Source organism: Capra hircus, chromosome 1 (assembly GCF_001704415.2).
Source record: "Capra hircus breed San Clemente chromosome 1, ASM170441v1, whole genome shotgun sequence".
Lineage (NCBI taxonomy): Eukaryota > Metazoa > Chordata > Mammalia > Artiodactyla > Bovidae > Capra > Capra hircus.
Genome location: NC_030808.1, coordinates 21,059,375 through 21,347,732, shown reverse-complemented (window position 1 = coordinate 21,347,732; position 288,358 = coordinate 21,059,375). Strand labels below are relative to the sequence as shown.

Here is a 288,358-nt window from a genome sequence, read left to right as displayed (position 1 = left end):
CCAGTGGACCACGTTTTGTCAGAACTCTCTACCATGACCCATCCATCTTGGGTGGCCCTACACGGCTTTGCTCATAGTTTCATTGAGTTAGTCAAGGCTGTGGTCCATGTGATCAGATTGGTTAGTTTTCTGTGATTGTGGTTTTCATTCTGTCTGTCCACTGATGGATAGGATAAAAGGCTTATAGAAGCTTCCTAATGGGAGAGACTGACTGAGGGGGAAACTGGGTCTTTTTCTGATGGGTGGGAGCCATGCTCAATAATTCTTTAATCCAATTTTCTGTGGATGGGTGGGATGTGTTCCCTCCCTATTGTATATAGATATATAAAAGTGTATACCTCTTATATACTCTCTCAAGTATATAGATATATAAAAACTCATTGATCTGTACACTTATGATTTGTACAGTTTATATTTCAAGAAAAAATTAAAACCAAAATCTTTTATCATTGGGTTCACTAAAAAACTAAAAATACAAGTGTCAAAAAAGGTGACAATATTTGCTACTATGTAAGCTGAAAGGATTAGTATCAAAATTCTATTTAAAAAAAACTACTAAGAATTTGGAAAGGAAAATAGCACAAGCAATTCCAGAACAAATAGGCAAAACACTCAAATGGGCAATGATTAGCCAGGGATCATCAAACTGAAAAGCTGTTCAAACTAACTAGTAATTATGAAAGTGCAAATTAAATTGAAATATTTACAGACTGTAAAGAATCCACCTGCCAATGCACAAGATGTGAGTTCTATGCCTGAGTTGGGAAGATCTCCTGGAGAAGGAAGTAGCAACTCACTCCAGTATTCTTGCCTGGATGATCTCATGTACAGAGCAGCCTGTCGGGAAACAGTCCATAACTTAGTGAATAAACAATAACAATCCTAGAATGGTTTCTTCTTCTAGGAACAGTACAGTGACTGGGACCAGAATTATCTAGCAGCTTCTCATTCACCTGTTGCCCCGGAGCTGGCAAGGCTCTTAACAGCTGAGGCTTTTCATACATCTCTCTCTGTGTTCTCCTGTTTCTCTTCAGTATAGTGTCTTCAGAGATGTTGGAATTCTCACATGGTCATTCAGAGCTCTGAGTCCATGTTCCAAGAAAGAGCTAGGTGGAAGTCTTATATCGTTGTGACTGAGACTCAAAATCCATGTAGCATCACTGATGCTTTTGTTGTTTAAAAGAGTCACCAAGGTCAGTGTATATCCAAGGAGAGAAGATTTAGACTTTGCTTATTGATGAGAACACTGTCAAAGAACTTGCTGACATGTTTTAAAATCACCAGAACCAGAGTCTGAACTGTAGTAATTTTGTTGCAGGCAGGGGACCCCTTCCAGGGCCCGAAACAGGGCTCTCGTCTAACACTCAGAAATGAATTATCTGAGGAGACACATGTGCTGACAAAGCAAGAGATTTTATTGGGAAAGGGCGTGGAGAGCAGTAGGGTAAGGGAACCCAGAACAGCTCTGTCACATGGCTTGCAGTCTCAGGTTTTATGGTGGTGGGATTCATTTCCAGGTTGTCTTTAGACAATTATTCTGACTCAGAGCCCTTCCTGGTGGTGCACGCCTTGTTCAGCCAAGATGGATGCCAGAGAAAAGGATTCTGGGAGGTGGTTGGACATGTGATGTCTCTTTTGGACCTTTCGCTAACTCTTCTGGTTGGTGGAGGCTTATTAGTTTCGTGTTCCTTACCAGGACCTCCTTTAGTAAAACAGCTCATGCAAATGGTTACTATGATGCCTGGCTAGGGTAGGCAGTTTTAATCAGTGTGCTTCCCCTAACAATTTTATTTTATGAGGTAAATCCCTAGAATCCATTGGTTTAGAGAAAGACATCTGGTGGCACCCTGTACTTCTGACAGCAGTCTTGTGGCCATTCTCACAAATAATTCTACAGTCTCCTTTTCTGTACTTAGAGAGAGAAAATGCTCATTCTCAAATTCCTCCAAACTTTGTCTCTCCTCCTCTAAGCCTACAGCACTCCCCAGGGACTGTTTCCATTCTGGACTGGGGATAGAGTTTTTATAATAAAAATATTCTTCTCCTTGTTATATTGTGGTCTTTCATCAATCTTTGACATGAATTATCAGTGTCACTCATTATTGTGCTGAACACTTTTTGGCTCCTTATTCAGCATACCCAACATCTGGGTCTCTAGAGTGCACTTCCTTTCTCCAAAGCCAATGACAGAGGAAAGAATATAAATATCAGCACCACTGTCATCATACTGCATAGACAGTTGTGCCTGAAATAGTGCTTCTAAATGAAAACAAACTAAATACTGCTTACCTCAAGTGGTGTGCACCAGGCCTTAGGGTACATGCTGATCAACTATTTTTGTTTCTCCTACTGTCCCTTTGAACGATTCAGTGAAATAGTTCAATTTTTTTACCCTATCTGCTATCTCAGATTCATCTCCTTATTCTATTCTGTCTGAGTATAAAATAACCCTGGCGCTTTCAAGTGTAAAAACTGCCTCATATCAGTGACAGATTCCATCCATTGTATTCATACCGGATCCTACTTTAGAGCTAAACAACCTCTCTCAGCTCTGGCCTGGTCAACAGGTAAGCCACGATGCAGAAGAGGTGAGGGCTCTGTCAATGGAGTTTTCTCCCCTACCTGCTTTGAGCTTTGCGGCTCTCCTCCACTGGGTTCTCTCTGGCTCTTCAATGTTGGGAGGAGGTAGGGAAGGTGAGGAGGAGAAGTATATGGGTGCACTTCACTGTTGGGGTTTGAGGGTACTAGGTTACACTCTTCCTCCTTATATTCATGTCACTGTTTTCATTCTGAAATCTTCTTGACCTTGGTACACAACTAAGAAATTTCGCATTGAGTAATTTGTGAAATGATGGATTTAAGGAAGTAGGACTTCTAGGCCCTGTGGACACGATGCTCTCTAAGCACCTGGGAGTTTACATAAACATGAAAGAGAGAAGAAAGCACAGGGTAAAAAAAAAATTGTTTTTAATTAAAATGTTTTAGATTGGAATATAGTTTATTTACAATGCTGGGTTAGTTTCTGCTGTGCCTCAACATGAATCAGCTATATATATACATATATATATATATATATACACACATACATACATATTCCCCTCTTTGATCTTCCAGCCCCATGCCGCCCCTCTAGGTCATCACAGAGCACCAAGCTGGGCGCCCTGTGTTAATATGGCAGCTTCTGTACTAGTTATGTTTTACACATATTAATGTATATATGTCAATACTACTCTCTCAGTTTGTCTTACCACCTCCCTTCCCCTGCTATGTCCGCACGTTCATTCTCTATGACTGTACTTCTATTTCTGCCCTGCAAATAGATTCATCTACACCTTTTATCTAGATTCCATATGTATGTATTAATACATGATATTTGTTTTTCTCTTTCTGACTTACTTCACTCTATATGAAAGATTCTAGTTCTGACCACCACCCCTCTGCTTTGTAAATGGGCTTGGATCACTGAGATACTGGTTTCTTGAGTAAAAGAATAACAGGTTCTTGGAGGAGAGAATTTCCCAAGCAAGAGTCCATGGGGTCACTAAGAGCTGGACACGACTGAGCAACTTCACTTTCACTTTTCACTTTCATGCACTGGAGAAGGAAATGGCAACCCACTCCAGTGTTCTTGCCTGGAGAATCCCAGGGACAGGAGAGCCTGGTGGGCTGCCGTCTATGGGGTCGCACAGAGTCAGACATGACTGACGCGACTTAGCAGCAGCAGCAGAGGAGAGGAAGCACAGGGCATGGAGAGTGAAGCCTGAGTAGGCCAGCCCTGGGCGCGGAAGTTGTGCACACTGCCTGGACCCACAATATTCTGCTTTCTGTCAGCTCTGGGCTCCCTCAGTCATGGCCATAGTCTAGTCTGACTTCTGCTTATTTCCTCTTTCCTGTAAGAGAAAAGATCATGAAATATGAGAATTCATCATTGCCAAGTTTTATATGATGCCTAAACTTAATAAGGAACAAAATATTTTTTACGTAACTTTTACACAATTAGAAGCACGGCTTAAATGCAAATTTCCCAAGGACAGTTATGACGATTAAAATCATTCATAGTCAAATGTCAACAATTAAGATACAATCAGCTTTTGCAATGATGGTGGAAGGAGAGAAAGGCCACTGGACTTCTGCTTCCTGATGGGTGGGAAATAACAAAGTCTAACATCTAGGTGGGAAAATGACTCACAGATGTTTAAGGAGACCAAGACTGGCTCATTTTACCACAACTGCCTCTGGAGAAGTAAAAACTTTTTTCTGAGATATGTGATATTTTACATGAGTCATGCCTCCAAATGTTTTGTCTCAAAGTACACAGAAAAGACTTGAAAGGAACAGGGGACCTGGATTCCCTGTGGACTGTAATTCTGATTCTGAAGAACACATGCAGTTGCTCAACCACACTGCTGGTCTGAGAAATGAGGTCTTGAGAATTAACACAAAGAAGTGCTTTTGAGATAATAGAGCTTTGCAGTGTTCCATTGCTTGCAGGGAAACAGCAGGATGGATGGCTTTCCCTCTAAAGGGCTAAACCTCTAAAACCCAGCCATGATGGAACTGAGGCTTTGGAGTTGTTTCAGGGGAACACTATAAAAAGTAAAACTCCTATCACAGTTCACATTACTTCAGCACTGACATTACTTGTGTGCATTTGTTTTTTATTTAGTTTTGGTGAAGTTGGTACATATCACTGGAGGGATCCAGCCTTCATATCAGGAGAAAAGTAGAGAAGTGAAGTTACTATGTGAAGAATTTGGCCAGATTTCCAGCTCCTGCATGCATTAGCACAAGGATTTCATCCCAAGAAGTTGGTAAAGCACTGACAGTGCCGAGAAACTGCTTTTGAAATAACTTTGAAGTAATTTGTTCTTTTTTTTTTAACCTCCAGACTTTTCATGATTATTGATTTCTTTGTTATTTATGATTTCATTAAAAATTTTGGAAATTGCAGATGTTGCAGCTCACTTAAACTTCTAAAATTTTTCTTCAAGTTAGGCCTCTTCTAATGTGTACTTACCTGATGGAAAAGCCAAACTTTAATTTAAGGAACATTGTCTTTTGTGCTCACCTGTGTTGTCAGAGCTGTTTTTGGTGGTTCTGTGACCTGAGTCTGTTCTGGCCCCTGGATCCAGGCATAAATTCTATCTTGGATGCCATTCTCAAGTAGATTCCCCCCCCCACCCTCCACTGAATAAATATATATGGAAAATGTTGGTATTCCTATGTTTAGCACTAGATGAGAATGTGTATATTTGATTTGGGAACCCCAAAATATAATTTTGAAGCAAAGATAGATAGTGATAGAAGTGGCAGATGAAATTACAGAGTCCTACCTGATACCCCTTTAAACAAATACACAATTAAAATCCTTATCCTCTTATTAGTTTATTGGAGGGGAAACCCACTTCGTATTTCGTTCTTTGGCTGTGACTTGTGGTTATCTAAAAAGACAGATTCTCATTCTTCATTTAAGATAAGACTATAGTTGTAATAATTGAAAAGACGTAGAAAATGTTTAGAGTATATTAACAAATCAATCATTTGGAATAAATGTCCAAACATGAATGATAAGTAGGAGGTCTCCTGGAATCATCTAGATAACCTCTTCAAGATTCCACTTCTTGTTATGATGACTTGGCCTCATCTATTCAAGAATGTTACCAGACAAAACAAACAGGCATGAAAATGATTGTAGCAAAGCAAATTCTTTGTGTTACAGTTTTCACCTGTTTTATTACAATCAGTAGAGGTAGAAGTATACTGAATTAAGTCTCTTTAAGATGGAATTATGAAAGGTATTCTGTTTACTTGGTTTTTACTTCCTTTGGAGAATAGAATAGTGATCCTAATAGCTAGCAAAGATTTACCTGATCTGGCTTCCCTAGAAAGATAATTGTAAGATTTCAGTTCAGCTCAGTTGCTCAGTTGTGTCCAACTCTTTGTGACCATGTAGACTGCAGCACGACAGGCTTCCCTGTCCATTACCAACTCCCGGAGCTTGCTCAAACTCATGTCCATCGAGTCAGTGATGCCATCCAGCCATCTCATCCTCTGTCTTCCCCTTCTCCCCCTGCCTTCAATCTTTCCCAGCATCAGGGTCTTTTCCAATGAGTCAGTTGTTTGCATCAAGTGGCCAAAGTGTTGGAGTTTCAGTTTCAGCCTCAGTCCTTCTAGTGAATATTCAGGACTGATTTCCATTTCCTTGCAGTCCAAGGGCAATGGCAAGCCACTCCAGTACTCTTGCCTGGAGAATCCCACAGACGGAGGAGCCTGGTAGGGTGCAGTCCATGGGGTCGTTAAGTGACTAAGTGACTTCAATTTCACTTTTCACTTTCATGTATTGGAGAAGGAAATGGCAACCCAAGAACTCCAGTGTTCTTGCCTGGAGAAACCCAGGGATGGGGGGCTCTGGTGGGCTGCCCATCTATGGGGTCGCACACAGAGTCGGACATGACTGAAGCGACTTAGCAGCAGCAGTCCAAGGGATTCTCAAGAGTCTTCTCCAAAACCACAATTCAAAAGCATCAACTCTTTGCTGCTCAGCTTTCTTCATGGTCCAACTCTCACATCCATACATGACTCTGGAAAAACCATAGCTTTGACTAGACAGACCTTTGTCAGCAAAGTAATGTCTCTGCTTTTTAATATGCTGTCTAGGTTGGTCATAACTTTTCTTCCAAGGAGCAAGCATGTTTTAATTTCATGGCTGCAGTCACCATCTGCAGTGATTTTACAACCCAAGAAAATAAAGTCTGTCACTGTTTTCATTATTTCCCCATCTATTTCCCATGAAGTGATGGGACTGGATGCTATGATCTTCATTTTCCGAATGTTGAGCTTTAAGCCAACTTTTCCACTCTCCTCTTTCACTTTCATCAAGAGGCTTTTTAGATCCTCTTCACTTTCTGCCATAAGGGTGGTGTCATCTGAATATCTAAGGTTATTGATATTTCTCCCAGAAATCTTGATTCCAGCTGTGCTTCATCCAGCCTGGCATTTCACATGATGTACTTTGCATATAAGTTAAATAAGCGGGGTAGCAATATACAGCCTTGACATACTCTTTTCCCAATTTGGAACCAGTCCATTGTTCCCTGTACAGTTCTAACTGTTGTTTCTTGACCTGCATACAGATTTCTCAGGAGTCCGGTGAGATGGTCTGGTATTCCCATCTCTTGAAGAATTTTCCACAGTTTGTTGTGATTCACACAGTCAAAGGTTTTGGTATAGTCAGTAAAGCAGAAGTAGATGTTTTTCTGGAACTTTCTTTTAAAATTTTGTGTGTAACATGATACTTTGTGCTACACACAAAATTTTAGTCCCTCAGAATGTTTAACCATTAAAAAGCTTTTCTTTATCCATTCCCATCCCCCTTCAATTCCACTTCACTGTAATCAACTTAAATTATTTTGTGATTATATACTTTCACATATTTTATTCAGTGGCTTTCTTTTTATTCTCTTCAGGCTTTTCTTCTGGAAATCATACTAGATAGATGTTGGCCTCTTGGGAATTTTCCTTTTTGTGTTTTAATTCTTTTTTTCTATTTGTAAATTTTATGCACTTTTGAGTTGTTCTGGGAAAATTCTTCCATCTTCTACTGGGTTTCTTTTCAGCTATGGCGATTAAGGCTATATATTAAGTGTTTTTTTTTTATTTCAATAAATATATATTGTTTCTTTTTCATAATCACCTGTCCATACATCCTAGATGAAATATCTGCATCATATTATGGATAAGTAAATTTTATTTTCAATATCTTTTCTGATTGTATAAATAATTATTTTTACTCCACATCAATTCCTTTTGTGTTTTATTTTTTCCTTTCTCTCATGGTGTTGGTTTTCATCAAAACTCATCTGTATGGTCGAGAATTCCAGCTAACTCTCAGGATCTAGCCTGGAATGAAGGGTAAAATCATATGCCAAGGGTCTATACTTCACTTGCTTTCAGCTAAAGTGAGGCAATGAGAATAATGTCCTAGAAACTGTTTCTCTGGCTCTACCATCTCCTAGTTCTCTATGGTGTCATCACTTAATTGGGTTACTACCCTATCTCTTTATCTACACACTGTTCATTACAAGCCTTACCACAGCTGCAGAGGCATGATGCCTGGTGACAGAGCATTGTGTGTAATCATCCAGTCTCAATGCTCTCCTTGCTGTAACCCAGCAATCATGTCAATGGGACCATGCTCTATGTAGTAGTTGGAAGATTGCTTTTAGCATTAAACAGGATATTCATGGTGTATTTCCAGGTTATCCACCTGATTCTTTTTAATGACTGCATATTATTACATTGTGGAGACATATTATGATTTAATTACAAACAAACAAGATTGTTAAATTGTGGATTGTTTAGTTGCTTCCAGTGTTTCCCTATTGTAAACAAATGTTTAACAGTATATTCTTGCTGTTAGTTTTAAAGAACAGATTCTTAGAAGTATGATTGCTGAGTTAAAGAGTATGAACATTTTTAACAGTTTATGCTTCCATAAACAATATAAGAGAGTGTCTGCTTCTCCACTTTTAAATCAACCTTAAACCTTTTTAATTTTGTAAAACCAATAGATGAGAGTGGCATCTGACTTATTTTGACTCATATTGCTTCTGTTATAAAAAGTTCTCCTATATTTTTTCTAGTATGGTTATAGTTCTGTTGTTTTCACATTCACATCTTAAATGATCTGTCATTTATTATGGTACAAGTGTGATGTAATAATTCAACTATTCTTTTTCGTATGACAATTGTTACTTTAATACTATTAATTGAATAAAACATCCTTTCTCCACTGATGTGAAATGCGATATGTATCATATGTAGGTTCCACCATAAACTTGCATTATTTCTGAACTCTTTTCTAGTCCACTGAACTACTTCTCAACTCTTGGGTGCCTATGAGACTTTATATTTACAACAATAAGGTGATACATTTTAATATCTGGCAGGACACATCCTTTCTCATTTTCTCATTATCTTTTCAAAATTTTCTTAGTTTTTTGTATCTACTTGTCAGATTGAAAGAAGAAAAAATATCAAAATTCTGTTTGCAATACTATTAAATTTATCTAATGATATTCCCATCTAGCAAAGTAGTATGTTTGTTCCTGTATCTTCTTTAGTTAGACTTTATAGGTTTCTTCTTATAATTTTAATTACTTCCTTGTTAAATCCATACTTCAGTTCAGTTCAGTCGCTCAGTCGTGTCCGACTCTTTGCCACCCCATGAATTGCAGCACGCCAGGCCTCCCTGTCCATCACCAACTCCCGGAGTTCACTCAAACTCACGTCCATCGAGTCCGTGATGCCATCCAGCCATCTCATCCTCTGTTGTCCCCTTCTCCTCTTGTCCCCCATCCCTCCCAGCATCAGAGTCTTTTCCAATGAGTCAACTCTTCGCATGAGGTGGCCAAAGTACTGGCATTTCAGCTTTAGCATCATTCCTTCCAAAGAAATCCCAGGGCTGATCTCCTTCAGAATGGACTGGTTGGATCTCCTTGCAGTCCAAGGGACTCTCAAGAGTCTTCTCCAACACCACAGTTCAAAAGCATCAATTCTTCGGCACTCAGCTTTCTTCACAGTCCAACTCTCACATCCATACATGACCACTGGAAAAACCATAGCCTTGACTAGACAGACCTTTATTGGCAAAGTAATGTCTCTGCTTTTGAATATGCTATCTAGGTTGATCATAACTTTCCTTCCAAGGAGTAGGTGTCTTTTAATTTCATGGCTGCAATCACCATCTGCAGTGATTTTGGAGCCCCCCAAAATAAAGTCTGACACTGTTTCCACTGTTTCCCCATCTATTTCCCATGAAGTGATGGGACCAGATGCCATGATCTTCGTTTTCTAAATGTTGAGCTTTAAGCCAACTTTTTCACTCTCCTCTTTCACTTTCATCAAGAGGCTTTTTAGCTCCTCTTCACTTTCTGCCATAAGGGTGGTGTCATCTGTATATCTAAGGTATTGATATATGTGAAACACACTCGTGATATGTGTGAGACTGAATGCACTCTCATCCTCTGCCGCCTGTCTGCTTCAGCCCACCAGGCTCCCCGTCCCTGGGATTCTCCAGGCAAGAACACTGGAGTGAGTTGCCATTTCCTTCTCCAGTGCATGAAAGTGAAAAGTGAAGGTGAAGTCACTCAGTCGTGTTTGACTCTTAGCAACCCCATGGACTGCAGCCCACCAAGCTTCTCCATCCATGGGATTTTCCAGGCAAAAGTACTGGAGTGGGGTGCCATTGCCTTCTCCTTCTCCCTTGCTACCAACATGCAATCAATCATGAAATCTGATAGGTTTTAACCTTTATACTTTCTGATACATGACATCCTATTTCTAAAAACAAAAAAATATTAGAAAAAAAACAAAACTACTTTACTTATTTATTTTGGATTCCCTAGACATAAATTTATATCATTTGCAAATAATAATAATTTTATCTTTTTTCCCAAAATTTAATTAACAAATTATTTTCTGAAATTTGTTACATAAGCTAAACTCTGCAAACTATTGGTACCCCTCAATTATCTTTCTCCTGGCTTTATTACGGATGGTTTTAGTATGTGATCTTTTAATATTTTCTGTTATTTCCTAATAAATGATATAATAAATGGTTAATGATTTTAGGAAATTATCTTTTTTATTTTCATATTAGAATAAAAAAATTTTTTTAAATGAGAAGTAACTGTCACATTTTATTAAGATTTCTCTGTGAGGAACTGGGGATGATTCTACATCATCTGGGGAAATACTTCTAGCTTGGCATGGATTCTTTTTCTGTGTGCCTGGTTTTTCTCTTGTCCTATGTGATCTTCACTGGAATATTTGCTACTTGAATTATTATTATCTTTTATTATATGCATATGTATTTAGTCAGCATACACAATATACTGAATCATTCTCAACTGCTTTTCAGAATACTTCCTTTTGTCCGAAAATCTCACCCAACCCTCTCTGAGACCGTGTGATAAACTGTCACTGTCTGATGCCTCAGTCTTCAATTTGGATCTATGCTCTCTTTGGCAATTCTGTTCTCTCAGTGGTAGTAGCAACCTCAGTGATAACAGGAGAGGGGAGATTTTACATCGTCTTTGGCAAGAATAAACACTTCCTGCCTGGAGTCCAAAATGAGAATAAATTACCCACTGTGCAGAAACATGGAAGTCATGATATTCCCAATGAAACATGTTTAAATAGTCTCTGGGCAGTCATGTTTTGGGTGTTACTGTTTACAATACCATAGGGGTTACATTTCCATGAGATTTTGAATAATTTAGGAATAAAATACAAATCGTTCATTCTGTGATGTCTATCTTTATTTTGCACTGTTTGCACGTCAGCATTTTAATAGCTTTGAGGGATGGTGTCCAGGTAATTTGCATCTTATTTCTGTCCTTCATGGAAGGAAAGAAAGCATGGAAGTGACTTGGGCAAATCAAGCAAGTTGGCATTGTGGATGATTACAGTTATGATCCTCAAGATAATTCTTAAAAATGGGAGCTTTTCGCACTCAAATGAAACTGGATAATTGGTATGTCGCTGTGTATTTTCTTTTGTTACTGTGGGTTCTACCAGCAAGAGCTTTAATGCATTGTATTTTATCCTTTGCTTGCTGTGTAAAATGGTTCTAAATTTACTATCTTCCCTTGATATTTTACTGTGCTAGTTGTTTTGCTTTTCTCATAACTAAGATTTCCCCATCCTCCCAACCCTTCTTTATTTACTAAACTTTTTAATTTGGTAGCTATTCTCTGAATTTTTTCCAATTTCTTGGTGTATTAATACTTTAACAAAGAAAACCCAGAACTCTGAATGGTGAGGGCTTTTAAATGCCAAGTAGGGCAGAAAAATTGCCTCATTTGTTTTCACATGTGATACTCTTATTAACAACAGTTCGATTCAGTGTTTATTTTTCTGGCAAGAATATTCATTATTGACTCATCCACTCTATTCCTCTCCTTATAACCTTGAGGGCAAAACACAATGAATAGAAAATAAAACTTAAAGCATGAAGCAGAGATTGGGGGTCATGGGAATGTGGCATTATACTTTCTTAAAATTAGTTTAGCTTTTGTGATATTTGCTAGGCAAATAAACTTTGGGTATTAAATCAACAATATATTGACAATTATACAAAATTCAAATGCCAATCTGCACCTACCTGACTTCAGCAGTGATGTAAATAGGATCCTATTAAACATTACAGTTGTTAATGTTATAATGTTGATTTAGTTCCTACAAGTAGTTTTCTAACTTTTATTTTTACACTTTCAGCTAGTCACCTCCTATTGTCCCTTTACTTTTATTCCAGATAGAAGGCTATACTTCCTCACCATAAATATGAATTCAAGGATATTTTATAGCACATCATAGCTTGATGCTGGGAGAGACTAGGGGCAGGAGGAGAAGGGGATGACCCAGGATGAGATGGCTGGATGGCATCACAGACTCTATGGACGTGAGTCTGAGTGAACTCAGGGAGTTGGTGATGGACAGGGAGGCCTGGCGTGCTGCGATTCATGGGGTCGCAAAGAGTCGGACATGACTGAGCGACTGAACTGAACTGAACTCAACTGATAGTTTGCTAAAAAAAAAAAAAGAAAGAAAGAAAGAAAAAGCTTTCATGTGTATGATCTCACTTGATCTTATAGCTTTTTAAGATGGACAGAAAATAAATTTCTTATTCCATTTTACAGATGGAAAATCAAAGTTCAGATTACCAAGAAGCTCTCTGATGCATTAGCACATGTGGCTAATTGCATGGATACTCATTAGAACTTTGGCTAGTGCACAAGTCTTTTGACTCCTGGTCCATCATTTGTTCAAGTTAGAACTCTACCAGAAAAGTTTAGCTGTTATTTTAACTCTGCTTTATCACTGAGCTTAGACTATGCCCACACCATATCAATGGCAGTACTCAAAGGCAGATGGAATGAATATGGATCACAGAAGTTAAGAAGAAAGAAATAAAGAATGTGAGTCAAGAGAGGAGGTAGAGGGACTTCCCTGGTAGACTAGTGGTGAAAACTCTTCGCTTCCACTACAGATGGAATGGGTATAATCCCTGGTCAGGGAATTAAATTCCTACATGCCCCAGTGCGCAAGCAAAAAAAAAAAAAAAACAACAAACCAAAAACAAGAGAGGAGAGATGAGGTAGAGAGAGTAGTGTCATGAAAATTGTCTCTGGACATTTCATGGTACTGTTGTTGTAGATCATCAATCTAAATTTTGTTTTTAAACAAAATTTTAGACAAAACAAAACATCTACCTGAGCCATTTAATATTGATTAGGGCTTCCCAGGTGGCTCAGTGGTAAAGAATCTGGCTGCAATGCAGGAGACACAGGAGATGTGGGTTCAATCCCTGGGTCAGGAAAATCCCCTAGAAAAAGAAATGGCAGCCCACTCCAGTATTCTTGCCATGGATAATCCCAAGAGGAGCTTGGTGGGCTTCAGTCCATAAGGTCACAAAGAGTCAGACACTTCTAAGTGCACACACATACTATTCGCACATGCTATAAATTATGCTAACAAGGGCATATGTGGATATCTGTTACTTATGTAACTAGTCTTTCCAGTGTTTGTGTATGTGTGTGATTTGTGCTTGTATTTGGAATAATAACAAAAATAACCATTGCTACAACAAATCCTTCCCTCTGAACTCTAGACCTCAGAGATCCCATCTCTTCCTTTCTCAAAGGCCGCACATTCACCTTGCTGCCTCAGTGAGAGTGTTCCTCCCCCTGGGACAGATGCCAGCAAAGTTCGGCAACAAATCTCTTGCCATGGGGCTTCATTGCTATATGATAGACTGCCCAGCCTCACCCCACATAACCTTTCAGCTTACCTTGTCAGTACAGACGTTGCAAACTTGGAATCAAAAGGAAAGTCATGACCCATATCAGGCAGTGCTCTTATTTTTAAAAGTGTTTAGAAATCTGCATCCAGAAAGTCAAGTGCTGAGATTCCCTGGAAGTAAACTGTAAAATGCAATAACAGAAATTTCAGGTTTTAAACTTTTCTCTCATTGCTGTTTGACTTCTGATCCTATGATGATTCCCTCAGAATATTCTAGAATTGTCAATGCATCTAATCCATTTCTCTAGTACTAGCATTCTAGCGTGGAGTAAGTTATAATTATGGGATACTGTGGTATTAGGCAGAGACTCACCCTCCCTCTACCATTCTGGCTTCCATTTCTGGCTCACTGCCACTCTCTCCTATGGCAAAGACCCAGAAGCCTGGGAATGGAAGAAATACACTATCAGTTCTCATCACACCTACCTGGCTTTTTGCCACACTCAGCTGAGAGCACCTGAAAAATAACAACTAGGTTAGCTGCCATTTTATTGACTTGTGGAAAAGGAGGAAGCCAAATGGCTTAGTATTCCTGATTTAAACTGAATTCAGTTCAATGCATCACATATTTTTGAGAGCACCCTCTGTGGCTGGCACAAAACACACAGAAGTGAATAGGAGTTTGTTTCAGATGAGGCAGATGCTTAAAATATATTGTGATAAGGGGACTATTATTTGTAGATATGAATAAGCAATAGCACTAAGTGGGAGGGCATTTGTCACCCCAATGAGAGGCTTACTTGTCCATTTGCATTAGACCCCTCAGCCCCTAGCCTATCTCTGAAGGTGGCAATGGACTCCAAGTGTTCGCTGCAACTCCCTAGGAGGCGCTAGGACCACCCATGGGAAGTAGTGGACTGTTGTAACCATCTTGCCCCCTTGGAATAGCTGACAGCCAATAGCATTAAAGGTATTAAAGGTCTAACCCTTTTAAGTTGTGACTTGGCAGGGGACCATTTTAGTAGAAAGAGCAACTAGCACAAAATTTTTTTTTTTTTTTTATCAGCAGCAAACCAATGTTAAAACCTGTCATGGCAGTAAGACATCCTTGCAGACCAGGGAACACAGTAAGTAGACTGAAACATATTGAGATAATATTGTAGTATTGAATTACACCAGAGATAATAGCATTGATTCATCCCAGAAGGATATTGTAAATAATGAACAATTAATAGTTGCAGAAACTTTTAAAATAAATCGATGAAAATCAAGAAGACAGATGTGGGTGACTCAAGGAATCTGTTTTTTTTTAGAAAGCTCAGCTGAGTCCTCTGTGGTCAGGGTTAATGATGTATTTGCAGTTCTGTCTGCTAGGAGCTTTGAGAAAAATTGTGGTACTGTTGTGACCTGGGTGTGGACTCTTCTGAAGTCCCTATGCTTTCTTCTTTGCTCATTGTTGTTCAGTTGCTAAGTCATGCCCAACTCTTTGCAACCCCATAAACTGCAGCACACCAAGCTTCTCTGTCCTCAATTAGCTCCCAGAGTTTGCTCAAACACATGTCCATTGAGTCAGTGATGCCATCAATCATCTCACCCTCTGTCGCCCCTTTCTCCTCCTACCTTCAGTCTTTCTCAGCATCAGGGTCTTTTCCAATGAGTTGGCTCTTCATGTCAGATGGCCAAAATATTGAAGCTTTAGCTTCAGCATCAGTCCTTCCATTGAATGTTCAGGACTGATTTCCCACTGAAACCTTAAAAACAACAAGGCTGACAGAAAGACACGTGTAAAAACCTCAAGGGAAAAAATATCCTTTAATATTTATTTTGATTGAGGAAACAACCAGAGGTCTCTGGTGATGAGGTGGGGAGCTGGGGTCTATCAGTTTAGAAAAGTGACCAGGAGAGATCTGTTTTTCTGTCTCCTGCATACCACTTCTGTAATTTGCATTTTCTTTTTCTCAAAATGAAAATCGCATTCATTGCCTTCTCTGACCCTCCATCTCTGTTGTCACTCCTGTGGTCATGTTGAGAAAATGACATCTTTATAAAAGGTCAAGTATTTGTCATGTAAGAAAACTGCATTCCTCTTTCCCAGAATTATGAATTTAAGAAACAAAGGCAAGAAGTTAGGCTGCCACAATCCTTCAGTCAAGTTTATTTGTTTGAGTCATAAGGAATGTACCCACTTTATGGAAGCTTTAAATTACTTATGTGGAAGTAAACCTTTACTGAAAGTTTTCATCCTTCTTTGCTCTGTCATCTCTTTGATCCCCTAGTGTGCATTCAGAAACCTAAGCAGTTTTCCCCCTGCTTGAGATTGTTTTCAAGATATAGTGAAGTTATGAGGCAGTTATTCCAAACAAGTGAAAAATAACTGTCTTCAAAGACATGTGGATGTAAGGGAAGGTGATGGTTCAAAATTAACAAATTACTACCCCTCCATTTTTTTAAAAAAAACTCCCAACCAGTATAAAGATCTTCACCTTCTTGTCAATTTAAGAAAAAGAAAGTGAAGTTTCTCAACTGTGTCCAACTCTTTGCGACCCCATGGACTATAGCCTGCCAGGCTCCTCCATCCATGGGATTTTCCAAGCAAGAATACTGCAGTGGGTTGCCAGTGCCCTCCTCCAGGAGATCTTCCCAACCCAGGGACTGAACCCGGATCTCCTGCAATGGAGGCAGATTCCTTACTGTCTGAGCCACCTGGGCAATTTAGAATGACTGCAAATCATTTTGAAATGCTTGTTCTTTTTCTTTTTTAATTTTACTTTATTTTACTTTACAATACTGTATTGGTTTTGCCATACATCAACATGAATTTGCCACGGGTGTACACATGTTCCCAATCCTGAAGCCCCGTCCCACCTCCCTCCCCATACCATCACTCTGGGTCATCCCGGTGCACTAGCCGCAAGCATCCTGTATCCTGCATTGAACCTAGACTGGCGATTCATTTCTTATATGATAGTATACAGGTTTTAATGCCATTCTCCCAAATCATCCCACCCTTGCCCTCTCCCACAGAGTCCAAAAGTCCACTCTACACATCTGTGTCTCTTTTGCTGTCTCGCATACAGAGTTGTCATTACCATCTTCCTAAATTCCATATATATGCGTTAGTACACTGTATTGGTGTTTTTCTTTCTGGCTTACTTCACTCTGTATAATAGGCTCCAGTTTCATCCACCTCATTAGAACTGATTCAAATGTATTCTTTTTAATGGCTGAGTAATACTCCATTGTGTATATGTACCACAGCTTCCTTATCCATTCATCTGCTGATGGACATCTAGGTTGTTTCCATGTCCTGGCTATTATAAACAGTGCTGTGATGAACCTTGGGGTACACGTGTCTCTTTCAATTCTGGTTTCCTCAGTGTGTATGCCCAGCAGTGGGATTGCTGGGTCATAAGGCAGTTCTATTTCCAGTTTTTTAAGGAATCTCCACACTGTTCTCCATAGTGGCTGTACTAGTTTGCATTCCCACCAACAGTGTAAGAAGGTTCCCTTTTCTCCACACCTTCTCCAGCATTTATTGCTAGTAGACTTTTGGATCGCAGCCATTCTGACTGATGTGAAATGGTACCTCATTGCGGTTTTGATTTGCATTTCTCTGATAATGAGTGATGTTGAGCATCTTTTCATGTGTTTGTTAGCCATCCGTATGTCTTCTTTAGAGAAATGTCTATTTAGTTCTTTGGCCCATTTTTTGATTGGGTCGTTTATTTTTCTGGAATTGAGCTGTAGGAGTTGCTTGTATATTTTTGAGATTAGTTGTTTGTTAGTTGCTTCATTTGCTTTTATTTTCTCTCATTCAGAAGGCTGTCTTTTCACCTTGCTTATAGTTTCCTTTGTTGTGCAGAAGCTTTTAAGTTTAATTAAGTCCCATTTGTTTATTTTTGCTTTTATTTCCAATATTCTGGGAAGTGGGTCATAGAGGATCCTGCTGTGATGTATGTCAGAGAGTGTTTTGCCTATGTTCTCCTCTAGGAGTTATATAGTTTCTGGTCTTACATTTAGATCTTTAATCCATTTTGAGTTTATTTTTGTGTATGGTGTTAGAAAGTGATCTAGTTTCATTCATTTACAAGTGGTTGACCAGTTTTCCCAGCACCACTTGTTAAAGAGATTGTCTTTACTCCATTGTATATTCTTGCCTCCTTTGTCGAAGATAAGGTGTCCCTATGTGTGTGGATTTATCTCTGGGCTTTCTATTTTGTTCCATTGATCTATATTTCTGTCTTTGTGCCAGTACCGTACTCTCTTGATGACTGTGGCTTTGTAGTAGAGCCTGAAGTCAGGCAGGTTGATTCCTCCAGTTGCATTCTTCTTTCTCAAGATTGCTTTGGCTGTTTGAGGTTTCTTGTATTTCCATACAAATCTTGAAATTATTTGTTCAAGTTCTGTGAAAAATACCACTGGTAGCTTGATAGGGATTGTATTGAATCTGTAGATTTCTTTGGGTAGTATACTCATTTTTACTATATTGATTCTTCTGATCCATGAGCATGGTATATTTCTCCATCTATTAGCATCCTGGGCTTCCCTGGTGGCTCAGAGGTTAAAGCGTGTGCCTGCAATGTGGGAGACCTGGGTTTGATCCCTGGGTCAGGAAGATTCCCTGGAGAAGGAAATGGCAACCCACTCCAGTACTCTTGCCTGGAGAATCCCATGGGCGGAGGAGCCGGGTGGGCTACAGTCCATGGGGTCCCAAAGAGTCAGACACGACTGAGGGACTTCATTTTCACCTTCACTTTGATTTCTTTCACCAGTGTTTTATAGTTTTCTATACATAGGTCTTTAGTTTCTTTAGGAAGATATATTCCTAAGTATTTTATTCTTTTCATTGCAATGGTGAATGGAATTGTTTCCTTAATTTTTTTCTACTTTCTCATTATTAGTGTATAGGAATACAAAGGATTTCTGTGTGTTGATTTTATATCCTGCCACTTTACTATATTCATTGATTAGCTCTAGTAATTTTCTGGTGGAGTCTTTAGGGTTTTCTATGTAGAGGATCATGTCATCTGCAAACAGTGAGAGTTTTACTTCTTCTTTTCCAATTTGGATTCCTTTTATTTCTTTTTCTGCTCTGATTGCTGTGGCCAAAACTTCCAGAACTATGTTGAATAGTAGTTGTGAAAGTGGGCACCCTTGTCTTGTTCCTGACTTCAGGGGAAATGCTTTCAATTTTTCACCATTGAGGATAATGTTTGCTGTGGGTTTGTCATATATAGCTTTTATTATGTTGAAGTATGTTCCTTTTATTCCTGCTTTTTTAAATCATAAATGGATGTTAATTTTGTCAAAGTCTTTCTCTGCATCTATTGAGATAATCATATGGCTTTTATTTTTCAATTTGTTAATGTGGTGAATTACACTGATTGATTTGCAGATATTGAAGAATCCTTGCATCCCTGGGATAAAGCCGACTTGGTCATGGTGTATGATCTTTTTAATGCGTTGTTGGATTCTGATTGCTAGAATTTTGTTAAGGATTTTTGCATCTATGTTCATCAGTGATATTGGCCTGTAGTTTTCTTTCTTTGTGGCATCTTTGTCAGGTTTTGGTATTAGGGTGATGGTGGCCTCATAGAATGAGTTTAGAAGTTGACCTTCCTCTGCAATTTTCTGGAAGAGTTTGAGTAGGATAGGTGTTAGCTCTTCTCGAAATTTTTGGTAGAATTTAGCTGTGAAGCCGTCTGGACCTGGGCTTTTGTTTGCTGGAAGATTTCTGATTACCGTTTCAATTTCCGTGCTTGTGATGGGTCTGTTAAGATTTTCTATTTCTTCCTGGTTCAGTTTTGGAGAGTTGTACTTTTCTAAGAATTTGTCCATTTCTTCCACGTTGTCCATTTTATTGGCATATAATTGCTGATAGTAGTCTCTTATGATCCTTTGTTTTTCTGTGTTGTCTGTTGTGATCTCTCCATTTTCATTTCTAATTTTATTGATTTGATTTTTCTTCCTTTGTTTCTTGATGAGTCTGGCTAATGGTTTGTCAATTTTATTTATCCTTTCAGAGAAACAGCTTTTGGCTTTGTTGATTTTTGCTATGGTCTCTTTTGTTTCTTTTGCATTTATTTCTGCCCTAATTTTTAAGATTTCTTTCCTTCTGCTAACCCTGGGGTTCTCCATTTCTTCCTTTTCTAGTTGCTTTAGGTGTAGAGTTAGGTTATTTATTTGACTTTTTTCTTGTTTCTTGAGTTTTGCCTGTACTGCTATGAACTTTCCCCTTAGCACTGCTTTTATAGTGTCCCACAGGTTTTGGGTTGTTGTGTTTTCATTTTCATTAGTTTCTATGCATATTTTGATTTCTTTTTTGATTTCTTCTGTGATTTGTTGGTTATTCAGAAGCGTGTTGTCCAGCCTCCATATGTTGGAATTTTTAATAGTTTTTCTCCTGTAATTGAGATCTATTCTTACTGCATTATGGTTAGAAAAGATGCTTGGAATGATTTCAATTTTTTTGAATTTGCCAAGGCTAGATTTATGGCCCAGGATGTGATCTATCCTGGAGAAGGTTCCATGAGCACTTGAGAAAAAGGTGAAATTCATTGTTTTGGGGTGAAATGTCCTATAGATATCAATTAGGTCTAACTGGTCTATTGTATCATTTAAAGTTTGTGTTTCTTTGTTAATTTTCTGTTTAGTTGATCTATTCATAGATATGAGTGGGGTATTAAAGTCTCCCACTATTATTGTGTTATTGTTAATTTCCCCTTTCATACTTGTTAGCATGAAATGCTTATTCTTGTATCTATCTTTGTGATAATAGCTTACATACATGGAATGCTTCCTATGTGCCCTGATCTGCATTGTCTTATTTGATGCTCACCAGGAGCCTGGGCAGTGATCCTTTGGTAACCTCATTTTGCGGGGAAGTCAGCCATTCCTTCACCTCACTTACATCATCACCAACCCTATTGATTTTATCCCCAGGATACAGCACTAACTGTCCACTTAGCTCCTCATCCAGGGTCAACCTGCTAGTTTAAGGGACTATCGTCCCTCACTTAGTCTCCTACAAAAATGGTTCTCCTTTCCATTCTGGCTCTCATTCAACCTCCATAGTGGCCAGAATTACCTTTCAAAAATGCTTATTGATCATATTGCTTCTCCCTGAAAAATCCTGGTCTCTGAATTTCTGTGGAAGCTGACTCCCACCCCATACCCTGCCTGTTCTGAATCCACCTGCTTCTGCAGCTCATCTTTACCATCCTGTCCTTGCTCATACCATCCAGGCTCATGACAGTCTTTCTCTTCTAGAACATGCCTGCATGTCTCAACTTCAAGTGGCTGTTTCTACCCAAGCTGCCTAAGACTTTCCTTCAGAATCTTCCTGACTACTCTTACTCCTCACTTAGGTCTCTGCTGAAACATTGCTCCTCAAATTCCCTCAACTCATCCATCTAAACAATTCTCTGTTCTTATAGCTGTTTATAGCTATTCATCTCTAATCACATTGCTCCCTCAGTGCTGTGTTCATATCCATCTCTGTGTCTATCTGTGTCACATACACTGTCCTTTCATCTGTGTGGATAGATTTTGTCTAAGACCCTTGCTGACTTTTATGTGGGTCAAGACCTGTCATAATTTTTCATCAGTCCAAAATCACTTACCATTTATTGAAAATTAAACAAAAAAAATTTATAAAAACAAAGTTAAACATTTTGGAAGTGCTTTTTAAGATTCGGAGACCTTTCTCCTTGACTCGTAGATGGCTGTGTTCTCTCTGTGCCTCCACAAGGTCTTTGTTCTTCAAGTGTTGCGTCCTCACCTCCTCTTCTTAAAGGACACCGGTCACACTGGATTAGGGTCCAACCTAATGGCCTCATTTTTGGTGAGAGGAGGCACAATTCAGTCCAATACACATAGGTAGTGAATTAAGGGTCTGAAGTTCCAAAGTCCAAGTCTTTTCTTCCACATCAAATCTGCCTCTGTGTTATTAATTCTCTTCTCCACTGCCTACATTCCATCTTGTTAAACTCAGCTTCTCACCATCCCAAGGAGCTGCTCCTTGCTAGTAAGATTTTGAAGAAATTGAAGTCCTTCTTCACTAGAGAAGATGGAATGGGTGAGCTGTTAGGAAAAGAGTCAGCAGTCAGGAAGAAAAATGCTTGAACTATAGATTAACGAGGTTGTACAGTTATTAGCCTGAAAAAAAGACACATTGAATGAATATGGATTATTTGCAAAAGATTAATTGAAATTATTCTCCATTAGTAGGAACTAACTTCAGGAGAAAATAATAGGTTTAGTCATTGCTTTGTTTGTTCCTCACCATAACCTTGTTAGATAAACTCTTTCTTTATTTTTATCATTGTAGAGAGTAAGGAGTTGAAGCTCCAAGAGTTTGTGTGACTTGCCCAAGGGGTAGAAGTATAACTCAACCGCTTCTTTTGATTCACAGTTCATGGTCTCTTACTTGTGTTGGCTGCCTTCCTATTCAGTGGACCCACAGGATGCTGTGTGAAGTTCTGTAGCTAACTTGTAGATTCACTGCAGGATATGCTCTCAGAGAACTTCCTTTGTGAAAGATCAAACTATCATACTCCATGTGCTCTCAGCCCTATCCCCTCACCCCAGAAGCCCAATGGCCCACAACTGGATATGCTCCTCCACACTCACAAAACCATATCTTGTACTTATGAAGATGCATTTTCTGAATGTGGAACTTACCCAAAGGGGAGTGGGCACTAACTGCCACACAGTATGATTGAGAAGTTCACAAGCTCACATCTACCCTCAGATATTTCTGTCCAGATACTATACTGCCTCCTCTTAACTGAAACACCTCATCTATAAGAAGAGCTAATTTGGTAAAAGACCAAATGTTTCAACTGTCACCATAACAGTGATTTTCACTAGTGAGGTATGAAATAAAATTTGTGGGTCAAGACCAGCATTTCCAATATGAAGTAGAATAAAATAAAATAGAGAATATCAGAGTATACAGCATGAAAATGTGAGGAAATATTGTTTCATGAAATTTGTTTCCATTTTTTTTCTCTCTGTGTATGAGCCTATACACTGGATCCTTATGAAATTTATTTCTTGATTAATGGCAGTGAAAAAAGAGAGAAATAGTTCTTTAAAAGAAGCATCTTTTTATAGTTTTGAATTGGGGATTCTGTTGCTAATCTGATAACAATATGGACTCTTTCCCAAGATAAATACACACAAATTCACATACCTATTTTGGGTGCCATTTTAAAGGACCTATAGACCTTATGAATCTCACCTACTGATCTTGACTTAAGAACTCTTGTTCTTGTTAAAATTGCCTTCTTCCTGGAAAGGGGGAAATGGCCCTAGAGATTGCTTCTGGGCCCTTTTCTTCAACATTTCCATATTTTAGCTTAAATACTTTTAGCATTTTAGAGCTAAGAATCTAGCCTAAAGAGGATGAGAGAATTTATTCAATATCTAGCTCATTATCTTTCACTGAATAAAATAGATCTGGCAATATAAGGGTTTTCAGGCTGTACCATATCAGCTTAAGTTCCTAAAGGGGAGAGAGCCAATACACAACTGAAAGTGATCAATTCAGATAAGTTTTAAAGGAAATGATTAGGGTGATGTGATAGAAACAACAGGAGAGGAAATAGGAGAGATTGAGGAAGGTGGTTTATTTTGAATTGGGGTTCAGGGAATGCATCTCATTTATTAACTTGGATTGCTATACAAATATCTGTGGTTGTGCCTCCTCTATTATATTTCACCCATCAGCGTGCTTTACAATATTTCAAAGCACTTCATGAATAGTTATTGATTGTTAATTTAATTTTTTTAGGGAGAGATGGAGAAAACAGCATATTTAAGAGTATGGATTCTGGCATAAGAGAGCCTAAGCTTGAATCCTTGCTCTGTCCCTTCCTACTAATGTGGTTATGGGCGAGTAATTAATCTCATAAACTTTAGCTTCTTCAGGCTTATCTCTAAAATGGGGCGAATAGTATTCTCTACATGCTTAGACTGTTCTGAGGCCTAAATAGGTTAACAAACATAAAGAACTTGCACATGGTGTTTTCTGATGTCCACCTCGGTACTTAGTGCCTTTGAAAACAACCGTTTTGTGGTAGCTCACAATTCTGTGAGTCAGGAACACAGGCAGATCTCAGTGAGATAGCTTGTCTACTTTGTTCTGCTGATTCATCAGTTGAAGTCACTTGGTGATTTTTAGCTTGTGGATGAACTAGTTAGAAATGTGGGAGCAGGGAGTGCGAGTGTTCCAAGCAGCTTCACTCACATGTCTCTCTTGTGGTGAGATGAGTGGAAGGCTGGACTCATATTACAGAGCTCCTATTGGAGGCTCAGGGCTCCCAGAGAGAGTGTGCTAAGAAAGAGGATATAGGACTCAATGGCTCCCTGGAATCTGGGTCCAGAACTAACAGAGAGATGCTTTTGCCATATTCAAGTGGTCAAAGTTATCAAAGAACCAACTGGGATTCAGGAAGCAGGTATAGTGCCCACCTTTCTAGATATAGTAAAGAATGTGTAGCCTTCTTTAACCTGCCACACTATCCATAGCACCTAGAAAGTACTAGATCAGTGTAAGCTAAAAATTCTATCCTGTTATATACACTTTCAGAAAGTGTACTTTTATGTTTATTTCAGACTGTTGTAGCAAAATCAGACTTTAGGCTTGCTTCTTCTTCACCTTTTATTTACCTTTTCATACTTCTTAAAATAGTCCTCATCAGTAGGTGGCAGTTGAGATTTAAAAACTAGTGCACCTACACAGACCATTGAGCATTAACTGTGGGAATTTCCCTCCCATCATAGCAACGGTTTTTATTTATGCCACAAGTCATACAGAACTCGGTTTCAGCTTATTCACTGGTTGCCCATAATCCCACTAATACCACCACACAGTTGTGTGTTTCCTCTCCAGAGGCCAAGGACTTAGAAAAAAGGGTGATATCTAAGTACTTAACAATCATATTTTCCTTGATTCACCTACTACTGGGCTGAATCCCAGGCTCTTTTTTCTCCCCCCACCTCCAACACCAACAAAATCTAACGTATGAAGAGAAGAAATAAAAAAACACTAAAAATTTGGCCAAGTTCACAGTTTAAAATTTCTTGTAAAAGACCGATGTTGTGTGGCATTTATCTAAATAGACATTTCCTGTAACCACTTACCCCCGGTAACGAATCAGCAGCTTAATGGGGGCTGTGCATTCTTATCTGTTGGTTAGGCTGTCTTACTGAGAATCTTCATTTGCTTTTTCCAGTTCTTCCTATCCCACCTTGCTTTTTATTTAATTTTTTTCCAGATTCAATACTTTTCCAAGGTACATAAAAGTACATTTTGGTTTTCAAAGCTCAAGGTCAATTTAAAGACTGGTCTCTGAGGAAATGAGCATTTGTGATGGGGTCATCTATTTCCCTGAATCTGTTACAGCTTTTGAGATATGTGTGAGGAGGAGAAAAACAGATAAGCCAAATTGGTTTTTGAGACAAGGGGCACCTATAAATGGAGAGCTATTGACCATGAAAATGTAGCATACCAATATTTATTTGGAGAAAAGATATATCTGATCATTGTATTCTCTGTCTTGAAACCAAAATGTTTTTGTACTGTTTTTATTAAAAATTTCATCATAATGTAAGACATCCCCACCCCCTTCAGCCACACCCCAAACCACTCAGCCCCAGTTCTGTCTATGAAATGCATTCCATTTTGAGGTCATTATTTTCCCCAAGTTTCCCAGAATTACTGCACATACCCCCTCCCAAAGCTGTTTTAATTTGTGTAGCCAGGCTCTTGCAGAAGGGATATTTGCTAGCAGGGATATTGATTCTGTAATGGAGTTGCAGTTCAATTGTGGTGACAAGAAAACTGATTTTTTTTTTTTATTATTTCTTTAAGGATCATCAAGATAGGTAGACTCCAGAGGATAAAATTTATACATAAAATCACCTTATCTTACCTGTGCCCTTTCTTTTTACCGCTTAGGCAATACACTTGTCTTAGCACTTTGCTGGAAGTTCACACATGTGCACCTTTGAATTACTTTCAAAAAAAAGTCCATCATTGCCTCTTTTGAAAATAAAAATTGCCTTCTAACAAGTGGGAAGTCGATATACCCCCTGAGACCACCAGTCTCCTCATAAGGGACAATATTCCCATTACCATGCTGGGATTCTTACTGACTTTATCTGAAGCACAGTCTGCTGGAGGGAGGACTAATTAGGAGCCAGGAGGACTAGATCTGATAGCTGCTGAAATTGGACCTGTACTTAACCTTTGCAGGTATCCTCTTCCTCTGCCATTTGAAGCAGGAATGAGGAACCCTGTGATCTTATGGGTCCATTTTAGTTCAAAAGGCAAAAGTATAACAAGCCTAAAATATTTAGCTTTGTTGTGAATTTAGAATGAACAGTGTTAGAGGAAATACTTAAAATCTTTTTTCTTCTGTTTAAATGTAATGTACTCCTTAATGTGGATTTATATGACTGATTTCTTTCATCTGAGATTTTTTAACCAAGAGCTGGTCCTATCTGCCTTGCTTCTCTGATGGGCTACTCAGAGAACCTGCACAGGGGGTGAGTATGGGCAATGCTGAGCTGCTTTTCAAGGCTCAGTCACCTTCACTCCACACGGCAGCATTTCCAATCAGACTCATGTTCACAGTTCTATTTCTGGCAGCAAACTGCTTGGCCACAGGGTTTGTACAATTTCTCTTTTCTTTTTTTTTCCCTCAACACAGCACTTTCCCAGTTCATGTAAACTCTGTGTTAATTATTTTGGCTGTTAGCTGAGAAAGAAGACAAGCTCCACATTTGCTAAATCAAGAATGACAAAGTGGATTCAGAAGTGCTCGCTCTACAAAATGGTTTACACTCTGGAACTAATGCAGACACTCTTTGTTTCAGTGTGTTGCACACAAATATCGATTAATCATTTTTCTTTATTAGTTTATGTCCCCTTGGTAGTATAATGCATTTGACATTCCTTCCATATTGTAGAAGGAGCGGGATGCTATAAACCCAGGCTGACACTCTCAGCAAAAGGATTTCAGCAGTTTCCAGAGGTGGGGAAACAGATAATTAATGCTAGTCTCCTCTGCTAAAAAAAAAAAAAAGGAAAGAAAGAAATGTCAGAGAGGAATGATGTTTTTTCCCCTATCTTATAAAACTTCGTGTTGTGAATGTGTGGCCTACAGTGAAGCAGGAGGCCCCAGTGGCATCATCCAGCTCAAGATTCTAATTCTTCGGTTAGTTCCACCCTGCTCCCCAGGCAAAGACTTCTGTGCCTTCTGAAGAGGCACCAGAGACGAGTTCCAAGATGGGTACAGCTGTCAGAGAAACATATGTGTCTAGGCAAAGGAGAGAGTTTTCATGAGGTCTTTCCTTTAACTACCTAAGGAAGGTGTATTTGTAGGTGCGAAGGAGAGAATTAAACTGCCTTTTTAGGTCCCAGTTGATAAGTACAGTTTTAACAGTCAGGAGTCTGGAAAAGTATTGAGTTAGTTTACACGTATAAGAAGATGAACTTCAGAACCAGGAACTGGGGTGTTATAAAGACCCAGGACATATCTCTGTGTGCACCTGTTTTCTTCTCTCTTGTTTCACACTGACTTTTTGTTATGTAGTCAATACTGTGGGGAATGCAAACACCTCACAGCTCCTAGGATCATGCTGTCACAAAAAACAGAAACAAAAAAGCAACACCAACAAAAAACAGATCATGCTCTGCTGAGGGTCTTTCAGTCTCAACTTTGAAATAAGGAGAGAGGAGTTTTTTGTTTGTTTTTTGTCTTGGCTCATGTTGGTTGAATACTCTTCCGTGAATTAACTATGGTAAGGGGGGGGGGGTTGGTAAGGAACACATATCTGCCTGTTAGGAATGTCCTCCCGCTGTACCTTCACCTCCTCCTCCATTGTGCATCAGAGAAGCAATTCAAGTGTAATTACCTAAGGACTTCTGACCATTGACAATTACCTGAACTTACTCACACCTATGAAAATAAAACCCAATGTCTGTTCTCCATTGATGTGCTTATCAAGAGGGGCTTTTCTTTTGTGGCCAAAAAGAAAATAAAGCTGAAGACAAGACAAACTTCTATTACTATTTTTTTGAATTTTAGGCACTATTTATTGACTTTCCACTGTGGAGGAGGGGACTTCTCTTCTCTTTGAACCTCTCTGCCACATAAACATATATGCCTTTCCCAACCTCTCCACCACATAAACACATATGCCTCACTTACGGACCCTACGCAGCACTCTCACAAAACACATTTCCTATCCTTGCTACAGATTTATAATTTTGGATAGAGCAATCATCACTGTTTTTATTATTATGAACATGTATTCACACATGTTCATATCACAGTAATGGACAACACCAGAATCCTAACGGGTTTGTCTCATGCAAAGTCCATTCCAGGATTAAGTGACTCTCCCAGGTAGTTGTCCTTACAACAGTTGTCACACACTTACAAAGTAGTCTGCAATGTCCTCACCATGTGACTGTGCCAGCTCAGTTAACAGTCCAAGACAAAGAAGAAAGAATGGAGTAGAAAATCCAGGGGCTTTTCATTGCTTCAGACCAGAAGTGATTATGTATTTAATGTATGCCACACTTGCTTACCTCTCTGGCTGAGACTAGTCACATGACCTTGTCTAATTGGAAGAATATTGGGATGTGGAATTCTTTTGTTTTTTAATTGAGTTATAGTTGATTTATATGTTTCAGATATACATAACAGGCAAGTTTGGCCTTGCAGTAAAAATGAAGCAGGGCAAAGTCTAACAGAGTTTTGCCGAGAACGCACTGGTCATAGCAAACAACCTCTTCCAACAATAGAAGAGAAGACTCTACACATGGACATCACCAGATGGTCAATACTGAAATCAGATTGATTATATTCTTTGCAGCCAAAGATGGAGAAGCTCTATACAGCCAGCAAAACAAGACCTGGAGCTGACTTGGCTCAGATCGTGAACTCCTTATTGCCAAATCCAGACTTTACTCAGGGAGAACCACCAGACCATTCAGGTATGACCTAAATCAAATCCCTTATGATTATACAGTGGAAGTGACAAATAGACTCAAGGGATTAGATCTGATGGACAGAGTGCCTGAAGAACTATAGATGGAAGTTCATGACATTGTCCAGGAAACAGTGATTGAGACCATCCCCAAGAAAAAGAAATGCAAAAAAGCAAAATGATTGTCTGATGAGGCCTTACAAATAGCTGAGAAAAGAAGAGAAGCTGAAGGCAAAGGAGAAAAAGAAAGATATACCCATCTGAATGCAGAGTTCCAAAGAATAGCAAGGAGAGAAAAGAAAGGCTTCTTCAGTGATCAGTGCAAAGAGATAAAGGAAAACAATAGAAAGGGAAAGACTAGTGATCTCTTTAAGAAAATTAGAGATACCAAGGGAACATTTCATGCAAATATGGGCACAATAAAGGACAGAAATGGCATGGACCTAACAGAAGCAGAAGATATTGAGAAGAGGTGGCAAAAAGACACACAAGAACTATTTTCATGACCCAGATAACCACGATGGTGTGATCAATCACCTAGAGCCAGGCATCCTTGAATGCAAAGTCAAGTGGGCCTTAGGAATCATCACTGTGAACAAAGCTAGTAGAGGTGATGGAATTCCAACTGGCCTATTTCAAATCCTAAAAGATGATGCTGTAAAGTGCTGCACTCAATATGCCAGCAAATTAGGAAAACTCAACAGTGGCCACAGGACTGGAAAAGGTGTTTTCATTCCAATCCCAAAGAAAGGCAATGCCAAAGAATGTTCAAACTACCACACAGTTGCACTCATCTCATACGCTGCAAAATAATGCTCAAAATTCTCCAAGCAATGCTTAAACAGTATGTGAACTGTGAACTTCCAGATGTTCAAACTGGATTTAGAAAAGGCAGAGGAACCAGGGATCAAATTGACAGCATCTGCTGGATCATCAAAAAAGCAAGAGAGTTCCAGAGAAACATCCACTTCTGCTTCATTGAAGGAGGGAGATGGCAACTGGCTCCAGTATTCTTGCCTGGGAAATACCATGGACAGAGGTGCCTGGTGCGCTACAGTCCATAGCGTCACAAAGAGTCAGACATGACTTATCAGCTAAACAACAACAAGATTATAAGGAGGAAATTTGATCAGTTTTCAGATTTATTCACTGCTACCTTAGGATTTAGCTTCATATGATTTCTAAACATTTATTATGCATTCTGCTATTCCAAATTTTGTGGCTTTTTTCATGTACTATTTTATTTGTGCATGTAAGTTTTAAAATTCTTATGTTGAAACAAGAATTTTATTATGGAATTTTCAAACATGTGCAAAAGTAAATATAGTGTACAATAAATCTTCATTTTTCACCATCACCAATAAATACCAATATTATAGCCAGTATGACCACAGGTATTCTGTACTCCCTTCTCCCACTACTCCAGCTCCTCACTAAAATATATTAAAACAAATCCTGGATTCATATAATTTCATTTGTAAATGTTCCTAATGCTAATGTAACAGATGAGGACTTAAAACATATTTGAAGAGTAATTATCACACCCAACCAAATTAACAATAATCACATAATATAATCTAATGCCCAAATCTATGTTCAGTTATTCCTATCAAAAGTTGTTATCCTCACATTTTTTTGCTTACTTTGAACAGAGTTTGGATACCATTTAGTTGAGCAGTAAGTGAGCACAGTTGACCCATCCATCATACATGAAGATATGTGACTGCACTATTTCTGCCATTTCTGTGCAGGAGTGGTGTAAGTAGTCATGGCCACATATCCGTGATCACTTTAGACAACCATGGTTTAAGCCTTTTATACAAGCAAAATTATTATCAGTACCCATGCTCATGTTCCAGAAGTGTCTTGGTTTGGGCAAGAAATTATGTGGTCACCTTAAGCACAGGGACAGGTCTTGTCACCAAAGGAGGTGCCTAAATTGAATTTCAATCCTTTATAATTATTTCCTCTACAAGTTTCAGGTCTTCAAAAGACTTTACTTAAAAAAAGTTGGGAGTGGTGCTCAGAAGGATCACTGTTTTTGCTGGCTTTCCTCAAGATTTGAGTGGGGGATAGCATACACCCCTTATAATGAGCGCATTTGCTCTCCAAGGTACAAGACCCAAGTTTTTAAGTCTAGAAGTTCAGTCTTGTCATGGAATTCTCATTCTACTTCTCTGTACTTGGGAGCAGAGATTCAGTAATTTGGTAGTGGGAAGAATTCCTGGCATAGAAGTTTAAGCATTCTTTGTTTAATTATCCGGACAGCTCCCCATGGCCAGCACCGTCTCTCAGAATAGGTTCTTTTGTTCTTTATGTGATTTGGTGCTTGAAAAAACTCGTCTATTTTGAGCTCCTCTTTGGCTGCCTAGGATTTAAAGTTCCTCAGCTTTGTTAGGTTTGACTGTCAGTCTCTTCCCACTTGTTTTATAATATCTTCCAGGAATTCTTCACTTTTCTTGTTTTTAGTAGCCTACCACCCAGCTTTCAAGTGCTCCTATGGATTTATTTTTATCGTTTTACTTCTGTGTTATTAGAAAAGGGATTTGAGGGAGCAGGGAAGTTAAACTCAAGAGCCTTTGGTAAGCCATCTTGAGTGAGAGCCTCTATGTCTTTTTTTCTTATTTTTCCATATAGACTTCTTGAAATATTCCCTGCTTCTTTGCCCCTCTTTTCGCAAACATGCTTTTAAAAAAACTTGCAGATACCAATTTCTAATGTAAAATCTATTGAATATGGCAACAAATGTACATAGACCCAATTCATGACTACTCAAATCCCTCAACTAAGGAGGAAGATAAATTGTGACCGTAGAGATAGATTTATTCTTTGTCATTATAAGAAGAAATTCTACCAGAAAATTGAAGTTCTTGCTCCTGGCAAGATAGGTACAAGTGATGTGATTCAGGAAAATGCAAGTAAAAATGGTAATGAATTATACACACATCAAAACAGCTAAAATGAAAAGAGTGATGTTATGAAGTGTTGGCAAGGCTGTGCAGCAACTAGAACTCCTTTACCAGATGATGGTAATGAAAACTAATAAAAGCATTGGTGAAACTGGCCTTGTCTACTAAACATGCACATACACAAAACCTATAACCTGGAAAAGTCACTTTGAGGCATACATTCAGTAGAAATGCATATATAGCTACAGCTAAAGACCTTTAAGATAATGTCATATCAATATTATTTTTGGTTGTTCCCAAACTGGAAACAACCTGATGTCCAACAATCACCAGAATAATGTATAAATATATTGAAAATACTCATATTGGGCTTCCCTAGTGGCTCAGTTGTGAAGAATCCGCCTGCAAATACAGAAGATGTGGGTCCTATCCCTGGGTCAGGAAGATCCTCTGGAGAAGGAAATGGCAATCCACTCCAGGACTCTTGCCTGGTAAATCCTATGGACAGAGGAGCCTGGCAGTATACAGTGCATGGGGTCTCAAAGAGTTGGACATGACTTAGTGGCTAAACTACAATAACAACTCATTTATTATTAATGGTGTGTACAGCATATGACTGCTGTACAGCAATGAAATTGGCAAACTGCTGTTACACACAGATCAATCTCACGAAAGTTACAGTGGACAAAGAAAGTCAAATAGAAAAGGATATATATTGTATGATTTTATTTAGAGAAAGTTTAAAAGAAGCCAAACTAATCTAAGGCTTTCGATTTCAATATGGTGATCACCTTTGGGAAGAAGAAGAAGAGTGGGTGATCAGAATGGGTATAAAGTGAAACTTAGGTTGCTGGAAAGATTCTATTTCTTAACCTCAGTGGAGATTTCCATGGGTATGTTTAGTTTTGGATAATTTATGTTGTACATTGATTAGTGCACTTTTCTGAGTGTGTACAATACTTTGATTAAAAACTTACAAAAGAAACCACCCTGCTTGAAATAAATTCCCAGTATGTCTAATATACATGAGCCAACCCTATCTCTAAATTATTATATTTCTACAGATATAGTGGTGATACTCTTTATTTGTATGATATTCAAAATTTTTTACAGAACTCTCTAAATATCTCACTTGACTTCATGAAATTATAATGAAGTATCCTGCAAGTAATCTTTGACTTGTTGAGTTAGAATAACAGAGAATTGTCCTCTGCCACATGTAGCAAGTAACAGAATTGAGACTGGAACCTAAGGCTAATGGCTCTTCTTTCAGTTTCTTTTTTTTTTTTTTTTCATTTATTTAGGGACTCGACCTTGGAATCTTGGGACCTTGGATAGATTTTTTTTTTTTCTTATCTTTCATTCCCTAATGAGTCTTTTTGTTTTATAGCTATTCTATGAAACTAGACAATTTTTTTTAGTGATTGTAAGAAAAACATCTATTTCTGCTTTATTGAGTATGCCAAAGCCTTTGACTGTGTGGATCACAATAAACTGTGGAAAATTCTGAAAGAGATGGGAATACCAGACCACCTGACCTGCCTCTTGAGAAACCTATATGCAGGTCAGGAAGCAACAGTTAGAACTGGACATGGAACAACAGACTGGTTCCAAATAGGAAAAGGAGTACGTCAAGGCTGTATATTGTCACCCTGCTTATTTAACTTATATGCAGAATACATCCTGAGAAACACTGGGCTGGATGAAGCACAGGCTGGAATCAAGATTGCTCGGAGAAATATCAATAACCTCAGATATGCAGATGACACCACCCTTATGGCAGAAAGTGAAGAGGAACTAAAAAGCCTCTTGATGAAATTGAAAGAGGAGAGTGAAAAAGTTGGCTTAAAGCTCAACATTCAGAAAATGAAGATCATGGCATCCGGTCCCATCACTTCATGGGAAATAGATGGGGAAACAGTGGAAACAGTGTCAGATTATTTTTTGGGGCTCCAAAATCACTGCAGATGGTGACTGCAGCCATGAAATTAAAAGACGCTTACTCCTTGGAAGAAAAGTTATGATCAACCTAGATAGCATATTGAAAAGCAGAGACATTACTTTGCCAACAAAGGTCCGTCTAGTCAAGGCTATGGTTTTTCCAGTGGTCATGTATGGATGTGAGAGTTGGACTGTGAAGAAAGCTGAGCGCCGAAAAATGGATGCTTTTGAACTGTGATGTTGGAGAAGACTCTTGAGACTCCCTTGTGCTGCAGGGAGATCCAACCAGTCCATTCTGAAGGAGATCAGCCCTGGGATTTCTTTGGAAGGAATGATGCTAAAGCTGAAACCCCAGTACTTTGGCCACCTCATGTGAGAGTTGACTCATTGGAAAAGACTCTGATGCTGGCAAGGATTAGGGGCAGGAGGAGAAGGGGACGACAGAGGATGACATGGCTGGATGGCATCATGGACTCGATGGACGTGAGTCTGAATGAACTCCGGGTGTTGGTGATGAACAGGGAGGCCTGGCGTGCTGCGATTCATGGGGTCACAAAGAGTCAGACATGACCTAGCAACTGAAATGAACTGAAGAGTTAACTATATTTTAAAAGAAATCATAGAAAAATTTCTCAGTCACAGGTGAAATCAAGAATGATTTATTTGATCACAATCATGAGGAATACTGTTATTTTGGCTATGTTACTTCAGATGTATGGCCTTACTAACACATTATAGTAACTAATGGTCATGTGTGTGTGTAGACTCAGGTCTGCTTATAGGGAGCAAATGAATACCTTTGTTATTCTGAACACTGTAAGGTAGCTGACCTTTTGCACTCTAAACACCCAAGTATAGAGTGAAAGAAGTGGTAGTGGTTTAGTCGCTAACTCATTTCCGACTCTTGAGGCCGTGTGGACTCTACCCTGCCAGCTCCTCTGTCCATGGGATTCTCTAAGCAAGAATACTGGAGTGGGTTGCCATTTCCTTCTCCAGGGGATCTTCCCAAGCTAGGGTCGATCCTGAGTCAGGAAAGAGGTCAAATACAGAGGTCCACATCTCTAAGCCATCCTGCTCCAGGTATACTTGGATCTTAAAAAAACATTTTTCACTTTACATTTAAGTTAAAATATCTGGTAGGGGATGATACTAAGAGAGGATAGAGAATATACATCCTAACTTGGGATGAGGTTGGGAATGCTTAGGAGGTGGCATATCAGAGGACAAGTAGAAATGAGGCTGGGAGGCTATATGATACTTTAGAGTTGAGGTTTGCTGCTGCTGCTGCTGCTAAGTTGCTTCAGTTGTGTCTGACTCTGTGTGAACCCGTAGACAGCAGCCCACCAGGCTCCCGCATCCCTGGGATTCTCCAGGCAAGAACACTGGAGTGGGTTGCCATTTCCTTCTCCAATCATGGATACAAATAAATAGATTTATACTTATGCAAATAAACTAGGCCTATGGTGGGGGGCGGGTTGGGGGGGGGCAGTGGGAAAGAAGGTTCCGGCCAATGCAGGAGATGCAGGAGACCCCAGTTTGATACCTGGGTAGAGAAAAATCTCGAGTAGAAAATGGCAACACACTCCAGTATTCTTGCCTGGAAAATCCCATGGACAGAGGAGTTTAGTGAGCTACAGTCCATGACGTTGCAAAAAGTTAGACATGACTGAGCAACTGAGCATGCACACAAAATAAACTAGAGTTTATAACTGTACTGATAACTCATCTAGATATCAGGAGACAAGTACCATTGTCCTTTTCTTTATGTTCCAAGTTCCTCTTCTCAAAATTCAAAGTGTTCCATTGTGTTCTGTTTTCCTCTTTAAGACTTTCCTTGATTCCTCTATTTCATTGTCTTCATGTGCATGGTATGTCCCTGCTATAGCTGAATTTGCTTTACACTCTTGGGAGATATCTGAATTTAACAGTATTTCTAACTTAGGAAATTTCCAGAGAAAGGCTTAAAGACAACCAGGCAATGGCTTAAGATGATCAAAACAGGTAGATGAATGGTTAAGCATTGGTTTGTTTCGTTTATACTGTTTTACCCCTCATCAAAAATTGTTTAAGGATCATTGTTTTATAAAAGAAATGTGAACTAACAGTTTTATAATGCTTTGTAAATCTTATAAAGAGGAAAGACTTATTAGAAGTGTAATTCAGTTTGTAATATTCAGAATCAGTGCCCATATGATTTAGTCAGATTAATGACATGATCAGAATAATAGCCTACAAACTAAGGTGGGGTGCAGAAGAGGGTGGAAGGGAGGTTAAAAAAGGAGGGGACTTATGTATACCTATGGCTGATTCATGTTGATGTATGGCAGAAACCATCACAATATTTTAAAGCAATTATCCTCCAATTAAAAAACAACAACAACAAATGACTCTTACTCTAAAACACTATCTAAACCTTATGTTATCTGCAGCACATTTTTTACTGCTTTCATACTGAATATTTTTTCTCAATCAACCTCTGAAGCTCTGAAGAAGCCATTATAGTTTTATAAGTAAAAAATGTTTAAATCTAAGTGCAATGTTTATTCTCAAATATAAATTTGAGTCTTGGCATCATCATTTTAGTCTGATTAAATGTGAATTCCTCATATTTAGTTCTAGATTAAGAAATAACTGTGAAATCTCTTTTTTCCCCTTAGTTTCTTCTCCCTTGTTGAGTAATAAGAAAGCAATTAATTGTAAATAGTGATCATAGTGATTCAAAGCATGAGAAATTCAAACTACTCACATACCTTCTTTCTATTTTGATTCTTACAAATCAAGTTTATCGTAGTATCAAATTTAAAGATGAGTTTGAGTTTGTGCAAACTTTGGGAAATAGTGAAGGACAAGGAAGGCTGGCATGCTACAGTCCATGGGACTGCAAAGAGTCAGGCACAACTTAGCGACTGAAAAACAACTCTAGAGACTGCAAAATAGAGGAAGGGAAAAAGATGAAACTCTATGAACTGTACCTGCCTTCAAAACTTCTGCCAGTGCTAGCAGTGCCAGAATCCTAAATTCCTTGGTAGTTTCCAGCCCATCTGTGGGTCTTTGTGCCTACTTCAGGACATGAGAACAGAGATAAAAGGGTGAATTCTGCTTTGTTTGGCTTAAACTGTGGCAGACAGAATCAATGAGAAAAAAATAGACAAGCTTGTCTTTGAAAAATTATTCTTACTGTAAAAGAAATACATGTTCACATAGAAAAACTCAGAAAAGTCTAAAAAAGAAAATGAAAGAAATATCTATAACCTATGTCCTAGAGAACCACTGTTAACATCATTTTTTCAATTTCTGTACAGGTTCTTTTTGTATGTGTATATATATAGAGAGAGAGTACATAATGCACCTATATTTCATATATATATGCACATATATAGGGCTTCCCTCGTGGTTCAGATGGTAAAGAATCTGCCCACAATGCCAGAGTCCTGGGTTTGACCCCTGGGTCAGGAAGATGCCCTGGAGAGGGGAATGGCTACCCACTCCAGTATTCTTGCCTGGCAAATTCCATGGAGAAAGGAGCCTGGTGGGCTACAGTTCATGGTGTTGCAGAGTCTGACACGACTGAGTGACTAACACATACATATAGGCACATATACGCATACATATATATATATGCATTTCTTCAACTTTACATTTTTATCATTTTAATAAATTTTAATAAATAGTGGATCTATTCCAAGATTGTTATATATAGTCTAAATAAACAAATTAGCTAAACATTTCTCCATTACATATTTTAAGGTATTACACGTTTACTATGTGTTGGATCTTTACTCAGTGCTGAGGATACAATTTTTACTCCAGAGAGCAATCAAATTAATAGAGTAAACAGACAATTTTGCAAGAGTGATACTAGTGTAGTAGAATGCCCAGGATTATATGAGAGCACAAGGCAGGGGCTGTGATTAACACTGAGGGTATGCAGGTTGTCCTTTTAGGGAAGGTTAACATCTGGCATACTGTGATTCATGGGGTCGCAAAGAGTCGGACATGACTGAGTGACTGAACTGAACTGAACATCTGAGCTAAGTCTCAACTGCTAAGTAAGAGTTTCAGTAAAAGGAGTGGGTGTGATATATGGAATGGAAGTGGATTAGTTCAAAAAGTATGAGAAAAAACCACATTAGAAAAATTGAAAGCAATCTCCCAACACCAGAGGATTGGGTAATGAGGTGGGAGTGGTGGCGTGATGAATGATAAGGCTGGAGAAATAGTTAGGAGCAGATAATTAAAAATCAGTTTAAATGTTTGAATTTCATTTGGAAAGTACTTGAGAGCCAGGGAAGAATTTTCAACTGGGGAGCGGTGTAATCAGATTTGCATTTTAGAAGGTAGTCTGGGGAATGAATTGGAGGAGATCAAGTATGGAGTTAAGTTAGAATCCTGATGATAATAACTCTGTGAAAGAAGATGATTCCAGTCCTGAGGCAGAGGAAGTGGAGATAAAGGGAAAGGAGCAAACTTGGAGAGTTATGCTTTGGCACTAATATCGATGGGACTGAGTGACTGACTGTGTGTGAAATATGAGCGAGAGGGAAGAGTCAACGGTCTTTTCTGGATTTTTTAATGGATAGTGGAGCTCTGAGTAGAGGATAAGATTTTGGAATGAAAATGATGAATTTAGTCTTGAACAGGCTGAGTTGGAGATTCATATGAGACACTGAAAATAAGTCATTGGAGAGAAAGTCTGGGCTGAAAATTTAGAGTGGATAGAATCACTGATATCAGTGGAAGTATTTTTTTCAATGTTGGATACATACCTATGAGTGGAATTACTGAATCATGGAGTAACTCTATACTTTCTCTATGGGAACTCTTTTTGAAAAACTACCAAACTGTCCTCCAAAATAGCTACACCATTTCACATCCCCACTGCAATGCACGAAGAGTGCAGTTTCTCTCCGTTCTTAACATTTTTATCTGTCGTTTTGATTTTAGCCACCTCAGTCAGCGTGAATTAGTATCTCAGTGTGATTTTGATTTGCATTTTTGAAGCCCAATAATATTGAACATGTCATGTGTTCATGGGTCATTACATATCATCATTGGAGAAATGCGTGTTGGAATCTTTTGTACATTTTAAAAACTGAATTGTTTCTTACATTGTTGAGTTGTGAGAATTCTTTATATTTCATGGATACAAGTCCATTACCAGATATGTGATTTATAAATATTTTCTTACAATCTGTGTGTTGGCTTTACATTTTCTTCCTGGTATCCTTTGTAACACAAAAGTTTTTGGTTTTGACAAAAGCCAGTTTATCTATTTTCCTTTTATTGTTTGTGCTTTTTGTGTCGTATCAAAGAAACTATTGCCTAATCTAATGTTTGGAAGATTTACTCCTATGTTTTCCTCTGAGCATGTTATAGTTGTAGCTCTTGCATTTTTTGATATGATCCACTCTGAGTTAATTTTTCTACATTGTGTCTAGTAGACTCAGGCTCAATTTTATTCTTTCCATGTGGGTATATAGTTGTCAAGCATCATTTGTTGAAAGTAGTATTCCTTTCTTATTGTATTGCATTAGCACACTTGTTAAAAATCAGGTGGCCATGAATAGTGGCTTCCCAGGTGGCGCAGTGGTAAAGAATCCCCAGTGGTAAAGAATCTGCAGTTGCTCAGTGCAGGAGACACAAGAAACACCAGTTCAATCCCTGGGTCAGGAAGATCTCCTGCAGGAGGGCAAGGCAACCCACTCCAGTATTCTTGCCTAGGGAATCCCATGGGCAGAGGAGGCTGGCAGGCTACAGTCCTTGGGGTTGCAAAGAGCTGGACACAACTGAACATGCACCCATGTGTGAATGTTCTGTTTGGACTCTATATTCTACTCCACCATGTGTTTTATATACATATATATATGATCTTATGCCAGTGTTGAAGTCATGAAGGGTGAGTAGCTCTACTGTGTCAAAGCAATAGACAAAGCAATTTTCATATGACTTTTAGAATCAGTATTTTCATATGACTTTTAGAATCAGTGGGTCAGTTTCCCCCCGAATGGTAGAAGGTATACTGCTTCGGATTGCACTGGATGCATAGATCATTTGAAGGGGTTATTGCCATCTTAACCATGTTAAGTCTTCAAATCCACGAATGTCCATATATTTCCATTTATTTAGGTCTTAGTTTCTTTCAATGATGTTTTGTGATTTTTCAGTGTATCTATCTTGTACTTTTTAAAAATTAATTCCTAAGTATTTTATTATTTTTCATACTATTACAAAGGGAAGAGTTTTGTTCATTTCATTTTTAGATTGCTTATTGTTGGTGAATAGCAATGCAATTGGTTTTTAAATATTGATCTTGTTTGCTTCTACCTTGCTGAGCTAATGAGTTCATTCCAACACTTTTTAAGTTTTTGGTAGATTTCTTCTGTGTGTGCTCAGTCTCTCAGTCATGTCCAGCTCTTTGTGACTCCATGGTCTCTAGCCTGCCAGGATCCACTGCCCATAGAATTCTCCAGGCAAAACAAGTAGATTTTGTAGGATTTTCTGTATAGGAGAACATGTCATAGGCTAATAAATAAGTTTTACCCCTTTCAATCTGAGTGTCTTTAACTTTTTTCTTACTCCTGTACTATCAAACTCCTATAATAACACAGTATTGAACAGATAAAGCAAGAGCAAATATCCTTGTCTTGCTTCTGATCTTAGGAGGAAAGAGTCTTCTATCAGTAGATGTGATGTTCAGTTCAGTTCAATTCAGTAGCTCAGTCGTGTTGACTCTTTGGGACCCCCATGGACTGCATCTCCTTGCAGTCCAAGGGACTCTCAAGAGTTTTCTCCAACACCACAGTTCAGAAGCATCAATTCTTTGGCACTCAGCTTTCTTTATAGTCCAACTCTCACATCCATACATGACTACTGGAGAAAACATAGCTTTGACTAGATGGACATATTTTGGAAAAGTAATGTCTCTTCTTTTTAATATGCTATCTAGGTTGGTCATAGCATTTCTTCCAGGGAGCAAGCATCATTTAATTTCATGGCTGCAGTCACCATCTGCAGTGATTTTGTAGCCCAATAAAATAAAGTCTCTCAGTGTTTCCATTGTTTCACCATCTATTTGTCATGAAGTGATGGGACTGAATGCCATGATCCTAGTTTTTTGAATGTTGAGCTTTAAGCCAACTTTTTCACTCCCCTCTTCTTCAACTTCTTCCCTAAGGGTGATATCATCTGTGTATCTGAGGTTATTGATATGTCTCCTGGCAATGTTGATTCCAGCTTGTGCTTCATCCAGCCCAGCATTTTGCATGATGTACTCTGCATATAAGTTAAATAAGCAGGGTGACAATATACAGCCTTGATGTACTCCTTTGCCAATTTGGAACCAGTCTGTTGTTCCATGTCCAGTTCTAACTGTTGCTTCTTGACCTGCATACAGGTTTCTCAGGAGGCAGGTCAGGTGGTCTGATATTCCCATCTTGAAGAATTTTCCAGTTTGCTGTGATCTACCCAGTCAGAGGCTTTGACATAGTCAATAAAGCAGAAGTAGGTATTTTTCTAGAACTCTTTTGCTTTTTCAATGATCCAACGAATGTTGTCAATTTGACCTCTGGTTCCTCTGACTTTTCTAAATCCAGCTTGAACAGCTGGAAGTTCATAGTTCATGTTTTGCTGAAGCCTCCCTTGAAGAATTTTGACCATTACTTTGCTAGCATATGAGATAAGTGTGATTGTGTGATAGTCTGAACATTCTTTGGCATTGCCTTTCTTAGGGATTAGAATGAAAACTGACCTTTTCCAGTCCTGTGGCCACTGCTGAGTTTTCCAAATTTGCTAGCATACTGAGTGCAGCACTTTCACAGCATCGTCTTTTAGGATTTGAAATAGCTCATCTGGAATTCCATCACCTCCACTAGCTTTGTTCGCAGTGATGCTTCCTAAGGTCCACTTGACTTCACATTCCAGGATGTCTGGCTCTAGGTGGGTGATCACATCCATCATTTTTGTCATTTTCATCTGGGTCTTGAAGATTTTTTTTGCATAGTTCTTCTGTATATTCTTGCCACCTCTTCTTAATATCTTCTGCTTCTGTTAGGTTCATACTGTTTCTGTCATTTATTGTGTCCATCTTTGTATGAAGTGTTCCCTTGGTATCTCTAATTTTCTTGAAGAGATCTCTAGTCTTTCCCATTCTATTGTTTTCCTTTATTTCTTTGCATTGACTACTGAAGAAGGCTTTCTTATCTCTCCTTGCTATTCTTTGGAACTCTGTGTTCAAATGGGTTTATCTTTCCTTTTCTCCCTTGCCTTTAGCTTCTCTTCTTTTTTCAGTTATTTGTGAGGCCTCTTCAGAAACCATTTTGCCTTTTGCATTTCTTTTTCTTGGGATGCTCTTGATCACTGCCTCCTGTACAATATCATGAACCTCCACCCATAGTTCTTCAAGCACCCTGTCTATCAGATCTAATCCCTTGAATCTATTTGTTGCTTTCACTGTATAATTGTAAGGGATTTGATTTAGGTCATACCTGAATGGTCTAGTGATTTTCCCTACTTTTTCAGGCAATTTTCCTATTGCCTGAATTTGGCAACAAGGCGTTCATGATCTGAGCCACAGTCAGCTCCTGGTCTTGTTTTTGCAGACTTCACAGAACTTCTCTATCTATCTTCTCTATCAGCTGCAAAGAATATAATCAATCTGATTTTGATATTGGCCATCTGGTGATGTCCATGTGTAGGGTTTTCTCTTGTGTTGTTGGAAGAGGGTGTTTCCTATGACTAGTGTGTTCTCTTGGCAATGCTCTGTTAGCCTTTGCCCTGTTTCATTTTGTATTCCAAAACCAAGTTTGGCTGTTACTCCAGGTATCTCTTTACTTCCTACTTTTGCCTTCCAGTCCCCTACGATGAAAAGGACATCTTTGGGTGTTAGTTCTAGAAGGTCTTGTACGTCTTCATAGAACCATTCAACTTTAGCTTCTTCAACATAACTGGTTGGGGCATAGACTTGGATTTCTGTGGTATTCAATGGTTTGACTTGGAAACAGAGATCATTCTGTCGTTTTGAGAATGAACCCAAGAAGTGCATTTCAGACTCTTTTGTTGACTGTTAGGGAAACTCCATTTCTTGTAATGGATTCTTGCCCACAGTAGTAGATATAATGGTCATCTGAGTTAAATTTACCCGTTCCTGTCTATTTTAGTTTACTGATTCCTAAAATGTTGATGTTCACTTTTGCCATCTCTGGTTTGACCACTTCCAATTTACCTTGATTCATGGACCTAACATTCCAGGTTCCTATGCAATATTGCTCTTTATAGCACCAGACTTTACTTTCATCACCAGTCACATCCACGTTTAGATGTTGTTTTTGCTTTGTCTTTGTCTTTTCGTTCTTTCTGGATTATTTCTTCATTCTTTTCTAGTTGCATATTGGGCACCTACCAACCTGGGGAGTTGATATTTCAGTGTCCTATCTTTTTGCCTTTTCATACTGTTCATGGGGTTCTCAAGGCAAGAATATGGAAGTCATCTGCCATTCCCTTCTCCAGTGGGCCACATCTTGTCAGAACTCTCCACCGTGACCCATCCATCTTGGGTGGCCCTACATGGCTTGGCTCATAGTTTCATTGAGTAAGACAAGGCTGTGGTCAATGTGATCAGTTTGATTAGTTTTCTGTGATTGTGGTTTTCATTCTGTCTGCCCTCTGATGGAGAAGGATAAGAGGCTATCGACCCTTCCTGATGGGAGAGACTGACTGTGGAGGAAACTGGGTCTTTTTCTGATGGGCAGGGACATGCTCAATAAATCTTTAATCCAATTTTCTGTTGATGGGCAGGGATGTGTTCCTTCCCTGTTGTTTGACCTGAGACCAAACTATGGTGGAGGTAGTAAAGATAACGGTGACCTCCTTCAAAAGTTCCCATGCGTGCACTGCTGCACGCAGTGCCCCCAACCCTGCAGCAGGCCACCACTGACCCAGGCCTCCGCTGGAGACTCCTGAACACTCACAGGCAAGTCTGGGTCTGTCTCTTATGGGATCACTGCTCCTTTCTCCCGGGTCCTGGTACGCACAAGGTTTTGTTTGTACCCTTCAAGAGTCTGTTCCCCCAGTCCTGTGTAAATTCTGGTGGCTCTATGGTGGAGTTAATGCTGACCTCCCCCAAGAGGGCTTATGCCATACCCAGATCTACTGCACCCAGAGCCCCTGCCCCTGTGACAAGCCACTGCTGACCTGTATCTCCACAGGGGACACTCAAACACTCAAAAGCAGGTCTGGCTCATTCTCTGTGGGTTCTCTAAGGTTTGTTTGAGCCCTCCAAGCATCTCTGGTGGGTATGGGGTTTGATTCTAAATGTGATTCTAAACTGTCTTTCTGGGGCTTCTCCTTTGCTCTCAGAGGTATCTTTTTTTGGGGTATCTTTTTTGGTCTGATCCAATATTCTCCTGTTGACAATTGTTCAGCAGTGAGTTGTAATTTTGGAATTCTCTCAGGAGAAGATGAGCACACATCCTTCTACTCCACCATCTTGGATGTAATGTGACATAAGCTGTGGGATTTTTATAAATATTCTTTTACCATATTGAAGAAGTTCCCTTATATTTTTAGCTTAATGAGTATTTTTTATCATGAAAGAGTTGGATTTTTTCAAATGTTTTTCCTGTTTTTGTTGAGATTATTGAAAATTTTCTTCCATTCTATTAAGGTGATCTATTACACAGACTTATTTTCTTATGTTTAACCACACTTGCACTACAGGGATAAATCTCACTTGGTCATGGTGTATAGTCTCATTTATATAAGACTGTTTACTGTTGGGTTTGTTTTGCTAATATTTTGATTGAGGATTACTATCTCTATGTTCATAAAAAATATGGCTCTATAGACTTCTTTCTCTTGTGGTAGCTTTTCAGCTTTTGGTATAAGAATAATTCTGTCCTTACACAATGAGTTGGGAAGTACTCCATTCTTTTATTTTTAGTATAGATTTTGGGAATGTTGGTGTTAATTAGTCTTTAAGTGTTTGATAAAATTCACTGGTGAAGCTATCCTGTTGTGGACTTTTCTTTGTGGGAAATTTTTGAATATTAATTCAGTATGTTAACTTGTTACAGGTGTATTCAGGTTTTCTATTTCTTCTCGAATCATGTTTAATAACTTGTTTCTTACTAGGAATTTTTTTTCATTACAGCCAGAGAACATAGTTTGTATTACCTTAAGTTCTGAATTCAATCTAGTTTATTTTACCACCTAACTGTATAATGAAGAATGTTCTAACTGCACTTGAGAAGCATGTGTAGTCTATTTTGTGTGGGGTGAAAATATATTTGCTCTGAAATTTTGAAAGCCAGTTCAGTTGTCTCTGGTGCCCTATTTGCATGGTATCTTTTTCCATCCTTTTACTTTCAACCTGTTTGTGCCTTTGAACTGGAAGTATGTCTCTTGTAGACAACATATTGTTAAATCATATTTTAATCCATTCTGCCAATTGCTGTCTTTTAATTGCAGTATTTTAATGATGTAGTTAATGGATTGAAATACACTGATTTCAATGATCTAAAAGGCACTGTGATCTTTGTTTGAGCAATTGCAGTGGTGGGTCAAATTCCTGACTATATTAAATTGTGCCATAATTAAAAAATAGAAAGGAGAAAACAAGTTTAGATGACTTTGAAGAAACTGGGCTATGAACAGAAAGAGGGATAATATAGGCCAGTCACTGGAAAAGAATGTAGATTCAAGAAAATTGCTTTCATCCAAGATTCAGTTTAAGCTCTTTATTTATTTTTCACAGATTTCTTTTTTGTCTTCCACCTTTAGATCATAGGGCCATCACTAGTGGTTTGGATTCACAATGAGAAGGATGACCTTTTTCACATGGGATTGGAAAAGAAATATTATTCTAGATAGATTAATTATGCCTCAGATCCTCAGTGAAACTGTATGACTGTATATTGATGTAGGACATTGGACTGGAACATACATGAAGTCTGAGAAAACTGAGATTAAACCTCAGCTCCACCAGTTTACTGGTACTAACTAGGTGACTGAGCCAAATTACTGTATTCTCTTAGCTTTACTTTCCTCTTATGCGTAATACCAGTCTTTCAAGATTGTGTGTGGAATAACTGAGATAAAGCCAGGCAGTAATGAAGAATCCCAGTTCTGCCTCTTGGATGCTACTTGAGAATGGAAATGTTACCTTTGGTTTTCTTATCCATAAAGTAAAATAGTTGAATTAGATAATCTCCATACTCCCTTCCAGCTCTAATCAAATAGTTGCTGTTCAGTCCCTAAGTTATGTCTGACTCTTTGCAACCCCATGGACTGCAGCACTTCATTGTCCAGACCAGACTTCATTGTCCTTCACTATCCCTTGGAGTTTGCTCAAACTCATGTCCATTGAGTTGATGATGCCATCCAACCATCTCATCCTGTGTCACCCCCTTCTCCTCCTGCCCTCAATCTTTCCCAGCATCAGAGTCTTTTCTAGTGAGTCAGCTCTTTGCACCATGTGGCCAAAGTATTGGAACTACAGCTTCAGCATCAGTCCTTCTAATGAATATTCAGGGTTGATTTCCATTAGGATTGACTGGTTTGATCTCCTTCCTGTCCAAGACACTCTCAAGAGTCTTCTCCAGCACCACAGTTTGAAAGCATCAATTCTTTGGTGATGAGCCTTCTTTATGATCCCACTCTCACATCCATACATGACAAAAATCATGGCTTTTACTATATGAACCTTTCTCTAACCAAATAGGGCTCCAATATCTTTTCATTCAGTATTATTTTTCATACACTTTGTGGGCTAAGATTGATCTGGAACTTAAATCAATCTGTGTAAGATAGTTTACATTAGAAAAGACATCTAGAATTCCAAAGGATTGACTTACAAATAAACTTTGGAAGGTAGCTCTTCTGAACTGCAGAATACTTTTAAACAGATGAAGTCATCTCAGAACATATAAGAGAACACTTAGCAAGGCATGTTGTAAGATCCCTTAGAAATGAGCTTTGAGGAGAGGCACATTTATCATGACATCAGATCCCAAAGATTAGGTCTGTGTTTTGGGGGCTCTTAGATTGATTGTTCTGCCTGAAATATTTGTAAGGGTTTGTAATTTCTTGGTTTTGGTGGCTAAGGAGACTTTGAAACCGTAAGCCACAAGGAGAAAGGCAGGCTCGAAATAAACCAGGTGGTGTTCAGGGAAGAGGTGAACAGGGGAAATGAGAGCAAGTCATTGGATGCAGGAAGATTGGTGAGACCAACAGAACATAATGAGACCAGGATTAGATAAGGGACTAAGAGACACAGGAAAAGGGAGAACTGGAGGCCAATTAAGGCTGAGCTGGGCTGGAAAGGAAGAACAAAACAAAAATGATTTTTCTCCTCAGAGACTGATTTCTTTGTCCCACCAATTCTCTCAGCTTGTTTTGTCAAATCCACAGATATATTTCGGTATAACTTATTTGGGTGTGCATAGTCAGTATGAAATTTAACCTCTCATTTCAAGGTAAGAATCGAAACCTTGCACATTTTCTAGTAGATTAATACTTTGAAAGTTAAGGGAAATTGGTTCTGTTTTTAAAAGATGAAATGATGAGGAAATAAGAATACTTAAAAATGAAATCATGTTTATTGTGACTTTATTAAAAATTGTTTTCCATACAACTTTCAACACCTGATGTCTCATCTGTGGTCTCTGCCAAAATTGTGAAAGAATTTTTTGCTTTGATTTTAACCCCCCACCCTGCTTATTACTCCGAAGTGGCCTGTGTCATAATTTTATTTTTAGAGTTAAAAGTGAATGTGTTAGTTGCTCAGTCATGTCTGACTCTTTTTGACCCCATGGACTATAGCTCACCAGGCTCCTCTGTCTGTGGGATTCTCTAGGCAAGAATACTGGAATGGGTAGCCATTCCCTTCTCTTGGGGATCTTCCTGACCCAGGAATCAAATCTGGGTCTCCTGCATTGCAGGAGGATTCTTTACCATCTGAGCCACCAGGGAAGCCCATTGAAAATGGTTGGCAAATTTTCCTTTGGGGATATTCCAGTTCCGCACTGCTTGAGAGAACTGAAACTGTCTAGAGGGACCTGAGACTCCTTCATCAACATTGTCTGCTTTTAGAGGCTACATATCCACTCAAGACACTGCTCACTTTTGCCTTTTGGCACGAGAGGATGACTGGCAGGTCATTGGACAGCCTGCTGTCTAAGTGGACTCGTTGGATGGGACCTTCATCACTGGGTGCTTTGTAGGTAGCCAGGCAGCACTGCAGCTCTAGAGAGCTTCCTTTGCAACCTGCAAATGACAGTAATGTTATGAAAGATTTCTCCAAAGACAGACATTTTCAATTAGCCAAATTACTCTAACAGGGCGTAGCTCAGGAAGATTTAAGGCAGAGCTAGTTGCTGTGCCAGCCAAGAGGCCTGCTCTGCCAGTTGAAAGGCTAGCACATCCTCCCTGCCAGCTTGCAATGAAATGATTCTTGCAGTGACAGCAAATCTACTCTGCAGGTTTGATTTAGGGCCTTCGATTACCATACCTTTGTAATTATCACTGGGCCATGATGAATCCTGGGGAAAGCATGGGTCTTAAATGCAGGGATACAGGAGCCTAATCAGAATGCAGTGTGTAGAATGAATTTTTCTTCTTGATGCCTCACCTCTTTTCAACCAATTGTTCTTGGTTTGAGTAAAACTGTAACACAACTCTTTGCCAGTAATTGTGTTTCATCTTCACTTTGCTAATCAAAGTGTTGTTTCACAGGCTCTGATGGTATTCAAAACACCTTATAGGAAGTATGCTATTGCTTTAAATTGGCTAGCATAGATCTAGTATTTTGCATGTAGTGGTGGGAAAAATTTTAAAGCCTCTTGTAGCTCTTAAACCCTTTTATTCTTGCATAACACACTCACAAGGATTCTAAAAGACAAACATTATATTGCTGTAAATATATATTTTTAATTTTTCTGTTACTAAGATCAATGATATCTGGACTAGTGATTCTATTTTCTTTCTACTTAGGGACCATATCTTATTTAGGAAACACGCATTTCAGAGTGTTTGCAAGTACTAGAGAAGTTGCTTGGTACTGATAGGCCATAACTTCAAATAGCAGTATTATGTTAAATATCCAGCTTTGTCCAGTGACCTGTGTTTCACCTAGGGTGAAGCAGAATAGTATGAAGGAAAGAGAGTGGACTTAATTCCAGAAGATCACAGTGCAAATCTGAATTCTTCGTATTTGTGAACAGGTGTGACCATGAATATATCTCTTCACCCTCCTAGGCCTCAGATCTTTTCTACAATGTGATTACATTGGCGTAGATCCTCACCAGGACCTCTCCATCTCTGATAGCTATGATTCCGTGAAAACAGGACTCCCTCTTCTTGACCATCAGCATTAAAGTACTTTGTATGCAAATTTTGGAAAACAGTTATTTATGATACTCAAGTTACTAATGTTTAGAAATTCTTTTCTCCCATGATTTCACCCCTGTCTTATATTATTGCAGATGATGGAAATTTGGGGAATTTGAAATCAGAGAAGGGTATATCAGCATCATTCTGATGTTCGCAGAGTCAGTGAAGAATGGAATTGATTCCTTTTCGGTTTGGGAATATTATAAACATTGAGACACCTAGTTCAATGGAATTCTTTGGCCACTTTGTATCTTTGTATTATTATATTGCATGTAAGTTCTGACTTCCCAGTTAAATGATAAGTCTCTGAAGGTCTGGAATATATTTTTGGCCTCTAAATATCCCTAGCACCTACCATCTAACAGGGCCCTATAACTAATCACTGAATAAGTTATACAACATAAGTTTTAAAACCTTATGAAAAAAATTGTATAGGCTGAAAATTTCCTAATTACTAAAAGTAAGCAATTTTCCACAAAACTCAATGAAAAGGGTATATAGAAATGAATCATTGATCTTCTATTGTAAACAGAAACTCATTCTGGTATAATTAGTGGTTATTTGATTTTTAATTGACAATACCTCCCATAAATCATATTGTATACAGCTAAGTAGTTGTTTCTTCACAAATAGCTTAGCTAGTATATGATCATATTTATTACAATTTGATATATTCTGAATTTATATATTCAATTTAAAGTTTTAATGCAGTGAAAGTGGGGACTATACAGCTACCTAGTATATCTATGTGTGGTTTCCCCCTTCCCTCTGAAACTGTAAATTGAGAACCAGAATATCTCAGTTCAGAAGGTAAGTGTCCAAATCTTGTAGTCTTAGGGATGCCTTCCTTCTCTGAACTCTACAGCTACCACTCTGTCCTGTAGGTTTGGCCTTTTGTTATAGGGCTGTTATGCTATTTTAGTCTTCGGTATTTGTCCTACCTCCCCAGCCAGATTACAGATTTATTGACAGCAAAGACCACGTATCTTACAATTCTGTATTCCAAGAGTCTAACAGAGTTTTACTTATCCAGAAAGTAATCAGTTAATATTTTCTGGAATCTTACAGGTAGGTCTATAGACACATTTCCCATTGCAAGTGTAAGTTTATTTATTGAACTCCCAATTCATGGAAAAGGAACAGGCAGAGGAGCCAGAGATCAAATTGCCAACAACTGCTGCATCATAGAAAAAGCAAGGGAATTCCAAAAAATAATCTACTTCTGCTTCCTTGTCTATGAGAAAGCCTTTGACTGTATGGATCACAAGAAATTGTGGAAAAGTCTTAAAATAATGGGAATACCAGACCACCATACCTGTCTCCTGAGAAACTTATATGCAGGACAAGAAGCAGCAGTTAGAACCGGACATGGTAAAAACACACTGGTTCCAAATTGGGAAAGGAGTATATCAAGGCTGTATATTACTACCCTGCTTATGTAGCTTACATGCAGAGTCCATCACACAAAATGCCAGGCTAGATGACTCATAAGCTGGGATCAAGAATTCTGGGAGAAATATCAACAACCTCAGATATGCAGAGGATATGTCTTTAAGGGAAGAAAGTGAAGAGGAACTAAAGAGCCTTATGATGAAGGTGAAAGAGGAGAAGTGAAAAAGCTGGCTTAAAACTCAACATTCAAAAAACTAAGATCACGGCATCTGGTCTCATCACTTTATGACAAACAGATGGGGACAAAGCGGAAACAGTGACGAATTTTATTATCTTGGTCTCCAAAATCACTGCAGATGGTGACTGTAACCATGAAATTAAAAGACACTTGCTCCTTGGAAGAAAAGCTATGACAAACCTAGACAGCATATTAAAAAGCAGAGACATCAGTTTGCCCACAAATATCTGTGTAGTTAAAGCTATGGTTTCTCTAGTAGCCATGTATAGATGTGAGAGTTGAACTATAAAAAAGGCTGAGAGCTGAAGAACTGATGGTTTTAAACTGTGGTGCTGGAGAAGACTCTTGAGAGTCCCTTGGACAGCAAGAAGATCAAACCAGTCAATCCTAATGGAAATCAACCTTGAATATTCACTGGACGGGCTGATACTGAAGCTGAAACTCCAATACTTTGGCCACCTGATACAAAGAGCTGACTCACTGGCAAAGACCCTGATGTTGGGAAAGAATGAGGACAAAAGGAAGAGGGCTACAGAGGATGAGATGATTGGATGGCATCGCTGACTCAATGGGCATGGGTTTGAGCAAACTCTAGGAGATAATGAAGGACAGGGAAGTCTGGTGTGTTACTGTCCATGGGGTCGCAGAGAGTTGTACAGACTTAATGATAGAACAACAGCAATTTATGAAACAATCTTAATGCAGAAATAGCTATTTTCCTTTTATAATAATTTACTCTAAAAATATTTAGGTCTTTTAGTTACTGTCATACAGTTTAGTCTGTGATCTTATGTAGATGTAGGATGTTCAAGATTTAAATTGCCTTTAGTTCATCAAAAATAAATTTATTGGATAACTAAATTTGTTCTTTATCAACATTTCAGTACACATTAAAATATGTTGGCTTTTTAATTATTGAAAAAAGATAGTATATTCTATTTAAAAAATTTTTGTGTTGCCTGACTCATATCTCAGAAATGTACTTATAATCCTTAAATTTATGTAATTAGCCTAGGTTTTGAAGAATTTGGGGGCTTTGTTCAGGGGAACCTGTCCTAGAACTCTGAAAGTGTAGTAAATACAACATTTATAAAGGCTGTATGAAAGAAACACTTTGTGAAAAACTATAAATTGGGGTCCACAGAGTCCTTTTTAAGATTTAGGATAAGGACATAATTTCTCTCATTAAACTCCTTTGGTATGGATATGATAGTTCAATATTTCATAAATATTTAATGAATTATTTCCTACAACTTTTGAGTGTTTGGATAACTGAAGTTTTATTTGGAATATAAGTCTAGCTGCTAGGGGAAATAGGTAATTATGAATGTTTGGCACTGTGTCTGGAAAACGTCTGGAAAAATAATTTCTAAGTTTTAGAGCAGTCAGGAAGGATGTTTAAGGGTATTCTTTATGGTATAAACTTGAGAGTGCCCAACAAAAGTACTTCTGCATTCTTAATTCTTAAAGTATTACTATTATTAAAAATAATATCACTGACACAGATAGTGAAACTGACAGGAGTAAAATGTAGAAATCATGCTGAGTGTCTTTACTTGTTTAAGCTTGTTTAAGCTACAACTCTGCCTCTGCAAGGCATTAACATCTTTTTGTTTTTTGTTTTGTACATTGGAATAAACTAAAGCTTAGATGCCTAAGAATTGAAGCAAATAAGTCCTGAAACTAAGTCGGATGCTAAATCTCTCATATTTCAGAAACCCGTGTTCTTAATTGCTTCCTGTTGATTTCCCGTGCTGAGGAAAAGTTATTTTTCCTTTTATTATCTACCGTATAGGTAGACCTTTGCATACTGGTTCTGGCACCATATCACACAGGAGCTTCCAATAACTGCCAGTCACATGGTGACAATTAAGTAGATCCAGTAAGTACTTGATCGACTTTTTCCCATAAATACTGACATTCTACAGCCAAAGGGAAAAGAACACTTGCTATTATTCTAAGCACCTTGGCCATCTCCCCTTGTCTCTAACAATAATACCAGGCTCTGAGTTTCCGGAGAACAGTGTTCCCAGATTCTTGCCCCAGCCTGATTCCAGGGTGTCTATTTCAAAGTAATTTGAATTTCTGAGGTCTGTAAGTCTACCAGCAGACAGGTGACGATTTATGAGGTTTGCGGAGTTGTTTGGCAAAGGTCATTGTTGTTATGGTCATTCTATCCCTGATAATTCATTTAGAATCCTTTAAAAATATATAGGAAAGATGCTTTGAAAATTATGCGTACTAAGTTGCTTCACTAATGCCTGATTCTCTGCAGCTGTAGGGACTGTAGCCCACCAGGCTCCTCTGTCCATGGGATTCTCCAGGCGAGAATACTGGAGTGGGTTGCCATGCTCTCCTCCAGGGAAGCTTCCTGACCCAGGGATCTAACCTGAGTCTTCTGCATCTCTTGCATTGGCAGGTGAATTCTTTACCACTAGTGCCACCTAAGAAGTCCTTTGAAAATTATAAATGTATGCTATTATGAGAATCTAAATGACTTCACAACCCACTCCAGTTTTCTTGCCTGGAAAATTCCATGGACAGAGGAGCCTGGTGGACTACAGTCTACGAAGCTGCAAAGAGTTAGACACGACAGCACAGGGCAGGCAGGCAAACAACCTCAAAAGATAATATGAATAAAACACTGACTTACAACCCACTGAAAAGATGACATTAGCAATGGTTTTCAAAAGTTGTATCAGAATCTCTTAAAGAACTTGATACAGCTCTGGGTACTATGCTCCCTTCCTCAGAATATTATACTCTCAAACATAGACTATTAAGGGAATGCATGCATGCATGTGTGGTCAGACTCTGTGACCTCATGGACTATAGTCTACCAGGTTCCTCTGTCCAAGGAATTTTCCAGACAAGAATACTGGAATGGGTTGCCATTTCCTACTCCGGGGATCTTTCTGACCCAGGGATCGAACTCACACCTCTTGTGTTTCCTATGTTAGCCAGCAGATGAATTCTTAACCACTGTGCCACCTGGGTATTCCCAGGGGAACATAAGGGGCTTAAGATAATATTTTATGTGGCACTCTAACACAGACCAAAGCAGCATTCCTGAATGGCTCTCTCCAAGTATAACTCTGGTTCAGACTTTTCCTATAGTCTGCACAATTCAGTTAATTGCTTTCAGGTATATAGCTAAAGGGGTAGGGAAGCACAGAAAGAGTGTGGAAAACCTAATGAGGGGAGAATATGAACCTCAAAGAAGATCTTATGGTGCAAGCCCTAACTTTACTCTGAACTGGTCACATGGACTGAATTGAATGCAAGAGGGCTCATGATATTCCCAGGAGCTTAATAGGCACAGTTTGGTGAACATATGGCCTTTTCTCTGCCTCATGGATTATATGAGTAAGGCTGTATAGAAGAGATAAAAACAAAATCAAGTTAGCATGGAAAACTTTGATCATAATAGAATTTTAATGGATGCCCAACAATGCCTTCATAGTTAATATAGGCTGGTGCAAAAACTATTTGATCAAAATGTGACTTTTAGGCAGGTTATTTTCATTTTCATCACCTGTAGTATGGTCCTTGGGAGAATGCAAACAGAGACTATTGACAAGGAATACCTGAAACCAGGGCTGGCTTTATGGGCATGTAACCTGTATTGTTGCATAGAACTCTGTTCTCACAAAGGCCCCACATTCAAATTAATGCTCTGCTATTGCTGTCTAAAAAATTCTTAGTAATTTCAAACAAGGGGCCTTGCATTTTCATTTTGCACTGGGCCAATATTCTAAGCACTCTGGCCGTCTCCCATTATGTAGCTAGTCCTACTTGAAATTCATGTCTAATCAGAGACTAGAACTAGGTTCAATGATAAAATGAAGATAGAGTCTTTAAGATGAAGTTAATGCTAATTGACCTTTCAAAGAAGACAAGTTACAATGGCCAAGCTGTGTGTATATGTGTGTGTGTATGTGTGTGTGTGTGTGCGCGCGCACGCACATATACACTGGCACAGGTGAAAGCGTGCATAGGCAGGATGTATTTTCTCTTAGGACAAAGTTTATTGGAAGCAATTTGTTTTAATTGATATTCATTGAGCATCATTCCATTGTTTATTGTTAGCTACTCATGTGAAGAGTTGGTTGATGTCTATAGCACAAACATTTGTTTCAGATAAATGGGCGTTTCAGTTGGGTAAGTTTTAATTAAGCAACCTTTATTGGACAAGAATTGTTTTTGAAATTATGAGAAAATTACTATAGTTTGCTAATTCTGTTTTCCAGAATCTAAAAATATTGAATCTTATCTACTACAACCCTGAATATGATTTTGACTACAAATGACCCAAGTATTTGGCATCAAAATAAGGAATAAGAAACTTTTCCAATGTAATGTGTTAAATTTTTTTCTACTGCATATACCTAGTCAGCATTTAACTGTTCTCAAGCATATTGAGCCATTTGATTCTGAAATGAATGCCTTATTTTTAAACCCTGCTTCTACACCACTTACCTATATCGCTATTCTAGCATATCACTTTTCATAGGTGTTTATTCATTTGCACATTTGCGAAAAGAGAATACTGAACTCTTAGCTCTTTCAGAATAGAAGCTGTTGCCATTCATCTTGCTATTTATTCCCAGAGCTGAGTAGAGTTTCCAGAAGTCTACTAGAGTTTCCAGATTCTAGAACATGTTTAATAAATATTTAATGAATAAACTAAGAAATAAATCATTATAAAAAATGTCATTTTTCTTTCAGCAAAATAAATATTTCCAAGGCTTAAAGGAAACTTCTGTTCTTAATAAAACCAAAATCAGGATGTTTTTGATTTGAGAGAACATTTAAACTTGCATTATTCTCTGAAGTCCATAGCAGCTATGTTCCACATTGGGATGAAAGAAAGCATATTCTTAAAAAGTGAGATCCTAAAACATCTTAAGGGTAAAAATAGCAAATACTTAACTGTCATATTCAGGGGCTTCCCAGGTGTCTCAGTGGTAAAGAATCTGCCTGCGAATGCAGGAGATGCTGGAGACTTGTGTTTAATCTCAATCAGGAGGATCCCCAGAGAAGGAAATGGCAACCCACTCTAGTATTCTTGCCTGGACACTCCGGTGAACAGAGCACCCTGGCGGGTTACAGTCCATGACCTTGCAAAGAGTTGGACGTGACTTGGTGACTGAGCATGCATGTCATATTCAGAAGTTAATTATTTTATTGAAGGAGATTTTTGTCCTATTAAAAAAAACATGGTTTGCTTGAATACATTCACACAACACATGTGTAAGTAAAGAATAATATATATGTATATATAGTATATATATTATATATATGAATATTCTTTATATATATTATTTTATATATATTTTATATATATAATATATGTATAAGTAAAGAATATATAAGTAAAGAATAATATATATGTATATATAGTATATATATGTAATATATGTAATATATATGTATATATAGTATATATAATATGTATAAAGAATAATACATATGTAATATAGTATATATAATATATATGTAATATATATGTATATATAAATTCAAAGGATTTATATGTTGGTACACTTTGGTATTAAACTTGCTGCTAATAATATAGTTTTTCCTATGGTCTACTAGTAATGACAATGGATAGGTGTCGCTATCCTTTTGTTTAAGGCTAAACCTGGTTTATTTACTGTATTAGTTTCCTGTGACTATAACACAAAATCCATAACTTAAAACAACAGAAATTTCTTTTCTCCTAGTTCTCAAGGGCAAAAGCCCAGTACAATATCACTGAACCAAAATCCAAAGCATATCTGCAGGGTCACACTTCATTTGAAGGGTCTAAAGGAAAATCCATTCCTTGCCTCTTCCAGCTTCTGATAGCTTCTAACATTCCTTGGCTTATGGACACATCCAGCCACCAAAGCCAGCATCCTCAAATCTGTTCTGTGTCTCCACATTGCCTTCTCGTTGTATGTCATATCTCCCTCCTCTCTTTTACAAGGACACTTGTGATTGCATTTAGGGCCCACTCAGATAATCCAGGATAATCTCCTTGTCTCTAGATCCTTAACTTAATCACATTTGCAGAGACCCTTTCCCCAAATAGGGATTCCCTGGTGGCTCAGAGGTAAAGCCTCTGCCTGCAATGTGGGAGACCCGGGTTTGATCCCTGGGTCAGAAAGATTCCCTGGAGAAGGAAATAGTAACCCATTCCAGTACTCTTGCCTAGAAAATTCCATGGGCTACAATCCATGGGGTCGCAAAGGGTTGGACACGACTGAGCGACTTCATTTTTCCGCTTTTCCCCAAATAAGGGAACACTTCTGAGTCTCTATGGATTAGACTCTTCCGTGTATGGGGGCAGTTATTCAGCCTGCTACATGTGCTCTGTTTACTCTCGCATTAATGACTATGTAGTGCGATGCTGGCTGATGTAGAGCGGTGTGCTTTTCTCTATGCTCACTGACACAAGAATGAGGATGCTGTATAGAGAATTATAAACTAAATAACACTTTAAGGAAAAATGCTGCCTAAAGAAGTAGGCTTTGGGAAGTAGAGCTCAGAGAGGGAGCTCATAACTTCATGATAATACCTCTCATAAATTAAAGTAATGTTAATTGTCTCCCCCACAGCAAGGCCATTAAGCAGTTTATTGCTCCTACCTTTAGAATTTATTCTAGTATTGCTTGTGGTCCTACCTTTTCAATGGTATTTTACTTTTTACCCAGAAGGGATATAAACACTTCCTTGACAGTCCTTTCTGGTATATTTCATCTCTAAGTATAACAAGAGGAGGAAATAAATGACCAAATAGGTGCTGATAAGCTCTGCAGCAATCAAAGATAAAAGGCTCCAGAAAAACATCAGGATGTGGAGTTTCATTTTGAAACACACTTCCTAGCAACTGGAGAGAATAAGTGTGTCTACATTCCCTAGTTATGAATAGCTAAACTGTCAATGACCTTGTCACTAACCAGAGAGGAATTTTCTGTTTCATTTTCCCTCTGTATTGAGGTAAGATCGTCAGCACCAGGAAAAGGGAGGCTGTATTCCTTCACTACATTTTATTCATCTCCTACTACATGTCAGATATTATGCATGAAGCCCTGACTCATACAACTCCCTTTTTTCTCTCTGTTGATAGCTTTCTGCATAATTTTCAAGTCTTCAGAACTTTGCCAGATTCTATGCTCGGACATTTACAGTTGGACCAAAGTCACAAAAGGACAGCTTAGTTGGAAAGGAGGAAAACGGAGAAAAAAAAAGTGCTAAGAAGTTACATAAATGTCCTTTAGCATATACCCTGTTCTAAGGGCTAATGTACTGTAGCAATTCATCAGTCATTCTAATAGTCTTTTAACTTCTGTCTGAAAGCCTACTAAATGCTAACATCTTAAATGTTTAATATTCTAAAACATATTTTCATTAATCATGCAAATTATCTAGGCATCTATATTTTACAATAACTCTCTTCGGAGATTGCAGCCTAAGGCTTTGTGTATGAGAGACCCACATTGGTGAATGATACTGTAGATGAAATATAACATATAGAATTTTAGGAATGAAAAGTTGCTAGTAAAGTTTCAGTAGCTATGTGTTGTCACAGTTATGTTAAAAAATGATATTAATGTAATATACTTCTGATTAAGTAGCAAGCAACTAAAATATGCACTAGCTTCATTCTATTCTATTACTTAGTTGGTGGATGGGTATTAATGGGGTAGATTTTTTTTAATTTTTTTGGTGAAGTTGTTGGTCATGTCCGACTCTTTGTGATCCCACGGACTATAGCCTACCAGGCTCCTCTATCCATGGAATTTTCCAGGCAAGAGTGCTGGAGTGGGTTTCCATTTCCTTCTCCAGGAATCAAACCCAGGTCTCCCACATTGCAGGCAGGCGCTTTACCATCTGAGCCACCAGAGTAGATGGTATATTGTGCTAAAAGAAATGACCCTATGTTTCCTCACAAAATGGGCTGTGGACTCTGTTGTTATAAAAGGATAGGATATGAGTTCCTTGCAGTTAGGTTGGCCTGAACAGCACCATGAAAACTTCCATTTATATACTGCCAGTCACCCCAATAACAAGGATTCTTAGTTGCTTGGGAAAAGGAGAAATATAGTGGTGGGCCCCCTGAAACAGATGAATGAGGAATTGAAAGAATAAAGGCCATGAATTTTGGTAGTGTTAATGGAAATGCTTTACCCTGAAATGACTTGATTTCAGCAGGGATGGAGGTTGGTAGTGAAGTAGAAATGACCTGTGACCATGGAAATGTAGAGCCACGGAGGAGGGCTCACTGGACTCAAGAACATCACTTAAGTAACTGGAACTGAGAGTGATGGCAGTGGCTCAGTGCACTTGCCCATCTCCCAAGAGGAAACAGATGGCACAGTAGCATTAGGACAATTCAAAAAAGTCTTCTTTATAAAGGGACTAATTACAAACGTGTGGGCAGAGTAGAGAGTAGGGGAAACATTTGTGGCCATGCAGGTAGTGAAAGCTAACAGCTGTTGTTAAATACAGGCCTTAGGAGATGAGAGAAAGGAATTTGAAGGAAAGGGAGTCATTATAAAAAGTCTCATCTGAGGGTTTGTTGACCTTTGATTAAGGGAGATGGCCAGCACAAGGTGATCTCATGCAGAGAAAAAACACCCTGACTTCGCTCCCTTCTCTCCCTTTAGTCTTCTTGATGGGACTTTCCATTCACTGAGCCAAACAAGAACCTGAAAACACAGATTAAGAATATGGTCCCTACAGATTAGCTTCCCTGAGTGGATACCAGGGCTTCACATATGGAGAGTGGGGGTGATACAGGGAGTCAGAAACATCTCATTTCAGTATGAATACCACTTTTTTAGCTATGTGACCAAAATCATAACCTCTCTTTGAATGCTTTTCTTATGTTTCTTTTCCTAAAGCGTTTCTTGTATGGTTAGTTTCTTTCACAGTATCACCTGATACTATATATTTATTATCTTAACAAAATTTCTAGTAGTAGTGCTGCTTCCCCAGTACATAAGCATGAACTACCTTAGCCTCTGAGTAATCAGATAGTTTAAGAAAACACATAGCTACTTGCCATCCAGACAGTTCTGAACTTTATTCTGAACATTCCTATACCGTTTGGTATGACAGTGTGCTTCTAAATATCTGTTGTCTGTACCAGTAAAGGAACTCCAAGGTCTTCACTTTTTTACATTGTTGGCCTTCTCGCTTTTTCTTTTTTTTCAGAAGTTTGGAAGGCCTTTCTTGGGGCTACTCTGAGCCCCTCACAGTGTTCCAGGAACCTATTGGTTTTGCTGTTGCCTTTGCTTTTTGGATATTTGGGAGGGAAGGCAGGAAGACCATCCTTCTCTCTCTTGGGAGAGAAAAGGCCCTTTTAGGGGACTGAGATGAGGTGTGGGAAAAGTAAAAAATTCAACAGGAGCAGAGTCTGGTGGGGCCTGGAAGTGGCCAGAGCTTCCTTAGAGAGAATGGAGGTCAGGAGTATTGGCTTCATAAGAGAGAAGGTGGCAGTAAGAGGGCCTAGAGTCAGGAAAAGCAGATCGGTGGCGCTTTGGGCCAGGTGTGGCCAGAGAGTGTGCTTGTGGATGTAGAGAAGGCTGATCTGATGAGGGTAGCCCAGCCAGTCCAGGGACCCAGCAGCCCCGTGGCCAGTGCAGGGCAACCTAGCTTCTGGCCATGTCCCAGGTATAACCACCATACCTGGGCATGGCAGGGAGAGTTCAGGGTGATGCCCAGACCCAGGTTCAGGGAGACAAAGGGCTGGCTGTCCAAGTGTACTCACTTGGGCCGTTTATACCACTTAGAGCTAGATTGATGGACCAAGAAAGATCCAGGCCCAGTGTAAAGAGAGTCAATAGACATCTCTGGCACCCAGCAAGAAGGCCAGTGAGGGCAACCCGTAGGAGCTTAGCTTCCATGCTATGGGCACGCAGGGGACAACAGCCAGCCCAGGACACCACCAGTTATTAGGCCAGTCAAGCCCTGATGAGGGAAATATGCTAAGAGGAAAACCCAGGACAAGCCAATTGCCTGCAGGAAGGTCAATAAGCCAAGCTAGGTATCACCCTCACCCAATGACTGTGGATCCAGGTGGCCACCTGGGAAGAGATAGCTGTCATTATGGACCAGAGGGCTGTTCCCACAAGAACAGTGTGGGGAGGGCTGCCGGGACCAGTTTCATAAGAAGAGGGGAACAGGTGAATCTGGGCTGGAGTCTAGCTGTAATGCCCAAACTCATTGACCCACCAAAAGGACCTGTCTCCAAAAAGAAACCTCTTGAAGAGGAGGTTGAGCCACTTGGTGAAGAGGCTGATGCATACCACCATGATGCCCACCTGGTGAGAGGAATAGTAGGCCATGGGATAGAGAACAAAAAGAGACTCTTGGAGTGTCCCAGAAAGGTGATCCAGAACCACACGTTCTCCAATCAGGGAAGCTGGTTCGCAGCACCTCAACTATCATGATCCCTGTGCCTGGCATGGACTCCATGGCCACCGAAGAGCTGGCTTGACCAGGGTTTGGTCTGAGGTGGTGCATCCCTCCTTTGCTGCTGTGAAGATGGATATGTAATATCCAGGCAAGATTCCTTCCAGACCAGACCTTTCTCCTTTGGTGGTGCTATCCTCCAAAGATATTTTGAGATCTCTTGGAGAGAAGGCTAGGGGCTACTCCTATTCTGTGGAGCCAGGCATACACAGCAGGTGCTGAAGTGGGACCCTAAGTTTGCACACACAACTGGTTAATTGGTCTGTGCCTTCCTCCCCCCAGCTCAAGACTCTCATGCTTGAGTTCATTCACTATTGATTTGGAAGCTGACAGATTTGGAAGCCTCTTAATTTTGAGGGGTTGTCCCTAAAGTCTTGAGAGTTCTTATATACAGCACAGAATAGTCACACTTCTTCTCAGTTCTAAGCTTGTTTGCTTTGCCCTTCTCCTTTCCATAGTTTGCTTCTAATTATATTTCTCTAGTAAAATATTTAACCATTTCCTCCTGAATCATGGATTCTAAGGTGCAATAAAAGTCCAAAGGGAAATATATATATTGTTATACATAAAGACAGATTTCCGCCCCCCCCCCCAGAGCATTTTCAGTGATTTCTGCAGGAATGAATGAGTAAAGGTTTCAAGAATGAATAGTGGCAGAAAACCAACTTACTATTGTATACAAGTCTCTGCAGCCCCTGGGTGCAAGTACTTCTGTATCTCCTTTTGTTGAGTTCTCTATTTTTTTATGAATATGCATATTGGGGGAAAAACTTCCATCTGCTCCCTTTTAGCTGATTCTATCACTTTTTTGAGCTGTGCATCACTATGAAGCTTCAGAGAAAAATGATCATTTACATTACATATAGATGTAAAGGAGAGAAGGAGTTGATGAATTGCAAACAAGTATAATTTATATGGACAAATTGTGCCGGACGTGAATTCACCCCATTTTACTCTGCAAATGGAATGATTCCTGCCGAATCATTTGGCCAAGTGCCCAAGAACTCAGAAAAGAAAATCATCCTGTTGGCCTGTGCAGCAGGATTTCACCTCTCCCTATGAAGAAACAGGGACTTCCCTGGTGGCTCAGACAGTAAGGAATCCTCCTGCAATGCAGGAGACCCAGGTTTGATCCTAGGGTTGAGAAGATGCCCTGGAGAAGGAAATGGCAACCCACTCCAGTACTCTTGCCTGGGGAATTCCATGGACAGAGGAGCATGGCGGGCTACAGTTCATGGGGTCGTGAAGAGTCAGACATGACTGAGCAACTGGCACTATATGAAGAAACAGTGCTTTGCTCTAGGGCTCACCAGGGACTCCAGAGGTCAAAAGAAATCTCTGAACATTCTAATGTTATTCCTTACAGGTTCTTCTGTCATGGTTTCATAATTTATAATATCGTGTGGACACGTTGCTACATTGTGTATGTGAGAAATTTGCATGATGGAGGAAGAAATGTGAAATAATAAAAAGATTTTCCTGGTAGCCTCTCCCTCTGCACATTTGCCTAAATGTCTAGGTAGTGCTAGGGGTAAGGAGCCTGCCTGCCAATGCAGGAGACATAAGAGATGTGAATTCTGTCCCTGGGTCGGGAAGATCCCCTGCAAGAGGGTATGGCAATCCACTCCAGTATCATTGCCTGGAGAAATCCCATGGACAGAGGAGTCTGGCAGGCTACAGTCCATGGGGTCACAAAGAGTCAGACACAACTGAAGCAACTTAGCACACGTACATGCAGCATAAAAATTTAAAAATATATGCCTTACTTTCAGCATGTCTTTCTACAAGGCCTTTTTTGTTGGCTATATCACACTCAGCTGTGACCCTATACTGTGTACACCAAGGCCTGAGGTGCAGCCATAATCCCAAATCTTTTATTTATTTAATATAGGCATTCATTTCTATAGTCATTTATCCTTAAATGATTATTCCTATCATGTGACAAGAGTGAAGAATCAGAGCTAAATGCAGTAAAACCTCTTCCTTAACTAACAGGAGTAAACAAAGAAATATTCTGTCATGACAGAATGGTCTTTGGCTGTGAAGGTCTGTTGAATCAGCGGACTCTCTCCTTGATGTTGGAGAACACAGCTGTCTTAGCCCGCAGGCATTTGCGTCTGCAGGGTTTCAGATCACTACAAGACCATGCCAGTGTTATAGGAGCATGCACACGGCTTTGATTCGATGTTCAGGCATCGGTTTTTATGCACATACTGCATGCCTTATGCTGAGTGTTTTGCACACAGTATCTCATTTAATCGACAAAATGCTATGGAATATTAATACAACAATTATGTATATTTTGCAATGGGAACGAAACAAAGCTCAGAGGATAAGTGACCTGCCCGAAGTCACACAGTCCTCAAACCAGGATCTCCAGTTGATGTGTTGAGGTCAACACTGGGTGTGATGAGATGAATTCAGTGTTAGGACAGGACGTAGCATAAAGTGAAGGTTATGTCTGTCTTATTTCCATAGCCACAAAACCTGGTCAAATTTAGAAACTGTTATTCTTTTACCTATATTTAGTCCCTATTCATTTTGCTTTCAACCTTTACATAATTTTAGCATGACTTCCCACTTTATGAAGGAGTGCTTGAAGTCTGCCTGCAGATTAGTTATACAGTTTTCTTTATCAGCGGTGGCGGGGTGGGTGGGAATGGAAGTGCATGTGTGGGGTGATGGAGTATCTAAAATTTCATCATGTTATTTTCTCAGAACTTCTGCTTGTAACGGAAGTTTCTCAACATGAAATGTCATCAGTTTGGCCTCGCTCAGGAAGTTGCAAGGCACTTGGCTAACCTCAGTGCGTTGGACGTTATCTAAAATATGACAATCTTTAGCTGCCTGGCATTTTAGGACTTTCAAAAGTTATCTGATTTCTTAATGAATTATTTTCTTAGTTTAGTTGATTTAAAAAACTATGATAAAATACTTCATGGTGAAGGTATATTCCCGTTTATGTAAGCAATAGAATGGTGGGTGTGTGTGTGTGTGTGTGTGTGTGTGTTGGGGGTAGAGGAGGGGGGACCAAGATTTAAATAATCTATTTTTTGCTCTTTTCAAAACAGTATTATAAAGATTTTATCCATGTATCTGAAATAAAATTTCTCTGACTATGCATTCTGTCATAACAAACTTGAGTCTGTAAACCATAGGCTCTCCCTGGGACCAGAATAATCATTGAATTCCAGAACATGAAAAAGTTTTACAGGCTTTCTATACTGAAAGATTCAGCTGGTTCCAGTAGAGAGGCTATGGTGAGATGGTGGTGTGCTTAGTCGTGTCCAGCTCTTTTGCAACCCCATGAACTATAGCCCTCCAGGCTCCTCTGTCCATGGAATTTTCCAGCCAAGATACTCAAATAGGTTGCCATTTCCTCCTCCAGGGGATCTTCCCTATCGAGGGAATGAACCCATATCTCTTGCGTCTCCTGCAGTGGCAGGATGATTCTTTACCACTGTGCCACCTGGGAAGCTCATAGATTGAACAGATTGATTTAAATATAGATATGGAACATATATGGGAATAATAATTGTATTTAATGCACTCCAGCAAACAACTCCTAAATGCCCACTCTGTACCTAGTTTTATACCAGCAATTAAAAAGACTAAAGAAAATAATCTTCATCACAAGAAGATCACCGTGTCATGGAAGGGCAAGTGTCATAATAAATAAAGTATAATATGATAAGTGTTTTAACCAACAGAGACACAAATTGCTATGGAAACACAAAGGGGAGAACACCAAAGGGAATCATTGAAGGCTTCACAGAATAAGTGATTTTGGTGGTGAGTCTCAAGAAAACAGAGGGAGGCTTCTGGATATAGAAATTAGCAGGAGCCACTCCAGGAAAATAAATAATGTAAGAAAAGTCAAAAAGGGAATAGTGAATTCAGGACATTGCAAGTGTATTGCTTTGGCTGGAGAGTATAGCGTGAGAGGTGGAAGAAAGATATGACTCATAGGGTAGGTTAAAAATTGTTGGGGAGGATTTTGTATATCCTGGAAGGTTTAAATACTATACTAGAGACAATGAAAAGCCATCACACAATTTTAAGCTGAAAGTATGTGATTTAATTTTTGTGTTAAATCACATACTGAATTGTGCCTTCCCCATCCCTCAAATTCATATGTTGAAGCTCTAAACTCCATCATATGGTATTTGAAGATGAGGTCTTTGGGAGATAGGTTTAGATTATGTCATGAGGGTGAGGACATCATTATGGGATAATGAGAGCCTGCTGTCTCTCTCTGCCTTGTGAGAATACAGCAAGAAGACAGGCCAGGAAGAGAGATTTCAGCAGAACTCAACATGTTGGCAACTTGATCTTGGATTTCTAGCTTCCCAAACTGTGGGAAATGTTTCTATTGTTTAAGTCACCCAGTCTATGGTGTTTTGTTAGGGCAGCCTGAGCTGATACATGCAGTTATTCAGGAAGTAGGCCAAAACAGATGTAGAGTTCAGAAAAGAGACTGAGGTAAGGTGATTGATTTGCAAATCATATATATATATGTTTTATAAGCATATATACTGACAATAAAATCTTATCTGGTAGAAATTTTTTTGTCTGAAGTTCTAAGGTGACATATACTTTAACAACAGTCTGGAGAATACCAAATGCATACAGTTTTTTATCATTAAAATTAGGGTATTTCAAAATTAAAAATATTTACACTTAAAAATGAGAAATCTGTACAGTTATTAAAATTAGTTTTACTAAATCAGAATTGACAATATGTTTTTATCTATACTTTCATACAGAAAACAGTGAAGAAATCAACAAAAATAATTACTAAAACTCCACTGTGGATTAGGATAAAATGTCTCTAATACTAACTCACACTTTCCCAGTAATTATAAAAATGAGTATAAATGCTGCTTGGACAATTAAACAGACAAGCTCTGTTACTATTCACTCAACAATATACACAAATTGAAAATAGGCATGTATAAAATAAGGGGGAGTCTTTTTGCAGAATCACTTTTGCACTTATACAATAAAGCTAAATAAACATACCCCAAACTTACATTATCTTTCTTCTGATACAGGGAAGTGAAATATTAACATTTTAGCACTTAAAGAAATAAATATACATATTATTTACAATAACTGGGAATGTTAGAGATATGGGTTTTTATTTACAATTATCCCCATTAAAACATTTTAACTTCAAGTAGTATCTGCAAATACTTCTCTTCTACCCCTATTTGATCTTTTAGCTCAGGAAGAGTTAAAATGGGACACATCTGTAGATACACAGTTGATAATGTATATTCAGTCACTTGGCTCTCTGATAGTAATCTTCTGTACCATGTCAGACAGATTTTCAGACTCCAGGTCTTCTTTACCATTATCTGAATTTTCTGATGAGATGTAACAACCAGAGTCCCTTGGGCAGTCATCTAACTGTGACTTATTTAAGATGTCTGGGCTTAAGGAGAGGGGCATGGATTCACTTTCTTGCTCTTGAATAGCTGTAAATGGAAAAGAGAGAACTGGTTAGGCAAAGCCATGAAAAGTTTTGTTCACATATTCATTCATCTTCAAGTTATTTTAACTGTTTCAACTTCATTACAGTGGAAACTTCTGTAAGTAAATGATATATTTGTTCATCATAAATGAGATGGTTGCTCTCAAATATTCGAGCCACTATTTCCTTAGAAGATAAAGTTTTCCCTTTGTTGCTCACTTGGAGTTTCACGGAATTCATGGAACTGCTTACAAAAGTGAAGATCAATATGGGCTCTCCTTTTACATTGATGATAAGTTGCCAAAGAAAGCAGATTGTAGCCACAGTGTGACTGATGCCTTGTCCAAATACTCCTTAAAGTAACATTAGAAGAAGTCATTTGTAGTTTTAACGTACAATCCTAGTCAATAGTCGTTTTTGCGAACAATTTGAAAATCATGATAATGTTGATTAATGAATAAAAGATCAATGTGAGAAATAATATACAATAGAATTTCAATGACTTGGAATTTAATAATTTCCATGTCACCTATGCTTGAATTCATCAAAAAAGTAGACATAAAAACAGATATTTTTTATCTTTTGGCTGTGCCCCATGGCTTATGAGGTCTTATTTCCCCAACCAGGGATTGAACCCAGGACATAGCAGTGAAAAGTGCTGAGTCCTACCCACTGCCAGGGAATTCCTCAGGTTGCTTTTAAATAGTATAACATTGTATCCATTGAATATGCTTTTTGTAGTTTGCTATATCTTTGTTTATATTTCTGAATAACAATTATATATATATATTCAGGTTGGTAATCCTGTGTCATCAAACCAGTATTCCTAATATAACAGGTATTGTCATTTTGGGTAAAAAATAATATTAGAGATGTAATGAAAGATCTTTCTAAAGAACCTAGGAGGCTTATAGTGTTACTCTTCTCAGTAATTTTTAGCATCAGTGTTCTCTTTGTCAAGGTGAAGTTTCTTTCTTTCCTGAGGAGAGGAGATGGATCTTAAGGCACCATCTCTCAGCTATATGAGCATGTCTTGCTATTGTCCCTTCTAAACCTGAGACTGCTCTACTTTGGACATTGGAATAGCCCTACATTGGAAGAACATACATTTCAGGGTGGTTTAAGATCTCTGCCTTCAGAGGCTATGCATTCCATCTCATTCCAATGAGAAGAAAGTAGATCTAAATTTCAAAATCCTTGGAAGAAGGAAATTGTGTACTGGTGTAATTTTCCTCAGTTGACTCAAGTAATCCACGCTTTATCTTGTCTACATTTCTCCTGCTTTTAAATGCATTTTATAGGCTTCTGATAAATTGTCAACATTCATTTATGGTTCAGTGAATATCTAATTGCTATCAACCTCCATTACAAGAGAGAATTGAGCCTAGCATCCTTGTGTCTAATGATATGTTCTCCTCAATGTATCTATAATGGCACTAGTTATGCCCCTTTCATGGAGGAATGGAGCAAAGAGTCACTTAAATTATTTCCATATTCTGTGGTTTCATATGGGGAACATAGGTTGAAAAAGTTGGAAAACAATGATAAAAATAATTTCTTAGTATATTCATTTTTGAAATGAATCATAACAGTTCTTTTAACCTTTTTTTCAAAGTTTTTATTCACCACAATGAAACCACATTTATGCTAGTCTTCTGAATCTTCTCCACATTTGCCACAACTTTATTTAACTGTGGGCTCAATTATCAAAAATTTAAGCCTAGTGATGTTATAACTAGTTCTTGGTATAAGGAGCTTCAAATTAATGTGAACCTTTTGTGATTATTGTTTTAAAATGTTGGCTATTGTGAAGCAGTTTGTCTTTATTAGTTATAAGCCTTTTAGCTTTAGGGGAATCTAGTTAATCTTGACTAGTCTTGATAAGTATCAGTCATTCACTTGTGGTTCCAAGCCCTTCTTTTGTGAAAAGGCAGCACTGAAATGGGACCTCAGTCTTTAAGGAAAAACCTTTTCCTCTTCCTTTGCTTTTTTGTCTTATTGCCACTTCAGTGAAAGAGCTGGCTCTGTGTTCCATTATCCAAGTGTTTCTGGAAAAGACCAGAGGAATTAGCCTTTTTGCAGTGCTTCCTGCCACATCAACAGTGATCACCATATTCAGAGTGTGATCCTCTTCGTCAGAATGGTGGTGGGGATAATACCATATTTCCCCAGATATATTTGGGCTTATTACCTCAACACAAAATTGAAAGAACTGAGATCCCTTCTTCAGACTGCCATCCTAAAAGCGACTTAGCATATAACTACTTCCAACACTGTACTCTGTTTAGGTTGATTACTGATTGTAGGACTCTTCAAGATAAAAAACTTAGGCTTAAAGACCCTGATTTCTAAAATTAGCTCTTTTCCTTTCCCCAAAATAAGTACTTAGGTTGTTATTTCATCCTCAGAGAGTTCTATATGTTCACCCCAAAGGGCAACAAAGTAAAGAAACAATAAATCTAACTTTAAACAGAGAATATGCCATTTTTAATATTAGTAATAAAATGTATCTGTTTTTGTTTCCGCCTGAGAAACGCTGTATCACATTCTCCATATTCTAGGAATGGTTCATTTTAAATACAGGTTATTTATTGTAGAAACCTTTCATCTGCAATTTTTATGGAAAAGGGAAATAGTTTCTCAGTATGGAAGTTATGCAGCACAGTAATTTACAGAACAGCAGTAATTTGCTAAATGATTTCCTAGTGAAATGAAAACACGACTATGCCTCCTCAAAAGCTTCCCACCAGGCTTGCAATAATCTCAGGCAGGTGATCAGCTGGAACCCCTCAACTGTAACTATAAAAAGAAAAGGCAGGTCATTAAGTTATATGATGGAAAGGAAAGCTATCTAGCATTCAGTTTTTGTATTTGGAGGGTCAAGATTTTCCTGTTGTTGTTTTTTTTTTTTTTCATCTGGACACTAATGACTTAAGGATTGGCATAAACCTAGGTCTTATGCTATGGGTAGTTTTTCCAGCAGAGGAAATGAATTCACACTAATACATTCACATGTTCTTTCTAAGTCATTTAGTCTCTTCATGTGGTCATGAAGCAGAGGAAAGCTAACTGACCTACCTAGAAATTGAAGCTATATCCTTCATCAGTTTTGTCCCATGGTCCAGTCATCTGAGCTAACCAGGTAAGTAGCACATTGGAATAAGAATCAGTTTGACTATAAAATTACAGACTTTCCTTAGAATATCTGAGTGCATCTTTTTATACAAAAACATTTCTGATAATACGTGAAGTTAAAGAATTAACATATAATTTTTCCATTTTTTTAAATTGTGTAAAAACATATGGACATCATATAATGCACAAATGAAAGTGTTAGAATTTTAGATTTCTATATTTCTGAGATTGTTTACAATGTTTTGTATTTTATTTTAATAAAGAACAAAATTAAAATGGTACTTTTTTTTTAATAAAGCCCCTGAATGGTTTGAAAATATCCCCAAAGCTGTACATTTGAAAATCTGAGTATACTGAGGAATTAGTAAGTAATCTGAAAAAGGGTGTATCTTATTGCTACCAGCTAACGTCAGGCATAAAGGAGTACAGAAAGCAGCTCCAAACAGTTCTGCCCTCTATGTAGTGAAAATAAAATGATCATTTTAAGAAAAGAATTATTTATAAAACATTTTGTCTTAAAGAACTAATTTGAATATTAAACTATTTCATTTCTTACCAAAATTTTTAGGGAATTGTATAAAGCCCGTGGTTCAACATAAGGTAGTGATCAATGGAGATAAAAAGTGATGTGGCGATTAGAAAATAAGACAGCTAATATAATTATTCATAAAATAATTATATTGAGTTGTGACATTTAATTAAGTATAGGCAATCTCAATTATATTAAAAGTGAAGAAAGCTTTAAGGAAATCCAACTAGATCCTAATTCTGGGAAAAAGCTATCATGCCCTGAAGAGAAAAATCTGTCCTATATTCACATATTAGAAAGCTGAAGATTTAATAAAAAATGTAAACTACTAGTTTTTGCTTGACTTTCCTAGTTTTCTTTACACAAATATTCCAGATTTTGACTTTATTATCTTGTTTGCCATAAATATGAAGCTTCAGTCCTTTATACCATGTACTATCAAGTAAAATCCAGAGGGCATAGGAAGATAGCTGACCAATGAAAGTGCTCAATAAACAATGTATTTAATAAAAAGAATGCAATACTTAGGTTAATTAAAGGAAATATGAACTAAAGAAAATCAGGTAAGAAATTTTGTTGAAATTCAAATGAAGACACCTCTTGGGCCTTTGTATTATCCTCCTCTATTTTCTCTAGTCCAGTACCATCTTCAGAGAGGGAAAACAAGGCTTATGCACCTTTGTGGTTTAATCGCTAAGTTGTGTCAGACACTTTTGTGACACCATGGACCCTAGCCCACCAGGCTCCTCTGTTTCTGTGATTTCCCAGGCAAGAATACTGGAGTGGGTAGCCATTCCCTTCTCTAGGGGATCTTCCTGACCCAGGGATTGAACTGAGGTCTCCTGCACTGCAGGCAGATTCTTTACTGTCTGAGCTACAAGGGAAGCATTTTAAGATGGTTCAAAATTTCAGCCTCATTTTTAGCTCCATATCAGTTCCTCAAACCGAGACTCAAGCGTTCTCCAGATCACTGTGGCTATATTTATTTGGCTAGAGATAGCATTGTCCATGGAGGGGAACATTCACTAGACAATATGGCATAACCTACTTATTTCTGATTTCATCTTAAGCATGTCCTTAAATTACCTAAACATTTTAATTTTCTATTTAGTGAATAACTGATATTTATTTTATTTGAATACTAGTCCACCTTTTGAAAAAACAACAAGAACAAAGTGAATACAAGAATCACTTCATGGGAAACCAACCAGTGGCTGTTTTCCTGAGGCCATGAAAGAATATGGAGTTGAAACGACTCTCCCTCTGTTTGCTAACCTCTCTTTGCATTCAAGCATCATCGTCGCCCCTCTAATGAGCTGTTTTCTGGAGAGTACGTCTTTTCACTTACACTCACAACAGCTGCTCACTGTGCAGGCTCCTTCAGTGGCACAGAGTCACACTCACTTGAGATCTAATTGCTCTGTACAAATGGGGATCTCATATCAGGCTACCACGTCCCCAAGCACACATCCCCATGAAAGGCCTTGGTCCCAGGAAGTATTTGCCCTTGGTTGAATTGTTGTCCTATTACACTATTCTGATGATGACCAAATAATATAAAAAACTATTATCATACTGCTTCATTAGGGGTCTTGGGAAATCAATATCACATTTCTTAACATTTAATTTAATCCTGTTTACTTGACATGGTGAAATGATAATTTCATTATTTTAAAATTTATTATATTTGGCAAAACAGGATTATGTTACATATTACTAATCTACAATTTGTTTTTACCATTTACTATGTTTTGGGCATCTTTTCATGTCAGTCTGTATTTAATTCTCCTGATATCTTTATCCTGCTTTATTGTTTGCCTATATCTTATTTATAACAAAGTAACTACTAATAGAAGTTCACATTAGTTTTAGTTTTGAACTGAAACTCCTCGTAGTTTAACTAGTATTTTTATGCATTGTAGAAGTTAATCAAATTCCTAAAATTTGGAATTTCTGGATTCAAAAGTATACCTAGTATTTTTATGCATTGTAGAAGTTAATCAAATTCCTAAAATTTGGAGTTTCTGGATTCAAAAGTATACCTATTTTAAACTTTGACAGTTTTTTACATTTTTAGAAATCTGCTCACACACTTTCACCCTTACCTGCACACATGGCTAATGTATGCATGAAATGAGTCTTAACGGCATATTCCAACACCCAGCTGCCTGTAACAAAATCTTTTATGTGTAAAGTGGGATTGCAGGGGACTCTAAACTTTATAACCAGAAAACAAAGTTTTGCCTACTATTTGCAGTTCTCTTCATTCTCTCACTCAACATATATGCTTTCCACAAGCATTTGTTAACTATGGATTCAATGCCAAGCGTGACACTAGGGGCTTTGGGAAGGCACATGGTGATAGAGGATTGTATCTGGTTTGACCAGGGTAATCACTACAAAGCCATGCCTAGGACACAATCACAGTGCAATATAAAGACAAGTACAGGAATGCCTTACATGTACAGATGTTACAAGCTCTCTAAATGACTGAGGTGAAAATTCTATGAACTGTTTTCTCTGGAGATGGTTCTCTGAAGTATAATGTTTTTATTTCATTTTTTTTTTTGTTCTTTGTATTATATGGAATATGGCATCTATCATAATTTAAATTTTAGGAGATAAAACTAAAAAAAATTTGAAGAAAGTTTACACGAGGCAAAATGGCTATGACTAGAACTAGATATTAAATACATATTTAGAAATACATAAAAGTAAAATGCCCATGTGCCTCCTCTGTGGAGAGAGTCAGCATATATTTTCTTAAAAGCTGCGTGTTTCTTGAATCTCAGTCCAAATCATATGGCAAGTGGGTTGGAAACAACAGGCACGGATGTCAGGGGCTAAGGCACCAGGCAACCCTGGCACACTGTCAGGCCAACTGCTGGACTGCTGCTTGGCATCGCTACAAAGCTCCCCTGCTGGCCGCTCATGTTCCAGGCTCCTGGCTGGGCTTTGCCATTTGCCCTGCATCGCTGTGGGCAGGTAGGCAGGCAGGAAGGCACTAGCGGGGATAGTTGAGCGATGTGGAGCTGCTGTGACCACAGCTGGTGCCAAGGGCCTGGCACACAACCCACCCTTCCCCCTTCCTCCTCACTGAGCACTGTGAACCAAGGGTGCAGGTAATACCTCCAATATGTTATATACAGGTTCCAAGAGAGTTTGCTTATTCTGTTACGAGGTTGTTTTTGGTTTTCAATTTAAATTTTAATTATCCCTGGGCTATTGGGAGAGCAAGATATTTCCATCACCTATTTTCCCCAAGGAGGATTGTACACATTCTCACAGACACACTTTTAAGACACATCAAAGTGCATCTCTGCACAGGAAAAGAGAAATGAGTTCAGAATAAAAAGAAAATATTTACTATAAATAGCAGTTAACTATCTTTTTATTTTAAAGAGGCATTTCTCTGCAAGGCAAAGGGGTCTTGAAGGTTGTATTTATGGAAAAATGCACACACATACACACACATAGTCTCTATTCTCTTTTTTCCTTGCTGGGAATATTTATTCAAAGTAAACAAACCATTTTAAAATTCAGATGATGAATAGAGAAGCTCTAAAGTGCACAAAATAGATTCCACTCATTGGCTCCTTCAAGAGCCAAGTCGTTACCCTAATTTTTCTTCTCCTTCTAACCTCATCTAGATTCCCAGCTGAAGGAGCCAGTAGCCTGATTCTGCTCAGTTCTAAAGTGTCGTGAGAAGAAATTCAGAATATCTCTGTGCTAGTCTTGCTTGGAATTGTAGAACCCAAAGTTGCTTTTCTACTCTAGAAGTCATGCAATGATCAGTCCTAATACCACTCAGCCCTACTGTCAGTTTGTTGGAGAAGCGTCTTTACCTCCTGTCAACCAATGACCTAAAAAAGTTTAATCCAGTTAACATTCTCAAGGTCAAAGCGGGTACAATGCTGTCTATTTTGGCCTAAGAGAAAAGGGAAACTGCTTGTTCTAAGTCTAGATTTCTGTTTGTTCCTGTCCCATTCCCCACCCTTTGGTCCCTCTAAATGTATTAAAGGCTCACATTGGAGTTTGTGGTCTTTTCTATATTATCTCAGAGCTTTAACTCCTGTGATCATAACCGGTGCCCACTCTGCTCCCTTTTTATACTGAATAATAAGCAAAGCAAAACTTTCTAACCTACATAGCAATGAAACGCTAAACTAGGAATTTATTGACATTCCCCAAACTGACATTATTCAATGATCAAAATAAAATGCATACATAAAATTGTGGTCAATTTGCATACCCCATTCTTCCACATAACAAAAAAAAGCTATTTTAAACCTATGACTGTGACATGAATTTGTTTTTAATAATGTCTCATTTTTAAACAACCATATATTCAAGGTCTTTATCATTCAAAGTACATGAAGGTTGTGCATTTAATCTTTAGCATGGTTGTAGAAGATATGATTCACAGAGTAGAGAATAGATAAAAATAAGCATGCAGCAGCATGGTGCCGAATCATCAGAACTCACCATCTTATCAACAAATAAAAGTCATTCTTCTTTATTTCTTGAGCAAAGCAGTTTCATATAAGATAAATAGCTTTCAGTCAGAATAGCCTAACATGCAATATGCATCTTTTTGACATGTATATTCTAATACTACTTTAGACCGTAAGATTAAAAGAGGAAAAGTCTCAGGGTTGTGTGCTGAGAACAAACGCTGGTTGAATCTGCATTTTTTTCCATTTTTCATCTCCTAGAATTTGGCTCTGTATGGATATGTTTGTACATTACTGGATATTATTAAATGGTCAACCTCTAGTAACCTTCAAGTACTGTTTTCTAAAGAGAAATAATTCAGGGAATTTTTATGCTTTTTATATCAAACATGGAAAGTCACATCATAATTTGGAGAGATTGTCTTTTGTTTTCAGAGACCAGGGCATAGTAGAATGTGTTTCTGATAAGTTTAAGAGACTGGGTTCTAGATATGTGACCTTGAGAAGGCTACTCCAGTTCTAGTTTCCTCATCTTGTAAAGGAAGAATTTGAGTCAGATGGTTTTTAAAATTACACCTAGCTCTAAGATGATATCATCTATAAATTGTACTTTTGTTAACAGAGAAGGTACATGGGTGATGTGGAAGGGAGAATAAAGAAATTAAGTGGATACCTTAAGTGGCCCAGGCCTTTGGACTGGACTGATCGTCCCTCTGTGGGTCTCTGCGGAGCGCACTTTCATGACTTAAAGCCCTGTTTACCAAGCCTCTCTGGCCCATTCCATTCACAAATCCCGTTTCAATGTAGCTATACAAGCCTTTGAACATTTAAGGCTGTCATGCTGTTACAAAACTTCCTTTCTCACTTAAATATTAACTTCCACTTTCTGAGATGGACAAGTGAACTGAAGTTCTTGAGGAAGTCGACAAAACAGTAGAAAGCTTGCATTTTCAAATAGTCATTATTCTATTCATATTTATTGGTTTGTTATGTGTGGAAGAAATAACTTGTTTTTATCTTAAAATTTTATTTATTTTTTAAGAACTTTTTTTTTGTAGTAAATTACCTTTAATTAAAACTCCAACTCTACTACTAATCTAGCTGTTTGGCCTCTTTGAAGTTCATCTCCGAAATATTTTCCCATCTATAAAATGGGCAAAATAGCTACTTGGATGTTATTGTAGAAGAAAAGCAATTATTTATTAGTGTTCAAAAAATACTGTTTTTCCTCCCTCTATTTCAGTATCAGCTTGTTTGGGAGAGTACTGATAATGATACTGAAAATCATAACTTTCAAGACAGAATCCATTTCTTGGTATAATATTGCATAGTGAGGATCCATGTTTTGAAATGACGAGATGTGAAAGGAACTGCCTCGTTTATCTGGAAGATATCCCTAGACCAGTTTACACTGATCAGTTTGGTTTTGGCTTGTAAATAGGTTACTTTCTTAAGTCTGACCTTTGTTTGCCTCTATGACCTGATTCCTTTCTTTTCTGCATCTCCTAGCCACCACAACTTCAAAGAAGGCATAAAAACTCCTAAGCCTAAAGGATGAAATCAGTTCTGTGGGTGTCAAATTAGTGATGCATGTGAAAACTCCTTGAAAAGGATAAGGACCTTTGTGAGCTCAAGAGAGCAAGTAAAAATTCAATAACGTACGATTTCTATAAAGTAAATTAATTCTTACTAGACAAAAGGCCCATGTATAATAAATATGTGCAGTTCAACACTGCCATTTCGTGAGACATATGAGGGAGAATAAAGGAAAGCTCACGAGGGGACCATCAGGAGGCCTGGTTCCTATGTAGAGCTTTTCTCCTGACTCTCAATCTGGGCTATTAATTGCAGTATAAGAAAATCTAACAACATCACAAACACTGGTCCTAGCTTCCTAATTCACCAACTGCATAAACTTGGGCAAGTTTCTTATCTTCTCATTTCTCATTATAAAAATAAGGATGATACCACCTCAGAGAGTTGTGGACAGCTTTAAAGAAGATAGTACCTGTAAAGACCCTGGCTCAAAGCTTTAGAGAACATGTTCAAAAAAGTAATTAATGGTTATTATTCATATTACTTTGTAAAGAGAAGGTTGGATTAGGGGACATAAGTTCTTTTTCATCTTTAGAATTAGATACCATCTCCCTTTTTTTTTCTAATGAAATACTCCTGACAGAGTTTGGCACTCCCTGAGCTCAGGGTTTAGGGAGCCCAGTCAGATTTGGTCAGAGTAATGGTCAGATCGGGCAGTTGTGAAAACAAAGGCTAGCTTATCTTTATAAACCCAGTTGGTGTGGCCAATATTCAAGTGAATCTTCATGTGTTACTCCACCTTCAGTTTATACTTACAAATACAGAGACAACGACCTCAGATAATAAAAGTAAGTGCTGAATATTTTTGCAAACTATTATAGCATTTTGAAAGAATACTATAAACACGTACAAGATGTGACTATATGGTAATGAAATGAATTTTCTTGTATGGGGCAAAGGCTCATTAGCTCAGAGCCATGCTCTCTCTGTGCAGTTCTACAAACGTTGCATATGACAGTTCTCGCTAATGGCTCATGCTGTCACTAAATATTTGTCTCTGACTCCCCCAGTCTTAGGGAGTGCGGACACCCTCTTGTGTGTAAATTAATAGGTCTGCAGAATCTAAATGAAGTATCCAATAAAGCCCTTTCATTTTCTGTATCCAGTAAGCAGCAAAAAAAAAAGAAAGAAAAAGTCCTCTTTCTATTTATTGATTTGACCAGAGTTGTTGTTTCCAAATGTATAAGAAAATACTTTTTTTTTATTGGAAAGAATGCTTTATATGATTCTCAGTAAATAAAACTGGGAATTTGTTTTTAATGATTTTACTATTTACATTAACCTTTGATTCTGTGAGGGAGAAGAGTAGCTAGGCATACTTACTTTCTTCATCAAGGAGATTTTCAGCAGCTGATAGTAACCTCATCCTGTCTTCTGGGTTTTTAATGTTTAATTCAATGAGATGACTCTCTTTTATATCCTTTAAATCTTCTAGGGTCTCGTAACCATTGAGCAAAAGTGTTGAAGTATATTCCTGTGGGGAAGAAAAAACTTTGTACAATATAAACTACTCAGATGAAACATTTTACTTTTAGTTATTTTTAGATTTTTAAAAAGTATAGAAATGTATGGAAACAATGCATTGGAACCGAAAGGTGCCAACAGAACTTTTGCTTAATTTTATTTTATTTGTACTAGTTTTCTACAGATGAACGCAGGACCTTTAAAAAGCATGTTGTACATTTCTCACCTTCTGGAAGGACAAATGTAAAGAAGAAATGATTACCCTAAGCAATGCAATGCTAAATCATGGATCAATTAAATAGCTGGATCACTCATCCCATCTGGCACATTTTCACTTCTCAAATAGCAAAATTGAAAAAGCTAGTGTTTTTTTGGCTATCAGTAAAATGCCTCTCATAGAGTATATTATAATAATATTTCTGGATCTGTATCTCTTCCTGTTAGCTTGATCGCAAAATTATCTACCCTCATTAACTTCTTGGGGCAGGTCAAAAAAGGAGTTTGAAACAGATACAATTTATATAAGTATACCTAACATTTTGGTTGAAAGGTATTTTATAAACCTAGGGCATTCCAGACTTTTTATTTAATTAAAAGCTTTTATTAAGCATTAGAACACTATGGTAGGGAAAAGTATTGTTTCCTTTTCTTAGCATGTATATTTTGTCCATCATTTGCATTAATATATATTAGTTTAAAATTCATAAGCTTCTGATTTCAAAGTCTGTATGTTATTTATGTAACCTCTGTTCTCTGTAACAGAATAAAAATGCAAAGTGAATTTAAATGCTTTTCAACTTTCTCAAATATTCCTCCCATTTTACTTGATCATTAATCCAATATCCTTATTTTAGTTACTAAAATTGAATAAGAGGATATAAAAGTTTTAAGTAATCAGAAAGAACTTATTACTAGCCCTTTATTTATTTAGAAAAAGGAAAGAAAGAGTAGCAAGTCTGTTTAAAAATAATGTATCCTAAAAGGATCACAGAATCAGAACAGAAAAAAAAAAAAAAAATCCCAATCTGATGTAACTAACTGAGAGTTCTTGAGTAAGTTTCGCTTCCTCAGACCTTGGTTTTTTCATAGGTCACAGAACAAACAAGTAGCTGAAGTAGGATTCAAACATGTGCCTCCTCCAAGGAGCATACCATTTGGAGGGCACCAATAGTAATATTGAAATGTCTATGTTGTGTGTCTACAGATAGGAATACAGCTAGATAATTCAGGAGAAACAGTTAAGGAAAGATTAATTGGTTATTTTCTTGATGGTGAATTTTGAAAACTATCAAAATAACTGCTGTGTTAGTTTTCGAAGTAGATTGCAAAATGGTAAATTTAGTGAGGCTAGGCATAGCGGATGTACATGCCATTTAACAACATAGAGATACTTCATAAAAATTTCTCTAATATAACAAGAAAATAACTGGATTATAAATAGAGACAACAGTTTCCCTAACACAATCATTATGGGGGCTTAATAATCAGTGTTTTCTAACAAATTTCTTTAAAAACAAATTTGGTTACCTTCTACTGAGTTGCTTTTGATCTCTGCTCTATAGGAAATACATTTTCTTGTCTTTCTTCCTTTCAATTCTTTGAATTTTTACCTTCACTCTTTATATTCTGTTTATCATTCTCATTACCAAGTTTCCTCTGGGTCTTTTATTCCCCCAAATGTATTTCACTTTCCACTGCACTTTCTTGTTCTAATCTCTAGGTGCTACATACCTGTTTAATTGTTCAGTTATGTTCGACTATTTGCGACCCTTTGGACGGTAGCCTGCCAGGCTTCTCATTCCATGGGATTTTTCAGGCAAGAGTACTGGAGTGGGTTGCCATTCCTTCTACAGGGGATCTTCCCAACCCAGGGGTCAAACAGGAGTCTCCTGTGTCTTATAGTGTCTCCTGCATTGCAGGCAGATTATTTAGAAGCTGAGCCACTGGGGAAGCCCAATTTTTACTGTGACTGCTAAATATCATTAGAATTTAGTCCAAGTGATGTTATATCAAGACCTGTCCATGCATAAAGAAGTGGTTATGGGTAAATAAGAGCTGTCCTTGGAAAACAGATTTTCCCTTGCTGTAAGTCATGTATTTTTTTTTTTTTTTTTAGCAATACACAGTGATCCATTCTTCCCAGTTATTCCGTCTGTATGCCATCAAAATCAAACAGGCCGTGGGTTTGCTAACCTGAAGGTGAATCCTCTCTAGGAACTCCTGCAGCGTCTCAGGCTTTTCCATTCCACTCCTTCTTTGTGTCTTCATTTTCTTGGGGGCTGCTTCTTCTGATATGACATCCACATAGATGAATTTGAAGTTTCCCACTTTATTGTTCAACATTCCTGTCCACATCCCCATTGGCGTTTTGCAGATAATATCTATGATATCTCCTTTCTAAAGACAAAGAAATATAAGTTAGATTTCACAGATCTCTGATGCTATGGCAATTGGTAGGAGAAAAAAAACACTGGAATCATTGAAAATTAGAACGAGGGCATACCATTAAAGGGATTTAGAGTTAGAAATAAATCTAAGAAGAAATTCCTTTTAAAAGTTTAAGGAAGCTATTTGCTAGTAATGTTGAAGAAAACTCCAACATGCTTGAAGAAAAACTCCTAACTGTATTTGATGATGTGTTTATGTTTTTGGAATCATATCATTTATCAGCTTACATTTGTAGAGCATCTTGTAGTTTACAAAACATTTTGCATATATTAAGCTCTTTTATGTCCATAATACATCTCTTCAACCTATATGCTAGGTATAATTATTACTATTACTCTAAATATTATGGAAAGAGAAATGCAAGCATTTATTTCTCAGGAACTCACAGAAAGTTAGTGGCAGCACCAGAACTCAAGCCTAAGTTGTCTGAATTAAAAAATGATGCTCTTTTCATTTATCCTGCCAAAACAATACACATGCAGCATCATCCCTGGAGGGGCTCCCAAGATGGGAAAGGGAAGAAAGAAAAGTCTATGGCTCTGTCTGTGCTTCTAGTTCATCAGAAAAATTCATATACTTTGTAAAATGAATATACCTAAAGTATTGCATCCATCTAAAATAATGAAAATGTTCAGAACTTTGTACATATAAAATATGTAACAAAATTATATATGTACTAAGGATAAATTATGCTATTCTAGATCAATTAATACTTAATCAACTAATATTTAATTAATACTTAGATTGAGTTTCACAGCAATAGTTCAAAATATGAACGGAATGCTTTGGGACTAACAGAATAATTGGTCTGTCTCTTTATTCACCTCTAATGTATGGCAAAACCAACACAGTATTGTAAAGTAAAATAAAGTAAAAATAAAAATTAAATAAATAAAATTTAAAACAAAGAGTAAAAAACTTCACAGGGGTATTTTTTTTTTTTTGGTAAAGAAAGTTGATTTCTATGTAAATACAGTGTCTACATTTAAGAGTCATAATTACTTCTTTAAGACTTTTAGCTGTCTACCTTAGAGATTACAGAATAGATTCTGACATTTTTTGCCATTTTAGAGGTCTACCATCAAACAAAGCATTAAATCTGCTACTAAAAAATTTTTTTTCTGCTGCTCTTGAATGTGCATTCTTCCATCTAATACACAAATTGTATTTGTAAAAGTAGAATCCAATGTGATTAAAAGATCAGGTCTTTCCAATTTATTGAATATTTGACATTCTGATCCTATGAGCTGCTCATCTAGTTTTTCCTGCCATTAATTATAGGGAATCAAATCCTAGGCTAGATGATATCAGCTAAGCAGACCTAGAAAATCCCCAGAGGCTCTAGGGGGTTGTCTCAAAGTATCGTAGTCTTATGCTGCACCCTTCTTATTATCCTTTAAACTTGTAAAAATACATTATAGGTAAGCCCACAGGCTACAGGCAAAAATCAAACTTCATTTCGGATAAGACCCTGGCTGGGGACAATACTATTCATTACCCAGTGATGTCTACGGGATTTTTATTGTGTCCTACAAGAGCTCCACAAACATCCCCCTAAGCAGCACTAGGGGTAGTGCACTGCATGGTATTATAGGGAAGGATGAAATCTATCCTGAATCAAAAGGGTTTCAATGTGTTCCCTTCTGCTGCCCTCCCTCCACAATGGTTACTTGGGTATAATCCTCCTTTCCCCAAGACTTGGACTTAGACTTCAAATCATTTCATAGAAATAAGTAAGGAGCTAACTGTGGAAAGAAATGTTTCCCTCATTCTCCAGCTGAGCTTATTCCAATTTGATACCTTAAAAGGGATAAAGAGAAGAGCTGAATGCCTTGAATGTGCAATAATAATATTAACACTTCATAGCTTATAATATTTATGGTTAACATTGGTTTGGTATTGACAGTATCAGTTCAGTTCAGTTCAGCCACTCAGCTGTGTCTGACTCTTTGCGACCACATGAACCACAACACACCAGGCCTTCCTGTCATCACCAACTCCCGGAGTTCACTCAGACTCACGTCCATTGAGTCGGTGATGCCATCCAACCATCTCATCCTCTGTCATCCCCTTCTCCTCCTGCCCTCAGTCTTTCCCAGCATCAGGGTCTTTTCAAATGAGTCAGCTCTTCGCACCAGGTGGCCAAAGTATTGGAGTTTCAGCTTCAACATCAGTCCTTCCAATGAACATCCAGGACTGATCTCCTTTAGAATGGACTGGTTGGATCTCTTTGCAGTCCAAGGGACTCTCAAGAGTCTCCCCCAACACCACAATTCAAAAGCATCAATTCTTCAATGCTTAGCTTTCTTTATAGTCCAACTCTCACAACCATACATGACCACTGAAAAAACCATAGCCTTGACTAGACAGACCTTTGTTGGCAAAGTAATGTCTCTGCTTTTTTAATATGCTGTCTAGGTTGGTCATAACTTTCCTTCCAAGGAGTAAGCGTCTTTTAATTTCACGGCTGCAATCACCATCTGCAGTGATTTTGGAGCCCAGAAAAAGAAAGTCTGACACTGTTTCCAGTCTTTCCAATCTATTCTCCATAAAGTGATGGGACTGAATGCCATGATCTTAGTTTTCTGAATGTTGAGCTTTAAGCCAACTTTCTCACTCTCTTCTTTCACTTTCATCAAGAGGCTCTTTAGTTCCCCTTCACTTTCTGCCATAAGGGTGGTGTCATCTGCATATCTGAGGTTATTGATATTTCTCCGAGCAATCTTGATTCCAGCTTGTGCTTCTTCCAGCATGATGCACTCTGCATATAAGTTAAATACATAGGTTGACAATATACAACTTTGACATACTCCTTTTCCTACTTGGAACCAGTCTGTTGTTCCATGTCCAGTTCTAACTGTTGCTTCCTGACCTGCATACAGATTTCTCAAGAGGCAGGTTAGGTGGTCTGGTATTCCCATCTCTTTCAGAATTTTCCACAGTTTATTGTGATCCACACAGTCAAAGGCTTTGGCATAGTCAAGAATGCAGAAATAGATATTTTTTCTGGAACTCTCTTGCTTTTTCTGTGATCCAGTGGATGTTGGCAATTTGATCTCTGGTTCCTCTGCCTTTTCTAAAACCAGCTTGAATATCAGGAAGTTCACGGTTCACGTATTGCTGAAGCCTGGCTTGGAGAATTTTGGGCATTACTTTACTAGCATGTGAGATGAGTGCAATTGTGCGATAGTCTGAGCCTTCTTTGGCATTGCCTTTCTTTGGGATTGGAATGAAAACTGACCTTTTCTAGTCCTGTGGCCACTGCTGTGTTTTCAAATGTGCTGGCATATTGAGTGCAACACTTTCACAGCATCATCTTTCAGGATTTGAAATAGCTCAGCTGGAATGCCATCATCTCCACTAGCTTTGTTTATATAGATGTTTCCTAAGGTCCACTTGACTTCACATTCCAGGATATCTGGCTCTAGGTGAGTGATCACACCGTCGTGATTATCTGGGTTGTGAAGATCTTTTTTGTACAGTTCTGTGTATTCTTGCCACCGCTTCTTAATATCTTCTGCTTCTGTTAGGTTCCTACCATTTCTGTCCTTTATTGTGCCCATCTTTGCATAAAATTTTCCCTTGTTATCTCTAATTTTTTTGAAGAAATCTCTAGTCTTTCCCATTCTATTGTTTTCCTCTATTTTTTTGCATTGATTGCTGAGGAAGGCTTTCTTATCTCTCCTTGCTATTCTTTGGAACTCTGCATTCAAATGGGTATATCTTTCCTTTTCTCTTTTGCTTTTTGCTTCCCTTCTTTTCACAGCTATTTGACAGTATTGACAGTATAGAAAATTAATAATTTCCACCCTTAGGTATAGTGACTTTGTGCTACTAAAATGGATAATCTAACATCTATAAAGTATTTTACCACTAAATTTTCTTCTATTTGTACTATTGCAACACCTCCTCCCCTTGAGTATAAACAAAAGTATGAACATGATGTATTTCAAACCTGTAATTATGTTATATGACAAGAGGGGCTATGCAGACATAATTAATACCCCAAATTTATTAATTTGGGGATTAAAAAGAAGTTATCTTGGTATTTCTGACTTAATCATGTAAGACCTCTTAAAATAAAGAGATTTGAAACATGAGTGAAGTTTTCTGCTATAGCTATTGAAGGAGTGAACTGCCATGTTAAAGAAAATCATGGCTGGCAACCTCAGGGGACTGAGAATGGCTCCCAGTTAATATCCCTTAGGAAAGCAGAAAACTCAGTGCTATAAGCAAAAGGAACTGAATTATGCCAGCAGCTTGTGAGCATGAAAACGGACCCTGAGTCTCAGATAAGATCACAGCTTCAGCCGACACCTTGATTTCAGCCCAGTGAGACCTTAAAAAGACCACCCAATTGAGCCCACATGTAAGACCTACAGAACTGTGAAATAATAATACATTTGTGTTGTTTGAAGCCCTTACAGCAAAAGAAAATGAATATAGAAGGCAACATTGAAGAAAAGGGAATTCAAGAGGAAATATCATTGAGAGAAAATTGTCAGGTTACTCGTGGCATTTGCAAGGACTGACTTAAGTATTGAAATTGCCTGACCAACTCTGGTTCCTAAGGCATTTACTCTCCTGGACTCTTGCCTGATATTCCCATTTTCTCTCTGTCTCCTTGGGTTCATTATTTTTACTCCAACAAGTATCAAGTACAACTAGGCACTTCTAGTAACTTGTGAGGCTTTTGGTACTCAGAAAAAATGTAAACAGTTCCTTCTCCCTTAAAAGGCTATGATTCTAGGAGGTGGTTCATAGAGGATCTTGCTTTGATTTATGTCATCGAGTATTATAAAGCAATTATCCTTCAATAAAGAATAAATTAATTTAAAAAGGCTATGATTCTGCATTATCTACAAAACACAACTTTTGTGAATAGCCTGGAAAGACTGATCACCCTACCTTACCTCTTGTGTGTTGTTTGAATTCCTGCCACAGTAAACCAGTCCTCAGTTCTCCTGTTGGGAAGATACACTCACCCCTAGTTCCCCTTACTTGTACTTCCTGAAAGAGATCATACACCCAGCCATAGACAAGCCATACAGAATGCACACACCTTGATTTTGAGGGAATCAGTGTCATAGGGGCTTGGTGTGAAGTCGGTATGGACTCTGGCACGGCCGCAGAATGGTCCAGAGTAGAGGCCGTCATCATCGAGTCGAAAGCTGTCCCGGTTACTTGTACCATCTGAACAGCTTGTTATTCCACCTGATGAAAGCAAAGCAGACATTTACAGTTCTCACTGAAGGTTCATAACATTCTGAACCATCACCTGGACATAACTAAGCAGAAACAATGCTGAACAATTGGATGCCAGCCTCCTGCGGGGGTTCTAAGTGACTGATTGCTGATTCTTCCTCCCAGTCCTTCTCCATCAGTGACTTCTGTCCTCTGAGCCATTTCTGATCTTTATTCAGTCAACCTGATCCTTCTTTTCTCAGCCACCAGTTCAAGAACTCTCTTACTTCATCCTCTGTGGTCTGATCCAGCAGCACAGTGCTTTGAGCATTGGCTACTTGCTAAAGAGGCAGGAAGTATATAGCCTTAATGCCCTGTATAAGGCAGATAATGAATTCTGTACATTTAAACAAAGACAGAAACCTATAATAACAGTTGGATTTTTGTGTGCTTATTGATCAGGAATAGTCAAAGCATAAGCCACAAATTTTCCTACAACTTACTATGATGTAGCAAAAATGGTGTTTCAGACTTCCTACTATGTATATCAAAAAGCAGAGACATTACTTTGCCAACAAAGGTCCGTCTCATCAAGGCTATGGTTTTTCCAGTGGTCATGTATGGATGCGAGAGTTGGACTGTGAAGAAAGCTGAGCGCTGAAGAATTGATGCTTTTGAACTGTGGTGTTGGAGAAGACTCTTGAGAGTCCCTTGGACTGCAAGGAGATCCAACCAGTCCATTCTGAAGGAGATCAGCCCTGGGTGTTCTTTGGAACGAATGATGCTAAAGCTGAAACTCCAGTACTTTGACCACCTCATGCAAAGAGTTGATTCATTGGAAAAGACTCTGATGCTGGAAAAGATTGGGGGCAGGAGGAGAAGGGGACGACAGAGGATAGGATGGCTGGATGGCATCACCGACTCGATGGACGTGAGTTTGAGTGAACGCCAGGAGCTGGTGATGGACAGGGCGGCCTGGCGTGCTGCAATTCATGGGGTCACAAAGAGTCGGACACGACTGAGCGACTGGACTGAGCTGAACTGAACTGTGTACCAAAAGCCATTCTGAGACAACACCTCTTTGTATGAAAGATAGCATTTTTGCTTGTAGTGTGAATGACAGGGAAAGAGGAAGTGTGTTACAATGTCTATACTCCTAAATGGTTCAAAACTGTTCTAAACTGGGCTTTTAAAATTGCTCCTAAACCTTGCTCTCTGGTCCTTTTCCTTTCTGATCTTGAACCTCAAGGGGGAAAAAAAAGAGATTCCATATTTGCTGCCTAGGGGCAAGAATGGCTCACAGGGGTGTTTACTCTGAGTCTCCCTACCACTCTCAGTCATCACCTCTCTTTTTCCTTTAGTGTGGTCCTTTGGTGCTCTGTTTCATGAGGGAGCAGCCCCAGTATCTCTACCATTCATTCAAATAAGTGTAGAAATAAGATAAAGATCCCTGTGGATGCTTCAGTTTTTTATATAATGCAAGTCACCCAGTCGTGACTCTTGGCAACCCCATGGACTGTAGCCTGCCAGGCTCCTCTCTCCATGGAATTCTCCAGGCAAGAATACTGTAATGGGTTGCCATTCCCTCCTCCAGGGGATCTTTCCAACCCAGGGATCAAACCCAGGTCTCCGCATTGCAAGTAGATTCTTTATTGTCTCAGACACCAGGGAAGCCTTCATTTTTTATATGGACTGGTATAAAAAAAAAAGGTGAGTTGCATCTAGTCACAGACATTAAGCTGTGTTTGATAATAGCTAAGTGGACTCCCATTTCCCTTATCCTCTCTTCCATGACTACTTCAGTCCCTGGCTTTTCATGGTATATTAAAGTTAATAGAATTCTACCCACATTTGGCATCACAATTTTGAATTTTAAAACTTCCAGCAGAAATGAATACTAATGAAATCTGAATTTCACACATGCAAAATATACCCCTCAAATGTTTCTGTATTAGCTTTTATTTCACAAAATAGCTATTCTACAGCCAGTAGGAAAGCAGGAATAAAATTCAGGAGATTTTCAACATCTGGTCTTTGTGATCCATCTTCAAATAACAGAAGCAGCTGATTTAGAATGGAATGGAAAATAAACTTTGCAAAAAACCATTTAAAAGCCCTGAAAAGATTCAAAAGATATAAAACAGTGTACATATACAAAATTTACAACACATCCTGTAGTATAAGTAATTTCACTAAAATATTGTAGCAGGACATATGATTGAAGCTTGAGTGACTTCTTTGTTAGAAATGATATTTTTTTAGAAAAATTCTTATTGAACACATGCTGATTCCTTTTTGTCACCTAATTGATATGTGTTCAGTCTCTCATTTGTGTATGACTCTTAGGAACCCTATGAACTATAGCCTGCCAGGCCCCTCTGTCCATGGAATTCTCCAGGCAAGAATACTGGAATGGGTTGCCATTTCCTCCTCCAGGGGGATCTTCCCGACCAGGGATCAAATCTGCCTCTCTTATGCCTCCTGCATTGGCAGGTGGGTCCTTTACCACTAGCACCACCTGGGAAAGTGAAAGTGAAAGTGAAGTCACTCAGTCGTCTCCGACTCTTTGCGACCCTGAGGACTGTAGCCCACCAGGCTCCTCCATCCATGGGATTCTCCAGGCAAGAATACTGGAGTGGGTTGCCATTTCCTTCTCCAGGGGATCTTCCCGACCCAGGGATCGAACCCAGGTCTCCCGCATTGCAGGCAGATACTTCTAACCTCTGAGCCACCAGGGAAGCCTGGAAAGCCCTACCTAACTGGTGATATTCCTACTATTTAGTATTTATATACCACTTCACTTTTTACTCACTAATGCTGGATGGATACGTAGAATTGATGCAAATGTCCTGTTCTTTTCAGAATATTCCAGACAAAAAAAGGAAAGGAAGGAAACAGTGAGGGGGGAGGATGGGGAAGAAATAAATAAAAAATGGGGAAAAAATGAAAGAAAAAGAAAGAAAGAAAGGGAAGGAGGGAGAGGCAGGAAGACAGAAGGGCAAAAGGAAGGAAGAGAAAAGGAAAGGAAGGAGTAAGTGGGGGAAGAAGAAAGCGAAGGAAAAAAGGCAGAGAACAGGATTTTAGTTTTTCTGAATATTTCAATTCTTTTAAAAAAATCTGGATTCAAAGTAATGCTAGTTCTCTCCAGCATACTATATTGTAGGATTCAGATTTAATCCAATGTGATCTTTTTAAGGCCTAGCCTAAGAGCCCTGCTGACCACAGTGCTAAAATTTTCAAAATATCCCATAATTCTAATATACTATGTATTATTTTAAATAATAGCAATTCCATAGATTCAACATGCTAATCAAATAGCTGGAAGCTTGTTGCTATTTTCACAAGCCTGAGAGAAATAAATTCATTGTTTTTAGTTAATTCAACCCAGATCTCCCTTCTTGTCACTTATTCTATAGCCTTACTTGATGAGCTCTGCCCACTGTAGAGACTGTCCAAGGAGTCACTGGTTTTGAGGGAGATCTTCTCAATGTGGGTTCCAAGTGTGGGGTCACTGTTCCGGTATGGGAGGGTACCCTCTCCACCTTCCTCATCCTTCAGAAAATCATATCAGAAGTTAAGTGCAAAGAACGATTTCCTTGGAGACTTTCACTGTGTGCATTTGATTTAACAAACAAGGCAATAAAATACTTAGGAATACATCAGCATAAAATATGAGTGTCATTAATCCTTAGCTCAATTTCTAGCAAAATGTCTTTTGGTATTCCTGGCAAAATTCTTTAGCTGAAACAGTCCACATTTTGGAATTTAACTGAAATTATCCAGTTTATTTTTGTAATTAGAATGAATATCATACCAAGACCATTTAATCAGAAATGTTAGGTTTATTAACATTTGTGCTTTATCTGTTAAAGTGCTTTTGTTTCTTCATGTTCTCCTTATCATCTGTTTACCACCATTACTAATCCTTTGAGATCTGATATTATAAGTTTAAACTCTGCATAGTTGCTTCATGTCAGTTATTTGCACCCTACCAGATCACTAGATATGAATAAAACATGCACACTTTGCAATTCTAAAGCAAAGCTTATCTAAGAAGCTTTACAAATCTCATACGGTGCTTGCCACCTAGTCAAGTGAAAAGCAAATCTTGCATAAAATTAGGAAAGACAGACAATCTCAAAAGAAATTACATCTGCTTGAAAACGTCTCAAATGTTTTCCATATTTAGATAGTTTCAACAAAACCTATGAATTTCTTAATACTCATCAAAATATAATTCAATATTCCTCATTTTTTAGCATTTCTAAACATTGATAAAAGTTCAGAATAAACATATGATATATGCTTAGTTTGATTCTCTGCTTTTATCCATTCCTTTACTCATTTGTTCAGTCATTCAATACAAGCCTGTAGAACATCTTCTAAGTACCTGGCATTGTTTGGGGGAACTGAGGATACCATGGTAAACAAGATTCAGGGTCCTACCTTTAATAGGTACATTTTAGGTACATTCTCAGGCTGTGTGTGTGTGTGTGTGTGTGTGCGCGCGCGCGTGTGTGCATGCATGTGTGTGCATGTGTACTCTTTGGGGAGGTTTGTGTAAACAAAATGAACAAGACAATTTCAGAGAATAAGTGCTACGAAGGAAATAAAACTGGATGAAGTGAGAGGTTTAGCTATTCAGATTAGGTTTGAAGGAAGGTTGATTAATTGAGAGGGACCACCAAAGACCTCCTCCAAATGGTAACAGAGTCTGCATTATTGACCTGAATGATAAGACGATGTGACTTATAGGAAGATTTGCAGATAGTATTCCACTCAAAAGAAATAGCGGGAACAAAATAGCTAAACAAAGAATTAACTTGAGTTATACAGTGGAAAGGGTTTCCCAGGTGGCTCAGCAGGTAAAGAACCACCTGCAAAGCAGGAGGTGCGGGCAGACAGTTTCATCTCCTGGTCAGGAAGATCCACTGGAGGAAGAAATGGCAACCCATTCCAGTATTCTTGCCTGGAAAATCCCATGGACAAAGGAGCCAGGTGGGCTACAGGCCACGAGGTTGCAGAGTCAGACATGACTGAAGCAACTGGACGTGCACACATGCAGAGGAAAACAACAAGGCCAGTCTAGCTGGAGCTGAGTGAGAGCAGGGAGAGTATTAGGGTATGAGCTCAGAGAAGTAGACTGGAGCCAGATCAGAAGGAACTTTTTAAGTCACTTGAAGTGACCATGCAAATCTCTTGCTGTTGGACCCTTCCAATACTCAGATCTCTTGCTGTGGGACCCTTCTTTACTGACATCCCTAACTACTGGCCCTCTGAGTTCACCACTGTGTTCGCGAGGACATGTACCAATGACTTAAATAGTGGGGCTACCATTTGAGTCCATGCTGGTGGGATGTGGGGCTTCTTTAATGAAAACCTTGGGTTCGAGGACTTCCTGTCAATCTGGCCAAAGCTTTCTTAAAACAGTGCTGAGGTGTGAGATTTGAATGATCCTCCTTCTTTCTTTGTCTCCTTTTACAGTTATCAGACTTGCATTGTATTCTAAAGGATTTTCTTGCTCATTTTTTCTTTCTCTTCTTTATCCTTCACAGGCATTTTCTCCAATAAGTCTTTGGTGTGTCTATTCCTTTCTTGGGATCTACTTCTCAGAGGACTGTAATGAACACATCTTAGTAAGGGAATGCATTTTGGTACTGTAAAATTTTAATTTCTGAACTTGACTTTTCAAATATCTTTCTGGCTTTCGTGTGGAGAATGGCTTTTATGGAGGAAATAGTGAAAGAAAGGAAACCAATTAGGTAATCTAGGCAAGAGAGGTTGTTTACTTAATCTAAAGCAGGAATAACTTACATGGAGATATTAAGAGTTTTTAGGTATGCTTTGGAGTTAAAACTAGAAGGGTATGCTGATGAATTGCTATGAAGCGTGGGAGAAAGAATGAATTTTGGGTGATCTGTAGGCTTTCTTCTTTTTTTCCTTTCCTTCTCCTTCTTTCTCTCTCTTCCCCTTCCTTTCTTTCCAACATCTACCGTTAGTACAGTTTTGCTTTTACTTTGAAGACTGGACAAGAAACAAACTCTTTGTACAGCATAGAGAGTCAGTAATTCCATTTTAGGGATATCAAGTTCTAGATATCTATTATGCATCTAAGTGATAATATCAAATAAGCAGCTGGTTGTATAACAGATAAGCACAGAGATCATAGCTAGAGATGTAATTGTGAAAAACAAAGTCATGAGACAAAATGAGATCACTTAGAAGAGAGACTAAATTGAGCAAAGCATCTGGGAATAAGCCTCAGGAAGACTCAATATTTAGAAGGACAGGAAAGAAAGCATAGCCAAGACAGGAACCTATGAGAAAGAAGGAAAACCAGAATGCCCAAAGAAATCATAAAAGAGAATGTTTCATATGTAATGAAGTCATCACTTGCATCAGACACAGCTGAGAAGTATGTAAGAAGAAAGAAAGGTGACCATTTGATTTGGCAACACGGAGGTTAATACTGATTGTGACTATTGTTTCAATGGAGTACTGGGGAGAGAAATCCTGTTGAAGTGGGTTAAAAACAGACTAGCTATAAGACATATAGATCAATGGAATAGAACTGAGCCCATAAATAAATCCAAATATTTATGATCAGTTGATTTTTCAACAAAGATGCCAAGGCAATACAATGGGGAAATAATTGTCTTTTCAATAAGAAGTGTTGGGATGACTGAATATCCACATACAAATGAATGAAGTTGGACTCCTACCACACACCATAGAAAAATTAATGGACAATACACCAAATTTTAATACCTACAACTATAAAACTCTTAGAGGAAACACAGGAGTAAATCTTTGTAACCTTAGGTCAAGTAATGGTTTCTTAGATATAACACTAAAAGCACAACTAATGATAGAAAAAATAAATCGGACTACTCAAAATTATAGTCATGTGTGCTGTAAACGATACCATCAAGAAAGTGAAAACACAATCCACAAATGGGAGAAAATATATCATATTGCAAATTATATACCTCATAAAGGATTTGTATCATATTGTTTTAAAAATCATAAAAGTCAACAATAAAAAGACAACCCAATTAAAAGCACAGATAAAAGATTTGAATAAACATTTTTCAAAAGAAGATATGCAATGGCCAATAAGCACCTGAAAAGCTTCTCAACATCATTAGCCACCAGGGAAGTGCAAATCAAAGTAAAATGACAATTCTCTTCCTACCCATTATGAAAGGATAACATAAAAAAGACAGACAGTAACATATTGACAAGCATGTGGAGAAATTGGAACTCTTGCACACTGGTAGTGGGACTGTAAAATGATGTAATGTCTTTAGGAGATACTTTGCTAGTTTCTCAAAGTATCAGACAGAGTTACCATGTAACCAAGAGAAACGAAGAATTTTTCCACATAAAATCTTGAACAAAGGCATTCATGGCAGCATTATTTACAATAGCCCCCAAGTGGAAACAACCCACACGTTCACCAACTGATGAAACGATGAACAAAATGGAGCCTGTCTGTAAAACAGAGTATCATTTGCTAGTGAGAAGAAATGAAGTATTACTGTTTGTTCCAACATAAATGATCTGTGTTCCTCACACACAACATGCGGGATTTTTCTGAGCCTCTTGTTTCCTCTATTAAAATGTGAACAAGAGTACTGTCTTCCACCCAACTTCTGGGCAAAATTATCGAGGAAAAAAGTATATTGAAGTCCTTGATAGGCTACCAAGTACTTCTATATCTAGAAGAACCTGTTCCATATTGTAAGATATACATTAATAGAAAAATACAAATGATTAACAGAGGACACTTACCTTTTCTTCAGAAAGGGCTTTGATGTATTTTTTGCCCACTTTTTTCTTCATTGTCCAGGAAATAGCTCTCATTTTTTTACCTAAACTTCCTCCATTATGTGAAGTTTTGTTTTGTTCTCCACTTTCATTTATGGGTTCCCCTTCATATGCCTAGTTAGAATTGTTTACAAAAGACAAAATAATGAAGCAATGAAAAGCATTGATCTGAAAAGATCGTTAGAAGATTCCAAATCTGTGGGATTCCTGTACATTCTGTGCAGCAGTGTTCAAAATTTCAAACAATCTGAAAATAATGCATGTTTTTAAATTGTCTAGCTCTGGTTACCTGTATTCCAGGCTCAGAAAGTAAAACTTGTGTTATCGAAAGACATGAGCTTCACATCTGAAATTATTAAAGATAATTTTAGCTATATTTTAATAGCTGTATAGTAGAATTACTTTAGTCCTTCCTGTTTATGAGATGGACAAAATAGAAAAAAATGCCAAGCATGATGAGTGAATATCTACTTAGATGAGAGATATTTTTTGGAGGCCTTAGAAAGGCTATAGCATCTATCTATGCTGACCAGGTACTAACATACCTTCTTGCTTCTTATAAATTGAAACGGTCATGGTTATTTTTTAAATTTTGGAGTTAATTAAATCCAGAGAGAAACTGCAGTTTTTCCATCTTACAGGTGATGGATACGTGCACATTTCCCACATTCTCGAGTAACATTAATTATGAACTTGTTCCAGCCATTAGATCAGAGATTTTTATGTATTCCACATACTAATCAAAAATCTCTATTAGACTGCTTCTGATTTTTGCTTATTAAGAATTTTGTTAAACCAGTGATTTCTCATCTAACTCAGAAGAAAACAATGTTCACAGCTCACAAGGCTCTATAACAACATAATATAATGTGATATAATGCAATTATTATAATACATATTGCAACATAACATTGTTGTTATTTAGTCACCAGGTCGTGTCTGACTCTTTTGTACTCCATGGACTGTGGTTCCCCAGGTTCCTCAGTCCCTGGGAGTTCCCAGGCAAGAATGTTGAAGTGGTTTGCCATTTCCTTCTCCAGGGGACCTTCCTACCCAGGGATTGAATCCACATCTCCTGGATTGGCGGGCAGATTCTTTGCCACTGGGCCACCAAGGAAGCCCATAATATAATATATATATTACATTATATACAATGTATGTGAGATAAAGAATTCAAACCATCTTATCCCTTGCTGCTTCTCAAATTTTTCTTGTTCACTATAGGAATGATTCTCAAAATGTGGTTCTAAGACCAGTAGCAACAGAATCACTTGGGGACAATTTGTGTTTTAACAACTCTACAAGTGACTTTGATACATGCTAACATTTGAAATAGCTGTAACTGAGTACTGCCACACTAGTCACTCTGCTGTTTCTCTTTCATATTCCCACCAATGTTTGTACTTGATTCAGCCATTGGCTTCCACCACATATCTACAAATGTCTTCCTTCATTCATCCAGGTTTCCACTCACATGCCAAGTAATAGAAGAGAAATTTTCTGACTGATCACCCCATTTGAAATAGCCCACATGTGTCCACACTCCCTGTATGTTTACTATGACTTATTCTTCTTCTAAGCACTTAACAGTATCCAATAATATATTTTTTTGTTCTTTATATTTTACTGTCTGCATCTCCCACTATGATATACGCTCCATGAGACTAGAGACTTTATCTGTTCTATTCATCCTGAGTATCTAAATATTTCCAAGAACATAACTGACCCTCAATAGTTTTTTAATAAATAGAACTTCTTATGTAGAACTTTGGCATTTTATTTTTGGGTGACATATACATAATATCCCAGATTTGCAAGAAAGGACCCTTGAAGGTCATGTAGTCTAGTACTGTCCACCATCTCCAATAGGTGAGTGGCCAGTCATTCCCTGAATATAAAAAATCATGGGAAATATCTGTTTAGTGAACTTGAATATTTTAATATGAAGGTGTAACCACATAGTTAACATCATTATTAATAAATATTATATTTTATTTCATGTCTTACCCCAAATTGCCTATAATAAATATGAATGGACAGCCAATTTAAATCCTCATTGCACTTTATTAATGTCTACATTCAGGGTTATCAAGGCAAAGATTCTTTGCTCAATTTGAAAGCACTGAATAAAATATAACTTGGAACTACTTAAAAATTTTACTATTAGGCCTTTTCTTTTCTCTTTACTTAAACTTTTTCTATCTTCATTGTAAAGTTATAAATTGAAATAAGAAAATATATTAGTTTATTACTATCTGTGCTAACTTACCATTGCCTAAGTTTCAAAAAAGTGCCATAAATGTTTTTAATTTCAGGCTTTTCTATAATTATTTACAGAAGCTTTGAGGAGACTATGTTGACATATTTTTAATTTCAATATTTTTCTGTGCTTTTCTCTTTCATAGCCTGAATCTCAGTTTATTTATATACTTATTTATGGGTTTTTTGTTGTTGTTGTTGTTGTTGTCATTTTAAAGTATGTCTCCCTCTAGACTCTAGGCTTCATGAAATAAGGATTTTCACATGTATTGTAACAGTACTTTCTGAGTACCTAAGGGAGATGCTCAAGTAGATGCTCAATACACATTTATTGAATGAGTGAATGACAGTTTGCTTAAAAATGTACAGACTGCTTTATCAAGTTCATTAAATTCTCTCACAAATTGCTAGGCCACCATTATTCAATAAGTTTGAATGAGCCTGAGCAACTTTTATAGGTCAACTCTAGAATAAAAACTTAGTAACAGTAAATATATCTATGTAGGATTACAGAAAGTTGAAGGTTTATACAATATGGGAGTTTGGGGCTGACATGTACACACTGCTGTATTTAAAATAGGTAACCAACAAGGACCTACTGTATAGCACAGGGAATTCTCCTCTATAATAATCTAAATAGGAAAATAGTTTGAAAAAAAAGATACTAATGTAACTGAATCACTTTGCCCTGCATCTGAAACTGACACAACATTGTTAATCAACTGCACTTCACTATAAAATAAAGATTTAAAAAAAGATCAACAGGAAATCCCTCATGCTAAAAAAATTATATAGGTCTTCTCACTGTATACCATTTGTAAAAAAAATACATTTGGGTTCTCACTTTTTGTATTGTATAAGGCTTCTCACTATTTGTAAAAATTGTATAGGGTTTCTCACTATTTACATTGTATTATTTGCAATTATGTAAGTGTTGATAGACCATAAAGCTACATACAATTTTATATATTTATATCCATGTAGGTATAAAGGTTTATTCATAAGTTTATATATATATATATAAATATATAGGTGAATAAAATAGGATATATATAATATATATATAAAGGGACATAGTATGTACACATGTGCATATATATGTACTAACAGAGGTATTTATAAAGAAATAATAGATATCATTTTCTTTCTACTTTTGTCTAGATATCTGTTGCTGAAATAAACATATTTAAAGATAATATAGATAGATACATATAGGAATCTGAAAGATATTCTGAGAAATTAGACATGATAAAGAAAATTCTTTGTAAAAAATAATAATGCAATATCTAGAATGAATAAGATGTGAATAATATCTAAAGCCTATTGATCTAAAACAAATCTACCACATGAATAAATAAATTAGGTTCAATATAAATACATACTTACACCTTTCTCAGTGTATATCCCTCCTCTCTACTATTTTATTAGTTGTTATACCTTCTTTAATTAGTTGTTACAGTTGGCCCACGATTTATGAGATAGTATAACAGAATAGCAAACTTTGGACAAGATGTCGCTTTCTGCCTTTGTCATTTATGACATGTATGATTTAGAAGTAATTTTGTTCAAACATATTTCTTCAATGATAAAATAAAAATAATATTTCCTACTTACAGGTAGGTAAAGTGCTTAATATTGTGCTTACTTCCTGGTAAGTGCTCAATTAAATGTAGTGATGATGATGATGTCAATAAGCTTATAGGAAGCTTTTCTTACGCTACATTTTAAGGTGTTCATGGTTTGTAAAATGTATATGGGGCTTCCTGAGTGGCACTAGTGGTAACGGATCCACCTGCAATGCAGGAGACGTAAGAGACGTGGGTTAGATCCCTCGGTCAGGAAGATCCTCTGGAGTAGGAAATGGCAACCCACTCCAGTATTCTTGCCTGGAGAATCTCATGGACAGAGGAGCCTGGTGGGCTACAGTCCATAGGGTCACAGAGAGTCAGACATGACTGAAGCGACTTCGCACAAAAGCACTCATGGAATGGTCACCGCCATTTCAATGTGTACAGAAGTGTGAAAGTGTAAATGAGCAGACCAGCCTATGCTCTCCTTAACTAATTTCCAATGAAGTCATTTAATCAATTCCTAAATTAAAACAATTATAACTTACATGAAATTTAACATGTATGTCATTTCATATGTTACTTTAAATTGTAATTCTCTTCTTAAACTGATGTTCTCTCTTCCCAAACATCTCTAAGGTTTCTTAGATAGCTTTTTACTCTTAATGCCTAGTATGGTGCTAGGTACTAAATTATTGTTCATTTGTCACAAAAATGTATGCAAGGCTATGGTTTCTAAATATATATTTTTTGCTTACTGTAATTTGCAAAAGTTATATTGGCTTCATAATTTTTCATAATGTTTGTATAACACTCATAAAAATGGAATGGAATACTAACCCCAGTGGAATCATCTGGTTTTGCTGTGGAATTATTCCAAAAACGATCGAAGTTCCCAAAACTGCTGCTGCGCTGTAAAATAGGAAAGAAAAAGCAAAAGAAACAGGATTTGTGACTTTCATTGATAAAACTGCTAAATAGATTATGGCTTAATAAGCCCAAGTCTCTTGTGAATACAGGATTAAAAAGATTCTTCTTTCTGGAATATCTAAAGGTGCTGATGGTGTTATTAACATTCTAATATTTACAGTTCATAAAATGTGTTTTATGTTTATGATACAGTGTTAAGCACCTTGTAGAAAATCTATTAAATTATTTCGGACTTATAGTGTTAATTTTGCTTTTAAGAATGACATGTGTTGCTAGACAACCAGGCAACAAATAGAAAACAACAAAACAAAAAACCAAAAGCAAGCATTTGAGTAAATTCACCATTGTGCCTCATAAAGATCATATTTGTCAAAAAACTAATGCAAATGCATTTCCCATTGCTGACCCTTGATAATTTGAAATCTTCTACCAGATATCAGAAAGAGAAGGCAGCATATACACAGACCTATTAATAAACTGAAAAGAGCATTTAGGTATGCACACTCTTAAGTTGGGGGTAAAACTGAATTTTTACACATTTAACATGGAATTACAATGAGACCTCTAGGTCAATTTCATTCACCGGTTTTGAGAGAAAGCTTAATATGTTAATAGAAACCTTGTTCTCTTGGATACTTTTTGCCTACAAGGCTAAATTTTTATTCTTATGTAACTCATTCTATGCAGGTAATTATAAGCAATTCCTGATTACTACAAAGTAAATGATTCTTCTAAAGACATTTTTCAAAAATCTTTAGTCATGGAATCAAAAATTGATATTTTCTCACTATTTAATTTTATATATTGTTTAAGATGATGGATATCAGACATTACAGACTTTATATATGTTCTATCTTAAGAACTTTATTTCATTTCAAGCTTATAATATTTTCAAAATAGGCTGGTGGTACTGAAAAATAACCTGATAATTAGAAAAGTTAAAAATGGGAGTCAGTAATCTGTAAAACTTTGTATGTCCTTCAAAAGTCACAGACCATTTTAGTTCAAGATGGCTTCAAAGGTACTTAGTCCTTGCAAGCACTCTTATTCTCAGATCTTCCTACTAGCTATCTTTAAATCTCCTTGTTTCTCTTTTAAATGAGTTTATATAAAAAGATACTGGCATGTGACAAGGGGTGAGCTTGATAGACACTGTGATACAGAACACCACCCCAAGGATGATGGCTGTGTTAGACACAATTAACGCCTTTTGCTGACTTGCTACCCTTGCTGAAGAAGCCCTTCAGCTTGTGGCAAGAGGATAGAAAAAGAAGGACTGAAATTGAAAACTACTCTGGAAAATACAATCTTCTCATGCAGGGCTTACGGACCTAGAATGATTTCCGAGAGCATTAATCACTTCAACTTGCCTAGTAGGCATTTCTGCCAGGCCATCATTGCCCGGAAATTGCAAAAAGGAATTGAGTGTGTTCTTGTTCTGTTTATAAACAATCTGAACACAGGGAAAGCTGCTACTTTTTTATATACTTGAAGCATCCTTATGGCCTATTGGAGCCTGTGCTTAGGGCACTTTTGTAGCCTATAACCAGTCTGTGCCCTGCCTATTAAATATTAATGAAGGTTACAATATGTTATCCACCACTGGATAATGGGTCATGTTGCCCAGAGGGGCACAGAATAGACTCACCTCAGCACTTCTCCACAGTATCTTCTGCCATTAAGTAATCAATAGTAACCACCTTTTAAAATTAATTCTCCCCTTATTATATCAATAGAAGCAGATTGAGAAGTCGTGGTTTTCAGAGCTATTACTTTGGGTTTTGTCAGTCATCTCATTACAAAATCACTCAACAGATTCAAGTCAGAGGAGTAAAATATCAATCCATGCTAAGAAACCCTTAAGAAGCAAATCTAAGTTATTTAAAATACTTAAAATTTCATTATTCTCTTGTCAGAAAGTGACTTTCTGAGATGGTTGCATAATGTATAGGCTATGGCTTATGATGAAAAAAGACTAATGTCTACTATGAGGTATGGATAATGAACAAATATGTAATTTCTACTCTTGTTAACTTTCTAATGAAAAGGTGAATCATGTGGAGGTAAGCTGGTTTCATAAATGATAGTCCTTTACAAATGAGAATATATTTCAATACTGATAATTTTGCAGTGTATAATTGTAGAGGATTGCTGCTGCTAAGTCGCTTCAGTCGTGTCCGACTCTGTGGGACCCCACAGACGGCAGCCCACCAGGCTCCCCCGTCCCTGGGATTTTCCAAGCAAGAACACTGGAGTGGGTTGCCATTTCCTTCTCCAATGCATGAAAGTGCAAAGTGAAAGTGAAGTCGCTCAGTCGTGTCCGACCCTTAGCGACTCCATGGACTGCAGCCTACCAGGCTCGTCTCTCCATGGGATTTTCCAGGCAAGAGTACTGGAGTGGGGTCCCATTGCCTTTTCCTGTAGAGGATTAGACTTGGCAAATATTATTTTGTAACAAAGCTCCCATCAAGACAGAGTCATTATATAAACAAATAGATATCAACAAAAGGGTAACTTAAATAAAAAAGCAATTCGTATTTTAGATAATTCTTTGCTTCTGTTGGCATTAGATTATATTTAGTCTTCAACTATAAATCTGTATAGTCTTTCCTTATGCAATTAGATAACGTTTGTAAAATGACACACCTGTGTAAGATAATTTGGAAAAACTAACAAAATTACATGCAATTGCCCTTTGACCCAAAATTTCATTTCTAGACAACTATAACAGATACACTTGAATATAAACTGGTTTGCACATCCACATTCAATGGAAATTTTTTATAGAAAAGCTATAAACCTCAATGTTCACCAGGAGAGGACTAATTGAATAGTATATGGTAAATTCAAATAATAGAAATGTGTACATCTGCAAAAACCAAAAATATATCTCTTATCTGATGTGGAATGACCCCAGGATATAGTGTATATGAAAAAAGTGAAACATAGAAAAATGTACACAATAAACTGCTTTTTATCTAAGAGTGGGACTATATCTGTATGTTTCAATACAGGCAAATATGTATTTTCTTTCTTAGAGAAATTGGGTAAAATAAGCAAAGACAAGGAAAAGAAGAGAAAACAAAATTTTCTAAATATGCCTTGTTTCATAGATTTGACTTTAAAACTATGTAACTTAAAAAATATTTATAAACAATTTAAATAAAAATAAAGGCAATCCCTAAAAATTCCAAATAATTAATCTAATTTTACTTTGAATTCATGGCTTACAGAGAGGAAATATTTTAAGCAACTAATAAAAAACAGTAATTTGATGGTTTAAAGAACAACAACAAAAATGACTAACTTTAACCAGTTTTCCAATCCCATTTACAACTGCATTCAAGAAAAGTACCTAGAAATAAATCTGACTATGGAGGTAAAAGACATGTACTCAGAAAACTGTTAGACACTCATGAAAGAAACTGAAAAGGACTCTTACAAATAGACATACCATGCTCATATATTAGAAGAATTAATATTGTAAAAATTGCCATATTACCCAAGGCAGTCTGAGAATTCAGTGCAATCCCTACCAAAATATTAAAGGTATTTTTTGCAGACCTGCATGAGTTCACAAATAATTCTAAAAATTACATAGAAACACAAAAGACCTTAAGTAGTGAAAGCAATCTTGAGAAAGAAGAACAAAATTGGAGTAATCACACTGGCTGATTTGAAACTATACTACACAGCTATAGTAATCAAAATAGTATGGTATAGACGGAGAAGGAAATGGCAACCCACTCCAGGGGTTGCCTGGAGAATCCCAGGGACGGGGGAGCCTGGTGGGCTGCCATCTATGGGGTCGCACAGAGTCGGACACGACTGAAGCGACTTAGCAGCAGCAGCAGCAGCAGCAGAAGACAGAAAAATAAGCGCATAGATTAATGTAACAGAATAGAGAGCCCGGAAGTACACCACATATACATGGTCAATTCTACAACAAAAGGAGCAAGCAAATGTAATGAAGAAAAGACAGCTACTTCAACAAACGGCGTTGGTAAACTGGAAAGCTATATGCGGAAGAATGAGTTTGGATCATTTTGTCACAGTGCATAAGAAACTAAACTCAAAAGAGATTACAGACTTAGATGTAAGACCTGAAACCATAAAACTACTAGATGAAATCATAGGCAGTATATTCTTTGACACTGATCTTAGCAATATGTTTTTTTGGATATGTCTCCTCCTGCAAGGGAAACAAAAGCAAAAATAAATGGAACTACATAAAGCTAAAAAGCTTTTTCATAGCAAGGGAAATCATCAACAATACAAAAAGACTGTCTACTGAACAGGAGAAGATATTTGCAAATGTCATATCCAAAAAGTGATTAATATCAGAAATATACAAAGGAGTCATAAAAGTCAGCATCAACTCCCCTCCTAGAAACCCAATTTAAAAAATGGAGAGAGTACCTGAGTAGATATTTTTCCAAAGAAAACATACAGATGGCCAACAGCAGCACATGAAAAGCTTCTCAAGATCACTAATCATCAGGGAAATGCAAATTAAAACCATTTGACATTTGATAATGTCAAATGACTATTATCAAAAGACAGCAGATAACAAGTTTTTGCAAAGATGGGGAGAGCAGGGAACCATTGTGCATTTTTGGTGGGATTGTAAACTGGTGCAACCACATTGGAAAACAGTAAGGAGGTTCCTCAAAATATTTAAAAATAAAACTATTATACAATCCAGCAATTTCACTCCTGGGCATTAATCTAAAGTAAACATAACACTAATTTGAAAAGATACATGTGTCGCTTTGTTCATTGCAGCATCATTTATAATAACCAAGATATGGAAGCAACCTAAGTACATATTCATACATTAATGGGTAAAGAAGATGTGGTATACAAATACACACACACACACACACACACACACAGAGGAATAAAAAAGAAGGAAATCTTGCCATCTGCAACAATGTGGATGGACCTAATGGGTATTTTTTAAACTGAAATAAGTCAGAGAAAGACAAATACTGTATGATTTCACTTACATGTGGAATCTAAAAATCCCAAACAATTGAACAACAAAACAGAAATAATCCTACATACAAAGAACAAACAGGTGATTTCCAGATGGGTGGGAGTGAAAGGATGAGAGAAATAGATGAGAGAGATTAAGAGGTACAGATTTCCAGTTAAAAAAGAAATGAGTGAAATTGTGAAATAGAGTCAATCATTCAATAATAGCATAGTGTCTTCGTATGGTAACAAATGCTACTAGACAGCATGTTGATAGTGTTGAAATATATAGAAATATTAAATCATGTTGTACACCAGGGAGTAAGGTAAGAGGTGTAGGCCAATTAGCTTCCCAAGTGGCTCCGGGGTAAAATAAATCTGCCTGCTGATGCAGGAAATGCAAGAGATGTGGGTTTGATCCCTGAATCAGGAAAAGCCTCTGGAGGAGGAAATGGTTACCCACTCCAGGATTCATGCCTGAAAAAGTCCATGGACAGAGAAGCCTGATAGTCAACAGTCCATGGAATCGGAAAGAGTGGGACTTGACTGAGCGACTGAGCACGCACATGTGCGTAGGTCAATTATACTTCAGAAACTAACTCAGAAAAAGAGATCAGACTGTGGTTACTAGAGGTAGGAGGTGGGGAGAGGGGGAAGTGGATGAAGGTAGGCAAAAGGCACAAACTTCCAGTTATAAGATAAATAAGTCCTAGGGATGTAATGTACAACATGATAAATATAATTAACACTGTGGCGTGTTATATACAAAAATTAAGAGTTCTCATCACAAGGAAAATGGTTTTTAAATTTTTGTTTCATATCTCTATGATATGAGTGCTCACTAAACTTATTGTGATAATCATCTCATGATGTGTGTAAGTCAGATCATTATGCTGTGTACTTTAAACTTACACAGTGCTGTATGCCAATTATGTCTCAATAAAGCTGGAAGGAAAAAAGTTTTAAATTTTAACCTGTTTTCAGTATTCACACCATTATTAATGATATAAGTATATATAAGTGGATATGTTAAGGGACAATAAAAATAAATAATGGCATTAATGATGTTTGAAATCAGACTTCTTAGTCTATATTCTCAATTTTTCAATCTTGTCATACCATAAAGCAGGGAAGCTTTCAAAGACTCTGGGGCCATGCCAAAACAACACAATGGCCATATTAAAACTATTTGTCCCTGTGATAAATTGTATCCAAATATGGGACAAGTGGAGTATCAGTAAGAATAATAACTGAGGTACATTGAAATATATATGTCTGAATTCATGAGTTCATAATGATACTAACTAAAAAGAAAAACACCAGCTGTTGCTTTTGAAATGTTGCATGCAGATTATGAAAACTGACAAATAAAAGGAAAGGCAAATATTTAATCTGTCCTTCTTGTACGAAACATATTTTAAAGTAACAAGATACTTCATTAGGGAAATTTTTTCTCTCCATATATATGTCTGTGTATAATCTAGCTAATCAATTAAGTGATGAAATTACAAAAGTACCATTGTATAAGTCCCTAATGCAATAATGGGACTTCCCAGGTGGAACGTGGTAAAGAATCCACCTGTCGATGCAGGAGACACAAGAGACAAGGGTTCCATCCCTGGGTTGGAAAGATCCCCTGAAGTAGGAAATGGCAATCCACTCCAGCATTCTTGCCTGGAAAATTCCACGGACAGAGGAGCCTGGCAGGCTACAGTCAGTGGGGTTGCAAAGAGTTCTAAGCATACACACCAGACAACCTATTTATCTATCCATGCAGTAGTATCACTATAGGAGGAGACAGAAGCTAAATACATAGGAAATTTTAAAAAGTGAATGAGACAAGTGACTGGGTCTAAACTGGAGTGAAGTGACACCATAGATGACAGTGCAATGATGGGTCTAGGCAACGATCATCAATGGCTCCTAAAATCTCAAAAAGAATGGAACAGAATATGTGCTTCATAATGGAAGCATCTAATATCATTAATGAAATGTTCTTTTTAAAAAAAAGATTCACCAAGCTTCTGAATCTAACTAGCAGGTCACAGCAAATAAGACAGAGGAGCATACCAAAGGACACCAAAAATATGATGTCAATCAGAAAAGTTTAGGCAATGAGAAAATCTACAGGACAGATAACCTGGTTTCTTCAACCAATCAATGGAAAGAAAGAAAGGAGGAGAAGGAAAGTATAAATTAAGACTCTTTAAGCATTGTATCAACTAAATACTGTACAATCCATGGATTGTGTTTAGATATATATCAAGTAAAGTATTTTAGCAAAAACATCCAGGAGACAACTGAGGAAATTTTTAAATGAGTAACTATATGATGTTATTAAGGAAATATTTTTTTTTTTGTAATTCAAAATAATCTAGTGAGGGGCAGGAAGTATGTGGGTATAAAGAAGACATGTGACCTCTTGTTATTTAATGATTAATTAGGTGATGCATACATGGGGTAGATTGTACTCTACTGTGTTTGCATATGCTTCAAATTTTCCAAATAAAATGTTGGGTTAATAAAAGAACCAAAGGTACCTATATAAAAGCCAAAAAATAATTTACAAAGAGTTAATAAGGTGTGGGGATAGGGGGGCACATGGGAAAATTGTATCTTCCTCTCAATTTGCTGTGAACCCAAAACTGTTCTTTAATAGATAGTGTTAAAAGTTAATGGTTGCATAACTTTCTAAGGAAACAATTTTTAAAGATATCATTAACATCTCTTAGGTCATGTTTGTTTAGAGGTATGGACAAATTTAAGGAGAAAATAAAGTTTTGGTTTCTAAATTTATTTTAGTACAACAAATGTTTCAGTATAAATATGTATTGTGTTATCTTTTAAAGACTATCTGATTATGTAGTCTTCCATAGTCTACTTGGTGTACACAAAAATTGAGATGAATCAGTGGCCCTTGGGCTTCCCTGCTGGCTCAGTGATCAAGAATTCACCTGCCAAAAGATGCAGGTTGGATCCCTGGGTCAGAAAGATCCCCTGGAGAAGGAAACGGCAACCCATTTCAGTATTCTTGCCTGGGAAATCCCATGGACAGAGGAGCCTGGTGGGCTACAGTCCTTGACATCTTAAAAGAGTCAGACATGACTTAGTGACTGAACAACAAAAAATGGCATTTGGGGTATTTAAACACATTTGTATGTTTTGTGTTTGTGTGTGTCCCTACACAATGCAATGAACAATATATAAGAACTTAAGAAAAGATTCTTTTTTGTTAGCTTCATTTCTTCTCTTGTTTTGTAGAACAATTCTAATCATTATAGAATGTGTCTTCTTATGAAGCTTGTAGCGTTCTTGAAAATCATAAAGCCCTTCTCAATTAAGAAATTGTCATGGGAACCAGAATGTGAAAAAAAAAAAATCTTTTTTTGTTTTTCCAGTTCTCCATCCTGCTGTACTCTCTATCATATCATTCAATTATAAAGTTTTAATCCTGTTTTCTGTTTTCAAAGAAACTTGCTACTAAGCTGGATGAAAAGTATATAAACTTAGCTTGATAGATAGCACTGAATTGGTTTCTTAAAACAATGACCATCCCAAATTTATCAACATGAAGAATTAGGGAGTCTCTCTTTTGGAATGTAAATCAACCTTTTGACCAAAATCAAAAGAACTGAACCCTTATTTTCATTTTTTAACCACTCTCCAACTTCTGGGATCTTCAAGTAAAATCTTATCTCCAAGATGACTTAATATTTGGGTAAGGCATCAGCGGAAAAGTTTCACAGTCTATTTCAAAGAAAAAATTTGCATATGTGAGTCAGACATCCGCAGTATTTCGAAATACACTGGCAAATAAGAATTACACACACTGTGCCAATGCGTTCTCACATCATCTAAATATTGCACATAGAGCCTTCATTGGTGATATGCTTTTAAAGCTCAGAATTATGTTTCAGCATGTGCTTGTATCAGTATTCTGTAACACGCCCAATCTCAATAAGCTTGTCAGCCTTTATCCAAAGGCATTCCAGGATCTATTTGTTCTCACCAACTCAGGTGCTGTGGTCTTTTGAAGAGTGTGAAACAAGTTTAACTCACTTAAAATAATCTGTTAGGATTGCCTCAGTGTTAAATAATTACACTCTCATGTGGTGCTGATAGAAGACAGTTGTTTGGGTGTCAGGGGCCGGAAGGCTGAAAGACAAGCAGAGTGTGAAACGTGACCTTCAACACTAACATTAACCCCAAGTAAAGGCAACTCAGTGCTCAAATATGTATCAAAGCTCTAAATATTTTTACATCTGGATTCTTAGAACAAAAGTTGGTCTATTTGATCTCTTTGGTTTAGTATCTTTCATATCAACTGCAAAGGAAGTGCAGATTCTGACTCCACCATAGTGTTTTAAAGTTGTGTCAAAATTTCCATGCTAAAGCTTTATTTTCAGTTGACGTGCCAAGAGATGTTTTCAGCAAATTGAAACTACCTCAAAGAAGATTACCTAAAGGAAACTATAACTAAAAACAAAACAAAAAAAATCATTATAGAATGAGCCATACCTGTAAAAGTGGTTACCCTACCAGTCTATGTAATGTAACAAAAATAAGTTTTATAAATAAAAAGAACTTAAACTTTCAGAATTCTCAATCATACCGCTGCATTACTTATTACCATATCTCATGATTTGCATTGGATACATTGACTGTAAGTTATGCTGCACTTTTCTGAATTGAATAAAAATTAAGGTACTCTTTTGTCGGGAAGGAATTCTTAAAATAAATAATATTGATATGTCTTAAATAACTTTTCAGGTAAAAAGCATAACACAACAAAAGTTGTCACTTCATATTACCAACTCTTTCAAAACCATATAGGATACAAAGGAAATGGAAAACTTTAAAAAATGTGACCATGATCCAGTTATCTTAAATGTCTCAGCTTCTCATTTTTCTTACTGTAAAACTTCTGCTTGACTTACTCACTCCTGTAGCACTTACTTTCTATTCCTTCTCTCTTTCTAACTGCTAAACCCATAAACAAGTACACTAAATGGTCCCTCTTGACACGCCCCCCAGAATTGTTTCATTATGACCCTTCTTAGAAATCAGTTTCCCTAGGGTATCCACTTTTGTAGCTGCTCCGGTTTACAGTAGCTTCTCTGCCTGTCTTCAGGCTGGAAGGCATATGTGTGAACAAAAATCTCTCTCTACTTATGTCCTCTTACCCCTGAGGATCTGTGTTGATTCTGCCTTCTGAACCTTGCACCTAGCCTGTTGGAAACCCATATTTGCTCATTCCTCTCTTTGGGGAGTTTGGCCACATAATGCAAAATAATGTAATATACCATGCACATGTTCTTTCAGCCTCCACATCTGCTCAATTCTTTCCCCAAATCTCTGTTGTAGCCATTTATTCTCATTGTTGTTGTTCAGTCACTGAGTGGTGTCCACTTCTTTGCCCCCCTATGGACTGCAGCATGCCAGACTTCCCTGTCTTTCACCATGTCCTAGAATTTGCTCAAACTCATGTCCATTGAGTCAGTGATGCCATCCAACCATCTCATCTTCTGTCGCTCCCTTCTCCTCCTGCCCTCAATCTTTCCCAGCATCAGGATCTTTTCCAGTGAGTCGGCTCTTCACATCAGGTGGCCAAAGTATTGGAGTTTCAGCTTCAGCATCCTTCCAGTGAAAATTCAGAGTTGATTTCCTTTACCATTGACTGGTTTGACTTGCGTTTGTGTGTGCGCATTCTAAGTTGCTTCAGTCATGTCCAGCTGTTTGCGACCCTATGGACTGTAGCCTGCCAGGCTGCTCTGTCCATGGGATTCTCCAGGCAAGAATATTGGAGTGGGTTGCCATGCCCTCCTCCAGGGGATCTTCCTGATCCGGGATCGTACTCGCATCTCTTATATCTCCTGCACTGGCAGGAAGGTTCTTTCCCACTAGCACCACCTGCCACCACACAAATATGTCATTCTTACATCCATGAAATAATTTTCAGCTCCTTAGTCCCAACTCTTGACTCTCCAATCATCTAAAATCATACCACTGGACTCCTAAAGTACCAGTTCTTATCATTCCATTCTTCTCAAAAAGTAAATCTTGCTCCACATTGTTATGATGGCCCCTGAGAGCCTGCTCTATGCCAAGTGATCTATCTACAATCATTTCGTTAAAAATATAAAACTCTCCTTTGAGGTAGTTCTTGATTTTTCCAGTTTACAGACAAGCAAAACTGAAGCCCAGAGAGTTTAAGCGACACTTCTTTAGTTATCAGGAAGCCCTAACTTGGCATGCTGTACATTCATGATTCCTCATGGGATCAGGCAACGCTAGGCAATCTGATTAAGCAGAACTGACACTCCTTGCTGGCCAATGTGGACACATTCAATTATGTTTCTAAGCTGTTTCTCATGCTATTTTTCTCTCAAGAAATGTTCTTCCACTGTTCTTCCTCCTACTCAAATCCAGCCCATTCTTCAAGGTCTCAATCAAGTCACACCTTCTCTATGAGACCACTTACCAACCCTGCATCATTTTAGCACCCATTGATTGCCCCTGGTCTTAAGTGATGTAAGACCGAAAGAGAAAATCCTACAGTTGGGAGGCTTGAGAAAACCACAGCAGATGACAAATTTCACACATTTCTCTTCAAGTTAAATGACAAAAATCATACATTTCCCAGTTATACAAAAGCAAATTATAACACGTTATAGTCAAAGAAAATGGTTTGCTGATGTTTAATTAAATAGCATAATGTTTCTACATTATGAAATTTGGTGTGAATATACTAAGTAACTTCTATGGCTAATCTTTGTGCGTAGAGTCAGGGTTGTCGGTATGAATGAGTTAGGAATCTATCCTGGAAGAATTTACACTCTATTGGTGCTATCAATCGATTTCTATTGAAAAGAACTAAACAGAGCCATTTTCAAATGAATGGCATACAAATATAGAAGCAATTCCTAAAAGCAGATTATATTTACACACACAATAAATTAATAATGTATACTAGACGTCAGCTTGGAAATTTATATTCATCATTATTTATATTTGCACTGACTACTTAATACGCAAAAGGCATTTTGTATGCATGTCTATACCTACATTATTGATAGTCTAAAAAAAAGACACATTAACATGATCTCAGATTTTGGACATGAAATTAGCTGAAATCAATACAATTTTAGTTTGCTTAAATATCTTAAAATATTATTTACTCTAAGAGATTGTACAGTTATTGACTGAGGAACAATTTAGACACTGCCAAGTCTGAAGACAATAATTGCTACAATGAAGGTAAAGTATTAGAACACATTGAACCAAGCACTGTGTATTAAAAGGAGCAAAGGATAACAAACAATATGTCTAATATGTCTGAACTCTTCACTTGAACATAATCACTTGGGGACATTAGGAAAGTGTTGTATATTCGCAAGAATGCATCACTAGAATTTCCCGCTTTCTGGATGGACTATCTTTCCAAACCAAAATCAGCAGGAAGTTTTTTTGCAGCAGCACGGATTGTTTGTTAGGACCTTCATAGAGAGGGCTATGTTGAGAAGCATTCTGAAGCTATTTTCAGGCTTGGATTTAGAAGTCATGATAACCATGTCTACCAAGTTTACAGAAGATGGTATGTGTTTTAGGGAAGATGGTGGGAAGAGGATGAGGAGTTACAGGTAATATATTTTATGTATTTATCATCCCTACTTAGTGATAAGTGTTTTCTGTGTGAGAAAATTTCTATTACTAATTTTGTTTGCTAGGCACCTTGATAGAATAGGGTGTAAGAAAATGGATTCAAATTTTCCAGTTATAAGAAAGATGTAAAATCCTCCCATAAATTTAGAAATTAACTTTCTATTGTGTATATATTAGATTTTTCTACTTATAGACAAATATTAAATAATATTTTAACTATGGTCACTTCATTGTCAGTTATTTTAATCTTATAATCTTTGACAGCAAGTAAATAATTTTGCATAAATAATTCTCCAGAGTAGCATATGGCTAACAGAAGAAGATAATATTGAATATCATGGTTAAAGAATCCAGCAGTTATTTAGGAGAAGAATAACTTTGAAGTAATAATTAGGCAAAGCCTTATTATACTGATCATAATCTTAATGATCAAATATACTAATCTACGCTTTGTTTTACCTACCAATGAAATGATATCACGTATATTATGCATAGCATCATTAATCTAGAAGACAAACCACTGAAAGCATAAAAGTTGTGCTTATTCAATTTTATCATCAAAGAAATTTTTAAAAAGCAAGATAACTTTTTATTAGCTAAATTAAACTGAACATTCTCTTTCAAGGATTTAGATTTAAGTCTTTTTCCTTTTCAGTAATCAGAGAAAAAGTTGTGGAAAATTTTACTAGTTAACATGTGGTGGAAGAATGTACAGTACCTTTAAGTCCATTAAGATACTTATTAACATATTTAACAGTTGACTGTGTTGACTCAAACTTTAGGTTCCTGAGAAATTTCCTAACCAAATTTACTAGTCAAATGTTTTTGCCACTAAATCCAATTACTCCACTTTTTAAAGTAAAATAAAATCATCACAAAGAGGCAAACAGTCATAGTACCCATTGCTTTAAAATCACAGTTAAATAAAAGTGTGAAAATTAAGCTGGGAAAATAGAATCCATTCAATAAACTTTCCCATTAGTCTTCAGTTTCCACCACATTCACTTGGTCTCTGAGTACATAATAACCTTTCTAAAGTTCTCCCCAGGAGATATTTTAGTCATGCAGGGATCTCCTTGAACGCAAGTAATGACAAACAATAAGCTAATTCTCGAAAAGTTTTTTTTAAGTCATTTTTACTACTTTTAAATGAGTGTGTTTGATGCATGATTTTGGTCCCCCTGATTAATGGTCACCGCCAGCCCAGCTTCTGGAGCTGTAATGTTTCTGTGAGCTTCCCTCCAGCAGAGCTCGACCATTAATCCAGTGGCACATGTCAGCCCAGCAGAGCAAGGTCACTCTTCTGCTTCAAGGGGAACCTTTTTAGAAATAATAAAAGTGACAGAAAGTTCTTTTTTGCATGCTTTATGCCACCTGAGGTTGAGTGCTGCAGTTAATATCATAAAGCTTATAAACATTCCCATCTCAGGCGGCACTTGCTGACACGATGCTTAGGGATTTAAACGTTTTTTTCTTAGTAAGAACAGACATGTTTATGTGGGGCAAATATACAGTGTGTAATCCCAAACAGGAAAAGAATAGGTAGAAAAAAATAGCTGTAAGTTCATGCTAGGATATTTAGAAGAGACATTTAGGTTCTACAACTTCTTAACTGTCAATTACATTTATATTCCTTTCATCGTATTTGGATTTGGCTATAAAAATATTTCAGTCTACTAAGAGATAAACAGTGGTGTTAGAAGGTAATAGTAGCGGCAGAAATGAACGCAGTACATGATAATTCCTAAACCTATACTCTATGTTCTGATAACTGCAAAACATCTATCTTTGAAAGAATTTTATTTTAAAAACTGTTACCCTTTGTTTCATTGGTAATGGGTACATTAAAATTGGTAAATAATTATAATGAGATATTTGTAGTCTTAAAGCAGATGGCGTGAAACTTGTAGACAGCTTAGTTTAGAAAAGATGATGACTATATAACAGCTAAAAATATAAATAACAGATACCTGTAAGCATTGCAACATTTATATATTGAGTTATTTCTCTATTACTCGTAATTTAAAAAAATCAAAGTTACCTAGTAAAACCATGTGGTATTCAGAAAAAAAATTAATATCCAGACTGATGTCATATCACTATGTAGTGTTATCCTGCTAAAGGTAAATCTGTCTTGAATCTTATTCCAGGAATTTAAATTGTTAAAATTATGAAATGTATAGAAAAGAAATTTCATTATTTAGTTGTCTTTATTTTATGTATATAGAGAAAAGGGGGGGCCAGTTGGCAACTTAGGCCAGTCCTTCCAAGAAGCCAGTGCCTTGGTTTGGTCTCCGTGGCCAATGTCAAACTGTCACATTGACAGGTACAAGAACTTCAAGCTTTCAAAAATAAATGACTGCAGGGTTGCGGGGGTACTTACTCATAAACTAAACTGATAGGATACCAAAAATAGCAATATCGGGTGTTGATTAGTTATGAGAAATTCAACTGCCAAGAAGAATGCATATTCTTGTTGACTAATCAAAGAGTTGTCTCCCCTAGAGACGTGGAACACAAAATCATTGTTGGAAGTTTGTTTGATTAGTATAGTAGAGACACAGAAAAGTTGTATTAGGTTGTATTAAGGGCTAGAGACACAAAGTTATAATAGCCTGAAATATATAGTTCACCTAAGTGAGCAAGTCTGCTGAACCTAATGGAATATGTGCTTCTAGTGACATGCACTATTCTGCAGACTCAATGGTAAATTCTATTCTCCCACTCCTTTCCAAGCACCCTGAAAGCAACACTTTCTGCAAATGCTTTTTCCCCCCCTTCAGACAGATTACGTTACAACTTTTGATTACTGTTTTGTCTCATTATATTCTGATTCTAAGAATGGCTACTTTGTTTTATGTGGGTGTTGCCCAGATCTTTATCAGTGACCCATTTACAAACTATGTCTTGAAGTAGAGTACTACTTTAGATGACTCGTATTATCCATTAGTCATTTCACAAGTATTCTGCATATATTGAGAAATCATGACTATATTCCATATCATAAATATTTTTGATGGTATAACAGAAAGTATAACAAAGTATAACAGAAAGCACATGGAGTCTGAAAGTTAGACAGAGCTCAACACACTTTGTGCCTCAACAGAAATTGCAGGGCTACAGGTATGGATAAGATACATTCCTTGTTCTTATCCTTTTGGTAAGATGGTAACTCCATTTGGGAGGACATATTACAATAAACTATGGTAAAAGAAACAATATTGGAACAAGTTCTATTAAACTAGAAAGGCGGGAGAGATTATTAATCAAACATGGACATTATGCTAGGAAATTTACACATGGTAATTTACTTCTCTTATCAATCTTCTGTGATGTGCTTTAATACCTCCTCTTCTTCAGATAAGCCCATGAAACCCAAAAGATGTTTACTAAATTGTTCAACATCTTGTAGTTAAATAGGACCTCAACCCTGATCTAAAAGACTTTAGTTCATATTCCCTCCTGCTCTGCCAGAATGCTCTCTTTATGTACTGCCTTGGGTTAACTCTTGGAGGCTTCCTTGAGGGAAGGTATTAAAATATAGATTTAAATTCATCAGTTGAGATGAACAAAGGCATTCTAGGCTAAGGGAGGCACAAATAGGAAAGTATAAGAGTGTTCAGAGCCTTTCAAAAATGAGATCTGGATATACAAAGAGAAACACCAGGTTATGTACACAGAAGGACTGAAGGGGAAGCAAGTAGTGGCCAACTGCTGGCCTAAAAGAAGCCTAGAACAGATTCTTCCCTTATGACCCTCAAAGAAAACCAGTTCTGCCTCACCTTGATCTTGAACTTTGAACCACCAAAACTGTGAGAAAATAAATGCCTGTTCTCTAAGCCACCTAGCCTATGGTATTTTATTATGGAAGCCTTAGAAAACTAATACAGACCAGGTGAAAACTTCCAAAGCTTTTCAAATGAGAGGAGAAATGGGGCATGACCAGCTGTGTTGACAAATGCTATTTTTAGAAGAATCACCACCAGACAACTTAAAACTCTCTTCTATTCTTATTAATCAGTTCTTAATGGAAGACGGTTTTGTCCTCTACTAAGAAGCTAATTATAAGCGTCTTGTTTCTAAAAGTTCACCTAAATCCTTAACACTGGAAAGAAAGAAATGAATCAGTTTAGGAATGCTAAATTTGGAAACTTAGATATTTGGAGTATGGGCTTAATTCCATTGTAACACACACACATACACACACACTGCACACACACAATCTTCAAGGATAATGAAGCCATTTGTCTCTTTAGCAAGGCAAGGAAAGATTAAAGAGATAAGTGTTTCATTAAATTAATTTTTAGCAAATCCAGTGCATTGGTAGTCAAGGTAATGACTTTGTACCTTCCTGTAGGATATAATACCTGTATTTCCAAGGGGAGTCTACACTTCCATTATTTCTCTCAACCATTTATTTCCAGAGCTTTCTATATACCATCTGGGCACAGTGGTTTTTTTCAAGGATAGCCAGTCTATTTGTTACTCAACCTTTGCTACTTGCCTGCATAAAACTTGACTACAGATTCATATTCAGTAAAATGGGAAGGCTAGAGTGAATTGATACTTTGTTTGAAGATAATTTTTCAAGCCTAAAATTATTTACCACTTTCAAACAATTAAACAAGGTGAGATAAGCAAATTATTAGTTCCTCTGTTCTGATTCAAGGTGCCCTTGAAAGGAACATCAAATCCAACAGAAAATTGTGTTTTGAGGAAAGACGTAGAAACTTTTGGGAAGTGGAATATCCATATGGGCCTAAGTGTCTGGTGGCTATGAACAGAGGGATAAGGGCATTTCTCCTTGATGTGTGAACATGAGCTAGAAGCAAGAACAGGGCAGGACAGGGGCAGCCTTTCTGTTTACTACCATTAGAGCCCATGTGTAAGTTCATTTTTACACCTCCAAAAGTTTACAGTATGTACAAATAGATCTCCAGTTCAACATCTTCTCAACACCCAACCTGCCACTTCTCTTGTATGAGTCACCATTATCCTTTCCTGATTTCTGTAATAGCTTCCTAAAGGGTCTCTTTTCCCTGCTTCCTCCCTCACTTTCTTCAGTGTATGTGAGACACAAAAGCAAGAATAAGCCCAATAACATGTAAGCCAGATTTTTCTCCTTCCTTCTCAAAATCTTTTAATACCAGCTAAAATCCTTATAATGACCTAGAGGACCCGCTACATCCACTCTTTGTGACCGCTCTTCCCCTTGTATAGTCTGATTTATTGTTTCTCCAATACACCAGTGACACTCACTCCCACCTTCAGAATTTGATCTTGCTCTTCCATGGCCTAGAATAAGATTTCCTTATTCAGTGTCTAGGCCAGCTCTTCACTTCCTTCATATCCTTTTCAGATATCCCATTTTCACCAAGTCTTCCCTAGTCCCAAATATTTCATATTCTTCCCTCTCTTCTTAGCACTTATCATTACTTAGCACATTTTGTATTTAACATATTTATCTTGTTTATTGTCTGTTATCTCTAATAAGTATAAATCCTATGAGCACATGAATCTTTGTTTTATTCACCACTGTATTCCCAGCATATGGTCTATACTGTCCATAGTAAACACTCAGTAGATATATACAGCTTTGAAGAATGAATGAAAGAAAGAAAGAATGAATTAAGTTCTAAGCCTTTTGAAGAGATTAGTAGAAAAAATACCTCCAGATTGGAAAACCTTAAACATTCTTGATGGCACATTCCACATTAGGTAAATCAGAATATTTGAAGATGGAACCCAATAATCGGTATTTCTTAAAACTCTTCAGTGACTCAAAAGGGCAACCTAGGCTAAAAGCCATCAATGTAGACATCATTTCCAAACTTCAAAGTCCTTACAGAACTTCTGGTTATCTCACTATAATGTATATTCTGATTTAATAGGTTTGGGGTAGGCCAGACAGTGTTTTTCTAACAAACTTCTAGAATGCCAATATTGCTAGTCTGTAGGACTACAATAAGTGGCAAGTACTTAGAATGACCTTCAATCCAATCTTGGTGGCTCAGTGATACTTTTTACCATGGTCTATCCTCTATCTTCTGACTTATGCTATTTGTTTTTAGGTTTGTATTATAATTTACTTTAAATATTAATTAGAAAACAAATATGGCATAAATACTAACTAAATACATAAGTGAAGAGAACATTTTGAGAGATTTCTTAGTTGCACAGAGAAATAATAACCAAAAGTAAAAATAAACAATGGTGGATATTTATACCCACCATTTTTTAATGGAAAAAGTGGATTTAAAGTATTACCTACATTATATATTGCATACCTTACTTGGAATCACGTTCTTTCAAAATCCAAAATTAACTGAAAATACATAAATTAAAATCTGAAAATTATACCTCAGATGCTGATGCAAAAAGAAGTGCAGGCATGCTAAGTCACTTCAGTAATATCTGACTCTTCGCAACCCTATGGACCAACCCTATAGACTGTAGCTGCCAGGCTCCTCTGTCCATGGGATTCCCTAGGCAAGAATACTGGAGTGGGTTGCCATTTCCTCCTCCAGGGTATCTTCCCCATCCGGGGATCAAACTCATGTCTCTTAATGTCTTCTGCATTGTGAGGTGGGTTCTTTACCACCAGGGCCAATTGGAAAGCTGCAAAAAGAAGAAGCAGATAGATGGGAAACTGCCAGATTTAGAAGAAAAAAAGTTGTCTTGTATATTCTCAAATCAACTTTTTTTTTTTTTTTTTTTTTTGCCAGCTATGCTATCTTGGGCAAAACTTTTCATATCTACAGGGCTGTTTTCTTTTCTGTAGATTGGAGGTTAGGGGGAGAAGTTCCATAAGCCCCTTGTGTAATTACTTGGTCTAAAGTAAGCACCAGTTCATGTAAACACTTCACCTTTTTTCTTATACTTGGTTAGATAAGAGTTAAAAATATATCTTAACAATCTTGATAGGAAAAGCAATGAAGAAAGCTCTTTAATGCCACAACTATGTGTCATCCTTGTCTAGGAGCATAAATTTGCACAGCGGGCAGTGCGGTGAAAACAACTCATAATCAACTCATCACCTCTCATCATTGCTAGGATCAAATGCAAATGGGAAAGAATGCCACTTCAGTCATTGCTAGTGAAAATTAGCATCTGTGACACTAATGGTGTCTCATTTAGTATGCACTTTAGATTTTAAAAAATGGTAAAAAAAAAAAAGCGCTATTTCCAGAACTGCCATTATTCCAATGTTTTCCTTTAAAATAACAGTGGTATTTGAATCTCCTTTACTAAAAGAAAAACCTCAGTAAAATTTATTAACACAAATCATTAATCCCAGCCAAATAGAGGTCAACTTGTTCTAATTACAGTGTCAGAGCCTTTGTGGGGTCTACTCCGTCTCTATTTTCAAAGTTTCTACCATATTTCCTGACCTGGAACAGTGGTCTATTTGTTATATAACAATGGGACACTCTAGGGACTCTTGCACAACATATTGGAGTCATTCTTAAAACTTAAATAAAACTTAGGAATGAATTACATGTATTTACACACAGACATACAAACTTTCTTATGTATACACTAATAGATTTGCAAACAAGAATAACGAAAATACATAGGACTGGTCAGTTTTCATATTTGAAGGTTGCATCCAGGAAATTAAAAAATTTATTCCTTTTACAAATACTTATTAAGAGTCTACTTCATTATAGGTATTATACTAGATTTAGGAGGGAAATACATGCTTTTACTTATCTCAATACTAGATCATGATATTTTTGACAATCTGAGCACTTGAATACTAGCAAAGTTGTTCTTATTGTTATTTTACAATTTAAAGTTTTAAAGCTTGAGTGGGCATCTGGAGGGATTTGACAGGTGGAATTCTTGCATTTAATTAGAGACAGGAATGGAGAACCTCTAAATTCCTTTCCAACTTACAGAAGCTCTTAAAGATACATTGTACTGGCTTTCCTTAAAATTCATCTGGTAACTAAGACAGAAATATTAATAATATCTACAGTCTCTAAGCTTGTAATTGTGGCATAATAATGAAGGAGTACCAGAAATTGACATGTGTATTTCACACTACACAGTTTTTCTTTTTTCTGTGTATCTTTAAGTTTATTAACTTTCTCTATACCTTCTCATCTACAAGACTAAAAAGAGATATTCTGTCACAGAAATGTTACAAATATTAAATAAATTAATGTACAAAAAGTTCTAAACACAGTCACTGGTATGTAATAACCCCATAATAAATATAGCAAACTAGCACAGTTCAGTTAGAAAAAATAGATAAGGAAAATCTCGTTTTATAATTTAAGCATTTATAGAGTGTAATGAGATCATGAGCTTCCTTGATAGCTCAGTTGGTAAAGAATCTGCCTGCACTGCAGGAGACCCCCCATTTAATTCCTGGGTCGGGAAGAGCCACTGGAGAAGGGATAGGCTACACACTCCAGTATTCTTGGGCTTCCCTAGTGGCTCAGCTGGTAAAGAATCCACCTGGAATGTGGGAGACCTGGGTTTGACCCCTGGGTTGGGAAGATCCCCTGGAGAAATGAAAGGCTACCTACTCTAGTATTGTGGCCTGGAGAATTCCATGGACTGTATATTCCATGGAATCACAAAGGGTCAGACAAAACTGAGTGATTTTCACTTCACTTCACTAATGAGATCATATATTTTGAACTCTGAGTCCTAGATGTGCTTAAATTTTTTTACATCACAATAAATAGTGGATACTAGTGAGGAGAAGGTAAAAACAAAATTCAAAAAGGAAAGTACAGTACCTATGTAATATGTTAAGCAAGGCTATTTTGGGCTGACTAATCTAAAAGTAGAATACTTAATCATTTATCAAAAAGAAATTTATCAAATGTCTTTCTTAATTTGTACTTACCCCATAATGGAGAAGGCAATGGCAACCCACTCCAGTACTCTTGCCTGGAAAATCCCATGGACGGAGGAGCCTGGTAGGCTGCAGTCCATGGGGTCGCTAAGAGTCAGACAAGACTCAGCGACTTCACTTTCAATTTTCACTTTCATACATTTGGAGAAGGAAATGGCAGCCCACTCCAGTGTTCTTGCCTGGAGAATCCCAGGGACAGAGGAGCCTAGTGGGCTTCCATCTATGGGGACATGACTGAAGCGACTTAGCAGCAGGATGCCCCATAAAGAGTTCCCTTGAAGTAGGAAATGGTACTGCTCCAATATTCTTGCCTGGAAAATTCCATGGACAGAGGAGCCTTGCAGGTTATAGTCCATGGGATCACAGAGAGTCAGACAAGACTGAGTAACTGCTTGCGCATGTGCACAAACACACACCCACAGAGAGTTGTGAGACATGAATTATAACAGTTTCACTTATGGAATATTTCTGGTTTCTCCTTAACCTATACTATGACTCTGTTATAATACATGTGAATGCAATTGGTCCTATTTATGAACTATTTGAAGAAAGGAGTCCATACCCAAACTGAAGAAATAGAGAAATAAAGGATGAAAAAGAAGACATTCTAATCAATTATAAATGGTAAAACTGTACTTTGATATGTTTTGATTTTTTTGATATGTGGACATTGATAAGTCTCATAAGAAAATAATAAATTATTTTGTATCAGTTCAGTTCAGTTCAGTCACTCAGTCGTGTCCAACTCTTTGCGACCCCATGAATCACAGCACGCCAGGCCTCCCTGTCCATCACCAACTCCTGGAGTTCACTCAAATTCACATCCATCGAGTCGGTGATGCCATCCAGCCATCTTATCCTCTGTCATCCCCTTTTACTCCTGTCCCCAATCCTTCCCAGTATCAGAGTCTTTTCCAAAGAGTCAACTCTTCGCCTGAGGTGGCCAAAGTACTGGAGTTTCAGCTTTAGCATCATTCCTTCCAAAGAACACCCAGGGCTGATCTCCTTCAGAATGGACTTGTTGGATCTCCTTGCAGTCCAAGGGACTCTCAAGAGTCTTCTCCAACACCACAGTTCAAAATATAAGCTCATAAAACCTATTGCTGCATTATATATCTGTGAATGTTTTGAACCATCTTATAACCATAGTACATATTATAAAATATATTTTAAAATACTAATTACAAAGTCCTCCATTATTTCCATTTCAGATGAACAGCTTCATAATTCATATTTAAGGAGCAGTGATTGGTATAATACGCATTCATGATTTGAATTGGGTATAGGGGTTTCCCTTATGGCCCAGTGGGTAAATAATTCACCTGCCAATGCAGGAGATGGGTGTTCCATCCCTGGGTCAGAATGATCCCCTGGAGAAGGAAATGGCAACCCACTCCAGTATACTTGCCTGGAGAATCCCCATGGACAGAGGAGCCTAGTGGGCTACAGTCCATGGGGTCACAAAGAGTTGGACACAGCTGAGCAAGTAAGCACAGCAGCACATTAAGTCACCTGGACTATAAGCCACAGGAGTTAACATGAAATGCGTGACTAAATAATAGTTTCCTCATTTTTAATGTGGTTACTTCTTACCTACTTTAGCACTTACAACTGAAAAACAAGGAAATCTCTCTCAGAAATTTTGAAAGAATATTGCACAAGGGGGCTTCCCAGATAGCTCAGTGGTAAAGAATCAGCCTGCCAATGTAGGAGACAAGCTTTGATCCCTGGGTTGGGAAGATCCTCTGGAGGAGGAAAAGGAAACCCACTCCAGTATTCTTGCCTGAAAAATCCCAGGGGCAGAGGAGCCGGGCAGGCTACAGTCCACAGGGTCGCAGAGTGAGACACTGCTGAGCGTGTATGCTAAAAGCTGCAGCACAAAGAGCGTACGTTTCTGGGTCAGGAGATGGGCATGATTGTCTGGGTGCAGTTAATCCATGTAGACAGTAATTCCCTATATTTCAGACTGGTTTCTTGATGGTTCTATTCTATCTTTCTAGACACAGGCCCTATATTCCCTTCTAGTCAATGAAGGATTTGAAATTCTCATTCTACTAGTCATTTATTTGCAGGAATCTCCACCATCTCTTCTGGATTTGGCTCTTTTTCCATAAAATACATAAAGAAAATTACCCAGTAAGATAAATATGAATTAAAGCAAAGTTATTTCTAAAACAGAATTATAATAATTGGAAAAAATATTAACTCCATATTAAAAGGAAAGGATTTAGCTGGAATGTATGAACAATACTTTTTCATATACATTCACATATCTCTTTAAATTCATATAAAATGAAACCATCCATCTAAAGAAAACAGGAATCCATTCACAACAAAAAATGTTTCCAATGTGACTATTTCCTGTGATATATTTTGCTCTCAGATGTATACTTTATCAAATATATTTTTACTTTTATGAGTAAGAAACTCAGTAATATGAACAATATTCTACTTCTATTACAATAGCCCCTGCAATTAAGGCAAAAGATAATCATAGACTAAAATATCATTTTGAAAGTTGTTCCATGACATAAATATGATAGCAGCTCACTGCATAATAGGGTTCTTATGAGGCACTCTAACTTTAAACTGTAAATACTTGGACGAAAACCACTGCTTTGAATTAATTTTTGTGAATTAATTTCCCTAAAACCTAGTTTTGTCAACTCAATATTGGTTGCATTTAATCAAGCAAATTTTGTATAAAATGAATCCTAGATGGAAAGGTAAGCAATGCTTGTTGTACTCTTTGGGGAAATGTTACCTTGCGTTTTTGCTCTACTAGGGGAAAAGACAGAAATCATGATGTGTTATACAGCTATATTTAAGTAGAAATGCTTGCCTATCCTTCATCAGGTCTTTTTGTCAGAAAAAATTAATATTGAAAATCATTTATTCTCAGTTTCCAAATATCAGAAATCATTTATTTTTAGTTTCCTTCAGAGAGGTTTTGTGGTAACTTGCAAAGAGCTATAAAGTATAAAATATTGGCTATTGTTCAATGCCATGACAACTCAAAAGTTCACAATCAATTACCAATTCCTCTCTCTCTGGAAGGTACCAAGCAAATAAATTCCAATAATAGATAATAAATCAACCCTCTAAAAAGACATTTGACTGCAGTTGTTGTTTATTTACAAGCATATTTAAAATGTTTACCTAAGAAACTAAAAAAAAAAAGTATAGGTTTTGTAAAAATTCACTGATATTTCAGAGATATTTTCCTTTATGATACTAATGAAACTAATTTAGAGTCATACAATAGAATCCAAACTTTGTTATCTCATACCTTTTTTTAAGTAGTCATTAGCAATTATTTTCAAGACAAAGAATAGAATAACATTTCAAATAGAATCAGTTCAACAAATCTATACACATATGGAGTTTTGATGTTTCCAAACAACCCAATCCTCTCTCAAGTAGTGGAGCTAGTTCAAGAGAGAAAGTAGTAAAAATAGCCTGTATAATAAGCTATCATATTTTAGCCTGAAGAAATGAGAAACATCAAGTATTCAATCAAAACATCTCCATTTTGTAACTTTCTCATAATGCATTATGAGCTGAGACTGTAAGAAATAAAATGCACTTGGTAGATTATTAAACAGACTTTGCCACCTTTATAGTTATTAAGAATATACAATATTGTAAAGTAATTAGCCTCCAATTAAAATAAATAAATTTATATTAAAAAAAGAATATACACAAAGATTTCATAATATCAGTCTTTCAAACAGAGATCACCAAAATGATTTCCATGGAGTTGACAGTATGAGCTCAGAGTTCAGTTACAGTTGTAAATAATCAAATATGCCCTATAAGATAAAATTACATAGACAGTAATTGTCAGGCATCATTTAACAGCTAATGTTCGGTTCAGTTTTTCCCATATTTGCCATGAAGCTTTCAACCATATGGTTGAATTGATTTCTTATGGGCAGATAAAAACCATGTGTCTCTGTGTACATTCTATTAAATAATTTGATTTTGTTTGACTATGTATGAAATCACCATACCTTAGGCTTTTGATGTTTTTCCTTCTCTGAGACATTGGATGGTTTTCTCTTCAGCATTTTGAATTCACACTGCTCCGAATGAGCGCACTTTCTGGTGTTACAGAAACGATTGAAGACTGTCAGCAGTGTGCTGTCTATGATGTACAGCTGCAGAGAAGTTTGAATCTAGTAACCTGCCACTTCCTCTTTTTGGTCAGGATATGACTTCACATCTACATGGGTAAAGTTTTGTTCTTTTTGTAACAGTAATTCTTTGGTAACTTTTTAACATTCTGTTCTTGCTATATTCTATGAGGTAGATCCCTAACTAAACCTCACACATCAGCATGCCTGCAGTTATAAGGGCCATGAAGATTTCAAAATAACACATTTTTTCAGTTTATAAAAAAATAAAAATCTGTAACACATTCCACGAGATAGAGTGATAGGTAGAGATAAGTAGAGAGAAGAAAACATCTGAGCTAATAAATGAAGTAAAACTTGAGATGTGAGCTTTATAGTATGTAAAAAATAAAGAGAATACTCAGGGTAGTCAACTTTGCATTCTTATGTAAACCTTATTGGAAGATGTTATAAGGTAGATTTTAAACAATACTAAAGAGAGTTCCAGAAAAACAACTATTTCTGCTTTATTGACTATGGCAAAGCCTTTGACTATGTGGATCACAACAACCTGTGGAAAATTCTGAAAGAGATGGGAATACCAGACCACCTGACCTGCCTCTTGAGAAACCTATATGCAGGTCAGGAAGCAACAGTTAGAACTGGACATGGGACAACAGACTGGTTCCAAATAGGGAAAGGAGTCCATCAAAGCTGTATATTGTCATCCTGCTTATTTAACTTCTATGCAGAGTACATCATGAGAAACGCTGGGCTGGAAGAAGCACAAGCTGGAATCAAGATGCTGAGAGAAATATTAATAACCTCAGATATGCAGATGACACCACTCTTATGGCAGAAAGTGAAGAAGAACTAAAAAGCCTCTTGATGAAATTGAAAGAGGAGAGTGAAAAAGTTGGCTTAAAGCTCAACATTCAGAAAACGAAGATTATGACATCTGGTCCCATCACTTCATGGGAAATAGATGGGGAAACAGTGGAAACAGTGTCAGACTTAATTTTGAGGGGCTCCAAAATCACTGCAGATGGTGATTGCAGCCATGAAATTAAAAGACACTTACTCCTTGGAAGGAAAGTTATGATCAACCTAGATAGCATATTCAAAAACAGAGACATTACTTTACATTACTTTGCCAACAAAGGTCTGTCTAGTCAAGGCTATGGTTTTTCCAGTGGTCATGTATGGATGTGAGAGTTGGACTGTGAAGAAAGCTGAGTGCTGAAGAATTGATGCTTTTGAACTGTGGTGTTGGAGAAGACTCTTGAGAGTCCCTTGGACTGCAAGGAGATCCAACCAGTCCATCCTAAAGGAGATCAGCCCTGGGTGTTCATTGGAAGGACTGATGCTAAAGCTTAAACTCCAATACTTGGGCCACATCATGCGAAGAGGTGACTCATTGGAAAATACCCTGATGCTTGGAGGGATTAGGGGCAGGAGGAGAAGGGGATGACAGAGAATGAGATGGCTGGATAGTGTCACTGACTCAAGTGACATGGGTTTGTGTGGACTCTGGCAGTTGTTGATGGACAGGGAGGCCTGGCCTGCTGTGCTTCATGGGGCTACAAAAAGTCAGATATGACTAAGCAACTGAACTGAACTGAATCCTATTTAAAGCATATATGCACATTTTAAAAAACAGTATGGATGAAATTCATATAAATAAGAATATGAATCAAGAAGCAAACTATTATGCATATTGTTACTTTGTGAACAAATTACTAGGCTGTAAAGTGAAAGTGAAAGTGAAGTAGCTCAGGTGTATCTGACTCTTTTTGACCCCATGGACTATAGCCTACGAGTTTCCTCCAGCCATGGAATTTTCTAGTCAAGGGTACTGGAGTGGGTTGCCATTTCCTTCTCTAGGGGATCTTCCCCACCCAGGGATTGAACCTGGGTCTCCAGCATTGTAAGCAGACGATTTTACCGTCTGAGCCACCAGGGAAGCTCCTTATGTTGTAAATTCCTGATTAATAAGGAAATCAATTAAACAGAACCCTCAACTAACCAGATGTCTTTCTGCTACAAACTGCATTGCCATATGTTGATAATTGCTAATAGAGTGGTGATCCAGTGGATCAATGGTACTTTCAAATGAAGCATCCCAAGTCCTTATTTAATAGTCCTGGAGTAGAGCTAATATGACTTAGAAAGAATTTCCCCATCAAACTAAAGGATTTAGCGTTTTTATTATAATGTCAAAACCAACATAGCCAGGAAAGTAAAAACAAGAAGTTCAAGCTTTCTTATTAATTAGGGATTTACCAAAGGGAGACTCGTAAAATGTCTGAAACGCCACTTCTATGAAAACCCGCTTGTTAAGGGAATCAACCTAGATTTTGCTTATAAAACCCCTGGGTTGAAAACCAGTGGTACCATATTCTTAATGAGCAGCTTTTCTAGGTGAAAAATCAAGTGACTCTATTTCTCAGTCTTTACTCATGCCTCTAAACCCCTCCTCCCCGAAACCCAGTTCTAGTGTTCAAATTTCACTGATTCATTTACCGCATATTAAATTGTCTGTTCTGTGCTGTCTGATAATATATCAAGCCACCTGCCTAGCTAAAATATAGTTTATGTTCTGTAACAGAATTGAAGGAATACACTTGTTAAGATAGTATGCTGCTTCTGCTGGATATTAAGAGCAGGTTTATATTTTTCAAGAGTTATCAGGCTGGTATTTTCCAAATAGTGACAGAGTATAACACTGAAGAACCTGAGTACCCTGAAGCTGGGTAATTCCCTAGAACTATGCTTCTTTTCAAACTTTCTGTTGGTGCTTAAGTTAAAGAAGTGATCTAAGTAACAACAACAACAAAAAACTTCAGAAATTGAAAGTCATGAAAAAATTTATTTCTTATTGAAACACTTGCAACCTCTGTGCCCCCATTTTTTCATCTGTGAATAGAAATTTAACTCAATTGCAGAGTTCGGTCAATAACATGGGAATGATAATGTGCTTACTACCTGTTAGGGTTTTGGTGGGAATAAAAGGAAATGCCAATAAAGAATTACTTATGTAAGAGATGTTTTATATCAAGAAATGTTCATGGGTCTTAAAGAGGCAGGAGCTTTTGAATAGTTTTGCTTGGGATACTGTTTTCTATAGATTATATGTCTACAGTGATAACTAAAGAATAGAGAACAGTCACATTCATGGTGACCATAGCTGGACTATACACAGTTTTTAAAAGTGCTGCACTCCAGCAGCTTGTGCATTGTGCTCAGTTGTGCCCAACTCTTTGCAGTCCCATGGACTGTAGCCTGCCCGTCCCCTCTGTCCATGGGATTTTCCAGTACAAGAATACTGGAATGCATTGCCACTTCCTTGTCCAGGGGACCTTTCCAACCCATGGATTGAACCTGAAGAAAATCTTACTTTTATGATCTCTAGGCATTTTACCATCATCAAGACTCTAAGAAATATTTAAAATGTAAATAATACTGGAACTTGATCCTCAGAATTAAATATGGGAGAAGCAATTTTCCAACCTTCTCTTTTACTCAAGAAAAAATGTTTTCTGGAGACTAAAAGACATATATGACATTTGAGGTTCTGTTACAATCTGTATTAAACACCTTAGCCCTCAAAAAAATCGCAGTTGACACAGTAATGAATATTGTGATCGATTATCTTCTACTTTGTCCATGGAATTGTTTAATGACTCAGCCAGAGTGATACAGCAAGTACTTAAGTCAAAGGTATATAGAGCAGGAATGAGGTAGAAAGTCAGTACAGAGCACAAAAATTTCCTATCATGACTGAACCACTAAACCACATGTTGCTTAAGAAATATTCTGAAACAGGAAAATTGCAAAAGAGCAAAGTCTTGGTGCTTTGTTTTCGCACATTACCTTAATGGTCTTAACCCAGGCAAGGTGAAAGAAGGCTGGGACTTTGTGGCATGCATGTCAATTACAACCTCTGCGTCATAGTGGGTAAGTCAAAATTTTAAAGAAATTGCAAATTGATGACAGCTATTGTGGTGTATTTGATGAGAAAGTTAAGTGAGACATAAAAGAGTTGTTTCAGCAGTCCAAAAAATATTTACTGGCAGATTGCTAAGATGTAATAATCAAATTCAAATCAAATTCAGATTCAGATTAATTCCCGTCAGCAGAAAGAGAATGCATTGTTCATAAGGACAACAAGTCCCTGAAACTCGGCAGTTGCTGTTTCTCACAATAAATATTAAAAAAGTCATGGTCGTTAATCCCACAAGGTTATCCCAAAGGGTGGTTATCCCAAAGGGTCCACTCTTGGTGCACTCAAAACATTATGTTTCTGATAGAGGAGAGCTGCTGGTCACACCCTTGGTATCTTGGGAAGCCTCTCGGGAGAGAACTTGGCCCTGTGACAGTATTTCTTATTTTAAATTTCTAAAAAGATAATGTAGTGCATTATCTCACTATCTTAGCTGTAGGAGAAATAGAGACGTGAGATAAACAAAGAAGATTAGCAGTCTGAGATGCATGGTGAACCTAAAGAATCATACAGGAAAAAACTGTTTTGAAAGAGATGGAGACCATCTTAGGTCACATCTATGCATGACAAGATGTTTGAAACAATATGAGAGGAGATACAGTAAACAAAAATGAGGAGGACCCGTCCATCAGGGACTAAAACAATCAGAGTATCTGATTAAGTTTAAAATATATGCAAATTTGTTGTTGTTTAATCACTAAACTGTGTCCTACTCTTTTTTTTTTTTAATTTTTATTTTTACTTTATTTTACTTTACAATACTGTATTGGTTTTGCCATACATTGACATGAATCCACCACAGGTGTACATGAGTTCCCAAACATGAATCCCCCTCCCACCTCCCACCTCATATCATGTCTCTGGATCATTCCCATGCACCAGCCCCAAGCATCCTGTATCCTGCATCAAACATAGACTGGCGATTCATTTCTTACATGACAGTATACTTATTTCAATGCCATTCTCCCAAATCATCCCACCCTCTCCCTCTCCCTCAGAGTCCAAAAGTCCACTCTACACATCTGTGTCTCTTTTGCTGTCTCGCATACAGGGTCATCAGTACCATCTTTCTAAATTCCATATATATGTGTTAGTAACTGTATTGGTGTTTTTCTTTCTGGCTTACTTCACTCTGTATAATAGGCTCCAGTTTCATCCATCTCATTAGAACTGATTCAAATGTATTCTTTTTAATGGCTGAGTAATACTCCATTGTGTATATGTACCACAGCTTCCTTATCCATTCATCTGCTGATGGACATCTAGGTTGTTTCCATGTCCTGGCTATTATAAACAGTGCTGCGATGAACATTGGGGTACATGTGTCTCTTTCAGTTCTGGTTTCCTTGGTGTGTATGCCCAGAAGTGGGATTGCTGGGTCATAAGGCAGTTCTATTTGCAATTTTTTAAGGAATCTCCACACTGTTCTCCATAGTGGCTGTACTAGTTTGCATTCCCACCAACAGTGCAAGAGGGTTCCCTTTTCTCCACACCCTCTCCAGCATTTATTGCTTGCAGATTTTTGGATCGCAGCCATTCTGACTGGTGTGAAGTGGTACCTCATTGTGGTCTTGATTTGCATTTCTCTAATAATGAGTGATGTTGAGCATCTTTTCATGTGTTTGTTAGCCATTTGTATGTCTTCTTTGGAGAAATGTCTATTTAGTTCTTTGGCCCATTTTTTGATTGGATCATTTATTTTTCTGGAATTGAGCTGCATAAGTTGCTTGTATATTTTTGAGATTAGTTGTTTGTCAGTTGCTTCATTTGCTATTATTTTCTCCCAGTCAGAAGGCTGTCTTTTCACCTTGCTTATATTTTCCTTTGTTGTGCAGAAGCTTTTACTTTTAATTAGATCCCATTTATTTATTTTTGCTTTTATTTCCAGAATTTTTGCAACTCCACGGACTGTAGCTCACCAGGCTCCTCTGTCCGTGGGATTCTCCAGGCAAGAATACTGGGGTGGATTGCCATTTCCTTATTCAGGGGAATTTCCCAACCCAGAAGTTGAACCCAGGTCTCCAGCTTGGCAGACAGATTATCACTGAGCCACCTGGGAGGCTCTTATATGGAAATTACTTAGGTTATTCAACAAATTATAAATGAATATTTTCTAAGTGGTTGCCACAATAAGTAATGATAAAATTTCATACCTTTATGATTAAAGGTTTAATATTCATGAAGTCATTCTCAAAGTTAACTATAATAATGATAGCTATCATTTTTGAATGCTTATTTTATGCTTGGCATTGTGCTCTGTGCTTCATTCATATTTCCCATGTAACTTTCAAAAAATCTCTATAAGCTGGTACTAACACTATCATTCCCAACTTCCAGGTGAGGTTAGGTAACATGTCCAGTTTCCACAGCTAGGAAGTGGTGGAGTCAGGATTCAATCCAAAATCTTACTTCATAAACATCATTCTGTACCATGGTTATACCTAAAGACCTGACATAAAATAGGAGTGATTTATTTGAGGATGGGAGAGAGTAATGCTGAGCTACTGACTGGAAAGTGTTTCAGTCTTTAGGTGTGTATAAAATGTGAAACCAGGAAGCATGTAACTAGTCTAAAACCCTCTTCTTCATTTAAGAGTTAACATCACATGGACAAACCTTCTACCTTTTCAAGGTCCTTCCCTAAGCCGACCTACTTTGTAGTGCCTCTAAGAAAAGTCAAAAGCCCCTCAATGCTATCATTAAAATCATTTTCTCTAATTTCACAGTTATTAAAATCGAGGTAGGAGCACAGATTAGATTTGTCTTCATGTTATGAAATTTCCTAGGTTCTGAAGTTCCCTTATGATGGCTTTTGATAAGGTATCCATCTATAAATTGATCTCCAGAGTTACTATCTATTTCCTCCTTGATCTGGAGCTATAGAAACCCACTTTATGTTTCTAAAAATTATTTATTATTCTCTTAACCTTTGACATTTCATCTCATTAGTTTTTGCTTGCCTCAATATCACACCCAAATTATGGTCATAATCTTCACATTTCTGTAGTTTCCACTTTACACTTTTCAAAATGTCATTTCATATTTTGTAAAAATAAAAATGCTTACCCTAAAACATAAAAAAAAAATTAAAAAAACAGAAGCTCCCTGTCACATCCTTTTATTTTCCCCAGACTTATTTAAATTCTTTGTATGATCCCTCTAGTATTAAATCCATTTTCCTCATTAGTTAAATTAATTTTTTCTATAGATAGGCCCATAGTTTCTTGATTTATGTATTAGACATTATCTGTTGATTCCTGTTTTGTCCTTGAGGATTTTATACTCCTTTCACTCCCCAACTTCCTTTTAATTATTTAGTTAAATCAATAGTTATTATCATTTTGTAAATATTGTTCATGAATAAGTAAAATTAGGTGTAGTGCTTTGTGTTCCCTTTGTTGTTTATTTTTAGAGTTCATAATGGGTAATATATCCCAAATTAATGCCCACAACAAATTAATCAACGGATTTATTTTGAACATTGAAGTTTACTCACCATATTTATAGTTGTAAATGACCGAACATTTCAAATTTCTTTTTTCCTTCTTTCAGTGGGGTTTGATTGTTCTCTAAGGATGCAATCCTGAGCCTGAAATAGAAATTCCCAACCACCTCTTGGTTTGGATTCTCTTTGACCTCAGTCTCAGATCATCTTTTTTGTCTACTCTTTCATTTATAGAAACATAGCTCCTTAGTGGAAATGCTTTAGGACCTTGTAGAGCCTTCACATTCAAACACAGTTTTGAGTTGGTATTCTGGCTTCATTTTTCAGAATTTAGAAAGCCTCTCCATTGTCATCTAGCTTCCAAAGTTGTTGTTGAGGAGTCTAACGCTATTTTGATTCCTGGTTTATTGTAGATGGACTTCTCCTAACCGCCTTGCCCCCACCACAGAGAGAAAGAATATATACATATTATTCCTTTTATCTTTGGTATGTCCTAAAATGTCATATTATATGTCTTAATATACATTACTGTTTCATTCCCTGTACTGCTCACTCAATGGCTCTTCAAACTGGAAAAACACAACCTTAAGGTCTATTTCATTAATGAATGCTTCATGTCTTTCTCTGTTCTCTCTTTCTGGAAATTTTAATAAGACAATGTTAGAAACCCTGATTGATATTCTCATTCTGATATATTTCTCTGTTTCCTTCTTCTTCTTCCTTTTTCTTTTTTACTCACTAGGAAATTCAATTACTTTTCTACTAATTATTATAATAAATATTTTAACTATAATGTTGTATTTTATAAAACTTCTGATTATTTTCTTTTATAACACTTTGCTCTTTTTTAAAAATATAGTGGTAACAATTAATGAAATCAGTTAACATGCAACAATACGGATGAATCTTAGAAATGCAAGAGAAGAATAGTTCACAAAAGAATTTTAAGTCGCATGAAGCTCTTTAGAAAATATACATATATAGTATTAAACAATAAAAGAGTGAAGAACATAGCGCTTAATGTAATGATTTACTTGAGTGGAGAGAGTCAGGGAGATGGAATGGTGGTTCAGTGTAGATGGGTACAGGTTATTTTTGAGGTCCTAGCTTTATTTCAAGGGTTTATTTTAGTAATCTATTTTAAAAACTAGCTAAACAAAAGTAAAGCTTTGAGAATATTCTATTCTTGATTCTTGGAAAGGAGGTAAAATGTAATGGGTAAGAGGGTGGACTTCAAACAGACTGCTGCTGCTGCTGCTAAGTCGCTTCAGTCGTGTCCGACTCTGTGCGACCCCATAGACGGCAGCCCACCAGGCTCCCTCATCCCTGGGATTCTCCAGACAAGCACACTGGAGTGGGTTGCCATTTCCTTCTCCAATGCATGAAAGTGAAAAGTGAAAGGGAAGTCGCTCAGTCATGTCCGACTCTTAGCGACCCCATGGACTGCAGCCTACCAGGCTCCTCCACCCACGGGACTCTGCAGGCAAGAGTGCTGGAGTGGGGTGCCATTGACTACTTGGGTTCAAATCATGGCTCTGCAATATTCTAAGATGTCCTTGGCTATACTTAACCAAGTATACTATACTTAACCTTTCTTTAAAATGGACAGTAGTTCCTACCTCAAAGGAATTGCTATGAGGATTAAATAAGACACCATTATAAAGTTAGTAGAAAAGTGACTGGCATATACAAAACACTAAATAACACTAACTAAATAAATGGAATATATTCTCTTATCTTTCTGAGGTGATTGATTACCATTTTATAATTTCCTTCTGTTCCTTTTGTTGTCTTCGTTTCTTTCTGATTTCTTTCTTCTGTTTGCTTTGACCTCTAGCTTTCACCTTTGAAAGTGAAAGTGAAAGTGAAGTCGCTCAGTCGTGTCAGACTCTTTGCGACCCCATGGGCTATAGCCTACCAGGCTCCTCCCTCCATGGGATTCTCCAGGCAAGAGTACTAGAGTGGGTTGCCATTTCCTTCTCCAAGGGATCTTCCCGACCCAGGGATCAAACCCAGGTCTCCTGCATTCCAGGCAGACGCTTTAACCTCTGAGCCACCAGGGAGGCTTTCTTCAAATGTCTAGTGATTTTTGGCTATTGATACATTGCTAAGAGCATCATATAAAAATCAAGCCATATTATCAGAAGACCCTTAGATGACAGGTTCTGGAATTTTGTTCTCTGAGATCATCAGGATTATTCTATTAATAATCCTCCCATGTCCTGAGTGAACTCTGGGGTTGTAGGGGAGCTTCCTTGCAGGCTTCAAATGCTGACGCTCTGAGGGGCTCTTTGGTGCACATGGACTCACTTCATCGCAGCATCCTTTCCTGCAGGTTCTGAGATTGACTTTCTCCAATCCTCCATCATCACAAACATTAGTTGGCATCTAGTCTATTCTTCTATCAAATGCCTTTGTCTTAATGGGTTTGCATCTTTTTGGTAGATATATATGGATCATATGCTATATTTAAGCAGAGTCTAGTTTTTCTAACTATTCACATTTTTATCATTTCCAACTCTCTTCTCCATTCTGCCCTTGCAAACATGTGTGTCTCTATCTTACTTGCTAAATTCCTAATTACATGGAGCATGTAGCTAATTACATAAAGCTGATCCCTGTCCTACCACTTCAAATTTACAACTTTCAAGATTGATATAAAACATGGCTACTGCATTACAGCAGGAAGAAGGCAGGAACAAATATGAAGTCTTTCAATAGAAATCCATTCTCACAATTAAATAATTGTGTTCTCTCCATATTGTAGATTCTTCTCACAAGCACAGAAATACAGTATCCTGTGAAAATAGTTTACTTTTTCATTATTTATAGTCTAAAACAACTAACAAATGTTTTATTGAAGATCTTCAAAGCAATTTTTAAACTAAGAATATAACCTAGTACTCTTGAATCATATCTTATTATGCTAAAAGGAAATTCTGTTCATAATATAGAATACTGACTGAATAAATTGAATTAACTTTGCACGAAAATATATTTAAATTAATTATTATCTGAGCATAGTACATATACTATTAAAATTCCCTGTTTTTCTCTAAGATCAGGTATAAGATAAATATGTCCACTCTCACCACTTTTATTCAACATAGCCACTTTTATTCAACATAGTTTGCAAGTGTTAGCCACAGCAATAAAAGAAAAAAAGGAATCCAAATTGTAAAAGAAAAAGTGAAACTGTCCCCGTTTGAAGATGACTTGATACAGTATACTAACACATATATATGGAATTTAGAAAGATGGTAACAATAACCTTGTATGCAAGACAGCAAAAGAGACACAGATGTATAGAACAGTCTTTTGGACTCTGTGGGAGAGGGAGAGGGTGGGATGATTTGGGAGAATGGCATTGAAATATGTATAATATCATATAAGAAATGAATTGCCAGTCTAGGTTCGATGCAGGATACAGGATGCTTGGGGCGGGTGCACTGGGATGACCCAGAGAGATGGTATGGGGAGACAGGTGGGAGGGGGGTTCAGGAGTGGGAACACATTGTACACCCATGGCAGATTCATGTTGATGTATGGCAAAACCAATACAGTATTGTAAAGTAAAATAAAATCTGAAAAAACACACAAAACTTAAAGATGCCATCAGAATACTACTAGAGCTCATCCATGAATTTAGTAAAGTTGCAAGATACAAAATTAATATACAAAAGTCTGTTGCATTTCTATACACTAACAATAAACTATCGGGAAGAGAAATTAAGGAAACAACTCCATTTACCATTGCATCAAAAAGGATAAAATACCTGGAGATAAATCTACCTAAGGAAGGAAGAGACCCATACTCAGAAAACTATAAAACACTGATGAAAGAAATTGGAGATGACATGAACACATGGAAAGATATATCCAACAATATAGAAATTGGATTGGAGGAATTAATATTGTTATAATGACCATGCTATCCAAAGCAATCCGTCTATCCAATACAATTCCTATCAAAATATCTATTGTGTTTTTCACCGGACTAGGCAATGGCACCCCACTCCAGTACTCTCGCCTGGAAAATCCCATGGACGGAGGAGCCTGGTGGGCTGCAGTCCATGGGGTCGCAAAGAGTCGGACAGGACTGAGCAACTTCACTTTCACTTTTCACTTTCATGCATTGGAGAAGGAAATGGCAACCCACTCCAGTGTTCTTGCCTGGAGAATCCCAGGGATGGGGGAGCCTGGTGGGCTGCCGTCTATGGGGTCACAAAGAGTCGGACACAACTGAAGCGACTTAGCAGCAGAACAAACAATTTAAAATTTTGTCTGGAAACACAAAAGACTGAGTAGCCAAAATAATCCTGAAAAGAAGAATGGAGCTGGAGGACTCATACTTTGACTTCAAACAACACTGAAAAGCTACAGTAAGCAAAATGGGATGGTACCAGCACAAAAACAGACACAGAGACCAATGAAACAGAACCGAGAGCCCAGAAATAAATCCATACACTTATGGTCAATTAACTGATGACAAAGAAGGCAGGATTATAAAGTGGAGAAAAGAAGTCTCTTCAATAAATGGTGCTGGGAAAACTGGACAGACACATGTAAAATAATGAAGTTAGAACATTTTCTAACACTATCTACATAAATAAACTCAAAATGGATTAAAGATCTAAGTGTAAGATCAAATACCGCAAAACTCTTAAAAGAAACATAGGCAAAGCGTTCTTTAACATAAATCACAGCACTATTTTGGAGGTCTATCTCCTAGAGTAATGGAAACAAAAGCAAAAATAAATAGCACCTAATTAAACTTAAAAGTTTTTGCACAGCAAAAGAAATCACCAACAAAACAAATATCCACTGAATGGGATAAGATATTTGAAAAGAATATGACTAATAAAGGATTAATATCCAACATATATAAACAACTCATACAACTCAACAGCAAAAAAATGCAAAGAACCCAATTAAAAAATGGGTGAAAGAGCTGAATAGACATATTTCCAAAGAGGAAATGCAGATGAGCAACAGGCACATAAAAAATGCTCAATATCACTAATCATCAAGGAAATAAGGTTCAAAACAAAAATGAGATATCACCTCACACCTGTCAGAATTGCCATTACCAAAAAGAACATAAGTAACAAATGATGGAGAGGATGTGGAGAAAAGGGAAACCTCTTACCCTGCTTGTGGGAATGTAAACTGGTACAGCCACTATGGAAAACAGTATGGAAATGTCTCAGAATCTAAAAGCAGAACCACCATATGACCCAGCAACTCTATTCCTGGGTATATATCTGAAGAAAAGTAAAAACACTGATTCAAAAAGATATGTATTCACTCCAATGTTCCTAGAAGCATTATTTACAATTGCCAAGGTATGCATGCAATACAAGTGTCCATCATCAGATGAATGAATAAAGAAAATGTAGTAAGTACACCTCATGGACTACTCCTCAGCTAGAGCAAAGAATAAAAGTTTGCCCTGTTTAGCAACATGGATGGACTTGGAAGGCATTATGCTAAGTGAAATGCATCAGACAGAGGAAGACAAATACTGTATGATATCACTTATATGTAGAATCTAAAAAGTACAATGGGCAATTAAAAAAAAGGCTCACAAATACAGAGAATAAACTAGTGGTTACCAGTGTTGAGAAGAAAGGAGGAAGTGGCAATATAGGGGTAGAAGAATAAAAAGGATTATCATAGAATTATACAAAATTTGTGTGTGTTAAACTTTTGAAAATTATAAAGCATTGTAAAATTTTAAAAAGTCTTTCATTTAGTTTAAAAGTGTAAGCTTAGAAGTACTTCTAAAGCCAAAAAAATCCTCTGCTTAATTTGTACTTTTTTCTCCAGAAGCACAGGAGGAAGGTAGACTATGCTGATCAATAGACCATGATTTCCTAACTACTGAAAAAAAATGTAATTAATAAAATATTTCTGGAGAGATATATAAGAGCTTCCTTTCTTCAGAAATCTATTCTTAAACAGGAAGTACAAAATTACTTTTTTCCTTTCTACTTATACTTGCCAGAAAAATTTATAGCAGATTCAAGAGTGATTAGAATATTTTTCATTCCTTAACATTTGAAGCTATGTTAAAACTGTAAAGTTGTAAATGTTAGTAGCTGTGTAGCCTCTTACTTAGACAACCAAAACCTCTAATGTGATCATGTCTTCAACTCTGACTATAATTATAAAATAAAATATTTTAATTGCATATCAGTTTAATTACAAAAGAAATGGAGTGGAACATGATTACGGTGAATGTTTTTAATGCCTACTATAGCAAAATCAAATTTCATAATATCATATACATATACATACATCATATATATGCATATTATATATAGAGTAGGTATATACATGTGTGTATGTATGTATACATGTGTTTTATTGAGATGGAATTCCATCTTTACCTTTTAATTCAAGAGTAATGGTAGAAGTTCTTAAGAGAACAAGTATGTTATAAATAGGTACACACTGCCCTCTCTAACCCAACACATACACTGAGGTTTCCACCTAAAGCGTGAAGCCACAGCAAGGCACAGGTCCTCAGAAACCTTTCTGCATTCTAATTTTAAAGCATTTGTATTGTCATTTCTGGGAAGGGAGAAATCAAGTGATCATTTACAGGATTTTACAAGTATATTACCCACAATTCAATTTCATTCTCTTCTTGAATAAGAAAACTTTCCATAACTTTTGCAGTTGTATTTGTGAGAAATGAAAGAAAAGTTTGTTTTTTTCCGTCAATCAAGTAGTGTGGTGAAGCAAATAACTGCGTTAACATCGATGCCCTGCAGCCTAAAAAAACTAACTGGTTAATTGAAACCTGATAACTCTTTGAAAAGAGAACGAATTCTTTGTTTGATTTTTAAGGGCATGGGATTCCAACCACCATAAGCAAACTCGAAAGAAGTCACAGCCTCTGGTTACTAGACCTTTGCTGAGCAAGTCTGACTGGCTTTTCTTTTCTACCTGTCACCCATCCACGGAGACATGTGATGTGATGAGAACTTGTGGACTTTAGAAGACTGTATAGCTTTGAGTCCAGTCAAGCTATATAAACTGGAGTATAACATTTGACTTCTCTGATTTTGAATTTCCTTATGGGTAAAAGGAGAAAATAATGTTTCCCCATGAGATTATTGTTGGGATTAAATGAGACAATATGTATAAAATTCCTGATACAAAAAAAGACCTCAGCTAATGCTCATTTCATCCTCTCTCCTTATACAAAGGCAGAAAAGTAGTAGATCCCTAGGCTTTCAAGTCTTACTTTCATTCTAGATTGTGGTCACAATGTGACCCATTTTGTTGATACCATGTCTGGCCACTGATTTCCAAAGCTGATACATGTGCAATGACTAGTCTAACCTGAAGTTCTCTCATTGTCACATGCTGTATGATATTTGAATATGCTGTTTATCCTTAGCCACCAACCAAGGGAAATTTCTACAGAAGAATTCAGTTCTGCTTTCACTTAGATTTGGTGATAACATTTAACTGTGAATTTGTAATTGCACTTTGAAAACAAGTTCTGTAGTCTTTCTCACGAACAGAAAGGCCTGGACATCGCTGGCCTTGGCCTGTGTATGCCAGTCTCCTTTCTTTCCCTGATCCTCTCATGCTGGTCTTCTGTTCGTGCTTGGACCTTGTTCAGTTCTTTTCCGTCTTGGGCTTCTGGTCAAGTCCTCTCTTTTGTTTGAAGTGTGCTCTTCTGCTCATTTTCACCTGACCAGCTCCTTATCATTCTTAAGGTATCAGCTTCCATGTCACCTCCATAGAGGGCCTTCTCCAACTAAATGCACATAGGTACTTGAATTTTTTTTAACCTCCTTTATTTGTTTGTTTGTTTTAGTTACATAGAAGGCAGAAGCCAGCTCTGTTGCTAGCACTAGCGTAGTATCTGGCACAGAATGAGGTCAGGAAGTATTTGATGAATAGATGGGTAAGTCAGCTCTAGAGGTCTGAACAATTTAGGCTATTTCTTTGGATTAACACATGTCAGGATCAAACTCAGAATTAATATCCCTTCAAAACCAAAAGAGATTATGCCAGGGAGAATAAATGTTTAACTCAGATTATCAGAGAAAATATCTTGCAAAATTTTTGAAACATACAGACTATAAACCACTTTCACAAAATTCTTTTTCTTTTATGGAGAACTCAATGAGATATGTCAACATACCTTACTAATGATGATAATGATCTATTATTGATTTATATAACATTCTTTCTTAAGGTTGAACATATTTTAACATAACTTTTAATCCTAACAGATTTCCTACAAGGTTCTTATCCTGATTTTATGCCCATGGGCAACTGCATTTTCTTTCTTTTTTTTTTTTAATTTTTTTATTTTTTTAATTTTAAGATCTTTAATTCTTACATGCGTTCCCAAACATGAACCCCCCCTCCCACCTCCCTCCCCATAACATCTCTCTTTTCTACCAACTCAGTTCCTGATTCGAGGACATTTAATCCTGAGCCTAGGAACTTCCCTGCACAGGAGTCACTGGAGTGAAATAGCTTCTTTACTATTGAAACAAATTATATTGATCCTATCTCCACTACAAATCTGGCTCTATAATTCTCTAAATATTAAAGCTTGACTCATCTTTGTGGAGATGATACTTTAGAAAACTAACACTTCTCCTCTGAAAGAGAAAAGAAGCTTATCATTTATAAAATGATAAATACTTAGGGGAAAATGTGTATTTTTTATTTTTTAGCTCTAACACAATCGGTAAGTATGTCATATGGTTCATGCAGAGCCAACTTCTTTATTTCAGCCTGCAAAGGTCATCTCCTCTGCTGAAAATCAGCAGGTGAAAACAATCCACTCATTATCACCTTGAGAAGGTACCAGTTTGGAAACTAGAAGTCTGGTGTTAATCTTTAAGCCAGCACACCTCTGGCCACCACAAGCTTAGGAAACCTCCGCATGCTTTAAGACCTTTCCTGAGACTCGCTGTCCTGCCCTGGGGAGAAATATTTGGCAGAATCCCTCCATCGAACAGACTCAGAGAGAACTGAGTGGGACCTGCATGCCCCACAGGCATAAAATATTACTTATACAGCTCCTCTCCTCATTCTTGTTATATTCCAAGATATGTTAAGCAAGTATCTTATTTGTTTAACAAATATGTCTTGAATGTCTGCTGTGGGCCTGGCGCTCTACCAGGTGTCCAAAGATGGAATGTCAAGGGTATTACCTTCTGAGAGTTACCGGTTCAGTGGGAAGACAGACCAACAAACTGAGAATTCAATATAATATGTTCCGTATCAACCCAAGAGGCACGGGCAAATTGCTAGTATATCTGAATTAAGGAAAAATTTTACTAAGGAGGTAAAATCCTAAAGTGGACTTGAGTAATAGTGAGTGAAATAGGAATTGGCCAGGCAAACCAGGGGAAATCCAGGGGCATTCCACCAAGAAGAAGAGTATATGATAGGGTGAAACGCCTGAGAAGGTTTGGTATGGTCTGGGAGGGAGGGGTACTTCCCCACAGAGAGCAGTTAAGCCTCACATGGTGAAAGACAGATAATGGGGCTGGCAGGTTGCTTAAGGCTAGACTGTGAAGGACTTGGAGATCACGTGTAATGGGTTGAATCGTATCCTTCCAAAAAGATGTGGTAATGTCCTAACCCTCAGGGTCTCATAATGTGACCTTATTTGGCAATAGGGTTGTTGTAGACATCATTAGTTCAAGTGAGGTTATCCTTAATTAGAGTGACCTATTGATCTAACATGACAGGTGTCCTTAAAAGAAAATGGAATTTGGACACACACACACATATACCTAGACACTCACAAGGAGAAGATAGCCACCTGAAGGTGGAGGCAGACATTGGATGTATGCAGCCACAAGCCACAGAACACCTGGAGCTAGAATCCAGAAGAATCTTAAGAATCTTCCCATAAAGTTTTCTGAGACATCATGGCCCTGTTAATACCTTGATTTTGGACTGACCTCCAGAAACGTGAGATAATAAATATCTACGGTTTTTAATTGCCCAGGATGTGTATTTGATTACTGAAGCCCTTTGAAACTGATGAAAAGTAAATGAAAAGTGTTAGTTGCTCAGTTGTGTCCAACTCTTTGTGACCCCACGGGCTGTAGCCTGCCTGACTACTCTGTCCATGGGATTTTCAGGCAAGAATGCTGGAGTGGGTTGCCATGCCCTCCTCTAGGGGATCTTTCCGACCCAGGGATCGAACCCAGGTCTCCTGCATTGCAGGAAGATTCTTTACCATCTGAGCTACCAGGGAAGCCCTAGGAAACTGATACATCATGTTAAATAAATAGTGTAGATTTGAATATAATGGGATTATGATCTGTAGGGAATGGAAACTACTAAAGAACTGTTGTCAAAGCAAGAGGGCAACCTGACCATACTTGTGTGTTAGATAAAAGTTTCTGGCTGAAGTGTGGAGCATAGATGGGGGATGGAGAGAATCTGCGAAGTTTCCAAAGCTTATTCCTCAGTATCTCCCACAGTTCCTCAGTATCTCCTCATCTATGAAACAAACACAAAGGATGGAGAAAAGAGCATCCTTCTCCACTCAGTTTGGTCCAAAATATTATATTAGAGCTCTCCTGTCTGCATAACGTCACCTGGATAAAGAAAGGGGTATATTTTGAAATTCAGTCCTACCAGATCACTTAGTGATGGGAATGTCACAATGAAAAATGATGATATAATCGGACATTTAAAATGATGTTGACATTGATATCTTGATTTAAAAATTCAGTTAAAAAATCTTAGAACCATGATATGAATAAAATTAATTTTCCAGTAGCAAGCCATTTAAGTTCTCAGAATTATTTTTCTTGTTCTTTATCTTAATTGCAGAATCTGGTTTATATCCATGTCTTGAAATGTCTATTCCCCAGCAGAAAAACTTGTTAAGAAGCATACTATCACTAAGATCAATACTAAGGATGCTGGATTGCAGCTGTTATTTCTGTTGAGGTATTTCCTAGAAGTGTCCTGGACTGCAGTAATCGGCAGGTTTGACGCAAGCAAATGACTTCTCTCTAATTGGAGTAAGTGGCGTTCAAACCGACGACACTTACACTTCCAAGGTCGTATACTCTTTAGCTGTTTCTAATCTTGACTAGTATCTGTTTCTAATCTTGACTAGTTTGAATAGATCCTAAAATAAATACAGAAGTCTTGAGTGTGTTTTCCGTGTTTCAAGCAACATAAATGCACACACACATACTTTACAAGGGATCTATTTTTACTGAAGTCACAGAATTCACTAACGAACAAGGCCCTGGTAAGACATTCTGATTCACATTCTGTAGTTTCCTTATAACCTCCTGAGACACATGTCATCCTTGCATAGATAAGTAGATAAACTAATGAATACAAGCCATCTCCATGTATCTTTCATCTCATTTGCTGAATACCATAACTGATAGTGTTATAAAATATTACATTGCATAACTCAAAATGTGCTTCTAATCATATTATATTGATGAAGCAATTTAATATAATTTCATTTTTTTAATACGAAGGTTACAATATAACAAATGTAAAAATCAGTGAGATTGTCAAACACAGAGTACTAAAGAAACTTGAAAAACTTGTATAATAAGTTAATGCTCAGATGTCTTGGACGCTGATATGTAAAAATCATATGATTCGCTTGGGAAAGTTAAGGCTTAGAGAGATGAAGATTTTTGATTTAAGGAAGCAGCTAAGGGCAGTACTGGACCTAACGGAGCCACTGGCCTCTTCATCTGTCATTTGTCATGAGATGTAGTGTTGAACTACTGTCATGCGACCTTCTTGCCCACTTATTAAGCCATGGGTACACAAACAGCAAGAGTGCTCTGTTAGTGTTTCCTATAAAATGACGTTTTAGAGAGATTAGAGGCCTTACATTGTATTGTATCTCCTGTTTTACCCCGCAAAACAGGAGAGGACAGATATAAAATACTTGGGAGCAGTTGTGAACGTGTATATTGACAGAAAAGTACCTTATCTCTCTGTGATTGACATGTGTCTCAGCACCCATAGTGGTAGAATTATCTAAATAGGACAAGACTGAACAGCTAATACAAGCACATTTAAGAGCGGTAACAAAAGTAAACCAAAAGTTCCCTATGTCTACATGGGTTACTGATTTAAGTATACTTTTCCAATGGCATTCATTCATTTTTTTTTTTATTCCTTTCTCCAAACACCATGTTTTAGTTCCTACTTTGTTGCCTAGCATTGGAAATTATCTCCACTTAAAAAAAAAATGTTTGATTTGCATGTGTTATTTGGACTCATGCATTGATTTAAAATCAGATCATCAAAGATAGGAACTTAGATGCCTCCAAAATATTAATTGAAAGAAGAGTTATATGGATATAGTTTATAGTTGAACAGCCAACATTTTCCATAATCAATATTCAGTCTAGTTTGTTATTAAAGTATAGAATGAGATGAGAAGAAGATAGATTTTAGAAGAGGAAAATGAACAAATATTTACTGATATGCTACTGTAGATCATTACATCTCACTCAAGCCTCTTAACAGCTATATAAAGTGTTATTATCTCCTATTTTACAAAGAAGAAACAGAGATACAAAGCAGCTCCCTCACCTAAAGTCAGAAAGCTGACAAGTAGTCAAGAATTGAACTCCAGCCTCTCTGACTCCACTATACCATGCAGACAAACCCTTTATGTAGAATAAAATTCACTAGCAAATTAAGGGAGAAAACAGCAAGCCAAAAGCAACCCCATTATTTCTTTAGCAGGCAGCTGTGGTTTTTCCAGTGGTCATGTATGGATGCAAGAGTTGGACTGTGAAGAAAGCTGAGCACCAAAGAATTGATGCTTTTGAACTGTGGTGTTGGAGAAGACTCTTGAGAGTCCCTTGGACTGCAAGGAGATCCAACAAGTCCGTTCTGAAGGAGATCAGCCCTGGGTGTTCTTTGGAAGGAATGATGCTAAAGCTAAAACTCAGGTACTTTGGCCACCTCATGCGAAGAGTTGACTCGTTGGAAAAGACTCTGATGCTGGGAGGGATTGGGGGCAGGAGGAGAAGGGGACAACAGAGGATGAGATGGCTGGATGGCATCACCGACTCGATGGACATGAGTTTGAGTGAACTCCAGGAGCTGGTGAGAGACAGGGAGGCCTGGCATGCTGCAATTCATGGGGTCACAGAGAATCACACACAACTGAGCAACTGAACTGAACTATAAATATAAACGTTAGCTTTAGAGCTAGGGAATGGGCCACCTTCCCTTCTTCTGATCTCTTCCTTTTTCTCACTTTCTATTTTGTTATTCTTTTCCAATGCCTCACTACACTGTCACTTCCTCCTAAGAACTCAGAGGAGTATATTTCAGGAGCAGTCAAAGAAAGAAACTGAGAGCAGAGAAGGGTGATTCAAAATCAACCCGAGAGGAGACGTTGCAACAAACACATAGTTACCAGATGATGCTCAGGCTTCAGAGGGATGGGAAAGGGACTGGGGAACAACTGAAATCCAGTGGAGGGAATGGACACACCACAGAGCATGTAAAGCAGAGAAGAAGACAAACTTTGATTTATATACTATATAGACGATCTTCCCAGATGACTCAGTGGTAAAGAACCTGCCTGGCAATTCAGGAGACTCTGGTTCAATCCCTGGATCAGGAAGATCTCCTGGAAGAAGAAATGGCAACTGACTCCAGTATTCTTGCCTGGGAAATCCCATGGACAGCAGAGCTTGGTAGGCTACAGTGCATGAGGTCGCAAAGAGGTGTACAAAACATAGCAACTGAGTGTGCATACCATACAGACACCTTGGAAATATACAGTAAATATTTCAACTATTTATCATCTATGAATAAAGTTAACATCTACTCTGGGAGCAATACTGAAAAGTTTAGACAGTAGTAAAGTTCAAACGCAGGTCAATGAGCCTAACAAAATGTTTCATTTACACCTGAATCTGTAATCGCCCCCCTGGCTTTGAGATTCAGCCTTCTAAAAATGTATTTCTTTCCTCTTAAACTTGACTCTTGGGGCTCTTGGTCACCATCTATATGCCAGGTGGAGAGCTAAGCACCTTTACATAAAATATCTCTTGCCATCCTAATGATAAGTCTGGGAGAAAGGCTATATTTTTCCCACTACAGAGAAGAAGCAACTGGGATTCAGACAGTAATGTGTCTGTGTATACTATGGATTCCAAATTTAAACTCAAGATCTCTCCCTTTAAAGTTGAATGGCCTTCCTCTTTTACAGTGTTGCAGAAACTTCTAAACATCATGGTGAGTACAAAATGGTGAGTCACACAAAAAATGAAAACTTCTTATGTGGATACTGGGGGGTTAAGAAATATTGGTTTGATTGGGTGATTGTTGACCAGTTTCATTTTAAAAAGCAAAGTAATGTACATTTGCCAGTGGGGTGGGGAGGAGGCAGAAATGTAGACAGTGGAAAGAACAGAGACATATCACAGCTTATTCACTCTCATTTCCATATATGCAGACTGAAGTTCTAGTTAGTTCTGCTTTTGTTATTGGTAAAGACGAAAGCTCACCTTTCCCACAAGCTGCCCAGATAAAAAGACCAGAATGATGGCTGGCAGTTCTTTGGGAGTAACCACACTTGTGCTGTGGTTCCTTTGGTTGAATTTAAATTCAGCTTGCATTTTATTCAAAGGAGCCTCTTTCCTACTTTCATCTGAACTGAATTAATGCACAATAAATACAGGCATCAAATTTTCTAACTGTGGTGAATAAAGGATATCCAAGGGTTATAGACTGTCAGTAAAAGCACATTACAAAACCTAAGTACTCAATTTCAAAAAACCTTTTAACATAAATATTTCAAGATTATCAGCTTCGTTATCATTTCACACCAACAATTATCATTTCCCAAACCTGTTCTGACATTTGAAGGAACATTAAGGAAAAAAAAAAATCTTACTGCATTATATCTGGCTACCACCGTATAATGCCACTTAAAAGTTGGTTTAGAATAAAGATAAAGGCAGAGGAAGGTTGGCCACAGTGACTCAAATGAACCCTTTCACTGTTTCTTTTTGAGTTATGTTATTGTTATCTGATGCAAAAAGACACAGCACACACACATGCATATACACACACAGACCACCGCAAGATCCCTTTCAAATCTATTAATTTGGTTCGAACACTTTAGGATTTAAAGATCCTGACCAAGTGATACTGGAAACCATTACTAAAGTAAATGGGCTGTGTAATTAGAAAAACAGGACATTTCTTTGACCCTCTGACAGAGCGGATGGTTTTTGCTCCTCAGCAGTTGGGTAGAACCCTGTGTTGGGGGCCTTAGGTCATACAGAAATGTTGGCAGAGTTCCATGTCACTGGTACTACAGGAAGACAATCCAACTTGTCTATGTAAAGGAGGAGTTGGCAGACGAGATGGCTGATAAATGGGAGCATTAAAATAAGCATTACTAATAAATTGGGGAAATTTTCACAAATGAGTAAGGTGAATGATTTTTACCCAGCTTGGGTATTAAACTAGAAAGAACACAACAATTACCCAGTAGAGAAAATCAGATTCTATTTAGAAAGTTGCAAAAATAAATAATAGTTATGTTATTATCATAAAAGCTACTTACATTCAAAAGCATTTTATAAAATCTAGAAAATATATAAGAGGGCTGGTCATTTGTTATACCCTTTGTCTGGGGACTTTTCTACTCTATGATATATTGCCAACATCTGCTGGATCATGGAAAAAGCAAGAGAGTTCCAGAAAAACATCTACTTCTACTTTATTGACAATGCCAAAGCCTTTGACTGTGTGGATCACAATAAACTGTGGAAAATTCTTCAAGAGATGGGAATACCAGACCACCTGACCTGCCTCTTGAAAAACCTGTATGCAGGTCAGGAAGCAACAGTTAGAACTGAACATGGGACAACAGACTGGTTCCAAGTAGGAAAAGGAGTCCATCAAATCTGTATGTTGTCACCCTGCTTATTTAACTTATATGCAGAGTACATCATGAGAAATGCTGGGCTAGATGAAGCACAAGCTGGAATCAAGTTTGCTGGGAGAAATATAAATAAACTCAGATATGCAGATGACACCACCCTTATGGCAGAAAGTGAAGAGGAACTAAAAAGCCTCTTGATGAAAGTTAAAGAGGCGAGTGAAAAATTTGGCTTAAAGCTGAACATTCAGAAAATGAAGATCATGGCATCTGGTCCCATCACTTCATGGGAAATAGATGGGGAAACAGTGGAAACAGTGTCAGACTTAATTTTGAGGGGCTCCAAAATCACTGCAGATGGTGATTGCAGCCATGAAACTAAAAGATGCTTACTCCTTGGAAGAAAAGTTATGACCAACCTAGATAGCATATTCAAAAGCAGAGACATTACTTTGGCAACTAAGGTCCGTCTAGTCAAGGCTATGTTTTTCCTGTGGTCATGTATGGATGCGAGAGTTGGACTGTGAAGAAAGCTGAGCGCCGAAGAATTGATGCTTTTGAACTGTGGTGTTGGAGAAGACACTTGAGAGTCCCTTGGACTGCAAGGAGATCCGACCAGTCCATTCTAAAGGAGATTAGCCCTGGGTGTTCTTGGAAGGAATGATGCTAAACCTGAAACTCTGGTACTTCGGCCACCTCATGCAGAGTTGACTCATTGGAAAAGACTGATGCTGGGAGGGATTGGGGGCAGGAGGAGAAGGGGACGACAGAGGATGAGATGGCTGGATGGCATCACCGACTCGATGGACATGAGTTTGAGTGAACTCCGGGAGTTGGTGATGGACAGGGAGGCCTGGTGTGCTGCGATTCATGGGGTAGCAAAGAGTCGAACACGACTGAGTGACTGAACTGAACTGATGATATATCAAAAGTTCAAAATACTCTCAAATTGGAGTTTCAACCAAATCAGTTTGGAAAGCACAAAACTGTCTCTGGGGAAATGTCAGCTTCCCCCATTAGAGGCCTTGTACACTTTCATACAGGCAGATCACAGGAGTCTTTAGTACTGAGAAATCCCTAGGGCTGTCCAGTGCATTCCTTTGCTGTGTTCTCAGTGTGAGGTCCCAGTGTAATTTGAGTATCTTACAGAAATGGGATTTGGAAGACTGAAAACCCAGTTTGACCCTGAAACACAGCTTGGGCAACTTCCTCAATCCTCCAAGTCCTATTACCTCATTAGCTGTTGTTCAGTCACTCAGTCATGTCTGACTCTGTGACCGCATGGACTGTGGCGTGTCAGGCTTCCCTATCCTTCACCATCTCCTGGAGCTTGCTCAAACTCATATCCATTGAGTCAGTGATGCCATTCAACCATCTCATCCTCTGTCGTCCCCTTCTCCTCCTTCTTTCAATCTTTCTCAGCATCAGGGACTGTTCTAATGAGTTGGCTCTTTGCATCATGTGGCCAAAGTATTGGAGCTTCAGCTTCAGCTTCAGCATCAGTCCTTCTAATGAATATTCAGGATTGATTTCCTTCAGGATGAATTGGTTTGATCTCCTTGCAGTCCAAGGGACTCTTAAGAGTCTTCTCCAACACCACAGTTCAAAAGCATCAATTCTTGGTCACTCAGCCTTCTTTATGGTCCCAACTCTCTCAGTCATGTCTGACTCTTTGGGACCCCGTGGACTGTAACCTACTAGGCTTCTCCATCCACGGGATTCTCCAGGCAAGAATACTGGAATGGATTGCCATTTCCTTCTCCAGGGGATCTTCCCGACCCAGGGATTAAACCCGGGTCTCCCACATTGAAGGCAGACGCTTTAACCTCTGAGCCACCAGGGAAGCTTACAACCATACATGATTAATGGAAAAACCATACCTTTGACTAGATGGACCTTTGTCGGCAAAGTAATGTTTCAGCTTTTCAATACACTGTCTAGGTTTGTCATAGATTTTCTTCCAATGAGCAAGTGTCTTTTAATTTCATGGCCGCAGTCACCATGTGCAGTGATTTTGGACCCCCCAAAAATAAAGTTTGTCACCGTTTCCACTGTTTCCCCTTCTATTTACCATGAAGTAATGGGACTGGATGCCATGATTTTAGTTTTTTGAGTGTTGAATTTTAAGCCACCTTTTTCATGCTCCATTTTTACCTTCATCAAGAGTCCCTTTAGTTCCTCTTCACTTTCGGCCATAAAGATGGTATCATCTGACGTTATTGATATTTCTCCCAACAATCTTGATTCCAGCTTGTGCTTCATCCGGTCTGGCATTTCAAAAGATGTACTCTGCATATAAGTTTTTTTTTTTAATTTATTTTTAAGTTATATTTGTTAAGGAAAATTTTACATACATTAAATTCACTCTTTTTAAGTTTACAGTTTGATGAATTGGTGCTATCTTTTATTTATTTTTATTTTATTTTATTTCATTTATTATTATTATTTTTATAACTTTTTATTTTTACTTTATTTTACTTTATAATACTGTATTGGTTTTGCCATACATTGACATGAATCCACCACGGGTGTACATGCAATCCCAAACATGAACCCCCCTCCCACCTCCCTCCCCACAACATCCCTCTGGGTCATCCACGTGCACCAGCCCCAAGCACGCTGTATCCTGCATCGGACATAGACTGGTGATTCGATTCTTACATGATAGTATACATGTTTCAATGCTCTTCTCCCAAATCATCCCACCCTCTCCCTCTCCCTCTGAGTCAAAAAGTCCGCTATACACATCTGTGTCTCTTTTGCTGTCTTGAATACAGGGTCATCATTGCCATCTTTCTAAATTCCATATATATGTGTTAGTATACTGTATTGGTGTTTTTCTTTCTGGCTTACTTCACTCTGTGTAATCGGCTCCAGTTTCATCCATCTCATCAGAACTGATTCAAATGTATTCTTTTTAATGGCTGAGTAATACTCCATTGTGTATATGTACCACAGCTTCCTTATCCATTCATCTGCTGATGGACATCTAGGTTGTTTCCATGTCCTGGCTATTATAAACAGTGCTGCAATAAACATTGGGGTACATGTGTCTCTTTCAATTCTGGTTTCCTTGGTATGTATGCCCAGCAGTGGGATTGCTGGGTCATAAGGCAGTTCTATTTGCAATTTTTAAGGAATCTCTACACTGTTCTCCAAAGAGGTTGTACTAGTTTGCATTCCCACCGACAGTGTAGGAGGGTTCCCTTTTCTCCACACCCTCTCCAGCATTTATTGCTTGCAGATTTTTGGATCGCAGCCATTCTGACTGATGTGAAGTGGTACCTCATTGTGGTTTTGATTTGCATTTCTCTAATAATGAGTGATGTTGAGCATCTTTTCATGTGTTTGTTAGCCATCCGTATGTCTTCTTTGGAGAAATGTCTATTTAGTTCTTTGGCCCATTTTTTGATTGGATCATTTACTTTTCTGGAATTGAGCTGCATAAGTTGCTTGTATATTTTTGAGATTAGTTGTTTGTCCGTTGTTTCATTTGCTATTATTTTCTCCCATTCAGAAGGCTGTCTTTTCACCTTGCTTATATTTTCCTTTGTTGTGCAGAAGCTTTTAATTTTAATTAGATCCCATTTGTTTATTTTTGCTTTTATTTCCACAATTTTGGGAGGTGGATCATAGAGGATCCTGCTGTGATTTATGTCGGAGAGTGTTTTGCCTATGTTCTCCTCTAGGAGTTTTATTGTTTCTGGTCTTACATTTAGATCTTTAATCCATTTTGAGTTTATTTTCATGTGCGGTGTTAGAAAGTGATCTAGTTTCATTCTTTTACAAGTGGTTGACCAGTTTTCCCAGCACCACTTGTTAAAGAGATTGTCTTTACTCCATTGTATATTCTTGCCTCCTTTGTCAAAGATAAGGTGTCCATATGTGTGTGGATTTATCTCTGGGCTTTCTATTTTGTTCCATTGATCTATATTTCTGTCATTTTGCCAGTACCATACTGTCTTGATGACTGTGGCTTTGTAGTAGAGCCTGACAAAGATACTACAAAAAAAGAAAACTACAGGCCAATATCACTGATGAACATAGATGCAAAAATCCTCAACAAAATTCTAGCAATCAGAATCCAACAACACATTAAAAAGATCATACACCATGACCAAAGTGGGCTTTATCCCAGGGATGCAAGGATTCTTCAATATCCACAAATCAATCAATGTAATTCACCACATTAACAAATTGAATAATAAAAACCATATGATTATCTCAATAGATGCAGAGAAGGCCTTTGACAAAATTCAACATCCATGTATGATAAAAACTCTCCCGAAAGCAGGAATAGAAGGAACATACCTCAACATAATAAAAGCTATATATGACAAACCCACTGCAAACATTATCCTCAATGGTGAAAAATTGAAAGCATTTCCCCTGAAGTCAGGAACAAGACAAGGGTGCCCACTTTCACCACTACTATTCAACATAGTTCTGGAAGTTTTGGCCACAGCAATCAGAGCAGAAAGAGAAATAAAATGAATCCAAATTGGAAAAGAAGAAGTAAAACTCTCATTGTTTGCAGATGACACGATCCTCTCCATAGAAAACCCTAAAGACTCCACCAGAAAATTCTAGAGGTAATCAATGAATATAGTAAAGTTACAGGATATAAAATCAACACACAGAAATCCCTTGCATTCCTATACACTAATAATGAGAAAGTAGAAAAAGAAATTAAGGAAATAATTCCATTCACCATTGCAACGAAAAGAATAAAATACTTAGGAATATATCTACCTAAAGAAACTAAAGACCTATATATAGAAAACTATAAAACACTGATGAAAGAAATCAAAGAGGACACTAATAGATGGAGAAATATACCATGTTCATGGATCGGAAGAATCAATATAGTGAAAATGAGTATACTACCCAAAGCAATTTACAAATTCAATGCAATCCCTATCAAGCTACCAGCGTTTTTTTTTCACAGAACTAGAACAAATAATTTCAAGATTTGTATGGAAATACAAAAAACCTCGAATAGCCAATGCATATAAGTTAAATAAGCAGGGTGACAATATACAGCCTTGATGTACTCCTTTCCCAATTTGGAACCAGTCCATTGTTACATGTCCGGTTCTAACTGTTGTTTCTTGACATGGATATAGGTTTCACACGAGGTGGTCTGGCATTCACCATTCCTTTAAGAATTTCCCCGTTTGTTGTGATCCACATGGTCAAAGGCTTTAGTGTAGTCAAGTAGAAGTATGTTTTTATGGAATCCTCTTTCTTTTTCTATGATACAATGGATGTTGGCAATTTGATTTCTGGTTCCACTGCCTTTCTAAATCCAGCTTGAACATCTGGAAGTTCATCTGGAACTTGAAGCCTTTCTTGGAGAATTTTGAACATTACTTTGGTAGCATGTAAAATGAGTGCAATTGTGCAGTAGTTTGAACATTCTTTGGCATTGCCCTTCTTTGGGATTGGAATGAAAACTGGTCTTTTCTAGTTCTGTGGCCACTGCTGAGTTTTCCAGATTTGCTGGCGTATCGAGTGCAGCGCTTTCACAGCATCATATTTTAGGATTTGAAATAGCTCAGCTGGAATTCCATTATCTCCACTAGATTTGTTTGTAGTGATGCTTCCTAAGGCCCACTTGACTTCGCAGTCCAAGATGTCTCACTCTAGGTAAGTGATCATACCGTCGTGGTTATCTCTGTCATAAAGATCTTTTCTGTATAGCTCTGTGTATTTTTGCCACCTCTTTTTTATATCCTCTGCTTCTGTTAGGTTCATACTGTTCCTATCCTTTACTACGTCATTTGGAACACTGAATTATCTGCTTCATGGGATTGTTGTGCTTATGGGATTAAATAACTTCTGAAAGTGATATGCATATGAGAGCTTCTCCAGAAGACTTCCTGGACTGGTGAAGATGGAACTGAAAAATCAGGAAACAAGGAACTCTGTAGACATAATTCTCAAACTTTGGTGCACATAAAAATATCATCTAAAGAGCTTGCCAAAGAATGTTGATTCTAAAAATTCTGATTCAGTAAATCTGGACTAGGCAAACCTTGGTAACAAATACCTTAGGTGAATCTGATATAGTTGGTTCATGAAGCCATACACTGATAAATAGATTTGGAATATAATACTCTAGCCAAATTTGAAAACAGATTGATTTATGTGGAATCATCAGACATTTCTTTCAGTATCTCCTCTCCTTCAAATCTTCAGGCTTCCGAAGCCCCCTAATTCTCATCTAGAATGAATTCCCCCAGACCCCCAAGCAGTAAGACATCCAATTTGAAGAACACTACACATTTTCTCTTGCCTATTTATTGTAAAATTGGATAAAAATAGGGGTTCACCATCTTACAAATTAAAATGTAAGACTTTGAGTTTGGGAATACTTTGATGGGAATCAAGTCCTATTGCCCAGATGATGTGTTAATATAATTCACAAATGTTACTTATTCCTCACAGAGTTGAGTCATGAATATTTATCCCTGGAAGAGATCTTAGTGATTATCAGTATTATTCACTTGTTTTACAGCTAAAGAAGCTATACTATCTGGCTTATCCTCCAACCTAGAAACTTCACAAGTGAAGAAGTTTCCCATCCAAGGGAAGCCTACTGAGAGGCAAGTCTACATGCAGAAGAATTTCAACAGTGAAGCATATTTTGTTTTCCTGTGTCAGAAAGGAATCCAGTGTCTTAGGGACTTTCCTGCTGGCCCAGTGGTTAAGACTCCATGCTGCCATTGCAGGAAACACGAGTTCAGTCCCTGGTGGGGTCACTAAGATGCTACATGCCATGCAGCACAGCTAAAAAAAAAAAAAAAAAAATCCAGTGTTTTAAATGATAGTCATAATTTCTTCATATAAATAGAATACAGGTCATTGGAGTTATTAACTTCTTTCATAATGTCTTAACTCATGGGATATGAAAGTATGATTATGGATTCATCCCACAAAGGAATAAACTCCTCCAACAGAACAAAATTACCCAGAACTCTTTTTTACTTCAAGAATTGAAAGTCTAGCATTCAAGAGAATTAAAAGTTAATTTCTCTGAAAAAGAGTTTCTCTGCCATGTTCCATCATAAAATCTGAATGCCTTTGGGTAATTGCTGCTTTGGGCTTTTCCCCCATTTTCTTTCCAAGTATACAGAAAACTTAGAGCGGATGCTATTTTTAATATGAATCCCCATGTGCTGTTTTCATAGATTACCTTTGCACTTTTCCGAGTAGGTTTTTCTAACCCAGGCCCATATAACTACAAAGATCCCTAGAACTCTTGCTTCCAATTCTTTTCACTGTGAACCTTTGAAAGATATTGATTCTGCAAATGTGAAAATTTAATTTATCAAAAATAGCAGACATAAAATGGGGACTGGCAAGAGAAATCCTAAGAATATTGTTTTAACTGGAAGTTGTACCATTAACTGCTACAACTTACTGTATTTCTGTTATGGCTGTTTGCAATGTATTTATCACTGTGTGGGAACAGTTTAATCTACTCCATACAGAGAGCAGTAGGATTGCTCAGTTTGTCTCAAAATATGATGTCCCTCGCCACAAACAACTGATCTAAATTTCTTGCAGGTGGCAGGTCTCATTTTTTAATTTTTTTCTAAAAGGAAATAACCCTTCTCTGAAAGTCAAATTTTTTTTTAAAAGCTGCGGTGTCTTTAACCACTTTTTTTTTTTTTTCCAGTTTTTCAGTTGACACCTTGTCGTGACTTACGGTAGGTTGCATCAATCATTCTGGGTTCCTACAGAAAATATTTTGTGGTGGTGACTATCCTAGGCAAGAAACTAAATGCCCTTTGCGGGTGAGTGCGCAGGTACCTCTGATTTCTTGCCAAATCATTCAGAATGCCACAAATACATTAAATCTCTCCACAGGGAAGAAAAAATTCCCGCATCCTAGAGAGAGAATTTATGAGTTCATTTCAATCACCACAAATGAAAGCCACCCTTAATATTCATTAGAGATTTTACGGTGGCAATATGCATTATCTATTCCTATGCCCCTCTGAAAGGCCAATTTCTCCTGAAACCTTACATGGCTCCAAGCCACTCTTTGTAGAAACAATGGCCTATGTCCAAGTGGAGTCAAAGGAGGCAAATGGATGACATTTCCTCATCCACTGGTAATGATTCCATTAAGGCATTGTGGTGGTTATGAGTTTCTAAGTTTTAAAAATGAAGAGCCCGATTTGCAAGGTTCAGTGACATCACTGGATACTTCTCCACTGCTTTCTGTGACCATCTGTCCCAAAGCAAAAGGGGCTTTTCTATTTGCATCACAAAGATGACTTTCAAAACTGGCATTTCTTTCCTTTGGAGAAATGTGTACTCTGGAGACACAAGTCTGTGAACCTGAGAACTGTTCATCTCTTCTTTCTACCCATTATAGTTCAAGGCACCATCTTCTAGCATCGATTTTTCCCTTCCAATCTATTTCATTACTGTGTGGAAAGCAATCTTGTCAATTTAAACATATATCTCATACCTCAACAAATAAACAGGAAACAGAAAAAAACCCCAAACCATTAGCTTAAAACATTCCTTGCATAGCTTCCCATTGCTTTTAGGAGATGGACAACAAAATTCTGCATAACTTATGAGGCCATAAGGGGTCCAGTCCTTTCTCAGTTCTTCAGAACTGCCTTGCACTTCATCTTGCTTTCTCTCGCAGTCATGCTAACTCTCATTCTAGCCTCTAAGTCTCATAACTAGCCTCTTTTTGGCTAGTTCACTTCTGCTTTTGACATCAGATTGAAGCTCAAACATCATCACTCCTGAGAGTGTTTCCTAACTCCTTGCCCAGATCAAATTTACCTATTACTGGCTTTCCATAGAGCCATGTGGCGCTCACAGATTTCATCAAAGTTATCATTTTTATTTGTGTGGTTATTTTTATTTTTGTCTCTCATTTGACTATGAGGATGGCAGTGTTTGTTCTATTCAACATTTTATCTTCCTTATCTGGCACACTGTAAATACTTCAAAACAAACTATTGAGTGAATAAATTAAATGAGTTCCTGACTTTAATCTATTTTGTGCCCTGGTTGAAAATCTCTTTTAATCGGTGAGATGAGGGCTTCAGTTTGGGTTGAGCTTGAGATGAACGGCAAATAGGCCATATTTCTAATCTAATTATTCATCAATGCGGTTGTATTTAATAGCTAGGAACTATGAGATGCATAAAGATCTTACACTGAATATTCATAAGGGTTTTAAGAGTGAATTCAACCAGTTGCTTTACAACTTCCCAGGAAAGACAGGGGACATGAATTTCTTTCCATCATTTTTCATTCTCTTAGGAAAAAGGTATGTTATGCCTGAGAGTTATATTCTGACTCTAAAATAAAATATGGCATGCATAAGTGATATGATTATGGAAAAATATATGAAAGGAGTTTTAAAAAGCTAAAATCATTTTACATCTGAAAGATGCTGCTGATATGCTGATGCAGTGATAATTTGGGGGAGTCAGAAAAGGGCCATGGAGAGCCCAGTACGTGTACCCTGAGTCCCACTTCCTTTTTGTCTGCATGTCTCCGAGATTCACAACCCTGGGGTCACGTACTTCTGGGGAGCTATAAGCAGTGGTCCCATGCTAGAAGAGCTAGGCAGTTCTGGTTTTCTTATCTATAAGGAGAAAATCGGGCAAGCTATATTTACAAATCTTAAAAATTAGTGAAAACTCATAAATGTTCATTTACTGTAACATTATTGCCTATGATGCAAAATTGCTGAGAATTACTGATGGAGAGACTCCAACATCAGCTGTGTGTCTTGGTCATCTTTGTGGCCCCGCAGCTCAGAGCAAGAACTGATGTATCATAAACATAATGTTTGTCACTGAATGAAAGGTACATAATTATAAACACATAATTATAGTTTGTATTATAACTAAAGAGTAGTAATTATCACTAGAAATAGTAGCTCTTCTTCATCAAGTTCCAACTGTGTGTCAGATATAGTTAAATACTCTACATCCAATTCTTTACAAGAACTCCACACAAAAAATCTTCATTGTGTCTATTTGGATAAAAAACTGCAACTGAGATATCAAGTGATTTAGCAATCACAAGGATTGTAAGCAGTGATGCCATAGTTTAAGAGCAGGCTTGTAGTTTCTACCATGTACAGCTCCTCTTTGCCACCATGTTTATTTTTCTTTATGCTGAACAATTTAAAGACAACTTAGTGATAGGAAAAGCCTGGATTGAGAGTTAGGAGGTTTATGTAGTACCACCTCTGCCATCATCTGCCATGGGACCCCAGGTAATTCACTGAATCTTCATGTGTCTCAATTTCTCCATGTCTAGGATGAAAGAATATTTTTTCCTCAAAACAAGGCTAGTATAAAATGAAATGTGAGGGACCTCCCTGGTGGTCCAGTGGTTAAGAATCTGTCTGACAATACACTGGATACACATTTGATCTCTTTTCAGGGAACTGAGATTCCACATGCTGTGGGGCAACTAAGCCCACGAGCCACAACTATTGAGTCCAAGCTCTGGAGCCTGGGAGCCACAGCTGCTGAGCCACATGCCTGGAGCCCACGAGCTGCAACCAGAGAAGCCACCACAATAAGAAACCCGAGCACCACAGGGAAGAGTAGCTCCCACTCACCGCAACTGGTGAAAGCTCATGCACAGCCCAAATAAATACTTTCCTAGAAAGTACTTTTAAAAAAATGAAATCTGAGAAAAGTTATATTGCCTCTCAAAAACAGGAACTTTATTTAAGCAATTAGGCCCCTATGTTGAATAATTTCATTTATGTCAAATCACTCACTATATTTTATATCATCTCATTTTATACTGCAAGTTAGGAATGAACATCTTCATTTTTCACAGGTGAGGAAGTCTAGATACACTGCTAGCTTAAGCTTGAAAGTTACAAAGCCTCGATTTTAGATGCTTCCAGATTTGGGCTTAAATATATATTTCTGCAAGCTACTGTTACATTACATAAATGATTTAATCTCTTATCATTAAAATGGGAGTAATAATACAACCTAACGGAATTGTAACACAAAGATACATAAAACACTTAAAATAGAGTCAAGTGCTAAGTCAATGGAGACTATGGTTGTCATTATACAGACATGTCTACATGACCAGACATGTCTACTTTGGCCATGTAATGCGAAGAGCCAACTCATTAGAAAAGAAATCTGATGCTGGAAGAGATTGTGGGCAGGAGGAGAAGAGGTGGCAGAGGATGAGATAGTTGGATAGCATCACCGACTCAGTGGGCATGCATCTGAGCAAACTCTGGGAGATAGTGAAGGACAGGGAAGCCTGGCATGCTGCAGTCCATGGGGTTGCAAAGAGTCAGACACAACTTAGTGACTGAACAACGACACATGATCAGAACAAGATCTGAAAGGTGGCACCTAGTGTGTGTGTGTGTGTGTGTGTGTGTGTGTGTGTGTGCACGTGCATGCACCTGTGTGTGTGTGATGAGTGATGACAGCAGAAGAAGCTGTCTCATTTCAGCCCAGCACTCTGCATACCACAAAGCTCCCTGCTCTTCTGCCCCTGACCACAATCCTATTCAAACTTCACCACCCATTTGTCAAAGCAGGATTTTGTCCTTTGAAATGGCACTCAAAAGGATTTTAAGAAATAGCTCTTCTTGAGTTACAGAAGCCTTCTTAGTTCCTGAGGATAGAAATTAGACATTTTGGTTTATGAAGAAGTTTTCATAATCAGAGGAACCTGGCTGTAACTCAAGTAAAGTCTGTATTCACATACATGGTTGCTAGTTCAGAATATGAGGAAGTACCCAGGACAGAGGAAGTGCAGTTGGTCAGGAAAACAAAGAACAATAAAAACCAAAACCTAAAATAGCTTATGTAAAAAAAATTATAGAAATAAGACCAACAATGGTCATCTGAAAAGTGAAAAGAGAGCTAATTTGAAAAAGCTGAAGGACAGTCGTTTTGTACTAACCTCTTTCTGCACATAGGATATAACTTTCTTGGTGTCCTCTCATAACCCAAATACTGAAGATAGAAAGGAGCCTTTAAGATCATTAATAGCCCTCTTTCTGAAGATGAAGATGCAGAAGACCATGGAGATTAAGCAGCCTGATCCAGAGAGACGCCAGTAAGTGACAGCAGTGAGCTTGTAATTGACTTTCTGGGCTCCAATCTGTGCTCCTTTGATGTACAACATAACTTCTGACACACCTGGCTGTGCACTCAAAATATGACATGGTCTTTAGCTTACTTAGCAATATTTGAATTATGAGCTTCTTTCTCTGGCACAGAAAAAATTCTACCAATACGTGGAACATTCTCCAAGACTCATTATATAAAATGTCCTAACATTTAGACCTCTCTTTTTGCAAGGGTCAAGGTCCAGCTTTAGATTGGCTTTATTCTGCTGAAATATGCAGAAGAGTTAAACTCTCAGGAAGGAGGAGCTTGAGGTGCCCCATGATCAATGAGCATAAATTGGTCCCCTTCAGACTGATATTTGTTGCCTTCCTTTGTCTATTTGAGAATCCAGAGAAACAAACTTCATCTTGATTGTAGAAGGCAAAATGTAGTCATTATTGATTATCATGGATCCTATATCATTATCATAAGAGCTACTATAAACTACAAACATTTTATGATGACTTTAGAGAGATTTTATTATGGGGTGTACTAATTCAAATTTCTTCTTAATTTGATGCAAGTGAATGCTGCTGCTGCTGCTGCTGCTAAGTCACTTCAGTTGTGTCCGACTCTGTGCGACCCCATAGATGGCAGCTCACAAGGCTCCGCCATCTCTGGGATTCTCCAGGCAAGAACACTGGAGTGGGTTGCCATTTCCCTCTCCAATGCATGAAAGTGAAAAGTGAAAGTGAAGTCGCTCAGCTGTGTCCTACTCTTTGCGGCTCCATGGACTGCAGCCCGCCAGGCTCCTCTGTCCATGGGATTTTCCAGGCAAGAGTACTGCTGTGGGGTACCATTGCCTTCTCCGATGCACTTGAATAAACAAGCACAAAGGAAAAACAACAAAACAGAGAAAAGTGAGGCAAAACCTTAAGGCCATTCATGAAAAAGAGAGATTCTTGGTTTCTATAACAGTTCTAGGACTGGCACAGATCTGTTGTTTTCACTGATATTCAGAAGGTTTGCAAAACTAAGAAAAGCCAAACACCAATGCAAATAATTGGATTCATTTGCATTCTACATTGCTCAGATTCAAAAGTCTAGTTTAATGATACCTCTAGTTATCCTGGACTTCTAGAATACAGTTTTACACTTATAGAGCAATTGTATTTTCTCATTTTATTTTTATATTCATTATACAGGATTTTCTTATAAAAGACATTTAAACATTTCATAAACAATTACAATTTACTCTCTTCAAATTCAGCCTAAATAATTTCTGTAAATCTGATATCTTGCACTATTATAATATCTCATAATTTAAGTGTTTCTTCTATAAACTCTCTTTTTTTCATGTAAATGTGCTTGCACATCTGGCTGGATCTTTTCCAGGATGATTTTATGTACAATTACTACCATATGTTTCCCATCTTTGTGAATTTTTATACAAAGAACTGTGATTATTTGTTTTTCTTTTTTACCTTTTTAAAATAAGACCCTATAAACTCTCAATGGGCTTCCTTGGTGGCTCAGCTGATAAAGAACCCACCTGCAATGTGGGAGACCTGGATTCGATCCCTGGGTTGTGACGATCTCCTGAAGAATGGAAAGCCTACCCACTACAGTATTCTGGCTTGAAGAATTCTGGGGCTATTCCATGGGGTCGCAAAGAGTCGGACACAACTGAGCAACTTTCACTTTTACTTTCAAACTCTCATTATGGATATGAAATGGTAGATTTCCCACCCACCCCCAGCTACACACACACATTTAGAGTCTCAGTGGCTTAGGAGGCAATTGATATGAGTTAGCTAAATGAGTGAATACATGGATGAATGAATAAACTATTGCAGCTTCTTCTGTTTTTCAAATTCTTCTCGGGTAAATATTAATTCTCCTTCCCTCAAACATTATATTGGCTATAATTAAAAATTTGTCACATAAAATACTCATCATTAATTATTTTTCCTTGTTCATTTTTAGGGCCTTACAATTATTTTTATTATCTTGATTCTCAAGTTAATTAATTTCAGCACAAAGTGTAGTAGGTATAAATATCTTTTGGTACTTTTCTGTCCATTTTCCTATTTTTTCCTTTTGAATTTCTCAGTCCAAATTGTCATTTACTCTGCCTTCTTTTTCACAAGTTGTCCAAATCTATTAATTAAAACCTGTTCTCTTTCCATACTACCATAATCCCAAGGTAAACAAATAAAAGTTTAAAGCTGTTCTAACAAATAGCTTTTGCTGTTACAGTTGGAAACAAGGGTATTAAACTATGAAGAATTATGCATTGATGTCTCAGAGCCTGTCTTCCTCTGGGTGGATATGGGAGCAGTCATCCTGGTATATCATGCACTGAACCTGTAAAAATATTAATACCCTCATCAGTGGGACCACAGAGACTTTTTGTCAGGAGTCTAACATCACTAATATACAGAGAAAATGATAATAGAACCTATGAAATTAATTTTTTTCCCTAAACCACGCCCCTCCTTATTCTCTTTTTACTGGTCCTCTCAATCCTTATTCCTTTTCACACGTTTTTTCCTTCAAAGTGTACACCATGGATTCTAATTTGGCCATATATATTTTTTAAACTTCCATACTATTCATCAAATAGAGAAGAAAAGAAGAGACAAATGGGAAACCAGTAAAAATAAAGCGATAAAGATGGGGGAAAATCTGGATAGCAAAATGATAGTATCACTTTGCTAATAGAGAGAGAGAGTGTGTGTGTGTGTGTGTGTGTGTGAAGGAGACTTGTGAGGATCTAGTTAGAAAGCAGATTAGGTCAATGAGTTTGCTTTTGACCCTGTAGGTGTTGAGGAGACACTTAAAGGTTCGTAAGGGGAGCAGCAATATTATTAGGTTTGAGCTGCAGAATTGTTATCCAGGCAGCATTAATCAGGTAGATTAGTCAAGTAAATTAATCTGGTAGATTAATCTGGTAATAATGTGTCACGTTGATTGAAAGAGATAGGCTAGCATCAGAGAGACGGAGAGATTGCCGAGGTTGAGATTAGGAAGACAAAAGTAGAAGATGGGCACAGATAGCGTTTCTCCCACAGATCAGTAGTTTTGGAGGGAGATTATTGAAACTCTGAAATCACTTAGCGGTGGGGCTGTATGACCCAAGAACATTCTGTTCCTCTCACTGAAACAGTTCAGTAAAGAAATCTTCCACTCTCCACACTCTCTCTTGGTGCGATTTTGAAGGATTCATGTAATACTCCAATAAGACCTTCTAGCTTCACTCATCTCATTCTCTTCTTATACATATAAAGATGCTTTAAGTAGAGATTTGTTTATTTTGTCACCTTGAGATTTTGTATATAAACTTCACTCATTTTTCTTTGACCTCTATGAAATTTTCTTTCTCATTATCATTTTTCTGTCTATACTACATTTCAGTTCTTCTGTGTGTGTGTTTCTGTTGTATTCTCCGAGGCCTTTGACTTTCCTTCTTCCTGGAAATTTTGTTATTGTCATTTTTAAATATATCACACTATTTTTATAAAATAGATTTCAAAACATTTTAGACACTTAAAGGGAAAAATGGATATCTGTTCGCCTTTTTCATGTCAAGATTATTTCCATTTCTTAAGCTGAAAAACTGTTTATTCTAAAAAATCTGAGAAAATAATCCCAGATTTGGAAAAATATATTAGCTGCTATTGCATTATTTTTTTAAAATATAAGATTAAAGGAAGACCTCATCACCTTTGCAACATGCAAACTTTATTCTTTCTTGTCCTTATTCCAACCAAGCCTATGGCTCATTCTCCTCTTTTGTTATGTTTCAAGTTTTTAGCATGCAGGATTTCATAAGTACTCTCCCATCACTCTTCTTGTAAGTTGATTGTAAACACTTGGTTTCAATATTATTTTTGGTTGCTTTCATTGCTATCTTTCTTAAGATGCATCTGAATTCCCTCTCAACACCACTCATCATGGATATTAGAAAAGACTGGCATCCTTATATAGCTTTTCCTTTCACATTTCTCTTGCGGGGTATTTGCTTTCATAAATCTCATCTTTTGTCTTTCTCAATTTATAGCAATTCTATAATCACATCTCTCTCCCCACTCCTCAGATCCCATAGACCTTACAAACAACTAAGGTCCCATAGACCTTACCACACATTAAATATCTGTATGTCTCATTCTCCCCCTCTTGACTTTTGTGAAGAATTCTTCACAAATAATACATTTCCCCGTCTGGATTCAGCTTGTTTATGGTATTTCAACTGAGTAAAATATTGCTACTTTCCAAGCCCAGCACAAGCTCTGGACTCTTTGATTTGGGTATAAATATCACCTGCTATTGACAGAGTCCTGACACCATTTCATTTAATCATCCCAACATCCTTTGTGTAGTAGACCTTGATAACCTTGTTTTACAAATGAGTGCTTTCAGTATGCAAAAAGTCACTCAGAGGAAAAGAAATGAGTAGGATCTGAAACCAATACAGAATTGAAATTTGTTCATTAAAGAGGGTAAGGAGTTTGCCCAATCTCACTCTGCTAGTGATGTCAGAGTTGGCATTATGCCCAGCTCTAGAAGAGCTAGAATTGAGGGTTTGAGCCCAAAGTTGGTTAGCAGGGAGATGTATCTGGAAGAACGAGGACTGTCTGAAGACAAGCCAATTTCAGGCTGCCTCAAAACTGATACAATGATGAGATCAAAGACACAGGAATCCATTCTTGTTGAGATTTCTGAGATCAAGAAACTAGTTTGTGGATTAGTTTTATTTTCCCCAAAATGTGGGGTTTAGGCCCTGCTCCAATGAATGTGCATATGTTGGTACATTTGGAAAAAAAATCTGGTCACTACTGACTACCTGTCATTGATAGTAACACTCATTTGAGAAGACTTTTTCTTTGGCACTATCTGCCTTCTGTATCTTGCCTAGAAGGAAAATAAGCATAACCCAAATAAGAGCCCTGCAATTATTACAGAAAAATATCAGATATGCTAAAATGAAACTAGATAGTTTTACTTGCTATTATTATAGAATATATATGTAAAATATAAAAATAATATTTTGCCCTCATTCAACTTCTTTTACTCTATGTCTCAAATCCCTGAGTGCAAGTGGTCCCATTAAATTTACCAAACCAATTTAACTCTAACATGTTCTTGAACCCTCTGTCCAAGTCCACTGAGGTTTTCCTGTTACAAATGCTGAACATTACCGTCTGAAATTCTGAGCATTCTGCAGATATGTTTGACTTTCTATAGATAAAACTTATTTACTTAATCATTTAGCTATGTACTAAAATAGCCAAAATTACCTAAGTAAAAGAAAAACATTACTATGCATACACACCTAAACCAACACACACACCCACAAATACTCATACACACCCATGATAATAGAGTTTATATATGATACTTTCAAATTGTGGTGCTGAAAAAGACTCTTGAGAGTTTCCTGGACTGCAAGAAGATCAAACCAATCAATCTTAAAGGAAATCAACCCTGAATATTCATTGAAAAGACCGATGCTGAAGCTGAAACTCCAATACTTTGGCCACCTGAGGCAAAGAGCGGACTCACTGGAGACAACCGGATGCTGGGAAAGATAGAAGGCAAAAGGAGAAGAGGGTGGCAGAGGATGAGCCTCCATCCTCTGGATAGCATCACCAACTCAACAGGCATAGTAAGGATAGGAAAGCCTAGCATGCTGCAGTCTGTGGAGTCTCAAAGAGTCAGACACAACTTAGCACTGAACAACAGCAATGACTGCATTAATATAGAACAGTTGGACAATGAAGAAGTAATTTTTTCTCTAGATCTATGGTAACAAAGTCTGTCAGTTTCTAAAACTTCTATTCATTTAGTCAGCAAATGTTACTCAAATATTTGAGTGCCCATGACATTCTGCTTCCCTGGTGACTCAATGGTAAAGAGTCACCTGCCGATGCAGGAGACATAGGTTCTATCCCTGAGTTAGGCAGATCCCCTAAGAAGGAAATGGCAACGCACTCTAGTAGTCTTGCCTGGGAAATCCCATGGACACAGGAGCCTGATGGGCTACATACAGACATAGGGTTGCAAAGAGTTGAACATGGTTGAAACTATATAATTTTAGTTTCTCTATTATCCCCTGAAGGCAGAAATGGCAACCCAATCTAGTTTTCTTGCCTGGAACATTCCATGGACAGAGGAGCCTGGCAGGCTACAGTCGATGGGGTTGCAAAGAGTTGGACTAATTTTAGTTTCTATGTTAGCCCCTGGAGTTGGTGATGGACAGGGGGGCCTGGCGTGCTGCGATTCATGGGGTCGCAAAGAGTCGGACATGACTGAGCGACTGAACTGAACTGAATGTAGATTTAATACCTATACAATGAAAGAAGAATGCCCTTAAGTGATCTGGAAGTTCGAAGCAAAAAGAGATTGCTTCTATCTGGTATGACCCAGGCAAGTATTCTAGAGGACAAAGTATTTGATCTAAGTATTATGGGTTAGGATGATGGTTTTAAAGGAAAGAGGAATATACCAGGCAGATGAGTAACTTATCTGGAAAAAAAAAAGTTACACTCTTAAATCTTAGAATATCTGTGTTATATAATTTTAGTTTCCCTATTACCCCCTGGAGTAGGCATGGCAACCCACTCTAGTATTCTTGCCTGGAACATTCCATAGACAGAAGAGACTGATGGGCTACGGTCAATGGGATCACAAAGAGTCTGGCATCACTGAACTACTGAGCATCTTCCATTTTACAATTGAGAACATTAAGCTTAAAAGGTTCCAATAATTTGCCCAAGTAGCAGAAGTTGAATTCAAGCCCAGATGTGTCTAACTCCAGATCATTGCTCTTTCTTGTGTGCCATATACCATTAGTTTAGTACATGGGAAACACTATAATACATTAGCTAAAATCAGGATCCTTTGCATAGGACTGTGGAGGTTCTAGATTTTGGCTTCACAAATTGTTAGATCTGTGACATTGTACCTGTTACTTTTTTGGACCTCATCTCTCTCAATAGTAAAACAGGAAAGAATTAATATTAGAATATCACTCCCTATATTATAAGGTTGTGAGATTTAAATGAAATAATACATGTGATGTATTTATGAGAATAGTAGGCCCAAAGAAAATTCTCATTTAAATTAGTGGGATTCTTTACCATCTGAGCCCCTGAGTGACTAACACTTTTATGTATTAATTATCAGTGAAACTTCAACACAACAGCAATAATTTAGACAATTCAGCACACAACATCTTGATCTGAATCAACATCCTTTATCCTCTTTTAGTTAAAAAGAAATCTCTGGAAAACATTGAATGTGCTAGTCGCTCAGTTGTGTCTCTTTGCGACCTCGTGGACTCTCATCTGCCGGACTTCTCTGTCCATGGAATTCTCCAGGCAAGAATACTGGAGTGGGTTGCTATGCCAAAGGGGGATCTTCCAGACCCAGGGATCGAACCTGGTTCTCCAGCATTGCAGGCAGACTCTTTACTGTTTGAGCTATGCAACAGTTTATTTGAACACAAGGAATATATGCAGTGGCACCATGATAGCAGAAGTCACTAGATTTGCATTGCTGTCTGGAAAGACAGCTCTAACTCTGGTAACTTTCCAGAGACTGGTAAATTTGACTGATTATCACGTTTGTTATCTGTTTCTTTCCTGCTAATACAAACATCCAGATAAAATGATACATTTCTGCTGACGAACTTACCCATGATTGTGGGAGATCCATATCTGTACAAGAAGACTTGAGACGGGAGTGGTGAGTGCAGTGGAAACAATTGTCCCACAGTCCAGTCCGGTCAATTTGGAAATCAACATATGTCCACAACGGATTTTCTGGAAAAGGTTTCCAGTTGTTCCACATCTGAACTTCACCTTCATTATGGGATAGCATTTCTGCCAAGCTGCGTCGAGTTGAAGCACTGGATCTAACCAGTGATGCAGAAATAGAATCCAATCTAATTTCCATTGCTTCCTTCCCCCTTGTGTTAACATTAACTTTCTTTTCTTGGCTTTTGGCTAATTTCATACAGGAAATCAATGTTTCATCCTCATCTTCTGAATGATAAAAATAAAGAGGTAAGTCTTTCAAATAATTTTGCACAAGTAGAAATTATGACAATTATAATTCCCTTTATGTAATAGAAATGAATGAACATCATGGGAAGTCATATAATTTTACAAAATAATTTAAAATTAGCATTTATTTAAAGAGTGTGTCTTTGGTATATTAAGTGATTTGTTTTGTAAAAACAGATTTACCTAACTTTTTTTTGAAGTTGTGTATAAAGGTTAAAGCCAGTTTGACTAGAATCCATGTGGAAATAGTGTACTGAAGATACTTTAGAAAAATGACAAATTAAAAAAATCCTCTTATAAGCATGATATGGTATGTTTTTATTCTTATTTTTTTTTAATTTTTTGAGGTCACATGTACAAGAAGACATATAAAGAAGCAAATCAGATTTTTGTCTTAATTAAAAGAATGAAATCTCAGTAGAGATTTTCTGAAGTTCTCTGGATAACCGAAAATTCTCTAATTTAATATCAGTCTGCAAAGAGATTTATGCATGATGTGTGTCTCATAGTGACATATTTTGGAAAAGAGAGAACAAGACTGGGAAAACAGAGAACGATATATCTTTGGTCCTATAAACTTGATCAGTGAGACCTATATTTACATGTACTGTAAGGTGTGATGAAATTTTTGGTAACGTATAAAAATTTATAGGAAATAGAAACATATATAACCCTTAGTAAATTGCACCATTCATTGAATCTATCTAAGTTCAAATGTTTAGTGAGTGTAAACACAAGATTATGATTAATAGGGGATTCTTGTAAATAAATAAATGAAAATCAGAGTTGCATGACCTGCCAGTGGCATTCACATCAAAACTGAATTGTACTGTTTTGTGAGGCCAGGGAATGCAAAGAGTGGTCCTTATCATCTTGCTGATCTTTACCCTTAGTTTTCTCTTACTCTACCCCTGAGTCTGGTTCTGAAGAAGAGAGATGGGGCGGCATAGATACAAAGTGAAATTCAGGAACAGTGTGAGGATATTTGTTTCACAAATAACTTGGCAATAAAAAAATCACTCAATATTTAATAATTATTTTCAGGCCTAATCAAAATGTTCTTCATTAATATATACTATCTGAATTCTTCCTCAAGACATTTTTATCAGCTCATTGAGGTTTTTAAATTATTTTTTATTGGAGTATAGCTGCTTTACAATGTTATGTTAGTTTCTATTGTAGAGCAAATTGAATTAGACATACATGTACACATATCTTCTCCCTTTTGGACTTCCTTCCCATTCATTGAAAAGCAGAGATAGACACAGATGTTGAGAACAAATATATGGATACCAAGGGGGAAGGCAGGGCACAGGGAAAGAAATGGAGAGGTTAGATGGACACATATACGCTACTGATATGGTGTATAAAATGGGTAAATAATGAGATCATGAAGTTCTTACTTACGGAGGTTTATTGATGTAGGTTTCATCTCATTCAGACTGGGCACTCTTGCTTTCTTGATCCAAACCAGTTTCTGCAATCTCTTTAATGTCCCTATGGATTCCACTGGGTCATCACCTGATTTTACAGTCTAGCACAAACATAGCTCAGGGTAAAGAAAAATCTCCACAAAAAAATAAATATAAAACATGTCGAGGTCATAAATGTAGGGAAATTCATAATGTGACCTTAACCTGTAGCCTGAGACAATTGAAGCAATGTCTTGAAAGCACGCCACATTTTGGAGGTTCAAATTTGTAAAGTGCATCACAGCTGGCCAGTCATAATAAAGCAGAACTTTATTTTTTTACCATTTCTTTTCTTTTTACATCAAAATGTAGCAAAATGGATTGAATCCAGAGCCATCTATAAAAGAGGTCCCCCTGCTCAATGTGAAATGGTGGAAAAGAACAAGCCGTTTGTAGCATAACATAGATGGAACCAGAAATTGAAAGGTGCTATTTTCATATGTTGAAATAGACTGATTTGTTAAAAAAAAAAAAAGCATTATTCAAATTTTCTTCATTTTTCCTTAGAAATTTCTGGTAAAACAGCATTTAACTTATAGTAAAATATTTTCAAACAATATAGTTTTTTAAAAAAATAGCCTCTTGTTTTCTAGAAGATACACAATGAGAAAAGCAAAAACAGGCATCATATTCTATATTACGTTTTAGCATATAAGCGTCATTGGCTTATTGTGGGAAAAAATGTATAAAAGAATTAACATTGCTTTAAAGACAAAGTGTTTTGGAAGATGCACAAATATTTGTCACTAGTTTAATGTTGATTAATTTGTATTTACACTGATTTTACTTACTATTTTTAAGATACTGCTCTCTTAAAGACTTCAAAATATTTTGGCAATTAATACTTTATGTGCTAAATGCTATACTAGTGGGTAAAATAGTTGTATTCTGTTGTATTAACAAGATAAGAAGTAATACATAGAGGAATACATCTTTTCATCCAGAAAACTCAGGATTCAGAAATATTTCTCTGCCTGCTTCTCCCTTATTTCTTTCCATCAGACAGCTGATAAATGACATCCAAATAGATACCGCAATTTTCAAAAGGAGAATGATTTGCTTCCTCATTAATGTTTGTATGAGACACATTTATAACAGTGCTTCCCATCCTTTGACACAGACTATAAGCCCAAAGAAATGTTTGGAAGAAAAAGATCTCTGGCATGCAAATATTTCCAATTATTAAATTTAGTTCTTATTATTGATCTTTAAGAATGACTTTGAACAACCAACATAAACTTGATGTTCTGTCTCTGCATAATAGTACCTAAGTAAGAACCGTGATGTTTTGTCAGGGAAAGCTGTACCTATTTGCATTAAGTAAATGAAAAAAAAAATACTGAATCATCTTAATCTTTCAGAAAGGACTGTGATGAGATTTTCTTAGATATGCAAAATCTTTCTTCTTTTTCCAAAGGTCATGCTCAGCTCACCACAATTTCTGTTGCTATTTTTTCTTTGTATTATTTTCCCTAGTATTCCCTTTCAGCACTTTCTGAGTTGCTATTCACGGCTGCTATTCAGTCGCTTCAGTCGTGTCCGACTCTTTTTGACCCTATGGACTGTAGCCTGCCAGACTCCTTTGTCCATGGGATTCTCCAGGCAAGAATACTGGAGTAGGTTGCCTTGCCCTCCTCCAGGAGATAGTCCTGACCCAGGGATGGAAGCCCCATCTCTTGCCTCCCTCATTGCTGGCAGACTCTTAAGCACTGAGCCACCAGGGAAGCCCACTTGGTTTTATAGGTCTACTAGAACTCAGGCATTTTCTAATCTTTAGTCCCTTCCAGAAATGAGCTGGAGTAATGAGCTGGCATGGCACAACCACTGAGCACAATATTTTTGCTTGTTGTTGTACTTATTTTCTTACGGCAACCTAGCCCTCCCACAAACAAAGCCTAATGTCTCCACTGAAACACTGGCATCAAAAATAAACTTTTCTCTCCTTCTCTCTGAAAAAGACTTACACTTGACTTGGGGAAAAATGTTAGATACCATGGTAACTGAATTTTATGTTAACAATTGTGCCTAGGAGAAATGGAAGCATTTGAATAGTGTCTAAATTCAAATGAGTGAGGTCCATGGCCTAGAGGTGTTCAACCAGACTCTTCATTATTTTGTTCATACTTAAACATAGCTTTCTAAAAGCACAGTGTGGTTAACTTTTTTATCTTTATTCACTCACTCATCTTTGAGCTATTACATTTCATTCATTTTTGTGCATGGCAATAAATGTTTGTAAATATAAATGCATTCTCAATTTCATATATGTGTTTTATCTACAAAATGGATTATCCATAATAAATTTATTAAATTAGTCTGGCTTCTTTCTACATGCAAAGTACTTCTGAAAAACCTTCTCTTGCTATTAGATAGCATATATACCTGATGGATGAAAGTTAGAGTTAATATTATTATAAGAGATATGGAATCATTAAGGTCATCTATTAAAATAAATTATCTATAATATTTTAAATAATGTGATTCACTACAATCTTCCAATCTATCACCTGTATATCTGTACTGAATTTGATTAAAATTTTAATAGTGTAGTTTTTAATTTCTAGATGTTTTCTGAGAAGACTGACCTGTAAATTAAAACTTACCATTCAGCCAACTTTTATTGAGCACCTACATATGCCGAGCACTATCATATATTCTGGAGATATGGCATGGAGCAAGTAAGATGGGATCCCTGTTTTCACAGAGCCTATATTCTAGAGAGAACTGACATGCCATTAACATATAAACAAGTACATGAACAGTAAAATGTGGCATAAGAAGTGCTGTGCTAAGAATTCTCAGGGTGATGGCTTGGGGATAGGGGTGTTACTAATTTACAGTAGGTGATCAGAAGGGTTTCACTGAGGAAACAAATGGAGGTTTGAACGAAAAGAAGGAAACAGACATGAAAATTTGGAGATCATTTTGGATTCAGTGGATGGTCAGGAACAACATCTCAGCTGAGACTTGAATTATGGAAAAGAGTGAGCCAAGGAAATAGCCGAGGGAAGAGAATTCCTGGAAGAGGACGCAGATTGTGCAAAGGTTATACACTGGAATTCATGGGAGAATTCTTAGCGCATGAAAAAGGAAATGAGGGAAGGGAAGACTGGCGCAAGATAAAGCCAGAGATTTAACTAGGAGGCTTTTTTAGAGCAGGCTGGGGGATACGTATTTTATTCTAATCAGAGGAATGACACAACTTGGTTTATATTTTCATTCATCTTCCCTCTTTATTTAATTTTGATCATCTTCTTTTTTAAAAGATTTTTCCCAATAGCCTTTAAAGGTGTTCTGATCTCATCCATCTTTAATTCACCGTCTTATTTTAAACATAAATTTATCTATTTTAATTGGAGGTTAATTACTTTACCACTCTCTACTTCCTTTCCTAGGCATGCTTCTCAAAAAAGTTAACTCTACGCTTCCTTTAATTTAATCTTTTTAATTTCTCATCCTTTCAACCCACCTCATGTACTCATCAATCAACTTTTGTCTCTCCTATTCCATTTAAATTGCTTTTGTGGTCCAATGAACTCCACAAACTCCATTATTACTTGACATTCAGCAATATTGACCATGATGACCTTCAGGCAGCATTGTCTTTGCTTGCCTTCTGTGACATCATGTTCCTGGATTTCCTTTCACCTTTTTTGGCTATTCTCTTATATGTTGACACCTCTTTGTCTCTCAAAATTAAATTCCTTTAGAACTAGCTCTGGGTTTTCATATAATATTGCATCATTTTTTCTCAACTACACACACACACACACACACACACACACACAGCGTTTAATAGAAAGTATATGTTGATGATTCTCAATTTATTTTTGTAGGACTTTCTTCAGAGCTTCACACTCACATATCCAGATTTCCATTTTAAATGATTTATAAGCATGATCATGACTGTCCTCCAGCCTTCTCCAGACCTGTTTCTCATCTAGTCTTCTTCAACTCCCTGAAAACCATCTTCTTCCATCCTTTTGCACATTCCATAAATCAGACCTTTGTTATTTATTTCTCCACTGTTTACTTATGTTTATCCCATTACTGAGGTTGGTTTATTCTCAAAAATGTATCTTGAATCTCTTTCCTTTTTCCATTTCCACTGTTATCACTCTCATTTAATTTTCTCTTATTGAAACTATTGGCAAGTCTCCAGATGGTTTTCTTTTAGTCTTTGTATCCACCCCTCTTTAGCTGTGGGCTTCCCTGGTGGCTTGGGTTTGATCCCTGGGTCAGGAAGATCCCCTGAAGGAGGGCATGGCAACCCACTCCGTTATTCTTGCCTTAAGAATCCCATGTACAGAGGAGCCTGGTGAGCTATAGTCCATAGGGTCACACAGAGTCGGACACAACTGAAGCAACTTAGCATGCATGCACACACCCCTTCAGTTGATTTATAATATAATGTTAGAGTTCTCTCTGAAAAATGTAAATCTGGTGATATTACTGTCTTTCTTAAATTACTTCAGAAATCCCAAATATTCTCTTAATAATATCCACAATACTTACCTGGATCTATGAGGGCCAAGTCTTTAGGGTCCCCTCTGGCTCACAAGGTGCAGACCTCTAGGTTCCCAATCTACACAATTCTCCTTTCTCAAGTATTTTATGTCTGCTGTTCCTTCTACCTTGAATGCTCATTCTCCTTCTCTTGACATGATTAATTACTTCCTACTCACCCCTGGAACCTCAGTCTAATGTCATTTTTTTTTCCCCAGAGATCAATCTTGACTCTCAAGTTCAAACTAGGTCCCCATTCTTTTCCTTCTTGTCTTTCACTGCAATTTCAGGGTTATGTAATTGTGTCATCATTAGCTAAATGTCTTTCTTCTTCAGCAGGCTCTACACTGAAGGAAGGCAGGAACCATATCCTTCTGTGTAGGTATCATGAAGCATCCTGAGTATCTGTAATACTGACAGTTAGTACTCCATATGAAGCAGTTAAAGTAATAACATGCAATGAGTGATGAGTAAATGGATGGAGATTTGATTTGGTAAAGTCTACCTATTTCTTCAAAATGTAATGAATAATGCAAAAAACAGAATTAGGAATCAAGAAATTAGGGGAAATTTTTTAAATATTGTATTTAATTTACTTACTGTTTTTCTCCATCAAGACAGTAATTATATGTGAATATAAATTAAATAGTTCATACATATATTTTAATATGTATATGCTATATCTTTTGGGCTTCCCTAGTAGCTCCGTGGGAAAAGAATGCACCTGCAATGCAGGAGACACAGGAGCTGTTGGGTTCGATCCCTGGGTTGGGAAGATCCCCTGGAGGAGGGCATGGCAATCCATTCCAGTGTTCTTGCCTGGAGATTCCCATGGACAGAGGACCCTGGCTACAGTCCATAGGGTCGAAAGCAGCTGGAAATGGCTGAAGCAACTGAGCACACACATACTGTATCTTTTATATATAAATGTACATATCTTTTAGTTCACTTGGCTCACATTCCTTAAATAATGTAAAATTTTTGTTACAAGTGTTAGATTAAATGCACCTCATTTTCTGACACTTTGCTTGACTATTAGTATGACAGAATAATTTTTAGAAAATAGCATCAATGAATTATTGAACTAGATTAGTCCTACAATCATATTTTATGGGCCAGGATGGAACTTATTGAATATCTAGTCTACCAGCGTATTTAAAAAATGAGAAAACCCAGAGAAGTTAAGTGGCTTATCCAGGGAAAGATAATTCATTAATAACAGAGCTAGGATGAGAATCAAGTATTCTGACTTTTAATCCAATGTTCTATTTCACAAGAAATTTAGGAGCCAACATAATTACTAGTTATCTGGTGTTGACAATCAAATTTAAGATCAACCAAATTCCAGCTATGGTTCTCCTATATAGATGATAAGTATCAGGTACTTAAATTTATAGGCCTATCCAAATATATATACATATATATTATATATTCTTAAATATATCTTTACATATAATATATATGAATATTTAACATTTCATATACATACACACTTATGTTCTCTTTTGTATGTATATTTTGCTCCAAAGGAAATTAAATCTCTTCCAATTGTATCCCCTTCCTTGTACGCAGGAGAAATTTGGCTTTTGGAGGCTAAATAAATCCAAAATCATTTAACTGTTTGAATTATGTTCTCTCCCTATTAACAAAAAGGAAGTTGGAAAGTAACATGATAGACCTTGAAGAAAAGTAATTTCCTTTTGTTCTTTTTTTGTTAATTTCTGATTTAGAAAAAGTTTCCTCTCTAGTGAACTCTTTAACAAGTATTCAAATGGAAAAAGCCAGATCACCTGATATGTATATCACAAAATTTCTTCAAGAGAGGAAACAGAGGTTTTTTAAAAAAAACATTTTCTTGGTTTATTTTAAAAGGAAGCTGTAATGAGCACCCTGAAGTGAAACTTCAAGTATTTTCATGTATTTTGCATTGACAGTTTCTCTGTTTTGTAGTCTTATGACTCTTCACTTAGTTACAACATTTACCAATTCTTAAGACTTTGCAGAAGAGTTATCTTAATGCTCACAAAACACTCTTAAGGGAAAAATCAGAATGCAACTTTGTATAAAAAGTGTAAATACCACTTAAGTGGCTACTTTATTCTTTACATACTGTGAATTTTCCTAGTTTTCTACAATGAAGATATATAACTTCTATAACTGGGAGACATTCTATCATTTAAGAATACAGATTCTTTTAAATCAGATCTATTTCTGCCAAAACTAGATCCCCATTCTCTTTTATATGAAAGTGATTACACTCTATTTAAGACCTAAAATATACTCTAAAAGGATAATTTGTAAGGTCCAATGATCAATTAACATTTAGTAACTCACTGGAGAGCAATAAAACCAAGAGGATTATGAACTAGGATCGATCAATCCAAACACATGAAAATAAACAAGTTTTCTTTTAGGGGCTTATTTTACTGCTTACTTGGAACTGCAACTAACTAAAAAGACAGTTTGAAAATAATTCATTTATGCAAATGAAATATTGATTGAAGAAATAATTGGTGGAAAAAATGCCAAGTTGATGTTAGAGTCCTTGCTGCTGCTGCTGCTAAGTCGCTTCAGTCGTGTCCAACTCTGTGCGACCCCATAGACGGCAGCCCACCAGGCTCCGCTGTCCCTGGCATTCTCCAGGCAAGAACACTGGAGTGGGTTGCCATTTCCTTCTCCAATGCATCAACGTGAAAAGTGAAAGTGAAGTCACTCAGTCGTGTCCAACTCTTTGTGACCCCATGGACTGCAGCCTACCAGGCTCCTCTCTCCATGGGCTTTTCCAGTCAAGAGTACTGGAGTGGGTTGCCATTGCCTTCTCCGGTTAGAGTACTTATCAATCACAAAAAGTATTATTTCTGTGATAGAAGTTAAAATGAAATGAACACTAACAGTATCAGCATTTAAAATAGAGTTGGGCACAATAAAAATGTCATTGAAGGAATAGGCAGTTGAATACATTCATTAATGAAATGGAATATATTCTCCTAGAAGGTTTAAAAGGTATTTATTTATTCATTCAACACACATTTACTGAACATCTAACCTGTGGGAGAGGTTTCCCTGATAGCTCAGTTGCTAAAGAATCCACCTGCAATGCAGGAGACCCCAGTTCAATTCCTGGGTCAGGAAGATCCCCTGGAGAAGGGCTAGGCTAACCACTCCAGTATTCTTGGGCTTCCCTTGTGGCTCAGCTGGTAAAGAATCTGTCTGCCATGCAGGAGACCTGGGTTCTATCCCTGGGTTGGGAAGATCCCCTGGAGAAGGGAAAGGTTACCCACTCCAGTATTCTGGACTGCAGAAGTCCATGGACTGTATAGACCATGGGGTCGCAAAGAATTGGACATGACTAAGTGACTTTCACTTTCACTAACCTGTGGGAAATGCAAAAGAGAATAAAACAGTCTGTCTGTCTTGTGATGTTCATTGATTACTATGAGTGGTTTTGAAAACCAGTCATCTAAGTTTTTGTGTCTGTCCCCTCCACTGAAAGGTGTGATTTTTGGAGTTCCAGAGCTATTTTGTACATCTCAACCTTTAACATGCTCAATACATGGGAACTGAATAGCTGGTCAAAAATACATCTGGAGGAAAAGGCATGTCATATGAAAGATACAAATAAAATGTGATGGTTATTCACAGGAGAGAAAGATTGCACTTGGTAAGATGGGGAAAGGAAATGCAGGCATTTGAACAGCTAAGCAGTGTAATTTACCATGTCTAATATAGCCCTTTATGTAACAGTCTTATCCCACTATATAAATATAAATCACTTACTCAAGTTCTAATACAGGTTTCTGACTCCTTCTCCTTACAGTTACAAAAAGTATTATTTCTGTGATAGAAGTTAAAATGAAATGAACACTAGTAGTGTTCACTTCCTCCTCCCCTCAAGCAGATTTGGGGAGACATAATTCTGATCTTGGAATATTGTACCAGCTAAGCTCTATTTCCCAAAGATCAAGGAAGTTACCAGTTCATGGCCATCTCTCCCCATTTCTGTATGAGGAGCCAAAAATGTTCTTTGCTCATTGACCCATAGGTTGGGGTCAGTCTTTTACTGTGGAGGCGCTACCACGTCAGCTGGAAGCTGCCAGGATTACACAAGTCAGAGATGCAAATGGGGTTGTGTTGGTTTAAGGGGAAAGGCTGCAGAAACAATATCTTTCTTACATCCACATAATATCCTCTGCTTCGAAATTTTGAAGAAGTTTCTGAAACTCTTCATAAAAATATTTTTGAGGGGTTGACCTCAAAATGACCAAAAACTGTGAATGATAAGAAATTTAAGAATCAGCATACAAATTAATGGACTTCCAGGTGGCATTAGTGTTAAGATTCTACCTGAAAATGCAGAATACATAAGAGACTCAGGTTCAGTCCCTGAGTTGGGAAGATCCCTTGGAGGAGGAAAGGTCAACCCACTCCAGTATTCTTGCCTGGAGAATCCCAAGGACAGAGAAGCCTAGTGGACTACAGTCCATAGGGTCAAAAAATTGGATATGACTGAGGTGACATTGCATACATGCATACAAATTATTAAATTTTTATTAAGCACCTGTTGAATTCCTAGCAATATAAGGACCTATGGGTATAGGGAATTACATAGAAAAAATACACCTCTTGCATGTAGGAGTTATAATTTAACATAAACAATACATAAATGAAAAATGTCTGGAAAACCTAGTTTAATAGGACTAGGCTTGGATAGTCACTTGCAGATAAGTGACTGCTCTGTTGCAATGCTCTGCTTTTTGACTAGCCACGTGCACTTGAGCAAGCCACTTCACTTCCCTTTGCATCTACAAAATGAGGAGTTGGAACACAGGAAATTGTTGATGCTGAAATAAGTTGATGCTGAAATAGATTATAGACGTATCCCTTTTGTTGCATTATATAAACTCTTGGACCTCAGAAGAGTATCAAGGAAAAAATGGGACCGAGCTCTTATTAATTGTGGATGATTAGCTTTTGAAAAAGATTTTGAGGACTTCCCTGGTGTCCAGTGGTTAAGAATCCACTTTGTAATGCAAGGGATAGGGGTTCAATCCCTGGTCTAGGAACTAAGATCCCACATGCTGCAGAGCAACTAAGCCTGTGCACTGTAACTACTGAGCCTGGGTGTGCAACGAGAGTCTTCACACTGCAAGAGAGATCCTTTAGGACAGAATCAAAGTCCTGCACGCTGCAACTAAGACTCAAATACAACCAAATAGATAAATAAATATCAAAAAGAAGAAGAAGTTTTTGTATTCATTTAGTCCATTGCATTAAGAGTGAGAAAACTGAGGCACAGAAATATGAATTTAATAGCTTAAGAGCAAAGTCAGTGGTAGGTAGCTCCAGGTCTTTTGATCTAGTTCTGTTGCTTCTGTTTCTAATTAAGTTATTTCTTACTCCTCCCAAACACATAGCCTTCTTTTCATCTGGGAAGTCCTTCCAATATTCATTGAGATTCAGTTGTTTTTTCCCCACAGCTCTTTGCTATTTTAACTAGTCATTAAAATTTTAGAAGGCATGGAAAACAGCAAAGGTAAGGTACAGTAATTTTTTGAGGGAATAGAAGTAATATTTAAATTGTTATTTTTTATCACCTCTTCCTACCTAGCATAGCTATATTCCTTAAGCAAGAATCTCTATTAAGAAGATTATTATTGAAACTTCAATGTTAATATGTTAATTATCTTTGGGAAGAGAGGGCAATAGAGATATCCTGAAACTGGGCTTCTCTCATAGCTCAGTTGGTAAAGAATCCTCTTGCAATGCAGGAGACCCTGGTTCAATCCCTGGATTGGAAAGATACCCTAGAGAAGGGAAAGGCAAAAAAAAAAAAAAAAAAAAAAAAGCTGGAAAATACTCCAGTATTCCGGCCCAGGGAATTCCATGGACTATGTAGTCCATGGGGTAGCAAAGAGTCAGACATGACTGAGCAACTTTCACTTTCACTCTATTTGTACCTATATAAAGAAACATGATTTTTTTTGTAGATGGTTACTTTCCATAGACTCTGAAAGCTTATATTGCATTCTGGGAAATAATGATTAAATAAAGTTGTATAATTTATCTTACAGTGTTCCCAAAAGTCAATCTAGAAAAAGAACTTTAAAAAGGACTTACAGTCTACTCAAGCCCATAATACGTCAAGACTTGCTGCTGTACATGAGTGTCCTGGAAATTTTCCATACCTGCTATAAAACATTTTCTTTCCCTGAACCTTTGTTTAGCAATAGCTCAACCAGGAAAAGAAGGTGGTTCATGTGATCTGAAGATTTCAGTGTCATAAGAGAGAACTGGCACACAAAGGATGCCAGTTATACTTTATAACACTAAAATATTTTTCAAGCCCTAGGAGAAATTGCTAAATTTTAAGGACTTTTTTTTATACGAAAAACTCTTTCTTCTTTGAAGGAAATGCTTTATGTTTCTCTTGGGTCAGGAAATTTCTCAATAAGGACAAGTCATTTTATGTTCTCTAAAAACATTTCCATGTGGCAGCTGAAGACCAATGTAACAAAGAACTATAGAACACAGTGCTTATGGCATTAACATTTTGGGGAAAGAGATAGAAAAACCACTTAAATAGAACACAGTAGGCTTAATGTGTCTTTGACAGAGAGATGGACTTCAGTATTCAAAGGTTACCCTCTTTAATGTTAAAAAAAGAAAAGATCGATGACATTCTTTAAAACAAAACAAAAACAAAACTGTATAAAGGTATCAGCATAATTGGGAAAGGATTCATTTTCTCAACCATGATTATCATATTATCAAAGTACACTAATTTATGTTTCACCATAATTTCATCTCCACATACATGTATACAAAGATGAATATGTATGTTCATGCACGCTTCAGTCATGTCTGACTCTGCAATCCCATGGACTGGAGCCTCCAGGTAAGAATGGAGTAGGTGGCCACGCCCTCCTCCAGGGGATCTTCTCGACCCAGGGATTGAATCTGCATCTCTATGTCTCCTACACTGGCAGATTCTTTACCACTAGCATGACCCAAACGAACACAGGTTTGGTCCCTGGCATTAAAAACAATTTCTGTCCAGGACACCACAAGACTGCAGCAAAAGGCACTGGATAGAGTTTATAAGAGAAAATAGACATGAATTTCAGTCTTTCTGTCAGTTTAAGAGGAGTTTAAGGAGAGGACATAAATGTTCATTGAACATTTTTAGGGGTAGTACGTATGCTGCTTCATTTAATATTTTTAACAATCATAAGAAGTTTTTCCTTCATCATTTTACACATAAGGGAACTGAAGCATAGAGAGTTTCTCTCTGCTAAGTCACTTCAGTCGTGTCCAACTCTGTGTGACCCCATAGACAGCAGCCCACCAGGCTCCCCCGTCCCTGGGATTCTCCAGGCAAGAACACCGGAGTGGGTTGCCATTTCCATCTCCACTGCATGAAAGTGAAAAGTGAAAGGGAAGTCACTCAGTCATGTCTGACTCTTCGTGACCCCATAGACAGCAGCCCACCAGGCTCCCCCGTCCCTGGGATTCTCCAGGCAAGAACACTGGAGTGGGGTGCCATCACCTTCTCCAACAGAGAGTTTAAACAAGTCCAAAGTCAAGAGTTATGACTCAAACAAAGGGAAAGCAAGTTTGGTTACTATACAGTTGAAAGCTAGGCAGAAGTCCGACAAGGTCTAGTCTAGGACCAAGAGGCAAGAAGTGGAAACTGACAGTGTAGCTTAAGTGACTGAAACCAGTGCTGAGGGACTGGATTTTACTCTGCCATTGAGTGCAGAGAGTGTGCGTGCTAAGTCATTTCAGTCATATCCAACTCTTTGTGACCCCACGGACTGGAGTCCGCCAGGCTCCTCTGTTCGTGGAATTCTCCAGGCAAGAATACTGTAGTGGGTTGCCATGCCCTCCTCCAAGGGCTCTTCCCAACCCAGGGACCAAACCAGTGTTTCTTATGTCTCCTTCATTGGCAAGAGGGTTCTTTACAGTGCCACCTGGGAAGCCTACAGATTTTTAAAGAATTAGGCCCACATTTTCAGGTTTGTGTTTCATTTTAAAGACATCAACTAGCTTGACACAGTTTAAATTACCAGGATGTGTTTACTGTCCATTTTTAAAATTATACAATTCTTTTAAAAATTGAAATAATACTGAGAAATACCCAAATAATTTCTATCAACCTTTTGAAATGATCAAGAAGTGAAAATACCCTTAGGTACTTAGAATTAGAACTTGACTAGATAAGATAGCTTATTCATAAAATTAATTTGTTACTACTAGTTATTTCCTTTTCTGTGAATAAAAGTTAAAATGAGAGTCGCTTAAGCTCTTTTCCTTGCTTTAAAAGGGACAATAGATAGACAGATAGACAGATCTGGAGACAGATTAAATATAACTTTGGATACTGATACAATATCTAATCTGATTTTAATTCACCAGAGACAAAGATGTGGAATTCATAACATTCCATGTTCTTCGAATACCAGTTAAAGTCACTCTTTAAAGTCTTACATTTTTAAAAAAGAGGTTATAGTCTATTCTCACTTCCAAATAGAGTTCTATATACTATTTGCTAAATGAGTTATAATCTCACTCATGGGATATAGAAATCCTCCTCCACCTGTCCACTTATAGCTTCAAAATATTATTAAGGTAGCTCTGGTGCTTTTAAAATACGCCCACAAATTGTTTTATACTGCTCTCTTCAAGAGATGGATCACAATGTTCTTCCCTTTAGTTTGAGCTGGCTTTAATAATTTGCTCTCAGTAAATAAAATAAGGTGGACATGATGGTGTATGACTTCTGAGACTCGATCTTAGAAGGCACTTTGGTTTCCTCCTTACTCTGTTTCTTGGATAACACTCTGGGGGAAGCCAAATTCCATGCTGCACACACTCAAGCAGCTCCAAAGGCTAACCTGATGAGAGACTGATTCCTCCAACCACCCCTGCCCCCCACCCCCCATCCCTGAGGCCTCCTGGCTGCAGCCATGAGAGGGAGTTTGGAAGCAGTTTCTTCAGTGATAGGCAGACTTCAGGCACCATTTTAATTGCAACTTCATGAGAGACCCTGAGATAGAATCACCCAGCTTGACCACTCCCAAACGCCTAACTCACAGAAACTGTGACACAATAAAAGTTTGTTGTTTTAGAAACCTGAATTTAGGGGTAGTTTGTTATGTAGCAACAGATAACTGGCCGCCTTTGCTGGCTCAGTGGGTAAAAAAATCTGCCTGCAGTGCAGGAGACAGAGGAGCTACAAATTTCAATCCCTGGTTTGAGAAGATCCCCTGGAGAAGAAAATGGAAAGTATTCTTGCTTGGAGAATCCCATGGACAGAGGAGCTTGGCAGGCTGTAGTCCATAATGTCCCAAAGAGTCAAGCGACTAAGCATGCAAAGCATGGGCAACAGATAACTAATACAGTAGCTGATGTTATAGAGAAGAAAGTACTTAAAAATAAGAGCGATGCACAGCATTAGCAGATCATCTTTAAATGATCGCATCATACATAAAGACTGTTTTTTAACTGACACTTCTTGCCTGGAGAATCCCAGGGATGGGGGAGCCTGGTAGGCTGCCGTCTATGGGGTCGCACAGAGTCTGACATGACTGAAGCGACTTAGCAGCAGCAGCAGCAGCAGCAGCAGCAGGTACTATTTAAACAGTCCATCATTTGGGCCTCTTTTTTCCCCCCTGCCTTATGATCTGTTCACGATTTTGCTTAGAACCACAAACAATTTGTCTGATGAAACCTAATAAGAGACCTGCCTCTACTGCTTGTTAACGAGATCATAGCATAACCTTAAAGTTCTTCTCTACTCACCTGGTGCCATGACCTCAGTAAAACTCACCAAAAAGTAGTTTTACCTTGATCTAATCTACATAACATTCCCAGCAATGGTGTGCTATATTAGATGCAGTTTAAATTGTATATGAAGCCAACTTCACTTTCACTTTTCACTTTCACCCATTGGAGAAGGAAATGGCAACCCACTCCAGTGTTCTTGCCTGGAGAATCCCAGGGACAGGGGAGCCTGGTGGGCTGCCATCTATGGGGTCACACAGAATCAGACACGACTGAAGCGACTTAGCAGCAGCAGCAGCCAATGAACTGTATGCAGTCAATCGATTTTTTTGTTATTAATCTCATTTTCATTTTACAGACTAAATGACTAACTCAACTCTAGGTGTTACTTACACTGCTTGAGAATTGAAGGAGGCTAATCTAATTGTACAATCAGAGCTGAGTCTTGATGTCATGCAACTCTTTGAGCACAGTTTGGTCTGATATCTTAAGCCAATTAGGATTCAGCATTAACAGTAACAGTTAAAAACAAAGTGTATCAGTTGGGAATATACTCAGCTTTGAGGAACAGAAAACTCAATAGTGGCTTAAACAAGTATGGGACTTATATTCCACACAAGAAGAAGTCCAGATATACGTGGCCCAGTGTTGATGCTGTTACTCAAGAATGTCACTGATGAATAAAGTCCATGTATTTGCCTGCTTCATCAACCTTAACACAGGCCTTTGCCCTTATGGTTGCAAGACAGGTGCTAGCTCACCAGAAATCAAGTCCCAGCTCCAGGGAGGGAGAAGGGCAAAGGACAAAGCTGTCTCCTCATGAAGCTTTGCTTTATTTTTTTCAAAAAAGATATAGAAAACAAATGTAGGAATTCCAAGGGAGGAAGGGGAGGGGATAAATGGAGGTTAGGATTGACATATATATACTGATATGTATAAAGTAGATAACTGATGAGAACCTACTGTATTGCACTAGGCTTTTATGGGGTGGGGGGAGAAAGTTAGATTTGTTTGTAGGACATATATTAAGTTAACCTTAAAAATACATCCCAATATACAGTGAAAAGTGAAAGTGAAGTTGTTCAGTCATGTCCAACTCTTTGCGACCCCATGAACTGTAGCCTACCAGGCTCCTCCATCCATAGGATTTTCCAGGCAAGAATACTGGAGTAGGTTACTATTTCCTTCTCCAGGAGATCTTCCAGGGATTGAACCCGGGTCTCCCGCATTGTAGGGAGATGCTTTACCATCTGAGCTACCAGGGAAAGTCAGTATGTGCAGACAAATACTATTTGATTCCACTTATACAAGGTCCTTAGAACAGTCAAATTCATAGAGTCAGGAAATACAACGGTAGATGCCAGAGGTGGGGGTAGAGGGTGGGAGGGTGAGGAGGGGGAACGGGCACTTAGTGTTTAATGGGGACAGTTTCAGTTTAGGAATGAAAAAACTCAGGAGATGAGTGATTGTGAGAGCTGCACAACAAAGTGAAGGTGCTTGGTATCACTAAACTGTACAGTTAAATATGGTTAAAATAGTTGTTTTATATTATGTGACTTTTATCTCAATAAAAAGGTACATTTAAAAATTTAAAAAGAAAGAAAGTCCTCCCCAGGCATTTCTGACTACATCTCATTGGCCAGAATTGCATTTCATGACCGCCCCTAACTACAGGGAAGGCTGACAATTCCAATACTTATCCTTACAGTCTGCATAGAAGAGAACATCAAGAAAGAAATTGAAAGGATGTGGAGTGATCTAACCTTTAATACTTTAATAACTGCCACAGAAGGGAACATAGGGTTTCAGGGAAAATACGTATATTTTGATGAAAATATAAATATATATTTATTATAAGTCTCTATAGCACAAATAAATATATTTCTGTATTTTATATAAAATGTATTAATTTTAATATTGATTTAAAATTTAATGTTTCTCCCTGCGGTTGCTCAGGGAGAAAATGTTCTGGTGCATTCCTTTGTGGGGGCTGCTTGACAGTGCTGAATATCACTAGCACTGAAAGTAATAAATGTTATCCTTCTTCTCTATCATGAATATGAATAACGCTCCGAAGGCTGAATGCAACCAAAGAATTTACGTGAGAAATGAGGCATGAAACATTTTTGAAAATATATTAGCCCAAAGTCTGTATTACTGAATATTTTATGCAGTAAAATATGCTACAAAAGGCTTTCAATATGCTGCAAAAGGTTTGAGCCATCAACTGAATGCTGGCAGAAAAGAACAAACAAGAACAAGGATACAAAAATAAATGCTGGGAGTCAAGTTACCCGGAGATGCGCTTTATGGTCATTATACTGAGCAAAGGACCAGGCAGTCGGTTTTGCTTCACACTCTCCCATTAGCACTTCTTCTGCAAGCCTGGTTCTCCAAAGAATTAATCCCAAGACAAGTAAACAAAAAGCTTCACGAAGCAAAGTCAGTATTGGGAAAGCATTCCATAAACATCTTCTCCCCACTCCTGCCCCTTGGTTCCTTGTACTTTCCTTTTAATACGTCTGAGATCTTCTCATTTTGAGAACATGAAGGGAGCATGTCTGGTTGAGTGTTTTCTGACTGGAAATTCAGTTAATGTTTAAGTCTTTTATTCTGAAGGTTTTTATTGTATAAAATCTATTTTGTAAGCATGAAGTACAGTAATGATAACTATAATATGTTTTACATCTTATGAACTTTATCCCATGTTAATGATAGTAAAATGGCCAGTGGTATGAAAATGTTTACCTTTTTAAGATTTTATTCAGTATTTTAATCCTTTCTACTCTTATATTGTTCTAAAAAGCTCTGTAATAAATGCATATCATTCCTATAATATGGAACAAATATCAACTTTGGTTTTCCAAGAGGCCTTGTCTTCCCAAGCCAGACCTGAGCCAAATTTGGGCTTAAAAAGTAAAAATGGGTGAGACATCAAGTCCACAGACACGTGATCATCAATCATCTGATTCCCAGAGTCTCACGGTTCATGTCTTGAGCTTCCTCTGAAAATTTACATAAACATACTGATTCCTGGACCCCAGACACGATAATTCACCTGGAATGGGATGTGGCTCAGAAATCTGCATTTTTAACGAATACCCTAAATGAGTCTAACAAATACCCTAAATGATACAGATGGTCCCCAGGACACACCTGGAGAAATATTGTTCTCATAAGTCATGTGCTCACGTGATGAGAAGTCACAGTCTGCAAAGTCCATCCCACCTACAGGTCAGTTTTCCCTTCACACCAGAGAATGTTTGCCTCTCCTTCATCTTTCAAAGAGTAAACTGATTCTACTTTTTCTCAGTCTCAAGGAGTTAATAGATTAATAATTTGCATAGTACTGCTTAATATTTAATAATACTCTATTACACTGAAGTATTCTGTCATACAGAAAATGTGTTTCTTAATTAACTAAGCTCCACTGAATGCCTATTATGAATAAGAAGGGGGATATTAAAGATAGATAAGACCACTCCCCAACTCTCCAGTGAAGATTTCTAGATTAGCCAGTTCCTGCCTGTCTGTTACTGGGTATGAATTCCCCCAACTAATTTTTAGTAATAAACTACATAGTACATTTGAAAGATTACCATTCTAGAAGGCCAATTAAAATGTACAAGAAGTTTGGTGTTATAGGGTAAGGATTTATCTTTATCTCTTTCTTCTAAGGACATTCTATATCATTTTCTTATTTTTAGGAGATGGTTCTATTTTTTTTTTTTTTTTTACTAAAATTCTAAAGAATTTCTCTGAGCATAAAGCATGTCAGGGGAGCTCTTACTGTAAACCAGTTATTTTTTCCTGGCTATCAGATAATGTTTCACTAAGATACTATATCTGAGGTCTTATCTAAATTTGGGAGGATGAAACTGCATGTTTCAGAAATGATCTGCCAGCTGTGCTTGTGACAGTGTCATTAAGTTCCTGCAAAAAGCAAGAGGAGGAGGAAGGAAAAAAATAAAAGAAGAGAGGAAGGTCTATGGTAACAACCGAATTTTTAAAAACATCTCCAAAATGCCGGTCATAAAGCTAACTGGTTTAATGAAATATCTCATGCAATCCTCATGACAGCCATGAAATACAGGTTCTTTATAGACTGACTTTACAGATGATGAAAACTGAGGCAGAGAGAGATTAAGTAAATTGCCAAGGTCATGTAGCTACTGCTGCTACTGTCATTTCAGTTGTGCCCGACTCTTTGAGATTCCATGGACTGCAGTCCACCAGGCTCCTCTGTCCATGGGGTTCTCCAGGCAAGAATACTGGACTGGGTTGCCATTCTCTCCTCCAAGGGATCTTCCTGACCCAGAGATCAAACCCACATCTTTTTTATCTCCTGCATTGGCAGGCAGATTGCCTACCCCTAGTGTCACCGTGTACCTACTAGGGCAAATTAAGATTCAAGCAGAGCTGTCTGTTTTTGGAGCTCTCAACCACACATGGCAGGAGAACCCACTGATAGACGGACTTTGCAGTAAAGTGTAATGGGTGCAGCCACCCTCTTGGGAGCACAGTTCCATGACTCAGGCAGCATCAGAGCAGACAGCAGAAACTGTACTTGATCAAAAGTTATGATCCACTGTCTAGGGGCTTCTGACAGCCTCAGAAATCAGGCTGGCTTTAGAAATTCGAGTTCTCTTTCCTCACCAAATCAACCCCTCCTAATTCATATGCTACATAGCCTCTGCCTATTGATCAGTGCACTGCACTGAGGAAGGTCAGTTCTAAATTTTCTAATAAAACCATCAGAATGGTTAAAGAGAACTCTGTGGCTGTCAGAAAAATATCAAAAATCAGCATGATGCCAGAGTTGGCCCTATTGACTTATACATGATTTTTTTTTTACAGGGTGAATAATAATTATTTGACTGGTAATTAATGCTATATTATTGTTATTAGGAAGGCCCAAGGTTCACACATTCTTAATTGCTTGAACTCCTGGGGCTAATTAGTGCAAGCTTTAAAGGGATATATCAGAAATCACAGAATATGTTCTTATATCAAACATAGAACATGAGGGACATGCCCCTCACTGAAGGTTGCCAGATAGTTCTAAGCACTTAGCACAGGTCTTGTCAGAGAAAATCCCAGTATGTTAATTTACCAAGTTCAGAGTTACTTATCAAAAGGCTGTGGAGCAGAGTGTTTTGCATAATCAAAGTGGCTTATTAACTCGTCATCATTTACTTTTTTCGTTTATATTCCAATTCACAGAGACATAGTCATATCAGTTACAAAACATCCTGCAGTAACTAAATACAAAATAGCTACAAGACTAAGTATTGTAGACTATGTACACATCAATAACAAGATGATTTGCACAAAATGCTGTGTAAGTGTTGATTATTTACATTACCTGATAAGAAATACCTTGTAGTTTTTTTCCTTGAAGAGTATGTGCATTATGACTTGAAAGAAAATCATCTTCATTTAGATCTATGAAAAGAGGAGTTATGTGGAGATTACCAGAAATTACACAATTTAAGAAGTTTAAGTGCAATTGAATACTTATATTTTTCTTTAGTCTATTAAGGCATTATATTGACTAGATCATAAATATTTACTTTCCTAAAGATATGCTGTTGTTATAAGAAACAAGTCAAAATTACAGGATGCAAGAGTTAGAGCTGGACACGGAACAACAGACTGGCTCCAAATAGGAAAAGGAGTATGTCAAGGCTTATATTGTCACCCTGCTTATTTAACTTATATGCAGAGTATATCATGAGAAACCCTGGGCTGGAAGGAGCACAAGCTGGAATCAAGATTGCCGGGAGGAATATCAATAACCTCAGATATGCAGATGACACCACCCTTATGGCAGAAAGTGAAGAGGAACCAAAAAGCCCCTTGATAAAAATGAAAGAGGAGAGTGTAAAATTTGGCTTAAAGCTCAACATTCAGAAAACGAAGATCATGGCATCTGGTCCCATCACTTCATGGGAGATAGATGGGGAAACAGTGGAAGCAGTGTCAGACTTTATTTTTGGGGGCTCCAAAATCACTGCAGATGGTGACTGCAGCCATGAAATTAAAAGACACTTACTCCTTGGAAGAAAAGTTATGACCAACCTAGATAGCATATTGAAAAGCAGAGACATTACTTTGCCAACAAAGGTCCGTCTAGTCAAAGCTATGGTTTTTCCAGTGGTCATGTATGGATGTGAGAGTTGGACTGTGAAGAAAGCTGAGTGCCGCAGAATTGATGCTTTTGAACTGTGGTGTTGGAGAAGACTCTTGAGAGTCCCTTGGACTGCAAGGAGATCCAACCAGTCCATTCTGAAGATCAGCCCTGGGATTTCTTTGGAAGGAATGATGCCAAAGCTGAAACTCCAGTACTTTGGCCACCTCATGCGAAGAGTTGACCCACTGGAAAAGACTCTGATGCTGGGAGGGATTGGGGGCAGGAGGAGAAGGGGACGACAAAAAATAAGATGGCTGGGTGGCATCACTGACTCGATGGACGTGAGTCTGAACGAACTCTGGAAGTTGGTAATGGACAGGGAAGCCTAGGGGTCGCAAAGAGTCGGACACGACTGAGCGACTGAACTGAACTGAACTGAAACAAAATATAAATGAAGAATGTCTCTGACCAATTGTGTCCTTGAGCAAGTCATAAAATTTTTCTGGGACTCAGTTTCCCCCCATCCTATTTCATAAAACAGTAGCATCCAAGCTACTAAACCACTTCTGACTCAAAAATGCTATGATTTCATGAAACTACCACCTCACTTGTTTCTGTTAAACTGAGCTTTCCATCCCTGGCATTTTGAGCTTCATTAGCTTATGTCTTCTCAACATGAATTATTTATGCTAAAATTGTTCTCTGCCTGCTTTGGTAAAAGCTTTGGAATGTGTCATCCGTTCGCTTGCAGCTAAATGAAACCTTTTCAAAAGACGAGCATTCCCTTTCAGGCCCTGTACAAGGGGTCCATTTATTTAAATTTGAAATACACTATGTGGTAAAAGAAGACAGGACTTCATGGATCACTTAATCCAAACTGCTCGTTTACAGATGGGGATACTGAGACCCCAGAAGTCACCAGGCAATCAGTCCAGTGATTTCTTTTATCACTTTTACTCTGTTTTACTTCCAGTCACTCCTTCAACTTTCTACTATTTTTCATTCTTACATTCTTCAGGGGAGGAAGGCACAGGCAAGGCCTATCCTCTATGCAGAAAATAGGAGCAAATTTCCCCCCAAATCCCCATTATAGCTATGGTTACAAGATAAGGCAAATTCACAGCTCAGCCTCAGAGTTATTTACACCAATAAGTTAAGATTTTACATCCAAGTTACCACACTGCAGGGTTCCAGAAAACATTGACATTTTAAAATGAGCTGTTTTTCTGATCTGGCTCTTCGAAGCAAGATCTTCCATCTCAGGGTCAGGAAGCTAGAAGCAGAGTTTTTACAGCCTTTTAAGTTTCTGTAGTTGGAAAAAAAAAATTGTTTCCTCTGTTTCTTTATTTTTTTTCATTGGTTTTCTTTTTCTGATCCCTTTAACCTGAATTTTGGAGAGCTCCCGCTATAATTCTTCTGGGTGCAGGAAAAGAAAGTGAGGAAGATTCCTGTACTTTTGAATCTGGAAGTCTGTGAGTGAGAAATGTACACACTGTATTTACCTCCCTTATATACAGTGCGAGGCAGAAAAATGAGTGACTCTGACACTACTGTGGGGAGAGAACACTAAGCCCCACTGTACTCATGGAAGAGGCAGGGTCTCAGTGGGCTTGAAGAATGGAGGTAGTCTGGAAACACTGAAGAAAAGTACAAGCCACAGACACAACCGCAACGCTGTCCACACTAACCTATAGTGTGGGATAAGAGCAACAGGCTTAATGAAAAGTAGAAATTGAGATAGGCCACGTCAGAAGGCAATTATGGATACTGTACAGGAGGAGGTGAGGCTGGCTGGGTGAGGAAGGCTGAATGGTAATGGGCCTCGAGTGCTGGGCAGAGAAATGTGGCCATACCCCCCTAGACCAATGTTGCAGACATAAACACCTACAGAAGGCAAATAAGTAATTGAACTAAATGAAGTGAATTTTGACAAGGAGGCATGCGGAGATCTGTGGTGAGGTGACGGTCCACCATTGCTAATGGGCAGCCATGGTTCTCAGCTCTCTCAACTGAAATCACCTCAGATGTCGGACCCAGGATTGACAATTTGACCCTCATGTTTTTCAAGAAAGCATAAACGTATGAATTTTAAGGTAAAATTTCCTGATTTTGAAAATATCGTCTGACCTAAACAAACTTTTTCTTAAAGTAATTTTATTTGTAAAGCTACCCATGTGTAGCCTCGGCTTAAAAATTGGGAGAATTTGAGGGTTTTGAACTAAGAAAGGGACACCAGGACAATGGCATTTTATGAAAATTAGCTATTTGTTTTGTAATCTTTTACATTTTATGTATTTGTTATCTCCCATATGTTGCGTCTGTGCATGCTAAGTTGCCTCAGTCATGTCTGACTCTTTGGGACCCTATGGACTCTAGGCCGCCAGGCTCCTCTGTTCTCGGGATTTTCCTGGCTAGAATACTGGAGTGGGTTGCATGCCCTTCTCCAGGGGATCTTCCTGCCCCAGGGAAGGAAACTACATCTCTTTTGTCTCCTGGACTGGCAGGTACATTCTTTATCACTAGTGCCACCTAGGAAGCCCTAACTCCCAAATGTTACCCTACCAAAAAAAAAAATATATATATATATATATATATATATATATATATATATATATAAGAGCAATTTGGTCCTAAGTATCAACAAAGGCAATAACTGAATAAGGTAATATGCAAGTTATAGTTTCCAAAGACAGCCACAGCAATATGTTGTTCTGCAGTGTGACCTTGGCATGCCTCCACCAAGAAATAGAATTTAATTCTATTGAATTGAACTGGCTATAATGATCTGTTTGTCGGAGGAGAATGCAGCCGAAGTTATATTTTGTAACCTCCAAGTCTGGGTCGAAAAAAGCTGGCAGCTTCTACCTGGATCTTCTGTGATGCTCACTCTCCAGACACTCCCTCTGATGTCTCTCCCTCTTGAAACCCAGCCTTTAGCCTGGCAGAAGCTTGAGCTACATGGAGAGGCCACATATTTGTTCTCAGGTGATAGTTCCAGCTGAGCCCGACCTGCAGTTATCCCAGACAGGTACCCGACACATAAGTGAAGAAATCTCTAGATGATTCTGGCCATCAGACATGTAAGTCCTCCTCAAGTTGTCAGGTATGGATGTGAGAGATGGAATAAAAAGAAGGCTGAGCACTGAAAAATTGATGTCTTCCAATTGCAGTGCTGGGGAAGACTCTTGAGAATCCCTTGGACTGCAAGGAGATCAAACCAGTCAATTCTAAAGGAAATCAACCCTGAATATTCACTGGAAGGAATGATGCTGAAACTCTAATCCTTTGACCTCCTGATGAGAAGATCCAACTCATTGGAAAAGACCCTGATGCTGGGAAGGATGGAGGGCAAGAGAAGAAGGGGGCGACAGAAGATGAGATGATTGGATGGCATCATCAACTCAATGGACATGAGTTTGAGCAAACTCTGGGAGATGGTGAAGGACAGGGAAGCCTGGCGTGCTGCAGTCCATGGGGTCACCAAGAGTCAGACATGACGGGGGGACTGAACAACAGCAACAGCAGTCATTTAAGTCTTCCTAAAAGAAGCCTCAGATGTCGTGAAGTGCTACTTTGACTGAATCCCTGACTTGCAACATCTATGAGTCTAATGAAATTTTGCTTTGTCATTAAGGTTTGGGTTGGTTGGTTGGTAGCAGCAGATTATCTGCACATGCATGGACTACATCATCGGGTCACAAATGACAGTATACTTAAGAATGTACCCTTTGGCATAAACATTCAGATTCCAACTGCTCTTCAAATGCAGATGCAGAAAAAAAAAAAGGGGGATTTGGTTAAAAAAGCAATATCTCTACTCAGCTTCTAGGTTATTCTAATGGAAATTAGACTTCTGACCATATTCAGGTAACTCTAATCCTAGTAACAACTCTCCTAAAGAATGGACGTCAATGTATGGCAAAACCAATACAGTACTGTAAAGTAAAATAAAGTAAAAATAAAAATTAAAAAAAAAAAGAATGGAAGGGATTTCAAGATTCTTTTGTACAAAACACTAAATCTTAGAATGTTCGCATTCAATTCAGATAGACTTCCTTAAAATTAAAAGAGACTGGTTTGGCAGGAAACCTTTGCTCTGGAAGTTTATTCATACATAGCACACAGATAGACATTCAGGTGTGAAATCAGGCTTCTTTCTGTCATTCCTCATGTAGTCCAGTCTAATCTGATTAAATCACACGCTCTTGGGAAATAATGTCTCAATCAAATTGTGGTTCCTGAAAATTACACAGAACGGTAAATACACTTGTGACTATATACACTTACTATCTTGAAAATGAGGGTAACGTGCCAATAAAGAAGAAGACTTAAAAAGATCCAGAGAAGTTCAGCCAAAATATTTATATGCTTGCTCAGAAGAAAGAAGTGAAGTCACTCAGTCGTGCCCGACTCTTTGCGACCCCATGGACAGTAGCCTGCACCAAGCTCCTCCGTCCAGGGGATTTTCCAGGCAAGAGTACTGGAGTGGGTTGCCATTTCCTTCTCCAGGGAATCTTCCTGACCCAGGGATCGAACCCAGGTCTCCTGCATTGTAGACAGACGCTTTACCGTCTGAGCCACCAGGAAAGTAATGATACTGACTACAATTCAGGAAAGAATATTTCAAGCAAATGGCAATTCCACTGTTAAACTGGAAGGTCCTAATGTCTCTACCAATGGGATTTTTATAATGAATCTCATCAAAATCATATGTAAAAAGGATTCATTTTAAAAATATTTTTGCAGTAGTATGAGTGGAGTTAATTCTCCTTTCATTACTAACCATATTTCCTGAATGTATCCAGCTTCTTACAAACTTTACAAAAATATACCATTTTTTTTAACATATGTTCTGTTTCATTCATGGTATAGTCTACCACATCACACTGTTTGAAAAAAAAATCTCTAAATCTGCAAATATGTTTTGTTTCTTTTATCTTTTTAAAAAATTTGGCTTTGTTCTTTGTACTTTCTGGTACAAAATAATGAAAGCCCTCTTCTTAAAAAATGTCTTTACTTAAATCATAATTTGATCTTGGGTAAATTCCAATGCATAGATTTCAAAAAGTCAATTCTTTTCAGGCTTTTTGCCCCATAAAATTAAGGCCAAAATATATTTTAAAAAATTTTTAATCGATCTTAATTTACTAAAATGAATATTACTAATATTCTACCTGTTTAGAGTGCTGGAAAAAAAAATTACAGATTAATTTCCCTTAATTAATTGGCTAAGTTATGCCAATCTTTCAGTTGTAAAGTCCTGAGCATTCAATTTAACCCACATGTATTTTATAGATGTTGTCTCAGTATCACATATACAGATTGAGATAAAAGTATTCTTTTTTTTTTTTTGGATTTAGCAGAGAGATATTTTATTTTATTTTTTTTATATTTTATTTTTTTAATTTTTTTTATATTCAATATCTTTTTTTTTAAATTTTTTAAATTTTAAAATCTTTAATTCTTACATCGGACCACATAAACTGAAAATGCTTCCAGCTCTTAACTTATTGTGATAAATTTTTGTCTTAACCAACATAACACAGTCATATTTTGAGGTTATGTGAATATCTTTATGGATTAAAATACCAGGCACAAATCCTTAGCTTAATATTAATATAACCCATGGAAGTGCATTTTGTCAGGCCCAATACTCTAGAGGACTAAATTTTTGCTGTAAATATAACTTGTATCATGTGGAAACATCATTTTGTAATTGAAATTGAGAGAAATGGAACTTTTTGGTTCTTGGAATTTATAACATATTCTTTATGTTAATGTCACTCTTACAATTTCCCTACATATTTTCTTCTGTTTTATTGAAAGATGATTTTTACAATTTCATCTTTACTGTTCAATAAAATCATGGGCTGTGGATGATGGCAATGATGTACCTGCTGCTGCTGCTAAGTCGCTTCAGTTGTGTCTGACTCTGTGTGACCCCATAGACGGCAGCTCACCAGGCTCCGCTGTCCCTGGGATTCTCCAGGCAAGCACACTGGAGTGGGTTGCCATTTCCTTCTCCAATGCATGAAAGTGAAAAGTGAAAGTGAAGTGGTTCAGTCATTTCCGACTCTTAGCGACCCCATGGACTGCAGCTCACCAGGCTCCTCCGCCCATGGGATTTTCCAGGCAAGAGTACTGGAGTGGGGTGCCATTGCCTTCTCCGAATGATGTACCTACCTGTCTTCATCTCAGTAAATCTCACAGACTGCCTATCCTCAGACCCAATAAACCACTCTTAAGTAATTATTCAATTAACAGCAAAAAATAGTGTTTAAAATGAAAAAGAAATATTATAGGTTGATATGTAGGGCACTAATTGCTTAGAAATATTCTGAGCCTTCCAAAGGAAGCTACTACACCCATAAAATTCAAATCCACACTTGTGGCTCATGCTACCCTACTAAATTTCTCCCTTCAATTTACAGTGGCACCAACAGCATTGGTCTCAGGCCATTGACTCTTTCTAGCACAGCATTAATCCCTAGGCGACGTCCTATGACTCAGCTGGTACTGCTGAAATGTCAACTGAACTCCTTAGGCACATTTGTGAATGTGTGTGTGTGTGTGTGTGTGTGTGTGTGTGTGTGTGTGTGTGTGCGTGCACAGACAGATTGAACACAGGAGCACTTAAGAATCTGAGAAATACCAAAGTGGAAAAGTCTGTAAAGGCTTTCCTTTTTGTTCTCTGACAAAGAGATCACTAATTAGAAAACACCTCACCTTTGGCCAAGGTTTTTTGCCGCTTTGTCAATATAACTGTAACAGAATTACTTACCTATGACTGCTAAATTTAAAACAAACACCACACCATTTTACGAAAGGAAGTTTAAGAAAATAGAATACTTGAAGAGGTTTATGGAAAAATTTATAACAAGAATATTCTATAATATAGTTATACTTCTTTATTCATAGGTTGATGTGGAATTATCTCAAAGTAACATGTGCTTATTACAGAGATGGATGAATGAATGGATGGGTGGATGAAAGTTTAATTAAGTAAGCAAGGTGTGAATGAATATCACTAACATTCATGAGGTAAATACAGAATTTAATCAAACACAATATAAGTAAAACATTGCTTATCTTATAATTTTTAAAAAATGTCTAAAATTATCCCCAAATGTTTCATTGGTTTATTTATTTATAATGGAGAAATCTGTAAGTATTGAAGTTAAGTTCAAAACTATTCACTAGAACATTATTCAATCTTGGATAAAATTGAAACAATTCAAAGGAAAATGATTATTTTCATAAATGATTACTTTGTAAATCTATGAACTCCTTCACAGCACTCAAAAGGCAAAATTTGAACAATCATACCATGTAACTCCTAACTATAAAAATATTTGTCCCCAAATATTAAAATATATTTTTAAATTCAAATTAAATTTAAAAATACAAATAGTTAAATAATCAATAACTAATATGAGCAATTATTTATTGTTCCAGTAACACTGAAGGAAAATATCAAGGATATTAATTTTTTATGTTCTTGTCCATCTTTGTGAACTCTTAAGACTCTCTGTTTTATTCATAACCTTTCCAGAGTTAAGTAATTTTAATTATGAAGTCATTTATTATTAAAAAGTTTCTTACACCTGGCTGCTAATTTGCTCTTCTTCAGATTTTTTTTAAATAAAATGACATAGTTTTGCATTAATAGTCAAGGGTATTTCTCTTAAATATTTAAAGAAAATCTAAAAATCACAAAGGTTAACATATTAATGTTATTTTTAGAAGGTTTTTCTTTGTGCTGTTTTAATATATTTTTGCATTATTTTAGACATTAAAGGATTTCAAATTTTTTGTAACTGATTCTTTGCTTCAACAGGGAACTTAATTAAATTCTACTTTCTGCATGTCTGTTCACTTACACACACAAGTATATATTCTATTAATAATATACAAATTCAATTCTTTTAGTTTTTCCTTCTTAAGTAGACTATGATGCAATGCTTATTTTAATGAAGAAAGATGTAAATTTTTCTTACTTGCCCTTTATACTACTTTGGGAAAATGCAAAGTCAGTGGGAACTAAATTTAGCAATTACCTTTCAGCTGAGAGAGTCTTCTGATGTGGGAGTCATTCTCAGAATTGCTGGGTTCCTGCCAAATTGTGTCATTCACAGTTTTTCCCTCTAAAGTAAAGCAGATTGGTTAGAAGAAGTCACAGTTACCTCTGTCCAGTAAGTGTAGGAAATTTGATATCAAAACAAATTGAGCATACAGTGCTAACATGGTAAGTAATATGTTAGGAAAGCGTTGTGGTCCATTTTGGAGAGTTCTGGTCCCTCATGAATACAACCAATGTCCTGTGGTCTCCCATTTTTTTTTTCCTATGAACTAAATAAGGACCCACACATAGATGGTAGAAGGTTGCTACTGAAATACTCTTGATAACTTTTGACTACATTATTCTTGGAGTATTTTTCTTGAATTAATAACCATTTTTTTTTTTTTAATATATCAAAGTAGCTCCATCCTCCACATTCTTCATTCTTTTTAACAAAATGGTTAAGGAAGTGTATCGAGGGAACACTGAGCTATTTCAAGAAACTCTAATATCCTTGACTGGGAGAAAAATCATTTTCTTCTAAGTGTTAGCTTTGTTCCCCCAACACCGGAAGCTGGGTCTAAACATGCTGTAAAGAACTGAACTGCGCCAGAATGAATAACCGGAAGCCCTCCTAGTGAATGTCGCTCAGTCGTGTCTGACTCTTTGCGACCCCATGGGCTCTGCAGTCCATGGAATTCTCCAGCCTGAATACTGGAATGGGTAGACATTCCCTTCTCCATGGGATTTTCCCAACCCAGGGATTGAACCCAGGTCTTCTGCATTGCAGGAGGATTCTTTACCATCTGAGCCACCAGGGAAGCCCAAGAATACTAGAGTGGGTAGCCTAACCTTTCTTCATAGAATCTTCCCAACCCAGGAATCCACTGAGGTTTCCTGCATTGCAGGCAGATTTTTTACCAGCTGAGCTACCAGGGAAGCCTGGAAGCCCTTCTAATCTGCTTACAAAGACTAATCATCCCACATGCTGTACCACATCGTTGATAAAGCAAAGTTTAAATAACGCAACCAAAGTATTACACAAACTCAGCATGCTGGGCTGGTTTTTATTAGAGTGTAATTGCTGTACAATGTTGTGCTTGTTTCTGCTGTATGATGAAGTAAATAGTGAATCAGCTATATGTATACACATATTCTATCCCTCTTGGACCTCCCTACTGCCCCACCCCCATCCCACCCATCTAAGCTCTCTGCACTCGACAGCAGTTTCCCACTAGGTATCTATTTTACACGTGGCGGTATGTATAGATAGGTCAATGCTACTCTCCCGATTCTTCCCACTCTCCCCATCCCCTGTGCTGTGTCCACAAGTCAGTTCTCTTGCTGTGCTGTTTTTAAAGTCACTATTTCCTTTGATCTTTGACTACAGAGAAGGCAGGTGATCATCAAAAATTATGTTATAGAGTCTTGTGTGCACAAACGGAAAACACTATGAAAACGGCATATCTAAATGGAAAACAAAAGTTGGCTTGCTTCCTTTTATTTCAGGCCATACACTATTGAAATCAGGGCTGACATTCAAAACATTTAGCAACTACTGCTCACAGGGCCTTGACAAATGAGATAGAACTCAGCTCCTGTGGATATTACCACTGGTGGAAGATCAGACCCTATTAAACGGCAGATGTCCTTAGTAGATGCATCCATAGATGATCACCACTTTGCTCTGAGCACTCTTCATACGCTATCCAGGAAACTGGCTTTCAAAAGAGGAAAACTGGGGTTTGAGTATCTAACTCCTAAGCCCTGCTGGGGAGAAAGTGTGCCCACCACTCTGAAAAATTGCATTAAAAAAATGAATTATTGAGTGAATAATCCAGTTGTCTTGTCACTACAAATGTTTTTATAACTAGTGACCCCCTATTATCTAAACGGCAAAGAGAAGCATCATCTATTAACTTTCTAAAAATAATTAGATTTTTACTTCAGAATATGCCTGCAATGCAGTCTCCTGAGTCCCAGGAGACTCAGGTTCAATCCCTGGGTTGGGAAGATCACCTGGATGAGGGCATGGCAACCCACTGCAGTATTCTTGACTGGAGAATCCCATGGACAGAGGAGTCTGGCGGGCTACAGTCCACAGGGTCGCAAAGAATTGGACAAGCCTGAAGCAACTTAGCATGCACTAGAATTAAAATACACATCAAACCAATTGCCTGTTATTACTATGTATACTAAAACCACAAAAACTGAAGAAAATCACTGGTACTTGAGATGCTATTATAAGTCTTTTATAATTCAACCATTGTTTATTCCACTCCTAAATTCCTAGCTATGAAAATATAGCTAAGAGATCATCTGACTATGGGCCCTCCAAGCTAAAGTTGGGAAACTGTAAGGTAATCAGCCAATAAGAGTTTTTGTTTTTTTTTAGTATAAAAGGAAATTATTCTGAATAAGCCAATAGTTTATTTGTCTTCAGTTCAGATCAGTTGCTACGTTGTGTCCAACTCTTTGCGACCCCATGGACTGCAGAACGCCAGGCTTCCCTGTCCATCACCAGGTCCCAGAGCTTTCTCAGATTCATGTCCATCAAGTCAGTGATGCCATCCAACCACCTCATCCTTGGTTGTCCCCTTCTCCTCCTGCCTTCAATCTTTCCCAGCATCAGGGTCTTTTCCAATGAGTCAGTTGTTCGCATCAGGTGGCCAAAGTATTAGAGTTCCAGCTTCAGCATCAATCCATCCACTGAATATTCAGGACAGATTTCCTTTAGGATTGACGGCTTTGATCTCCTTGCAGCCCAAGGGACTCTCAAGAGTCTTCTCCGACACCAGAGTTCAAAAGCATCATTTCTTTGGTGCTCAGCATTCTTTATGGTCCAACTCTCACATCCATACATGACTACTGGAAAAACCATAGATTTGACGAGACGAATCTTTGTTGGAAAAGTAATGTCTCTGCTTTTTAATATGCTGTCTAGGTTGGTCATAGCTTTTCTTCCAAGGAACAAACATCTTTTAGTTTCATGGCTGCAGTCAGCATCTGCAGTAATTTTGAAGCCCAAGAAAATAAAGTCTCTCACTGTTGCCATTGTTTCCCCATCTATTTGCCATGAAGTGATGGGACTGGATGCCATGATCTTCGTTTTTTGAGTGTTGAGGTTCAAGCCAGCTTTTTCACTCTCTTTTTTCACTTTCATCAACAGGCTGTTCAGTTTCTCCTCGTTTTCTGCCATCAGGGTGGTATCATCTGCATATCTGAGGCACTGGTATTTCTCCCTGCAGTCTTGATTCCAGCTTGTGCTTTATCCAGCCCAGTGTTTCTCATGATGTATACTGCATATAAATTACATAAGCAGGGTGACAACACACAGTCTTGAAATACTCTTTTCCCAGTTTGGAGCCAGTCCATTCTTTCAAGTCCAGTTTTACTGTTACTTCTTGACTTTCATAGAGATTTATCAGGAGGCAGGTAAGGTGGTCTGGTATTCTCATCTCTTGAAAATTTTCCAGTTTGTTGTGACCTACACAGTCAAAGGCTTTGGCATAGTCAGTAAAGCAGAAATAGATGCTTTTCTGGAACTCTCTTGCTTTTTCTGTGATCCAATGGATGCTGGCAAATTGATCTTTGGTTCCTCTGCCTTTTCTAAATCCAGCTTGAACATCTGGAATTTCTCAGTTCATGTACCACTGAAGCCTATCTTGGAGAATTTTGAGCATTACTTTACTAGCATATGAGATGAGTGCAATTGTGTGGTTGTTTGAGCATTCTTTGGCATTGCCTTTCTTTGGGATTGGAATGAAAACTGACCTTTTCCAGGCCTGTGGCCACTGCTGAGTTTTCCAAATTTGTTGGCATATTGAGTACAGCACTTCACAGCATCATCTTTCAGGATTTGAAAGAGCTCCACTGGAATTCCATCACCTCCACTAGCTTTGTTCATAGTGATGCTTTCTAAGGCCCTCTTGACTTCACATTCCAGGATTCTGGCTCTAGGTGAGTGTGAGTGATCACACCATCGTGATTATCTGGGTCATTAAGTGTTTTTTGTTTTTCTTTTTGTATAGTTCTTGTGTGTATTCTTGCCATCTCTTCTTAATATCTTCTGCTACTGTTAGGTCCATACTGTTTCATTTATTGTGCTTACCTTTGCATGAAATGTTCCTTTGGTGTAACTAATTTTCTTGAAACGATCTCTAGTCTTTCCCATTCTATTGTTATTTGTCATAGCCATTTAAAATTAGAATAAAACTACATATCTTTTTAAAATCTCTTCTATATAATTCAAAGACAAACCAATTTGTCTTTCATTCATCACTTTCTGTTACTTTATGGCATTAACAGAAGAAAATCACTCTTAGAGAAATAGAATGTATCATGTGCATGAGTAATCTTATGAATTACTAACCAAATACTTTACTTTCAGACATAGATCTCCGGATTGACCTAGAAGAATAAAAGAAACAGATATTTAAGTCTAGATTTAATAAATTATAATTATTAGATCACTTAGACATGAGTGCAAAGCCATGGTGAGCAGAAATAAATTCTACCTTTAAGTAAGTTTTACATTTGGACCTGAATTTTCCTGAGCCTAGATGACAAAGTATAGTTAATCAAAGTATAATCTTGGATTGGAAATTTTCATGCAATATAAAGAAACATTAATCTCAGCACCCCCAACCCTCCAAAAAAGAACAATGGGAGATTCTATATGAGTGTGCCTCAAAACAATCAAATAGTTCTTTTAAAAATAATTATATTCAATAAATACAGAAAAATATTGCAGTTTGAATACAACCACTATACAATCCCTAATAAAACAATGAAAATGGAAGCAGCTCAGTCGTGTTCAACTCTTTGTGAACCCATGGGTAGCCTACCAGGCTCCTCTGTCCATGGGATTTTCCAAGCAAGATTACTGGAGCAGGTTGCCATTTCCTTCTCCAGAGATCTTCCTGACCCAGGGATCGAACCCAGGTCTCCTGGATTGCAGGCAGACACTTTACCCTCTGAGCCACCAGGGAAGCCCAATAAAACAATAAATCTTTTCAATAATAGCCAATTGCAATTAAAGTTTTTAACTGAAAGGCTGATGGGCAACTTGTGCTGGATGGATCAGTCTGATACCATCTGAACCCACTAAGCAACTTCACAGTCATAAAAATAGAGACAAGCAGATATATGAGCTTCCCATGTAATGCAACAGGAAGCATAAAGTCACTGATGACCTACTTTAAAAATAAATACATAGAAATAACTTGAATCTTATCAAGCCTTATGAAACTTTAATCTTATCAAGCCTGGAGATCTAACTAAAATTTTACAGTAAACAGAACAGAGAACATGTGTTTAAAAGACACACACAGACACAGGATGCAATCAGTAAAATTCAAAACTATGGAAAATTCCTCAGAAAGAACAATTCCGTTTTTTCAACAAATAAATGGGAGGAGAGACCTATAAATTGAGAAACATGGACAAAATGCAATACATGAGTCTTCTTTGGATCACGATTCAAATAAACCAGCTACTATTAAAAAAAGCACTTGAGGCTACCAGACACATTTTAACACTGACTCTAAACTTGGTGATATTTGATTATTTTTCTTATTTTGTGCTAGTGCAGTAGTTATGTTTTTTTCTAAATGTGATGTTGTGGTTATGTTTTTAAAAATGATTCTTGTCTTTTAATGATATAGTGGAACATGAAATTGTATGTCTGAGGAATGCTTTATAAAAACCCCAGTGTGGGTGGTGGGAATAGTGAGTCAGGTGGGTAGAAATGAAATAAGATTGACTATAAATTGATACTTGATTGTGTTAGTCAATTAACACCTTTGGTGAACATAAGCATATTGTGTATGAACAATTTTGTTATAACTGGGGTGTTTTCCATTATTCACCTGTTTTAAGCTCTGGTTTGTAAGCAAAATCCTGCATATCGAGTGTTTCTTTTTTCTTAACCACTTTATTTTGGTTTGTTTTAATTTTTTAATGCAAAATACTTATTCAGGACATCTCTTGGGAAGTAGCAAGTGTTCCAATAAAAGCTACTTTTAATTTTATAAAGTGAAGTAGGTGCATAATGACAAAAGGGATTATTCTTTTTAGGGGAGTGATGGACAAAAGAATTGAGGGACTCAATAAGTTTTCAAGTTTGACTGGTAGGAATTTGAAAAGCATGTTAACTGATTTGGCTTATGTTTGAAAAATCCTGGTTTAGTCGTCATCAGGTACTATCCCTCTCATTTATCCTGCTTCTGCCCTTCCATCTTTGGATATCATCTAATCTGTAGAAGCATCAGTCATAAACCAATAGATATAATTTTGTGCAAGTATTTGATTTGGGACTAATGAGTTCCTTATCCATGGACAGAATAAACAGTTACCTAGGAAGGGCGACTTTTAAGACTGATCAAGAGCCCTGATTTAAAAAAAAAAAAACAAAAAACCTTCTTTATTCCTACTCATGCTTAAAATGCCACTGATGTAGTTTAAGTAGCTAACTATGGCTAAAATACAACTACCCTGGCAGGTGCTCTAAGCTGTTAATCATGCAATTACCTACTTACTATGGATGCATTTTATATCCTTACTGGGAGAAAGCTTTTAGCAAGAAAGGGAGGAAAGACTATGAAAGCACAAAGTGCTTTGCGGGTGGAGGTGGGGGCAGAGGGAGGGTTGGAGGCTGGTAAGAGCTGTCGAAAAAGACTACATCCAGAAGAAGCTCACATACAATTTAGTCTCAGACCATTCCGGGGTGCAAGGAAGTTGTTCTTCTGTATCATCAGCAACCAATCTGGAAATTTCCCCATACACGAACTTCCTGCCGCTATGTATTTCCTGCTTATTAGTTAAAAATCCCATTACCTTATGCAACATGTGTAGGTCGCATCCTCTGGCAGCTTGATGTGCTGAATATAAAGCCAAGCCTGACCTAAATAACCCAAATCTCTTTGCAAACACATTTTTATTTGGATTAGAAGAACTCCAGAAGATTAATAGGTCGCCGATAGAAACATGTTTTCAAGTAGGCTTCCACTTTAATCTGAACCTAGTTTAGACATGTTTCTTCCTCTGAAAATTTAATTTTTGCATCCTTGTCTACAGCAATGTCACAACACCAGTTTCCTATGCATCAGCATAAAAATAAATGGTAGCAGAGTAAAGTACACCTAGATTGGTACGTGACTATTTTTTAAAAGCACTTTGACAGGAAACCCACTAAAATATTCCATTCAACATTATCGAAGTTTCAAAGTAATTTGACTTACTTTCTTTTTGTTTTCCCATTCTCAAAATTAGAAACTTCCTGTAAAATAAAAGAAAAAGTAAAATAAAATAATACCCCAAGAAATCAAAAAGATAATTCAAGTGTAGTATAAGTATAATGTAAATGAAGTTCACTTTGCCTTTTCCTACTAAAATGACTGCATTTTTAAATATATTTAGTATAATCATGGTTCTAGTTTTACTTTCTTCTCTATTTGTAACTTTGATACATGTTTACCTTATTTTAAGCCCTTGACAGTTAATAAGCAAATCCTTTAAACAAAAATCTGTAGTTAAATACTTGTAACCTCAACTTTATAACCTCCATCAACCCTTCAAGACCACAAGGCAAGATATATACGAGTATGTTAATTACATTCTCTTCTTTTGAGAAAGATGGACAGCAGCCTACCACAAAACCCCAAGTGTGCTGAAATACACCTGTGATTCATCCAGCTTTTTTCTTCAGAGAAGCTGATGTTATGTCCCTTACACCCTGGCAGAAGACAATGTCACCACGTCTTTCACCATCCATCTTTGAAAGGGTTTAAACTGCTTCTAGGCACCTTTAAGAACTCTCTTCAGATTTTCTCTTTGTCATTCATCCAGTCCTTCATCCAAAAATCATTTATGTATTTGGTGTTCAAAGTGTTTTATGAACACCTGTTCTATGATAGGCAGCAGATCATATTCTGAAGAATTTTGTTTGGTGTGGTTAGGAATTTTTATAGTAAAGAATTTGGGGACCAGTATCGGAGAAGGCAATGGCACCCCACTCCAGTACTCTTGCCTGGAAAATCCCATGGATGGAGGAGCCTGGTAGGCTGCTAAGAGTCAGACACGACTGAGTGACTTCACTTTCACTTTTCACTTTCATGCATTGGAGAAGGAAATGGCAACCCACTCCAGTGTTCTTGCCTGGAGAATCCCAGGGATGGGGGAGCCTGATGGGCTGCCGTCTGTGGGGTCGCACAGAGTCGAACACGACTGAAGTGACCTAGCAGCAGTAGCAGCGTTCCATATAAGGAGAAAAACACAAAAGCTAAGGCTGAAAGGAGTGGTGAACAAAAATCAGAAGAAGGAAAGTTTTTTTTTTTTTAATTAAAGTGTGCTTGATTTATAGTATGACATTTGTTTCAAGTATACAGCATAGTGTTTTTTGCAGATTTTACTCACAAATGGTTTTATTATTCCAATGCTTGATAGCCTGAGTACTGTAAAATCCAGGATAAGCTTTTCCCTGAATAGTAACTGAGGGGGCCCTTCCTTATGTTTTTTATCAAGATTTAACTTCAAAGACAATTTGAATTACCTATTTCAAGTTGTTGAGTAGAGCCGAAAACCCATCTGCTGAAGCAATCAGTCCCCAAACTTGAACAAATTTTGCCAAACTAACATGCCTAGGGATCACCCGGAGGACAGTCTTGTAGAAGAGAGCTGGGACAGAGGTAAAGATGAGGGAGCCATAAACCAAGCCCTGATGTGAGTTGGAATAGCAACAGAACTTTGAGGAGTTAATGGTCAGATTGATCACTCCTTCAGTTCTCTATGCTTTGTTATCAGCCCAGGAGCTCATTATGTCTTTTTCCTCACAATCAGCAGACACACCAGCTTTGTGAGGGTCATCAGGAAAGGGGATGGCCACCCATCTTTGTGGGAGTATTTTCCTATCATATATATTTGGAATTTAGCTAGGAAGGACCAAACTTCCTGCTCCCATAAGCTATGCAGTTTGGGTCAATTATGTCTCAAAAATCTGAATCCATTGTCCCTGAGTCACATTAATTTGTGTACATGAGTGTAGAAAAATCTCTTCAGATTGCAAATCTTGCTCCCTTCAGAATAATTCTGACTCTTTTGAGTATGTCAAGAAATGGTGTCTGGTTTAGAGTTAATCAGTACCAAAGACAGATTTGAAACAAAATAAGAAATGTTAAATATCTTTCATATTTGTTATCACTTGAAACATATTCTTTTTGAATCCACTTATTGTATCAATAATTCACTGTTTTCTTTGCTACCAAAGAGATTAATTCCAGACGACACAAAATTTGTGTGCAACTGAGCTCCAAGTGTTTGAATTGGGGAAGAAGGCATATTATTCAAGCAGAATCTCCTGCTTCACCTGGGTGAAGCCTTGGCTAAGTTAATACAATCAGATGTACAACCTACACAAAGCTGCTTAAATATGCATGACAACTGATGTGGTGAAAGGGACACAGCTACATTAAGAGCTGAGGTTTAGAGGTATCTAGACCAAGACTGAAGAAATTTCATATAACCATACTTGGATACTGGTAATTTTTAAAACAAATATTGTCACAACATTCTCTAGAGACTGTCTACTTTATTCTGTTTTACTGGTATCCAGGTCATCCAATTTTTTCTTGTAATGAATCAGCTTATTTTGGGGAATCTTTTACTAAAGAGTTTTCTTTCAATGACTACTTTGAAAAAGATTTTGAGTAGAATTTCTTTGGAATCTCTATCAAAATGAAAGAGCTAATGTGGTGCTTCTTAGGGAACCTGTTTCCTACAAGAGAGTAGGAGAGTGAAGCATATGAAATATGCTTTCACGAGTGATGATATGAAGGAAAAGGATTACTCAAACAGGGAAAAACCTAACTTAGAAGAAGACGCCTGTTCCCTGGGTGTTGCTTAGTGGTAAATGACTACTGACTGGTTAACCAATTTTTAGTACTGCTTGTACCAAACAGTCTGCTTACATAAGCAGTCTGTCATGTGCTTTGGAGTTCAGACCCTAGGGTCTTTTTTCCTGGAGGGGCAAGTCAAGAAGCACTATACACACAGCTTTATTTTCAGAATTATATCTGTGTGTATGTCTGTGTGTGTGTGATACTCTGAACTACAAAAGGAAAATACCACTTCAGAGAGTCGATGAAGTCATTCTGTCTACTCCATTAATTTGACACTTGCCATAAATACCAGGTAAAGCATGCTCTTATTAGCCTTTATTATCCCCTCAATCAAGTACTAATCATTAGTCTTATCTTTCATTCATTAGGGAATTTGTAGCTTAATTTAATTTTTACCCCTGGCAATTTTTAGGAAAATAAAAAAATGAAATGTAAACAGATTATTATGAATGGGCTGGTAGAAATTAAAAAGTATGTCCAACCTGTGTTATTTTTCAAGTAGAAGAGGGTAGGCTCTAAGAGCAAAGCACTTTCACATAACTATGAAACTAGATCAAATTAGGGAAAATTTAAAAACAATTTGAAATGAAAAAAGAGGAGATGCCTTTTAAAAGAATACAGAAATTTTGGATACCAATTGCCATCTATCCTCATACTGTGGTTATAGGCAACTGTCCTTTGGGGTTGAATCTAATATGTGCATGTTTCTTGCATTATTGGTTTTTAAATCTTACTTTCAAATCACAAAGTCAAAAGGAAAAATGAAGTGAATATGTCAGGACTTGTTGTTGCCAAGCTAATGGAAATGTGAAAAGTATTTCTGTACAGAGAATATTGATTGACAGTAAATGATGGTGTAAATCCCATGGTGAGTTTTTAAGACTGAAGAGTTGATGAGATCTGACCTTTGATTTGCAAATGAATAAATAGAGGTCCCAGATGGTAAATTGACTTGTCTAGGGTCACACATACAGTGTTTACCTTGGTTAAATGCTAGGTATTTTCATCACCCCCATATATTCCTTAAAATAATATAATTCATTCATTCATATATCCACAGTTCATTTAACAAACATTCATTGGACCTCTATTATGAACCATACACTCTTTTAGTGTCAAAAATGTATTGCAACTGATTCTTCTCTCAAAAACCATAATCAATGACTACTGCTCTCAGCAAGAGGATCCTGTTGGATTTCATGATTTTTCTAATTTTGAAGATTAAATGAGCTCAGTTCAGTTCAGTCGCTCAGTCGTGTCCGACTCTTTGCGACCCCATGAATCGCAGCACGCCAGGCCTCCCTGTCCATCACCAACTCCCGGAGTTCACTCAGACTCATGTCCATCGAGTCAGTGATGCCATCCAGCCATCTCATCCTCGGTCGTCCCTTTCTCCTCCTGCCCCCAATCCCTCCCAGCATCAGAGTCTTTTCCAGTGAGTCAACACTTCACATGAGGTGGCCAAAGTACTGGAGTTTCAGCTTTAGCATCATTCCTTCCAAAGAAATCCCAGGGCTGATCTCCTTCAGAATGGACTGGTTGGATCTCCTTGCAGTCCTAGGGACTCTCAAAGAGTCTTCTCCAACACCACAGTTCAAAAGCATCAATTCTTCGGTGCTCAGCCTTCTTCACAGTCCAACTCTCACATCCATACATGACCACAGGAAAAACCATAGCTTTGACTAGATGGACCTTAGTCGGCAAAGTAATGTCTCTACTTTTGAATATACTATCTAGGTTGGTCATAACTTTTCTTCCAAGGAGTAAGTGTCTTTTAAATGAGCTAGCCTTTATAAAATCTCCAAACCAATGAAGGTACTTATTGATGTTACTTTTCGTTAGATTAATTATTCATTCATAGTTATATAGAATTCCGATACTGAGACAAAAGGTGAACATAAATATGATATGCACATAGTTGTATACATACATATAACTTCTTATAAAATAAGCTAATCCAATTTCTTTTATTTCAACTCATTCTCTTGCAAGAATAAAGCTTATTCACTTGCATAACTAAAATGATTTTAATATCAAAATACCATTATTCCAAGATAGCTGCATCCAAACTGAATGAGCCTATGTCTGGACATTCTTAGCCTTTTAGGCTTCAATAAAGGTCCCACAGATGTTCAGAAAAAAGACATGGAAATTCACAGAAGTTCCTTTAAAAAAAATTCTAAAAGGCATCTAGCAAAGAGGATGCTTATGATGCTTATAAAGTGGGTTAATTTTGAAGTGCATTGAAAGTTACCAGAAGGATGAAAAAATATGTAGCCAGCTTTCAGCTCTGTTCTCAAAACAAGGAGGAGGTTTTTGTGCTGGATAACAAGCCATCACCCTGTGAAGGAGGCCTGTAATCCATGAGTTTTTCCATGCTGCCTCTACACCTGATTATAAACTTGTGGAGAAAAATCACATGAAAAAGTCTCCTAAATTATTAAATAGACAACACCACAAAGAGAAATGTTAGTAACTATAGCTAGTCGGAGCCCAGTAGGTTAAAGCAAGTTGCTATTGTTTTTCTAATTTCTTGATTAACACATTATCAGAATAATAATGGCAGAACACTCATGGATTATCAAGTATAGTTCCAAATGCTTTACATGTAGTAATTCATTTAATCCTCCCAACAACCTTGTGAGGTTTATATTGTTATAATCATCTTCAATTTATAGAGGAATAAACTGAGGAACAGAGCAGTTAAATTGCATAAGGTCGCATAACTACTAAGTGGTAAAAAGCTGAGATTTTATGCCTGATGCCTTAATGAGTACACATTACTACTTCTATGCATGCAGGCATGCAAAGTCACTTATCCCTGATTCTTTGAGACTCTGTGGACTGTAGTCTACCAGGGTCCTCTGTCCATGGGATTCTCCAGGCAAAGATGCTGGAGTGGGTTGCCGTGCCCTCCTCCAGGGGCTCTTTGTAAACTCACATCTCTAAGTCTACTGCATTGGCAGGTGGATTCTTTACCACTAGCGCCACCTGGGACTACACAGACACAAAATCTACCCTCCATCTAGATCAGAGATCCCATAAATGAACACTGTTGGCCAGAAGGGAGAGTGATTGCGAAAATGAAGAGAAAATATAATGCTATGTGCCACTACTGGGCTTCCCTCGTGGCTCAGATGGAAAAGAATCTGCTTGCAATGCAGGAGATCTGGGTTTGATCCATGGGTTTAGAATATCCCCTGGAGAAGGGAACGGTTGCTCACACCTGTATTCTTGCCTGGAAAATTCCATGGACAGGAGAGCCTGGCAGGCTACAGTCTATGGGGTCACAAAGAGTCAGACATAACTAAGTGACTTTCACTTTCACTTTTCATATGCCACTATTAAACAGAAAACTCAGAAAGAATATTCTTATCAAAGCAATAATATGAATAATTTAGTATTTTTGCACAGAACCTTTTAATTAATTTTGGCAATGTGACCCCACTCCAGTACTCTTGCCTGAAAAATCCCATGGACGGATGAGCCTGGTGGGCTGCAGTCCATGGGGTTGCTAAGAGTCGGACACGAATGAGCGACTTCACTTTCACTTTTCACTTTCATGCATTGGAGAAGGCAATGGCAACCCACTCCAGTGTTCTTGCCTGGAGAATCCCAGGGACGGGGGAGCCTGGTGGGCTGCCGTCTATGGGGTCGCACAGGGTCGGACACGACTGAAACGGCTTAGCAGCAGCAGCATAGTTGCTTTACAATGTTATGCTAGTTCCTACTGTATAGCAAAGTCATACATATACGTATATCCACTCTTTTTTACATTTCCTTCCTATCTAGGTCACCATGGAGCAGAGTAGAGTTCCCTGTACTATACAGTAGGTTTTCATTAGTTATCTATTTAAGAGTAGTGCATCCTAATCTCCCAATCTCCCAATTTATCTCATCCCCTTTGGTAGCCATGTTTGTTTCCTACGTCTATCTCTACTGTGTTTCTGCTTTGCAAATAGTTCATCTGTATCACTTTTCTAGCTCCACATATAAACAATATGTATACAGTATTTTTGTTTCTCTGTATGACTCACTTTACTCTGTATAACAATTTCCAGGTCCATCCATGTTGCTGCAAATGGCATTATTTCATTCCTTTTCATGGACAAGTAATATTCCATTGTATATATGTACCACATCTTCTTTACCCATTAATCTGTCGATGCATATTTAGGTTGCTTCCATGTTCTGGCTGTTGTAAATAGTGCTGCAATGAACACTGGGGTGCATGTATCCTTTAAAAGTATGGGTTTCTCCAGATGTATGCCCAGGAGTGGGATTGTTGGATTATATGGTAACTCTATTTTTAGTTTTTAAAGAAACCTCCATACTGTTTTCCATAGTGACTCTACCAGTTTAGAGTCCTACCAACAGTTGTAGGAGGGTTCCATTTTCTCTATTCATTCTTTAGCATTTTTTTTAAATGGTTTTGATGATGGTCATTCTGACTGGGGCTTCCCAGGTGGCGCAGTAGTAAAGAATCTGCCGGGCAATGTAGGAGATGCGAGAGATGCAGGTTTGATCCCTGGGTTAGCAAGATCCCCTGGAGGAGGAAATGGCAACCCACTCCAGTATGCCTGCCTGGAAACTTCCATGGACAGAGGAGCCTGGTGGGCTACAGACCATGGGGTCGCCAAGGAGTTGGACACAGCTGAGCACGCATGCATGCACATATTCTGGTGAGTGTCGTATCTCACTGTAGTTTTGATTTGAATTTCTCTAATAGTTAGTGATGTTGAGCATCTTTTCATGTATTTTTTGACCATCCTTATGTCTTCTTTAGAGCAATGTCCACTGAGGTCTACTGCCCATTGTGTGATTGGGTTAAATTCTTTTCTTAATTGAAATACAGTTGACTTAAAATGTGTTAGTTTTAGGTGTGAAACACAATGATTCAGTTATATTTCAATTTAGACACATATGCATGTACTCTTTTTCAGATTCTTTTCCCTTATAGGTTATAATGAAATATTGAGGCTAGTTCTCTGTGCTATACAGTGAGTCCTTATTGGTTATCTATTTTATATAATATGAATATGTGGTTTTATTTGAAGACAAGTGTATAAATAGTAGATTGATGTGTTTTAAATGCACTAATCATTTTGTGAATGCCATCATCATAATCATCATAGAATGCCCAGTAATTTATGATGGCACATTTAATTAAAAACGGGCACTTCAGGAATCATTGAATTTAGATGCCAAACTTCACACTGGAGCCCCCACAGTATATGACTATAATAAACCTATAGTTCTCAGGGAAAACAGATTTTATCCCCCCATGAGAATGCATTCAAGAAGAAGAAGCAGAAGCAACATCAGCTCATTCTGATGTGAAAATTAGACTCTCTTGCCAGCCCGTCTAGCTCCTATCAAAGAGTAATAACCCTATGTGCTAATGAATTCTGATTTCCTCAAGAGAAGCAGGTGGTGTACGGTATCCCCACAAGGCTCATCATCTCAGGGCAGATCTTAGAACTTGCAGCACCTGGAGAATGCATGGGTACTATAAATCCATCAGGGACAGGGCTGGTAAACTGTGTACAACTTGGCCATTTGTCTACTGGTGAGCTAAATAGCTTTCTATCAATCCTGAACTAACAAACTCCTTTCACAGTGCTATAAATATCCAGGATGGTGATATAGGTTACTTAGAAGATGGTTATTTGCATTACAAAAGATTCTTCCTTTTCAAAAGCTTCTTATCCAGATTTTTTTTTTCATGGAAAGACATTTTATTTTAAAGATAGCTATGTGTAATGTGTCAATCCCAAATTCCCAATTTATTTCTCCCCCACCCACCTTTCTCCTCTGGTAACCACAAGTTGGTTCTCTAAATCTGTGAGTCTGTTTCTGTTTTGTAAATAACTTCATTTGTACCATTTTTTTTAGAACTTGCTTTTGTTTATTATTAGAACTTGCTTGAAGTGAAAGTGTTAGTAGCTCAGTTGTGTCTGACTCTTTGCAACCCCATGGACTACAGCCTGCCAGGCTCCTCTGTCTGTGGAATTTTCCAGCGAGATACTAGGGTGGGTAGCCATTTCCTTCTCTAGGAGATTTTCCTGGCCCAGAGATCTAATCTGGGTCTTCTCCACTGTGGGCAGACTCTTTACTGTCTGAGCCACCTGGTAGCTTGCTTTAAGTATCCTTAGATGTGTTGTGATTCATGAAATTACATTTACACAGGCTTTAGATAGAAGCAAGTTTCACGCTGTAAAGAGAAATATTGTATAGTAACCTGGAATATTAGGTCCATGAATCAAGGCAAATTGGAAGGGGTCAAACAGGAGATGGCAAGAGTGAACATCAACATTTTAGGAATCAGTGAACTATAATTGACTGGAATGGATGAATTTAAGTCAGATCACCATTATATTTACTACTGTGGTCAAGAAGCCCTTAGAAGAAAAGGAGTAGCCATCATAGTCAATAAAAGAGTCTGAAATGCAGTTCTTGGATGCAATCTGAAAAAGAACAGAGTGATCTCTGCTCATTTCCAAGGCAAAACATTCAATATCACAGTAATCCAAGTCTATGCCCTGACCAGGAATGCTGAAGAAGCTGAAATTGAATGCTTCTATGAAGAACTACAAATACTTCTAAAACTAACACCCAAAAAGAGATTTCCTTTTCATTATAGGGAACTGGAATGCAAAAGTAGGAAGTCAAGAAATATCTGGAATAACAGGCAAATTTGGCCTTGGAGTACAAAATGAAGCAGGCCAAGGGCTAACAGAGTTTTGCAAAGAGAACACATTGGTCATAGCAAACATCTTCTTCCAAAAACACAAGAGAAGACTCTACACATGGACATCACCAGATGGTCAACACCAAAATCAGACTGATTATATTCTTTGCAGCCAAATATGGAGAAGCTCTATACAGTCAGCAAAAACAAGACCAGGAGCTGACTGTGGCTCAGATCATGAACTCCTTATTGCCAAATTCAGACTTAAATTAAAGAAAGTGGGGAAAACCACTAGACCATTCATGTATGACCTAAATCAAATTCCTTATGACTATACAGTGGAAGTGAGAAATAGATTTAAGGGACTAGATCTGATAGACAGAGTGCCTGATGAACTATGGATGGAGGTTCATGACACTGTGCCAGAGACAGGAATCAAGACCATCCCCATGGAAAAGAAATGAAAAAGGTAAAATGGCTGTCTAAGGAGGCCTTACAAATAGCTGTGAAAAGAAGAGAAGTGAAAACAAAGGCTAAAGGGAAAGATATACCCATTTGAATGCAGAGTTCCAAAGAATAGCAAGGAGAGATAAGAAAGCCTTCCTCAGTGGTCAGTGCAAAAAAATAGAGGAAAACGATAGAATGGGAAAGACTAGAGATCTCTTCAAGAAAATTAGAGATACCAAGGGAACATTTTATGCAAAGACGGGCACAATAAAGGACAGAAATTCTATGGACCTAACAGAAGCAGAAGATATTAAGCAAGAGGTGGCAAGAATACACAGAAGAACTGTACAAAAATGATCTTCATGACCCAGATAATCACGATGGTGTGATCACTCACACTCATCTAGAGCCAGACATCCTGGAATGTGAAGTCAAGTGGGCCTTAGAAAGCATCACTATGAACAAAGCTAATGGAGGTGATGGAATTTCAGTTGAGCCCTTTCAAATCCTGAAAGATGATGCTGTGAAAGTGCTGCACTCAATTTGCCAGCAAATTTGGACAATTCAGCAGTGAGCACAGGACTGGAAAAGGTCAGTTTTCATTCCAATCCCAAAGAAAGGCAATGCCAAAGAATGCTCAAACTACTGCACAATTGCACTCATCTCACATGCTAGTAAAGTAATGCTAAAAATTCTCCAAGCCAGGCTTCAGTAATACATGAACCATGAATTTCCAGATGTTCAAGCTGGTTTTAGAAAAGGCAGAGGAACCAGAGATCAAATTGTCAACATCCAATGGATTGTAGAAAAATCAAGAGAGTTCCAGAAAAACATCTATTTCTGCTTTATTGACTATGCCAAAGCCTTTGACTGTGTGGATCACAATAAACTGTGGAAAATTCTGAAAGAGATGGGAATACCAGACCATCTGACCGGCCTCTTGAAAAACCTGTATGCAGGTCAGGAAGCAACAGTTAGAACTGGACTGGTTCCAAATGGGAAAAGGAGTACGTCAAGGCTGTATATTGTCCCCCTGCTTATTTACCTTATATGCAGGGTACATAATGAGAAACGCTGCACTGGAGGAAACACAAGCTGGAATCTATACTGCTGGGAGAAATATCAATAACCTCAGATGTGCAGATGACACCACCCTTATGGTAGAAAGTGAAGAAGGACTAAAGAGCCTCTTGATGAAAGTGAAAGGGGAGAGTGAAAAAGTTGGCTTTAAGCTCAACATTCAGAAAACTAAGATCATGGCATCCAGCCCCATCACTTCTTGGCAAATAGATTTGGAAACAGTGGCTCACTTTATTTTGGGGGGCTCCAAAATCACTGCAGATGGTGATTGCAGCCATGAAGTTAAAAGACGCTTACTCTTTGGAAGGAAAGTTATGACCAACCTAGACAGCATATTAAAAAGCAGAGACCTTACTTTGTCAACAAAGGTCCATCTAGTCAAAGCTATGGTTTTTCCAGTAGTCATGTATGGATGTGAGAGTTGGACTGTGAAGAAAGCTGAGCGCAGAAGAATTGATGCTTTTGAACTGTGGTGTTGGAGAAGACTCTTGAGAGTCCCTTGGACTGCAAGGAGCTCCAACCAGTCCATTCAAAAGATCAGTCCTGGGTGTTCACTGTAAGGAATGATGCTGAAGCTGAAACTCCAATACTTTGGCAACCTGATGCAAAGAGCTGACTCATTTGAGAAGACCCTGATGCTGGGAAAGATTGAAGGCAGGAGAAGGAGGGGACAACAGAGGATGAGATGGCTGGATGGCATCACTGGCTCAGTGGACTAGGGTTTGGGTGAACTCCAGGAGTTTGTGATGGACAAGGAGGCCTGGTGTGCTGCGGTTCATGGAGTTGCAAAGAGTCGGACACAACTAAGCAACTGATGTGAACTGAAGGTTTTAGAAAGGAGAAAGACAAATAATGTTTAGATTTCATGTTGCCTGCCACTTATATCATTCTTATTTATTCCTCATAGCCCCAAATGGAACAAGAACAAAGCTGTGAAAAGTGTGATAGGAAATAAGATGGGTAAAAGTATCAAGCTTCATTCTTACAATGAAAAAGCACTGAACTGGCACTCCAGAACCTGGCTTGATTTCCCAGTGGGTGTGTGTGTTTAGTTGCTCAGTCATGTCTGAGTCTTTGTGATCCCATGGACTGCAGCCCTCCAGGCTCCTTTGTCCATTGGAACTCTCCAGGCAAGAATACTAGAGTGGGTTGCTGGCTGCCCTCCTCCAGAGGATCTTCCCAAACCCAGGTCTCCTGCATTGCAGGCAGATTCTTTACTGTCTGAGCCACCAGCAAAGCCCAAGAATACTGAAGTGGGTAGCCTATCCCTGCTTCAGGGGATCTTCCCAACCCAGGAAGCAAACCGGGATCTCCTGCATTGCAGGCAGATTCTTTACCAACTCAGTTGCCAAGGAAGCCCTGATTTCCCAGGTCTGCTGCTAAACTGAGTAAGGTCCAAGAACCTTCTCAGAACTTCAGTCTCTACGCCTATTACATGAGGGTTGGTGAACAAGAACTTGAAAAACTCTTCCAGTAGAAACAATCCATGTTTCCTTTTCTACAATATTTCAATCCAAAGTCAATAGGGATGACAGAAGCTTTTAAGAGAAAATTAAAATGGGAATGGGCTTTTTTGCTTTATAGCCTTTTCTTTAAAACATGATTAAAGAGATAACATGGCTTTCATTAGATTCAATTAGTAATTGTATCCTGAGCTTAGGAAATAAAAAAGAGAATAGGGAATAATTAACCTTAATCTATTGATTTCATTTTAGTTTAACATACGTCTCTATTTACGGGAGGAAACTAATTAAAACCACCAGAAATGATTCACATATGAAATGGTGGCAGAAGAATAGCTGTATGTGACTATAGATATAATGAATAAAAAATAAAAATGAAAGAAAAGTGCAGTGTTTTTAATGAAGCTGATCTGTGTTTTATATGTCAACTTGTTTTGAGTCATTTCACAATCTAGAAATCAAGAAAAGGATTACATGCACTGTTTTGACACTGACTCCTCTTGTTCATAGTTTGATGAAGGCCTGGCTGATAGGATGCCTTTGTTAATCTCATTTTCTGCCTTTAGTGTCTATGTTATTAATAGCTATGTCAATGCTGATGCTAATATGGAGACAGAACAAAAAAATTCCCAATTTTAATAGTTTGGAGGCAAGTAAGAAATGCAGTTGAATGGTTAGAATACCAACCTGGGAGTTACCTACTTTGACTTCATTACTCACCTATTCTAAGATGACATGTCACATTTCAGTGTGTTCATGTATCCGTTTATAAGACACTCAGCTCTAAGTGCTTTTTAAGGCCATTTGTAGAAGATGTTAAGACAGGGTACTTACTTACCCTTCACCATTTTTAACCCTAGCTCTTCCTTTTCAAGCCCAGCTTAAACCTTGCCTTCTCCACTGAACTTGCACCATTAAACCACAAACCACAGTCATGTTCTTAGTGATAACACTTACTATTGATCATCTATTTTGTGCCTGCCACTGCACTAATAATGTTAACTGCATTGTCACCTTTTATTTTCAAATGATGAGTGAAAGTAACAAGTAGTTTCTTTATTTTATTGGAGAAGAAACTGGGTTTCAAGGACTTGTCTGAGATTACATAGCTGGTAAATTTAAAAGCTGGGACTTTTATGTTTGACTCGCACATTTTGTGCTCCTATTGTATTATTTTTTTGAAATCCCTTCTGAGAATTATTGTAGAAGTTGGGCTTTATACTTATAATGCAGCATTTAATTACATGGTGTTTTATTTTATCTCTAGATATTTTTGATATATGTATTTCCTGCTATAGCCAACATCTGTCATTCACTAATCCTAAAATCAATGTGTAGAAGAAGGAGGAGGCAAAAGAAGGAGGAGGAGAAGAGAGAAAGAGAAGGAGAAGCAAAGGAGAGAAAGAGATAAGGAAGGGAAGAAGTAGAGAAAGGGAGAAGAATCCTTTTGTTACTAGGATAAGATGTGTGTCATAGGTCCTATCTATCACATGGACCAACTGAAGCCACTGATTCAAAATTGGCTAACATGAGAGAAAAGACAAGGTGGGCATCCATTTTTTTATCTCAAATCTCAGCAGAGATAGTGTAGTTATGGAGCCTGCTGCTACGATAGTGGCATCTTGATTTCACCACTTCTGATGGATGATGCTGGAAGCAGTGGCTCTCTTCAGGATGGCAAGTTTTGCAGTGTGCTTCTCAGTCATTTCTTCAAACTCAGCTAGAGGATCTGTCTTCAACCTCCCAACAATTTGGAGAATTTTTAGGCCTGCAATCCATCTATTTCTGTTTAAATGAGCTAACTTGGATTTTGGTTATCTACAAATAACTCTGATAATAACTTATCAAGTTAATTTTAGACCCTGCATTAGTTATCTATTACTATACAATGTATTACTTCAAAATGTAATGCCTTAAAACAATACACATGTATCATTTCACAAGTTCTTTGTGTCAGGAACATGAGCATGGCTTATGGGGATCCTCTGATTCAGGCTTGTGTTCAAGCTATTGGCCCAAGAGTCTGAGGTCTCATCTAAAGGCTTAGCTGGGAAGAGAATCCTCCTCCAAGCTCTCTCAGCAATTGTTGACAGCATTTGTTTTCAATAGATTGTTGAAATATAGGCCTTTGCTCCTTGCTGATTGTAGGCTGAATGCGCCTTTGGGTTCCTGGCCACATGGGCCCCTTCTAGATGGGATCTTGCTTCATTGTAATGTGCAAGCAAGAAAGCAATAGAGAGAGTCGGCTTGTAAGACAGAAGTTATAGTCTTTTATAACTTAATCATAGATGTGACTTTCTATTACCTTTGCCAAATTCTGCTGGAATCAAGTCACACACAAAGAAAGGTGAGTATTAAAGACATAAATACCAGAAGGCAAATGATGGTGAATTTTGTAGGTCAATTTGGCTAGGCCACAGAACCCAACACTTGGTCAAGCACTAATGAAATTAACACTGAAATAGACTTTGAGTAAAGCAGATTACTTTGTATTATGTGGCTGGACCTCATTTCAACAGTTGAAGGTTTTAAGAAGAAAATACTGTAATACCCAAGGAAGAGGGTTTTTGCCTCTAGACTACCTTTCAACCCGTTATAACATCAGCCCTTTTCTGGGTCTCAAGCCTGCTGCTTGCCCTCCAAATTTCAGACCTGCCAGCCTCCCTACTGGCCAAGTTCTTAAAATAAATTTCTCTTTTAATATATCCACATCCTATTAGTTCTGTTTCTCTACAGAACCCTGATTTATTCAGTGGGGTTTATTAGAGGCCATCTTAAAAGTCTGCCTTCAGTTTCAGAAGGAAAATAATAGTGTTTTATCTTAAAAAACACCCTTCCTTCCAAAAAAATATTAAAACGTACCCATGGAACCAGCAGCAAGGGGACTCGGAGAATGTCTAGTCTAATCCTATTATCTTATAGAGGTGGCAATGAAGAGTCAGATTATGTAATGATTATTCAGTGCTATTTAGAAACAAAGCCAAGGCAAGAACTCAGTTTTCTCTCTTAATGCCCTTACCGTAGACCCATAGTGAAAGTTGTTCAGTCATGTCTGACTCTTGCGACCCCATGGACTATACAGTCTGTGGAATTCTCCAGGCCAGAATCCTGGAGTGTGTAACCTATCCCTTCTCCAGCAGATCTTCCTGACCCTGGAATCGTCCTGGGGGTCTCCTGCATTGCAGGTGGATTCTTTACCACCTGAGCTATCAGGGAAGCCCACCATTACCCCATAAATTCTGCCAAGTTGAAAGTTGAGAATTGCACTAGTAGCCTGAAGACTGATTATAGGGAAGTAAAATCTTCATGGGCAGATAAACAATTGGTCAGCTGGGTTGTTCTTCCCTTCAGTGGATCTTCCTGTAGTGGGTAATGGTGCCACCTCATCCTCTAACCCAGATTCCTTAATGATCAATGGCCTGCATGGCCAAGATGGCAGGCTGGGTCATGGATCCTGCCAGTGGCTATGGAAAGGAGCAAAACTAACTGGCCAAGAGGGGATTAAACCCTTGACCTTGGCCTCATTAGTGCTGAGCTCTAACAAACTGTTAGACATGCATCGTATCATTTGTCTTTAAAACTCTGTTTGAATCTGCTATATTACACTCTCATTAACATCTGGTAGCTGGGAGCAATTTAATTGATTTCGCCAGTGCTTTTTATCAGTGCAGAATGTTGATGAATAAGAACATAAAAATAGAGAAATAAATAAACTTGCATTTAAAAAATATTTGACTTAAAATGGACCAAAGAAATACCTGAAATATAAATGAGGATAATAAGAGTCACTGGGATAGATTTTCTTGTTTACTATTATTTACATATGGAGGGAAATCTCGGAATGAATGTGGAACATTGCACTCAAACTGGTTGTTCATGATTTGAGGCAATTTGTGGAGATTAAAATCTTGGGTTTTCTAATGCACATCAACAATAAATCCTGTTGCTTCTTCCTGTCCAGCCTGGTAAAAAATCAATGCTTTTAGGTAAGCAGTGTTGATTACAAATTTTTTGAGCAGTTATTTTAAAACGACATCCAAGCTCAAGTGAGAGTTTGACTTAAAGTCATTTAATCAAGGATATTAAATTAAAGGATCACTCTGCCCTGGTGTGATGAGTTGTAGAAAGAAGGAAAATGAACATTAACATACATTATGCCAGGTGCTTAACGTGTGTTATAACATTTGATCCTCACTACAAACCAAGAGACAGACATCTTTATCCATATTCTATTGCTCAGAAAACTTAGGGTCAGAGAAGTTCAATAACATTTTCAAGGATACAGAGTTTTCAGCTGCCTGGGGAGCAGGAATGAAACTCAAGTTTATTAACTTCATTGCCCATCTCAAGTTCTTTCTGTCATGTCATATATATTAGATTATATTCAGTGTATATAACAAGGTTGGATTCTTTATTTTTCTGTCTTCCCCACCTCTTCACTTCTTATCTCCCCAAAACATATTCTCCCACTCAGCCTCTCCTACTCTCTTGCCTAGACATGCAAAACACACACATACACACACACACACACACACACACACACACACACACACACACACACTCGCTTGGGACAGAGAGGCCAAAGAAAAGACTAGTATTTGGGAAGCCAGACCTGCAGGCTTGACTCCTTCCATTTCAGATACATCACCAATCTCAGCTTCCTCACTGGTTAATACACTTATTCACTATAGTCTTGTCTCTTAAAAGTATATAACTGTTTACCATCAAGTATTTTTATACTTTGTGTTTCCCGAAGTAAAGTGGGGAATTAATATTATTTGGTTACTTGGATACCTCAACATCACCAGCAATTTCAAGCCTCTAATTCTACGCTGTCCAATACGGTAGCCATTCTGACTGTATGTGGCTACTGAGCAATTGGTATATGGCTAGTCTGACTGAGGAACTAAATTTTAATTTAATTTAAAATTTGAAATTGAAGCCGGCTCAAAAATACACAAGTTTTATTGTTTCATTAGGAGCAGGATTCACTTTAACCACTGAAATTTTAACATCAAAATTGATGTATAAGATACACATCTTATTTCAAAATCTATGTAAATATAAAATCTCATTAACTTTTCATAATAATCACAAGTTGAAAGATTGAAGCAATAATCTTTTACATATACTCAAGTACAATATTATTAAATTAAATTCTACCTGTTTTTCTTTTTAAAAATGTTGCTTGCTAGATCAGCAAACTTTTTCCATGAACTGTCAGATGGAAATAGCTTAGGCTCTGCAGGCCACATATAGTTTCTATGGCATGGTCTTCTTTACTTTTGTTTTTATTTATTTTTTTAATCTTTGACAATTTTATTCACTAATGTATGCCAACTGACTCTAACAGTGCCTCACACAAAATAAGTGCTAAAAAATTAATTAAAAGCAGTTAGCTGATAAAATTCAATAGTGACAATTATCCCAACTCTTTGGAATTCTTACTAGATAGATATTTGAGATAACTTATTTATCAGTGTTTAAAAATTAAAGGAGTGGCCCTTCTCATCTGACATCAGACAGTAGAGTTGCTGCAGGGCTGAGGGTAAGGGGAAATAGTTGTAGCCCACTTATGGGCTTCCCTAGTAGCCCAGACAGTAAAGAATCTGCCTGCAAAGCAGGAGACCCAGGTTTGATCCCTGGGTTGGGAAGATCACCTGGACAAGGGAACAGCTACTCACTCTAGTTCATCAGGCACTCAGTCTATCAGATCTAATCCCTTATATCTATTTCTCACTTCCACTGTATAATCATAAGGGATTTGATTTAGGTCATACCTGAATGGTCTAGTGGTTTTCCTTACTTTCTTCAATTCAAGTCTGAATTTAGCAATAAGGAGCTCATGATCTGAGTCACAGTCAGCTCCCGGTCTTGTTTTTGCTGGCTGTATAGAGCTTCTCCATCTTTGGCTGCATAGAATATAATCAATCTGATTTCAGTGTTGGCCATCTGGTGATGTTCATGTGTAGAGTCTTTTCTTGTATTGTTGGAAGAGAGTGTTTGTTACGACCAGTGTGTTCCCTTGGCAAAATTCTGTTAGCCTTTGCCCTGCTTCATTCCGTATTCCAAGGCCAAATTTACCTGTTATTCCAGGTGTTTCTTAACTTCCTACTTTTGCATTCCAGTACTCTATAATGAAAATGACATCCTTTGGGGGTGTTAGTTCTAAAAGGTCTTGTAGGTCTTCATAGAACTGTTCAACTTCAGCTTCTTTAGCATTACTGGTTGGGGCATAGACTTGGATTACTGTGATATTGTGTGAAGAAGGCTGAGCGCTGAAGAACTGATGCTCTTGAACTGTGGTGTTGGAGAAGACTCTTGAGAGTCCCTTGGACTGCAAGGAGATCCAACCAGTCCATTCTGAAGGAGATCAGCCCTGGATGTTCTTTAGAAAGAATGATGCTGAAGCTGAAACTCCAGTACTTTGGTCACCTCATGTGAAGAGTTGACTCATTAGAAAAGACTCTAATACTGGGAGGGATTGGGGGCAGGAGGAGAAGGGGACCACAGAGGATAAGATGGCTGGATGGCATCACTGACTTGACGGACGTGAGTTTGAGTAAACTCCGGGAGATGGTGATGGACAGGGAGGCCTGGCGTGCTGTGATTCATGGGGTCGCAAAGAGTTGGACATGACTGAGCGACTGAACTGATTGACTGACTGACTGACCCACTCTAGTATCCTTACCTAGAAAACCCCATGGACAGAGGAGCCTGGCGGGTTACCGTTCATGGGGTCACAAAGAGTTGGACACAACTGAGCAACTAACACTTCCCCTTTACAATGGGTATACTTAATTGTTTTACTGTAAAAACTGTTCTTAGCTGGTGGGCAGTGCACGTACAGGCTACCCAGGGCAGCGGTTCTAGTCGTAGCTCTACTGTAGTGCATCTGTCATTCTAACTGGTGTACTCAGTGGAAAGCCAGGATGCTCTTCTCTGAAAATGAACTAGGCTGAATCTATACTGAGGGTTGTTGTCCTCTTTCTACAGAGGAGGACATTGAGGTCTAGGGAATTTTAACAGCTTTTACAAGTCAAATAGCTAGTAAGTGCAAAGTTAGAATGAGGATTCACATCTGCCCACCTCCAAAGCTCATATATGACACCGCATCATACATTCTCCATAACTAAGACTTTGTTTAGCATGACTAATGAATTTTCACTGATCCATTCACTGATCCATTTAGCTTACCAATATTCATTGAATGAATATTTATGCATCCTACAAATAGTAGAGATACACCCCCTGTTCCACATTTAAGCTCGTTTTTGAGAAGGGCTTCCCTGGTGGCTCAGCCAGTAAAGAATCTGCCTACAATTTGGGAGACCCAGATTCTATCCCCAGGTTAGGAAGACCCCCTGGAGAAGGGAATGGCTGCCCACTCCAGTATTCTTCCCTGGAGAATTCCAAGACAGAGGAGCCTGGTGAGTCTCAGTTCATGAGATCACAGAGCGTCGAACACGACTGAGCGACTAACACACTAGCCCTTGAAAAGGCTTAAATATCTTACCAACTTAATTCATGAGATACAAAATGAAGTGGAAAACTGACAATTATTGGCTTACTTCAATCAATATAGATGGCAAGCTTGATAATTCAGGCTTGATCTTGTTAACCCCAAACTGGCAGAGGTACAAACATTTTATGTTCTCTCTTTTTTTCTAATTCAAGATCATTTATTAGCTTAAGATATAATAAAGTGGTGCTTAAATAGGTACAGAATCAAGCAATAACAACTGACATTTTAACTAACGTAATAAAGTAATCAGTCTTTAGCTAGGCTAGTATGTTAGTTTATTTTCTTTCAGCATATTTGCTTAGCTGCATGATTATTCACTCTATCAAACTTTTTAGCTATTAATATTATTGTCAATCTTTTTTGGGTAGTAGCCCTCCCAAACTCTCTAGCTTTGCTATGCATTATAAATGAACCACTTATTATTATCTTTATAAAATTTAATAAAGTCTCATTTTAAATCAGTTCTTCTTTAGCCTATTTAGCTCTCCATTACCAATCCCTCCTAGAAATTCAATTAAAATGTAAACTGGATATTTTTGATGTTCTTCATTTAAAATCCCAACATTACTTTTTTTCCCTTAAACATCTCTCTAATTATGCAGTTGGTCTACACCTGATCTTCTCTTTGGGGGCCCTGGAACATCTTACAACCTCCAAAAAACTTCTCACTTCTAATAAGTATGCATAAATAAAATAGATTAAGAGAAGCCTAGAGGCCTAGGATTCTTCTCTTGTTTTTCTTTTCAATTCATGTGGCAAATGACATTTTTAGTATGAGCTACAAATTTTCACTCCAACTATGTATGCTGTTGGGTTGGGTGTAAAGTGTGTAAGTTTGAGAGTACCTCTTCCCTACAGGAAAATTACAAACCCATTTGGGCTGAGGACTCTCAGAGTTGGGGAATAATTCCATTAAGTTTAGAGGGCTTTTCATAGTATTTTCAGAACATTAATCCAGAAAGAAGCATCTATTTTCAATACTATTATGACTGATCCAAATCTTTTTCCCCTTGAATTAGAAAAAAAAGAAAAGTGAGGATAGTAGGAGAAAAAAAAAACCCTCTATCCTTCAGAAACTTAGATGGAAAGTTCTAAAATCACTAAATTTCATGATTAAAAGACTAATTTTGTTTTACCAAAAGCTATGGATCATTTTCATCAGGAATAAAATAGGTGTCCATAATAATCTGACACAACTGGTATAATTCAACAATTGAATAGTGGAATTAATAATTGAACCAGTTGCTTTTCAGTGTGTGTGTATATACACACATATGCAAGCATGTGTTAGTTGCTCAGTTGTGTTCAACTTTTTGTGACTCCATGGATTGTAGCCCACCAGGCTCTTCTGCCCATGGAATTCTCTAGGCAAGAATACTGGAGTGGGCTGCCATTTCCTTCTCCATATATACACATATACATTTATATACTGGCTTCCCAGGTGGTGCTAGTGGTAAAGAACCTGCCTGCCAATGCAGGAAACATAAGAGATATTGGTTCAATCCCTGGGTCTGAAAAATCCCTTGGAGGAGGGCATGATAACCCAATCCAGTTTTCTTGCCTGGAGAATCCCATGGACAGAGGAGCCTGGCGGGCTACAGTCTGTAGGGTTGCAAAGAGTTGGACACAATGGAAGCAATTTAGCACAAGTGGATATTTATATACATATAAACATTTATGTTGATATATATGCATATATTTTAAAATTAAATTGTGATACATATATATTTATTGTATACGATATATAAAATGCATACATTTACCTGAATATTTAATTATATATATATACAGAAATATATATATGACTCAGCTAGTAAAGAATCTGCCTGCAATGTGGGAGATCTGGGTTCAATCCCTGGGTTGGGAAGATCCCCTGGAGAAGCAAAAGACTGCCCATTCCAGTATTGTGACCTAGAGAATTCCATGGACTTTATAGTGTATGGGGTCGCAAAGAGTTGGACACACCTGAGTGACTTTCACTTTCACTTCCACTTTCACATATATACGGAAAGAGAGCTGTAGCGATTTAAATCATGTTTTATTTTCATCTACTTTTGCAGTGTAAATGAAGTTTGATAACAATCCCAGTAAACTAGTTGGTCATGAACTTATTTTTCTTGCATGCTTATTAAATTCATACATTTAAGGAAATATCTTGAATCTTTTAATCCTATTCACCTTTTCTTTTTAATTATAGAGAAAAAATGCTTACAAACATTTTGCAGCGTCAATTGACATTCCCCATGTAATGGTCTCTCTCTCTCTCACACTGAGATGTAAAATGTACTGCTGTTTCCTCTTAAACATATCTGTCAACATCAATATTTTAAGGATATTGAAAAGGGTACAGAGTGGAGTTTTCACGGCACTAAATTTTTTAAATTATATTTACTTACTGAGACTTATTATTGAACTTGTTTATTGGAGGAAATGGCAAACCACTTCAGTATTCTGGCCTGGAAAATCCCATGGACAGAGGAGCCTGGTGGGCTACAGTCCATGGGGTCACAAAAGAGTAAGACAGGACTGAGCAACTAGGTACACACGCATAATACTATATTAGCCTTCCGTTGATCTAGGTTTCTGGGAAACAGATGCATTCAGTAAGCTGGGAAAATAACTTTCCAATGTCCCCAACAGAGAAGATAGGTAGCTGTGCAGGCTGGTGTAACATTGGAAGGTATTTTAATCTAATCTTTTCTCATCCTCTCTTTAACTGGGAAAGTTATTTAGCCTTTCTCAACATTTCTAAACTTCTCTAATGTTACTGTGAGGACCAGCGCAAATAATTTCATATAAAACATCATCCAGTACAGTCCCTGACAAAAAGAAAGCACTGAGCAAATTTTAGTTGATATTATTTTTTGTTGCTGTTATTGAGGAAATGTGTGATTATAAGGGTAAGAGGTGACTTCTACATCTGCTAGTATAGAAAATTTCTTATTTGCTGCAGACATAGGACTTTTTATATTGTCCTAAGTCAAAGTAGAAACAAAATAAGTTTATTAGAATGGGATTAATTTAATTACAGCACAATTGACTAAGAAAACTGCCTGCACTGTAAAACAGGAACAGGGCTAATTTTGCAGAGCATGGAGAACTCTCTGCCTCTGGTAATTATAAATATAATTCACAAAACTATTTGCCTTTGCATCCTAATAATACTCAACATTTTGTAAGTTGATGGTGTGTGTCCATAAATTTAAGCAGCACTTTAGTAAAGAAGGAGCACAGATTTTAAAGCAGCGAGTGGTGTGCTGAAGTTGGCGCTAGAGAGGATGAATAATTAAATATTCAGGTATTGTAAGCCTGTTATTAAACCATTGGCAGCTTGAAGTCAACCGTAGTAGGACCATTCAAACCATGGGAATTGGCAAATGCTACAAATCTCAGGTTCTCCCCACTCATCCCGAAGACCTGGTTTACCAGTAAACTGCTGATGTGGACATTATATAAATGTGTATTTAATTGCCAGCTTTAACACTAAATGGTTTATAGACTTTAACAAGTTATGTTGTATTTCTCTCCTGTAATTTCATCATCTAGAAAGCAATACAATTACTTCTTTGTCATAAGTTTGCTTTTGATTAAATAATTTTAGCTACTTGATCATCTAATACATACTTTGTAAGTGGTAGCTCATACTAATAAGCCAAAATCATGTAAGACAAAACAATGAAAAGTAGAAATTAAAAGTAAATGAAAAAGTTTCAGAAAACAGGGTCTTTTGCCATATTAACATGCTTCTTTAAGAAAGTGATTCTACATATACAATAGAAAAGAGGTGATTAGCTCAAGTTTCACTCACCATGAAGAGATTGCTGTGTGATCTTCCACTGTCCTCAGAGGGTGAGAAAAAAGAATCAGTTCTACCCGAGCTCCTCTCTTGGCAAGCTTGCTGCTCTGGGACTGGCTCATATAAGCTGTCCATAGAGCCTTCCTGCAGTAGAGAGATTTCTGAGTTAAGGAATAACAAAATGATAATTTCCATTGGAAAGTTGTCTAACCATCTACCTACCTTTATACAGTACCCTAGCTAAATGGTCCTTGCACTGGGATTATACTTTATGGTATGCCAGTGTTCAACAGTGAGCAAGACAGCAAAGAAGGGCATTCTCAGCACTCACTAGAGAGCCAGGAATTAAAATAAAACGCTAAGTGTTGGTGAAAATGAACGGGTTAGTTGCTCAGTTGTGCCCGACTCTTTGCAACCCCACAGATGTCTGCCAGGCTCCTCTGTTCATGGAAATCTCCAGGCAAGAATATTGGAGTGGATAGCCATTTTCTTCTCCAGGGGAATCTTCCTGACCCAGGGATCAAACAGGTCTCCTGCATTGCAGGCAGATTCTTTACTGTCTGAGCCACGAAGGAAGCGCCAAATGAGGCAATTTCTCAAGAAGCATGATGAGAACATAAAGTTCAAGGTAAGAAAAGACCTCTTTGGACACCAATAAACTTCCCTGGCTGTCAGGTCATAATTTTCAGTCATATGCATCCCTCTGATGGGAGTACCAATTAGTACTATGTCCTTGTATAAGAAACACAATCTGTTGTACTTCAGCTTCCTCAACTGTAAAGTTGCAGTTTCATTCACCTTAAAAGAAAAACTTGGGATAAAATTAAATACAGCGTATGCTTTGAAATAGCAAAAATATCTCACAGGTACAATAAAGGCATTAACATTAATGTTTAAAGTATTTACATTAATAAGTTATATTATTCACTTGTTTTTATCCTTTTTTGGAATAATGAATTTTAAAATGTATGCATCTACATGTAACACTATTGTGAACTCTATGCTTCTTTGTATTTGGGAAGCTTACTTACTGACTAATTGACTTGTTATGATTATTTTCCTTTTAAGATTGAATTGTATTGTGTGGCATTAGCTGGAGACAGTCTTAAGGGAGAGAGGTATACACTCAATATACTGAAAATTTCTAGTCATAGTAACTGGTGATGCTGATAATGATGTCATCAATATAAATGTCTGCTGGATTACAAAAAAAAGTTTTCTTGCTTGAAACAATGAGTGAGAAACCATAGTATTGTACAAAATATGTTCTAATCTTTAAAAATACATTTTGTTAAGATTCAAAAAAAAAAAAGATTGAATTGTATTCACATTGTCTACCTTTAGAGATTTCAACCAATAAGTTCTGTGCTACAGTTCCATAATTCAAGCAACTTGAACTCCAAATGAATTATCAGGAAAATTGATAAGACCTAGGTTAAGTCCTAAGACATGTGTGCTCTAAATACCTAAACATGTAGGAAAGTTGAAAGCCTAACAGAATCACAAAGTGGTGACTAGAGGTTAAACTTTGAACCTGTTAAACATCTGCCCACAAACAGGCAGCTCTGATGGATCTTGTCCCTGTGGTGTAATGTGTGATGGTGGTCCTCCACATTAAGCAAGCTCCCCGATGAAATCCAGGGGCTGCAGCACCCACAGGAGGCTGAAAAATGAAAGGAGGAGGCTGAAAAAATCTCCTTCCCAAAGCTGCTGAGGCTTTTGCTTCTTGGAAGTCATAGGCCAGAAAAGTAAAATTCAATGCAGCCAGCAAACTGGGATCAGAGACAAGCTGCCAGCTGATTCAGTGACTGGAGCAGTAATAAGCCAATACCCCCCTGGGATGAGATACCTGGACCAGCAACGTAAACCTTGTTTCTAAACTGGGGCCTCTGAAAGACTGGAGATTTTTGCCTCACAGCTAGCTGGAGAAAGGTAAAGAGGCCAGGAAGGAGAGAAAAGAGAGCGAGGAGGATGGAGGTGAGAGGGAGAGGAGAGGGAAAGACAGAGACCGAGACACTCGGAGAGGCTCAGAGAGAGATGAGGTTATGCTTCAACACCAGCCAAAGCACATGAAGGGATCAAAAGCTGACAAAAAGTCAAATGAATTGACAATCTAAAGATAGAGCCATTTCCACTTCCATTGCATGAATGTAAAATCATAAAACAGGTGAAAAATAATTTAAAGAGAACATTTATCATCTTCACATGAGCTAAATAAAAAAGGAATTTTACAATTAAAATAATTAACCTATGATGATACCAAAACAGGCAGAAACAGAAAATAAAACAATTACGAAGTCTTGAAAATAACATAACCACAGACATTTGTATTAAGTAATCAAAAATTGGGATGAACTCTAGACCTCTCAAAAGAATTAGAAAATGCTGATGAGTTCACCCAGAGTGCATAGAAGAATAAACAGAAAACCCATGAATCATTCGGGTAAATATGTGGAGGACATATTGAGGCATTACAACATCAGATTATCAGAAATTCTAGCAAAGTAAAGTGATAGATTTTTCTTGCCAATTAAGAAAACTAGGGACCAATTTTACTTATAGTTTTAAGAACTCCTAAATGTAATGTTAGCAAAATTAAATTTAATAATGTATTTAAAAATACACCATGGTCAATTACAGGAATACAAGGATATTTCAACATTTAAACATACTGTAACATGCTTAAAAAATTTTATCACTTCAATAAATATTTTAAGTCTTTAAACAATTTCTTATTCATCCTTGATAAAATCTCAGCAAATTAGGAAAAGACAGGACTTCTTCAACCTCATGAGGGTTATTTACCAAAAAACTCAGGAAGACTCAATTAGAAGTAATTACATGAACGTTAGAAGCAAGACTAGGGTGCCTGCCATATAGTATTTTTATTTGTCAATGTTATAGGAGAGAGACAGAGAGAAGCAGAGAATGGTATAATTGCTACAGAAGAGGAAAATTTACAGATTATCTACATAAAAAGTACCCCCAAAAAACATAGATTATTAGAAGCAGGAAGACCAGGGTTCAATTCCTAGGTCTGGAAGATCCTCTGGAGAAGTAAATGGCAATTCATTCCAGCATTCTTGCCTGGAGAATCCATGGACAAAAGAGCTTGGCAGACTATAGTCCATTGGATTGCAAGAGTCAGACATGACTTAGCAACTAAGCCACCACCACTTCCTTGCAATATCAAAATTTGAAAATCAATAACACATCTATAAATCACCAAAATAAATTAGGGAAAAAATCACAATAGCAACCAAAATTCTTTAGACCACTAGCAATAAAGTTAGCAAAGATGTACAAAAACTTTTTAGAGAAAATTATAAAACATCTTTAAAGGCCATGAAAGATTAGAATAAGAGGAGAGTTATACATGTTTGTGGATGGGAGAACTCAACCTCAGAATGAAGTCAACTTCCTCTAACGGTGTAAAATTTAAATTTATTTTAATCAAAATCCCATAAAAAACTTTCACATAACTTGATAAGATGATTCTGTATATTTATAGAAGCAAAGAAATTTTGAAAGTCCACAGTTTGAAGATAACAAGAAGAGGACATTCTTTGGAGTAAGATATCTGCTGGGCATTAGAATTACCGTAATAGGTGTGTAGAACAGTCAAAAAGAAAAGGATGGAGATATACCAATGGGATAAAATATATAAACCAAATAAAGATAGGGGCAGCATTTCAAATCACTGAAGAAATGGTGCACGGGAAATTGATTTATAACCTTACTGGGTTACAAAGTCAAGCTAAACTCAATAACTCTATGATGAGCTCAACAAAAAAATCATCCTGCTTCTAATAAGCAGATTTTCTAAAAGCCTTATCACCATGTAAAACTCTAAGAAAATTTCTGGATTCAGAGTGGCCCACATAAAAGGATATTCCTGCCTCCCTTTTGAAAAATAGACCCCATTTGGAGTTTATAGATCCAAAATAATAGCAATCACCTTTAATGGATTATTTATAGTATCCTTGGTTAAAAATGGGTAGTTCATTAAGTTTGGCTTTATATTTCTCTCAAAAACCCCATTTACTAAAAGATTTACAATTTCCCCCTACACTTAAGGGAATGTTTAACTCATTCATTGACTTTCCTAATGCTAATCTTTATGTGATGCTTATTATTTAGCATCACCAATTTCTTAAAGATTTAAGGGTCAATATGTTTATTTACACTTCCATTTTTTAATTCTGCAATCTCTCCACTAAATCAGTAGTTTTTAATCTCTTCTTTAAAATGCTGTGCCCCATGTGTTCACATTCCTATAGGCACAGATAAAATGTGTTTTGAATTACACACCAATTCCTGGCAAAAGCTATGACCCCACCCCTTTTTCACAGCTCATAACAGCATGGTAGGGTGTCATAACACCCTGATTGGGAGCCCATATGCTAAATAACTTTATTTATTTATTCCCCAAGAAGGAATAAAAATATCTAAAATAGTTTTGATTTTTTTTTAACCAAGTACCTTGTGGACATTTTCTTATTATAGAAATTACTTTTAACCACATAGAAACTTCAGAATGCTTACCCACAATAAGTCAGTGTTAATGATGGTTCAACCTAAGCTAACACGTTTCTGAACAAGGCTAGCTTAAAGAGATGGGAAAGAGATGGCAGTCAAACTGAGCACATGAGGCATGGCTTTGAAGCAATCCTTTTTGAGGGCGTGCCACCTTCCCTATTACAGAGAAAGACAATCACACTCATTATATGGTTTTATGTCTTTACTAGAAGGATTGCAAAGCATATGCCATGCTATGCTGAGCTCTGCTATGTTATAGAAACATTAGCATACGCTTACAGCACCATTCAGCGTGATTTCAGAACACGGTCGGCTCTGCCGCTACACTGCCTATTTCCATGGGAAGTATATTCCTGTAAACCACATATAGCTCTTTTAGAGCAACTAGAAGCAAATGCATAATACCACTTAAATCACCTGAAATGGGATTTCTCCAGTCAGATTTATACGGCACAAAGCAAAGTTGAGCACTGGCGGTTATTTTGTAAATTAGGAGTAGGTAGGCAAGCTGAACTCGATGATTCAGCCTGCCACAACTCACAACTGCATTTTATTTTTCAAGATGCTCTAAGATTAAATCCCTTATCTTGGCTTAAAATGCCTCCTGTTTAGGTATTACAACTATGTCAGCACCATCTCTAGCACTTATGTTAATCTTATTTGCAATTTGGAAAGAAAACAAACATCAAAGCAAACCATTTTATTTCCTCAAATGACAGGGATCTCCCATCGACATCTTGAAAAACCAATGAATAGGCATAATACCCTGCTGTAAACACAGATAGAAATGAATAAAATTATTTTTGAAATCCATTTTTAGCATTGGCAGATGGTCACAACTGCAGGTTAGGGTTATAAAATATTTCCAGATCTATGACTACCTGCTAACTTCCACTGATCCACTTCAGGCAAAAAGGGAAAAAAAGGGAATAATGTAAAAAAGAATTTGAGAGGTGCCTACTCCCTTGAATGAGCGCATCTGCAGGACTGGAAAATCTATTGTACCTTGCAGTTACAGGGCTGTGTAACTCAGAAAGCTGCCTCCATGGTGGTTTAACCAAACCAACATTGAACTGAATCCATTACTCAAACAATAAAGGAGGAATTTTGATTACTCAGAATGTCCCAAAGCAAAACCAGTAACCCCAATGCAGCATATTTTGCAAAATAAAAACTCTTGTGCTCAATAATGAAAAGAAGAAAATAATTCCTCAAAAAGACTATCTACATCTCACACTTAGAAATTCAATATCAAATTGTTAACTAATTAATCATTGTTATAGATAAATATATGCTGTTTTTGTAAATTACTTGCCTCTGCACACAGTTGGCTTAAGTTCTTTAATGAAAATGTTTCCTTATTTTTCTGACGTAGACTTTCTTATGAAATCCTAGAATGTATCCTAAAATATCACCACTTAGGGGGTTTAGGGTAGACCCTAGTTCCAGACAATAAAATAAAAATGAGGATATAAATGGCACATGTATTAAAATCTTACCAGTGAAAAGCAGAAAAGATTCATTTTGGTCAGTTTCCGCTCCTTGTCGCAGTGCCCTCTCTTGGATTCACAGCTGTTTGGACAGTGCTCCCAGGAGATTACTCCAGAGAAAAATCCTTGCCATAATCCCAGGGATTCACAGACCATTATCAAATGAAATAGGTCTTTGTTGAACAAACAATTTTCTAAATTAATGAGGAACCCTGACTAATAAAAGGAGAGAATGAGACTAACCATGATCTTTGTAAACAGATTTCAATGGTGACAATAATATTCCTAAAGTTTGGAAGAAAAATGCAGTGGGAACAACCATAGGCCTATTTGAGTTAGAAATATGAAGCACGTCTCTGAGAAAATGGCATTCTCCGACATAAATTAGCCCCTTCCCTTGGTTGGTTCCAAGCTCAGTACCAGGTGTGCCCCATCACTCATGTCTCCTTCCTCTTCCACTGATTAAAATAATGTTGGATCCCTTATTCTCTTTATGATGGTAAATTATGCATCATTTAAAATTTCCCATTTTAACCATTTTTAAGCGTACAGTTTTGTGGCATTGGGTATACTCTTGTTATCGTGCAAACATCATAGCCATCCATCTCCAGAACGTTTCCATCTTATAAAACTGAAATTCTGTACCTGTTAAACACTAACTCTCCTCCATTCCTCCCTCCCCCCAGCCCCTAGTAACAACCATTCTACTTTCTGTTTCTGTGAATTTCACTATTCTAGGTACCTCATTTCGGAGAAGGCAATGGCACCCCACTCCAGTACTCTTGCCTGGAAAATCCTGTGGGTGGGGGAGCCTGGTGGGCTGCAGTCCATGGGGTCTCTAGGCGTCAGACACAACTGAGCGACTTCACTTTCACTTTTCACTTTCATTCATTGGAGAAGGAAATGGCAACCCACTCCAGTGTTCTTGCCTGGAGAATTCCAGGGATGGAGGAGCCTGGTGGGCTGCCGTCTATGGGGTCACACAGAGTCAGACATGACTGAAGCGACTTAGCAGCAGCAGCAGCAGCAGGTACTTCGTTTAAATGGAATCATGCACTATTTGCCTTTTGTAATTAGCTTCTTTCACCTAGCATAATGTCAAGGCTCACTCATGTTGTAGTGTGTATCAGAATTTATTTTTTGAGTGTAAATAATATTCATTGCATGGATGTACCACATTTTTTCAACAGAAATGGGGATGGTTAATTCATTTATTTATTCATTCATTCATTTGTGTTTATCAGAGTATAGCTGATTTATAAGGGCTTCCCTGGTATCTCACTTGGTAAAGAATCTGCCTGCAGTGCAGGAGACCCGGGTTCAATCCCTGGGGTAGGAAGATCCCCTGGAGAAGGAAATTGCAAACCACTCCAGTATTCTTGCCTGGAAAATCCCATGGAAAGAGGAGCCTGGTGTGCTACAATTCATGGGTTGTGAAGAGCTGGGCACAATTGAGCAACTAACATTGCTGTCTTAGTTTCAGGCATGCAGAAGAGTGAATCAGTTATACATATACATATATCCACTTTTTTAGATTCTTTCCCCAGATAGGCCATTAGGGAGTATTAGGTAGAGTTCCCTGTGGTATATAGTAGGTCTTTATTAGTTATCTATTTTATGTATGTGTGTATATGTCAAACCTATCTCCCAATTTATCCCTCTTCCCCTGTCCCAGACGTATGTGTCACAATTTGTTTATTCATTTATGTTGATGGACACTTTGGTTACTTTTACCTTGCATCTATTGTAGATAATGCTGCTTTGAATATGAGCATACACGAATCTGTATGCATCCCTGATGTGAATTCTTTTGACTGTTTACCGAAAAGTAGAATTCCTGCAAAGTTAAATTTAGATCTTGCAAGTGTGCTTTTACTTCAGCTGGCCTTGGACTTATTTTTCCTTTAAATTATATTTATTTTTGGTTCCCCACTGGAAATGGCATCCTTTAATTAGGAATACCTGGAGAGTTGCATGGCAAACTTCTACTTTGGAGTGTTGTTGTCTAAGAATACTTGAGTTCCATGTAACAGACTACAGGACAGACTGCTTACTCATGACTAAGAACTATTCTTCTCATATAAGCGTTGGTCTCTTGATTCACAACTGTTGGCATTGATGCAGAGCATTGCCTTTGACTGTGTGGATCACCAGAAACTGTGGGAAATTCTTCAAGAGATGGGAACACCACCCACCTGATCTGCCTTTTGAGAAACTAATATGCAGGTCAGGAAGCAACCGTTAGAACTGGACATGGAACAGAATGGTTCCAAATAGGAAAAGGAGTACGTCAAGGAGGTATATTTTCACCTTGCTTATTTAGCTTATATGCAGAGTACATCATGAGAAATGCTGGGCTGGAAGAAGCACAAGCTGGAATCAAGATTGACAGGAGAAATATCAATAACCTCAGATATGCAGATGACACCACCCTTATGGCGGAAAGTGAAGAAGAACGAAAGAGCCTCTTGATGAAAATGAAAGAGGAGAGTGAAAATGTTGGCTTAAAGCTCAACATTCAGAAAATGAAAATCATGGCATCCCATCACTTCATGGGAAATAGATGGGGAAACAGTGGAAACAGTGGCTGACTTTATTTTTCTGGGCCCCAAAATCACTGCAGATGGTGATTGCAGCCATAAAATTAAAAGATGCTTATTCCTTGGAAGGAAAGCTAGACAGCATATTAAAAAGCAGAGACCTTACTTTGTCAAAGGTCTGTCTAGTCAAGGTTATGGTTTTTCCAGTAGGCATATATGGATGTGAGGGTTGGACTATAAAGAAAGCTGAGCACTGAAGAATTAATGTTTTTGAACTGTGGTGTTGGAGAAGACTCATGAGAGTCCCTTGGACTGCAAGGAGATCCAACCAGTCCATCCTAAAGGAGATCAGTCCTGGGTATTCATTGGAAGGACTGATACTGAAGCTGAAACTCCAATATTTTGGCCACTTGATGCGAAGAGCTAACTCATTAGAAAAGACCCTGATGGTGGGAAAGATTGAGGGCAGAAGGAGGGGTCAACAGAGGATGAGATGGTTGTATGGCATCACCGACTCAATGGACATGGGTTTGGGTAAACTCCAGGAGTTGGTGATGGACAGGGAGGCCTGGCGTGCTGCAGTTCATGGGGTCGCATAGAATCGGACATGACTGAGCGACTGAACTGAACGGAACTGAACTGATGCAGAGGATCAGTGAGGTCAGAGTCATGGCCACAGGCCGCAGTTCCCTTGCCCTTCCCTTCAGGGTCTGAATCTGGATGCAGAAGCTCGAAGCATGAAGCTCTCACACTTTTAGATGAAGGCATCAGATGCCGTAGGCATGAGTGTCAAGTAGCCCTCTGTGTTTGGCTGCTTTTTTATGATCCTCCCTAGAGCCTTGGCATCCCTGTAAGTTATACTATTTCTGCATGCTTTCTCAAGTTAGTATTTTGGGGGAGTATTATTTAAGGTGTATTTTAAGAAAATGTAATATTACAATTTAATCAAAACCAGATGAAACTAGGACTTTGAGTCTCTTCCTTAAGGTCTCTTTTAGAAGCTGTAACACTAATTCAAGTGTCAGTATTTTCAAAATTTGATTATGAAATTTTCACACATCCTCAAAAGTAGAGTTCAATAATCCCTTCATATTTCCGTCATCTATGTGCAAAAACCATCAAGATACCCTGTTTTATCCTTCTCATTTTTCTTTCCTGCCAAAGTATTTTAAACCCCAGACACAATGTCATTTCCCTGCTACATACCTTCACTTTGTGTCTCTAAAATGTTTTTTGACATTTTCTTAGATAATCTAAGGGCTATTGCTACACCTAAGAATTATTCCATGATAACTTCAGATACCTCCTTGTGTTACATCTGCCTTGGGAAGAGAGAGTCTCTTCTCCAATCTCTTGACTATGAGCTGAGGCTGGAACTTGATACATAGAACATGGCAGCGGCATCATTGTGCTAGATCCAAGCCTTGCCTTTAAGAGGCTGCCCACTCCCCCTTCCTTCTTCTTTGAACGCAGCTGCTTCATTGTGAGGAAGCTCAAGTTGCACATGGGAGACCCGCATGAAGCACCACTGAAGGCTCCTGTGAAAGCCCCAGTTGCTCTTCAAGCTAGCAGGCAGCACCGATATGCTCGCCCCATGACCAAGGCCGTCTGGGGAGTAAGGCCCAAGTCCCCGGCGAGCCACTTTAACCATGCCAGATGGAGCAGAGAGCTGTCCCTCAAGAGAGCTGACCGAGTTACAAAATTGTAAGGAAATAAATTGTTGGTGTTTTTTTAGCCACGAAGTACTGGGGTAGTTTGTCATGTGACAAGATAGCCAAAGCACTTTCCGTAATTAAACTCCCCAATGATCTTTTTAAACAAATAATAATAATTTTCATTTGCTCCACTTGAGTCAAGATACAAATAAGGACCACATGTCACATTGGGGTGTCATGTCTGGCAAGTTTCTTTGCTCTTCCTACTAATTCCTCTGTTTGTCTGACTCTCTCTGTCTCTATCTTTTTCTATTTCTCTTTTTCTTCCTTGCCATTAACTTTTGCAAAAATTAGGTGCTGTAAAATATATCACATTCATATTTTCTTTTTGTTTTAAAAGTTTTCTTTCTGTACTTTTTCCCTCAACTTGAAATTCTCCTAACCTATATCTTTTAGAAGCAATCAAAACAATAAAATATCCTAATTTTTTTTTCTGAAAAAGGTCGCTGAGGTGTTTTATGTTACATGAAGACAATACCCAAAAGTCATGGCTAATTCAAAGAGCAGAATAGGTCCTGATGGGGACAGAAAATCCTTCTATTGCCTCCCCTCATATTCTTCTTTTCTCAGATGCTGAAAATAAACTGTTTTTTATCTATTTCCTCTGAAGATAGAATTTCTATACTCTGTAAGTTGATAATTACTTTTCATTCCAACAGGTAGTTATCATGATAGTATATAAAGGACATAAGTTTTGGAACCAGACAGACCTGAATTTGAATTCAGTAACTTACTATGAAACCTTTGACAAGTCACTTAACTTCTCTGAATGTCAATTTCCACTTCTATTTTTAAAAAGTGATGAAAGCGTCTTTCTTAAAGTCTGTTTATTTAAATTGATGCATGTGTGATAAGTCACTTCAGTCATGTCTGATTCTTTGCAATCCTGTGGACTGTAGTCCGCCCGTCTTCTCCATCCACAGGATTCTCCAGGCAAGAATACTGGAGTGGGTTGTTATGCCCTCCTCCAAGGGGTCTTCCCAACCCAGAACTCAAACCCACATCTTCTATAGCTTCTGCATTGCAGGCCAATTCTTTACTGCTCTGCCTCTAGGGAAGCACACATAAATTGATACCAATGTACGTAAAGTGAATTGCAGGGAGAATTCAGCAGATGCTATTGTGAATTAGTTCAGTCACCTGTTCCAATTGCAGTGTGTACCAAGAGCAGCCACTGAATTTCACCGTCTCACTGAAAGAGAAGGAAGGAGGGTTGTGTCATGGTCAAAACACATCAGAGCAGAAGCCGCAGATCTGGATTTTATACTTAGCTTTAGAAATAAGGAGCTCCCTGACAAAGTCTCTCAAAGGATTTTTTAGCTTCTTAATCTGCAAACAAAACCTATAGACTAAGTCTTTCTCAACATTTTTCACAGTAAAGAACACACACCAAAAAATGGATGTTTCCTTAAGGTTCCATTGATCACTTCAAGTTCCAAGGAGGTGTTATATTAACACATATGTAATCATTCTTAATGTATTAGCAGCTCACTACACAACAGTTTGGAAACTCGGGTCTGAAAGATATCTAAAACTCCTATAGCTCATGACACTCATGGTGGGTATTTCAGAGCAGTAAAAATGGTAAACTTAGAGTGAGGGAGAGGAAAAACCTTTCAAATTGCATAGAGGTAAATCTGATACTTATATTCAAATTTACTGCATCAAACTATAGTACAGACAGTTCTGAGACCCCACCTTATCCCCCAGGTGGTACTTCCCTAAGTTAAATGGAAATAATTATAAATTACCCACTCTTTTCATTGAAAAGGAATGTCTTAACTCAATAAATAATCATTTATTGTTTCAAGTCCATTTCTAAAATTTCATAAACAAAGGACAGGAACACAGTCATGGATTTGGAAGAAGCATAATTAGAGTAGTAGAGCATAAAGTATGTCTCATTTTGGAAATTATCTGTAGACAGGATTACCATCATATCTATTAATTTATTCACCCAGATAACATTGTTCTCCCATTTTTAAGCCATCAAAGGAAAAGGGAGGAAAAGAGAAAGGGAAGGGAAGAGGGAAAAAGAGGGAGTCAGAAAAGGAGGGTGGGGACTCTTACAGTACGTACATTCTTATGACAGACAATAAGTATCTTAACGTTCATGGACTGATTTTGAAGGACAGCTATAGTGTTCGTTGCTCAGGCACATCCTTCTCTTTGCGACCTCATGGACTGTAGCCTGTCAGGTTCCGCTATCCATGGGATTCTCCAGGCAATAATACTGGAGTGGGTTGCCATTTCCTCTTCCAGGGGATCTTCCTAACACAGGGATTGAACCCAGGTCTCTGGCATTAAAGGCAGTTTCTTTACCTTCTGAGCCACCGGGGAGCCCAACCTTGGTGTCTAAGTAAAGGTATACAGTAATGGTGTGGATCAAAACTCCCTCGACAGCGTGTGATCTGACAGATGACGTTCAGTTCAGTTCAGTTCAGTCGCTCAGTCATGTCTGACTCTTTGCGACCCCATGAATAGCAGCACGCCAGGCCTCCCTGTCCATCACCAACTCCCAGAGTTCATTCAAACTTACGTCTATCGAGTTGGTGATGCCAGCCAGCCATCTCTTCTTCTGTCGTCCCCTTCTCCTTCTGCCCCCAATCCCTCCCAGCATCAGAGTCTTTTCCAATGAGTCAACTTTTCGCATGAGGTGGCCAAACTATTGGAGTTTCAACTTCAGAATCATTCCTTCCAAAGAACACCCAGGACTAATCTCACTTAGGAGGGACTGGTTGGATCTCCTTGCAGTCCAAGGGACTCTCAAGAATCTTCTCCAACACCACAGTTCGAGAACATCAATTCTTCAGTGCTCAGCTTTCTTCAAAGTCCAACTCTCACATCCATACATGACCACTGGGAAAACCATAGCCTTGACTAGACAGAACTTTGTTGCAAAGTAATGTCTCTGCTTTTCAATATGCTATCTAGGTTGGTCATAACTTTCCTTCCAAAGAGTAAACGTCTTTTAATTTCATGGATGCAATCACCATCTGTAATGATTTTGGAGCCCCCAAAAATAAAGTCTGACACTGTTTCCACTGTTTCCCCATCTATTTCCCATGAAGTGATGGGACCAGATGCCATGATCTTAGCTTTCTGAATGCTGGGCTTTAGCCAACTTTTTCACTCTCCTCTTTCACTTTCATCAAGAGGCTCTTTAGTTCCTCTTCACTTTCTGCCATAAGGGTGGTGTCATCTGCATATCTGAGGTTATTAATGTTTCTCCTGGCAATCTTGATTCCAGCTTGTGTTTCTTCCAGCCCAGCATTTCTCATGATGTATCTGCATATAAGTTAAATAAGCAGGGTGACAATATACAGCCTTGATGTACTCTTTTTCTTATTTGGAACCAGTTTGGTGTTCCATGTCCAGGTCCAACTGTTGCTTCCTGACCTGCATACAGATTTCTCAAGAGGCAGGTCAGGTGGTCTGGTATTCCCATCTCTTTCAGAATTTTCCACAGTTTCTGGTTATCCACACAGTCAAAGGCTTTGACATAGTCAAGAAAGCAGAAATAGATGTTTTTCTGGAACTCTCTTGCTTTTTCTATGATCCAGCAGTTGTTGGCAATTTTATCTCTGCCTTTTCTAAAACCAGCTTGAACATCTGGAAGTTCATGGTTCACATATTGCTGAAGCCTGGCTTGGAGAATTTTGAGCATTACTTTACTAGCATGTGAGATGAGTGCAATTTTGTGGTAGTTTGAACATTCTTTGGCACTGCCTTTCTTTGGGATTGGAATGAAAACTGACTTTTTCCAGTCCTGTGGCCACTGCTGAGTTGTCCAAATTTGCTGGCATATTGAGTGCAGCACTTTCACAGCATCATCTTTGAGGATTTGAAATAGCTCAACTGGAATTCCATCACCTCTACTAGCTTTTTCCATAGTGATGTTTCCTAAAGCCCATTTGACTTCACCTTCCAGGGGTAGAAGAATCCATAAATGGTATCTCTGTCCCTCAATTTCATCAGTAAAACATATGGCATAGAATTGAATAATCTCAAGTTTCTTGCATCTTTTTCCAAACTCTTGTAGAAAAGTGCAACGAATGAAAGATAACTTTAAACTTTGTGAGCAAACTGGAATAGATTAGAGTTTTAAAATATCTGGTAACACTATAATGAATGGGGAAAATTTATTTAATTTAAAGGATGCTCTATGAATACAAATAAAATTGTCAGTTTTTTCCATTGATAATTCTTTTCAACACTTTAATAGCAAAGTTATAGTTTGGTAATAGCAAATATAACTAGTATCTTCTTCGCAAGAGATTTCAAGAGAAGGTCTTGGTCACTAGCCCCAAAGAGGTCTCCGTGTGGACTGCATGATGCTGACTCTGGAATATGACCTCTTCCCCAACTAAACTGAAATGCTTTTCCTTCATAAGACTTCATGACTCTAGGAAGTACACATTGTTGCTTACTGTTAATCTCTTTGCTCTTGGTATGGTACAAATTTAGTATCAAGGAAAATATGTGCCACAGAAGGGCTGTCAGTGTGCTTATTGAATTCCTCTTTTTGCTTACGTAGGCTTTATGTCCCTTTATCCAGACAACCTCAGACTATAGCTGCCTTTATGCCAATGCTTTGTTTAATGATGCTAAAACAGAGTGTATTTTCATAGAGTTGGCCAAACCAAAAATACTGATATACCTCCAGGCCACCAGGCAGGGCCTCAAGGGACTTGCGATCCCAGACCTGTGCCCTCCAGCTATGTAGAGTGTCAGGAGTCATAAAAATCAGCATTATCTGTGTGCGCCATAATGACACAAGGGTTGGGAGCTACGGAGGTGAGATGACAAGAGCAGATGCTTGAAGTACTTTATTAGCCTACGAGAAACGAGGCAAATTTTTCTACATGATTTCTTAATGATAAATTATTTGTTTCAGGAAATAACATCATGTACAATTTTTAAAAATTGAGCTATAATTTAGCTTCTTAATTTTAGCTGTTCTGGAATATGTGTTTTAAATGTGGTTTTAATGACGTTGAACTCCTTTTCATGTTTCTTAGCCTTTCAACACTGAGAAATGTTTATTCAAATCTTACCATTCTTAACTGAGAATGGTAATTCAAATACTAATATATAATTCAAATACAAAAAAAAAAAAAATGTAGGCCTTCCTAGGTGGCCTCCCTAGGTGGCCAGGTGGCTGGCCTTCCTAGGTCAGCTGGTGGTAAAGAATCCAGCTGTCACATAGGAGACATGGGTTCGATACCTGTGTCAGGAAAATCCTCTGGAGAAGGAAATGGCAACCCACTCCAGTATTCTTACCCGGGAAATCCCATGGACAGAGAAGCCGGGCCATCTACAGTCCATGAGATTGGAAAGGAGTCAGACACAACTTAGCAACTAAACAACAACATATCAAGGCGTGTTTCCAAGTGGATATGTTTCTGGAATCCCATCTTATTCCATTGGTTGATCTTTGGGCCAATTTTGTGCTTTTTTAATTACTATAGCTTTAGAGCAAGTCTTGCTATCTGGTAGTGGATGTACTCCAGCTTTACTCTTGGTCTCTGATGTCATCTTGGCTATCTTAAGCCCTTCCATCTATTTTTAAGAGCATGAGATTGAAAACCTGGAAAGAAGTTTAAGTTTCACCTTGGGCACTGTCTAGCTATGACCTTGTGAAAGACATTTAACCTCTCTCTCTATGTTCCTTATTTGTAAAATAGGCAGGTCCTGAATTTGGCAAACCCAAAACCTCTTCTTGCATTTGTGATTTTCTAGCCCAATTCACACAGAAAAGGAAGGCAATTGATGTTCATAAATAAAACACAGGAAACATCCCTTGAAAGGATCATTGCTTAAATGCGGCCAGTTTTTTCCTCCATGAATATTATTTCACATGTTTATTTTATTTTTTTTTTTACGTACTCTTTTTTCGAGTTTGAACCAGCCCATTGTTCCATCTCCTGTTCTGTTACTTCTTTTTTTTTTGTTGTTGTTCTTTTTTTTTTTTTTTAAATTTTAAAATCTTTAATTCTTACATGCGTTCCCAAACATGAACCCCCCTCCCACCTCCCTCCCCATAACATCTCTCTGGGTCATCCCCATGCACCAGCTCCAAGCATGCTGTATCCTGCATCAGACATAGACTGGCGATTCAATTCTTACATGATAGTATACATGTTAGAATGCCATTCTCCCAAATAAATAATGTATCTGAAAGTGGATTTAGAGATCATGTTTAATACATTATGAAAGGATTTACAAATTCATTAAGTTTCTAATCTGATACTTTAACAACAACACAAAAGGCATGGGGGTTTGGGGGAAATAAAATTTGGACAATGTTGGAAAGATTGGATCACATGTATTTCTCTGTTACTAGGGCAAGAATTGAAGCCTGCAGTAACTGGCACCACAGTCTCACCCTGCAAGCCATTGTCTCCAATTCATCATGTCAGTGGCCCAATGTCACACTTTGTTTTGCTCTTAGGCATTTTCCTATGTAATTCTTCATACCTAAAACATTCTTCTGCCCTATTTTCATCAATTCATATCTCTTAATTTCTTACAAGTCACTACCTGCTTGTCTTCCTTGCGTAACCTTACTTCACACTTTGCACCTTTTCACTTTGTTCTCTGCCTGCACTGCCTCCCATACTTTATCTATATACAGAAATTGTATGAAACATGCCATTCTCTACTCCCTCCATGTCTCTTATGCCTCCTGCATTGGCAGGTGGGTTCTCTACCACTAGCACCACCTGGGAAGCCAAGTGAAAGTGTTAGTCTCTTAGTTGTGTGAATCTTTGTGACCCTGTGGTCTGTAGCCTGCAGACTCCTCTGTCCATGGAATTCTCCAGGTAGGAATACTGGAGTGGGTAGCCATGCCCTTCTCCAGGAGATCTCCCCAACCCAGGGACTGAACCCAGGTTTCCTGCATTGCAGGCGGATTCATTGCCTTCTGAGCCACCAGAGGAGCCCAATTAGAGTCTAAGATACTTTTATTTTAAATTGTCAGCAGGATGGGGAGTGTTGCATTGAGTTGTACAGTTATATCCAGGTCTTTGGGAAGAACTCTTAGGTTGCATGTGCGTCTTCTGCACCAGTCATATGTGTATCTCATTTCACAAGTTCTGGTGAGGCAGTTTGCAGCCAGTATCCTCTTATTTTATAAGTGAGGGAAGATTTATTACAATTAGGTAACATACTCAGTGTTAGTGTCGGATTCTCTTCTTCCTAAAGGGGAGATGAGGATGGGAACAAACTGAATTAATGGTTATTTGACAAATAACCTGCCTATTTTTACAAATAAGGACAGAGAGAGGGAGGTTAAATTTCTTTCATAAGGTCATAGCTAGATAGTGTCCAAGATGAAGCTTAAACTTCTTTCCAGGTTCTCAATCTCATGCTCTTAAAAACAGACTGAAGGACCTAAGAGATAGGAACAAACCAAATTAGCTGACTATTGGGGTTGAGCGGTGGTCGTAAAGGACACAAACTAGACACAGCATATTCTTCTTGCCAGAGACAAGATACCCGGGGACTGGTGAAAGGATTAAGAGAAATCAATCAAATCTGGTCAAGATCTAGGCTGAGAGCTCCAAGAAGGATGCCAAATCCTGAGGAGCAGAGTTTGAAATAAAGAGGTTATATGAAACAAGAACTGGTTTGAAACATAGGGATGGGGCTGAAAGAAGGAGGGTGTGCAGCAACAGAAAGAGAGTGAGTGATTATTAAGTATCTTCTGGGCGCATAAACTCATATGTAAGTGAATGCCCTATAAGGTATAAATGAGAGAGAGGCATCAAAAACTTATTTTGAGATTTAAACCTGAACAATTGGCTAAATCTTAGTCTTTGTTGGACAGAACTAGAGGTCTAGAGAAAATGAACACTTCAGTAGACAATCTGGAAATAGAGATTTTAGTCATGGGACATCCAACCTAGAATGTCCAATATGCAATGGAAAATGCATAGAGTTCAGAAGAGTAGAGATTAGAGTTTGCAGTTTAAGAAATGCTTTACATGCTTCATCTTATCCTCAAAAAACAAATGAACAAAAACCTCTAAGTACATCAGAAATTTAAAATAAAGAAATGTATTAAGAGAAGTTAGGTGATTTGTTCTAAGTGACACATCTTATAGGTGGGTGGTCTAGAATCTGAACTCACATTTCTAATCATAAAATTCAACAGTAATTCTATTATGTCATACTTCCCCTTTCTCTCCCACCACCCCATAAGAATGAGTGTGTTTGTGCATGCTAAGTCACTTCAGTTGTGTTAGACTCTTTGTGACCCTGTGGGCTGTAGCCCACCAGGTTCTTCTGTCCATGGGATTCTCCAGGCAGTTCTGTCATTCCCTCCTGCAGGGGATCTTCCTGACCCAGGGATCAAACCTGTGTCTCTTATATCTCCCTCATTGGCTGGCAGTTCTTTACTACTGAGCCACCTGGGAAGCCCAAGAATGAGTACATCATCCAAAATAGATAGAGGCTTTCAGATAACATGATTCTATTTGGGCCTCAAGCATGACAAAGTTTTATGCTAATGCACATGGCTCCAGGTAACAAAGAACTGAAATTTATCAAACACAGAAAATTGACCTCCCCCTTGGTTAAAGTTTTTTTTTTTTTAATTCATACTAAGAGAGACTGGGAGCTGACTGTGGCTCAGATCATGAACTCCTTATTGCCAAATTCAGACTTAAATTGAAGAAAGTAGGGAAAACCACTAGACCATTCAGGTATGACCTAAATCAAACCCCTTATGATTATACAGTGGAAGTGAGAAATAGATTTAAGGGACTAGATCTGATAGATAGAATGCCTGATGAACTATGGACAGAGGTTCGTGACATTGTACAGGAGACAGGGATCAAGATGATCCCCATGGAAAAGGAATGCAAAAAGGCAAAATGGCTGTCTGGGGAGGCCTTACAAATAGCTGTGAAAAGAAGAGAAGCGAAAAGCAAAGGAGAAAAGGAAAGATATAAGATTCTGAATGCAGAGTTCCAAAGAATAGCAATGAGAGATAAGACAGCCTTCTTCAGCAGTCAATGCAAAAATAGAAGAAAACAACAGAATGGGAAAGACTAGAGATCTCATGACCCAGAGAGATGTTATGGGGAGGGAGGTGGGAGGGGGGTTCATGTTTGGGAACGCATGTAAGAATTAAAGATTTTAAAATTAAAAAAAATAAATAAATTAAAAAAAAAAAACTTGGATCTTAAAAAAAAAAAAAAAAGAAAATTAGAGATAGCAAGGGAACATTTCATGCAAAAATGGGCTCCATAAAGGACAGAAATGGTATGGACCTAACAGAAGCAGAATATTGAGAAGAGGTGGCAAGAATACACAGAAGAACTGTACAAAAAAGATCTTCACGAGCAACATAATCACAATGCTGTGATCACTCACCTAGAGTCAGACATCCTGGAATGTGAAGTTTAGAAAGCATCACTATGAACAAAGCTAGTGGAGGTGATGGAATTCCAGTTGAGCTATTTCAAATCCTGGAAGATGATGCTGTGAAACTGCTGCACTCAATATGCCAGCAAATTTGGACAACTCAGCAGTGGCCACAGGACGGAAAAAGTCAGTTTTCATTCCAATCCCAAAGAAAGGCAGTGCCAAAGAATGTTCAAACTACCACAAAATTGCACTCATCTCACATGCTAGTAAAGTAATGCTCAAAATTCTCCAAGCCAGGCTTCAGCAATATGTGTTCAAGCTGGTTTTAGAAAAGGCAGAGGAACCAGACATCAAATGGCCAACATCTGCTGGATCATTGATAAAGCAAAAGAGTTCCAGAAAAACATCTATTTCTGCTTTCTTGACTATGCCAAAACCTTTGACTGTGTGGGTCACCAGAAACTGTGGAAAATTCTGAAAGAGATGGGAATACCAGACCACCTGACCTGCCTCTTGAGAAACCTATCTGCAGGTCAGGAAGCAACAGTTGGAACTGGACATGGAACAACAGACTGGTTCCAAATAGGAAAAGGAGTACATCAAGGCTGTATATTGTCACCCTGCTTATTTAATTTATATGCAGAGTACAGCATGAGAAATGCTGGACTGGAAGAAGCACAGGCTGGAATCAAGATTGCTGGGAGAAATATCAATAACCTCAGATATGCAGATGACACCACCCTTACGGCAGAAAGTGAAGAGGAACTAAAAAGCCTCTTACTGAAAGTGAAAGAGGAGAGTGAAAAAGTTGGCTTAAAGCTCAACATTCAGAAAACAAAGATCATGGCATCCGGTCCCATCACTTCATGGGAAATAGATGGGGAAACAGTGGAAACAGTGTCAGACTTTATTTTTTGGGGCTCCAAAATCACTGCAGATGGTGATTGCATCCACGAAATTAAAAGACACTTACTCCTTGGAAGAAAAGTTATGACCAACCTAGATGGCATATTCCAAAGCAGAGACATTACTTTGCTGACTAAGGTCCGTCTAGTCAAGGCTATGGTTTTTCCGGTAGTCATGTATGGATGTGAGAGTTGGACTGTGCAGAAAGCTGAGAGCCAAAGAATTGATGCTTTTGAACTGTGGTGTTGGAGAAGATTCTTGAGAGTCCCTTGGACTGCAAGGAGATCCAACCAGTCCATTCTGAAGGAGATTAGTCCTGGGTGTTCTTTGGAAGGAATGATGCTAAATCTGAAACTCCAGTACTTTGGCCACCTCATGTGAAGAGTTGACTCATTGGAAAAGACTCTGATGCTGGGAAGAATTGGAAGCAGGAGGAGAAGGGGATGACAGAGGATGAGATGGCTGGATGGCATCACCGACTCGATGCATGAGAGTTTGAGTGAACTCCGGGAGTTGGTGATGGACAGGGAGGCCTGGCGTGCTGTGATTCATTGCGTTGCAAAGAGTCAGAGACGACTGAGTGACTGACCTGAACTGAAGAGTTACTCACTTGCTGCAATTTGCCTGCTACTATGGACATAGCTGACCGCATCAGCTGTCTGCCAAAAATAAATGTGCTGGAAGCTGTAAGTGGATTAAAACCTTGTGCCACAGCATAATGCCCAATAGAACCATCAAAAATTCCACCTTACCCAAAGATGTTCCTAAAAACTGAAAATCAGAGAACACAATTAGAAAGCTTCATGAGTCAGAAGATCTAAAAGAAAAGACATAATAGACAAGCAAAGAAATCAAATATTTGAAAATTTTTGAAGTACCTGGAAGTTTAAGTTGAGAAAAATATCTGACTACTGCTGGTTTTCTAGAATACTTTGGGCCTTTTTTGAAAGTAAAATAAAACAAACTATGTATTAGTTATCTATTGCAGCAGAATGGGCATCTTTATATTTCCTGCCTTCCCACAGCCAAAGGAAGTTACAATGTAAGCACAGATTCAGTGTGTGGGCAAGTAGATACCTCCTTTTAATAGAAGCAGCTGAGAAGTCACACGGCAATGGATGTGAAGACCAAGTGGCAAGAACAGTCACAACCATGTCGCAATTGGTCTGCCATAACTGGTAACAAGCCGTTTGAGTTAAGGTAGCTCCCATTGCCTCTCTTGGCCTCAGATTTCCTATCTCTAAGAGTCAGGACCAGAAGTTTCCTGGGATTTCTTAACAGTTCTCTATTTCTAATGAAATGACTTCCAAAACTGCCTTTATGGCAAACCAGATGATTTTTACTTAACTTGAAGAAAAGTAATTTAAAAGCAAAGTGGCCTGTATGTGTTTGGTGAAAGTCCTTTACCAAAGTGCAAAACTACTATGTAGAATATAAAAGCAAAAGAGAATGTCATATAATTAAACACCATTACAGAAGTGCAAGCTGGACATGCTGAAAATTACCAGCTTAGCCATTGGACAACACTAATATAAGTCATCCAGAGGGATTCCAAATGCTTTTTGTTAGAAATTGAACTGTCTACTTTGTGTCCTAAATGACTCATTTCAGCACGGTTTCATCATCAATATGCTGCTTTATAGATTTGTCTCCATCAATAGTTCAGCAGGTGATGGATGTTAGAATTACTTAGATTGACTGTTAACGTCGTTTAGATTAAGTGGTTAATTTTTTAGTCTTCTATCTTACTTGGACCATTGAGATTTAACCAAGTTTAGGAAACCCAGACTTTAGCCAAGCAGATACTAAGAGAAAGAAGTCAGTCAGTCAAGGGCACTCTGGTTTTAGTTTGTGGGAAAGTAGCAATGGCAACCCACCCCAGTGTTCTTGCCTGGAATATCCCATGGACGGAAGAGCCTGGTAGGTTGCAGTCCATGGGGTCACGAAGAGTCGGACATGACTGAGCGACTTAGCAGCAGCAGCAGCAGCTAAAAACCCCAACTTTAAGAGAAGACAAAATGCTTTCTTTTCTCAGACTGATGAGGAAACAATGGCTAAAACAGAAAGTATTACTACCTAGAAATAAAAACAAATCTTTGAATGCTAACAAAAAGATTTTAATATTTTCCATTGCTTTAATACGCAAAATATCTGTACGCTTTGTTTTCCTACAGAATACACAGTTAAAATGTCAAATGACTGGAATCTGGAGATGACTTTAATTAGATCTGGCCTGTTTTAAATTAAAGCAGGCTAAAGAAGTTAACCTTAACCACCCCCATCAGCAAGAAAGGATATGTCTGAATTTAGTGCTAATTGCAATTTATGAAACTCTACCATCAGGCAAGAATGAGGACATGCTCAGAGCTGAATAGAGCTGTTGCTGTAAGAAAACCATTTCCTGGATATCTGCATGTTCATTGTCTTGGCTCTCAGGCCCCCAGACAGCTGTCTTGGGCTTTAGGAAATTAGGTACCAAAAAAGAAGATCTGAAAAACTAAAACCCACTAAGTCTGTACACGGCAGACAGAGGTCATGCAGAGCTATATTTAGGATATATATTGAGAGTGCTTTTCTTTTTTTTGGTGGGAAGGAGTGAATGTTAAAAGTGCTCACATACACACTTAGAATTTAGAGAACTTAGTAAGTTGACGTAAAGTAGCAAGCTACACTATTAAAACTTAGAGTATTCATCTACTTGTTTACTGCTAGGGTGATGAGTAGTACTAATCCACACAACGGTGCAGTCTTTATACTTCCAAAATACAGAAATTTAGATGATGTTAGCAAGGAAAAATAAAAAAAATGCAATTTAGAAAAAATAAACTCATTTTCTTTTCATTCTTCTCTCCATTGCTTCCGAAAATGTTTGAAAATCACTAGCACCGTAAACTTTACGGTTCCATTTGCCAAATTGACTCCTTTCTTCCCTCACTCTCAGTCCTTGGTTATATTCACCGTCTGTTTCTGAAGCACACAGATGAAGACACAGGGTTGCGCTGGCAACAAGCACTCTGACTTTCTTCATGAGCATGAGTTTTCAGGAATCCATCGAAACAGTTAAAAGAGGAGATTTCACAATTGACATCCGTCTTAGACCAGCTTCCTGACTTCCTTCATTCCCTGAGGTATCTGGCATGTAAACAATTTCTCTTTAACTTGGCAATGTGAGGTTAATCTCCTTCTGTGTTCTTTATTTCATTCTCTCCCCACCATCTCTTCCAGAGCAAAGACCTTATACTGCGAACTGATATACTTTCAGCCCTTTCACCTGTGTTTGTTCTATCATTGCAGTTTATACATCAGGGTAAGCCGCCCTGCCTTTAAAAACAGAGGGATGAATAAAGAAGATTTGATATATATACCATGGGATATTACTCAGCCATAAGAAGAAATGAAAGTGTGCCATTTGCAGAGACAAGGATGGACCTTGAGATGGTCAGACAGAGAGAAGTCAGAAAGAGAAAAGCAAATATCATATATGAAAGCATATGTGTGTAATCTAGAAAAATGGTACAGATGAACTGATTTGCAAAGAAGAAATAGAGACACAGACATAGAGAACAAACACCAAGGGGAGAAAGGGGAGGGTGGTAAATTGGCAGACTGGGATTGGCATATACACGTTACTATGTATAAAATAGGTAACTCATGAGAACCTACTCATTAGCGGAGCACAGGGAACTCCACGTAATACTATGTGGTGACCTAAATAGGAAAGAAACCCAAAAAAGAGGGCATATATGTATATCTATAGCTGATTCACTTTGTTGTATGGCAAAAACTAGCACAACATTATAAAGAACTATAACTCCAATAAAAATTTTAAAAACACCCTCTCTGACCTTAAACCTCTTTCCATTAACCACCACTCTCTTTTTCCTTGTTTTTATAGCCAAATTCTTCTAAAGATTGGTTTATAATCACTTGGTCAGCTCCACTGTTCTTTAACCTGCTACAAACAGAATTCTGTCCTCATCATCCTATGAAAAGGGATTTGTGGAAGATCATTAATGATGCAAGTTCCCGATCCAGTGGAACCACCGCAGTGCCATCTCTCCATAGCTCCTGGCACAGTTGGTTGCTTCGTCCCTCCTAGAATGGATAACCCTTTCTCCCAGCCTTCTGCTATTCCTCTGACCAATCCCTATCAGTCTCCTCCAAGGCCTTGATTCTATTCTCTCCCCATCTACTGCCATAAGACCTGCCCAGTGCCTCCGCATTGGTCTCCACCCTCCAACCCCTGGGTGCCCTAATTCTGCCTTTACCATCTTTCCTTAGGCTCTAGCAATCTTCTCATCGAGACTCTTGTTGCTTCTACTTTCTTCCAATTCTACCTCCTGTGACCTCTGGCTGTGAGTGTGATATCTCAACATTCAGTTCAGTCACTCAGTCGTGTCTGACTCTTTGCGACTCCATGAATCGCAGCACGTCAGGCCTCCCTGTCCATCACCATCTCCCGGAGTTCACTCAAACACGTCCGTTGAGTCGGTGATGCCATCCAGCCATCTCATCCTCAGTCGGCCCCTTCTCCTCCTGCCCCCAATCCCTCCCAGCATCAGAGCCTTTTCCAACTGGTCAACTCTTCGCATGAGGTGGCCAAAGTACTGGAGTTTCAGCTTTGCATCATTCCTTCCAAAGAACACCCAGGGCTGATCTCCTTTAGAATGGACTGGTTGGATCTCTTTGCAGTCCAAGGTACTCTCAAGAGTCTCTCAAGAGTCTGACAGAATGTGGTCCACTGGAGAAGGGAATGGCAAACCACTTCAGTATTCTTGCCTTGAGAACGCCATAGTGAAGTGAAGTCACTCAGTCGTGTCCAACTCTTTGCAACCCCATAGACTGTAGCCTGCCAGGCTCCTCTGTCCATGGGATTTTCCAGGCAGTAGTACTGGAGTGGACTGCCATTTCCTTCTCCAGGGGATCTTCCCAACCCAGGGCTCGAACCCTGGTCTCCCGCATTGTAGACAGATGCTTTACCATCATGAACAGTATGAAAGGCAAAATGATAGGACACTGAAAGAGGAACTCCCCAGGTCAGTAGGTGCCCAATATGCTACTGGAGATCAGTGGAGAAATAACTCCAGAAAGAATGAAGGAATGGAGCCAAAGCAAAAACAATACCCAGTTGTGGATGTGACTGGTGGTAGAAGGAAGGTCCAATGCTGTAAAGAGCAATATTGCATAGGAACCTGGAATGTTAGGTCCATGAATCAAGGCAAATTGGAAGTGGTCAAACAGGAGATGGCAAGAGGGAACATCGACATTCTAGGAATCAGGGAACTAAAATGGACTGGAGTAGGTGAATTTAACTCAGATGACCATTACATCTACTGCTGCAAGCAGGAATCCCTTAGAAGAAATGGAGTAGCCATCATGGTCAACAAAAGAGTCCAAAATGCAGTACTTGGATGCAGTCTCAAAAACCAGAGAATGATCTCTGTTCATTTCCAAGGCAAACCATTCAATATCACAGTAATCCAAGTCTATGCCCCAACCAGTAACGCTGAAAAAGCTGAAGCTGAACAGTTCTATGAAGACCTACAAGACCTTTTAGAACTAACACCCCCAAAAGATGTCCTTTTCATTATAGGGGATAGGAGACTGGAATGCAATAGTAGGAAGTCAAGAAACACCTGGAGTAACAGGCAAATTTGGCCTTGAAATATGGAATGAAGCAGGGCAAAGGCTAATAGAGTTTTGCCAAGAAAATGCACTGGTCATAGCAAACACCCTCTTTCAACAACACAAGAGAAGACTTTACACATGGACATCACCAGATGGTCAACACCAAAATCAGATTGATTATATTCTTTGCAGCCAAAGATGAAGAAGCTCTATACAGTCAACAAAAACAAGACCCAGAGCTGACTGTGGCTCAGATCATGAACTCCTTATTATCAAATTCAGACTCAAATTGAAGAAAGTAGGGAAAATCGCTAGACCATTCAGGTATGGCCTAAATCAAATCCCTTATGACTATACAGTGGAAGTGAGAAATAGATATAAGAGACTAGATCTGATAGACAGAGTGCCTGATGAACTATGGACAGAGGTTCGTGACATTGTACAGGAGACAGGGATCAAGACCATCTTAACATTGAAGTGAAGTGAAGTGAAGTCGCTCAGTCGTGTCTGACTCTTTGCCACCCCATGGACTGTAGCCTACCAGGCTCTTCCATCCATGGGATTTTCCAGCTAAGAGTACTGGATTGGGTTGCCATTTCCTTCTCCAGGGGATCTTCCCAACTCAGGGACCAAACCCAGGTCTCCCGCATTGTAGGCAGACACTTTACCGTCTGAGCCACCAGGGAGGCCCAACATTACTTTTATCTCAACATTACTTTTATCTAAAACCATTGGACTCCTTTCTAGCACTTCTTATCATCATGTGCCTTGGCTGGAAATTCCCCAGCAGCAGAGCCTGACATAAGGGTTCACATGATGATAGCTGACTTGGGAATACAAGGAATACCAGTAAGAGAGTGGGAAACTCATGCAGGGAAAGGAACACAGGGTGACTGGAGCTTAATCCTATTGGAATACATGGGGCAATGCAGCAAAACTCATGTCTCAGAGTGATCCCACTGGAGGTGAGGTTTGTGGAGGTGGATGCACATCACCTCTAGTCAATCTGCTCCTTGAAGAGGGCCTCACTTTCCTTGGCACTTCTAGTTTGCTGGAGTGAGCAGAATAACCCTCTACAGATGCAAACAGGCCTCAGTCACAGCTCAAAATCTGCACTAGGGCACAGTGAGCCGATTGAGGTATAAAGGATGTGGGTGAGGCTCTGACAGCACCTGCCACAAGTGACTTGCAGATGTCTTTAGCACATCTTCTTCCTTTATTGCCTGTGGCACCCTGCCTCACCTTCTTCTCACAAAGTGCTTGCACTCTCAGGGAGTGCAAAACTGAGAGAGAGAGAGAGAGACCAGACCACCTGACCTGCCTCTTGAGAAATCTGTATGCAAGTCAGGAAGCAACAGTTAGAACAGGACATGGAAGAACAGAGTGGTTCCACATAGAGAAAGGAGTACGTCAAGGCTGTATATTGTCACCCTGCCTATTTAATTTATATGCAGAGTAAATCATGAGAAACGCTGGGCTGGATGAAACACAAGCTGGAATCAAGATTGCCGGGAGAAATATCAATAACCTCAGATATGCAGATGACACCACCCTTATGGCAGAAAGCAAAGAAGAACTAAAGAGCCTCTTGATGAAAGTGAAAGAGGAGAGTGAAAAAGTTGGCTTAAGGCTCAACATTCAGAAAACTAAGATCATGGCATCCGGTCCCATCACTTCCTGGCAAATAGATGGGGAAACAGTGTCAGACTTTATTTTTTGGGCTCCCAAATCACTGCAGATGGTGACTGCAGCCATGAAATTCAAAGACTCTTACTCCTTGTAAGAAAAGTTATAACCAACCTAGACAGCATGTTAAGAGGCAGAGACATCACTTTTCCAGCAAAGATCATCTAGTCAGGGCTGTGGATTTTCCAGTGGTCATGTATGGATGTGAGTTGGACTATGAAGAAAGCTGAGCGGTGAAGAATTGATGCTTTTGAACTGTGGTGTTGGAGAAGACTCTTGAGAGTCCCTTGGACTGCAAGGAGATCCTAGAAGTCCATCCTAAAGGAAATCAGTCCTGAATATTCATCAGAAGAACTGATGCTGAAGCTGAAACTCCAATATTTTGGCCCTCTGATGTGAAGAGCTGACTCACTGGAAAAGACCCTGATGCTGGGAAAGACTGAAGGTGGGAGGAGAAGGGGACGACAGAGGATGAGATGGCTGAATGGCATCACTGACTCGATGGACGTGAGTCTGAGTGAACTCTGGGAGCTGGTGATGGACAGGGAGGCCTGACGTGCTGTGGTTCATGGGGTCGCAGAGAGTCAGACATGACTGAGCAACTGAACTGACTGACAGAGAGAGAGAGAGAGAGAGAGAGACAGAGGAAAGATTAGAGGGAGAGAGGGAGGGAAAGGAGGAGGGAAGGCAGAAAAGGTTTTCTCAATAAAATATTATTCTCAAGCTTTAGAACCAGATATGGTAACTTGTTTTTGTTCTCATAGTTGGGCACTGAGCTATAAATTAGTGGCAAATTTGAATTTGGTTATTTTCTCATACTACTTGCACTTACTTATTATATAATCCAGCTCCTGGTTATCAACATTTTAAAAAACAAAACTACATGTTTTAAGTTAGAAATAAAGAAATGATTGATTTTGTTGCCTTAGGAAACCAGGAACTACTAAGTCCATCACCACCTGTATCTCAGAGCATTCTTTGAGTCAATTTTATAATATACCTTTGGGATATTTTGTTGCTAGAAAGTGAACCATCAGTGGTTTCTGTGTAGTGAGGCGTTGTAATGAATATCTTCAGAATAAAGTCAAGAACCTTAGTATAGAGGGAAAGGCCCCTCATGGCCCATCCCTGATGTCCTCTGCTCTCCTGCTGTCCCCAGCTCTCCTGCACACGTCGTGCCCGGCCACGCCAACTTCTGTTGGGTTTCCTTAATGCACCAACTCTCTTGTCTTTGCATGTGCTGCTTTTCCTTTCAAGGTACCCTGCTCTTTTATCACTCATAATCTAATTTCATCTTCCTTTTGAACACTTGATTTACATGTCACTTTTTCTCTGACGTGATCTCTGTCTCGCTTTACTAGTATATGATTGTTACCTTCCCTGTAGGTTTCCATGGTACCTAGGCAAATCTCTATCATAGCATTGATCAAATAAAATCATAGGTGTCTGTTTACACATCTGTCTCTTTGTAAAGGGTGAGCTTCTAGAGAATAGAGGTTGTCTTTTATTAATATTTGTGTTGGTAACCTCTATGCCCAACAGTGTGTGGTGTGAGTAGGTGTTCAGTCAAAGTTCCCTGAGTGAAAGAACATAAAGTCAGCTGAGTAAGAAGATGGAGAATTCACAGAAGTAGAAAGCTTCCCAGTCCTGTTTCAATCAGGGGGAACGGTCCTTCAGGCAAGAAGTAATTAAGAGCAGGCATTTGGCAGAGCTTGATGCTGAGTGAACCCCTTTGGAAACACGAGGGATAGAACTTCTACTTAAAGTACACTCTGAACAATTATATAAGCAAAGGCAGAGAATTGTCTCCTTGTAGCAAAAGAACTTGAAGTATGGAAGAAACCTCCCAGGGCAAAATCTCCTGTTACCTAAGAATTTTGGCACAATTTGAGCAATAGAAAAATGTAACCACTGAAATCAACCCTGAGCAGAATTCTTTTCTTACTTCTAATTAACTAAATAAATCTACTCACAAGGCAAGATTGAAAATTAATATTATACATACCTATCATTCACTTTATTGCAAAAATTATGCTGAATTTTATTATATGTTAAGTTTTAGGTACAGTAGTTCCCAGTCCATTGGTATTCTTAATGAATCATTTTGTTGTTTTATAAAATATCCTGTTTAAAGAAAACTTAACCTCACAGTCAAGATTGGAGGCACCAGAGTGAAATAAACCAGGTAAGAAGGAAATGATTATTAATGATTATTATTATGTAGTGATTATTTCTGTAATGAAATTTATCCCCACAACATGTTAAACTTTTACCCTTAGCCCATTTAAAAGGGATTTTCATTTTTTAAAATTTATTTATTCTTTATTTTTGGAGACTAATTACTTTACAATATTGTATTGGTTTTGCCATGCATTGACATGAGTCTACCACGGGAAAAGAGGCCAAGTGCAATGATTTAAAAATAAAGAGAACAGCCAGCATCCTGAAGTTGCCAGTGGAACATGGTTCTGCTGAGCTGGGGAGAGTTTTGATAGTTCTAAATAGATCAGGGAAAACGTTCCTCGTGATTTACTATTCCTATGAGACGTGTGATAAGAAGATGTGGGAAAGAGGATGTTTAAGAAATGTTGCAACTCTTATTGCAAGATTCAGCATGTCCTTGCCCACTGGTGTGCCTGTGAGGGAATGATGTGAAGATTTTAAAGGCTTTGTAAACATTCCCAAATGCCAGAATAAAGGCTCTTCAAAAGAACGCCTCAACAGTTGGATGTTTTTTAGGTTAACACATCATTTTAGATATTCTGCTGTGCTATGATAATATCTGTTTGCTACACCAAATTTTGGGCTTCCCTGGTGGTTCAGATGGTAGAGAATCCACCTGCAATGCAGGAGATCTGGGTTCAATCCCTGGGTTGGGAATATCCCCTGGAGGAGGGAATGGCTACCCAATCTAGTATTCTTGCCTGGAGAATCCTGTGAATAGAGGAGCCTGGAGCGCTACAGTCTATGGGCTGTAAGAGTCAGACACAGTTGACAGGGGCGAGTCAGACATGCCTGAGAGACTAAGCACACACACCAAATTTATGCTGTCTTTACAAACGATATTGTTTGTTCCCACCCGCCCCCCTCATGTCTTATTCTCTGACCTTCCATGCAGGCTCTCAGAACAAAGACTGAGAGCACAGGCTGTGCACCCAGACTGCCGCCTGGCTTGCTATCTGGGTGACCACGGGAGACAGCTTATGTAACTTCGATTCCTTATGTGTATAATAGGATGTTAATAGTTCCTTGCAGGCTTATTATAAGGATTAATTGTTACTATGAAAGTGAAGCTCTCCAATCAGTTCCTGGAACATCATGGGCCCTGAGTGTGCTTGTTCGAGCAGGTAAAGTAAGGCAGTGAATAAGCCACATCTTCATAGTGCATAAAGAAACCTTATGGAATACCCACCCTGTGACTTAAACACGTGTGCTCATCCCATGGGTAATAATGATACAGTGAGAACAGTTATCATTACTATTTCCACCCTTAAAATGAAGAAAATCAATCACAGAGAAGCCAGAAGATGTGTCACCATCTCACACACCAAGACACAGTTAGAGCTGGGCACCCTCAAATGGATACTCTGACTCCTCACAGTCTCTAAGGGGCCCTGCTGAGATCCCTGCTCCAACATCCATGAGCGACTCATACAAGACTCCTCCTTCTGTGGCCTCCCTTCCTGCCAAATGAAGACTTCAGTTTCCTTCTTGAAATGTGATGCATGGAAAACTTGATGTATCATAGGAGAGGGCCAGGCAGACTGTTAGAGCTCTTAAAACTCTACCATTTATTTTTAAGATAAAGAAACTCAGATGTCCATCAGCAGATGAATGGATAAGGAAGCTGTGGTACATATACACAATGGAGTATTACTCAGCCATTAAAAAGAATACATTTGAATCAGTTCTGATGAGATGGATGAAACTGGAGCCGATTACACAGAGTGAAGTAAGCCAGAAAGAAAAACACCAATACAGTATACTAACACATATATATGGAATTTAGAAAGATGGCAATGACGACCCTGTATGCACGACAGCAAAAAAGACACAGATGTGTATAATGGACATTTGGACTCAGAGGGAGAGGGAGAGGGTGGGATGATTTGGGAGAATGGCATTCTAACATGTATACTATCATGTAAGAATTGAATCGCCAGTCTATGTCCAACACAGGATACAGCATGCTTGGGGCTGGTGCATGGGGATGACCCAGAGAGATGTTATGGGGAGGGAGGTGGGACGGGGGTTCATGTTTGGGAACGCATGTACACCCATGGTGGATTCATGTCAATGTATGGCAAAACCAATACAGTATTGTAAAGTAAAATAAAGTAAAAATAAAAATTAAAAAAAACAGATAAAGAAACTCAAAGAATTAAGGAACTTGCTTTGCCCCCTGGTTCTGCCAAAACATCCTAGAGTGGCTTAGACCAATAACTTTTCCAAATGTTCTGATTGTAACAGCTAAAACATTTTAAGGACATGTTACATATATGATTAAGATTATTTCAATTGATAAGAAAATTTATTTCTGTTTAAAGTAGCTAAAATTAAGGGGAACACGTGTGTACCTGTGGCGGATTCATGTTTATGTATGGCAAAACAAATACAATATTGTAAAGTAATTAACCTCCAATTAAAATAAATAAATTTATATTTAAAAGATTAAAAAAGTAAGCTACTTAAATCAGTTCAGTTCAGTCGCTCAGCCGTGTCCGACTCTTTGCGACCCCATGAATCGCAGCATGCCAGGCCTCCCTGTTCATCACCAACTCCCAGAGTTCACTCAGACTCAAGTCCATCGAGTCTGTGATGCCATCCAGCCATCTCATCCTTGGTCGTCCCCTTCTCCTCCTGCCCCCAATCCCTCCCAGCATCAGGGTCTTTTCCAATGAGTCAACTCTTCGCATGAGGTGGCCAAAGTACTGGAGCTTCAGCTTTAGCATCATTCCCTCCAAAGAAATCCCAGGGCTGATCTCCTTCAGAATGGACTGGTTGGATATCCTTGCAGTCCAAGGGACTCTCAAGAGTCTTCTCCAACACCACAGTTCAAAAGCATCAATTCTTTGGTGCTCAGCCTTCTTCACAGTCCAACTCTCACATCCATACATGACCACAGGAAAAACCATAGCCTTGACTAGACGAACCTTAGTCGGCAAAGTAATGTCTCTGCTTTTGAATATGCTATCTAGGTTGGTCATAACTTTTCTTCCAAGAAGTAAGCGTCTTTTAATTTCATGGCTGCAGTCACTATCTGCAGTGATTTTGGAGCCCAAAGAAACAAAGTCTGACACTGTTTCTACTGTTTCCCCATCTATTTGCCACGAAGTGATGGGACCGGATGCCATGATCTTCGTTTTCTGAATGCTGAGCTTTAAGCGAACTTTTTCGCTCTCCTCTTTCATTTTCTGCCATAAGGGTGGTGTCATCTGCATATCTGAGGTTATTGATATTTCTCCCAGCAATCTTGATTCCAGCTTGTGTTTCTTCCAGTCCAGCGTTTCTCATACTCAGTCCTTAAATTTTGGGTAAACTCTATAGGAGCACATAACTGTGTTCACTTTCTTTGGTGTCATGATTTGCTTTTGGAAATTCTTGAAGTGATTTGGTTTATTGACTTTTTTATTTTAATATCTAATACAGCACATAGCACTCGATGAATATTTTTCTTTACTAAGATCCCCTGGAGAAGTGAAAGGCTACCCAGTCCAGTATCCTAGCCTGAAGAATAGTCCATGGACTGTATAGTCCATGGGGTCGCAAAGAGTCGGACACGGCTGAGCGACTTTCACTTCACTTTTATGTATATATGGCCCTTAAAGTTTCCTGAGCATGAGAATCATTTAGGATGTCTTGTTAAGAAGGTGGATTCCCTGAGTATCGTCCCCAGAGGAGGCTGCCCCACAGGCCTGTGGGCCATTTTTAATAAGCTCCTCCTGAGTCTGAGGGAAGCAGCTTTACATAATGTTCAAATTAGAAATACAAATAATAGCCTGGATCAATTTGCCATTTTTCTTCATTATTTTATCCAAACTTTCCATCCCCAGGAATACGTCCCAAGGCTCTCCTACAAGCAGTCTCAGTCACATGACACAGAGATCTCAATAGAACTGTATAGCTTTCTTTTCCTGGCCAGAAATGTAATACAACTTCAGAGCAGTATTCTCATCATGCCGCCTTAACTCTCTCAACTATTCATTATTTTTTCACTTTTGATTTTGCTATTGAGACTTTTGATTGGAAAGAGTCATTTAGAAAAGTGTTGAAGGGAAAAATGTGACATTTTCAGCACAATGGAAAACGTGAGTCCTCCTGAAACCAGGATGTAGTCAATATATCCTCAACTCTGTCTTTTTGCCAGTTTCCAAGTATTTTAAATTAGTACAATGATCTCAGAGTCAGGCTCACACCCTGAGAGCCTGAGTGATAGAAGAGCAATTAAATGACTAATACTCGTCCTGGAGGGCAGGCATCCACAAGAAAGGTTGTTTGGGGTCAGTTTGGGACATCCTGAAAAGAAGTGAATATAGCACATAAACACAAGCACGTTTGGACCAAAATTCTTCATTTAAAGGTCTATGTGAACTTCACGCACTGTTCTCAGAGCTCTTTCACTACATGGTCTGGCTCTCACAGCAAGTAACAAGGTCATGGCTGGGACTTAAGTGAGGCTTATGTAGAAGATGAGACCTATGTGATGCATTCTCTCTCTTTCTTTATTTTTGGTTTGGAGATGTTTGTTTAAAAATGTGTTTTTGGTTTAATTGTCATCAATAAGTAACTAAGAGACTGGGGACATAATACCATATTATAAATTAGACAATGTAATGTAATAGAAAAGTGATAGTTCTGGAAACTTGCACTGTAAATACAATAATAGACACACCTGCTGCTGATAAGTATGTGAATAAGTAAGAATCTAATATTTTGGACAAAAATGCAGAGTCAGGCAGCTGTTGGGTAAATGGGAGATGAGAGAATCGTGAATTTGCCTCTTATCTTACATTTTCTGTTTTCCAAGCATGCCCTGGTTACCTGAATCCATCCACAGTATGCTTTTGTTAAGATCTGAAACATGTTAAAACTGGAGATGGAAACCTGAAGGAATAGCAAATGTAAAACATTAATCTGAGTTCAAAGCAATATAGTCTGCCCAAGCTTGAGGGGACAGCCAAGGAGCATGGTATTTGCTAGGTGTAAAGGGGATGGGTAGTCAATGACACTGATAAGTCCTGCAATATGATAATAAAAAAAAAGAAAGAATATTGTGTTTCTATCCTTAAGGAACTTACAAACTATTGGTGGAGAAGAGCACGACAGAAATGTGAATTTTAAGTATCAGAAACATATATACACACTAGAGAAGACAGAATAAAGTTTTAAAAATTAAATTTGGACAGAAATAGGTGACCTGGTTTCATGGAAAGGGGTGGGGGTGATGTTTTGGGTGAGGACAATGGCAAATCTTCAAGAAATAAAATAATAAAGGAAGCAGGATGGAAAACAGTTTATGTTCAGCTGCAGAGAAGAGGGGAGAGCAGTGTACAAAGCCAAATCAGAACAATAAAGCACAGGATGGATGAAGAAAGCCAGACAGAACATTGTATTTTGATGCAAATGAAAACTAGGCGTTCTTTTAAGTGGCATAACCTAAAGGATGATTGCAGAAGGTGGTTCCTACTACTTATAATTGGAGGAAGGAAAAAAAAATTATTGAGGTCTGATGACTTAAAATTCATTCATTTGAAAGTCTCCATGGAGGAAAAATGTAGATAAAAAACTTGAAAAACTTCACAACCTTCATCTCAGAGTTTTTGGCAGGAAAAGTGAGGACACCTCTGTACTAGACCATAACACCAGATTAAAACACACACACACACACACACACACACACACACACACACACACACACCCTTCTTCCATGGGAACAAATAATATGTTCCACTTCTGCCAAGGTCATTCTGCTTATACAGATGGCTTAGGTGGCTCAGTGTAGCTGTCTTTTGGCAGAGGGAGACAGATTTCCATCAAATCCTTCCCCTGCTTGCCGATATCTGGCCCCCAGCCTCACTTGATCTCGACACTTCAGGCAAACTGTGTTGCGTTGCTTGTTGCTGTTCTCATTTTTTGTTTTTCTAGCCCCGATATCTACTGTTGCAATCATTAGTGGTAACATAAAGGGGAAGCCAACTCAATATTAACCTCAGAGAGGTAAGCCATCTATCTCTGTCTCCACCGCCAAAGTGGTGTGGTTGGGGAGAGTCTGTTAACACAGCTCTCCTTGGCTAGGATTCACTTCAGTGTTCATAATTTCTCTGAAGACCCATTGAGCAACCTGGCCTGAGTTTGAATTTGTGCAAAAAAGCCTCTAACCAGGTGAGTCGCACATTGCTTCCGGCTCATTAGAGAGGTTTTGGACAACTTCTTTAATGAGGTTTGACATCTTACTACCACCGCATATGTGACTTTCTTCACCATGTCGCCCTCCCCCCGCTCGTCCTCTGCTTTGCCTCATTTTTTGTGAGTGAATCATCTGATCCTGTCCCTTCTATGACCATGCACTCTTTGATTAATCTCCCTCATCAACCCTCCTTCCTGAATCCTCTGATTAAATCTGGTCTTCTCCCTTCCCCCCAACTCTAATGCATGAGACCTTTTAGCAGCGATTCATTATTTAAAAGATCTGCTTCTTTTCTTTCATGCCAGTCACAGTTTTCTGTCCACCATGTAGCCTCTGTTGAAAATTATTAAATCTTATTAAGAAAAACTTTCCAACACCAAGTTCTAAAAGCTAGAAAAATACTCTTTTTTCTTTTACATTCACAAACTTGCTAGGCTGAAGGAGAAAATAGACACAATATGAGAAGAAAATCCATTTCTTCATCCAGTCCTAAATGGCATACGCTACTCACCAACAGATTGAGGAAATGTGATTTAAATCAGACTATCAGCAGGTGAGTGTTAAAGCCCTAGAGGTCATTCCCAAGGAGCTTTACTGTGGGTATTTCTGATCCTAGCAGCCAAAATTCTAGTAGCATTCCACCTATATTAGACCTTTAGACAATATTATTTTATTAAAAATTCAGCACACTTATTGAAAAATGACACAATAAATTAATCAGTCGCTTCATTCAAAAAAAGCTACACAACTGACTGGACTGATTTTTCACCCATTTGGCTAAATCAGTTGAATATTGGTCACAGTATAAAATCTGCCTGTCAATGCAGGAGACACAAGAGATGCAGGTTCAATCCCTGGTTTGGGAAGATCCCCTGGAGTAGGAAATGGCACTGCACTTCAGTGTTTTTGCCTGGGAAATCCCATGACCAGAGGAGCCTGGCAGACCACAGCCCATGCGTCCACAGAGTCAGACACGACTGAGCGACTAAGCAGCAGGTATAGATATGGTCTTTGGTGAATCTGTTCTCAAATTCATTTTCTGACGGCTATAAATTAGCCAAAACCAGTTACGATAAGACACGACTTTTATAAGCTGAAATAGCCTGTGGGTCTAATAGGATAAAGTAATAGAGCACAGCTCACGTCAGTTAGGTAAGGAAAAAGAAAATATCCAGAGAGAGCTGAGCTGACTGGTGTAAGTTAAGAAAGGCATTTGAATTCAGAGATGACCCCACTGGAAACTTGGCATAATAACACAACACCATAAGTAAAAAAAGCATCATTCTTAGCTGTATTACTAGGCACATAGCTTGTCAGGAAACATGCAGAAATCTTCATGAACAGTCAGCATGCAGAGCTAATATTCAGCTACTAAGCGCCAGAATGGCATACAGTACAGGCAAGGGCAACCCATGTCAGTTTGTCAAAGCCTTTCAGTGTTAATATTTAAGACTTTATAATACAGTGTTTATGAGGAAAGTTAGCAGTATAAGAGGATATTCTTCTGACAGTAATTAAAGGGAAATAATGATCACTTTAACATTTATTAAAGACATGGATGCCAGTTTTGTCTCTATCCTCAATGAGAACCAAGTCCTAGTTATCCCTGTAGATCTTTATTCTAACACAGAGAGTCAGGCTAAATAATACTAATGGTCACTTCCAACCCTAAATTCTAAGTCTAGGGAAACTTGTTTTAGGATTTCTCAAACTAAATAATTTTAGAATATGAGATAAGGTGTATGCCATTCATATAAGACTTGCATCTGAAAAACTCCTGTGTTTTATATATTTAGTAGTATTTAACTTTTTACATTACTGCTGTGTGTATACGTGGGTGATCTGTATGCTTCTCCCTAACAATAAAAATGTAACTAGATAAAATAAAACCTTACTGTCACTTAGTAGCACACTGTTTGGGGGCACTACTGTGAAAATATAATTTTACCTTTCTTTCTATTTTTAGTCAATATTTGTTTCTGTTTCATTGAAGAGATTGTGTGCTTGGGGTTGGGGAGATATGGATATACTGGTTTGGATGAAGAGAAATTTACCTGCAGTCAAACTTACAGAAAAAAGAATTCTTCTTATCCTTCCTACTGCCCAAATGATCATTCTATATAATCATTTAACCACATTTCATAAACCATAATATAGAAGAAGCATAATAATAGAACTGATACCAAATAGAGATTTAGCCAGAAATTTTCCTGCAAATGCCAAGCTGCACGTTATTGTTAGTGTAGTTGAAAGTGTAGAGAACATATCTTTTAGGAGAAAATAAAGCCTCGCCAGGGTGCCCCTCTAGTGTAGCTCATCTGTAGAAGTGAAAAGCCTCCTGGTTCTGAAACTTTCTTTTTTTAGTCACTACACTTGGGGATCTTAGTTCCCTGACCAGCAACTGAACTCCCACACAAGACAGAGAGAGTGTGCAGTCCTTATCATTGAACTACCAGGGAATTCCCCTTCTTGGGCCTTTCAACATCCTAGTTAAATACTTTCTCAAGCATTGTCCAAGTACTGTCTCAGAGGTGTACCAATCAAACAAGACTTATTAGGCTGCTTTTTAAATACACATATACTTAATTATAAGAAATGGAGAGAGAATCAATATAAAGGAAAATAGTTTTTATGGTAAACATTTGGAAAGCAAAGTGGATTTCCACACATACTCACACTCATGTGTACACACACACATGCATACACACACACACACAATATGATGAGAAATATCAAATAGGAAGGAACAAAATTAATTCTGGCTAGTAAAATTCAAATTTATTTGAGATTCTTTTCTTCTTCGGAAGAGGTGAATGAGAGAGGGATAAGACATTTTCTCCTTAAGAACTAAGAATTACTGAACAGGGAGGATTTATTTAATGCAAAAAAGTCACATGATAGAGATTAGACATCTCTTTTTCAAGGTGCTTCTGGGAGATAGTGGCTCTCATACCTATAATTCAGTGGAGGCATCAGTTTTGCCTGGTAAGAGAAAAATGGACCTGAGGACTAAAGTTAACACCTTCATCTCTGCATAGCACAATTTTAAGAATAACTCTAGAACATATTTGCTGTCTTACATCACTCTCATTTCTAAAATTTTCTTTTAAGGAGTAGACTCTGTGAGTATTTTTGCTAAAAATATGGCCAATTTTAAGACAAACAAAAAATAGAAAATATCTCACATTTTCTCTAATCCATGAAAGAAAAAATTATAATGCTGTTGTATTAATAAGTACAATTAAGGTAGAAAAAAAATGGAACTTCAACATGAAATGGGCAAAAGAGTTGGAAAATAATTCTTCATTTGTATAATAGGTATGATGTAAAACCTTATTTTAAAACAAAAAATAAAAAAATAAGAAGGCAAGTGATTTTATCATTTTTTTGATCAACCTAAACATGCTTACTCCAGGAAGAATGAGTACAAAGAAATGTTGATTCTCAGGAAGTGTTGGGTTGGCTGAAAAGTTGGTTCACATTTTTCCATATCTTGTATAAAGACACGAACCAACTCTTTGACCAACTCAGTAGATGGTGTGCATGCTCACCTCATCTATGAATAAGCCATGGTCTCATCAGCAAAGTTCCCAGCCTCTGCCTCCACCCTAACTTGTTAGTAATGGACTAACAACTGAGTCCATTACAATCTTCTTTTTTACTTTCATTACACTATGGTTATAACCTAATTATAACTTCCTCAATCTTATCTCTTCATGGTGAAGGACAGGAGTCACAGGCTCATTTTCCCCTTGACCCCAGCCTGGAAGCCTAATTGAGCCTGGAATCCTAATACAGTGTGGTTAGGTCACCTGTCCCAGGCACCCTGGCCCAGCTTGCACAGTCCAGTCTTAAGACTGTGAGTAGGTTTGGTTAACATCTACCCCTTTTTCAAGACTTAATTCTAATTCCATTTAACTCCAACATGATTCCCCAGGTTTTTCCAATCCAGAATGGCTGCCTCCCCTGAATTAACGGTGCTTAGATGCTGTGCATGTGGAAAATTACCCTACCTTTTGATACCTACCAGGTGATATTTGAAAATGTTACTTGTGTTTGACATGTGGACTCTGCAATAAGACCAGTGATTGTCACAGTTGCCATTTTTGAGTCTATTATGTGAAAATTCTAGGGACAGAGGAACCTTGACAGCTACAGTCCATGGGGTCAGAAGAGTCAGACACAACTTAGTGACTAAACCACCACCAAGTGTTAAGGGTCATTTATTGAGCTTCCTTGGTGGTTCAGCTGGTAGAGAATCCACCTGCAATGCAGGAGACCTCCTGCAACACAGGAGACCTGGGTTCAATCCCTGGGTCTGCAAGTTCCCCTGGAGAAGAAAATGGCATGCCACTCCAGCGTCTTTGCCTGGAAAATTCCATGCACAAAGGAGCCTGCTGGGCTATAGTCCATGGGGTTACAAAGAGTCGGATACGACTTAGCAACTAAACAACATCAATGTATTTGAAAGTTTACATCAGACCTGCACAGTAGTTATTATCCTCATTTTACATAGGAGTAAATGAGACACAAGGATTAACTCACTTGCATGACATTACATAAGTATTGTGTTCACACTTGGATTGGAATCTTACATATTTAGAAGACAGAGATCATTGTCAAAATTTTGGTAGATTTCCTTAACCATTTTCATAGTGCTTTACCTATAGTAGCTACTAAAATATCATTTTCTGATTGATTAGTTTTAAGCACGGACTTAAAACTGTCCAGGCTATCACAACTAATGTTCTACAGTATCAGCCAAAATTAATATTTAATGCTGTCTAACCGGGCATGCAGTGGACTGGCACTAGACCAAAGCAATCAGTGATGATAAGAAAAATAATTCCTGAGGCGGAAGATAAATATTTGTATGGATGCATGATCAGGTATATGTACTTTAGAAATAAGCAATGATTTTGGCCAAGACAGTGTCTTTCTTTGAAATGCTAATGAGCTGGGGAGAAGAGACATTAAGAAAAGAAACATGCAAGAATATAAGAGAATTCTCTTCAGATATCAAGAGCCAGATCCAAGCACATATGAAGTAAAGGAGTTAGACAAAATAGTTATGAGCATGGAGAATGTGAAAATATTTTAAAAGGAGAACATGGGCCTGCACCAATCGGTACTGACAAAAGAAGCTTTAAAATGGAAAATAATGATTTACAACAACCATGGACCACTGGGCCAGCCATCCACATGCACATTGCCTGAGCATCGGTCCTGGTTATGTGGTACGAACTGGCTAAAACGCTTTTTCAATACATGCCTTTCTCATCCTCAGAATGGTTCAACTCTAGTCTCCTGAGATTTTCAGATTTCTGGAATTATCATACTCTGCCACCAGGCTATGTAGACCATGGTGATTCATTCAGTAGACATTTATTGATTACCTACTCTGTGATGTGCATTGTACTGGGCACTAAATAGGGAAAGACAAATTAGGCATCATCTTGCCAAGGAATGAACATTCTCACTGACTCTTTACCAAAAGTTGTCTCTGGTGAAATTCAAGGAACTGTTTTACCATGAAAGGATGAAGATAACATGCTTTCCTATGAAGTCTGTGTCTCATTTGGCTTCTCTCCAGGAGCAGATCCGAAGGCAAGGATTATGTACAAACTTAGCTTGCTTGATTAACAGGTACCTCTGTTGCTCAGCTGGTAAAGAATCTGTCTGCAATGCAGGAGACCTGGGTTCGATCCCTGGGTCGGGAAGATCCCCTGAAGAAGGAAATGGCAGCCCACTCCAGTATTCTTACCTGGAAAATCCCATGGACAGAGGAGCCTGGCGGGCTATAGTCAATGGGGTCACGAAGAGTCGGACACGACTTAGCAACTAAATCACCACCACCACCGGTTGGCAATGTGAGGAGTCAAAACTAGTAACCTAGCAGTAAACCCCTCTTAGTTAAACACTGCAGGCGAAATCAATTTCTATTACCTGCAGACAAAAAATTCTAACTAAATTATGGCCATTATCAGACATGTTTGAGGAACATCATTTTTGTGCATAACTTTTCTCATACAGGGTTTCCCAGCTGGCACCAGTGGTAAAGACCCTGCCTGCCAATGCAGGAGACATAAGAAGCACAGGTTTGATCCCTGGGTTGGGAAGATCCTCTGGAGGAGGAAATGGCAACCCACTCTAGTATTCTTGCCTGGAGAATCCCATGGACAGAGTAGCCTGGAAGGCTATGATCCATGGGGTCACAGAGTCAGACATGACTGAAATGACTTAGCATGCATGCATGCACACATTCTTCATACAAGAGGGGGATGGAGAAGAGATAAAGGGAAGGCAGACAATGAAAGTGCATGATTAGGCCAGTAACCATATTGGATGACTAAAATTCAACACCCTGACAAACTTGGAATCACCCTGGCCAGGAATCCCTCCATGTTCATCAGTTATTAGTTAAGAGCTGCCTCTGCAACAAATTCCCAAGAGCAGACCTGCACCAAGATGCTAATCACGTTACTTACAAATCATAGGCTGACTTCCATTGAAATGTAAAGAGGATTCAAATAGGTGATACTAAAACATCTACTGCAGGATTTTATCCAAAAGTTATGGACCTCATGAAATTAGCACGATGACCATTGTCAAAAAATAAATATCAGAGATTCATTTTTATTAAGACAACATGCTAGTAACTGAGAGACAAGAGATGGTGCAAAGTAGTAATTCTATTTCCTTATACTCTACTTTATTTAATGTTAGCCCCCAATAGGACTTTTTTTGCCCTCCAGAAATTTATTTTATGAGCATTTATTATACTACATTATATACTTTGTAATTTTTAATTTCAGGCAACAGAAATTAATTGCATTCTATTATATCCAGAAAGTAATAAAGGATTTATTGATTGTTTAGTAGTGTTAAATTTTGGCTTCCCAAAAGATCACCAGAAAAATGTGTTGATCAAGCAAAGCTAAGTTTATTAGACTACTGCACTAGAGAAGGTTAATATTAGAGGTTTTTTAAAAATTTAACTTAATTTCAATTAACTTATCAAGATTCACTTCAAGACCCTGCCCTTTTAAGTCCACCAAAGTTAAACTTTTATGTCATAAATGTTAGCAGAGACCAAACAGTTCCCCACCATGTATCACCTACCCGAAGACCCAGACTCCAAACCCTGTAAATATCCTGTCCTAACATTTGGCTTCTTAAGACACTTCAAAGACCCAATAAGGTATTGTTCTCCTTCGTCTGTGCTCTGCTTAGTTGCTCAGTCATGTCTAACTCTTTGTGATCCTATGGACTATAGCCTGCCAGCCTCCTATGTCCATTGGGATTCTCCACGCAAAAATACTGGAGTGGGTTGCCGTGCCCTCTTCCAGGAGATCTTCCCAAGCCAGGGATCAAATGCTGGTCTCCCGCATTGCAGATGGATTCTTTACTATCTGAGCCACCAGGGAAGACTTTAGTCTAGTAGGTTAATAAACTTAGCCTCATTTGTCAACATATTTGGTAGGGTTTTTTTGGTTTGTTTGTTTTAAAGTTTATTACTTGATAATTGATTTAAGGACTACCACAAAACAACAGGGACACATTCATGAAACTGAGAACCCTTGGTTGAGAACTGAGTTGTCCCTTTCTTGTTCTTCAAAGACATATAATTTCAACAGATACTTTTTAAAGCAACATGACATTTTTGCGCTTCTACAACACAGGAAAAAGAAGGCCATCAGCCTTAGTTACTGTGACTATCAAGCACACAAGTCCAGCTGATTCAAGAATCCAATCATGCAGGGGTTTTCAGACCATGATGTATATAAGAATATCAGAGGGGTTTGTCTAAATGCTGATAAAAGCTCAATTCCCATGGCTTATTCAAAGGTCTTATTCAAAGGCTTATTCAGCTGGGATCAGACATCTCCATATCAACTGAGCTGGCAAGTGATTCAAAGTCAAGAAGATTTTTATCTAATTCTTAGAATCCACAGTAGTATCCAAAGTCCAGTCACCTAAAATCGGTTGCTATCACTGGTCAGTTACCTCAATGGATATTTCTTGTAACATTCAACTTTCTTTTGGCTATTTTTGTATTTATTTGGTTTTCTTTTTGTTTCTCATCTTTTTAATACATTAAGGATTTCAAATACAGTGGAGGAAGGAAGGGGGGAAAGAGAGACAGAAACAAAAAGAGAGAACTAGAGGTGGAGAAAGATTCATCTTCAGTTTAATTCAGTCACTCAGTCGTGTCTGACTCTTTGCGAGCCCATGGAAGCCAGGCTTTTCTGTCCATCACCAACTCCTGGAGCCTGCTCAAACTCATGTCTAGTGAGTCGGTGATGGACTCCAACCATCTCATCCTCTGTCATCCCCTTCTCCTGCCTTCAATCTTTCCCAGCACCAGGGTCTTTTCTAATGAATCAGTTCTTTGCATCAGGTGCCCAAAGAATTGGAGCTTCAGGTTTAGCATCAGTCCTTCCAACAAATATTCAGTGTTGGTTTCCTTTAGGATTCACTGGTTTGACCTCCTTGCAGTCCAACACCACAGTTCAAAAGCATCAATTCTTGGAGGTCAGCTTTCTTTATGGTCCAACTCTCACATCCATACATGACTACTGGAAAAACCATAGCTTTAACTATACGGACTTTTGTTGTCAAAGTAATGTCTCTGCTTTTTAATATGCTGTGTAGGTTTGTCACAGATTTTCTTCCAAGGAGCAAGTGTCTTTTAATTTCATGGCTGCAATCACCATCTGCAGTGATTTTGGAGCCCAAGAAATTAAAGTCTGCCACTCTTTCCACTGTTTCCCCATCTATTTGCCATGAAGTGATGGGGCCAGATGCCATGATCTTCATTTTTTAAATGCTGAGTTTTAAGCCAGCTTTTTCATTCTTCTCTTTCACTTTCATCAAGAGGCTCTTCAGTTCCTCTTTGTTTTCTGCCATTAAGGTGGTATCATCTGCATGTCTGAGATTACTGATATTTCTCCCGGCAATCTTGATTCCAGCTTGTGCTTCATCCCCAGGCCAGCATTTCGCATGATGTAGTCTGGATATAAATTAAATAAGCAGGGTGACAATATACAGCCTTGACCTACTCCTTTCCCAACTTGGAACCAGTCCATTGCTCCTTGTCCAATTCTGACTGTTGTTTCTTGACCTGCACACAGATTTCTCAGGAGGCAAGTAAGGTGGTCTGATATTCCCATCTCTTGAAGAATTTTCCACAGTCACAGTCAAAGGCTTTGGCACAGTCAATAAAGCAGAAGTGATGTTTTTCTGGAACTCTCTTGCTTTTTTGGTGATCCAATGGATGTTGGCAATTTGATCTCTGGTTCCTCTACCTTTTCTAAAACCAGCTTGAACATCTGGAGGTTAACGGTTCACATACTCTTGAAGCTTTGCTTAAACAATTTTGAACATTAATTTGCTAGCATATGAGATGAGAGCAGTTGTGTGGTAGTTTGAACATTCTTTGTTATTGCCTTTCTTTGGGATTGGAATGAAAGCTGGCCTTTTCCAGTCCTGTGGCCAGTGTTGAGTTTTCCAAATTTGCTGGCATATTGAGTGCAGCACTTTAACAGCATCATCTTTTAGGATTTGAAATAGCTGCACTGGAATTCCATCACCTCCACTAGCTCTGTTCATAGTGAGGCTTCCTAAGGCCCCCTTGACTTCACATTCCAGGATGTCTGGCTCTAGGTGAATGATCACACTGTCGTGGTTATCTGTGTCATGAATATCTTTTTTGTATAGTTCTTCTGTGCATTTTTACCACCTTTTCTTAATATCTTCTGCTTCTGTTAGGTCCACACTGTTTCCGTCCTTTATTGTGCCCACCTTGGCATGAAAATTTCCCTTGGTATCTCTAATTTTCTTGAAGAGATCTCTAGTCTTTCCTATTCTATTGTTTTCCTCTATTTCTTTGCATCGATCACTGAGATTCATCTTACCTAACTTTATTTTTCTGTTATTACATGTTCTGTATTTTACGAATTATAGTGACTTATTTTCATCTTGTATATTTAACTTTTGTGTTTGTATTGAAAACGTTTCAACCAGGCTTTGAAAAATACTTCCTTAAATTACAGTTTTTCTAGCAATATAAATTACTAGCAATATAAAATTACGAATATTGTTCTTGAAAATAGTTGATACTATGTTATGCATAATGTTTCTAATAAAAGTTGTGTTACAAGCTGTAAAAATAAATAAATAAATACATTTACTAGTAATACATAAAAATAAATTATAACCAATTGTCCAGAAATGATAATCAATTATATTTGAAAAACGTAGTAAATTTATTAGGCATTTATTTGGTTTTAGGAAATGTATTCTGTTAACTAGCTTATCATAAGGATGTCAGCAATCATTTTTCCTTTCACATCACAAAACTTCTGATTTTGTACAAGAAATAAAGAAAAATAGATTCCCTATCTTAGACATACACTGAGGGCTAAAAAGACAGTACAGAGGAGAGAAAACATGGAGAAGCATTGCCAGCTATTGAACAGGAATCCTTCCTTCTTGAATCTGCCTGAGGCCAACTCTGAAAGCCCTGTTTGCACTCGACTTTTCAAAGCAGTTCTTCTGGACAAACGATAAGAAATGGTGAAATAACTCCAGGAACATTGTAATCAATGTTTTATTTATATCTATATGACTAAAGCATCTGTTAACAACTTTTTTCTTGCAAAAGCCAATGCCTTATGTAGTTCATCCAGTGCAAAGAAGAAAAATGAAAATATTTACACATCAAAGATAGCACCTTTCTTGCAAAGCAATATGCTTCCCCACATTTTTTAACCCCTTTGGATGAGATTTTATTGTTAAATTTATTGGACACCAGCTTTTCTGGAAGCATGCTTTATTTCATTCATTTAGCAGGAACTATACTAAACTTGCAATGCAACTTTTTGCATTATGGTTGTATTAGGTGATTGGTTTAAAGTATATATACCTTCTAGCTTTTATAATGTGTAAGCCAGATAAACTGTTAATGCTTTAGAACTCTCTACACTGTATAAATGATGGAGATTTCTGTGTTATCCCTGATAAAGTTGAGGATACAAAAAACAGTTTTAATCCTTTTTATACCATGACTGTCTGTCTGAAACAAGTTCAGAGAATGGCTATACAGCACGAACAGCCATGGGACTAATTTTCAAAGCCGGGTAATATTACTTGGTCACATACTTTGTATTTATTTAAAATGTAAAATAACTAAATAAGCTGATACAGATCAAGTGACTTACACGAAATGAAAAGGAGTTTTTTTTTTTTATAGGCTGAATTCAAGCCAGGAAAAATTTCCGTTTGTTAGCACTGTGGCTGTTCAAAGTGTCAACATTAAGGAAAATTCTAATCTTTCATTAAAAATAAACCAGTACTTTTTATGCTAGAAGTGACAATGATAAATATAGCCAGAGACAATCTTTTAATTGCACCTTTAAGTGTTCTGTCACCTAGATCTAATGTCTTCACTTCAGCTTTATGCTTTGCATTATATTCACCAGATGCATTTCTTCTTCTAATTACAATCAAGATGTGTCTATATGAAGTGGAAAATGTGAGCAATTATTTAGACTGTCCAAAATATAAAAGCGAGTTCCACTGAAGATACGCAGTAAGCGGTGTAAGATATTTGAGGTGAAGATTCTATTAAGTCACCCCCAGCTCTCTGTCTTACTTCTATAAATAGTTTCTCTCTATTTTTATTTTCTTCCAGTTTATGGATTTGTCAGTCTGGCTGCAGATCCTCTTTAAATCATCTTGAGGCATTTTTCTTATAAACTAATGATAGCAAGGTTATCTGTTTTCAGACCCTACCCTCAGAAAAGTGAAGACTTCTGTGAGTGCTTGCTGGCAAGGATGCCCTGTATAACTTGTTAGCAAGATTTATATAAATAAAGCATCACTTAAAGGAACCAGCTTCTCTTTGCCATATGAAAATATTAGTCACTCGTCGTGTCTGACTCTGCAACCCCAAGACTGTATACGGAATTCTCCAGGCAAGAGTACTGGAGTGGGTAGCCATTCCCTTCTCCAGGGATCTTCCCAACCCAGGGACCGAATCCAAGTCTCCTGCATTGCAGGAAGATTCTTTATGTCTGAGCCACCAGAGAATATAAATGAGTGGTATTAAGAGATATTCTTTATGAGAAGACAGTATGAAGGCAAATAACTCCTACCCACACCACCCTTACCACATTCCAGATTACATACCCTGGGTCTCATTCTTTCAGGGTTCTGGGAGGTAATTGATTTGTTAACTTCCAGTCATCTTTACTCCTCACTTCCTGGCGTTTTGTTTTAAGCCAGTGTTTGCAACATGACATCACTGGGAGCTCTCAGAAAACACATCTCTTGTTGAGATAGATCCCATCTCAAACTTACTAAATCAGAGTCTGCATTTTAATAAGATTCTCAGATCTTCGAAAGGACATTAATATTTGAGAAAATCTGAGTTAGATCTCATTAAGCCATAGTCTAACTCAGTTCAGTTCAGTCACTCAGTCGTGTCCAACTCTTTGCGACTCCATGAACTGCAGCATACCAGGCCTCCCTGTCCATCACCAACTCCTGGAGTGTATGCAAACCCATGTCCGTCGAATCAGTGAAGCCATCCAGCCATCTCATCCTCTATTGTCCCCTTCTCCTCCTGTCCTCAATCTTTCCTAGCATCACAGTCTTTTCAAATGAGTCAGCTCTTCGCATTAGATGGCCAGTGTATTGGAGTCTCAGCTTCAGCATGAGTCTTTCCAATGAACACCCAGGACTGATCTACTTTAGGATGGACTGGTTGGATTTCCTTGTAGTCCAAGGAACTCTCAAGAGTCTTCTCCAACTCCACAGTTCAAAAGCATCCATTCTTCTGCGCTCAGCTTTCTTTATAGTTCAACTCTCACATCCATACATGACCACTGGAAAAACCATAGCCTTGACTAGACAGACCTTTGTTGGCAAAATAATGCCTCTGGTTTTTACTATGCTGTCTAGGTTGGTCATAATTTTCCTTCCAAGGAGTAATCATCTTTTAATTTCATGGCTTCAATCACCATCTGCAGTGATTTTGGAGCCCAAAAAAATAAAGTCAGCCACTGTTTCCCCTGTTTCCCCATCTATTTGCCATGAAGTGATGGGACCAGATGCCATGATCTTCATTTTCTGAATATTGAGCTTTAAACCAACTTTTTCACTCTCCTCTTTTATTTTCATCAAGAGGCTCTTTAGTTCCTCTTCACTTTCTGCCACAAGGGTGGTGTCATCTGCATATCTGAGGTTATTGATATTTCTCCCAGCAATCTTGATTCCAGCTTGTGCTTCCTCCAGCCCAACGTATCTCATGATGTATTTGGCATATAAGTTAAATAAGCAGGATGACAATATACAGCCTTGACGTACTCCTTATCAGGTGGCCAAAATATTGGAGTGTCAGCTTCAACATCAGTCCTTCCAATGAACACCCAGGACTGATTTCCTTTAGGATGGACTGGTTGGATCTCCTTGCAGTCCAAGGGACTCTCAAGAGTCTTCTCCAACACCACAGTTCAAAAGCATCCATTCTTCTGCGCTCAGCTTTCTTTATAGTCCAACTCTCACATCCATACATGACCACTGGAAAAACCATGGCCTTGACTAGACAGAAGGCAAAGTAATGTCTCTGCTTTTTAATATGCTGTCTAGGTTGGTCATAATTTTCCTTCCAAGGAGTAAGCGTCTTTTAATTTCATAGCTGCAATCACCATCTGCAGTGATTTTGGAGCCCCCCAAAATAAAGTCAGCTACTGTTTCCCCATCTATTTGCCATGAAGTGATGGGATCAGATGTCATGATCTTAGTTTTCTGAATTTTGAGCCTTAAGCCAATTTGTTCACTCTCCTCTTTCACTTTCATCAAGAGGCTCCTTAGTTCTTCTTCACTTTCTGCCATAAGGGTGGTGTCATCTGCCTATCTGAGGTTATTGATATTTCTCCTGGCAATCTTGATTCCAGCTTGTGTTTCCTTCAGCCCAGCGTTTCTCATGATGCACTCTACTTAAACCACAGTGTAACTGGAAATACAGAGAAAGGAGCTCTGGTACTCAAGTACATTTCTGTAAATCCACATGAAATCTGTGTTCATGTTTCCTGATCCTCTACTGTGTCTCAACAGCCTGGGAATATTTTAAGTGTTTTCTCCTGACATGGACAACTTCTTACTCCAAATACCTGGTTCTTCTACAATGATGAGAATTTGGGATGCAAGTAAGGAAACAGGCAGGCAAGGCTTTTGAAGTTGTTCCTTAAATCATAACATATAAGCAATAATGGAACCTACCTACATTTGAGGAAAATCTTGTTCATATTTGCATTTTTTGCAAAGGAAATAAATCAATCATAACAGCCAATGTTCTACTATTTTGGACTGGTCTTGACAGTGTATGCCAAGATAATGTCTCTGCATAGATGTTCATAAAAAGTACCTTCAGTTCAGTTCAGTTCAATCACTCAGTCCTGTCTGACTCTTTGCAACCCCATGCATTGCAGCACACCAGGCCTCCCTGTCCATCACCAGCTCCCGGAGTTCACTCAGACTCAAGTCCCTCGATTTGGTGATGCCATCCAGCCATCTCATTCTCTGTCATCCCCTTCTCCTCCTGCCCCCAATCCCTCCCAGTACCAGAGTCTTTTCCAATGAGTCAACTCTATGTCTCCCCATTTTTTGTTGATTCTGAAATTCTTGATATTATCCTCTGAGTTCCTAGACCGCACATAGATTTGATCCTCAGAAGACCATTAGTTCTTTTCACTTTATGAAAATGATGAGGAATTACTCATTCCAGCATTGAAAATAATTCTGCCAAGAGCAATTCACTTTGACTTTGCCAAAACTGAATAAATGCAGGCAACTCTATAGTCCTCCTCACCATTATGCTGCCTGAGAGTTCTTTTCCTTCCCTCTCTCTCTTTTCAGTGTCACAGTCCATGTTCATCTTTTTTAAAGTAGACTATTGCTATTTTCTCCTAATATGTTTCTGTAACTCTGAGTGCAAGCCATCCTCTTCACTTCCCACACTTTCTAAAATGTACATCTGATCATGTCACGTTCTGTTCCAAAACTTTTCAGTGGCTCTCACGTTGCCTGCTCAGTTATAATCAGACCTGATGGTAAGTCATGCAAGGGTTTGCTTGTCCAGGCCATTGTCTTTCTGTGCAGTCTTGTGTCCCTTCTCACCCTTTCTGCATAAACACCAGAAGTTTATCTTATAATTCTCTTACATCTGATCCTTTGTCTAGAATGCTCTCAAACTTTTTAAAGTACTTACTCATCTGTTAAGTTTCAATTCAAATACTGTTTCTGCAAGCCATTCTTCGGTATGTTCCAGAAATATTAGATTATCTTCCTAATTCACTTTATGTGTCTTTATATGACAGCATATTTCGGTAACTGCCCACAAACTGGACTATAAACACCTTGGAAGCAAGGAAAATCTCTTTTCATTATTTAGTTCCAGTTTTTGGCAAAGGGAACAGTTGTAGAGCTTAATAAATAGTACAGATTGACTGCATGAGGCATTTATATGCAGTCAATAGCATATTCTGTGTATAGAGATAGCTCTATATTTGATGCTGTGCAGGCCACATAAACTTATTGAACATAAATTTATTTAGTATATGTCATCATTGGTCTGGGCATTTAGGAAACAAATATAATCTGAGTTACATATAATAATTTCTGGAGAGATACAATCCTTATCCTAAATTGCCTGCATTGTTTTGAAAATAAGACTTCATTAAACCATATTCTGATTAATGCACCCCAATTAATCTGAACCCAAATTAAGAACATATAGCACAGGGAATTTTACTCAATACTTTGTAATAATCTAAGATTCTGAAAATGAATATATTAGTATGTGTATTTATGTATAGTTGAATCACTTTCTATACACTTGAAACTAATACAAACCTAGATGTCCATCAGCAGATGAATGGATAAGAAAGCTGTGATACATATACACAATGGAGTATTACTTAGCCATTAAAAAGAATGCATTTGAATCAGTTCTAATGAGGTGGATGAAACTAGAGCCTATTAGCCTATTATACAGAGTGAAGTAAACCAGAAAGAAAAACACCAATATAGTATACTAACACATATATATGGAATTTAGAAAGATGGTAATGATAACCCTCTATGCGAGACAGCAAAAGAGACACAGATGCATAGAACGGACTTTTAGACTCTGTGGGAGAGGGAGAGGGTGGGATGATTTGGGAGAATGGCATTGAAACACGTACACTGTCATGTAAGAAATGAATCGCCAGTCTATGTTCGATACAGGATATAGGATGCTTGGGGCTGGTGCATGGGGATGATCCAGAGAGATGATATAGGGTGGGAGGTGGGAGGGGGTTTCAGGATTGGGAACTCATGTACACCCGTGGCTGATTCATGTCAATGTATGGCAAAACCAATACAGTACTATAAAGCAAAATAAAGTAAAAATAAAAATTAAACAAATAAATAAAAACTCAAAAGAAAATTAAATTAAAAAAGTGTAAAATAGAGTTCTTTCAATTCCTTTTTCTTTTGGTAGTTTATCTGTGCTCACACCTCAAGCTGTATGAATGAAGATTCTGATTAATTACATCTCAGTGCAACCTCAGATACTGCTTTTGTAAGAGGCTTTCAAGTGATACCCATACTACTGGTCTATGGACCACATTTTTTAAGCAAGGATTTAAGTTTTAAAGACAATCTTGAACCCTCCTAGGAATGAACCCTTCTCATATTACCAAAGCTCCAGAGTATTCTCATTGTGTTCTTCAGATCCATGGATCAGAATGCAGTAAAGATGGAACAAAGCTGACTGAGTGAGGTGCTGTGCTAAGGAGATGTAGAGACAATGTTTTCAAAGAAGTACTTTGGTCCATCCACCTCTGAGCAGGTGCAAGGAGGCAAAGAAAAAAGGGCAGCTGGATGATAATGAAAGTTGCTTCAGAAAGCTGCAGGGGCAGCATTCTAGAAATTAAAGCTGGTTCCAACTTAGTCTAAGCAACAGACTAAACAAGTACCTCTGGATAGCAATAAACTTATTTTAAATAGACATGTCATTGTCTACCTTCTGCAGGACAATATTTTACATATATTTTTCTGCATTCCTCTCAGCACTAAAGATAGTGTCCTCCCTAAAATAGAGGTTAAATATACTTTGGCCACCTGATGTGAAGAGCTGACTCTTTAGAAAAGACCCTACTGTTGGAAAAGATTCAGTCAGGAAGAAAAGAGGGCAACAAAGGATGAAATGGTTAGATAGCATCGCAGACTCAAAGAACCTGAGTCTGAGCAAACTCGGGGAGACTGTGAAGGACAGGGAAGCTAGCCGTGCTGCAGTTCATAGGTTCGCAGAGTCGGACATGACTTAGCAAGTGAACAACAACAACAAATACGTGAAATGAATGAATGAATGAATTTTCTTTATTTTATAAGATAATTGGAAGCTTTCAGGGTTGAAGTGTTTTGATTGACTTATTAGCTGTGGAAGACAGTCTAAGACATTATTCAAATGCTATTGATAAGCACTGTGTAATGCTGGCTTATAAGAAAATTCAAGAAAAGTACACATCATATAAACTGCCTTTTAACTGAGTGGGATGGCTGACATTTAAGCACTGTGGTTTTTATGTTCTGTTCGGCTTGTCTGCCACAGTCAAACTGAAGTTTAACACTTAATAATGTATGTGAATTGAGACAGAATTTGCATTTATATTTCATATGGTTTGTTACCCAAATAGAACTGAGTGGCTACATTTTTCCTTTTTTGTTGTTGTTGCCTTATTTTGTTAATCATTCCAAACGCATTTGTTCCATTCCATACAAGTGAGCAGCTTACCCTCCACTTTTGTGAAATCACTGTTAATCATTCTGTAATGTCTGCATTATCCCATTCAAACTGTTCCCCTGTGGTTTTGCAATTCCTGCTGCTCGCTAATCCAGCAGGAGGAAAGATGTGAAAACAGGCAAATAGAGAAAAACAAATGGGTCTTCCTTGTGAATCATCATTATAAGCCTCATCAGCAAGATTAGAGTTTCTAAAACTTTTTTAAGAGTCAAATTATTGATACAGCATCTGAGCCAATGGACTTGAAATTTGTCCAAGGGGTGATATAAACCTGATAGAAGATAGCAGATCATTTTATATTCATGAGTCATACCCACTTCCTGCACCCAACCATAATCTTGACTAATAAGATATTAATATTAAAACTTGATCATTGTTAAAGAATAATTGCAAACATATCAGACATATAATGGAAAAAGAAAATGCATATAATTTTCTAAGGCCCTCTAACTATCCAAACTCATCTCAGATGACAAAGGATTGCACACATCTGTGTAACTGCTTCATGAGCAAATACATCAATAAATATTGCCAAATATCTGCATGGAGTATAGAAACACATAATCAGTTAGCTGGATATTTCTAAAATGATGCATCTGGATGTTTGGTATCACATAAGCAAAATATCTGATTATTTAACTAGAATTTATGATTCCATATGAGTGTTTCATAGTTTGTTCACAAAAATCTGAATATGTATTTTGGACCAAAATTTGATCTGATTTTTGGAATTGTATAGCTGTAACATTATGTATCATGCCACTTTTATTTTATGAATAAATGTGACAATTTACTCGATTGGTAAATTAAAGATAAGAGCATTCAGGTCTACCCTGACATATAGATGCTAATCCAGTAACTCAGTTCAGTTCAGTTCAGTCACTCGGTCATGTCCGAATCTTTGAGACCCCATGGACCACAGCATGCCAGGTCTCCCTGTCCATGACCAACTCCTGGAGTTTACTCAAACTCACGTCCACTGAGTCAGTGATGCCATCCAACCATCTCATCCTCTGTTGTCCCCTTCTCCTCTCGCCTTTAATCTTTCCCAGCATCAGGGTCTTTTCCAATCAGTCAGCTCTTTGCGTCAGGTGGCCAAAGTATTGGAGCTTCAGCTTCAACATCAGTCCTTCCAATGAACATTCAGGACTGATTTCTTTTAGGATGGACTGGTTGGATCTCCTTGAAGTCCAAGGGACTCTCAAGAATCTTTTCCAACACCGCAGTTCAAAAACATCAATTCTTCGGCGTTCAGCTTTCTTTATAGTCCAACTCTCACATCCATACATGACCACTGGAAAAACCATAGCCTTGACTAGACCAGTAATATCTACAACAAGTCCCTGGGGCTAGGGAAGAAGGAAGAACAAGAACCCTAAATAGGGATACATCCCATTTGTGCAGTTTCTTTCTAATAATCATCTGAGATATAAATATTAAAGAAAAGTATTCAAGGATAGTAATAAAATAAGAAGCTGACTAAATACCAAGAGTATCAATACTATACTTAAATTCTGAAATGAAATCCTTCTCCATCAGTTAAGGCAACTTTTTCATCTAAATAAAGATTAGTTTCTTTTTGCCACAATTTCAAACTCTCCTTTTCTGTTTTATGTGACTATGGTCCTTACAGTGATGTCATGCTATAATTATCCTCAAGTGTGGGTGAGTATGAAGGGGAAATATTCCCCTACCTTTTTCTTCATGCTTTGTAGGAAGTCACAGGAGGATGTCAAAGATTATCATGTATATTATGCCATGCCTCTGTCATTGACAATCATAGGAGATATTGATCCAAATATGAAATATACCACTGTTAATTTTCACTGTCACTGTATATTGAATATGGAGATATGGAGATAGGATACACACGTAAACTGAAGTTCTCTCAATCTCTGATGGTATCCTGAATTCTCACATTCCTTTTCAGCCTACAGCACCACTGGCATACTCGTACACCTGTTCTTATATCTGTTGAAGTCTTTTATAGACAACCCTTTTCTAGGATTTACGCCTCATTATAAAAATCAAATTTCTTGACTGTCAGAAAGAAATGGAGTGTGGCAAGCTGGGAACTAGTTCTCTGACATACTGAGATGGCAGATCAGCCTGGAGGTGGAACTCCCAAAACAGAAATTTGAAATTATAGATACCACCTACATTCATTCATAAATAGAAGAAATAATGACAGTACAGAACAGTGATTTTTCAAATCATGGTGCAAACGATCCTAAGTAGTGTTTTAATTTTAAAAAATGATGTGTGATTAGAGATATCAAAATTCACTAGGATTCATTTCCCTCTTGAACCATAAATTAATTTCACATTTACCTTATTGGAAAAAAAAGTACTAATGATTTAATAAAATGAGATACCATGGTTCAACTCTTTAGGAGAATCTGCCAAGTTTCTTTAAAGCTCTACTTCTAATCATGATAACCTCATTATTTTTATTATTTAAACTTTAATCTGCCTTTTTGGCCATTCTGAAAAGATATGTAATGTAGGCATAGCTTGTAATTGTGATTTTTAACTAATTATGAATTAAAGTTTCTACGTAAATTGGGATCAGTGAAAAGAACTACACATTTGACTTACACCTTCATAAGTTATGTCCTCTGCATTCATTATTTATTAAGGTGCTCATTTTTTAAAAGAATCAACGGATTCTATTGTTTTTCATCTCCTTCCACTCTTCATTCTCTCACCATCAGCATTTAACATGCTGCTTTCTCATGAACAGTAAATGTATGTAATGAATTTATGTGTCGATTAGAATATGTGTGTGTGTTTCTTTCTCATTAATGAGAAAGGGTATGGAGTGTCCATTCCTGAAAAGCTTCAAGAAGAGAAAAAAAAAAAAAAAAACCCTATGTTGTCTATGATGCATTATACCCCCAAGGATCCTGGGCCAGATGATCTCTTAAAGTCAGGTTTTGATCTATAACTAAATGATCAGTGAGCCAGCTTTAGGTCGCCCTATACTATTTAGTACATAGAGCGCTGCTCAAGAGTACTAAATGGTGTCCCTGGGCTCTGAGCAAAAATTAATGTACAGCCCTTAGGGTCCAAATTACTGCCAGGGAGTGATTTAGGTATGGGAAGTAAATTCCATTAATATCTAGTTAGGTGGTTAATCAGTAAAATAATAATAATAAAAAGGAGTTAAATCTGTTTTCTCATTTTGTCCTCCATGAACAGAAAATAATAACTGTTAGTCGTGCTCCTCATAAAATCTTTAATAAATTTTAAAGTAGTGCTCAAGACTTCCCTTGAGTTCTTCATCTCTAAACTAAATATGCCCTATTCCTTTAATATTTACATGTAAGATCTGTTTTCACATCTTTAATCACCTTTATTGCCCTTTTCAATTTCATTTTCAGTTTATCCACATCTTTACCAATGTGATGATCCATAATATTAATCCAATGAAGGATTAAAAGATGCTGTAAAAAGTGCTTATTTTTGCTTATATTTTTAAATGTTACATTAATCTCAGGGCAAACACCAATGTTATAAAGGCAGATCTGTAGTTTTTGCAATGATCTATTGCAATCATGAGTAGACCTTCCAACCAGTTATGATAGTACCTAAAATATCTCTGGTTTATGTGTCAAGCTTATGAACTAGCACTGTTTAAGATAATAGTTTTGGCAACAAAACATTTCACTAACCACAGGAAGGTAAGAAGATGTATGCAGTCATATTAGATGACCTACTGTAGTATAAATACATATAACACACATACACTCTTCCAAACCAATAGTAACTCTTGATGCCCAGATAAGCTCAAAGTCTTATGTCCTATCTTACTATTTCAATATTTTTCCAAATGAGAGAGTTAAAGTTGAATGTATCACTTGATACAGCTCTTTTGAAAGATAGTTCACCAAAATATGGACTCTAGGAACTTTGTCATTGGTAAGAAGAGAGGGAAGGAAGAACAGTCAGTGAAGAACAAAAGCAGATGGCCCTGTCCTTCTTCCTAGTTCATGTCTCTTTACTACTGTGATACATTGTCCCCTATTCCTCAATGTAATTGTATCCTATTGAGACATCGTACTTCCAATCAGTTCAATAGTTCCTTTTGGTTTTGAAGTTACCATCATCCTCCAAGTAAGAAAGGATTTGAAGAAAGGTGGTCAGTGAGGAGAAAACGTCAAATTATCAGGCCTACCTCCATAATTCTGTGCATGACACCAACAGCTTTATGCACATGAGGACAGCTGATTCTTCTGAGCGTACTAGTAGAGAACACTTTGGACTTCCATGATGGCTCAGTTGGTAAAGAATCTGCCTGCAATGCAAGAGATCTGGATTCAATCCTTGGGTCAGGAAGATCTCCTGGAGAAGGAAATGGCAACCCACTTCAGTATTCTTGCCTGGGAAGTCCCATGGACAGAAGAGCCTGGTATGTTACAGTCCATGGGGTTGCAAGAGTTGGACATGACTTAGCGACTAAATCACCATCAGAAAACACTTTGGAGAACATCTTATTGTAAAAAAAAGAGCAGATAAAATCAGTCCTAACCCCATGAAGAGGGTAACTCAGGTGATAGGTGAAAAATCAGAGGGATTGACCTTCCTTCGGGGGCAAGAGTTGTGGTCAGTCCATTGTGGTTAGACGTCATTGAGGAAAGATTCAAATGTACATATGTAATTAGGTCAAATAGAATCAGTTCAGTTCAGTTCAGTCACTCAGTCGTGTCCGACTCTTTGCAACCCCATGAATCGCAGCACGCCAGGCCTCCCTGTCCATCACCAACTCTCGGAGTTCACTCAAACTCACGTCCATCGAGTCCGTGATGCCATCCAGCCATCTCATCCTTGGTCATCCCCTTCTCCTCCTGCCCCCAATCCCTCCCAGCATCAGAGTCTTTTCCAATGAGTCAACTCTTCACATGAGGCAGCCAGAGTACTGGAGCTTCAGCTTTAGCATCATTCCTTCCAAAGAAATCCCAGGGTTGATCTCCTTCAGAATGGACTGGTTGGATCTCCTTGCAGTCCAAGGGACTCTCAAGAGTCTTCTCCAACACCACAGTTCAAAAACATTAATTCTTCAGCACTCAGCCTTCTTCACAGTCCAACTCTCACATACATACATGACCACAGGAAAAACCATAGCCTTGACTAGACGGACCTTTGTTGGCAAAGTAATGTCTCTGCTTTTCAATATGCTATCTAGGTTGGTCATAACTTTTCTTCCAAGGAGTAAGTGTCTTTTTATTTCATGGCTGCAATCACCATCTGCAGTGATTTTGGTTCCCCAAAAAATAAAGTCTGACACTGTTTCCACTGTTTCCCCATCTATTTCCCATGAAGTGATGGGACTAGATGCCATGATGTTCGTTTTCTGAATGTTGAGCTTTAAGCCAACTTTTTCGCTCTCCTCTTTCACTTTCATCAAGAGGATTTTTAGCTCCTCTTCACTTTCTGCCATAAGGGTGATGTCATCTGCATATCTGAGGTTATTGATATTTTTCTTGGCAATCAAATAGAATACAAGGTTAATATTAGAGAGACTTATTAAAAGAATTGGGACTATTGGTAACAGCCTTAATTTCCACAGTAAAATCAGTAAAGTCAACACAAGTATCATTGACAATATTAGACATACACACCAAGATATAGAATAATCAAATTGTTGAAAGCCAAAGAGATTTTTGAAGCAAAAAGTAAGAAATAACTCAATGTGTATAAGAGATCTTCATTAAATTAGCAGCTAACTTCTTGTCAGAAGCCATTAAGGCCAGAAAGCCATGAATTGACATATTCAAAGTGCAAAAGAAAAATACTATCAACCAAGAATTCTATATCCAACAAAACTACCCTTTAAAAATAAGACATTACCACTTTCTGTATGATGCAGGGAGCTCAACCCAGTGCTCTGTAACAACCTAGAGGTGTGGGATGAGTGAGGGGTGGGAAGGAGGCTCAAGAGAGAGGTGACGTAGGTATTCCTATGACTGATCCATGTTGAAGTATGTATGGCATGTAAAGCAATTATCCTCCAGTTAGAAATAATTTTAAAAATAAGACATTCCCAGATAAGTAAAAACTGAGATAATTTACTACTGCCAGAAGAAATACCACAGGGAATACTTCAGACTGAAATGAAAGCATACTAGACAGTAACTTTGATCCATAGAAAACAATAAAGAAAAAAAAGCTCATAAAAGCTGATTTTAAAAACTCATAAAAAGCGATAGGAA

The 288,358-nt window shown here is 38.0% G+C and overlaps 1 protein-coding gene and 1 pseudogene across 2 annotated transcripts; both read right to left on the bottom strand.

Annotated features, from left to right (window-relative positions):
* Window positions 60,026-61,140, bottom strand: LOC102181535 (annotated as a pseudogene).
* SAMSN1 (SAM domain, SH3 domain and nuclear localization signals 1) lies at window positions 65,642-167,083 on the bottom strand. Of its 2 annotated transcripts, none has more exons than XM_018053029.1 (8): window positions 166,785-167,083; window positions 97,921-97,992; window positions 93,218-93,367; window positions 88,846-88,975; window positions 85,302-85,453; window positions 79,985-80,188; window positions 77,651-77,801; window positions 65,642-66,617 (listed from the first exon to the last, which is right to left on the bottom strand). In XM_018053029.1, exons 1-8 carry the CDS (start codon window positions 167,043-167,045, stop codon window positions 66,418-66,420), a joined length of 1,320 nt encoding a protein of 439 aa, XP_017908518.1. In that variant the 5' UTR covers window positions 167,046-167,083; the 3' UTR covers window positions 65,642-66,417. The 2 variants fall into 2 exon arrangements, with proteins under 2 accessions (XP_017908518.1, XP_005674825.1); XM_005674768.2 differs by lacking the exon at window positions 166,785-167,083 and adding an exon at window positions 123,535-123,669.

Excerpts from the sequence above, each read along its gene's own strand:
- SAMSN1 (XM_018053029.1), bottom strand. The coding sequence starts at position 167,045 with ATGGAAATTAGATTGGATTCTATTTCTGCATCACTGGTTAGATCCAGT. Across the intron at positions 97,993-166,784 it reads TGGATCTCCCACAATCATGG|CGCAGCAGCAGTTTTGGGAA; the intron begins GTAAGTTCGTCA and ends CCTATTTTACAG. Across the intron at positions 66,618-77,650 it reads AAATCTCCTTGATGAAGAAA|CTATTCAAGAGCAAGAAAGT; the intron begins GTAAGTATGCCT and ends TTCCATTTACAG.